Genomic DNA, 263,901 nt, shown 5'->3' with positions numbered 1-263,901 from the left:
GTTAGCCGCCAGGTGGCAGACTTTCTCGATGCCGCCTAGCACAGCCCATCCCAAGACAGCTTCACCTGGTGGAGCACCAGCCCCACGCTCATTACGACAGGACCAGACAAATCTGGTGCACTAGAATTGAGTTGTGATTTTCCCATGCCAGTTTCTTCCAAAAACGTGTAAATAAAACTTCCTAACAAGACTCTACATGCGGGCTGGGGAGATAGCTCAGCTGGTAGAGTGCTTGCCTCCCAAGCACAAGGCCCCGAGTTTGATCCCCAGTACTGCAAAAAAAAAAAAAAAAAAAAAAAAAAAAAAAAAAACTTTACATGCAGTAAGGCTAAAGGAAGCCTATGGCCGTGTGTATACCACGCCCCTCAACTGTACCAACTCAGACTTGCTGGTAGTCTGGGTAGGCAGTTTGTGAGCATCCTGGTGTTCCCAGCATCTAGTGAACAGTCCATCCTCCAATGGTTGACAAGCCTAAAGACCTTTGTAATCTTTTGTGCATTTATGCCTTTATCTTGAAAACCTAAGACCAGACCACAAAGCCTTAGGATCAAGTGTGGGTGTACTGGGGGTGTGGTATACAGCTGGACTAGCAGGTACGAGTGCTCATCTCCAAGTTCAGTAGTTTTCCAGAATGTTAGCAGACACAATCACACTAGCTATGATCAGAATGGAGCTCCCCAAGTCCTTGCAAGTTCACTGGCACGCCCCTGAGGCTTGGTATCTTCTCTCCCTAGTGCTGGGGACTGAACCTGAAGCCTTGCACATCAGGCAAGTCCGCTACCAGGAGCTAAGCCTCCATGCTCAGGTTCCGCATCTTGCTAGCCACATTAAAACTGACTACCAAATACCAAGGGTCAGGGTAGCATCTTCTAATTCCAGACACTACAATCTATTCTACTCATTTCCTTTGCTAAATAGATTTTTAAATCTCTACCATTGGACACAGAAAAAAAAAAAAAAAAGTTAACTGGAGATATAAATGGAATTTGACCCAAAAAGGACTCTAGTTTTTAGTTCCAAACCTTCTTTTTCACAACTGAAGACAGAGGCCTGGAAGGGGCCCTTGTCTGCCAATCTTGACTAGTAAGAACCAGGTCTCCCCCCAGCAGCCCACTGGCTGTTCTCTACCACCAGGCCAATTAATGACTGTCCTTTGCTCAGAATTCGCTATTGAGGTCATTAAAATAAGAGAACTTATTTGTGAGCTTGAAAAAGTGAATGTGCTCAAAGTCATGACTGGGTTGAGGACTTTTCTTGTCATTAGGAAATGGATACAAAAGTCAAGGAAACTTCCCTGGAGAGAAATATAATTGTGAGCCAATTAGCAATTCCAGCTCATTTCCCAGCCACGCCCTCCTTCCTGTGACCGGGTCCTGGGCAGGAGCAGCTTGAAGGCCTGACATGCTGAAGTGAGGCATCAGAAAAAGGTGGTGGGCACCGAACACCAGGATGCCGTTTAGAAGGCTGGGCAGCAGGGCCACCACAGTCCTGAGAACACAATCAGCAGGGCACCATCTGTGACAAAGGACAGAGTTCATTCTGCTTCTCATTTACATTTTAACAAGGATTCAACTTCGATGCTCAGGAAGGGATGGAATCCGCCGGAGCCACCTCTAGGCTCTGGGCCCTGACCGCCCCTTATTTTGTATCCACTGTCGTCTGAATAGTCTGGGCAGAAGTGAGTCGCCACCCAGGAAGGAAGCAGGGAGCTCTGCAGCACAGAGATGAGACCAGTGAGACAACGATCTTTTATTTGCAACTTCAGAGCGACACAGATACCCAGGGGTGGCTGCTCCTCTCCCACCCGACATTTCGAAGGGAGCAGTGACACAATGCTTCACTGCTGGGGAAGCAGGCACAGCAGATTCTGAAAGAAAGATATGATTCTCTATAAAAGGTTTCTGCAAAACTGATTAGGGAGAGGACAACTGGAGAGAGAGTGCCAGGGACACGGCTCCCGACCAAGGTCAACGTCACACTGCACTCCCAGAGCCGAGACAACTGAAAGCGCTACAGAGCTAAGACGTCATCCGCCTTTAGCTCCTCTGCAGTACCAAGGAGCGTCTCAGACTCTTCAGGAGAGCGGCTGAAACCCGCTTACGGATCAGGGCTGACGCTGCACGTTTAAGGCCGTGCCATGTTTCTACTAGCTCCGTCTCCACTACTGAAGGCCCCTTTCCCAGAGATCTTGGAGAGACTAGCTAACTCCACACTATGTCCTGTCCTCCCTGCAAGGACACACTGTACACAGCTGATGGCTCCGCCTGGTATGTTTTCCTTGGGAGTTCCAGGGCGACCGTGAAAGCTAGTCATCCACTGTGATGTTTCGGAAAAGATAGGCCATGGACTCTCCATTGTGGATTCTCCGAATTGCTTCAGAAAGAATCAAACTGATATCCACAGTCTTTATCTTGGGACACTGAAGCTTCTGGACCTCATGAGGGACAGTGTTTGTCACCACCACCTGGTCATAGAGCAGTAGAAAATAAAAGAGTTACCGATGTGTGCTCTAAAATGATGACAGAAAACACATTCAGTACCCACAAGCCAAGTTCTAAGCTACAAAACTCCATTCTACTGAGTATAGTTTTTACAAACTAAAGTTAACCAGCTTTCCACTAGGGAAAGGTTCCATGGCTCAGAAAGCAAGACCTAAGTCCTGGGAATGTCATGGTCTAGATACAGGGAGCCCGGCACTGTGCAAACCTTTCCTGTTATCAGGGAAGCATTCAAGTGTCGAATCATATTAAAGAAACACACATCTATGTAAATCAACATATGTTCCTAAATGCACTTCTACCCCGACAAGGCTGCTAGCCAGCACAAAGCACGGTGCACAGGTAGCCTGGAGTGATGGAGCAACGTAACAGGACCCGGTCATCTCATTTTTCACAGAAACGACAGCAGCAGATCTTGACTCAAGCTAAATGTCTGACGCTCCTTATTGGGACAGAGCCCAGAGCCTCGTGCACTGACTGCTCCAGCCCTGCCCTACGTTCTTCAGAAGCAGACCCACCTCATCAATGGAGGATTCCTCAATCAGGCGGGGGGCATCTGCAGATAGGATGCCATGCGTGGCCATGACATAGATCTTGTAAGCGCCCCTCTCTTTCAGGATCTCTGCAGCGGCAACAAAGCTCTCCACATCGTCAATAATGTCATCCTGTGAGAACAGTGTTAGTATAAGGAAGTGGCCTCTGCCCCGTCTCCAGACACACAGCTCCCTGCTCTCCTCTGTACCAGGTTTTGGAAGATTTCTGAGCCTGCGCCTGGGCCAGAGATGGCGAGGAGCACTTCGGCGGTGCCTCACATGCCTGGTAGAAACAGGGGTGAAGCCTTCGGTCGAGTGCATGACGTGAGCGCTCAAGCCAAGGACCGCTAAGCCTCCTTTCGTGTTTTCAAATTCCTGCTTCATCCCACAGAGTCAGTGTCCCACTTTTTTTTCCTCGCCCAGGAAAAAGTGACATGACAGGAAAACAGAATAAAGTGAGCTACTGTAATGACAGGGGACCCCCTAGCCAGCACACAGATTTGGAGCTGAGAGCCCACACATCAGAATGCAGGTGCAGGGGCCCTGGGACTCTGCTCTCACCAGTGACAGGAACAGCCCATCTTTAGTTCATCGCCAGGCCCCAGAGTGTAAGGACCATGGGGCAGCTGGCCCAGGGAACCCAGGCCCTGAGGTGGGCTGCAGTGCCCAATGGGAGGAACCACAGTTTTTTACACTCAGGGTCATGTTTCAATCCCTGTTCAACTACATAACAATTTCTGCCACTTCTCCTGAAGGAAGCAAAGCCTGAAAGAGGACCCCTCCTGGCTGAGTGCCAGCAGTGCCACCCCGCACATCACCATACCACTATGATCGCGATGCGTCCTCCGACATCCCCAACTACAGTGATCGGTGGCTTCTCTTTGGCCATCATCACTAGCAAAACAAAACAAAGCACAAGACTTGTCAGTCACGTGTCGACAGTTAGCCCACCCTCATCCCTGGGAGCGGTGCAAAACCAGGGTGCAGGTGACACAGACTCCCCTCCACAAGCCTGGGGTCTCAGAATCAGCTCGAGAGCAGCGCTGACTCATGGGAGCAGAAGGCGAGCCCTGCGGATAGCTTAAGAATTGCCAGTAGTCTGGTCAAAAGTAAAAACAGGTGAAACTAATGATTTCATTCTACTCAATATACCCAAAATGTTATCATTCCAACATAGAATCAATATAAAGATTTATTGAGATGTTTTACATTTTTTATTCTAGTCTTTGCTGTTTAGGGGGCATTTTAAACACCCAGTTCTCAATTGAGACTAGCCTAGTCTCAAGAGCCACAGCAGCATGTGACCGTGGCCACCACCGGGCACAGCACAGTGGAGAGCTGGAGAGCAGAGGATGGGGACATCGCAGCACAGAGAAGCAGCATCACTCAAACAGAAGAATCCAGTGCTCCCACTAAGTGCACCCTGTGGGACACAGTGAGAGGTGGCTCACCTCCTTTTGTTTCTGTCACCTGGTTTTGGTTATTTAACCTCATCAGGTGACTGGCACCACTCACAAAATGACTTCCTGAAAATCAGGAGCCTCAAGACAGTCATTACTGTCTCAGAAAAAAAACAGCTGAGCAACATCCCTGCGGCCAGACACCCTGTTAAGCAGGTAAAATATCTTCAAAGCCCTCCAATGTTTTCAAAGTGGGAAACGGCATCCTGCTTTTAAAATTAGCATTTTCCAAGTAAAACAATGGCTGCATTTACAAGAGTCCTCAGTTACAGAAGGATGGGGTCCTTCCCCCAGGTGCAGCTGACCACACCACCTCACTCTTCCCTGGAGGAGCCAGGAGGACGGGTTACCCACTCCTCACCAGAGACGTCGGCCTGCTCCTAGTTCAAAGGCAAGGTGATCTTCATCAACAGACTGACATTAAAAAGAGGGCTGGAGGTGAAGCTCACTGGCAGGCACCTGCCTGGCAGGTAAAAAGCCCCAAGTTCAGTCCCAGCACCTCCAAATGGGGTTGGGGAAGACACATGTAAACAAATCAACATTTACATTACATTATCCAGGAGGCTCCAAAGGCCACATTTGCTTCAGTGGTGAAAATCACATTTATAAAATTAATAACCCAGGAAAAGCAAGCCAGAAAAGGTAACTTCATCTCATTTTTTTTTTTCATTCAAACTCGCTAAGTTGCTGAGGCTGGCCTTGTGATTCTCCTGCTTCAGCCTCCTGAGTCACTGGGATGACGGGTGCGCACCACAGCACCTGGCTCAAACTCCTAATTTCCACTGCTGTGGCAAACGTGAGTCGTCTTTAGCAGAAGCACTGACACAAAACCCACCACATCTCCAAACTTTCCCCTCCATCCTCAGAGAGGCAGCAAGTCTGCCTCATAAAATGCAAGAGCTTCAAGGTCCCACTCCTTCACTTACGCACCTTAACTTTTCATAAATCACTCGGAAACAGGGCTTCTTGACCTTGGCACTGCTGACACTCTGGGCTGACGACTGTGGTGTGATATGGCGTCTGCAGGGTCTCTGGCTAGACCCATGGGGGTGTGTGGGGGGGCAGCAACGTCCCACCTCTCCTGCTGTGACAGCCTGAACCAGTTCCTGATATTGCAAAATATCCTCTGGGGACAAAACTGACCCTGGTTGAGTTACTGCTCTAAAGAACAAGTTTAAGGGACAAAATTTATCTGTCTCCCTAAGAGCTGCAGACCCCACAGGCAAGTATTTGCTGGCTTTGTTGTAACATTCCAGCATCTTAATAAGTGAACCACTGAAACAAAGTACACTGAATTTAGAAGGCACAATTACAGGTACAAGAAATACTGTTTTAAGTAGGATGTGGTGGCACATGCCTACAATCTCAGCTACTTGGGAGGTCGAGGCAGGAGGATTCCAAGTCTGAGGTCAGCCTTGGCAACTCAGCAAGACCTTGTCTCAAAATAAAATTTAGAAAGGGCTGGAGACATGGCTCAGTAGTCAAGAGTTTGCCCAGCATGTGCGAGGTCTTGGATTCAGTTCCCAACATGGCCAAAAAAAAAAGGTCTTTTTGGATTCCCTTGGCAAGGTCTGTGTGAGTTGGGAATCAGAGGAACCAGCCCACAGCATCTGCGCAGGTTATGGTCAAAGTGTGCCAGGGCCCCCTGAAGGGAGGCATCTTCTGAAACACTTCCGCAGTGCCTGAAGACACCGCAACCTAACGAAGCACCGTTCTCAGAATAGACCCTCACCTTGCGCAACGCTGTGGCAATGTGGTGACATCGTCCAAACACTGGGACCCAGCTGTTTTGCTTCTTGGTGCCACCCTGAACTACACGCACTCACGAAAGAGCCCAAGACCAGGTCAGGCACAGGCCACACTGCTTGGCAACTGAACTTGTACACCGGGGCCCAAGCCCGACTTCTACACCTTCTCCACCAAAGCAGCCAGGGTTCCCCGGAGAAGAGGCAGATTCCAGGGTAAGAAGGTATAAGAACATGGAGCATCCGGTTAGACCAGGAAATAAGGAAGTATTGAAAAACAAAGGAGGAGCCTAAAGGAGTTCTCCTTGGCCAAGTCTGAGACAGTCTGAGCACGGGGAGAAATAACAGCAATGGATTCTAACCCACTGAATTCAAGAGGATTCTATGAAGTCACACATTCTTAATAAACGAATGAACAGGGAAGAAAGGAAAGCTCACAATAGGATAAATGTGGAAGGAACGATGGACTCAGAATAGGACCAGTGGTCCTGTGGGCCCAGCTACGCGGGAGGCTGCAGATGGAGGATCTCCTGAGCCCAGAAGCTGGAGACCAGCTTGGGCAATTGAAACTGTCTCAGAAAAATACATACAAAATTTAAAAAGACCACTTGTTAACAATCATAGTAGTAATAGATTCAGGCGAGAATCTTCACTGGATACTAAGTTTGATGAGAAACAGGAAACAGGCTATTTACAGCATCTTAACCTATGACACTATTAACTACAAAGAGAAGAAAGAGCAGCCATCCAGGGAAAACCTGCCTTAACCAAGTGATCAAAACCAACCTCTCCAGCAATGGATGCATCACGTGTTTCCTTATTCCTGCCAAAAACGCATAACTTGAATCTCGGCATGAGTGCACAAATGGCCCAATTAAGGGACAGTCTACAAAATAACCGGTCTGTGCTGTTCAAAAGCATCAAGGTCACAAGGAACAAAGAATGGAGGAGCCATTCCAGATTGACGCTAAAGAGAAATGACAACTGAATGCAATGTGCAACCCTGGATTAGGTTCTGGCCCCCCAAAAGTTCTTTTTTTCCCCTTTGCTGTTTAAAAGGACATTGTTGAAACCTGAGTAAGGCCTGTGGACTAGACAATAGTACTGTAACAACGTCCATTCCGAGCTGAGGAGAGTGTGGTTATGTAACACAGCCTTTTGTGTTTAGGAAATACACACCGACGTCCTTGGTAATAAAAGAACGTTCCGTCACAACTCACTCTCAAATGGCCTATTTTGGGGTTAGCACGTGCAGAAGTGTGAAGTGCAGGACTGAGAGCACAGTGTACATTGCATTTTCCACCTTCCCTCTGTGTCTGAAATAAAATGCTAAAAGCAACCAAGTGGGGACCCTGGAACCAGCTGTCTCACCCCACAGCCTGGTCCCTGGGAGGCTCCTGGCCTATAGCAGGGGTCCACGGGTGCTCACTGTAACTGCAGCACCGTTTTTCACAGCCAGAGACTTAAAAAACCTACACGCCTCCCAACAATATTATGGGGCCCCCATAATCACAAGATATCCATAATATGGAATACTGTGGAACTGCAAGAGACCGAGATGTCTCCTACAGATGCACTGACAGGGAAGGAGTGACCGACTGAGAAAAGCAAGCGGCAAAATGAGGTCTACAACATGCTGCTATCTGTGTGGGTGGGAGTGAGAGAAAAAGAAATACACGCTTGCGAAAAGTAAAAAGTATATTACTCCTTTTTAAAAATATTTTTGGTTGTAAATGGATACCTTTTTTTTTTAAATTTATTTTTATGTGGTGCTGAGGATTGAACCCAGTACCTCACACGTGCTAGGCAAGTGCTCTGCTACTGAACCACATCCCCAGCCCAAAGTACATTACTCTTAAGTGAAACTCTCCAAAGCTGAAAATGAAGCAATGGGAAAGTCAGCAGTGAAAGGTTAGAATGCTCCACTGAGACAGAAGCCCGCCTCCAATAAACCTCCCAAGGCCCCGACACAGCACTCCTTCATCCCACCAACCGCTGCATGCTTCTGAGGGCTGGCAACGAGATCCAGAAAGAAACGACCTCCTTCCTCTGAAAACCTTAAACTTATCTTCTAGAATGGATGTAGGGCTGGGGAGATAGCTCAGTTGGTAGAGTGCCTGCCTCACAAGCACAAGGCCCTGGGTTCAATCCCCAGCACCAAAAAAAAAAAAAAAAAAAAAAAGACTAGAATGGATGTATATCCATATATATATAGATATGCGCCCAATGCCAAAGTTCAAAGTGCATGGAAATAAACAGCTTCTACACTACTGGATGAGTAAAGCAGTTACTCGGCATAAGGTCAGAGAACTACATTCTAACATAAGTGCCCAGAGCTTGCCTGGTAGCCAAAACCCAGTGTCTGACCAGTGGCTGCTATATCATCCATTTTACTGACAAAGCTTCAGATGTCACACCATTGCACACACAACTGTTTCCTAAAGTTACAATTATTTGACAGAGTGCTAAGTGCTACCTAGATCAGCTTAACTGTCCTTAACTCAATCTGCAAATCCACGTGCAATCTCCTTTCATAAAAGGGGAAACTTCAATACCACCATTCAGTAATAATAAAAGATATATAATAATAATAGTTATTCTTTGTGGTACTGGGCCTGAACCCAGGGGTGCTCTACCTTGGAGCTGCATTCCCAGTCCTTTTTACTTTTAATTTTTTTGTTACTGGGGATTGAACCCAAGGGCACTGAGCTACAGCTTCAGTCCTCTTTTTTTAAATTTTCTATTTTGAGACAGGGTCTTGCTGAGTTGTCTAGACTGGACTTGAACTTGTGATCCTCTTGCTTCAGCCTCCTGAGTCACTGGATTACAGGTGTGTACCACCACACATGGCCCATTATTTAAAAATAGCAAGAAACCACGCACAGCAGACACAGGGGTTAACACCTAGCCATTCGTATTAGCTATCAACATTTTCTCCAATTTATAAATAAAATAAAAACATAGAGCTAATCTTACATGGCAACTCCAGGCCCGGATGCACGGTAGCATTTTTGACCATTGGGGGAGAATGTCGGCCATCATCCATGTCCAACTCTGTGCACTGGGCTTCTCCGTGGATTACAGCTAAGCCCAGACGCAGTCTCTCGGCATATGACTGGGCCCTAGGAGAAACAGAGGGAGAGGAGGCGATGGGGAGAAAACCCAAGCGCCACTCCACTTCTCGAGAACAAAGGAATTCCAGCAGGTTGCACGCAATGCTCGCTGGGCACAGGAACAGAGTTCTGGATTAGCGGTTGAGTCTAGGTGACTTTGGTTCTACCCTTTGTCCAATTTTTTATAATGTATTTTTCTTCTTGGCTTATTTTCTTTGTTCTATCCAATATTCTAATTGTCATCTTCAGGAGAACAAACTGTTTAAAATGGTGTCTTAAAAACCATTGCCTGAAAACTCTCACAGCACTCTCTTCCTTCTCCTGAGAACCTGAAGAACTCCATCTTCTCCCAGAGGAAAACCCAGGCACTCAGACGCACCTGCGAGGCTGGGAGCTCGAGTCTGGCAGCCTGTACTGGCCGTAACAGCCTGGGTTCCAAACAGCCAGTTCTAATCTCAGAGCACCCAAAAGGACTTTTCTCTTTTTCATTCCCCAGACAAGGTTGTGCTGTGCTGCATAGGCTGGCCTCCAACTCCTAGACTCAATGGGTCCTCTAGTCTCAGCCTCCCAAGTGTTAGGACTACAGGTACATGTCACCATGCCACTTTTTTTTTTAAAATAAATATTTGATTTATTTACCTTTTTGCAGCATCAGGAGACTTAGCTACAATGACAGCATTTCTGTAATTTGGTATCTAGATTTGGAGAAAAAATAGAAAATACTGAAATGTTATCAAAAAACTCCTAGACATTGGTATAACACTTGTTCCTCTTATCAATCACCCATACTAGCAATCAAATATGCCAGAATTTCTTTCACACAACTAAATTTTTTCATTATTTATGAATTAACTTCCTTGCAAAGGTACTGCTAAATCAGGAAGGTAAAAAATAATTTTTAAAACTTTCATTCTAGAAAACATAAGTGAATTGCTAAAGGTACTTATTAGGAAACTGCTTTTAACGTCTTTTAAAAATATGGTCCTGCACCACTAAATGCCGAGTCTGAGGTTATCCAGCTGCTGCAGGCATTAAGACTGAGGGGGGAGCGTTGCGTGTGCCTTTCAATCCTGAAATATGGTGCCAGAGAAAAACTAAATTGGAACTCTTTGAGGACAAGGGGTGTTTGCTGGTGGCTCCTCACTTCTTCCTGGATATACTGAAGCAGGAAAGGTGAGGCTCTAAGGTTGTCCACCGGAAAGCTGAAAAAGCCTTGTATTTCCTTTTGGTGAAGATCCATAGTGATAATGTGAGTTAAACCTGAAATTTTAAAACAAAAAATTACAAAGTTCTCCCCTACAAGTTAATGGCCTCAGTGGGCAGATCAACTCCTGTTTCCCACCAGGAAGCTGAAGGCAGGGGACACTATGAGCCAGTGCTGCAGTTACAGACTTGCTGACAACCTTAGTAAAACCTAAGGAGCTGAAGAACTGTTCAGCCTAAGGCCAAGGAGTCTGTGCCCCTCCACAGGGACAGAGCTAGGCCGAGAAGTGTGCTCCCTCTACTCTCACCATTAGCCTGGTCCTGAACAGTGAGGGGAAACCAGGTGGAAGCAAAAATCCGAATGTGAATTAATAAATAGCCAAGTAATAATGGATGTAAAAAACAGGAAGGCCTTTAGTAAAGGACTGGCTGCAACAGAAAGGAACAAGAATGCAAAGCAAAGAAACACAAACAAGAAAAATTCATGTAACACAAGGATAAAATGCTAATGGATAGGTTAATTTCTATATGTGACAAAAGAACGGCTTAAGAAGTACTTTATTGAAAACATACTCAGAATAATCAATAGGGCTGAACAGAAAAGGATACATGTATAAAGACACTGAGAACAGTCAAGAATCACTGCAAAACCTCCAGAGTGAAGAATGAAATATATATTTATACATATTTGTACTGTACTGGAGATGGGTGGAGGGAACCCAGGGATTCAGACAAGCTGGATAATCCTCTACCTCTGAACTCTGACCTCTGTCCCAACCACGCCCCACTTTTTTTTTTTTTTTTTTTGAGATGGGTCTTACTAGGTTGCCCAGGCTGGCCTCGAAGTTGTAATCCTCCTGCCTCAGCCTCTGAAGGAGCTGGGATTATAGGTGTCATCATACCCAGCAAGGAACCAGGATTTTAAATAGGGGTCAAGCAAATAAAAATTCCGTAAGTGTAAGATGTTTTTACATTTGATTATATGCCAGAGGGTATGCCACCACTACATAAGGAAAATAAAAGCAATGGAAATGGGCTGAAAGACAACCAGGGATGAGAGGAAGGAAGAGTACATAAACTAAGGAAGCAGTAAAAGAAAAATAGTGTCTTCATTCTGTGAACATAAGAGGAACATGCTAAGGCACACACATAACTCTAGTCCCAAAGCTCAAGACTGTACAAGAATACCAAGCCTGCCAGAGACAGTTTGAATACAGGATGAAATGGAAGAAAAGGGACAGAACCACAAAGCCCAGCCCAAGGTCAGAGCAACCACAAGCAGTGCCCTTCCCGAATGCAACGAAAAGGAAGAAGGTACAAGCTGCCTAGGCTCACAGATCCCCAGCCCAACCAAGCAACGGGAGCAACAAAGTAACCAGTGAACACAGAAAGCAGCAGGCTCCAGACCAGAGGCCCAGGCAGGGGCGCAGCCCAGCATCCGGGTTCCCGCACTCACCCGCTTTGGCCAGCATAGATGCCAGCAGCTTGCAGACGATGGAGCCCCTCTTCCGCATCTTGCTCTGCTTGCTGTAGGGGAAGTAGGGGATGACACCAATGATGTTCCTGGCACAGGCCGTCTTCAGGGCGTAAGCCATGATCAGTAACTCCATCACCGCTGTGTTTACATCTCTGAAATGGTTGGAATGTGTATTATGGGGTGAATTCTAGGCGTTAACCCCCAGGAAGGATTTCAACCTCAGCAACGTAACGTGGGCTGCCAAGATGGTGCCAAAGGGATCTTATCACTGCCTGGCTTGTCATGGCACCCACAAATGCAGGGAAAAGCACAGCAACTGCTCTCTATGGCTGAGTCAGCCCCAGGTTCCATTTGTGGTTATTCGAACCCACAGCACAATCAACCAACTCTCCTTTACCTGGATCTGTCATGCTGGTGACACAATCCTTGCAGTGGCATTCCAGGGAGCTGCTGGGGGCCATGGTTACCTGAAACCTGCTGACACCCTCCCAGAGATCCAGACTCAGACTCATGAATGCCAAGAGAAACCTGCCTGCTGTGATTAACAGAAAGGATCTGATCTCTTTTTGTTTTGGTACCAGGGCTTGAACCCAGGGGTGCTTAACCACTGAGTTACATCCCTGGTCCTTTTTATTTTGAGAGAGTCTACACTGCTGTCGCTGGCCTCAAGTTTGTGATCCTCCTGCTTCAGCCTCCAGACTTGCTGGGATGACAGGCACATGCCACTGCGCTTGGCTTGATCTCTTATGGAACAGGGAGGTCTTGGAGCCTTTCAAAAGCCTCCGGTCACCCAGTCCCTTCTTTACCTAAGATATGCAGATTCCTGCAAAGATTACAGAAGGAAATATGGCCCTGAAAGACACTAGAAGAAAGTTCCACCAGTCACGAATGTGGGCTGCTACCCTTTGCGGAGCTGATCGAGCCATGGTGGGCTCAGCCCTGAGTACAAGAACTCTGCAGTCTGTCAGGATGCCCTCCCCACATCCACCTGTGCCTCAGTCTCCCTCCATGGACTCTCCAAGCTTCTTCAGGACCGCCTGTCTGGGGCGAGGACTATGGTCCTCTCCCAGTAGCCAGTTCCCAGCCCGGGGAGGAGCGGGTTCTTGAGGTACCAGGCCTTGAATCCACATCCTGCCATCCACCCAAGAGGGACCTGGCCAATGTTGGCTGAGTAGGTCACTGGATGAAATACGTGTCCAGAGAAACACTTTGGCTTAAAGGACAATCAGGCCATCTCCTCCCAGTCTCTTCTAATTTAGACTCTGCCTTCATGACGGCAGAAGCGTATCTGGGAGTGGGCAACTGTGAGGCCCTCCCTCCACTCTGACAGTAGACCCACTGTCCCAAGCAACACCTCTAGCTCAGGCAGGAGCCCCCACTCCACAGAGGCCTCCCTTCCCCACTCAAATCACCAGCCTGAGGGGAGAGCTCTGCAGGGTAGCCGGAAGCCTGCCTGAACAGCACCAGAGGGTGGAAGTCAGAGAAGCAAGGCTTCTACCGTAGACAACACTAGAAAAGACCCCACACCTCCTCCACAGGCTGCTGTGACCCTAGAAACAATCAGAGCACTTCCTAATCCTCCACTGTGTGACACTGTGAGGTCCCACAAAAGCTCTCCTGTGTGTGGCCTCTTAGGCTAGATCCAAAACATAGCCAGAGCTGCAGTTAGTTTAAAAGACTCTGGAAGAGTATCCGAGTGGTAGGCTTTCAGCTGGCTTTGGCATGGCACGAATGATACACCACTGTGTGATAGCTAAAGTCTGCGGAGTCATCCCAAGGAGGCCCAGGGAGTGAGAGGCAGTTTCTGATCAGGCTTCTTTCAGGGTGACTTCCCTTTCCTTAAGGGTCGATTCCTCACACACGGGTTTCATTTTTCACTTTTCCTTCTTCCTCACGACCTCCCTAAGGAATTCAACATCCTCCTGCCCAAGGCTAAGGAGAGTCTCCAAGCCCCCACCCCCATCCCTTGTTGGGCAGGAAGGTGACAAAGGGGACTTTGTCACACTGGCTTGACCCATTCTCTGGAGAGATACTGGACAAACTGGACACAGGCAGTGCTCTGAAGGCTAGCAGGGTGAAGAGAAATTGGCTGGCAGCCTCTGCTTTGTTTATCTGTCCCTAAGAATGTTCCAAGTACATCCTGGCTAGTTCTTGTAGTCTTTGTATCTAAGTAGGACAATCTTAACTGCTTGGCCAATGGGCTTCCTCTCCTTGGGTAGTCACACCCTGTACTGAACTTGGCCCCACTGCTCTATCACTTTGGACAGACAAAAACCAGCATGAGGGCTGGTAGAGAGCTTGCCCAGTGTGCACAAGGCCCTGCATTCAAACGCAGGACAACAAAATACAAACAAAACAAGGTGAGATGAGGCAGCAGACACAATACATGCACTGATCACACTGCTCAGCACTGCTGCAGACAGGCACATAGGAGCTGAAGTAACAGGAGCCTGGGGAAGGGAGGGGTGGGGTGTGCCTATCAATCGTCTTCAGCGACTAAGTTGCCTATGGTATTTTAATGACCTGTCTTACTTTTTATCAACAGGCTGAAACCATACATAAACATGAAACTTGTCTCTTAAAAAATTTAAGATTTGCATTTATTTTACTTAGTTCCTGGCTCAGTGGATTTGGAATTTCTGGGATCAGTTGGACACAGTCCAATCACCAGTATCCTCACTTCATTCAGAATGGCCTTCCGCCCTTTCCAAAACTTAAATCTACCCTCAACAACTGAAAGCTATTATTGGTCTAGTCAAAAGAAATATGCTGCAGGGCTGAGGCTGGGCCTCAGTGGTAGAGCGCTTGCCTAGCATGTGAGGCACTGGGTTCCATCCTCAGCACCACATATAAATAAATGAATAAAATAAAGGTCCATCAACATCTTAAAAAAGAAAAGAAAAGAAATATGCTGCACATTCTGAAAGTGGTTTCAGGAGTTCAAAAGCTATTTTGAGCACCAAGAAAAGGGTTGAGACCTTAGCAGGAACTAAGCTAACCTGAATGTCTAAGTTTTTGTTTAGAATCAGCTGTTACTTTGACAGCATCCCTTTTCCCCAAAGAAAAATCTGTAAGACATATTCCTTCATCTCTGTAGTTAGCAGATCAGAGTAAAAAACTAAATTTTTTTTTTTTTTTGGTACCAGGGATTGAATCCAGGGGCACTTAACCACTGAGTCACATCCCCAGCCTGTTTTATTTTTTGAGACAGGGTCTCACTAAGTTGCCCAGGCAGGCCCTGAACTTGTGCCCCCTACCTCAGCCTTCTCAGTGGCTGGGATCTCAGGTGTGTCTACAGCGCCCGGCTCTCCGTGTTCTTGACTTATACTTTGTTCCATACTCAGCAATAAAAATACTGGTTTATTGTGGCAAACCCAGTAACCTCCGCTCTCCTGGACCTTTCTCCCAGTTTTCCCTCCCCTCTTCATTCTGCCACCCTAAGACACTGCCAGGTGAGCCAGGGTTTGCTCTGATCGCCACGCTGAGCCACTGGGAAGAACTGTGGCTTCTGGAACCTCAGACGGTCTCTGCGCCCTGCACCTGAGGGACAGACTCCAGTCTCAGAGGCACACGCAGCACCCCCACTCCTTCCTCAAGGGGAAGGGCCTCTGTGTATTGAGACATGTAAAATCATCACAAGTCTTTCTATGATGCTCACCTGTGAACCCTTTGGTCAGATTTTCTAACACTCTTGGTACAAGCAGAAAAAAAACTGCAAAAATGTTTCCCAACTATCCATTAACCAGTTTGCTTTTCCATGCTTCTGTCCCTTCCCTGAAAGAAACCTGCTCATTGATGATCCTTCACTTGCAAAGTACGGTCTACACACTGCCCCAGGACTCCTCTGGACTGTAGGCACTAAATATTTATACTGCGCACTCTTGGCTACCATGATTTTGAGACCAATAATTATATAAAATGCAACCTCTCACCACATCCACAACACTGTTTCTATACTAACAGCAGTATCCTGGCTTACTAGCTTAGGACGACCAGGAACACCCAAAGGGATCACAGAGGACAATGCTGTTAATGGTGAATGCTTTCTTGCCATGACAGTAGACTGTGAATCCACACTGACGATGACATGGTAAGGCAGTCTGAGTTACAATCAGGAATATCAAAGTATCCAGTGGGAAAGGAAGGACCTTGCTGAGATCTAAGAGCAGCACAAAAGAATCACAATTATGTGAAGATGAGAAAAGACAGAAAAAAATTATGCAGAGTATTCTATTAATTCACTCCACAAGAACTTGAGGGACTACATATGCTAGTGACATAGAAGGTCAAAATCCCTTTACTTGCCAGATGAGGGGGCACATGCCTATATCCCAGCCACTTGGAGGCTGAGACAGGAGGATCACTAGTCTGAGGCCAGTCTAGGCAATTCAGCAAGACCCTGTCTCAAAATAAAATTTAAAAAAGGATAAGGATGGGGATTGGGGCTGTAGCCCAGTGGCAAAGCACTTGTTTAGCATGTGTGAGGCACCGGGTTCAATCCTCAGCACTGCATGAAAATAAATAAATAAAATAATTTAAAAAAAGAATTGCTATTTAAAAAAATAATCTCAAGTAATTAAAAAAAAAAAAAAAAAGTTAAGGATGTAGCTCAGTGGCAGAGAGCCCCTGGATTCAATCCCTAGTAACACACACACACACACACACACACACACACACACACACTCTCCCCCCCACCCCCCATTCTTTCACACAGCCAGGCACTGTTGTGGGTGCTATGAAAAGCGTGAACAGGACAAGTCTCTAGCCACATGGACCTTGTGTTCTAATGGAAATTTGGAGGGGACACATGATTGAGAAAAGTGTGGTTGTAGTTGTCCTTCTACCCACACACACAAACTCAAACGGACAAATGCACACCGAAAATGCAAAGTCAAGCGTTCTATGACTTCATGTGTACAATGGGTGAGCCTAAAAAAGAAAAAACAATAAAAAGGAAAAAAGTAAAATCATAAGAAACATAGAGAAAAAAATACTCAACAGGCTCAGGAAAAGATGTTATAAAAACGTTCAGGCTTCTCAGGTCGATCCAGGGCTGGGGCTGAGGTCAGTGGAAGAGCGCCGGCCGAGCCCGCATGAGACCTGCATCCAATCCCAGCCCCACGCACACAAAGCCCGGGAACAGCACCCTTCCAAGGCAGCCCAGACTCGACTCTCCCCACTCTCAGTGAAAGGGAACCTGGTAAACCTCCTGGCTCCCAAAATCGTCCTCAATCCTAGAGAGTGGGAAAGACAGCTCCTAAGCTCCTCAGTCACTAATGTCACTGACGTCATGTGGACTAGTTAACAAAACGTGGTCTCCAATCCAAGAAGGTCATAAGCCCAACTCCTCCTGACTGGGATGATTCCTAAACTAGCAGCTGAACAAAGGCACCCAGGGCATGGCTGCTCACACACAGACATGAGAACCACCCAGGACACACCTCGCTTCTCCCTGGAGAAGAGCAGAAGGCACCCATATTTCAGGCCCTGATGTAATCGATGGTGCTCACGAGATTTCCAAATGGTTCTCTCTGTGGCACACATTCTCTGCTATCCAGGTAGGGAAAGGAACGGACTTTGCAAGCAGCACTGCCCTTGGACTCAGACCTCCGCGTTGACAACAAAGCTGGCCCGCCTATGCTAAAAGGAGAGTTCTCTTCTCCAGCTTCAATAAAGAGCTCTTAGAGCCTGGGGAGATAGCTCAGTTGGTAAAGTGCTTGCCTTGCAAGCACAGGGCCCTGGGTTCTATCCCCAGCACTGCAAAAAAAAAAAAAAAAAAAAAAAAAAGAGCTCTGGTGAGCCAAGGGCCTAGGGCCACATGCAGCTCTTTTCTCTGTCCTACAGAACCCAGGGATCTGAGGACAAAAGTGGCGACAGTGCCACCTTCACTATGCACTACCAGAAAACCAGGCCAAGCGCGAAGGCTGCACAGCCGCTCTGCACCAAAGCTCCCTTGCTGCGTGCATCTCAAGCTGAACACAGAACTTCAGGGAAGTTGCATCTTCCCTATGAAGGGACAAGAAAATGACTACAAAGTCCTCTTGTGACGAGGTGCCAGTTAAACAGATGCCTATCTGAACGGAAGAACCAGCCATGCCACATCTCCAGGAAGAGAAGAACAGGTATAAAGGACGTACGGCAACCTCAGCATACGAGTTCTGGTGTCCGCCTGGCTTCAAAGTGGATCACGCAGTCAGCTGTCCAGTGGGACCCGCAGCTTGTAATGGAGTTAGAACAACTCACCTTCTTGGATGACACCCAAAAGGAAGTTTGTATTCTCCCAGCCAGCTATGTGCTACCCATCTCCTACGTGCCACTCCCATCTCTAGATTTACATGGTCCAAAAAGACCTGTAATTCTCTGTAATCTGCACATCCACCCGGGAAAAACACAGTACGAGGCTTCCTCAAACTGGGATCACGCAGTATCAACACTGAGCAGTCGGGCTGGGGTGGTGGCTCAGTGACAGAGCACTTGCCTAGCATGTGTGAGGCACTGGGTTCCATTCTCAGCACCATTTATATAAATAAATGAATAACATAAAAGGTTCATTAACAATTAAAAATAATTTTTAAATTTCAAAATTAAAATAAAAAACTGAGCAGTCACAAGAGAAAATACAAGTCACTCCAGGCAGGAAGTGACTCTGAGACTGGAAGTGTGCGACAAGACTGCCCAGTGCTTCCAAATTCAAGGCACTGTGTCCAGTGCTAGGAAAAGCAGTGCATCATCTGTTTCTCTGGGTGTCTAGGCAGGTCCCTAGATGTTCCTCATTCCCAAGATGCATGTCAAAACCAGCTAAGCAAAAAAGACTGTCACCAGGAGAGGCACGTATCTATCAAAACCTCAGAATGCACATATCTATCAGTGCAGCCGTATCTCCACAGACACGAATGCACGAACCTTCCAAATAGCAACACCATTTCTTGGAATCTTCCTACAATGTGCTGGTAACACAGGCAACGTGCTCACTCGCTGCTGAGTCAGCACAGCAGACACAAGCTGGCATGAGACTGCTGGATAGAACACAGCGCATCCACATGAAGCCACGCAGCAGGATGGCAAGACACAGCTTCACCCTGGCTCTGCCACAGATGCCTGACCTCGATCTCATCATCCTGACAGTAACCAGCAACATGTCAATATCTTTAAAAAAAAAAAAAAAAAAATCTGCTTCAAACATCACTGCAACAATGGACAGAACTAACATGGCCCAGAGTTATGTGTTAAATAATCTGATGGCTTTGTTGTGGTTACAGAAGGTAAAGTCCTCATTCACGGGAATTACACACTGAACATGTGGGCTGGTGAGCCATCGGGTTGCCAGCCTGCTCTCAGGGGCCACACCAGGGCTGGAGGTGGACCTTAGAGGGAGAGTACTTGCCTAGCCCGTGTAAAGCCCTGGTTCCATTCCCACCACCGCATTAGAAGCAGAGATGGTTGCGCCACACAAGAATTTTTAGCCAGGCCTGGTGGCATGCACCTGTGATCCCAGTGACTCAGGAGGCTGAGGCAAGAGGATCACAAGTTCAAAGCCAGCCTCACCAATGGTGAGGTGGTAAGCAACTCAGTGAGACCTTGCCTCTAAATAAAAAAATAGGGCTGGAGATGTGGTCTTAGTGGTTGAGCGTTCAATCCCTGGTACCAAAAAAAAAAAAAAAAAAAAAAATGAATTTTTAAAAGATGAGGTAGCTCTTTTATACTGATATGCCTTTTTTTGTTGTTTGTTTTTGTTTTTGGTACTTGAGATAGAACCCAGGAATACTCTACCACTAACCCACATCCCTAACTCTTTTTATCCTCCTTTTTTTTTTTTTTTTTTTTACTGGAATTGAACCCAGGGGCGCTTAACCACTGAGCTACATCCCCAGCCCTTTTTTAGACACAGGATCTCGCCAAGTAGCTTAGGGTCTTACTAAGTTGCTGAGGCTGGTTTTGAACTCTCGATCCTCCTGCCTCCTCCTCCAGAGCTGCTGGGATTATGGGTGTGCACCACCATAATCAGTTGCCTGTATTTTTAGTGATTAACATTATTAGTGTTATGATCAGAAAGATAGCACTAAAAAAATTATTTATTATCTGCCAGCTATACTGTGTAGGGGATTTTTCTATATTTGAGTGTATATTACTCCACGACCCTGTTGTCCTTGGTCTACAGACCCAGCCTTCTCAATTCCCTCAGTGGGGGCAAAAATACCTGTCAGGTAAAACATAAGGATTCCATGTGAAACCAACAAAGTGCCTGGACACCACAGGTACTCAGTGCCACTCTTCTTTTTTCTTGGCAGGGGGGGTAGTATTAAGGACCAATAGGCCCAAGCATGCTGTACAGGGGTCTACCACTGAGCTCCATCCTTGGCCCTTCTTACTTTGAGACGGGGTCTCACTAAGTTGCCCGGGCTGGCCTTGGACTTGCAACTCCCACTGCCTCGGCCTCCCAAAGTACAAGAGTGCCCCCCACTACACCCAGCTCCAGTACCATCCTTAATACTGACAAAGCCTTAGGAATCCAAAGGTGATCAAGACATTCCCATCTTCTGTGCAGGCAATGAGAAGACAGGGAATCCCAGATGGAAGACCACAGGCCAAGACAGTTCCTGGGTCAGCCTCCTGCCCTATGGGAAGGAGTGGTGACGCCATCTGTAACTGCAATGGCCAGAAAAGGCAAACAGTGCAAAATAAAATGGCACACCGGGCTGGGAGGTGGCCTACTGACAGAGGGCTTGCCTAGCATTCATGATGCCCTGGTTCAATCCCTAGAAGACCAAAGAGTAAATTAAAAAAAAGAGGCCATGCAAAACTGTCTCACAGGTGTGAACCATGAGCAATTGCACAGTGTGCTTAACAAGAAGGAAGCTCTTCAGCAGAACTGAGCTGGCAGACATTGGCTGAGATTCAGTGCACACGGAAATAAGATATTTATCCTTGAGGCATTCAATGCTTGGGAAGATGGTCAAGTAGATTCTTAACAGTACAGTGCAACAAACAGTGGGAATTCCAGGAGACCAGAAATGTTTGGGAAGCATTTAACATGCTGACAAATTTAGAACTTATGAAAACCTTGACTTGCTCACATGGAAAAAAATGAACTCTATCATTAAAGTTTTTAGAGGGCAAAGGAATTCATCAAATAGTGCTAACTCTTACCTGGGTATTGTCTGAATAATGAAAATGTCTTGGCCACGAACAGATTCTTTTATTTCAACTCTTGTTTCTGAAAAATAGAAATGTCCTCAAGTTTTAAGAGCAGCATTCCACGATGCAATGATTAGTAGCTGGCAAAAGAAAGCAAAGATGACCCCAAAACTTCACTTGCTAAAACAAAGTCAATTCCTGATGGAATCCAGAATGACAAGTACACACATCAGAACCATCCAGCTGGCTGGGTACTATCTGGGAGGCTGAGGCAGGAGGACTCAAGACCCCATCTAAAACTAGGATTTAGGGGCTGGGGTTGTGGCTCAGTGGTAGAGCACTTGCCTAGCAAGTGTGAGGCACTGGGTTCAATCTTCAGCACCACATAAAAATAAATGCATAAAATAAAGGTCTATCAACATCTGAAAAATGTATTAAAAAATGAATAAGTAAATAAATAAATAATTCATAAAAAGGACTGGTGGGGAAGCGGAGATCAGTAGAGTTTTTTTTTTTTTTTGCGGTACTGGGGATCGAACTCAGGGCCTTATGCTTGCAAGGCAAGCACTCTACCAGCTGAGCTATCTCCCCAGCCCTCAGTAGAGTTCTTGCCTAGCATGTGTGAGGCCCTATGTTCAATCTCTAATGCTGTGCAAAAAAGAAAGAAAAAACAAAAGATAACAGATATGCTGTGCAAAAAAGAAAGAAAAAACAGAAGATAACCAACAAATTCACAAGAAGCCTCAGTCAAAAAACAAAAAAGAAAACCAAAAACCAAACCAAAACAAAAACATCCCCAAAACTATCAACGAAATAAAGATACTTATATAAATAAGGGGGGAGAGTCCATAGCAAATAAAGAGGTTAAAGGTTAACATCCTTATTATTCTTTCAACAAACACTGAGGTCCTAAAGCAGAGGACCAGGACCAAAAGATGGACCCTGAGAGACAACACAATGCCAAAGGCTAGCTACCCCTCCAAACCACCATGCCAGAGGCAGACCAGCCATGAGAAAAGAAAGAACAATGCAGCAGGAAGAGCGTCAAGTGAGTTGGAGCTGAAACACATAGGGAGGACAGGTGTGGGAGTCCATGGGGAGACCAGGAAGGAGGATAGAACGTGCCAGGCAGAGGGGCAGTCACTTCGGTCACTTGGAAAGCAGAGCAACTGGAAGGAAAGAGGTAGGCAGAGGTCAGGAAGCCAACAGAGACCCAACCACAAGGCACTCTGAATTTTCTTCTAAGTGTGACAGGAAAGCAAAACCGCTGGATGATCTGAGGCTGAGAAGGGTCTGACTTGTTTTAAAAAGATGGCTGGCTTCTGTGAGAAAACTGGCAGGGCAAGAATGTCCGCAGGGAGGCAGGGGAAGTGCACAAAACATGACGGTGGATGTGACTGAAGACCAGGCAGGTGAGGAGGCAGAAGAGGATCCCAAAGGGCCCCATGTGACAGTTAGGCAGACTGGAGTTCAGCCTATGGGTTAGCACGGGTTGAGCATCCCTAACCCACAAATTCAAAATGCTCCAAAACTTGAAACTTTGAGTGCTGATGATGGTCAAGAAGTTTTGGATTTTGGAGCATTTCAGGTTTTTGGATAAGGGATGCTCAATAGTAGTCCATATGAAATATTCCAAAATCTGGGAAACTCGAATCTGGAACATTCCTGGTCCCAAGCATTTTGGATAAAGTATAAGGAAATAAGAAAGGAGTAATAAGTTAACAATATTTGTATTTTAGAAATATGTGGGGCTGGGGAGATAACTCAGTCGGTAGAGTGCTTGCTTTGTAAGCACAAGGCCCTGGGTTCAATCCCCAGCACCCAGAAAAAAAAAAAAAAAGAAAAATGGTGGAAACTCCAGTTACTCAGGAGGCTGAGGCAAGTGGATTGTAAATTCAAGGCCAGTCTGAGCAACTCAGCAAGGCCTGTCTCAAAATAAAAAATGGAAAGGTATGGGAATGTAGCCTCAGTGGTAGACTGCTTGCCTGACACACACGAGGCCTGGGTTCAATCCCCAGTACTGTGGTAATAATGGTATAGTGAATAATCACCCACGGAGGTGAATGAATGAATGAGAGAGGCTGGAAATGAAAGTGGAAAGGCCCACTGGATGCTATGGCTCCAAAGGGAGACAGTGAGGGCCACGCCCGACAGAAGGCTGGGAAGGCTCCCTCCTCATCTCCCCAAGCACGTCATCTCACGGCATAGCCAAATGTCACTCTATGATCTAAGGGGAGACTGCTAGAGTACCTGGCCCATCCAGAGTCAGCATCAGACTATGAATACTAACGCCTCTGAATCCTCTGCAGTAAAGTTCTCAGTCACCAAGTATGCCACGCTCCCGTACACGCCTATGATCCAGCTGCTTGGGAGGCTGAGGCAGGACGATCACAAGTTCAAGGCCATCCTCAGCAACCTAGCAAGGCCGACTCAAAATAATAGATAAAAAAAGGGTAGGGAGACTGGGACTGTGGCTCAGTGGTAGAGCACTTGCCTAATGTGTGAGGCACTGGGTTCCATCCTCACACCACATAAAAATAAATAAATGAATAAATAAATAATTAAAAGGTATTGTGTCCATCCACTACTAAAAATATTTTTAAATGGGGGGGAGGGGGGCAGGCTAAGGATGTGGCTTGATGATTAAATGCTCCTGGGTTCAATCCCTGATACCAAAAATAAATAAATAAAGTCAAGTAAAAAGCTGCTAAATGTAGAAGCTGGATGAAGGGGCCAGGTGGTAAATTAAAACACAGGGACTGAAACATGTCTGGGAATGCGTGCATCCCACACAACCCACTGAACCACACATTCCTTCTGCAGTGCTTGGCCAGTTTAGACCCCAAACATCCCTGTGAATTGGTAACTCACCTTAAGCTACTTAAGTTACTTTAGCTACATCTTAGAAAGAGAAAGGGAAGCACAGTCATGCACCTAGGTTTTTAATTTTGAAGAAGCAATTTTCAATTATTGTATGCTAATTTGCCTTTGCAATGGATAGGGGCACTACAGGCTAAAAGTACCTGGCCCCGCGGGGAGGCTTCTGATCCAGGATATTAACTGAACATGGTGCTGCACACCTGTAATCCCAGAGGCTCAGGAGCCTGAGGCAGGAGGACCCCAAGTGCAAAGCCAGCCTCAGTAAAAGCAAGGTGCCAAGCAACTCAGGGAGACCCTGTGTCTAAATAAAATACAAAACAGGGCTGAGGCTGCAGCTCAGTGGTCGAGTGGCCCCGAATTCAATCCCTGGTACTCCCCCGCCAACCCCAACAATAAAAGAGACAACGCTGGCCCTCAGCAAAATGCTTTCAAGCACTACCTGTCAATGTTGTGGTACAGCTCTCTACACCACCAAATGGGAAACAAAAATGGGTCACCAGTGAGAGACTAGGAGACTTGGAAAAAAATTTAAGGTGGAGAAAATTTAAAGACTTTTTAGAATTCTTTTTTTGTTTTGTTTTTTTTCCCCCCTACCGCGATACTGGGGATGGAACTCAGGGCCTTGTGCTTGCAAGGCAAGCACTCTACCAGCTGAGCTATCTCCCCAGCAAGAAGACTTTTTAGTAAGTCATCATACCTAGTACCCAATTGCTCTTGATGTCTTTTTTTTTTTTTTTTTTTTTTGCGGTGCTAGGGATCGAACCCAGGGCCCTGTGCTTGTAAGGCAAGCACTTTACCAACTCCCCAGCCCTCTTGATGTCATTTAATGAGCAGTGAGACAGATAAACATAAGAAGTATTTATGAAATACAACCTGATGTACAAGAAGAAACATTCTCTACATCTTTCCTTGTTTTATTCTAAAACAACAGATCCATATTTACATCATGGACAAAAAGGAAAGGAGTCACTAATGGAAGAGAACGAAAAGTCAGGATCTAAAGGGAAGTACTGAATGACAATGTGCATCTCTGACATCACTATTAAACCTGCGAGACATCTGCCTTTTAGCCAGCTGATTCAACAGCTCAGGGAAGAAAGGATCTTCAAGAAACACCAACTTACCTCCATTAGTCTCCTGGTATACAACAGATTTCCCCAGCTCAGCACCAAGACGCCTAGAGCACAGATAAAACAAGACAAATGGCAATTAAGAATTCTCTTCTTAGGCAAATCCAGTTCAGGCACATGTTTTAGCAGAAAAAAAGAGTCAAATAACCAGACTGCGCTTAACCCAAGCCTAAGCTAAAATCCCACCCATTCCCTAAGCAGAGTGCCATTTCATAACAGTTTTACTGGAAAAAGCCCACAACCCATATTTACCATTAGGGTCACTGTGTTTTTGGTACTGGGGATTGAAGGGGTGGGGGAGGATCTACCACTGAGCTATACCCCCAGCTCCTTTTTTAAAAATTTGAGACTGGATCTAAGTTGCCAGGCTGGCCTCAAACTTGCAATCTCCTGCCCCAGCCTCCTGTGTAGCTGAGATTACAGTTTTATGGTTTTATGTGTTTGCAGCACTGGGAACTGAACCCAGTATGCATTACCACTGAACTACCTTGCCTATCCATTTTATATTTTAAGATAGGGTCTCACTACGTTGCCCAGGCTGACCTAGAACTTGAGATACTTCTGCTTTAGCCTCCCAGATAGCTGGGATTACATGCCCATGCCACCATGCCCAGTGATTTAAGTATTAGTTGTCTTGGGAAATCATTCCCAAATACCTGGTTACAAGCAATGACTCCAAAAACACAAGTCACACATAAAATGACTCAATGGAGTTGGGCATGATGGTGCACATCTATAATCCCAACAACTCAGGTGACTGAGGCAGGAGCATCACAAGCCTGAGGCCAGCCTGGGCATCTTAAGGAGTTCCTATCTCAAAATAAAATTAAAGAAAAAAGAGCGAGGAATGTAGCTCAATGGGAGGGCACTTGCCTAGAATAAGGCCCTGGCCCAATCCCCAGCACCACCACCAGAAAAAAGCATGTAGATGAAAAGGAACTTCAGTGCCATTAACCAGATGTAGTATGAATCTTGCCTGGATCCTGGTAAGAATAAAACAAGCATAAAAAGCCATTTTTAACTGACCAGAGAAATATGAATAGCACTGGGCACTACAAAATGCCAAGAAATTAGTGGTGGTTTAAGTGTGTAAGTCCTTGTCAGTTAGTACCACTGTTTTTTTACAAGTGAAATGACACAAGGGTAGAATTTACTTAAAATCACTCCAGTCAGGCTCACGCACACAACGGAACTTTACCAGCCCTAAAAAGGATGAAGCTCTGAGTGTGTGCTAAGGCACAAATGGAACTCGAAAAAAACCTGAGTAAAATGAGCTGGACACAAAAGGACAGATGGTGTATGACCCCATTCATAGGCTGTACCGACAACAGGCAGATTCATAAAGGCAGAAAGCAGAACAGAGGTCGCCAGGGTCACAGGAGCGGAGAACAGGAGTTAGTATTTCGTGAGCACATGCAGGCTTTGAGTTTGGATGACAAAGTTCTGGACGTAAATGGCAGTGACTGTTGCTCAAACACTGTGGATGTACTTAATGCCACTGAATTGTGTAATTAAAAACTGTTAAGGGCTGGGGAGATAGCTCAGCTGGTAGAGTGCTTGCCTCGCAAGCACAAGGCCCTGAGTTCAATCCCCAGTACCAAAAATAAATAAATAAATAAAAAATAAAAAAAAAAAAACTGTTAAAATGGTAAATTGTATATTATGTACATTTTACCAAAATTAAAAAAAAAAAAAAACAACCCTCTAGCCTCTCTCCCCCAGATTGTGGTAAAGTAGAATGCATGTAAATAGACTTGTAAGCTGCTGCTCAGTATACAGGCTGCATGCAGGGCACCTGGGGGTTAGGTACAACACACGAGTGACTTATATATCCCGGGAATGTAAGGCACCCAATTCTTTTTTGCTGACTGAAGTGCAAAATCAAAAGTTTGAAGATCCTTGTCTGAGCATGGTGGTACACACCTATAGTCCCAGCTACTTGGAAGGCTAAGGCAGGAGGATAACAAATTGTCCAACCTGGGCAACTTGGTGAAATCCTGTCTCAAAAAATAAAAAGAGCTGGGGCTGTAGTTGTGACAGAGTACACCTGGCTTCAATCCACGGTATTGGGGGGGAAAAAAGTTCAAAGATCCTTGCCTGAAATTCAGAGCTGAAAAGAATCAGGGAAATAAAATATGATAACCTCAAAGGTCAACCAATATATACATATATTTATCTTTCAACCCTGTTTAGTGGCAAAACTCCTTCCTCAAATAAAATGCAAAGGAGAGGCTGGGTGTGGAGCCCAGAGACAGGGGGCTAACTTAGCCTGGGGAAGGCCCTGGGTTTGACCCCAGCACAGAAAAAAATTAAAAAGTACATACACACACACAAAGTTACAAGAAATAAAATATGGAGCAGGTAAGTATTTACAAATATTTATTGTTTACAGTGAATTCAAACCTTTCAGGAACATAGCAGTGAAGAATCTAACATAAAAACAAAAACCACTGTCTTTAAATGTGCCCTTCTCCCTTAGTTTTCTCAGGCAAGGTCATGTGTCATAAATCTGACCCAATGTAAACAAACACATGCTTCATATTTAAAGTTAGTATTTTAGTTGGCCTCTTAAGAGAAACAATCAAGGCTTAGAAATAGCAATCAGGTAGACTGCAAAACGACAGTTTTTTACACTCTTCCAATCTCAAAACTACAACTGAAATCAGCTGAAAAAAAAAAAAAAAAGACTGAAGTTTTGTTTTCTTCTACAGTTCCATCTAGATTTTCAAACATCATGAATGTCAACCCTGAAAATTCATGCAGGATACCTAATGTAAACTGTTTAAAATGTGAAATAACTACATATTACAAGACAGACTATTCACTTTACGTTTTATATTCCCAACAAGTGTGTTTGGAAAGAGTTCCTGCTGTAAGGTTCTTCCCTATTAGAAGTCTGGGCTTAGTAAACAGGCCATTGTCAGAGGGCCACTAGGAGACCCTGCTCTGCTATGCATCTGATCTTCATTATCTCAGTCATGCTCACAAAACCCCTGCCCTATAGGCAGAATCATTCCATTTGACAAGTTCTGGAAAAATCAAGTCTTTTGCCCGGTGTCACCGAGTTGATAAGTGGCAAGCCAGAGAAGGCCGTCTCAGAGCTGTCGGACTCCAAAGGCCACTCAAGGCCGCAGGTTCATAAAAGCAACGACCCAACCTCAAGCCCTCAGAGAGCATGGCTAGGCCTACGGCCGCGGCGCCCAGCCCGGCCCAGGCGCGCCTAGGGCCTCCTTCGCCCTGCCCTTCGCCCGCCTGGGGTGTGCTGCGGCCCACGACCCCCACCCCCGCTGCGAGCCCAGAGACCGGCGGCGGCCGCTCCAGGGGGCAGCTCCGGCCGCGGAGCGGGGCCGCGCCCTGCCCCGGCGCGCACCCGGGCTCAGCACCGCCCGGGGCCGGGGCGCCGAGGGGCAGGCTCCGGGCCCGCCGCGCGCTTACTCGGTGATGCGCTTGGCCAGCTCGGTGCAGGCGGCCGTGGAGTTGGCCGAGAAGACCCGGTAGCCGGTGCGGGCGGCGTTCATGGCCGGCGCGGCGGCGGCGGGGCGGGCTCGCGGGGCGCGGAAGGCCGAGCGCGCGGACAGCGGGGGCAGCAGCAGCAGCTTCTTGGGCATCGTCCGGCCCGAGACGCGGTGGCAGCCGCCCGCGCGGGGCAGGACCCGGAGCGGTTGTGAGGCGGGCGTGAGGCTGCGGGAAGCGCCGAAAGGAGCGCGCGGGAGGGGCGAGACCCCGCCCTCCGGCTCTGCGCCGCGGCCGCTCCCGCCGAGCCCGGCGCACCGCCCCTTCCCGCCGGACGCCAGGCCACGCCCCCGGAAGCCGGCTAGAGCGCCCTTACGGCCACCATCTCTGGTGAGGGCATGGCGGCGGCGACGCTTTGGACCCTGTTCTGTCAAACGACCCATGGCTGCTTCGCTCCGCCGCTCGATTTTGCGGCTCCCAGAGGAGCTCTGTCTCCCTGGCCCTGTTGACCAGTGCACTCTGGTTGCTCGTGGTCCCAACCGTTTTCAACTTTTCTACCAGAATCCAAAATGTCTGCCTCCATGGAAGTACATGCTCTAGCTCCGCACCTTGTTAACACCGCGCTGGCGCCCTGCGAGGCGCCTGCGCCCAGCTGGGATTTATTTGAAAAGTGGAAGGCGGAGTTAATTCCAGTTTGGGGACCAGAGTTCTAAAATGCTGCAAAGCTGACCTGCTCCTGACCCTGGTGTTTAAGGATTCCCCGGACTCTGGTCTTGGCTCTCACACTTGTTCCAATCTCAGCAGCCCGTTTGCTCCCCTTCTGTAAGCTTCTGTCCCTCAAAGACCTGCATCCGTAAGCACCCATCACTCAACCACCATAAACCACCCTGCCTGCAGACCTGCACCTGGGTAGTGGCTTGTATCTTCATTTACCTTTGTGAACGTCTGTCTACGCAAGTAGGATGTAAGTGCAAGAGCAAGAACCGTATTGCTTACTGCTTCGCATTTCCAGGGCAGGCAGTGGGTTCGCACTCAGTATGGTCCAAAAGGAGAGGAAATTGGAGTCACAAATTATGGCTACCCCGCAATCTGGAGTGGGTGGGGTGTCTTGTAGTGTCAATACACTGCTATCTCAGATTGTCAGCCTTTTGTGACAGTGGACCTAATGGAATGACAGGTGGTATTCAGCCTGTCATGACACCTGAAACTTCACGATTTGGAAGTGGAACTACCCTGGGATCTGCCACAGCCTGGCCCATAGTTTGGCTGGGTCTCCAGAATTATTGGTCACTCACCCTCGCAACAACGCATGGGATGGATAACCTAGGCCAAATATTGCAGCATGGTCATGGTCAGAAAGTGTGTTACCTTCTAAAACACAGGGGAACCACCCCACTTAATATTTTCCCTAGATTGTCTCGCAGAACCCCTCAGACCTTAATACACCCCAAATAAAACGTCTCTTCATTTTCTCAATCCTCCCCCAGACTGCCCCTCCCCTATCCCCTCTGTCAATAACTATCAGAAGTCACCCTTCACTCTTCCCTTTCCCTGACTTTCCCCTCTACCCATTCATCTATATGTTAACACACACTGAGCGCCTACTGTTTGCCAGGGCCATTTTAGGTGCTCAGGTTGCAGAACCAAGGAGGTGGTGGAGTCAAGAAGCCAGATGTCGAGAAACCAGGCTGCGAGTGCAGAGGAAGGCAATGGAGTATGTGTCACAATGGAGTGAATCAGCCACTACTGGGACCACACACCAGCCACGGACAGAAGTGGCCCCTGCTTGTGTGACTTCATTGAGACTCATTATCTGAACAAGCAGGTGAAGTTCATCAAGAATCCGGTGACCAGACAGCTGACTTGCACAAGACGGGGTCCCAGAATCTGGCATGACAGAATATCTCTTTGACAGTGACAAGAAGAGCTAAGCCTTAGGCCACCAAAGCAGTGCATGTTTGTCAGGGTTACCTTTTCCACCAGTTGTACCAAAACATCCACTTAAGTTCTTTAATTTGTACCGTTTCTTTAAATAGAGAAATTTAGTGCCCCCCCCCCAAAATGTCTGAGATCAAATATATGCCAGCTGCTCTGATTTACACATCGTAATCTTCAAATGTCACTTTATACTCCATAAATATGTATTATCACTGTGTCAATTAAAAATAAATATTTATTTTGTCAGGCAAAGTGGTGCATGCCTGCAATCCCAGGGGCCCAAGAGGCTGAGGTAGGAGGATCATGAGTTCGAAGACAGTCTCAGCAATTTAATGAGATCCTAAACAACTTAGAGAGACTCTGTTTCTAAATAAAATATAAAAAAGGGCGATTGGGAGTTTCAAGATGGCGGCCTAGAGGGCAGCTGCATTTCCCGTTGCTCCAGGACGCAGGATTCAAAAGAGGAGATAGTGAGAGACTTGGGACCAACTCAAAGCCGCCGGGTGAGTCTCTCCCGTTGGGGAGGCGTCCTGGATGGGGCGGTAGCCCCGGAACGCAGGGAATTTGTGAAGTGGAGTTGCTCGGCCAGACGCCCCTCCCCCCACTGAACACGGACAACTGGGATCATCGTAGAGGAGGCGGCTCAGCACAGCACTTGGACTCGGAGCAAGCACTGGGGCTCCGGGCGGCTGCCTGAGGAGGAGCTGCGTGGCGAGCTGTTTGGACTCAGAACAACCGCTTCTGAACACCGGGGGGTTGCCCGGAGGAAGAGGAGAAGCGCGGTGGGTTGCTTGGTCTAGGAGTGATTGCATCAGAGCCACAGGCGGTTGCCAGAGGAGGAGGCGAGTGGTGAGTTGATTGCACTCAAAGCGACCGCTCCTGAACACCGGTGGCCTGCCTGGAGGAGGAGCACGGTGGGTCACTTGGTCTCGGAGCCACCGCCCCTGAACACCCAGGGGGCTACCCCGAGGAGGAGGAGGAGGAACAGGGCGGGTCACTTGGGCTTGGAGTGACTGCCTAGGGCTACGGGAGGTTGGCGGGAGGAGGAGACGCGAAATGAGTTGCTTGGACTCCTAGTGACTGCGTCGGAAACCGGGCTGCTGTCCGGTGGAGGAGGTGTGTGGCGGGTCTCTGGGTATCGGAGCTATTGTACAGGGCTCCAGGTGGCGGCTCAGAGGAGGGGCCGCATAGCCAGGCGATTAGGTGCAGAGTAGGGTCCCAGGAGCTAGGTGGCTTTTTGCTGGAAGAGCCGCACAAAGACACGCCTAGGGGCGGAGCGAAGTTTCCAGGACTGCGGGCAGATTATCTGGGAGAGGCAGCCTAAGGAGACTTGCCTATGGAGCGTGAGGCTCCCAGGCCCAGGAGGTAGGTCCGGGCCCCTGGGAATGTTGCAGAGGAAGACAGCCCAGCCCAGGCGGTAGTTATAGATTGAGGGGAACCTCTAGGAGGGGAACTGACCAGCGAGACGTTCCCACTGAGTGAGTCTTCCCTACCGGGAGAGGTTTTCCTACAGGGACAGTTAAACCAGAGACACGGGCACAAATAGGCCTTGCCTCAGCCCGCAGCCTAGTTCCCCGTTGGATGACCATTGGTCAACAAGTGGAGACACCTCTGACCACTAGCAGGGAATATACGCCACCTGAGGGTCACCACCCTAGAGAGGCAGCTTCTTCGTGGAGCTCCGCATTATCAACTTCCTCCAAGACTTCAGGCTACTGAAGGATAAGAGGGGATATACTAGCAATCTTCAGGGACATTATAAGTCGATAGAGGAAATCTGCAATATCTTAATGACCCACTGATTCCTGAACAATATGAGAAAACAAGGGAAGAAAATGCCCCAAACAAATCTAGATGTTACATCAATAGAATCCAACAACAGCATGGCAGAAGAAATGACAGAAAGGGAGTTCAGAATGTACATAATTAAAATGATTAGGGAAGCAAACGATGAGATGAAAGAGCAAATGCAGGCATTGAATGATGAGATGAAAGAGCAAATGCAGGCATTGAATGATCGCACCAATCGACAGTTAACAGAGCAAATTCAGGAAGCAAAAGATCATTTCAATAAAGAGTTAGAGATATTGAAAAAAAACCAAACAGAAATCCTTGAAATGAAGGAAACAATAAACCAAATTAAGAACTCCATAGAAAGCATAACCAATAGGATAGAACACCTGGAAGACAGAACTTCAGATATTGAAGACAAAATATTTAAACTCGAAAACAAAGTTGAACAAACAGAGAAGATGGTAAGAAATCATGAACAGAATCTGCAAGAACTATGGGATATCATGAAAAGGCCAAATTTGAGAATTATTGGGATTGAGGAAGGCTTTGAGAAACAAACCAAAGGAATGAACAATCTATTCAATGAAATAATATCAGAAAATTTCCCAAATCTGAAGAATGAAATGGAAAATCAAGTCCAAGAGGCTTATAGGACTCCAAATACACAAAATTACAACAGACCCACACCAAGGCACATTATAATGAAAATACCTAACATACAAAATAAAGACAGAATTTTAAAGGCTGTGAGAGAAAAGAACCAAATTACATTCAGGGGGAAATCAATACGGATATCAGCAGATTTTCAATCCAGACCCTAAAAGCTAGAAGGGCCTGGAACAACATTTTTCAAGCTCTGAAAGAAAATGGATGCCAACCAAGAATCTTATACCCAGCAAAGCTTACCTTCAAATTTGACGATGAAATAAAATCTTTCCATGATAAACAAAAGCTAAAAGAATTTACAAAAAGAAAGCCAGCATTACAGAACATTCTCGGCAAAATATTTCATGAGGAAAAAATAAAAAACAAAGAAGCAAATCAGCAAAGGGAGGAATTATCCTAAAGGAACTGTCAAATAAAGGAGGAACCAAGATGTGTCAAAAATTAAATAAATAAATAAATAAAATTTTAAATATGAACCAAATGACCAGGAATACAAATCATATCTCAATAATAACCCTGAATGTTAGTGGCCTGAATTCATCAATCAAAAGACATAGACTGGCAGATTGGATTAAAAAGAAAGATCCAACAATATGTTGCCTGCAAGAGACTCACCTCATAGAAAGAGATACCCATAGACTAAAGGTGAAAGGATGGGGAAAAACATACCATGCACATGAACTCAGCAAAAAAGCTGGAGTATCCATCCTCATTTCAGATAATGTGGACTTCAAGCCAATGTCAGTCAGAAGGGATAAGGAAGGACATTTCATACTGCTTAAGGGAAGCATAAATCAGCAAGATATAACAATCGTAAACATCTATGCCCCAAACAGTGGCTCATCCATGTATGTTAAACAAATCCTTCTCAATTTTAGAAACCAAATAGACCATAACACAATAATACTAGGTGATTTTAACACGCCTCTCTCACCACTGGACAGATCTTCCAAACAAAAATTGAACAAAGAAACCATAGATCTCAATAACACAATCAATAATTTAGACTTAACAGACACTTATAGAATATACCATCCAACCAAGAACGAATACACTTTCTTCTCAGCAGCACATGAATCTTTCTCTAAAATAGACCATATATTATGCCACAAAGCTAATGTCAGCAAATACAAGAAGATAGAGACACTACCTTGTATTCTATCAGATCATAATGGATTGAAGTTAGAAATAAATGAAAGAGTAAAAAACAGAAACTACTCCAACACCTGGAGATTAAACAATATGCTATTATATGATGAATGGATAACAAAAGATATTAGGAAGGAAATTAAAAAATTCTTAGAGGTAAATGAGAACAAAGAAACATCATATCAAAATCTCTGGGACACTATGAAAGCAGTACTTAGAGGAAGATTTATTTCATGGAGCGCATTTAATAAAAGAAGGAAAACTCAAAAAATAAACGACCTAACACTACAGCTGAAAGCCCTAGAAAAAGAAGAACAGACCAACACCAAAAGTAATAGAAGACAGGAAATAGTCAAACTCAGAGCTGAAATCAACGAAATTGAAACAAAAGAAACAATACAAAAAATTGACAAAATAAATAGTTGGTTCTTTGAAAAAATAAACAAAATTGATAAACCTTTAGCCACACTAACAAAGAGAAGACGAGAGAAAACCCAAATCACTAAAATTCGGAATGAACAAGGAAATATCACAACAGACACGACTGAAATACAAAACATAATTAGAAGCTATTTTGAAAATCTATACTCCAACAAAATAGAAAATTTCTAAGACATCAGCAGGTTTCTAGAGACATATGAATTGCCTAAACTGAACGAGGAGGACATACACAATTTAAATAGACCAATTTCAAGTAATGAAATAGAAGAAGTCATCAAAAGCCTACCAACAAAGAAAAGTCCAGGACCAGATGGGTTCTCAGCTGAGTTCTACAAAACTTTTAAAGAAGAGTTCATTCCAATACTTCTCAAAGTATTCCATAAAATAGAAGAGGAGGGAACCCTCCCAAACTCATTCTATGAAGCCAATATTACCCTGATACCTAAACCAGACAGAGACACATTGAGGAAAGAAAATTTCAGACCAATATCCTTAATGAACATCGACGCAAAAATTTTCAACAAAATTTTAGCAAATCGCATACAACAACATATTAAAAAGATAGTGCACCATGATCAAGTGGGTTTCATCCCAGGGATGCAAGGTTGGTTCAACATCAGGAAATCAATAAATGTCATTCACCATATCAATAGACTTAAAGTCAAGAATCACATGATTATTTCGATAGATGCAGAAAAAGCATTTGATAAAATACAGCATCCCTTCATGCTCAAAACACTAGAAAAAATAGGGATAGTGGGAACATTCCTTAACATTGTAAAGGCCATCTACGCTAAGCCCATGGCTAATATTATTCTAAATGGTGAAAAACTGAAAGCATTCCCTCTAAAAACTGGAACAAGGCAGGGATGCCCTCTTTCACCACTTCTTTTCAATATCGTCCTTGAAACTCTAGCCAGAGCAATTAGACAGACCAAAGAAATTAAAGGGATACGAATAGGAAAAGAATAACTCAAACTATCCCTATTTGCTGATGATATGATTGTATACTTAGAGGAACCAGGAAATTCCACCAGAAAACTGTTATATCTCATAAGTGAATTCAGTAAAGTAGCAGGTTACAAGATCAGTGCACATAAATCTAAGGCATTTCTATACATAAGCGATGAATCTTCAAAAAGAGAAATTAGGAAAACTACCCCATTCACAATAACTTCGAAAAAAATAAAATACTTGGGAATCAATCTCACAAAAGAGGTGAAAGACCTCTACAATGAGAACTACAGAACACTAAAGAAAGAAATTAAAGAAAACCTTAGAAGATGGAAAGATCTCCCATGTTCTTGGATAGGCAGAATTAATATTGTCAAAATGGCCATACTACCAAAAGTGCTATACAGATTCAATGCAATTCCAATTAAAATCCCAATGATGTACCTTACAGAAATAGAGCAAGCAATTATGAAATTCATCTGGAAGAATAAAAAACCCAGAATAGCTAAAGCAATCCTTGGCAGAAAGAGTGAAGCAGGGGGTATCGCAATACCAGATCTTCAACTCTACTACAAAGCAATAGTAACAAAAACGGCATGGTATTGGTACCAAAATAGAAAGGTGGATCAATGGTACAGAATAGAGGACATGGACACAAACCCAAATAAATACAATTTTCTCATACTAGAAAAAGGGGCCAAAAATATGCAATGGAGAAAAGATAGCCTCTTCAACAAATGGTGCTGGGAGAATTGGAAATCCATATGCAACAGAATGAAACTAAACCCATATCTCTCACCATGCACGAAACTAAACTCAAAATGGATTAAGGATCTCGGAATCAGACCAGAGACCTTGCATCTTTTTTTTTTTTTTTTTTTTTTTTTTTGGGTGCTGGGGATCGAACCCAGGGCCTTGTGCTTACAAGGCAAGCACTCTACCAACTGAGCTATCTCCCCAGACCCAGAGACCTTGCATCTTATAGAAGAAAAAGTAGGTCCAGAGCTTCAACATGTCGGCTTAGGACCAGACTTCCTCAACAGGACTCCAATAGCACAAGAAATAAAAGCAAGAATTAATAACTGGGATAGATTCAAACTAAAAAGCTTTCTCTCAGCAAAGGAAAGTATCAGCAATGCGAAGAAAGAGCCTACAGAGTGGGAGAAAATCTTTGCCAATCATACTTCAGATAGAGCACTAATCTCCAGAATCTATAAAGAACTCAAAAAACTCTACACCAAGAATGCAAGTAATCCAATCGACAAATGGGCTAAGGAAATGAATAGACACTTCACAGAAGAAGATCTACAAGCAATCAACAAACATATGGAAAAATGTTCAACATCTCTAGTAATAAGAGAAATGCAAATCAAAACCACCCTAAGATTCCATCTCACCCCAATTAGAATGGCGATTATCAAGAATACAAGCAACAACAGGTGTTGGCGAGGATGTGGGGAGAAAGGTACACTCATACATTGCTGGTGGGGCTGCAAATTAGTGCAGCCACTCTGGAAAGCAGTATGGAGACTCCTTAGAAAACTTGGAATGGAACCACCATTTGACCCAGCTATCCCACTCCTTGGCCTATACCCAAAGGATTTAAAATCAGCATATTACAGAGATACAGCCACATCAATGTTCATAGCTGCTCAGTTCACAATAGCCAGATTGTGGAACCAACCTAGATGTCCTTCAATTGATGAATGGATAAAGAAACTGTGGTATATATATACAATGGAATATTACTTAGCCATAAAGAATGATAAAATTATGGCATTTGCAGGCAAATGGATGAAACTGGAGAATATCATGCTAAGTGAGATAAGCCAATCTCAAAAAGCCAAAGGAAGAATGATATCACTAATAAGTGGATGAGGACACATAATGGGGGGTGGGAAGAGTTAGTGTTAGGGTTAGAGTTAGGTTTAGGGAGGGGGGCAAGAATGGAGGAAGGAAGGACTGTATAGAGGGAAAAGAGGGGTGGGAGGGGTGGGGGGGAAGGGAAAAAAATAACAGAATGAATCAAACAACATTACCCTATGTAAATTTATGATTACACAAATGGTATGCCTTTACGCCATGTACAAACAGAAACATCATGTATCCCATTTGTGTACAATAATAATAAAAAAAAAAAAAAAGGACTGGGGATGTGGCTCAGTGGTTAAGTGTCCCTGGGTTCAATCCCTGGTACCCAAAATACATATACTTAAATATATATATTGTTTTTTGAATAATCAGTTACATAGACCACCTCTCTCTTCTATGGACCCTTGTGATACATTGGACCAAGTTAGATGGATCTGGAGTGTCACCAAAAAGTTTATGAGTTGAAGGCTCGGTCCCCAATGTTCAGGGGTGGGGATTTGGGAGGTGACTGGATCTGAACTCGTTGACAGATTAACTATTCGATGGCACTACTGGGAAGAGGTGGAAAGTGTAGGCAGTGGAGCCTGGATGGAGGAAGTAGGTCCCTGGGAAGTAGGTTGGAGGGATATGTCTTGTCCTTGGCCCCTTCCTCTTCCTCTCTCCCCTCAACCCTCTGCTTCCCAGCTACCCCGAGCTGAGCAACTTTCTTCTGTCACACCATCCTGGCATGGTAGTCTACCTCACCTCAGGCCCAGAGCAATGGAGCCAGCTGACCATCGACTAAGACCTCTGAAGCAGTGAGCCAAAATGTCTTTCGTCCTTCAGTTTTTTTTTGTTTTTTTTTCTGGTGGGGGTTGGTACTGGGGATTGAACCCACATTGCTCTACCACTGAGCCACATCCCCCTAGCCCTTTTTATTTTGAGACAGAGTTTCACTAAGTTGCTGAAGCTAGTCTCAAACTGGCAATCCTCCTGCCTCAGCCTCCCAACTAGCTGATTACAGGCTATGCCCACCGCCTAGACTTTTAGGTTGTTTGTGTCAGGTATTTTTGGCTACAGAAATGGAAAACTGACTAATACATAGTCATCCAGGATAGTCGCCTCCTTTCAAAGTCCTTAACTTTTTTTTTTTTTAACCTTTGTTTTATTTATTTATTTTTATGTGGTGCTGAGGATCGAACCCAGTGCCTTACCTGTGCCCGGCAAGTGCATTACCACTGAGCCACAACCCCAGCCCCAACTTTTCTTTAAATAAAATTTATTTTGACTGATGCCTGCAAACATAATAATTAATAGGATTAATGATGTTTTTTTAAAAAAAAAATTTTAGATGTTGATAGACCTTTATTTTATTCACTTATTTATATGTGGTGCTGAGAATTGAACCCAGTTCTTCACACAAGCTGGGCAAGCGCTCTACCACTGAACCACAACCCAGCCCACAAATGATGTTTTGATACAGGTTTACATTATATAATCTTAAATCAGGTTAAACATATCTATTTTCTCAAATGGTTGAAATTTCTTTATGGTAAAAACTTTCAAAATCCATTTTTCTAGCTTTTAAAAATGAACAGTACATAATCGTCATCTCTGGTCACCCTACTAGGCAACAGCACACCAGAACTTCTTATTCCTACCCACCTAACTGTAACTTAGTACCCATGGGTCATCCTTCCCCCATGCCTCCCCCCACTCCTCTCCCCTGCCTCTGGTCACCACCAAGATCCTTAACTTACTCACATCTGCCAAGTCCCTTTTGTCATATAAGGTGACGTAGCCACAGGTTCTGGGGACTAGGACGCCAATGTCTTTCATCTCTGGGGGAACCACTATTTTCCCTGACACAGAAGGTAAAAAAAAAAAAATATATATATATATATATATATATAAATGAAAAGGGAGACAGTGAGAAGGTTCTAGCTTGGGTTACCAAAAGGTCGTGTCTCTTGTGGGACCTGTCCCATCCTCTTCGCCCGTCTGCAGGTCTCTCGCTAGGACCACCAGGCCCCCCCTGAGGGGTCCGGTCCTCGTTGACCTCCCTCATGTAGGATCTCCTTCCCTTGCTGATGTGAGACTCACCGGGGGATCTGAGCCCATGCTCCTGACTGCGATGGTTCCAGAGGTTTGGCAAATGCCTTATAGTCCCTTCTGCACCCATCAACTGGAGAGAGCGCTGCCTGCACAGAACTGGCAGGGACTCCCCTCAAGTCCCTGTGGCTCCCATTTGCTGCTTTTAGAGTAAAAACGAAACTGCCTCAGGATTGCAAGGTCTTGGCTTGTTGTCCAGCCCTGTAGGGAAAAAACAAAACAAAACAAAACAGTTTTCTCCTGCTATGATCGACCTGGAAGACCTCTGTGCCCTGAAGAGGTATGGCGTCTTCTTTTCACAAGCCAGCAAGTCTGCAGCTTGGCGTCCACTAACTCAATTCCATTCTGACACCGTCTAGCTGGAGATAGTGGCTGATCCCACCGAGACAGGGCTTAGTCCCCAAGACTGCCCCTTCTTTATATGCATGGCTATAAATTGGTGTTCCTATAACCCCTTTGTTGCTCCAGCAGCTCTCAAAACTCAAGGAGGTGTGTTTACCAGCGTACTGTAAAGGACATCACAGTGGATACTGATGGAGAACGCGTAGCTTGGGGCGGTGGGAGGCAGGGAGGCTTCCCTGCCCTCTCCTGAGCACCATCCTCCAGGAACCTCTGTGTTCAGCTATCGGGAAGCTCTCTGAACACCGTCCTTTGGGTTTTCATGGAGACCTATTGCTTATCTAATGCTGAGAGATTGGAGGGGCAGCCCAGGAAGGTCGGTGTGTGCAGATCCTTCTCGTTCACTCTGCACACCTTCCTTCCTCCCGGGTACAGGACCTTCCGAAATGGGGTCGTACTATCAGACAGGTAGGTCAGAGAAAGGTGGGGAAGACCAGAGCTTCCGTGACCTGCCTTGGAGAGGGATGAAACGGATACATATTATCCTCGAAGGCCCCTTCCTATCTCTCCAGCTTCATCTCCTACATTCTCCCCTTTGACATCAACCTGACTGGCTGACTTCCATCCTGCGCTGACTTGGTCCCCTGCTGCCACAGGGCTTTATCAGGTGTGCTTCCCTCTGTCGGGGAGCTCTTCCCCTTCCTTTCACAGGGTCAGCTCTTGTCCTCCTCAGCTGCAGGGAGCCTTCCTGATCTTCCCAAGCAGGTCCGAGGCCCCCATTCCTGGCCCCTCCGGGAACATGTTCTCTCTGATCACACTTGCAGACTTATATTTTGTGGAGACTGCAATCATGACCCTGTGCCCGTTCACCCTTCTTCCCTTCTGTATTAGAACCAGCCCAGCTAGGGCCATGCCCCAGCTTCCCTTGCAGCTAGGGCAGCCCTGTGGCCATATCTGGCCAATGTCAAGTGAGCAGAAGTGATGTGTACAACTCCCAGGCGTCTCCCTGCCCTGCACTTCCATTGCTGGGTAATGAGAACCACCACAGTGTCCCAAGATGGAGGCCATGAGTGGTGCATGGCAGAGCCAGGTCACCCACCTGGGCCACTGGCCGACCCCAATAAGCACCCTTAGACTGGAGTTATGTCCTATTTAAAATCAGCATTCGGATTACACTGCTGAAGGTTTTCTCTAGTTTGTTACCTGTGTATCATAATCTGTGTGGCGGCTGAAAGGAAAATGCAGCTCTTTGAAAAGATTCCTGACAGAATCCCTAGCATCTAACCCAGTGTCTGGTGCAGAGCAGGAATTGAGTGCATGTTCGTGGGTTCCGCGAGTGAACCCCCTTCTTTGTCCTTGGGATCATGCCTCATCCTCTGGATGACAGCAGTGCTGATCCCTGAAGCCTGACTATTCCGGGCTCCTGGATCAGCTTCCTCTGGCCCACTTTGACTAGTAAGAGGTGCTGGAAGGAGATCGAGGTGGGAGGAAGGAGGAAACTGGATATTTCTTCCTTTAACCTTCCCTGGACAATGTCATCAGCGTCAGCTGCACCTGCTCCATGGCTCTGGTTCCTACCGGCACCTCCTCCATGCTTCCAGCATCTTGGTGTGACCCCTGCTGTGGGGTCTGGCAGCACCGCTCTGCTCCCCACCTCCAGCCCAAGGCGGTAGCAGTTTCCGCTGTTGGTCATTTCTGGGTTGCCTCACCGAGGCTTGTTTGGCGGCTCAGCCTCTTCTATCATCTGTACGACCAATTTCCCACATTAAATTCCCTCTGTGTTAAACACCCCAAGTGATTTCTCTTTTTCTAGTTGGACCCTGACTGGTAACTTTTCTTTCTCTCCTTCCTCCACTGCACTCTTCTTTTTATCTCATTGCAATAAGATAATTTGAAGGCCTATGTCTTATTTAGTGAAGGCCAAGGACAAATTGCAGTGGCAGAAAAATCCCATGATACAGGGAGAGCTTAAAGAACACATGTGTTTCTTTCTTTCTTTTTTTTAAAATTTTTTTTGTCATGTGGAGCAAGTAGGCAGGCTCTGTTCCATGAAGTCCTCCAGGGATCCAGGTGTGGGAGGCTCCACCACCTTCAGCACATGCTTCCAAAATGCCTCAGTCATCCCCCCCTTTCCTACCCAGGCAGAGGCGTAAGGAAGTGCAGAGGAGCCACATATGACTCCTCTTGACATCTCACTGGCAAAACTCAGTTCCCAGGTCAGCCTAGCTGCAAAGGAAGCTGGACAAGTCCCTGCCCTGGAATAAGGGAGAGCATTTGGTCCCCACCACAGTAGTCTTTAAGCTGCTTGAGAAGCTGCTGTGTGGTCCTTGCCCACTAGGATAGCACCTGAGTCATAGTAAGCATTTAATAAATGCTTGTTGAGAAGAGGGGAACTGAGCACTTCCGGGATCCCCACTTCCCAGCATGAGGATGGCCTTTCATTCAACTGCATTGGGATGCTTCAGGCGGGCTGCAGGCCATGGGTTGGAGGTTTGTGTCCTTCCACAATTCACATGTTGAAGTCCTGTGCAGGATGTGGTAGTGTTAGGAGGTGGGGCTGTTGGGAGGTAGTTGGCACTGAGTGAATGTGGGGCCCCCATGAAGGGATTAGAGCCTTACGATCAGAGGAGAAGACACCAGAGCTTCCTCTGACTCTGCCATCTGGGAACACAGTGAGAAGATGGCTCTCTGCAACCCAGAAGAGAGCCCTTCAGAACCAGGAGAGGCCGGGGATAAAGCTCAGTTATCCCACCCGGCACCTCCTCCTTGTGCTTGCCTCATAAGCACAAGGCCCTGGGTTCAATCCCAAGGACTGCACAAGAAGAGCATAACTGTGAGAAACAAATTTTTGTTATTTAAGACCAGGAATTGAACTCAGGGGTGCTCAACCACTGAGCCACATCCCCAGTCCTTTTTAGTATTTTATTTAGAGACAGGGACTCACTGAGTTGCTTAACACCTCATTTTTCCTGAGGCTGGCTTTGAACTTGCGCTCCTCCTGCCTCAGTCTCCCAAGCCACTGGAATTCTGGGTATGCACCACCACGCCTGGACAGACTGTGGTATTTTGGAGCAGTACAAGCAGACTAAGACAGTCAGGTTGAGCCTGGTTACAGCAGAGTTGTCCGACAGGTAGTCTTTGCTGTGGCCTAGTTTGTCTTTTCCCAAGACAGCCACGTCCTTATCTTCAGAAGCGGCTGATACTCAAACCACTTTGCAATATCTGTGCTGTGTGGCCCCCAGGCAGTGCCCCTCACATAGCAGCATTGCTGGGTCCCCTGGAGAAGAGAAGATAGAACAGCTCATTTCTCAACGTGTCAGGCCTGAGGATCAGCTGCTCAATGTAGCCACAGATTTAAAAGTAACCTGAATGCCCAATAATAGATGGCTAAATAAATATGATCCCTCCACACAATGTCATACTTGGCAGCCATCAGAGTTGACTTTTTAAATTTTTTTAATTTTTATTTATTTGCAGTGCTGGGGATTGAACCCAGAGCCTTGTGCTTGTGAGGCAAACACTCTACCAACTGAGCCACATCCCCAGACCTGCAGAAGTTGGCTTTTTAAAGAACCATTGATGATTTGTTCATAATATAACATTGATGTGATTATAATATAATGTTGCATAAACAAAGTGGTAAGATAACCTGCTTTAGAAATTATCTGAGTTTAATTTTCCTGCACGTCTCAAGAGGAAGAGAGCGCACACGGGCATGTCCTGGGAACTTGAGATTCCCTTAGAAGGTCTTGATTATTGAATGAAAGCCTAAATTCCCAGAGACAAAGAACTGGAGTGTCCAGCTCTGGAGAGAGGGGAGTCTTCCCAGGTTGTAGGGATGGTGCAGATTGGCAGGTGGGGCATGTAGCCAGTGCCTGAGAACTCTCAGAGGAATCAGAAGTGGAAGACCAGAGGTTCTTCCTAAAGCTCAGGGTTTGGTGGCAGGGGTGGAGAAGGGGTGGTAGGGGTGATGAGACTCTTTTATGCACCAACTCTAGCACATGGGGACTTGGAGTCAAATGTATTTTTCCCCCCCAGGATGAACCCGGGGTCTTGGGCATGCTAGATGAGCATTCTACCAGTCCTTTTTAAATTTTTTATTTTGAGGTAGGTTCTCACTAAGTTGCTCAGGCTGGCTTTGAATTTGCAATTCTCCTGCTGCAGCCTCCTGAGTAGCTGGGATTACAGGTATAACCACTGCACCTGGATAAATTTAATCTTATTAAATAAAATTGATGGGAGGCTATTGTTTGGACTGAGTTCCTGCACTAGGTTCCAATAGACCAGACCTAACCAGAATGTGGTTACTTGTGTTATATAAAGAAACTGAACTTTAAAATAGGCCAGTTTGAAGAAAGAGACAGAGAAAGGGTTTTTTTTTTTTTTGTACTAAGGATTGAACCCAGGGACTCTTAACCACTGAACCACATCCCCAGCCCTTTTTATGTTTTGGTTTGTTACAGGTCTCACTAAGTTGCTTAAGGCTTTGTTAAATTGCTGAGGCTGGCTTTGAATTTGAGATCCTCCTGCCTCAGACTCCCAAATCGCTGGGATTACAGGCATGCACCTCCGTGCCCTGCAAGAGAGAGATTTTCACAGCAACCAGTCAGAAGGAGCGTAGTCAACCTAAGCAGGATAAGGAAGTCCCTTCTGCATTAACCCTATAAAGAAAGTTACTTTGGCTTGAAATGACCAGTCTGTTTTTTGTTCCTTATTTTTGCTTTTCGCAACCCTTTCTTTGCCTATAAAACCTACCTCTTCTGCTCAGCTCAGCGGAACACCCTTCCCTTTCATAGATAGGATGCTGTTGGATCATGAATCACTAACAAAACTCAATTAGATCATTAACTGAACTTGCAGAAATTCACTCCTTTGACAATCTGATTTTGACAAACTGAATAATGAATCATGTCATGAATTGAAGTATCCTGGAGGAAAAGTCAGGTCTATTACTAAAGGCTTTTTTTTTTTTTTTTTTTTTTAATTGTGCTGGGAATGGAACAAAGGGCCTCAAGCATGCTAGGCAAGCCCTGTACCACTGAGTCATACTCCGAGGCCACAAAAGATTTTCAAAGTCATCCCCCAGTGCCTACCCTCCCACTTCTCCACCACTTCCACTCCCAGTGTCCTGAGTAAAGTTGCTTAAAACACAGCACACCCATTTGTTTACATATTATCTGAGACTGCTTTGGGCCTGTATCAGCAGACTTGGGTCATCGCGGTAGAGGCAGTCTGGCCCACAAAGCCTAAATAAATATTCACTGTTTTCTTTGTAGAAAAGTTTGGTTGACCTCTGCTCTAAACAATGATCTCGATTATATAAAAGTACGATGTGTGCATGTGCGCTCATGCATGTGTGCGTGTTTTAGGTAGAGAGTGGTTATCTCCATTGTGGTGTTAGGATCCATATTTTCTATTTCCGTTTTTACATTTTTTCTGAAGTTATGTGGGTTGTACGTAATTCATTCTTTATGGAATTTATTAAAGAATGGAGCATAGCCTGGCATGTCGGCAGTCCCACGGACGTGGAAGGCCGAGGGAGGATGGTGAATTCAGGGCCAGTCTTGACCACTTAGGGAGACTCTGTCTTAAAACTACCAAAAAGGGCTGGGGGAGCCCTTGCCTAGCATGCACAGGGTACTGGGGTCCATCCCCAGTAGGTCAAAAATGCGAAAAAAGAGAGAGAGAGACTGGAGTCCAGCATCTGTTTTCCCTACTAAAGATTTGCTGGTCTGGACCCTGCACGGTGATGCCGAAGGCTGACCCAGTTCTGATTTCTTCTTCCAGCATTTCGTCTTCAATATTTGGGGTCAGGGGCCAGGTTTCAAGCAAATCCGAGGGTGTGAAGATTTCCAGTGAACAGCAGCACAGGCAGCGCTGGAACCCAACGGCTGGACGTGTTCTGGTACTGTTTTATCCCATCCCCAGATTCTTCCTCACCCCCTGCAAAACCCGCCGCCCCGCCTTCCTCGCTCTGCCCCTAATGATTGAACTGTTCTGTTACAGTTGCTGACAACTTAAATCACAGAAATGTATTTTCTCCCAGTTCTGGAGGTTGGAAGTCCCAGATCAAGGCGTGAGCAGGATTGGCTTCTCAGGAGGCCTTCTATCTGTGTCCTGATCTCTTCTTACAGAGACACCAATCATATCGAGCTGGGGCCCACCCTAGTGACCTCACCCTAGTGACCTCATTTAGCTGAAAGACTTCTTTAAAGACCTACCTCCAATCCAGGTGAAGGGGCAGGCATCTGTAATCTAGCTACTCAGGAGACTGAGATGGGAGAAATGGGAGTTTGAGGCCAGCCTGGTCTACATAGCAAGACCCTCACACACACACACACACACACACACACACACACACACACACACACTCATACACACACACATCTATCTCCACACGGTCGCATTCTGAGCCCCTCAGAGTTGGGATTTTAACATATGGATTTAGGGAGGCACATAATTCAGTCAATGACACTGATTATAATGGAGAATTTTGAATTATTTCTCATTTTTATTGAAAGAACCGCAAGGCTTCTTGCTGTTAGTTTGAAGACCGGGTTAGCTGAAGCACCTACGGGTCTCATTCTTGAAAACAAAACCTGCACTTAACCGATGTAAGTCCTTTTTCCTCCTTTGCTTCTTCATTTGCACTGCTGGTCTGGGCCTTCTCGACCGAGACCCTGTATGATCTTCACTCCATCGTGGAGACCAAGTGGGCACCGGCAAACTCCCCTGGTCTGGTAGTCACTCTGTGCCCACAGACCTCCTGGAGGCTCCCAAGTGCAGCCCTGCCCAGCTTGGCCAGAGCGCTTCCTCCAGCCACTGGAGCCCTGGTGCCCCTTCCAGGGCAGGCAAGGAAGGCCAGGGAGTGAATGGTCAGCTTCCCATTGCTTGCTAGGGATGACTGCCGCTGCTTCCCACCAGCCGCCAGGACTCCCCAGAGGGGATGAGCCTCAGTTTCCCACAACCACCTCCTACCCCACACAGCCCTGCCTGCCATTTTTCTCTTCTTTTCTTCTCTTATTCGTGCTTCCTGGTTTCATTTCCCAAATTAACTACTTGTGCTATGGAACCCAGGGCCAGAGGCTCTTCCCACAGAAAAATCAATGGAAAAAACAATGTCTGAGAGAAGAGTGTTGGGGAGAAAGAAAGGCTTTATGCAGAGGCCAAAGAATGGAGAAGAAGGAGCTCTGCTCCCAAATCAGCCCCTGGACTCAGGGTGTGGAGGGGACAGAGACACAGGCTGGGCATGGGGAGGGAGAGAGGCTAAAACAAGGAGGAATACCCAACTCTCTGGGGACAGGACAGGTGGGGATCTTGAGGAACTCAGGTGCCACCTCTCCTGGTCTGTGTTTCTGCTCATGGTGGCTGGCAGGTCTAGGTCAAGTTAGCCCTGTATTATAGTTCTGGACAAAGCATTTCTCAAATGACCAACACGTCTACATGCAATGCTGAGAGCTGACCCAAAGGTTGAGACGGCAAGAGGAGACAGACATGACATGAAGGCAGAGAGGCCCAGCCTTCTCACCCGTCCCAGTCTCCCACGGGACAGCTACAGACCTAGGCGAAGACTTCTGTTTTCAGCAAAAGATGCCTTCAGGTCTCTGAAGAGTAACCTAGGCAATCATCATCCTCACAACACACACCAGAGCTGTGATCTACAGCAGAGCCAGTGGGAGACTAATAATATATTGCCCAGTTGTGTGACCTCCAAAACTAGTGATTTTTTTTTTTTTTTTTTTTTGGTACCAGGGATTGAACACAGGGGTGCTTAACCACGAAGCCCCATCCAAAGTCCTTTTTTATTTTATTTTTTTTATTTTGAGACAGGGTCTCATTAAGTTGCTGAGGCTGGTCTCAAACTTGAGATCCTCCTGTCTCAGCCTCCCAAGTTGCTGGGATTGTGGGCATGTGCTACCATGCCTGGCTCAAAATTAGTGATCTTCAAGTCAACTAAAAGCAAGTGAGGCAGAGCATATGTTTTGGTGTCCTGTAATATGTGCCATGTTCTTGCCTCAGTATCTGGGTGATCTCAGTTAGGCTGTGCCTAATAGTCCCTTCCTAAGTGTAAATTCCTAGAGATCTGTGATGGTTAATTTTATGAATCCAATTGGTTGGGTCCTGCTGCTCAGATATTTGGTTAAATATTATTTTGGATGTTTCTGTGATTTTTGGAGGAGATGGGGGAGATGATTTTAACATTTAAATCATTGAACTTGGAGTAAAGCAGATTACCTTCCATAACACGGACGGGCCTTGTCTAATTAGTAGAAGACCCCCCCCCCCCAACTCCAATAGAACAAAGACTGACTTCCTGGGAGCAAGAAGCAATTCTGCCAGCAACGGCCTTCTGCAGGCTGAGGGTTGGAAACACGGAGGAAGAGCCTTCAGCCTATGTTGTAAAAAGTGCCTTTTGTTGTTGTTGTTTGTGAGACTTCATGTGGTCATTTTCCGTTTTGCTTTGTTTTGTTGCTTTATAAAGCCAGGCTGATCCTCGAGCCCCACGCTTGTTGGAGACCTGAAGGATCAAAACCAGGTCTGTCTGCCACAAGGTGACACTTTCTGTAGGCAGCCGGATTTTAGTTTTCAAGTTAAAAAAAAAAAAAAAAAAAAAAAATCCCCCATTGTTAACCAGACTGCAGGCTCAGCATAAATTATGGAAAGATGATCCCTCCTTTCTAAAAACCAAATGACAAAGAGTGGCACGGGTTCAGGTCTGAGAACAGACAGGACAAAACAAAGAGGGCTGTGTTAGGATGGCTCATCCCTGTCCAGTGGGGAAGGACTGCTGGGAGGCAAGGTCACTCTTTGCAACAAAAGAGGACGTTTCAGCAGTAACTCAGTTTTTGTTTCATTTTTTTTTTTTTTTTTGGTGCTGGGGATGGAACCCAGGGCCCCTCGCGTGCTGAGCACACGCTATACCCCTGAGCTACTACACCCCTGGCCCTAATAATTCAGGAGTTTTGCATCCATATTACCCTACTCCAACTCGAACTTTGGAAAAATATGAGGACTTTTGCTGTTTTCATTCTCTGAACAGATGATCTGTATTTCTAAAAATAATATCAACTTGGATCTCTAAGCTGATTCTCTCTATAGGATACCAGAAACCATGCTGGGGACAAGGGCCAAACACTGGGCAGAGGAGCCAAGCCTGCTGGGAGTGACCCTTCCCAACTTCAGCAAGGACAGTGGTAGAGAGCGGCTGCTGTTATGGTTGCTGGAAAATCCGGGGTGAACTCATGAGATCCAGAGTCCTCAACAGGACAGGGGCCTTGCCTGCACATGGGGTCCTAGAAGCTCCTGGTGGAGGCCTCTGGAAGCATTCAAGGTGTCCCAAATACCCACACATGCTTGAAGCCTTCAGTTCCTAGAAACCATCTAGAGCCTTCTAGTGCACTCCAGAAACTCCTGCCAATAAGAGCCGCTTCCTGGACATGTGGCTAGATTTTTAGCAGCACTGGCAAGATGGGATAAAATAGAAAGAAAAGGAGGGAGGAAAAAGGTCAGGACCAGAGGGGCTGAGAAGGTAGGAGGGGACTCCAGGGAGACAGGTTATGACAAATCATGAAGCAAATGATGCGGGGAAGGGATAAACCTGGCTCAAGTGCTCCAGATTTGACATGTTCTGGGAGACCGAGGTCCAAATAGCTACAACCTCCAAACTAGGAATGTAGAATGACAGTCACGGTTCATCCATCAGCTGGAGTAGTACATGGTCAAGAACTGCCATCCAGGGAAACAGGGAGGCTGCAGGGTAGCCTCCAGAGCCAGAGCCAGCTTCTTTCCAGGCCTGTGACCTTGGCAAACAGCTCTGCCCTCCTGTGTCGCCTTTGCTCCTCTGGATGGTGGCAACAAACACTGTGACCCCACAGGGCTTTGTGAGGGTTGAGCGTGTTAAGTGCTTACAGCAGCCCAGGAACACTCTGGTCATTAGGTGGAGGGAGATGGAAATATTTGTCAGGGGCCTCTATTAGTCAGGGGCCAAGCAAGGAAACGGCAACCTCTTGATGCCAACCAGTAATTTAATACAGGGAACTGGGCAGATGGAAATGGCAGGACAGAAGCAGCAGAAAGTGGACCCTGGGGAACAGGGGGGAAGCCCAGCCTGGCAGCTGGGAGAACAGGGGAGCAGTTGGGGCCTCAGGTCCTAGAAGCCCAAGAAGGGAGCGCTGCCCGGCGGATGCTGGGATCTCTGGCCATCTCTGTCCCCAGCACCACAAAACCAGACTCTGGACACCAACACAGGGGTGGGCTTCTCCAGTTGTCACACATCAGCGTGCCAGGAGGGACACGTGTCCCTGAGGATGACAAAGCTTTGCTTCTGGGACCCTCGCAGACCTGGCTCTATGCATCTCTCCCTGTGGTTTGGTTCTGATTTATAGTCTTTTGTCTGGTAAAACCATAAAAGTGAATTCAGCATTTTCCTGGGTACTGTGAGTCATTCCAGTGGATTCTGGTGTCTGTTGTGGGAAACCCCCAAATTTGTAGCCAACTGGTCAGAAGTGAGGACCTCTGATCTTGCAATTGGTGTCCGAAGCGGGGGATATCCTGGGAGGACTGTGCCCTTTACATGTGACACTTGGTCCGACTCCAGGCAGGCGGTGTTAGGAGCCCCCAAAGGAAGAGGGGAGGGCTGTGAGGTCACATTTTGGGAGGGCCTCTGTCTGGACAGGAGGCCTCCCTTCTCCACCAGGACAGGACTGGTTTTTCGTGAAGCCAGGTGGGGGCTGGGGGCTGGAGACACAGAGGAATCTTTGTAAAGTGTGTGGGAGGACAGGCAAGAAGACCTTGTGCCCGTGTGGCCGTCTACTTGGTCACACACTGGCTGGTCTGCCCATAGGACAGGTTCCCTGGGGCTCCTGAGGTTTAGAAAGTGCCCAGTGCAGCTGGCGCAGTGGGTGGTCAGCCAAGACGGAGGGTGGGCCCATCCAGCACGTCGGAAGATGGGTGCTGCACCTACAGGCCCCAGAGTGGGAGGCAGAGCTGGTTAGAAGTGCAGATTCCAGGACTGGGGTAATACGGCATGATACCACCTCCTAGAACCAGCAAGAACACGCGACCCAGGAGTCCTGGGACAGAGTCTCTCATCAGCTGCCCTGTGGGCCCCTTGTTCCCACCAAGTGTGTAGAGTGGTCACTCTCAACCGGGGTAGGTGTCCCCCAGGCGTATCTGGCAAGGTCTGAAGACCTTTTGGGTTGTCATGACGTGGGGACTACACTGGCATCGGATGGGTAGAGGCCAGGGTGTTGCCAAACGTTCCACAGGACGGGTTCCCACAGCAAAGAATGGTCCAGCCCCAATGTCAACAGCGCTGAGGAACCCCACCCTAAGGAATGAGCTGGGTCTGCAATGAAGACCCCCCAGGGCAAGGGAAAACTGCAGTGTCACCAGCCACCGCAGGAAACACATCTGTTTTCCATTTCTCTCCTTCCTGCCTCAACCTCAGAGAAGAAACACAGGGCAGGGGGGTCCCCTGCCCCAGTGTGGAGCCTCTGCCTGGCCCCTGCCGGGGCAGATGGGGGATGGGAGACGAGCTGTGGACAAGTCTGGAACCCCTCTGGAAGCCAAGGGTGCCTCCATGGAAGCCCGTGCCAGTGTGGCAAAGGGGGTTTGGACCCAGCATAGCTGGTGGTAGTTACTGGGAAAAATAACAGCTTTTCTTCCGAAAGCCTCGCAACTGGCTAAATGTGGGCCTGGCCCAGCAGAGCCACAGAGAGGTCGCCACCAGCTCTGAGAAGGAAGTGCCAAACCCGCGGCCTCCCCTGGACAGAGGGTTAGAGGACAGATGCTGTCACGCAGGGTGGGAGGCCTCAGTCACGGCACCAGGACCAGCGGGGGCACTCGGCCACCACGGCACTGGGGTCCCTGAGGACTCACGTGAAGGGGTCTACACTCACCTTGTCCCAGTTCTTACTTCCTGAGCTGGAGAACCTCCAAAGACAGCTGCCTCCACTGCCTCCCTGCCTGCGGCCGCACTGCTCCCCACAAGGTGTGGAGCCCCATTCTGCCCCTGGAACCTGGGCGGCCTTGGTGATTTGCTTGACCAACGGAGTGCAGCACAAGTGATGCTCGGGACTTTGAGGCTGAGGCTTGAGAAGTCTTGGAGCGCCTGGCTGGGTCTCCGCGTGATTGCTCAGGAACATTCCTTCCTGGACCCCAGCTGCGCATCACGTGGAGAGGCCACGCTCCAAATGACAGTCCCAGCTGGCGGGTGGCAGCTCCCTCAGCATATCGGGGAGCCATCTCAGATGTTCAGCCCCACTGACATGGCAACCTGGGGATCCCCGAGAGCGAGAACCCCCTGCTGAGCCCCATCAACCCACAGCCAAGCCCACTGTGGGAGATGGGAGGCTGTTTCAGGTCACCGCGTTTTAGGGTGTTATTACTCAGAAACACATCATTCGGACACTCCCCTAGGGAGTCAAGAGCTTTCAGGAACGTATGGTCCCCCCTCGGATGAAAAATGGATTTCTAGTGACTCTCCAGGAAGGGTCCACACAGAGCCACGCCAGGGCTAGTGGACCGTACTAACCAGACACCATTACAAGTCCAAGTTCAGGTGTGCACACAGTTCGACTCATGAGGCTGTTAACACTTGATAGGAGAGCCCCCAGGGTCTCCCTCCCCCGGCCCTGCCCATCTCTTCCTCCTTTCCATCCTCCTCCGGTCATTCCCCTCTGCTATTCCAAAGCAGCCACCACGGAAACATGGTCAGGTTCTCAGAATCCAATCCGGATCAGAATGTGGTGTGGCCAGGTGGCAGGGACAAGAGAATTGAAAACAGGGACCAGGGTGCCAAGAGGGAAGGCAAACTTCTCTTCATCTTATATCCAAGGGCAAATAGAATTCCCTAGTAATTAAATACCAATTAGATATTAAGAAAAAGCCTTTCCAAAATTGCATCACCGTTCAACAGGGAAATCGGATGTAATTTGGCTTTTTAATTCAGGAGAGCACCTGGCGTTGACAGCATGGAGTGGGAGGGACCGTAAGAGGCGCAGATCCAAGGCCGGCCCCCCCTTCCCTGGAGCCTGGGCGGCAGCCAGCTGTGTCACCCTTCCCATGTTCCCACGCTGGTGTCTGGGAGGAAGTGGGGAGAGATTGTAACGTGTGTGTCATTTCTGCACTATGCCTGATTCACTTCCAGACATGAAATCTTCAGAGGACCGTTAGTCCATCATGCCCCCTAAGAGTCTTCTGTGGCAGTTACAGGAACCTTTGTGCAGGCTCACCAACTAGGAAAACAGGCTTCGGCTTCTCCTTTGCTGCTAAACTGGTCACTTAGTATACACATTAAAATCAACCGTTAGGGGCTGGGGTTGTGGCTGAGTGGTCGAGCGCTTGCCTAGCACATCTGAGGCACTGGGTTCGGTCCCCAGCGCCGCATAAAGAAACAAAACAGAGGTCTTGTGTCTATCTACAACTAAAAATATTTTTTAAAAAAATCAGATGTTAAATCAAAATTATAGAAACTGAGCAATCTCTGAAATAAAAGGGTTTATAGAGCCATTATAGGTGCCAGTCAGAAAAAGGATCAAGTCCCCAGAACAGTTCCTGCAACTTCCAGCAGCAAGGCAACATGGCAGTTGGAGAAATGTCCAGCAAACCTAGAGCTGAGACCATTTTTGTGACCAAAAAAAAAAAAAAAACCAAAACAAAATAGAGAAGAAAGTACATGTTGTCACACTGAGAACCTGTGCTGGATGCAGAGAAGAGGGTGGGCTGTGCAGAGCCAGAAGCCTGGGGCTAGGACGGCCCAGAGCAGGGGAGACTGCGGCTCCTGGACTGGAGGAGTCCACTGCTTCATGACTACCACTGCAGCTTTGGAAACGGACATTTGAGCGTCATGAAAGAATGATCTGGAAAGAGACACTGCCTGTTCCTCCAGTCCCTCATAAGTTGCTTAGGGTCTCACTAGGTTGCTAAGGCTGGCCTCAAACTTACCATCCTCCTGCCTCAGCCTCCTGAACCATTGGAATTACAGGAGTGTGCCCAGCCAAGTCCCTCATTTAAAAAAAATATTTTGAAAATAGAGTTGTGGTAACTAAAACAACATAAAATTGGGGCTGGGGTTGTGGCTCAGTGGTAGAGTGCTTGCCTCACATGTGTGAGGCCTTGGGTGTGATCCTCAGCACCACATATAAATAGATAAATAAATTAAATAAAGGTATTGTGTCCATCTACAACTAACAGTATTTTTTAAAAAACAACATAAAATTAACCATCTTAAAGTAATAATTTAGTGGCATTAAGCATATTTCTAATGTTGTGAAACTGTCCCCTTTATCTAATTTCAAAACATTTGCATTTCCCCAGAATAAAATCCCACACCCACTGGGCAGTTACTCACTCCCCTCCCCCGACCTTGGCAGTCACCTATCTGCTCTCGGTCTTTAAAGATTTGCCCCTTCTGGGCCTTTCATCTAAGTGGGTGCACACAATAGGTGGCCTTTTGCATCTGGATTCTTTCCCTTAGCATGATATGTTTGAGGTTCATCCACACTGTAACACACAACTGGACTCTATTCCTTTGTATAACCACTTTGGTTTAGGTTAGTGTCCCCCAAGGGTCCGGGTGTGACTGGGAGGTGGGAGAACCTTTAAGAAGTGGGGCCTGATAGGAGGTCTTTCTGTCATCGAGGTGTGCCCTCCAGGGGATAAGGAGGAGACCCAGCCCCTTCCTCCTGCTCTCTTTCACTTCCTGGTCAGTGGTTTTTCTCCACAACAGGGCCTATCATGACGTGCCACCACAGGCCCGAAGCAAAGGGGCTGACCAATCATGGACTGAAATCTCTAAAACTGTGAGTCAAAATAAACCTTTCTTCTACATAAGTTGATTATCTCAGGTATTTGTGATAGTAACAGAAAGCTAACACAATGACCAAATAATATTCCATTGTAAGGATTTGTTACATTGTGTTAACGCATTCATCCACACGGGCATTTGGGTTGTTTCCAGCATTTGGCCACTGTGAGTAATGCTGCCTATGAACACTTCTGCCCCACTTTTTGTGTGTACGTGTGTTTTCATTTTTCTCAGGTACATACCTAGAAGTTGATTGTTGAGTCATATGATAATTATATCTCTAATTTTCTTTCTTTCTTTCTTCTTCTTTTTTTTTTTTTTTTTTTTTTTTTTTTTTTTTTTTAAGAAACAGGGTCTCGCTGTGTTGCCAGGCTGGCCTTAAACTCCTGGCTCAAGCAATCCTCCTGTCTCAGCCTCCAGAATAGACTACAGGCACGTAGCACCAAATCTGGGGTGGATGTTTAACCTTTAAAGGAACCTTAAGTCTTTTATTTTAAAAGATCTCAAGGACTGGTTGGTACTACTGGCTTACTATCTGCCATGTTTCCATGGTCTACATGCCAGCCTTTGTTGGATGCTCACAGCACACAGGGTCCTGGTGCAGAATTGGAACTAGGTTCCTCTCTTGCTCTCAGGAACCTCAGCTCATTAAACGCATCTGAGACCTCAGAGGCTGGCCCTTCAGTGTCCTGGGGTTGCTGTGGCTCCAGGCTCCTGTTCAGCCTTTCCTTGCCAGGGTGGCTCCTATACCGCGGAAGGCTACAAACTGAAGGGCAGATCCCCCTGTGAAGACTCAACATGCCCTCCCCCGTGGGAGTGACATTCGTGCCTGCCAAGCTGAAGGGAGGCAGATCCGGTCCTGTGCTATCATCTTTTGCAGTTATTGAGTGTTTTCCCTCCTTAGGAGCTCCAAGTTCTCATTCTGAGAACCAAGTAGTTACAGATACTTGTCACATGGCAATTGGAACTCAGCCTAAAATGGTTCGTGCTTGTTTGCAAATGCTAAGTTCTGATGCTATGGATTTTTCTAGGCCATGCAGAGTCAGGAAGACTGATGTGTCTTTTTAACTCTACATTAGGACCATCTGGATCCCCCCAGCCTGCCGTGCCCCGCCAGGAGGAGGTGGGGTGCAGAAGGTGTCCTTCCTGAGCTCACTGTATGTGGCAGCACTTTGCATCCAGATGCAGCTTTGTCCCTGGGGGCCCTGTGGCATCTGCTAGAGGATCCGCATGGGAGGTCAGCCTGTGAGCATTGTTTGAGGACTTCTGTGGGCAGTACCCTTCTGACTGCAATATTCCAGTGGCCTATAAGCTCCTGGTTGCTCTAGAGCATTCTCTGGCCCTTTCTATTTTGATTTATTCATATATAGATACACACACACACACACACACACACACACACACACTCTCTCTCTCTCTCTCTCTCTCTCTCTCTCTCTCTCATATGTTCTAACTAGTCTGCAAGTCTTGAAATATCAGACATTAAAAAAAAAAAAATCCTCAGCACCAAGACAGGTAATCACCTGGTTACCCATGTAGTTTTGAAACCAGGGTGTCAGAGGAGGCTGCTGGGATCCTCTGATGGTGCCTCGAAGGAGAAATGACATCTTAGCTCATTCTCAACATGACAGTCCTGTTGCTGTGATCAGGACTTTAAGGCAATGAGCGACAAGAACAAGCCACTCTGCTGTTGGAGAGGCTATCCTGTCAGATCGTCAGCATGGCTCCCTGTCTGCACAAAGGCCCCAGGGGCTGTCCGCGCCTGTGGAATCAGGCAAAGGCATCCTGTCCAGAGCGCGGCTCCCTGGCCCCAGCTGTCCAGCATCCCGCACAATCATTACTTCAGTAGCCCGGCTTGTGCCTGGAAAGAATAGAAGGGCTTGACCTTCAGGAGATGAGCCTCCAGGGAAGGGGAATTTCTATTTTCGGGATGTGGATAATGAGCATGAGGAACGCTCCAGGCTCCAAGTCTCTTCCCAGCTTGGTGAAATAGGGCATCCATCCCTTGCTTGCCCCCACTAATTGGCTTTGAGGAAGCCTAAGAGGCTGCTTGTTTGTGTAAAAGAGGAGACAGGTATACCCCGGGATGGCCACCAGGAGGGTGTCCCCAGAGACCCCTGTGCTGTCTGGGAACAGGATGAGAAGGAACTTCACTGTCCCTCAGTGCAGGTGTAGGTCCCCCCTTAGGTGGGTGGAAATAGCCCCAGACCATTAGGCAAAGGCACTTCCTGGCCCAGGCCCACATCCAACCTGCTCTCTGTTTGCTTTGGGAACCACCCAAGGACACATTTTAGCTTCTGAGATGTGCAAGTGGAAAACATTCCAAAACAAAAAGCCCCAGGAAAACTGTGCACACCCATCCCCCGCCTCTGTGAGCAGGGCTCGGCTGCTGAGATAAAAGCAGCTTGGCTTTCCTTTGCATGACTGCCAAGGTGCTGTGACACAGCCTTCGGGCTTCTCCTCCCTGGGAGGTGAGGTCTTTGCACCAGGGTCCCCAGGATAGCTGAGCAAGGGAGCAACAGGCAGAGGTGGTGGACTGGGGCTTGGCTGTACCCTGGGCACAAGTATTCAGGATGTGGGGTTGGACAGGAAAGGCCAGGCCAGAGCCCACTTTGGGCCTGAAGGGGAACTGATGTCAGCAGGAGCCCAGGGAATGCTCCCAATGAGTGACTCTTTCCTGGGGCAGGCGTGTCAGTGTGGCTGGCCTGGTCCAGCCTTGCCACAGAGGAGAGAAGCAGCTGGATTGCCAGGTCACATGACAGGAGCTGGGAGGGCCGCACACTTTTGTTGTTGCCCAGGGGCTGTGCCTGGGGGCAAGCCCTTCCTGCAAAGCAGTGTGGGGAGTTCTGCCAGGCTGCAAATGGATGGGCTGGTCTGTTTCCAACACCTCCCCAGGTGAAGAGTTGGGGTTTTGCAATGCTGTAATTACTATGTTTAGCAAAGATGCCAATTTCTCCCTCTTGGGTCATTTCAAAAAATGGAAACCAATTTTCTTTGTGCTAGATGAGTCAAAGACCACAAAGTCTAGAGAATCACGTCTTGATCCCAAAAAGGGTGTTTTTAGCCAAATCAGGATATGCTTATTTTGGGGAAAGCAAGGTCCTGGTTTGTGTTCACTTGGGTACAGCTGGGAAAGGGAGGAGGAGCTGGAAAAGAAGGTTTTGGAGTCAAGTAAAGACACAGTTTCTGGACTATTTACCTATCCATCTGTGGTTGGCAAAGTCATGGTCTCTAAAGGTGTCCCTGTCACAATCCCTAGAATCCATGAATGAACATGTTACCTTATATAGCAAAAGGGACAATCCAAATGTGATTAAAGATCTTGAGATGGGAGATTATCGTATGCCATCTGGGTGGAGCCATTGTAATCTCAGGGTCCTTACGACAGGAACAAAGGCAGGCCAGAGTGAGAGAAGACTAAGGGCTGAAACAGAAGCTAGAGATAAGATCTGATTCTGAGATGCTGCAGGTTTTCCAGGTGAAGGAAAGCCCCTGAACCGAGGAACACAGGTGGCTCCTAGGAGAAAAGGCCGGGTTACACAGTCCCACAAGTCCACTGTGGACTTCCGACCTCTGGAAACAAGACAAATCTGTGCAGTAATAGGAACCTAGTGCACCATTCAACACAAAACTCAGCTTTGTTCTTCCAAGGCCTGGGGAACAAACCCATCTGCTCCGGAAACTGAGGTTGCCATAAGCCAAGGTAGAAGCCAGGATCTGAAGGTCAAGGTAGCTGGGACAGTGTGGGAGCTGGGCTGTCAACAGATATAAACTCCTCCCAGCAGACTGCACCCTGGCAGCGCTGAGAGGAGGGCAGGCCTGGCTTCCACACACGGCATTTCTCCGGTACCTACAGAAGCATGCACAGTGCCTAGGATTTTCCTCTTTCAAGACCCCCTAGTGTTGTTACATGAAGCCAGGCACAGTGGTGCATGCCAGTAATCCCAGCTACTGGGGAGGCTGAGGCAGGAGGCTAAGGCAGGAAGATCACAAGCTCAAGGCCAGCCTGGGCAACTTAGTGAGATCCTATCTCAACCTGAAAAAACTTTTTTAAAGACTGGGATGTAACTCAGTGTTAGATCACTGTGGGTTCAATCCCCTGTACTACAATATTTAAAAAAACAAAAAAGAAAATCTCAAACCTTGGTTTCACATAAGGATCCTTACAACTTATTGATTTTCCCTCCCAGTCATTTACATTTGAGGGAGAACATGCCCTTAGAAAATAATGCAGAGCACATCTAAATCTAGACAATGAATCTTGGGCTGGGGGGTCGAACTCAGTTTGGCAGAGCCCGAGGGTCTATCCCCAGCACTGATAGACACACACACACATGAACAAATCTCAGCCAACTCTTTCACAGGGAAGATGGCCGTGAAGATGAGGGTGAAAATCAGGGTGATGTAGAGATGAGACAAGGAACATCAAAGAGTGCCAACAAACCACCAGAAGCCAGGACAGACACCGGACAGAATCTCCCTCAGAGCCTCCAAAGGAACCAACCCTGCTGACGCCTTTTAGCGAAGCCAGTAAATTTCTGTCTGAGCCACCAGGAAACAGATGCAGATGCCTCCAGATGCTGGCAGGCAGCTAAAACAACAGTGGGTATGAATACAGTGGGTGCAAACTGAAGACCCTGAATCGCAGTCAGGGTCCCCAAGCCTGAAGATGAGGGCGTGTGGGAGGCAGAACCCAAAAGCCCAGCACAGACCAGGTCCCCAGCCTCAGCAAGGATGTCCATGAGGAGAAGACCACCCAAGGCTTGAAGGTAGAGTCGCCCCACACACAACCAGAGTAGTCACACCACCACACAAACAGAAACCAAGGCAAAGCCCACACTTCAGCAAGCAGCCAGGAATCCTGTGTGGCCAGTCTGCTCCTCCAGATCCTCCACAAGTGGCATGTGACACCAACACTGGGTGGGCATGGTCAACTTGCAAAGAATATCTAGGAAACAGAATGGAAAGCCATATCTAGGGTGGTCCTAAAACACAAGTCTTAAAAAGAATTTGCAGAACTGGACACCTCCCTTCCCTTCCAACCTTCCTGGCAATAAACTACTATAAAAAGGGCAAGAACCTGAGGCTAAGAGAGGCCTGGAGGCCCTGCAATTGGATAGCTGCACTCACCCAGGGAAGGGAGCCTTAGGGAAGGGTGAGATAACAGGAATCCTCTCCTAATAAAAGCAAGTCATGTACCACCTGGCCTAGTGAACGCCTGCTTTTTTTCCTCTTAAAAAAGCATGAGTGTGGGGTTCCAGCAGGTGTGTCTCCCTAGGGAGGCTGCCCACAGGAGGGGGAGGCTGAGGGAGAGAGCAAAACAATTCCTTTCACACCTGTGAGACAGGTAATACCTGTGAGGCCAGTCCTGCCTTGGCAATCAAGTCAGACCCCCTGGCTGGCCCAAGCCTGATGCCAGGTGCATGGTGGGCCCTGCTGAACACAGTAACTGGTTGTTTCATTAGAACCTGGGGGGTGAAGCCTGGACAGGGCTTGGGGCTGTTTCCTCTTTTGGAGACTCTGTGAAGGCTGGGTTTCTAGGGCGGCTCTGCGGCAAGCAATCCACCAGACCAATATCCAGGGAAAGTTGGGGAGCCGGAGGCCGCCAGCCTATCCCGGCCTGGCCTCCTAGGCTGGGGGCAGGGCTGGGGGTTTGCTACTCAGCTCTGTTAGGAAAGGGTTTGGTTGCTTGAGTAAACTTCCAAAGTTTCAGTTCCCCCAAGGGGCAAGAGCAGAATGCTTCTTGCTTCTGTCCAATCCTGTCTCTTGGGCCAGGAATGTGGATGGGTGAGTTTCTGGAGATGGGATGAAGTTCTTCAGACAGGCAGAAAGGGAAAGGGGTCTGGAAGAGGCACTGAGATGGGGGGAGGTGAATGACAAGAATGAGACGGGGCAGAGCAGAGGACTTGGGGGCGGGGGGAGGCCCAAGGAGGACAGAGGAATCATTGTGCAGACTGGCACCAGGGCCAGAGGGCTTTGCCCTTTGCCTCCCTCCCACTGGGCCCTCAGAAGGCGGGAGGGATAAAGAGCCCAGCAGGCTGTGCTGCTTCCCCTTGCAAGCGCCAGCTGTTTCCAGTCAATTGCAGCCCCTCCTCGCCAGCCCTAGGACCCAGGGGTTCCAGCCTGGGGCCCGAGAGGAAAAGGGAGGTCTTTTTCCAGGAGGGTTTTGTAACCAAGAATTCACGCACAGCCAGGTCTTCCCCTCCTCGTGCCTCAGTTTCCCCTCTTCAGCTGCTAACAACTGCGGCTTGTCAGGCCTGATAGAAATGTTCTTCTGAGCCAGGAAGCTGGAGGGGGGACTGCCCCGCCGGTCTCCGCAGCAGTCCGTTCCAAGGTTGAGATCTCGCTAGCACAGCTTCCTACCCCGGTCATCTAGGCGCCAAAGTCCGGACCTGAACCCCAACAGCCGCTGGAGGACAGGGGAGGGAAAAAGAGGGGAGAAGGGAGTAGCGGGCAGACCTGGCTCCCGGCTCGCGAGCGGAGACCCTCCTCCAGCCCGTGCTCGCATTCCTGCGGCGCATGACCGCGGCATTGCGGCTGCAGCGCTGCCCTCCCCCGCCTAAGCGGGATTCCTGGGGTGGCGGCGTAGGGGGACCGGGGTGCAGGACTCAATCTCCGCGGATGCGCGTCGCGGCTTTGGGAGTGAGTAATGACGCCCCTGCTCCTTCCCGGGTTCTTGTTTCCCGGAGTTTCTCCACCCGTGAACGCGTCGCTGAGTCACCTTCTCAGAACGCTCTCGGGACGCCCAGGACCCGGCCCGGGCTGCACCCGGACAGCGCAGAGAGGAAGTGCACACTGCCAGGACCGTGCGGAGCCGCGGATTCCAGGAGCGCGAGTCCCATCCTGGGTGCCCCGCCCGGGGACCCCCAAGTGATGGGAAGAGGGGTCGGGTTGTGGGGTCCTCTGGAAGAGAAGACACCACCGAGGAGTGCCCGAATTCAGGGCGCCACCCTGCTAACTGGTTCTGCTTTCCTCCTGGGCCAGCCTCTTCTCGAATTTAAGAAGCTATAGAAGAGAGGTGTGTGTGGGTCGGTTGGGGGCCGGCGAGGGAACGTGGGCTCTCCACAGCCAGGGCCTGGACCATCTGAGTCTCCTACGGGTCCCCCTCCCAAGTGTGGCCGTACCTGGTCAGGTCATCAGTTGGGCTTTGGCAACGTCTTCCTCCCAGTCTCCGCCAATGACCTTCCAGAGATTTAATTCGAGCTGTTCACGGACACGTTCAGGTCACTTGCCGCGAAATACATCAGACACTGACAGACGCGTGCGGGTTTGCCAATTGAAGCAGAAACTCCCCGGCGCGTTTGCGTCTTCCCGCGGAGGAAGCGGGAGGGGCGGGGGCGGCGGGGACACGCCCTCCAAGCTTGCCTTTCCTTCGCGATCTGGACCCCTAGGCCCTCCACGCTGCCAGGCTCCTCTCCAGCGGGGCGGGGAACGTGGAGCTGGACTGCTCGCTGCGGGCAGCTTCTCTGGCCCAGGTGAGCTCCGATGGTGTTCCCAGGGAAAGGTTTCAACTTTTGGGGTTGCTGACAAAGCTCCCTCCTCCTGACCGCGTACTCTGACGCGGAGCCGTCAAAGCCAGTCCCGATCTGCTGGGGACCGCACGCCAGGCTGCTTTGGGCTCGCTGTGGCTGGGTGGCCCAGCAGCAGTCAGGAAGCTAAAAATAGCCCTCCGCGGGAGACGTGGGAAGGAAGAAAAGAGCCCGCGGGTGGCTGGTGAGATGTCCCAGCTCGGGACAATGGGCGCCAGGCTGGGACCGGACCTGGAATTCCGGGTGGGCTAGGCAGGGGCGCGCAAAGAGGGCACGGCATCCTGGCTTCGAGCAACGTGGATAGGTCTGCGGGTAGCTCGCGGGGCTTCCAGGCGCAGTCTAGGTTCGTCCCAGAGCGCAAAACCGCATGCGCCCGGTGCCCACTCAAACTTCGGGCACCCAGACGAGTACGCGCGGGGCTTGCATCTCGCCTCTGGGGCGAGCTCACCTTCGCGCGCCGTTGGACGCTGTGTCCACGCCTCTCCTAGTGCTCCTCCAGTCCCTCGGCGGCGCCACTAACTATGAGCGGCGGGAGCGCGCATCCGCTTCCCAGGATTCGGCCGAGAACCTGAGGGTGGCCAAGCGGTGGGCTCGGGAGAGCTGGGGGCGGTGCGGTGGCGCCCCGAGCCGGGGCCGGGATCCACACGGAGCTTGAGTTCCACCTCCGCTAGCTGGGGCAACGCGGGGCGTGGTTTGGCAGGCGCCCAAACAGAGAGCCCTCCCCGCTCCGTGGCGCCGCGCGATGAAGTTCAGCGAAAAGTTTGAGGCCAGAGGCAGCGAAACCCGGGAGTCTGTGCCAGCCCGGCGCTTCAGTTGTCACTCAGTTGCGGGGCTGAGCCCTGAACAAGCTTCGTTCCGCCCCAGGCCACTATAGGGCACGGCATTGTCGCCTCCCCAGCAAACCAGACCGACTGGGTAGGGCCGCCCGCCCTGCCCTCCCGTGGCTGGTAGCTCCTGGGCGGCCCGCCCTCGAGAGGCCCCGGGGAACTGGGCCACGCACCGCGAGACCCTGTGCCCACTCGCGCTCCGGCAAGGCAGGCGGTAGCTGTCGGCTCAGCTCGGGCTCGGCTCTCTCGCGACAAGGGCTGCTCGCACGAACGCAGCGCGCATCGCGGCGGAGCAGGGCTCTTGGAGGCGTGCCACGGCCCCAGCTTCTCTGAAACTCGGGGCAGGGGACGCGGTGACCCGGCTGAGACTGGGATCCTCGCTCAGCACTTCGTGCCTCGCGATGTCTGCTCAAGTTCTGGGATTTTTGCGCAACTGGACTCCCCTCTCCCTGGCAGCCCCACAGGGTGAGGAGCTAGTCCGACGGAGAGAGCCGTGGGGCTCTGACTCATCCCTCGGGCGGGAACCCAAAGCCCCAGAGAGGAATGCCTCCGGGAAGAGACCCTTTTCCTCGGGGGATTGGGGACTCAGTTGGTGGCATCGGACGTCGGCTCTCTGGACTTCCAGAAAGCTAGGTCCTGGACTCCAGGGGCTTATAGCGATCCAGGAGCGCGCCACTCTCGGTGCGTGGTCCCGGGATCTAGGTGGGCGCCGCCTCCCGCACAAGGAGCCGCTGCCCTGGACTCACTCCTCCAGCGCCGTCTCCTCTTTCCCCGCAGATCTGGCCGCTGCAGGGAATGACGCGGTTACCCCCACAGCCCCGGCTCCGGGCGGGGAGGGCGAGCCCCACAGCCAACACCGCGACGCCCTCCTGGGCAGCACCGATAAGGAGCTGAAAGCACGAGCCGCGGTCACCGGGGGCAGCGCCGCAACAGCGCCAGGGACCCCCTGGCAGCTGGAGCCGCCGGACGAGGCTATGGATCCAGGTTTGTGGGGGTCTGGTTGGAAAGAGCTGTAGGGGATCCCCTCTCCCTCGCCAATAATATTGGAACTCCGAAAGAAAGGGTTTGGGGACTCTGGAGAGAAATACTTTCCCCCACGAGACCGGAAGCCGACCGGGCCTGAGTCAAGGAGAGGGGAATCAGGAGTGCGCGCCCCACCCCAGACCTCCTCTCGGGAGATCGTGTCCTCTGGTTGGGCTTTACTGGGTTAAGTACCGGGTATTGCTGGCGCTGCGTTTCCACCCTGGCGCCCTTGTTGCTCTTCTCGGCCCCCTAGTGGCCGGTTGGGGACGCGGCCTTCTCGGGTTTGTTTTTGTAGTGGGAGGCCCCGGGGGCCTGCTCCCCCGGCCTTGCCGTGTGCTGGTGCTGCTGAACCCGCGCGGCGGCAAGGGCAAGGCCCTGCAGCTCTTCCAGAGCCTCGTGCAGCCCCTTCTGGCCGAGGCCGAAGTCTCCTTCACGCTGATGCTCACTGGTGAGTCTTCCTCCACACTGGCGGAGGTGCAGGGAGCGTCGCCTGCCAGAGCCAGCCCTGAGAACTGCATGTCTCCTACAGAGAGGAGGAACCACGCGCGGGAACTGGTGCGGGCGGAGGAGCTGGGCCGCTGGGATGCTCTGGTGGTCATGTCTGGGGATGGGCTGATGCATGAGGTGAGGCCTGCACCAGAGGCTGGCCCGGGGCTGGGACATGGGTCCGGTGGGGCTTCCAGGGCTGAGGAGTCATGCTCCAACAGGTGGTGAATGGACTCATGGAGCGGCCGGACTGGGAGACCGCCATCCAGAAACCCTTGTGTAGCCTCCCAGCAGGGTCTGGCAATGCTCTGGCAGCTTCCTTGAACCACTATGCTGGGTGAGAACCCAGGGCCAGAGTGGGTCTCCATTTCCCCTGGGTGCCAGGTTTTCTAAGTTCTCCTATGCAGGAGTAAATTCCACTTCACCTTATCCCTCCAGAGACTGGCTCTCAGTTCTGGGGCCTGTTCCTGGCCAGCCCACCTGTTCTCTGTACTGCCCCTGCTAACTCCCTAGGGAGTACATGTTGCTTGCCTGCAAGCGAAAGGGAGGAGGAGGAAGGGGAGGATGCATGGGGCTCCTCCCCTGCCCCATCAGACCTTTTCCCCTGCAGCTATGAGCAGGTGACTAATGAGGACCTCCTGACCAACTGCACGCAGCTGCTGTGCCAGCGGCTCCTGTCGCCTATGAACCTGCTGTCCTTGCACACCGCCTCGGGCCTGCGCCTCTTCTCTGTGCTCAGCCTGGCCTGGGGCTTCATTGCTGACGTGGACCTGGAAAGTGAGAAGTATCGGCGCTTAGGGGAGATGCGCTTCACTCTGGGGACCTTCCTGCGCCTGGCAGCCCTGCGCACCTACCGAGGGCAACTGGCCTACCTCCCCGCAGGAAGCGCCGTCTCTAAGATGCCCAGCTCCCCTGCTCCAATGCAGCAGGGCCCTGTGGACGCACACCTTGTTCCTCTGGAGGAGCCAGTGCCCTCTCACTGGACAGTTGTACCCCACCAGGACTTTGTGCTGGTGCTGGCGCTGCTGCACACCCACCTGGGCAGTGAGATGTTTGCTGCGCCCATGGGCCGCTGTGCAGCTGGTGTTATGCATCTGTTCTACGTGCGGGCAGGCGTGTCCAGGGCCATGCTGCTGCGCCTCTTCCTGGCCATGGAGAAGGGCAAGCACATGGAGTATGACTGCCCCTACTTGGTGCATGTGCCTGTGATTGCCTTCCGCCTGGAGCCTAAGGATGGGAGGGGTGTGTTTGCTGTGGATGGGGAGTTGATGGTCAGTGAGGCTGTGCAGGGCCAAGTGCACCCAGACTACTTCTGGATGGTCAGTGGTGGCTGCAGGGGTCCCCCACCTAGCCAGGAATCCCAGCAGATGCCACCTCCAGGGGAGCCTTTATGACCCATGGGCCTGCTGTGCCTTTGTCTACTGTGTGTGGGCTGAGCTTGGGACCCTGTCCTTCCCCCAGGGCAGGAGGACCTGTCCACAGCTTTTGGAGTTGATGGGGCCTCCTCTGGAAAAGGGTAGGAAGGTGGTAGAGGTTAAGCTTCGGGAGTTCGGGTTCTACCCACCAGAGGTCAGAACAAGGCCAGGGGCAGGAGCCCTGCTGGCTGGGCCAGTTGTCTGTGGAAAGTACTTCTGTCTGGAAGCTGTCCCATGAATTAAACTCCAATAAAAGTGACATTCCCGGCCTGCTGATACCGTCCTGGGGACTAGGGAGGGAATGGGGTCTTGCTCCAGTCAAGGCTACAGAATTTAATGTTAACGCTGCCTAATGGACAGTGCATGGCACAGCCACCTTGGCAGTGGGCTCTCAGGAGAGCACCTTCAGCCTTGGAGCTTGCAGATCATCTGACCTCACAACTGGAAAGATGGAGACTCCTCGTTCCTGCCTCTGACTGTGGGCCACACAGCCAGCTGGTCAGCAAGTGTGGCTGGATCCCTGTGTGGGTTGAACAGGAAAGGAAAAGGTCTTGTTAAAGACATCAGGGAAACCACAGGGAGCAAGGCAGATCTCAGAAGGCACCCCTGAGGGTGCTTAGCCCACCAGGCTCACTCGGCTGCCCTTCCCCACTGCTCCTCCTGCAGGAGCTGGGCAGGAGTTAAGAGGAAGAAGCAGGGAGGAGCAGATGCCAATCTCCCAACTGGGCAACCATTTTGGCTTGCAGCCCAGGAAGATGACACCTGCTTGCTGACAGATGCTGTGATGTCAGCTCTCCCAGAACTGGAAATAGCTGAAGGGGCCAGTTGTAGGCTGCTGGGACCACAGCTCCGCAGAGGCAGACACTGCTGAGAACTGGTTCTTGAGGAATGCCATGCAGGCCAGGAATGGAGCCCAGCCCCAAGGCACTGAATAGGCCCCACCTCCCAGCCTCTGGCTCCTACCACTGGGGAGGCCACCGGCCTTCAGGCAGAGGGAAGCCAGGCCCTGCTGCCACACCCTTCCCTCCAGGGAGGCAGTGTGTGAGGAGCACTGGCGTGAGGAAGAAAGGCAAGAAAGGCAACGGAGCTCAGATGAATGGCAGAGGCAGGTTTAATGGTGTCACCTTGTCTTGTTAATGAGCCAAACAAACAAAAAAAAAAATGCAAGTAAAAAAAAGTTTAATCACACAGCACTTTATACAGATATTGTAAGCAGTAGGCATTCACATCTCCACACGACTTGAGGCGCAGCCCCACCAGGCACTCGGATGTTCTGAGGGTGCCCAGTGAGGCCACGTGTGTGGTCCAGCTCCGCTCTTCCCGTGGCTCTGCTGCCTGGGTGGTCCTCGCACAGCACAGGTGTGGAGCCCACTTAAGGCTGACAAGACGCATCATGCTTTGGCTTTTTTTTTTTTTTTTTTGTCTTTTTTTTTCTAATAAGAGTTAATATCTTTGCTTTTGAGATTTGTTTTCTCCAACCTTAAATATTACATACATACACCAGAAATTACATATAGCTGCAGTGTGCTCAACAGCATCCTCTTAACCTGGAGCTTCACATTATCAAAAGCTTAGAAAACTTGTAAACCTCTGGGCCTGTCTCAGGAGGGCACTGGGCGCTTCTGCCGCCTCCCTTCCTCTCTGGATGAGCCTGCAGAGTTCGTCAGCAAGGCTGACGGAGGCCTAGCCCTCATCCCAGAGAGGCCTGTGCCACGGGATGGGGAGAGGCCCCAGCGCCTGCCCTGCAGCTCCTGTTCCCTCGCCAGAGGTGAGGCTGGAAGGCCAGCAGGCGTCTACCGCAGTGCCCACAGGTGGGTCCTGGGCCCGAGCTGCTGTTGCCCCACCAGCCACGGACAGGAAGCACAAGGCACCTACAGCAGTTTGTTCCCCATCAGCTCCCTGTCCCCAACTCCATGTTGGTGCGTGAGACTACCGCCTCTCCCGGGCATCCCCCTGAACCTAGCCCGGTCCCAACCTCTCTTAGAGAGCAAGTTCAATAGGCCTAAAGGCTATAATGTGGCAAATGGGCCGAGCTGGGCGTCAGCAACAGCGCTACAGCTCCCATGGGATAGTCGACGCTAGGGGACTAGGGGCACATCCAGTGGTGGAGGCAGCAGGAGGGTCTGGGACATGGGGAGGCTACAGTCCAACTGAAGAGGTTGAAAGGGACCGGGGACATTGCAGGAGCAGCCCACACTTCATGCAAGGCACATCCACTCTCCTGCCCTGCTGCAGGGTCCCCGGGCCCCAGAACACTCCGCCTCTGACCTGAGAAGGGGACAGCAAGGGAGCAAGTACCGGGACATTCTGCCTGGGCAATAAGTGGAAAATCGCAACAGGGTTCCGATTTTCTTTGCCACAGGGGACCTGCCCATTTATCGCTTCGGAATAGAAACGCAGCATTTCGGGACACTTCTTACACTTCAGCATCAAACTTGCCTTGGGGAGAAGAGGGTTGGGGGGCTCGCACTGGGGATGGAAGGGGACAGGAGGAGGGGAGGTTCGGGGGGGGGGAGTGAGCAGGCAGCAGCTGGCCTCTCCCACGGTGATGCTCCTTCCCCGGGGCTGGCGGCTACTTGTCCTCTGTGCGCTCAGGCATGCCTGCTTCCAGCAGGGCAGCCCGGAACTGCGCCAGGACGCCCCTGATGCTCTTGATGAAACCCTTAGAGAGCGGGAAGAGTGGGAAGCCGATGTCAGGGTAGCCACTCTTCTCAGGCAAGAAGCTCCGGTAGCTCTTCCTCCGCTTCTTTGGTCTGACACTGGGTGGCACTGACGCATCGGGCGCTGACTCCGAGGTCTGGTCTGTGCGGTCCCTGCTAGTCGAGGCAGGGCACTGGGCTCCACCCTCCGAGTCTGAGCCTTGAGAGGCCTCTCCGGGGGCCAGCCCAGCATCCTCAGGTTCTTCACGGCCGGAGTCTGAGAGCTCAGCTGCAGCAGGAGGCTCTGGTGAGCCACTGTCCTTGGGGATGCCATTGGGCAGTGCCTGGGCCCTCTCCAGCAGGGCGTGGGTTTCCAGCCAGGACTCCATGCGGTTCACAAGCCGCCAGCCACCAGTGCTGAAGTGCTGCCGGATCTCCTGCTCGAAGACCTCTGGCGGCCGCCGTACCAACTGGGTCATGGACTGCACCACCCGGATCAGCGCCATCTCATTGTAGCAGCGGCTGTTCTCGTAGCCTTCCTGCAGGCCCCGGTCACTGTCGAAGCCAGCTTCATTGTAGTATGGCTCATTCACCAGGATTAGACCTGCAGTGGGCGGGGGCAGCCCATCAGGCCAAGCCTGCCCGCCACCCCCAAGGAGGGGCCAGTGGGCCACCTTCCACCAGTCCCTGTCCACTGCACAGCCCAACCGCACCTTGAATGGAGATGAGCACCTGGAGAAGACTGGATTTGCTCGTCCACCTCTCTGTGCCCTGAAACACACACAGCGCCATTGAGTCTACCTCAGACACCTGCGCCCATTCCCCCGCATCTCCACGGGGATGCTGGCACGTACTCACCTTTCCAATCCAGGTGCCCAGGAGGCTGACACACACCTTCCCATTGTCATACAGGTTGGGGTTCAGGCGGCCACTGCACTGGGAGAGGTAGCAAAAGTGGGGGGGCACGGCCGGGTAGATGTTGGGGAGCTGAATGTCAAACAGGTAGAGGCCATCCTCATAGGGGGTTCGAGTGGGGCCCTTGATCAGGGCTGAGAAGAGGTCCTAGGAGGGAGGGAGGGCCAAGGTTGGCACAGGGGCTCTGGCTTCACGCCTCCAGGGAACGGTGCAGATCCAGGGAGGAGCAGCAGTCTGGCTCTGCTGACGCTCGCCAGAGGTGCTGCGCACAAGCACCTCAGCACTTGCTTTGGGGGTGGGGGTCTCATTCCCAGGAGGATGGAACCTAAGAACTGGACTCCAGAGTAAATGCTGGGAGACCACAGAGAGGCCAGCTGCCAAGTCCTGAGGGGTAGGGATGTGTGGGGTGCATGTGCATCGACTGCCCAGGCCACGCTGTGGGTGAGTGAGGAAGAGACAGAGAGGGTCAAGTCCTAGCTGGAGTGACAGGATCCTCAGGCACCCTACCAGCTTCTGAGATTCCGAAAAAAACAACACCAACTAGTGCTCCCTTCTTCCCTCAGTAGAGCTGAGACAGACTGGAGTTTTCTAAAGGAATTTTACCTCAACACAAGAGCAACGAAAGTGTTATTAAAATCTCAAGTGGCAACGAGCCCTGCTCTGCTGTTGCCGGCCAGTCTGGGCCTGTCTGAGCAGGCTCTTCCTCCTAACTCTCAGGTCCCTATTCCTTTTTCTGTGGCGCTTGTGGTCCAGGACAGGGCTCAACTCAAGCTAGGGCCTCAGACTTAATAGTCAGCATCTAGCACAGTGCCTGCCTCACACTGCAGGCCCAGAAAAGGTCTGCTGAGGAGGGGAGCTGGCAGAGAGAAGCCGCCTGCCCACTCCGCAAGACACCTCCCGTCAACAGTACTCAAATGCTAGGCCCGCCCAGGAGCAGGGGCAGGGGCAGGGCATGGAACACGCAGAACAGAGGGACACACAGGGTCAACTGAACCACAAGGGTAGATCCCAAGAACCACTGTGCTGAGTGGAGAGAGCAAGCTACACAGGGCTTGTAGGATGCATTGCTCTTTGCGAATATAAGTAGTAGAAACACCGCGCACCGTAGCAAAGCGCGAGAATGCAGACCGCTCAGAGGCCGTGTGGGAGATGCACCGAAGCTCGACCTCCAGGAGTGAGAGAAGGCCCAGGATCTGGGGAAAGGGGGTGAGGGCTGCCCCACGACCACGTCAGCTTTCTCTGTAATGTGCTGAGTCTTTAGAAAGAGGAGGAGACTCAGGTAATTACATAATCTCAAGCTAATTCTTTAAAGAAGGGAGGAAAGAAAGAACCACCTGGTCTAGACCGTGTGGCTGAGGAGCTGTCAAAGAAGGCGGGTAGGTGGTCACTCAGGTGCCAGTCAGCCCTGGAGGTGCAGGCACCCAAGGCTGGGCACTGTGCCTCCACGGCCCCCATGCCAAGCCCACGCGAGCCCACTTGCCATTCTGTCCTCAAAAGTCTTGACCATGATGCCATCGGGCAGTGAGGTAGCCAGCAGTGCCATTTCCTTCCGTACTGTGCTGAAAAACTTCTTGGCTTCTGGGGGCTGGAACTCGATTTTCTTAAAAGAGTGATTCGCTGTAGGGGAAAGAGAACAGTCAGTCCCTGAGGGCAGGCCCGGCAGCTCCAGCTGCCACCTGGCTGCTGCCGCGGGAGGTGCGGCCTGCAGGGAGAGCTGCCTGGTGTGCCTGTGGACAGGTGAGTTGGCCCAAGTGCCTCTACCCGCTCCTGGCATCAGGAGTGTGACCACTAGGAACGGCTGTCCCCTAGGGCATGAGTGGGGGCTGGGAGGGGACAAAGCACCTGGCCTCCAGATGTTTTAACAAACGGGAGTTCTGCGGTAGGAAGGCGAAGGCCGGGAGAGGGCTGACTCACAGGGTGCAAACTCCAGCACTGAGAAGACCTCGCCCTTGGCACTGGTGAAGGTGACGCCGGGCTTGCCACCACACTGCTGACAGAGCACCGGGGTCTCGCTGGGCCACTCAGCCTTCACTGGTGACTGCCCCTCAGGCTTGTCCTCCTTGCGCTCTGTGTCAGGTACGGCCTCCATCTTCTCCTCCTCTGCGATGGCCACGTTGTCCAGGGTCTTCTTAAGGTTCTCCTGCAGCTTCTTGATATCATCCAGAAACTTCTTCTCCCGGGTTGGCTTCTCAGGCTCCACGGTGGGGGAGGTAGGGGAGCCTGTCAGCAGCTGCTCCACGGTCATGTTCTTGAGGCTCTCCAGGATCTTGATGGCCTCCTTTAGCTCCCGGAAGCTCTTAGGGGGCCCGTCCTTGCCAGCCTTCTCCATCAGCCCTGCCATGGGGGCGGCCATGGCCACAGCACCCTGGATGGCAGCTGTGGCCGCCTCTTCGCTGATCACCACCCCCTTGTCCTCCTCAGGAGCCACAGGCTGCTCTGCGGGTGGGATGGGGGGCTCCTCTATCTTGGGATGCTCGTCCTCCACCAGTCCATTGTCCGTCTCCCAGCTGTCACTGTCGTCCTCCCACTCGTCTGAGGACGCTCCACTGGTGCTGCCTTCTACGGAATCGTAGTCTGACTCCTCGATCTCAGACTCGATGTTGTACAAGTGCTGGGGCGGAGGGAAGCACAACGGTGATTCAGACATGCTGGGGAGGTGCTCTGGGGACCCCGTCCTCACTACAGATGGGCCTCCAGGAGACCTTGGGGACTCCACTCCACTCCCCCCCTTTTTCTGCTCTTCACTTTGCATCTGGAGCCTCTCTGTCCCCAGGTCTCTGGGAGGGGCCTTTGCCTGTCCCAAGCCCTGCTGACAGCCCACACCAACCTCCTCTCCCGCTCTGTGCTCATGGTTATTAGCATCTTTGCATGGCTGAGGGGCCCAGAGGTAAGCTCAGCAAACCCAGTCCCACCTGAGTCCCAAAGACTTAGGCCAGCTGCACGAGGGCAGGGTGGCCTTTGTGGGGCTGCTCCCTGGGCTGGGAGGTGTGACACGAGGGGAGGGTGAGCTGGTCCGCTCCCTTCCAGGAAAGGTTGCCAACATGAAGGGCAGCAGGGGAGAGGAGCTGGGCTGTGCAGGGTGCGAGGTCACCCCTCGCGCTCAGCCCCAGCAGCAGGGCTGGAACGAGGCCAGCCCTCTCCCTTCCCTTCCTTATCTGTTGGGAGTCCTCCTGAACCTCTGTGGGAAAGTCTGTATTTCTTCTGAGGAGTAATGTGAGCTTTCTCAGCACAGGGAGAATCCAGCTGAGTCCTGGAGGTCTGTGAACACCCACAGGCACCGGGTGGTCTGGAGGGCCTCCGCCCCTCGCCTGGGCTCGATGGGGAAGCACTGGGGAGCCATCTCAGGCTCTCAGGACAACAGATGGGCTGGAGTGCCCAGCCTGGGTGGCCGCAGTCGTGAGCTCAGAGGTTCCGTCTTGCCAGTCTCACCTGGGGCAGGATGATGGTCTTGGAGTTGTCAGCCCACACCACCTCCACCTTGCTGCTGACGTCCACACGGGCCACCTGGCCCACCGATGGCTGCTGGGCAAAAGGGACAGAGTCAGAGGCAGCCTTTGGGAGAGGCAAGGGTCAGAGCATTCTGAAGGAGCTCTGGCAGTGGAAGGGATGAGGGGGGAGAGGACCGAGGACACGGGCACTTGCGGGGGAAGCTCAGGTGTGGGACCTCTCGCTCCAAACACATTCACCGTTCACTGTCCACTGGGGCCACTACTTTGCCTGGCAGGGAGCACTTCATATGGCTCTTATAAGCCCCCACTGATGCCTTCCCAGATGGCAGCATGCTGGCCTCTCCGGGCTTCTCTCCCTTCTCGGTATAGGTTTCCCTGCCTCCAGACTTTTGCCCCTGCTGTTCTGCCTAGAACCTGCCCCAACCCCATCCCGCATTCCTGTGACTTCTTCTAAGTCCAGCCCATGCGCCACCTACCGAGCCTCGCCTGTGCTCAGAGATACCTGGCTCCGTACTCCCAGAGTTCACGACACAGGCCTCAGGAAGCCTGAGTCCTGAGTGTCAGGGTTGAGCAGCAGGTCTGCCTGCCCGGGACACAGCCCAGCAGACTTTCAGGTCACGTCTCCTGGAGCCACCTTGTGGCACTGTCAGGGACTGCAGCCACACACAGGCAGGAAGCAGTAGTTCAAAACTTGAACCTGGGCATGTACCTCGTCCTCTGTGTGGGGAGCCCCATCCTCGGTGTTGCCAATGCGGATGACGATGTCAGTTGTGCGGAACCGAAAGTCAGGATGGTCAGCAATGTCGTAAACACTCACGTCTTCCTCTTCTCCAATGAGCTGGGGCATAGGACCGGCTGTGGTGAGTCAGGGGCCCTCCACCAACCCCAGAGCCCAGCTGAAGGAAGCAGCAGGGGCTGTACAAACACACTCACCTCCACATCATCCCCACTCGGTCGCAGCTTGAACCACTTCACCATACAGGTGCGGCCAATGTGGTCTCCAGACTGCACCACGCCATAGACAGCAGGGTCTGGGCAGCTCTGGACTAGGGAACCAGGGGGGACATAACCAGCCAAGGATCCTTGAGGCCGTTTGCCACTATATCTAAAACCAGGCCTCCTCCGCCCTCAAAGAGCAGCCTCTGCTCTGACCTCAGCTTAGCCAGGTCCCAAGGTCCCCATGCCCACTCTTCCTAGCACCCCCAGAGGCCCTGTGTGCAGCTGCCTGCTGGCTGCCCCCACAGCTGGCACTACCTCGCTTGTCCACCACGAAGTCTCCGGGGCAGAACTCGTTGTTGTCTAGGTGGTGCACTGGGAAGAGGTCGTTGGAGCGGATGTTGCGCTCCACGGAGCCATCCTGCCACATCACATCAGCAGAGGTCATCGTGGTCACCACCTCCACTGCCACCCTGCCAAGTGCAGGAAAATGAGCCGGACCACAAAAAAAGCTCCTCTGGGGAAGGGCAGGGAATCTTTTGGCCCCTTCTCTGCCCATGGGGCTTGGAGTTCTAAGGTCTGAATCCCAGGTGGGCAGGTGAGAGTTCCTGGTCTACATAGGACCCACCCACACCCTGATGCTGCGGTCCCAGAAGACCAGGTTTGGGGCCACGGACACCATTCCACCTTCAGACCAATCCCAGACTTCTCTGGTCCACCAGGAACCGCACTGAGCATGGCATGTCATCTTGGGTGGACACCATGAGCTGTCAAGGAGGCTCACAGACCCTGTGTGCTCCCGTACATGCATGAGCTGAGGCCGGGGGCTCGCTGCGTGGTCTCAGGCTGGAGGCTGGGAGCGGGGGCTGGGGGCTGGGGCGAGCATGCTCTGCACTTACCTGTCCCCTGGCTTGAAGTCACGAGTTATTTTATTCTTCTTTCTCTTGTGTTTTCGCTTCAGATTCTTGATGGACAAGGGGATGCTCTTTTTGCGACCTGTGCCGCTGCCGCTCTGGGAGGAGGTGGTGGAGCTGGCAGAGGAGGTCACTGAGCTGGTGTCGTCCGTGTCATCAGCAGCCTCGTCATCTGCATCCTGCTCTGCCGAGTGCAGCCCGTTGTCCCCACCCTCCTTCAGCAGGAAGGGCGGCAGAGCCTCGCCTGTCTCGTGGGGCTCCTCTGAGCCCTCGTCCTGCATCTCGACGGGGCTGGAAGACCCGTCAGGTGGCTCCTCGGGGCTAGCAGACCCAGTTTCGCTCTTGGTTTTGGCATCCCCTTTCTTGTCTGGGTCCTCCATGGAATGGTCCCTGGAACACTGGGTGTCCGGGGAGCACGACATGATCCTCACAACCTGCTTCTTCAACAGGCGCTTCACCTGCAAGGGCAGAGCAGGGGGGAGCGGTGCTGTGGAGAGCAGCAGGTGCTGGGCCCTGCCCCGGGCTTGTGGGATGCCTGGGCCGGCCTGGCCTCAGGCTGTCTGAGGGATGACAGCTATACACACCTACATGGCCCTCGACGGTCCTGAGGGCTTCCCCCCAAGGCCTAAGCACAGACCATCCTTCCTGGCTGTGGAATTGGCTCAAGGCCAGTTCCTCAAATGCCCACCAACCCCAGTCCAAGGACATACCTTCTTGGCCATAGAGCCCTCCCCCTGGGCGCAGTTTTTTTCTGGACATTCCCAGGCAATCTTGGCCGGCTCTACCTTGGCTGGGAAGACATACAGACAGCGCTCCCCAAGCTGCCGCTGAGCATGGTCAAAGCATCCGAGACGCTTCACCCTGGGGGCAGGAAAGCAGGGGCTGGGCTGGACCTCTGAGAGGTCAGGGGTATTCTGGCCCTCCCATGCATCTGTGGCTGGGGCCCAGAGGCTTGCCCAGGGTGTGCCCCTGGGGTTGCTGGTGGTGGGGGCACACTCACCTGCCTAGGTTTTCCTGAGTGATGACAGAGGGTGGGGGGCTGACGCTGTCCGTGCCTCCTGGGCAGAAGCTCTTGGTAATCCAAGTAACTTTCAGCTCCACAACCTGCACCTGGGGACAGAGGTACACAGGGCCACAGGGCGGGGTCTAATGGTGTTTTCCTACCCAGTTGCCCAGGGTCCCCGGAACCTCCTGAGGAGGAAGACACTAATGTGGACACACCACAGCACCCCATGCTGGTCAGGGGCTACCCTCCCTCAGCCTGTGTAGGGGAAGTGGAGGGACTTCTGCATGGTGGCCACTTCCTGAACAGACCCTGGGCTCCCTTTATCCTCACAGCCCTTTTGGATCAACAGAGTCCGGTGCTAAGCAGCAAGCAAGAAGTGGGCAGCAGCTCAGCTCCAGGGCGCAGAGGGAGACTCCCTGCCCTGACCCCACTCCCTACCTCCTCCACCACCACTCGGAACTTGCTCTTGGTGCTGAGCACAGGCTTGACCCCTGACAGCCACTGGACACTGGAGAAGATCTTGGCAGGGCCGATGAGCACCTGGCCCGGGTAGAAGCCATAGGAATCATCAAAGAAGAGACCCTGTGGGATTTAGGGTCAGAGGAAAGTCCTTGTGAGTGGGGCCTCCTTGGGGACAGTGCTCCCTGTACCTGCCCCCGTCAGACTTCACTAGCAGAAGCCTGCACCTACATAGGTTTTCACACTCCCTACAAGTCCTGCAGCTCAGGAGCAGCACTTCACCAGCCCTGGGTGCAAACAAATCACCAAAGATCTTGCTAGAGTGCTGCTGCAGACTACTCTATGTTCCTTACAGGCTCTTGGGCAATGTTGATGTGCTGGGTAGGGGCCACATTTTCAAATGAAAGCCCTAGAGAGTGGGGGTTCCCAGCCTTGTTTAAATGAGCAACTCCCACCCCAGTGTAAACCATATCCATATACTGCTGTGCTAACAGGTCTTAGTGGACTAAGTCTTTCTATAGCCTAACACAGATTTTAAAAGGGTGAGATAAAAAGTGAACATGGATGCAAAGAGAAGTTCTGATACTTTCTGCCTATGCCCAAACCTCCAGATGCACTGGTGCACACCGCCCCTTCTAGTCTGGGCCAGCTCCAGCTCTTTCTCCAGTAGCCGTCCCTTCTAGGGCCGGAGGGCCAAGGAGGAAGCAAAGTTGCTCTGCACAGCACACCTACCGAGTCGCTAACGTGCGGGCAGACGTCATACAGCTTGGCGCCATCTTCTGTGTTCATGGAGCACCTGAAACAGTGGACAGAGGCTTGGTCTCCTCCAGGAACACAGCGACTGAGCACTGATCAGTGGTAGTACAGAGGTGCCAAAATATCCACATGCCTGGCATGGTACCATTTGTCTTCCCACAACAGCTCAACCTCTGAGAAGCCCCACCCGAGTGTGCACTGCCATTAACGTGTCTAAAGCCTGGTCCCGGGGGCTGGGGAGATAACTCAGTCGGTAGAGTGCTTGCCTTACAAGCACGAGGCCCTGGGTTCAATCCCCAGCACCCAAAAAAAAAAAAAAACAAAAAACAAAAAACAAAACAAAAAAAAAACTAAAGCCTGGTCCCTGGCAGACATTCTAAAGGAAGGTGTTTCACAAACCAAGATATACCAGCAACTGAGCAGAATTAGGTCACAAGAAATGTAGAGGACAGCATGGGGCTCAGGCCTGAATACCTCCAACATCTGCCACTGCCCTAGGTCCAACCTAGGAGAAAACACCCTCCTGCGCTCCTTCCAGCAGGGTGCTCCTCCCAAGCTGGTGGTTCCTTGGTGGGAGATACCTACCTGGCACCGTTGGATAGCTTCAGAATGATCTGATTCTTCAAGTCATAGACCTTCCCCAGCCAGCAGTCATAGGCGATGTAGTCCCCATACATGAAGGGCTGCAGACCAAGGGCACAGGGGCAGTGAGACAGCAGACACTGCTGATGGCCAGGGCACAAGTTCCTCTGTGCCCCACTGAGACAGGTGGGGAAGGGCTCTGGACAGCTTATTGTTTGGACCAGTCGGCTACTGGATGAAACAAGTGCCATCAGTAGGCCATCCCCCAAGAGTTTCAAGCTACACCCCAACCCCCTTCTCAGCAAGGCAGTGACGGTGGTATGGGAACTGGGAGGGTCTTAGCAGGCAGGAGACCACCACAGAGCTGGGAGGTTGGCTGAATGGACAAGTAAGCAAAGGGCTTAGTAAATAGGTCAATACGTTCAGGATATCAAAAACCCTATTTCTCACTGCTGAAGGAGGTGCTCACAACACAGAGGGGAGAAGACAGAAACGGAGGTGATCAATCGAAATGGAGGTGTCAAGATGAATGCACACATTTCCATGCAGAGGCAGAGCAGGCGCTGACACACTGAGGTGTGTGTGTCCCTCATGGGCATGTCACACACGTGTATTTCACAGTATTCTCCTAAGGGGGTCTGTGGCAATCAGCACACCGAGCATCCAACTTTAGCTTCTTGGGTATTTTTTGTTGTTTGTTTTACTGGGTATCCAATCCAGGGCCTCATGTATGCCAGCCAAATGCTCAACCCCTGAGCTACACCTCAGATCTTTTTTTTTTTTTTTTTTTTTAATTTTTTTAGTTGTACATGGGACACTATGCCTTTTATTTTATTTATTTATTTTTATGTGGTACTGAGGATCGAACCCAGTGCCTCACATGTGCTAGGCGAGCACTCTAGCACTGAGCCACACCCCCAGGCCCAGATCCTAGTTTTTAAAATGCCATTCTCCTCTGAAAGGAACCAGGCTTCTTGGGGAGAAATGGTTGATTCCTGGTTTCCTGGCTGGCTACGGGGAGCGGGGAGAAAAAAATATATAAATGAATTAGGAACATCTTGCTGTGGCAGAAAATAAGAAAGAACTTTAAGAAAAAAAAAAAAAGGATATGGAAAAAGAACACAAAAAAACTGGGAGTAGTGGCATGTGCCTAAAATCTCAGCTACTAGGGAGGCTGAGGCAGAAGAATCACAAGTTCAAGGGCAGACTGCCTAACTTAGTGAGACCCTGTATCAAAATAAAAAGGGCTGAGGGTGCAGCTCAGTGAAAAGGCAACCCTGAGTTCAAGCCCCAGTCCTGCCCTCCACAAAAGGACCCCAAGTCAGCCTGAAGTAGCTTCCATCAGCAAAACCTGGGACAATTAAGGCAACAAAACAAGAAAAGATAGTAATGGATTACGATCAGCTGAATAAAACAGAGTCCACACTGATATAAATAATGAATAAATAGGTCTGGGGATGAAATTTAGAGGCAAAGCATTTGCTTAGCATGTACCAGGCACTGGGTTCAATTCCCAGCACTGCTAAAACAAACAAACAAAAAAGATGATAAATAAATAAATGGGGCAGTAGGTGAAGCTCTTCCAAATAGAATGCCAGCTGGTATGAGACTCATGGCTTCCTAATCATCACTCAGTGACCACTGGAGTGGTGGCTGGCTTAGTGGGAGCTGTTATTCAGGCTAAGGATGGTGGATTGGAGTTTAGTAAGTACCAGGTTACTGACATAATCTTGGAATATTTCCCCACAAAATATCACCACTTAAAAAGGGGCAAATGATGACTTTATGGTGGAGAGAACCTGTAACAACCAACATGACCAGGGAACACAGTGACCTTCCCCAGTGGTAGTGGCTGGACACAAAACCAAAAGCTTGGTAGTGGCAGTCTTACTGAGCATGCCAGAACCAGGCCAGTCATGAGGTAACATCACACAGACCCAGGGTGAGGGTCACACTACTAAATGCACCATTGTCCAGGATGTGGAAGAGAGAGAGAGACCGGAGAGCTGTTCCTGGTTTAGAAAAGGAAAAAAGATTTTTGGGACAGTGAACGGGAACTGAAGATGGAAATAAAGTGACAGTGTGGGCTGTGAGGGTTACACGGGAATGTGTCCTGGTTTCTGGAAAGCATACCATATTGTTCAGGGGTGACAGGCATCGTGCCAGCAGCAGCTTGCTCTCAATGGTTCAGAGAAGACAGACTAGAAAGAGTGTGTGGGGAAGGAGGGGGACGTGCTGTCAGCTGAGAAAGTTGGGTGAGGGCAACACAGGAATTCATACCTTTATGTAAGTTTCAAATCATTCACAAAATAAATATTGAAAAGAAATCTGTTTGCTGTTTTTGGGTAGGAAGTGCTAGAGGAGAAAGAAAACCAGTAAAGACAGTGCCAGTGGCAACTGTGTCTGGGTAGCTGTGACAAGGCTGCCAGGAGCCAGGTGGCCAAGGGACCACGGGGCTTTGTGTCTAGAGGTCAGTGAGCTGGAACACAGACGTGTGGACTGCTGAGAGAACCACAAAGCTGGGAAGTCAGGAAGAGGCCACTCACCCAGATGTGCTGGAGGTCCTTGCTGTTGACGGGATAGATGATGCAGTTGGTGCCAATGAGCTTGACAGCACAATCGATGTTGACGTCTATCACAGTGCCACACTGACTGTCCTGGGGAGGGAGAAGGAATTCGGGGTAAGGCCACCACAGAAGACGCTACTCCAACAATCCGAATCAGCCCCCACCAGAGCCAGGCAGCTCTCCTGCACAGAGCCTGGGCGAGGAAGCTCAAGTCCCTGAGGTGTCTGTCCTGAGGCCCAGGCTAGGGTGAGGATACCGGACTCACAGTGGAGCGCATGTGCCGGACCACGTCCCGGGGTACCACAGAGCGATCCTCTAGCTTCAGCTGTAAAAGAGAAAACACAGGCGTGAGAGGAGGACGGGGAAGCCTCCACACGATGCATTTTTCTTCCAGCTTCTGAACTGCACCACCTGCACTGCTAAGTCACAAGCCAAGTGCCCGGCTAACGCAGCTCCCAGATCCACAGAGGGACGTGTTCCGCCCAGCCGTTCCCAGTGCTGTGTAGTCACCATTACCCCCGCAAACGCAGGCACTAGGTCACCGGAGGTATTCTTTTTATTTATTTATTTATTTTATTGTAAACAAATGGGATACATGTTGTTTCTGTTGTACATGGAGTAACAGCATACCATTTGTGTAGTCGTACATTTACATAGGGTAATGATGTTTGGTTCATTCTGTTATTTTTTCCTTCCCCCCACCCCTCCCACCCCTCTTTTCCCTCTACACAGTCCCTCCTTCTTCCATTCTTGCCCCCCTCCCACCCTGCATTATGTGCCATCATCCACTTATCAGTGAGATCATTTGCCTTTTGGATTTTTGAGATTGGCTTATCTCACTTAGCATGAAATTCTCCAATTTCATCCATTTGCCTGCAAATGCCATAATTTTATTATTCTTTATAGCTGAGTAATATTCCATTGTATATATATACCACAGTTTCTTTATCCATTCATCAATTGAAGGGCATCTAGGTTGGTTCCACAGTCTGGCTATTGTGAATTGAGCAGCTATGAACATTGATGTGGCTGTATCTCTGTAGTATGCTGATTTTAAGTCCTTTGGGTATAGGCCGAGGAGTGGGATAGCTGGGTCAAATGGTGGGTCCATTCCAAGTTTTCTAAGGAATCTACGGGAGGTATTCTTGATCTCTAGGTGTGGCTGAATGACAGACCACAAAAAGCCTCACCTTAGTGCAAGAGGGACAGTGGGAGAGGGATCAGCCTGACGTGGGCTGTGGTGGGTCACCCTGAGGCTGGGTTCTCACTGCACCACGTTCTAATCTGGGTTATCCCTCCTGCCCAGCTGCAGCCTGTTCCTTATCTAAGGCACTGCAGAGCCCTGTGGGCTGCTCAGGAGTTCTGGGGCTGGCTGGTTGCGGGAGCCTGGCCAAGCCCACAGGCACCTGACCCATCCCTGTATGAGCCCACAGCTGCCACTCCTCCTGCTGCCAGCTGCTGGATCCCGCAACAGCCCAGGCAGGGGTGGGTTCTACACTAGACCAGCCTGTCTTTTCCCTCTTGCTGGGCCCCTGAACCTGGGCCACTCCTGTGATGCTTCACTGACTCACAGGAATGGGTGGGCCTCTGAATCTGCCCACCTCCAAGCCCCGCTAACCTTGGGACTGGGAGAGCTGCTGCCTCAAATGCCATTTAACTAGACAGCCTTTGGTAGCAGTCTCTGCTCTCAGCTGCTGGAGCTCAGAAAGACGACCATCACAAAAGCCGAGCCACAGTGTTACAAAAGGAAGACTTTTTTAGGTCTTCCTTTTCAAGGTCACTGAAATTTTGACAATGACAAATAAAACAAACTCTATTAGCAGGATGTGACTTACAACGAAGTAAAGGGAAACATCAAACCTGCCATCAACCAGCAGTACAGAAATTCCCATGGGGAGCCCAGGTCCTGTTCCAGATGATGAGACCAGTGGTTCAATGGAGTCCTCCTGGCAGATGCTGAGAAGCCATGGGTGAGGCTCCTGTCTGCAGCCACCACCAGACAGGCCAGGCTCTTCTCACCCCTGCTCTAAGATCCCCAGGCTGGGAGGGCGTGTTGAAATGCCAGTGTCCCTTTCTACCTAACGTGGAAGTGTTCTGTGTACCCCTATCTCTGCTCTGGGGTGTGGCATTTTCTATCCTGCCCTATACTATCTCAAACCCACATCACAGTTCAGATGTCAAAAAACCATAACTGGGGTCTAAGCTGTCACAGAAAGAAGCAACTGTGGCATGGGAAATCCAAGGGAAAGGGATGGTGTCTTATGGGCAGGAAGGACCCTGAGGGCCGTGCCAAGCTCAGTCTGCAGAGCATGTTCCCTGGGGACTTTCTGCCAACCCGAGAAAGGTGCCAGGAATGGGAGAAGCAGCCAGGCCCCGGCCTGGACCACTTTGAGCTCCCACATCACATTCTGTCCAGCTCCACGTCCCCAAGGGCACGGAGGAAACAGGTTTGTGCACTGAGGCAGAAGCAGGAACACAACAGTGGGTGAAAGCTGGCAGCAGGGTGAGGCCAGAGGCCAGCGGGGCAGGCAGAGCATGTTCCCAGGGAGGAGCTTGAAGCGAGCAAGACCTCCTGCATGACTGTCAAGTGTGGTTGGGAGCTGTCTTCAAGGGGCTCTTCTAACAAGGTCTTGCCGTTCCCCATGCCTGACGGTGCTGGAAGCAGTGGGAAGGATGACGGGGAAGAGGAGGATGGGCACCACCACGCTGGCCACAGGCTCCTCCCTTGGGAACCCCAGGCTGCAGACACAGGAGTCTGCGAGGGCTGGGCAGGCCTCCCTCCTCACTGCCATGCCGGCACTGCACAGGTGTTCGCCCACCCAGGGCCACTGCACTGAACACCTCCCCTGACCCCCTTCCCTTCTGTGCCTGCTGGGTGCTGCTTGCTTCCCGGTTCTGCAATGGCCTTTCCGAGTCCCCATTCTGGAAGGAACCACTGTGTGGAGCTGGGGAGCAGGCAGTCCTCTGCCTCCTGACGATACCAGGTGCTTACTGTGTGCCAGACAGTTTCTAGGCACTTTATGCATCTTGTCTACAGACTTGACACAACTCTATGAAGTATTATTGCTATCATTACAGTTATTCCTATTTTAAAGATAAGTAAATGGAGACCAAAAGCAGAGCTAGCAACTTGTTCAAGGTCACACAGCTTGTGGGTGGACTTGGGTCTTGAACTCAGTAGCCTGCCTGGCTCAAGGGTCCATTAAAAAAAAATGTTATCCTTGGGTGGGGGTGATACAGCTTGGTGACAGAGCATTACCTACAGCATGCATAAGCCCCTGGGTTCTGTCCCCAAATCTGCACACGCATGTACACACACACACACACACACACACACACAGAACCTCATTCTACCCCCAGAGCTGCAGAGATAATAAGATGTATTTTATTCTAGAAGATCCACACATTCTCAAAGAAAGTGAGTCTTATGGTTATAAAGGCAATAAAATGTTTCTGGAGCTACTGCAAGGTAGTTGTGGTGGCCCCTGACCATGGCTGTCATAGAGACCCCTGGGTCGGGAAGGGTTGGCCGTTTGCCCTCCACTACCCCTTATTCCCTAAAAGGTCAAGAGTGGTACCCAAACCATGGGTACCTTGGGATGTGAGCACTAGAGGGCACCATGCCTGCTCTGGGAGAAAGAGGTTCCAGGGCAAAACCAAGGCTGTGAAACAAACCCCTAACCCTACATTAAAGAGCACCCTGGATGTCATTTTAAAAACACTGTTACTGGGGAGGCGAGCTGAGGTGGGAGGTGGGTAGATTTCAACTGTCACAGGCTCTAGAATCCTGAACAACCTCACAGCAGTTTAGCTGTTGTCTACCATTTCCTGGACAGCCACAGTGGTCAGAGGTTTCTAAACAGAAAAAGGACAAGAAAGACAAGACACCAGCATGCTGACATTATCTCTATGTGGGAAGGGTCCTGGGTAGTTCAAAATGCACATGGATTGCTTCTGACTGTGAAAGGGGGCTGCCTGGTGGGGCCTCGGGACTGGTGTCTCAAGGAGCCTGTGCTGGCCAGTGCTGATGGAGCGTTTCATGTGCCAGGCACTGGGGAGACCAGCCCCTCCTCAGGCCCCATTCCAGCACAGGGGGGAAGCTGACAGGTGCAGGTCAGGTGGTGCTCAGAGCTGTACAGAGAAACAAGGCCATATGTGGAAGGGAGGGGGGACACAGAGGAGTTACTTTATTTATTTATTTATTTTTTTGCGGTACTGGGGATCGAACTCAGGGCCTTGTGCTTGCAAGGCAAGCACTCTACCAGCTGAGCTATCTCCCCAGCCCGAGGAGTTACTTTAAATGACTGGAGGGACACTCTGAAGTGACATTTGACCAGAGAACTGGGTAAAATAAGGGAGTGAGCTTTCCAAGCGGAGACAAGAACAGTCATAGAGACCCAGGCAGAGTGAGCACGTCCGGAGGCCGGCAGGGCTTCCAGAGCGGGAGGGGCGGGGCTGTGGCTCAGTGGCAGAGCGCTGGCCTGGCACGTGTGACCACTGGGTTCGATTCTCAGCACCGAATATAAATAAATAAAACAAAGGTCCACTACCAACTAAAAAAAAAGTATTAAAAAAAAAGAAAAAAGAGCAGGAGAAGTACAGACAGGTCGCCTGGGCCTTGGAGATTCTGTTCCAAAGAGGCGGAAGCCCCTGCAGGCCTGAGCAAAGTAACTGGATCGTCTGGCTGTTGGGCAAACACGGAAAGGGTGCAAGGAGAACAGTTAGCCCAGGGGTCTTCAACTGGGAGCCATCGTGCCCCCAAAGGACATCTGGGGAAATGGGGACATTCTAGGTTGTCACATCTGGAGGAGGCCAGAAGTGCTGCTGAACATCTCACAGTGCACAGGATGATCTGACCAGAGCATCAGCACTCCCAGGCTGAGGAGCCCTGAGGCTGTTCAGAGACAAAGGTGCCAAGATCAGCACAGTGCAGGGAGGTCAAAGGACCTCCCTCCGCTGGATACATTCTTCTGCATTTCCCCTTTATTTTTTTAAATGACACATAAAAATTGCAGTATTTATGGGGTTCCTGGAGACATTCTGAGGTATAGTGAAGAGGGGCTTAAATAAGGAAGCAATCCGAATGGCAAGGGACGGGAAGATGGGCCACTCAGGGGGGCAGATGGGCACTTTTGTCCTTCCCCCATATGAACTCTGAGTTCACCAGATGCCTGTCCTGTTAAGCCACCAACCTCCTTACGAGGGGCACACTGACTCTGAGAGGCAATCTGGAGGCCTGTCCCTGACAAGACACCAGGAGCAGCCAGCTTGTCCTGTGATTTCTGGCCCAGACCCTCATTCATAGCACTGACTTTGGCTGACGACAGCAGAACTGAAATTTATGTCTATATTCCAAGAATAGAAAAGGCAAACCAAGGTTGATGACAGGAAGGAAGTTAAACCAAACACTTAACCTGAATTGTTCTTGAACTGCATGTGTCTGTAGGAGTGGGCGGCCCTGAAGCTGGCCTGCTGAGTGGAGGCCAAGAGTTGCCCGGGAGTAAGAACTGGCCTGTACCTGGTCACTAGCACCAGCATCTGGAACACTGAAGGGGCTCTTCATTCCAAGAGAGCTGAAGGAAGTCCAAAGGAAGGGCTCTAGGAGGCTGAGCATGTGTATCTCAAGGCTGGGAACCACCAGCCACATCACTGACACCCACTGTGTCAAACACCAGGGAAGGCCCAGAGATGTGGTGCTCTTCAATCTCAGAAGATAGCCACCCCACTTTTCCTGGGGATTAGTGATGTTATCAGTGCCAGATCTTCAGCTCACAAGTGTGAATAGTTACGAACACAAAAGGCCCAGCAGCAGGCCAAGCTGACGGCCAGTCCACACACAGTCCCTGGAGAGTGAAAAGAAAGTTGGGGACAGTTTGCAATGGCCCCTAGTTTGGGTTTTGTTCAAAGAGTGAGGTTTCACCTTCACTGGAGTGAACCAGGCCTGAGAACTTGGAAACCCAGCAGACACACAGGAAAAAAGCTGCTTACCCAGGCAGCCTCAAAACACAGATTCCCGAAGGGAATCCGAGACCAGACCCGTACTAGGAATTTTAAAATTCCAACTTGCTACTTCCTAAGGGATGAAAAAAAAAAAAAAAAAAAAAAAAAAAAATCAGAGAAACACTACTTCTTCTGCCCCGCCACCCCATATAGTCTGAGCTGGGTCTGAGTCCTAGACATAGAGAAGGATGACATGAGACAATGGTGAGTGGGCCAGGAAGAGCTTCCTACTACAGCGAGGACGCACAGCTCCCAGCAGCCCTCCCCTCACCCTCCCACCTCTGAGGCTGCGGGCACCAAGAAAGGTCTCCCTGGTTCTTCTGCTGTCCCTGAGCTTGACGGGCCCCACTACACTGCCTGCAGATGGGTGTGGCTCCTGGAGTGGCTGCCCTACGGCACAGGCTGTGGGGCACTGTGTCAGAGCACACAGACACTCCTCTGATGGAGACACTCAACTCAGTGTGGGGCAGGCAGAGGAAACCATTGAACAGGAACGCTGCTGAAGCCTAGGCTCAATCTTTTTTAGTGCCACCCACAGACCACAGACTGGACAAGAACACAAACATACAATAAGCAATGTACCTTGTACATTGTCTTAAAAGGATTTACAAGAATCTGGCATCCAGACAGGGGTGGGGTCATTCACCCCCAGTGTTCTTACAACATGGTGGCCTGAGACCCTTGCCACTCTTGCCAAATCAGAAAGTTTAACCTGATGTGGACTTCTGAAAAAGTGGTGGAAATCCTAGAAGGGACAGTCCCTGAGCAACAGCTTTCAAACCATGGGCCATGTCCCTTTGGTGGGTATGGATAGAGCTAGCGGGCCATGAGCAACACTGAAGAAAAGGAAGTGTCTGCAGGGCTCCACATGCGCAGTGGGGCAGTGCAGGCCAGGAGCCTTCTCAGGTGCATCCACCAAGGACACGTGCCCTGGTCACCCCAGAAATGTTTGTTTTACTGTGGGTCATTGTCAAGAAGCTTGAGAATCCCCACCCGGCCCAAGCGTCTGCTCAGCCCTCATGTCTTGCCCCAGGGGTTCTCTCTGGCTAGGGTTTCGGCCAGTTCCGCCAAGGGAGAGATATCCCCTCTCATCAGCACAGGCCACCTGCAGGCAAGCACACACAAACCCGGCACCTACACACTCACACCTAGACACTAGTGGAAACTTGTAACTGTGGCCTTACTTCAAATGTTACTGTGTCAGTCAGAACAGTAAAACCAGGAGTGCAGAAAATGGGGCTTCCTGTGGAGCTGGCCCCTCTTCCAGCTTCTTGCTAACTGTAGTTCACACGATTGAGGGTTTGACTGGTCAGGAATTCTAGCTGGTGCCAGTGTAAGGACTTTCTCAGAGCAGTTGACCATCATGTGGCTAAGCTTCTGCTAACCCAGCAATCAGCACCGGCCCACCTGAGGACAGAAGCCTTTACCAGCAAAACATGTGGCCAGAGGGCCTCACATGCTTGGGGGAGGGAAGGGAGGAAGTAAAACAAATGGTGTCCCCAGCTACAACATTCCACCAATCATGTGCTCCAGGAGACAGCCCTCAAAAGCTCTGAGAACGAGGTCTGTGGAGTCCATAGGACTTTGAGTACTTCCTATAGACTCAGAATAACACCACACACACATAAATGGGAATGTGCCTTGGCTTTAGAGAACTTATTTTAGATGGGGAGGACAAAATGACATTTATTCCCCTAGTACTCTCAACTCCAGGGCAGGGCCTTCCCCAGGGACCCTCTTGCCCCACACCACACACTGGAAGCCTGCAGTAGGGTGTGATGTGGCACAGTGCCATCACTGCCTAGAAACTGTACCTGCAGGGCCAACTTGCTGGAATGGCCAGGAGGTGTGGACTGCCAGGGGCAGAGAGGGGCCTGAGTGCAGCTGTCTGCTAAACAAGGGGAAGGACAGGGAGCTGCCCCTGGCAGGAGACCAGCAGGAGGCCCGGGCATGGAGGCTGGTCTCTGTAATGCTGTGGTGTTTGATATGTGTACAGGTGTGTGCAGCAGGCCTCCCTCCTTGGGGAGGAAACACGAGAAGGGTATGTCTCCACAGGTATTTCTGCCCAGTCTGATGCACCATCAGCACCTAACCAGAGGACCTGGTTGAACCATTTTACAGGTGATGGGCTGCTGTCCTATAGCTGCCGGGCATCCCCAGAAGTAAGCAGGGGCTGGCCAAGTGCCCAGGCTCAGAGAGCGCCCACTGCCTCTGCACCCACACTGCCCGTCTGAGGTCATCTAGGGTGGTAATCAAGGAACTAATTCTTCTGGAACTTGCACTGTGCCAGGGAAGAGCCCTTGTGCCCCTCTGCCTCTTCTGACCCTTGGTGAGGCACTGCTCCCTTGCATTCACTCCACAAAGGCAGCTGGGCAGTTTGGAGAGTCAGTGACCTGCCCAAGGTCACCCAGGTACCAACCAGAGTCCTGTTTTGCTCATCTTCATCAGACATGTGTGGCCCCTGGCCTGGCAGCCCCACCTCTTCCCAACTTAACTAGAAGTACAGCCTTTCAGGTGCCACCTGCTGCCTGGGAATCTGCATGTCTCTAGGTGATCTGTGTGCACACATGTCCCCAGACATGGTAGCTCTTAGCAGGGTGAGTATGGTGGGGGGCTGTTAAGGGCCTTGCTTCAGGTCCACTGCTCACTCTGTCTCCAGCACAATCATCTGAAAAGAAGTATTTGGAAAAAGTTCCCAGAGTGATCCTGACAGATAACCTTAAAACCTGGTCATCTGGTTGGTGCTTTAAAGACACCAAGGAAGGAGAAAGGAAATTGCTGAATGGGGCTGCATCCCTCTGAGCTGCTTCTGGGAAAACCCAGTTTGGGGGAACCTGCATTCTCCTGCAGCGGCCATGTTCTAGTTCAGTGGGCAGGGCTTTTCGGGCACCAGGGACCCCATGTGGAGAAACATACCCTCCCTGAACCTGCACCAGCCTCTACTGGCTTCTCAAACACCTGCAGTTACTATTTCCAGGCCGATGAAATGAATACCATCAGGGTGTTACTGGAGCACCAACTGGCCTGGAGACTTTGGGGTTGACCAAAATGCCTCCTGGGCATTGATGTCACTTCTTGTTGGATCACCAAGTCCAAGAACTTTGCCCATCCTGTGACCTCCATTTCTCCCAAGGCACAACCAAAGCATCGCAGGACAGTGAGCCAGGATGAAAACACTAACTAAAAAGTACAATCAGATGGGAGAAGGACCTGCTGAGTTGCACAGGTGCCAAGATGAGGCTAGAGCCAACCACATGGAGGCCACCCTCATGGGGGAGATATGGGCAGTGGGGCACAAAGGAACCAGGGCCTGAGCAGTGCCCACAAAAGCCAGGTCCTGCTGAGGCTGCCACTCCTCAGCTACATATGCTGAGGGTGCCATGTCCACCCTGGGCACCAGATACCTCATCAGGGACAGGCAGTACTGGGTTGGACAAGCTCTTCCAAGGTCCCAGAGCTCCAGGGGACTTGACTGCTACCGGCCCAGCACCTCTTCCTACCTCAGTGCCACATCTGTGCTCTCCACACATGGGCTGTTCATTTGGACAGTCTGTCCCCTGTCATTTCCAAAGCTGGTCAACTGAAAAGAAAGGACTTCTTGTCATCATTGCCTGAGGTGGTCCCTGAGACAGAGTACCAGGGCAGGCCCTGGCGAGACCCCAGACAGTTTCTCTCCCAAGGAACTAACAGCTCGGCTGGAGAAACCAAATGCATGGGAAATAACACTTACAAAGAATGAGACAAGAGACCAAGGTGAACACATGTAGCCTGGTGATTCAGGTGCATGGTGACACTGAGGGGTTTTAGTCACGCCAAGGGAGCTGCTTGAAGACAATTCAAGAACTCTCAAAGTATCACCTACCTTCTTGCTTGTGTGTCAAAATTTTCTTTCCCTCAGCTTTATGAGCAGGGACACATGCACCCCACTGATGGGGTTCGGGCAGAGCCTGAATAAAGGTGCTTCAGAGTGCCTGCAGTCGCTTAGTTGCTCAGCACGGAGCTCTGCAAGGGCTCTCAGCCACAGCAACAGCATGTGCAGGACCCCCTGGGCTCCTCAGGAGAAGGTCCTATCTGCACTAGGGGCAGAGGACATGTACACACAGTGGGGAGGGCAGAACTGAGTTGGCCTGGAGTGAGCCTCACACTCAGTTCCATGCCTGAGATGGGGACAGGCAGAGCACCAAACTCCAGCACCAAATCCCAGGACCCAGCTTTCTGATGATTTTTCCTACACAATTACGCACAAACTTTCCTTCCGCTGGCAGTGCATGGTCTCCAGAGGGTTCTTTGGTCTCACAATGGAACTCCCCACAGACCTGGCGGGCTTGGAATGACAGATACAATTTACTTGAACAATCCCACATCTGGACTTCCTGCCCCTGCCTTGCAACCAGCAACCACAAGGTGGTGTTTGGATGACCATATGCTGCTGTGCTGCTGGTCTGCAAAAGGGCAACAAATTAGGACCACGAAAATAGGGAGGAATCCATACATTTGATTTAGCAAGACTCTGAAGCAAAAAATGGAGGCAGCCCCAAAAGGTCCCTTGGAAGGAAGAACAAATTTTAGGGTGGTTGTTTATTAGAATCCCCAGCGGAACTGCATTGTTACTGTTTGTTTGAGGTACTGAAGATTGAACCTAGAGACTCACACGTCATAGGTAAGTGCTCTAACACTCAGTCACATCCCCAGCCCTATTTAAAAAATATGAGATAGGATCTGGCTAAGTGGTCCAGGCTGGCGTGGAACTTGTGATTCTATTGCCTCAGTCTCCTGAGTCTGGGATTTACAGGTGTGAGTCACAGCTCCTGGCTAATTTTAATTTTAAAAAGCTTCAAAGAAATCTGTGCACCAAGGTGTAAAAGCACAATGGCTTCAAATAACTAGCGCAGGGAGACTCCATCGATATCCACCACTCGGCATCCCCAAACAGAACCTTCCAGTGGCTTAGAGCATGGGACAGATATAACACTTGAGTAGCAATAAATTGAATGAGTACCAAGCCCTCTAACAGATGTGGCCCCAAACCCACCCTGGGCCAGTTCCCAAGCAGATACCAAGAACAAAGCCCAGGGCTCTGGGACGCCTTGAGGCTCAACCCTGTTGGCTGAGAGCAGAGTCTCGTCCAGGCCAGGTGCTTGCTCGGTGGCAGGGAGCAGGTTCTGCCAGCATGGTTCTTGGAGCCCAGGGTACATGGTTTGGGAAGGCAGCTTTCTGGGTCCATGCCAAGGGAGCCCACATTTAGAGCTGGGTACCAGCAGGAGCGGGCCAGCCAGCACGTGAAGCGTGGCACTATGCACACACAGGCGCCCCACAGCCGAGAAAGCATTCCCTGGTGGGGGACACTACCCGCTGCCAGATCCTCAGCAGCGCCCAGGACCCTGCCTCACAGGTGCTCCTGTCACTTCCTTCCCCTCCCCTGACTAGGAACCAGTCAGCAAGCCCCAGCAGCAAGGAGCTGCTGCCCTCCTACAGCAGGCGAGGACTCGGCCTCACCTGCACCCTGGGTGCTCCAGACGCTGAGACTGGCCGCTAATCGATAGCCTCGATCTGAGAGATGCATCATCCTAGCTTCCACAGACTCACAAGGAAAAGGTTCACTCAGCACTGCTATTTTTAAAAATGCAAATATGGTAGGAAAAGGCAGTAAAAATAATACACGAGAGCCTTGATCCAAGGCTGTGCTTTCCTCAGGGCCAGGTTCCCACTGAAGGGGGCTGGGTGCAGGGGCTGAGGTACGGCAGTCCTGGTCTCCTGTATCATTTTGCTCTATTCCTGTGCTTTCAGATCAGTTCCAGTAGTCAGGGAAGACTGTACCAGACCTTTCCCCAGAAAGGTGGCTGAGCAAACCCCAAGTAGGCAGGAGAAGCCACACCCAAGAACAGGCAGGCTTCATGACACACCAGAACCACCACGTCAAAGCAGGCTGTTCTCCACACACCCCCATCCCCGCCAGCACCGCTGCAGGACAGTGCAGCAAGTTACCCCAAGGTTTCTGTTCCTTGGTAAGGGTGCAGAAAGGCAAGGAAGAGGGGACACAAGGCCCCTGGAGGGACAGCAAGCTGGAGTCTTGCACCACTCGGTGATGGTCCCAACAGCCTGCAAAACAGTCCTGCCCTCACTGCTGACAGCCCCAGCCACAGGAGCCCAAGGATGAGCTGACCTTGCTGAGCCAGCAGACGGTCTTGCCACTCACCCTCCTGCACTCCCAACACTGACCTTCACTTAGTGTCTTCCCTTCCTTCAGCTCCACATCACCAGAATTAGGTCAGGAAGGGGTCAAGTACTTGCCTTCTAAGCTATGATTCCCAGCAAATTTAAACTTAAATATGAAGCAGCTCACAGTGATTGGCCCGGCTGAGAAAGTGGAGAGACTCGCCACCACCGATTTTGAACCAGAGGTGGGAGGAAACACCCATGGGTACCGTACACTCGTCTCTGACAGACGTGGGAAAGGTGCAGGGCTGCTCGTTCCCTAGAGCTGAGTCCAACTACAAGAGAACACTGTAAAATGAAGTGATAGCCTCTGTTAAGTTTGTGGCCGGCACCATGGTCTCCACCCTCCAGAGAGGAGGCCCTGAGTCATTCTCAGGGATGCCGCCAGAGCAGGTTCTGAGAGACTCTCTTCTGTCCCAAGGCTGGAGTAGCTAGTGCCACTGAGATGCATTAACACGTTACAGCTGGTGGGTGGAAGGGCAACCATGGGCGGGAAGGACGGTACTTTCTTCTGTGAAGTAAATGACAGCTCTCCCCTCTCCTGCCTGGGCTGCGTCTATCTCCCTCAGCTCCTGGGCGGGGTCTAAAGGAGGCAATACCAGACTACATGGAAGTAGTCCTTCCTCCTCCAATGAACCAATACCCAAATGTTCCCAAGGACCACAAATCCCTACTGCAGGAAGATGGAACAGATGCAGATGTCTCTGCAGTGTCCTTCCTTTAAGGGACAACCATGCCACAGGAGGGTGTAGGCAGGCCCACAGCCAGGGCTTCCAGGGTTCCGCTCTGTGTGCTAAGCACAGAAGCATGGTCCACAGCGGGTGAGCCACAAAGGTTCCCTCTTGTCCCCACCACATGCCCACCCCTCCTTCATGCTTTCCCAACTTTTAGTTACTTCACTCATCAGTGGGGAGAGTTGTCATGAAAGGCAGATAACGTGCCCCAAAGTCCACATGACACGAGGGACAGGGAGAGGCTGTGAGCAGGAGGCATCTACCATTTAACCTGAGCCTGAGCTCAAGTGTCATTTCTCTTCCACCAGGGGCTTGGCAGACACAGAACTGCCCTGTAGCAAGTCTGCACACCCCGTAGTTGGTCACTTCTCATTTATGATATGATGTTCACCTGCTCTACAGTCGACAATCTACTCAGTCATTCAGTCACTCAATAAACTAGATATCTACTAGGTTGGCAGACCCTATGCCAGGTGCTAATGAAACATCAGGAAACCACAGTCAAGAGCAGGGTGAGAGGATTCAGACCAGCTGAGGACAAGCCGGAGCTGCCTGAGAGAACAGTCATGGCTTTTCCATGGACCCCAGGCAGATGCATCCAAGTCTGCTCAGAAGCTGGGTGTGGTAGCACATGCCTGCAATCCAGTTACTCAGAAAGCTGAGCAGGAAGATTGCAAGGTCAAGGTTGCCCTTGGCAACTTGGCAAAACCCAAAGAGCTTGAGGTGCAGGTCAGTGGTAGAGCTCCTGGGTTCAATCCCCAGTACTGCAAAGCCAAAAGAAAAAAGAAGTCATCCCCAGAAAAGCCTTCTCCGACACCCCTGGTAGAGCCACTCCTCATTCATCCTCTTCCTGTGTCTCATTCGTTTCTCCACAGGGCTCACTGTTCCCTTTGCTGTAGTATCTCCGTCTCTCCTGTATGTCCCATGGGGTTTAGAATATGGTGGGCACTGCTCACCACACATCCCCAGGAGGTTCCTGAAACACAGGATAGACCCAAGGAGTCACTAGAGACATCCTGGAGGAAAAGCCCAGGCATGGGGACGTGTCAAGGAAGAGTGGTCAGCAATGCCCCATGCAGCTGAGAGATCCAGTGCCCTAGGAATGATACCCCTTGGCTTGGACCTTGGCTCAGTGGTCCTGTGGGTAGTGTGAGCAGAAGCCTCAGTGGCTGTGGTGTGGGGTACCAGGGATTGAACCCAGTTAAAGGGTGCTTTACCACTGATCTACATCTCTAGCCCCTACAGTAAGTTCTTTAAAAGGAATCAGCTTGATTTGATGGGAGGTACTGGGGATCAACCTATGGCTTCATGCATGCTAGCAAGCACTCTACCACTGAGCTATATCCCCAACCCAGGAATCTACTTAATTTGGGGGTGGGGTACCGGGATTTAACCCAGGGAGGCTTAACCATGAATTCATGTCCCCAGGAACCCCCTCCCATCTTCAAAAAATTTCGATAGGGTCTCATTAAATTTGAGGCTGGCCTCTAATTTACGATCCTCCGCCTCAGCTTGAGTCACTGGGATTATAGGCGTGAGAGACCACACCTGAGAGAATCTACTTAATACTATCAAAGTAATATACATAAAAATAAAAAAAAATCATTACAAAAGACAGCAGTCCCTCACCTTATGCTCTCAACCCTGGGGCAGCAACCTCGATTCCGCAGCCTTCTAACTGCAGGCCGAGGATCCCTCAGACAACATGCACGATGAGATTCCCTGGGGACAGGCAACCACCAGGCGCCCCCAGGACCCCATGCAGGAGTTCAGTGCACCCGCACTGCGCTCCAACTGCTCGGGTGTGGCCTCTTCCACTCATGGCCACACGTCAGTGCTCAGACTTTTGAATTCTGGAGCATTTCAAATTTATTATTAGAGATGCTCAATCTGCATTTACCTCCACATATCCAAACAACGTCTGCTCTGGAATTCTGAGCCGGTCACAGACGTTTCACCTTCATCTGTCCCTCCCATGGTTCTGTGTGGTGCCGCAGGGTCACCCGGCAGGCCAATGGCGCTCTGCACACACTGTCCTCCTCACACTGCTTGCACACACACTGCCCATTTTGCCAAATTCCCATCGGAACTTTTCTAACCATGGCCTAGCTGATCGGGTTTTTCTGGTTGTCTCTCCGGTGGAAGCCTCTCCTGCAGAAGTGCATTCCGCTGGCCACCTGCATCAGGTCCCTGTTTCCTAGTTCCCAGAGAACCTCCTGGATGCTGATGGACAAGTCCTCCCGCCCTCCCACGGGGCCCCATTCTTGAGTCCTCCAACGCCTGAAGAGGACTTGCCTTTGCCCTTGCTTGCCTGTGTTGTGGTGGGGCATGGAACTTCCTCAGCGCTGAGGGGTTTGCTCTGCTGTCCTCCAGTCTGAGAACCATGTCTTAACTGGCACTTTTAGTCTATTCTCTGTGACCCATGTGGATTTATTTCTATTACATTTAGGGCTTTCTATCTACCATGCTTTTTACTTGCTCTTTCTTTTATATGAATGATCTGGGCTTTTAATTCCCTATTTTTTCCCTCTGTGGGTTTGAAAGCTTTGGATTCCACTGCTATTCTTTTAGGTGGTCCCCCTAAACACTGAACATGTCTACTTGACTCAAAGTCTCAAGCAACTCGATATCCCTCCCACTCTTTTTAAAAATATATATGTACATTTAAAAAAATTTTTTTAGATGTTGATAGACCTTTATTTTATTTATTTTTATGTGGTTCTGAGAATTGAACCCAGTGCCTCACACGTGCTAGGCAAGTGTCTACTACTGAGCCACAACCCCAGCCCCATTAAATACATTTTTTAGTTGTAGATGGAACACATTATTTATTTGTCAGGTGGTGCTGAGGTTGAACCCAGTGCCTCACTTGTACCAGGCAAGTGCTCTGCCACTGAGCCACATCCCCAGCCCTATTTTGTATTTTATTTAGAGACAGGGGCTCACTGAGTGCTGAGGGCCTCACCATTGCTGAGGCTGGCTTTGAGGTCATGACCCTCCTTTCTCAGCCTCCTGAGCCACTGGGATTCCAAGTGTGTGCCACCACTCCTGGCCCTCCTCCTCACTCTTGACAGGGGTCAAAGATCTCAGGAAGTATGAATTCAAATCACGGCCCTCTCACTTCTACGAGTTGCCAGGACTTTAATCTTTAACCCTCCCCAATTTACTGACCATCGCTGATCTATAAGACCTCTCCAGTCTCTGCGTGCCACTCCTTCCTCCAGCACCGAGATCCCTTCTTCCTGGCTACACTACGGTCTGCTGGTGCACAGGCAGCTTTTTCTCTGTGTGAAAATGTTTTTATTTGTCCTCACTGCCAAATGATAATTTAAGGCGGTTACTTAAATGAAGTCAACAACTTATTTTCCTAAGACTTTATTCCATCGTGGTCTGGCCTCTGTTCTCAGTCCGCAGAGTTACTGACTTTGAGTAAAGGTCGTCTGCCTTTCTCTCAAGCTGCTTTTAAGAGACATTCTTTTTCCTTTGGGAGCTCCTGTTAGACCCCTACGGGGCCAGTCATTCTAACTTCTCTTCCCGACTACCATCTCTCCATCCCTGTGCAGGATTCTCCTTAGTGTCTTCAGATCTACTTACTGGCTCACACAGTTCTCTCGAGAATTTATGCTGCTTGCTATTTAACATTTCCACTGGGCTTTTAACTTAATGATTACAGTTAGGGGTTTTGTTTTATTCTCTTAAAAAATATTTTTAATATATTGTGTCTTATTCTTTCCTTTGATTTCCATTCCTCCTTTTGCGCTGTGCCACTTTAAACATCAAGCCCTTGTCTCCTCTATTACTGAGGCCCTTGCGCTGGAAACCTTCCTGTTTCTCGTGGTGGCTGACTCAGACCTCCAGTTTCCACAAGTCTGTAGCTTCCAGGGACAAGTCACCATCTGCAGGATGGCGGCACTCCCGAGGCCCGCATGTGGAAGGCTCACTCTTCAGAGATTTTGCCTTATTTCTGCAAGGAGCTGCGCAGGTGCGGCTAGCTGCCCGACTCAGGGAGTTCGGAGACACGTGGGCACGTGGCTGTGGACCTCACACTTGGCCGGTCCCTGGCTCATGGACCTGTGCAGCCCCATCCAGTGTGGCCCAATGCCACGTCCCCTGGCCTTTTCTCTGGCTCCATGGGGGAGATGTTCCTGTGCTGCTTTACCTGGGGATGGCCCTTTGAGGGGACTTATATTTCAGCTCCAGGCTTTACCTTTCATTAAAAGCCAAGTCTCTATTACCCTTAGGGCCCATCTGTCCACCAGTGAAGACCCTGGAGCCACCCACTCTGCCCTGACTTTAAGTTCCTGCTTGATTTCTGGTGGTTGTCCCCTTTCTTTCCGATAAGCTCGGTACATGCTCCAGGTCCTCCTGTCTCTTCTTCATGGCATTTCTGCACGACGACAGGGGAGCGGGCTCTGTAGCTCCACCCACCACACTGCGACCCCAGCTCTGCTGCAGTCTTCTGGACCCAGAGGTCTGCTCTGCCCACCCTTCTTCAGGTGACCGCTTCCTCCGTCTGAAGCTCCACCCAGTGTTCTGCGATCCCACCACCCCACTGGCGGCCGCCTTCCAGTCACCATTTCACAACAGTGACTCTCTCTGCTGGAAGCATTTCTACTTCTTTGATATGTTCCTGTCCTTTGTTTTCCCTTTCTCTTTATAGACTCCCTAGATTTTGGATTTTTAATTCTATTTCCTAGGAACCTTTGTCAACTTGCTTTTAAAAAATGTTTTTAATTTTTTAAAACTTTTATTTATTTTCATTAACTTTTTTTGACAGATATTTTGTTTAAAAAATTCTTTTCGGGGCTGGGGAGATAGCTCAGTCGGTAGAGTGCTTGCCTTGTAAGCACAAGGCCCTGGGTTCGATCCCCAGCACCCAAAAAAAAAAAAAAAAAAAAAATTCTTTTCATACATGTATATAGGGTAATAATGTCTGTCTCACAATCTACCGTCCTTCCCCCTCCATCCACCCCACCTCTCCCCTTACTCCCTTCTGTACAAAGTTCCTTCATTCTTTCCTACCCACCCCCCACTATGGATCAGCATCTGCTTATCACAGAAAATATTCGGCCTTTGGTTTTTTGGGATTGGCTTATTTCACTTAGCATGATATTCTCCAGTTCCTTCCATTTACCAGCAAATGCCATAATTTCATTCTTCTTTAAGGCTGAGTAATACTCCATTGTGTATATGTACCACATTTTCTTTATCCATTCATCTGTTGAAGAACATCTAGGTTGGTTACAGTTTCGCTATTGTGAATTGAGTTGCTATGAACACTGATGTGGCTGAATGGCTGTAGTATGCTGACTTTAAGTCCCTTGGGTATAAAATAGACACATTGTGGAGTGGAACAGCTGGGTCCAATGGTAGTTTCATTCCAAGTTTTCTTAGGAATCTCCATACTGCTTTCCAAAGTGGTTGAACCATTTGCAGTCCCACCAAAAATGTATGAGTGAACCTTTTCCCTACATCCTCACCAACACTAATTATTGCTTGTATTCTTGATAGTTGCCATTCTGACTGGAGTGAGATGAAATCTTAGAGCAGTTTTGATTTGCATTTCTCTAATTGGAAGAGATGATGACCATTTTTTCATGTTTGTTGATTGACTGTATTTCTACTTCTGTGAAGTATCTTGTCAGTTCCTTAGCCCATTTATTGACTGGGTTATTTATTTTTGGGGGGTTAAGTTTTTTGAGTTCTTTATATATCCTGGAGATTTGTGCTCTATTGGAGGTGCCTGCGGTAAAAAGATTTTTTCCCATTCTGTAGGCTCTCTCTTCGAATTATTGTTTCCTTTGTTGAGAAGAAGCTTTTTAGTTTGAATCCATCCCATTTACTGATTCTTAATTTTACTTCTTGCGCTTTAGGAGTCTTGTTAAGGAAGGCAGGTCCTAGGCCAACATGATGAAGATTTGGGTTGATGTTTTCTTCTATTACGGGCAGAGTCTCTGTTCTAGTGCTTAAGTCTTTGATCCGCTTTGAGTTTATTTTTGTGCAAGACGAGAAATAGAAGCTTAATTTCATTTTGTTACATATGGATTTCCAGTTTTCTCAGCACCATTTGTTGAACGGGCTCTTTTCTCCAATGTATATTTTTTACATCTTTATCTAGTATGAGATAACCATATTTATGTGGGTTGGTCTCTGTCTTCTATTTTGTACCATTGGTCTGTGTGTCTATTTTGGTGCCAATACCATGCCATTTTTGTTATTATTGCTCTGCAGTATAATTTTAAGGTCTGGTACAGTGATGCCTCCTGCTTCACTTTTCTTGCTAAGGATTGTGTCTCTTATTTTTCCAAATAAATTTCATGATTTCTTTTTCAATTTCTATGAAGAATGTGATTGGGATTTTAATAGGAATTGCATTGAATCTGCATAACACTTTTGGTAGTGTGATCATTTTGACAATATTAATTCTGCCTATCCAAGAGCATGGGAGATCTTTCCATCTTCTGAGGACTTCTTCAATTTCTTTCTTTCGTGTTCAGTAGTTCTCACTGTAGAGGTCTTTCACCTCTTTTGTTAGATTGATTCCCAAGTATTTTATTTTTATTTCTGTGGGGCTATGGTGAATGGGGCAGTATTCCTAATTTCCCTTGCAGTGGATTCGTTGCTTATGTATAGAAATGCATTAGATTTATGGGTACTGATTTTACATCCTGCTACTTTGCTGAATTCATTTATGAATTCTAGAAGTTTTCTGGTGGAATTTTTTGGATCTTCTAAATATAGAATCATGTCGTTGGCAAATAGTGATAGTTTGAGTTTTTCTTTTCCTATTCATATCCCTTTAATTCCTTTTGTCTGTCTGATTGCTCTGGCTAGGGTTTCAAGGACAATGTTGAATAGAAGTGGTGAAAGAGGGCATCCCTGTCTTGTTCCAGTTTTCAGAGCGAACGGTTTCAGTTTTTCTCCATTTAAAATGATGTTGACCATGGGCCTTAGCATAGATAGCTTTAACAATGCTGAGGTATGGTCCTACTATCCCTAGTTTTTCTAGTGTTTTGAACACAAAGAGGTGCTGTATTCTGTCGAAGCTTTCGCTGCATCTATTGAGATAATCATATGATTCTTGTCTTTAAGTCTATTATCAAGTCTATTAAGGCTATTGTGATGTATTATGTTTTTTGATTTCTGTATGTTGAACCAACCTTGCATTCCAGGGATGAATACCACTTGATTGTGGTGCACTATCTCTTAAATATATTTTTGTATGCGATTTGCCAGAATTTTATTGAGAATTTTTACATCTATATTCATGAGGGATATTGGTTTGAAGTTTTCTTTCTGATGTGTCTTTGTCTGGTTTTGGTATTAGGGTGATACTAGCCTCACAGAATGAGTTTGAAAGGGTTCCCTCCTTTTCTATTTCATGGAATAATTTGAGGAGTATTGGTGATAATTCTTCTTTGAAGGTCTTGTAGATCTTGGCTGAGAATCTGGTCCTGGGCTTTTCTTGGTTGGTAGGTTTTTGATGGTGTCTTCTATTTCTTTGCTTGAAATTTATCTGTTTAAATTGTGTATGTCCTCTTGCATGAGTTTGGGTAGATCATATGTCTCTAGAAATCTGTCAATGTCTTCAAGTTTTTCTATTTTATTTGAGTATAAATTTTCAAAATAGTTCCTAATTATCTTCTGCATTTCAGTAGTATCTGTTATGATATTTCCTTTTTCATCACAGATTTTAGTAATCTGAGTTCTCTCTCTCTCTTTGTTAGTGTGGCTAAGGGTTTATCAATTTTATTTATTTTTTCAAAGAACCAACTTTTTGTCAAATTTTTGAATTGTTTCTTTTGTTTCAATTTCATTGATTCAGCTCTGATTTTAGTTATTTCCAGTCTTCTGCTGTTTTTGGTGTTTATTTGTTCTTCTTTTTCTAGGGCTTTGAGATGTAATGTTAGGTCATTTATTTGTTGACTTTTTATTTTTTAATGTATGAGCTCAATGCAATGAACTTTCCTCTTAGCCCTGCCTTCATAGCATCCCAGAGATTTTGATATGTTGTATTGGTGTTCTCATTTGCCTCTAAGTATTTTCTTTATTTCCTCTTTGATTTCTTCTTTTATCCATTCATCATTCAACAGCATGCTATTTAGTCTCCAGGTGTTGGAGTAGTTTCTATTTTTTTAAATTTTATTGTTGATTTCTAGTTTCATTCCATTATGATCTCATAGAATGCAGGGTAGTATTTCTACTTTTTTTGTATTTGCTGAGAGTTGCTTTGTGGCACAACATATGGTCTATTTTAGAGAAGGATCCATGTGCTGCTGAGAAGCAATGTATTCACTCAATGATGGATGAAATGCTCTAAATATGTCTGTTAAGTCTAAATCATTGATTTTATCATTTAATTCTATAGTTTCTTTTTTAGTTTTTGTTTGGAAGATCTATCCAGTGGTGAGAGACGTGCGTTAAAGTCACCCAGTATTATTGTGTTGTGGTCTATTTGATTCTTGAAATTGAGAAGGATCTGTTTGATGAATGTAGATGCTTCATTGTTTGGGGCATATATATTTACAACTGTTACATCTTGTTGATGTGTGATTCCCTTATGCAATATGAAATGTCCTTCTTTGTCCCTTCTGATTGTGGTTTGAAGTCCACTTTGTCTGATATGAGGATGGAAATCCCTGCTTGTTTACTCAGTCCATGTGAGTGATATGATTTTCCCCAACCTTTTACCTTCAGTCTGTGGATGTCTTTTCCTAGGAGATGAGTCTCTTGAAGATAGCATATTGTTGGGTCTTTTTTTAAAAATCCAATCTGCCAGTCTGTCTTTTGATTGCTAAATTTAGGTCACTAACATTCAGGGTTATTACTGAGGTATGATTTGTGTTCCTGGTCACTTTTTTTTTTTTTTCTTTTGGTTTTAACTTGACTTAGTTCTTCCTTTGATTGACCTTTCCTTTAGTGTAGTTCCTCCCTTTGCTGGTTTTCATTGTTCTTATTTTATTTAAAAAAAAATTTTTTTTTCATTTCCTCCTCATGGAATATTTTGCTGAGAATGTTCTGTAGTGCAGGCTGCCTAATTGTGAATTCTTTTGTTTATCATGGGAAGTTTTTATTTCATCTTCAAATCTGAAGCTTAATTTTGCTAGATATAAAATTCTCGGTTGGCATCCATTTTCTTTCCAAGTTTGATAGATGGTATTCCAGGACCTCCTGGCCTTAAGGGTCTGGGTTGAGAAATCAGTTGAGATTCAAACTGTTTTCCCCATATATGTAATTTGATTTTTTTCTCTCGTAGCCTTTAAAATTCTATCATTTTTCTGTATGTTAGTCATTCTCATTACAATGTGCCTTAGTGTGGGTCTGCTGTAATTTTGTACACTGGGGGTCCTGTAAGCCTCTTGTAGTTGATTTTTCATTTCATTTTTATGATTTGGCAAATTTCCTGATATTATGTCATTGAAAAGATTGTGCATTACTTTGGTTAGTATCTCTATGCCTTCTTCTATTCCAATAAATCTTAAATTTGGTCTTTTCATGTTGTCCCATATTTCTTAGAAGTTTTATTCATGGTTTCTTACCATCTTCTCTGTGCAGCTGACTTTATTTTCAAGAGTATATATTTTGTCTTCATTGTCTGAGGTTCTGTCTTCCAAGTAATCTACTTTGTTAGTGATATTTTCTCTCCAATACTATTCTTTATTTTGAAGATCAATCTAACTATGTATTTTCTAAACTCCATCTCTAACATTTCTTCTACTGTGTCTTCTGTGGATTCTATTGTTGGAACATCTTGATTTGTTTGAGGCACTTTGTTCCCTTATTTTTTCATGTTGTTTGTGTGTCTTCTCATCTAGTGGTATGGAGCTGAGGCAGTACAGATTCTACCTGTAGTCCTTTAGTGTCCCTGAAGGCTTCTAGTTCATCATCTTTAAGGGGAAGAGCAATATCAACAAAACCCAATGCAAACAATATACCACCAAATGGCTCCTATTAAGGTGTTTACAGTTTTGTCACGATCGACAGAAATGAAGTGTTCAATTATGGTCTACAATATAAACAGTAAGTTTGCTAGGCAGGTTTACCATTTCAAATGATGAACAATGAGGGAACAGAAGTAGTGTAAGATGTGATGTTTATGTGAGAGGGAGAAAAGATAGAGATAAAAGTATATAGTAAGAGTGAGGGATGAATTAATAAAGGTTGGTTGTTAGTATGAGAAAAGTGAGAAAGAGAATCCAGGTAGGTGAGAGAAAAAGTATGCACAGGTTTGTTTTTTTTTTTTTAAGGTAAAAATATAAGAATACACAACAAAACTGTCATATACTATTCAGACATCCCATTCCTCAGTAAATTGATGCATGAAAAATATTTGGATTCAAAGATGGTAGAAGTGTCAAAGAGAGGGAAACAAAAAAAGAGGAAAGTCTCAATGGAAAATTGAATGACTGCTTCCATTGGATTTCAAAATTTTTCTAAGTTTCCCTTCTCCACCAATAGGTGGGGTGGTCTGAAGTTTGACGTTAGCTCCAGTCCAGTGGGTGCCGGACTAGTTGGATGGGTAGCCCATAGTAAGATGCCTCACGCCCTCTTCCAATCTTCCCACCCATTTTAGCTGGCCCTTCTGTCCTGTACACTTCAGGATTTAATAAGCTGGAGAGAGCCCCGTTTTCTCCAGTTTCTTTAACCTGTGCTCCCCCCAAGGAACTGCCCCTAGTCTCCAGCTTTCCATAGGCTTGCCAGACTCAAACTGGCCCACAGAAACCCAGCTGCAATCTGATGAACCTGAGCTTCAGCTTCCCTAGGCTCTGCCTTGCTGCAGTCCCAAGATCTCAGTGCCCTTTCAACTTGCAGAGAGACCACCAGGGATATGCTCACACAAAGGAGCAACCCTGCAAAGAGGCAGCCAAATGGCAGCCATTACCACACCAAGGAGAAAGACCTCAGGTGCAACCAGACCTGCAGGCACCCCAATATACCTCCAGGCCCTGGCCTGAGTCTCCAGACCAAGTTGGCCATGCCCTAAGATGGGGTGGCTACGCGGCAAACCTGCAGGTCCTGGCTGTTGTCCCAAAATTGCTGCAGTCACGTGTAACCAGGCAATCCACTGGCATTCTGCAGACTAACGGCAGATGATTGGCAGGTGGATGTTGGGCAGTGGGTGATGGGAAGGTGAAAGGCAGGAGATGGGCAGGCAAACTGGCAAATGATGGATAATAGATGGCAGTCAGTGAGCAATCTGCTTCAAATGGTAGGCGATATGCTGGAAGACGGCAGGAAATTGTGGTGGATGAATGGGGTAAACAGCAGAGGATTGATGAGCAGCAAAGACTGCCTCACAGAAAACAGATTTTCCTCCGCTTGAATCCTGAGCCACAGAGTGACAAGGAATGCAGCCTCCCTCTAGTCTGCCATCTTGGATTTCCAAAATGTTTTTAATTTCCAGAACTCTCTCATTATGACTTCTTTTTGGTACTAGGGACTGAAATAGCCCTTTTTTAAAAAAATTTTTTTAGTTGTTGATGGACCTTTATTTTTATTTATTTATATGTGGTACTGACATTTGAAACCAGTGCTTCACGCATGCTAGGCGAGTGCTCTACCACTGAGCCACAATCCCAGCCCCGAACCAGCCCTTTTTTATTTAGAGACAGGGTCTCACTAAGTTGCTTAGTGCCTCACTAAGTTGCAGAGGCTGCCTTTGAACTTGCGACCCTCCTACCTCAGCCTCCCGAACATGGCTTAAAGGCGTATGACACCATGCCCAGCTCATTCTGACTTTAACACCATCCTGTTTACTTATTGGATAAAACAATGGCTCTAATTTCTCTGAGAGTACCATCCACATGCTTTCTGGGTTTCTCCTTGCAGAATTAACTGTTTCCTCTGAGATAAATTCTTCTCTTTGCTTATTCTGACTTATTCCTTTCTTGGTGGGAGCTTTCTGAATACACCCAGTGATCTTTGGCTGCCCACTCTTTTTAAAAGTGAGGAAGCCGATGGGCACAGTGGCGCAGGTCTGTAATCCCAGAGCCTCCAGGTTGCGGCTGGAGGACCATGAATTTGAGGTCAGCCTAGGCAATTTAGCAAGACTCATTCCCACATTGCTCCCAGAGAAGGGCAGGTAACCGGAGGGCACAGCTCCCTCTGCTGCAGGCCATGCTCACCCTGAGCACACAGGTCCCTTCTCACTGCTCCTCCGGGGAGTCTCTCTCCAGGCACCAGCACTTCGTCCTCTTCTGCTCAGTTTCCATTCACCTCCATCTTCCAAAAATGTGAAATATTTTGTCTGGTACTGTCTTCTCACCCATTCTTTGTCTTTTTGGATTTATATATTTGAAAAATTCTTCTGTTAGGATATATCTATACCTTTCTGGAGGAAATGAGTATAAATGAATGTGTTCAATACATTGTTTACCTTAAGTATGTCAAGCGGAGATTTATTTATTTTTTTTAAAGATGGGGTTGAGATGGGGTCTTGCTAGCTCCTCAGGCTGTCTCCAACTCCTGGGTTCAAGGATCCTCCTGCCTCAGACTCCCCAGTGGCTGGGTCTTTAGGAGCATGCCACCATGCCTGGCTACCAGAGATTTTTAATCTTAATTCTGCAAAGTACTTACATAAAACCACAGGACATATTTGAAGATGAAAGAGAGATGGTAATTAGTCAACAAAACCCAGAAAACCACAAATTCAAAAATTAGAAACCCTTCCCTTAGACACCTACTCGGTGGAGAGACTGTTTATGTGTGGTGGGCTCTTTCGTGTGCTATTCTGAGATCTGAACGGCTGGGAAAAAAGCAGAGATCCTTTAGACAACCCCCCACACTGAAAGGGTCTCCTGTCTGCTCCTAGAAATGGCTTGTTGTTGCAAATGTCAAGGAAATTTTAAATTCCACATACTGCTATGATTTGACCATGACAGCACAGTCCAGGACAAAGCTGGGCTCTTGGTGGAAAAGACCACCTGTCATGTTGTGCAGCAGACATGGGTAATAAACACTTTACACACTTACAAAATTAAATCAGATTCTCAAACACTAAACTAAAAGCAACCACTGAATAAGTCACCAAAGACAAACAGCAGCGCTACGTGTCCCTCAGCCGAGGTCACACTGCTCACACTGCTTGTGATGGAGCAGGACAGAGGACAGGTAAAGCAATGGCAGCTAGTGTGGCACAACCATGTATTCAACTACCAAATGGTTACAGCACCCACTTGGCTACCAATGTACATTCCTGTCCATCGACAAAGACTTCGTCCCTCTGCTTAAGAAGTGTCGGAATCCACACTACAAGAGAGACTCAAAAGACACAGATGGTATGGTCTCTGCCTTCAAAAAACCTAAGCTGTGCCTGTCATACTACTGAGCAGGTGAAGGTAAACATCTGAAAGCCTGCCCACCGTCTAAGGCCTATTTAGCAACTCCTTTCTCAAACCAGAGAGGTCGTGGAGCCCATATTTGAAATAATTAGACCTCTGTTGCTTGAAAGACTGAGGACTTTTAAGTTTTTAAGGACCTGAAATCCTCTACAGTGTATTTAAATAGGAAAGAGGGTCACATACAATTATAATGCAAGACGCCTGACACAGATCCCAATGACACTAGCAGGGCACCTACCACCAGAGGAGGCCCACCTGTCAGACTTTATAGGGCAGGGAAGGTTCAAATCCGAGGTCTAATAAGCAAGCCAACAAATAACCCAATTCAAAACTGGGCAAACAAATTTATTTGAAAAGACAAGTCTTCAAAGAAGATATGTAAATAGCTAATAAGACATGAAAAGATGCTTAACATCATTAGTCATTAGGGAAATGCAAATAAAAATCACAGTGCAGTGGCTGCGGCTGAGCTCAGTGGTAGAGCACTTGCCTAGCATGTGTGAGGCACTGGGTTCGATTCTCAGCACCACATATAAATAAATGAATAAAATAAAGGTCCATCAACAACTAAAAATATAAATATAAATAATCTTTAAAAAATCACAGTGCAATACCACTTCATACCCCTAGGATGGCTGTAAACAAGGCCACTGACCATCACAAGTGCTGGTGAGGATGGAGAGACAGGAGCCCTTCATCAGGACAGTGGTGCAACCACTTTGAAAGCAGTTTGGCAAGTGCTCAAAAAGGTAAACAAATTCTGCTGGGTATAATACCCAAGAGAACTGAAACTACATGCCCACACAAAAATGTGTACACGAATGCTCAGAGCAACACTATTCAGAACAGCTCAAAAGTGGAAACCACCCATGTGTATCAACTGATGAAAGGACACACAAAATTTGGAATGTTCATACAAATGAGATATCACCTGGTCATAAAAAGAAATAAAATTTTGCTTTGTGTTATAACATGGATAAACCTTAAAAGATATCAAGGTAATGAAAGAAGTCAGACACAAAAGGCTTTGTGTCATATCCATCTATTTATGTGACATGCCCAGAACCAGCAAAGTCACAGATGGAACATGGTTATCAAGGGTTGGGAGGGTAAGGGAAGAGGGTTGTAACTGCTAATGCATATGGGTGATGAAAATGTCCTAAAATGGACAGTGGTGATAGCTGTGCAAGTCTTTGAATATACTAAAAGCCACTTGAAGTACATACTTTACAAAGGGATGTAAATTATCTCAATAAACCTATTTTATTTATTTGTTTTAGGACAAACCACGTTGAGCTGTAGTTAGTGATTCTACCTGGTTCCATGGTTTTTAGTAGGATGTTTTCTATTTTCTTTTTAAGATAGAGCCACATCAAATCTCTGTATTAGAGTCTGTGTTTCAAGTCAAATATCAGAACCCATCTCAACAAAATCAGCAGGAAACTACAATCAGCACAACTAACACCTGCCCGTCTCAGATCTGATGTGATTCCTCTACTCTTTTTTCCTATGTCTTAGTCTTTTGTCTGTTTATGGTTACTTTTTTTTTTTTTTTGGTGGTGCTAGGGTTTAGAACCCAGGGCCTTGTGCATGTGAAGCAAGCACTATACCAACTGAGCTATATCCCCAGCCCTGTTCGTGGCTACTATTAACCATCATCTAAACCACGGAGCCACTGAAGTCTTCAGTTCTTTGACTATAAAATAAAGAGGTCCAACAGTCACCCTGTCTAGTCCCATCGTGAACTCTGATGTCTACACACAGCCACAGCTCCTTGGGCTCGGGCTCGGGTGCCATCTGCAGCTGCACCTGACAGTTGAAAATGCCCTTCTGCTCTGATGAGGGCAACACAGAGGAGAAGAGTGTGAGGCTGAGAGCCCGGGGGACATTCAATGTGAAGGAAACAGTCCTATCCAGGTAATTACTGGGCCCACATGTCTCCCTGGAAACTGTTAAGGACAGTCATAACCCTACTACTGTGAGCTATGTTAGCTGAGAAACATCTCACTGGACTCCTCATCCTGGGAGAGGAAACGGAACCCTCTTCATAGGGCTCCATCTTCTGTGAGAAGCTCAGGGGTGTCCCCAGCTTGAACCCTAATCCAAGTGAGCAACTCTAACCAGGGCAGAGTGCTGAGATAAAGTAGAAAGGCACTTGGGGATGTTTCTGAGAGTACTTTTTCATTTAAGCTTTGCTTTTTTTTTTTTTTTTTTTTTTTTTAAAGAATCCCCCCTCACAGGGTCTTTTGATTCAAATAGCCCTGAGTCCCATTCCCCCACTGGCCCTCAGTGATACCCTCTGACTGTGGAGAAGCCCTGTCCCAGGAGGTCTATGGAGCACCCAGAAGGAATACTGGATTCCTACACCATCCCACAAAGAGCAGAGCTGGCCTCTCCCTCTAGTGGCAGTATCCTGGGTCCAACTGACCAGTCTGGCATGAAGGGTGACACTTCAGAGAGAAGGGAAGCACCATGCCTAGACGGCCCTGAGGGACAAGATAAACCAAGTCAGACAGGAACTGCCACAACACGAATAAAGAGAAAGTCTCAAGATGAACCCAGGTGTGTCTGAATCCAACGTTATGACCCTGCAAGTGTAGAAGAGTTGTACCCAAAGTTACTACTTATGGAAAAAATTAAAATACAAGACAGACGCAGAGTGTCTATAGTCCCAGTTACTTGGGAGGCTGAGGCAGGAAGATCATATGAGCCCATGAGTTTGGGGTCAGCTTGGCAACAAAGCAAGACCCCAACCCAAATTAATAAAACAAAAACAAAATTTAGACACACATACTAGAATATGCATAGAAAAGGTCTAGTCAGTGTCTATCAAGGAGGGAAATGAAAGAAAGAAGACAAATATTTCACTACATAGTCTTTTAAACCTTTTGAATGTTGTGTGATTTGCATATATTAGCTATTCAAATATAGAGATACATGTATACATATACAAATAGAGATTAAAATTCAGATTAGGGCTCAGTAGAGCACTTGCCTAGGCACTGCAAAAAATGATGGAAAGAAGTGATAAATGTATAAAGAAACATGTTTAACCTGACAAATATTATACAATGTATACATGTCTTGCAACATCACATGGTACCTCTTTAATATGTATATTTTTATGTATCTGTTAAAAAACAAGGCTGGGTGTATAGCAGGATGGTAATTCTCTAGCATGAGCAAGGCCCTAGATTCAATCTCTAGCACTGCAAAAAAAAAAACAAAAAAAAAAACAAAAAAAACACAGTATCATGGGGCAGAAAATTAGCAGTATTCCCCCTAAACCTTCAATCTTATTTTCAATCATATTTGTTTCCCCATATCAGGGAAAGGGAAGTGGAGCTAAAGTATTACCCAGGCAGCAGTCACTGTTGGTCCGGGCTCTGCCAAGAACCTCTCATTCCACCCCCAACAACCACAGGAGTCTGTGCTCTATCTGCAGACACCAGGCAACCACAGGTTTGCACGCCCATCCCAACCCCATGTACCACCTGCCCCTTCTGGCTCAACCCTGTGTGCAGGCACGTTCCCTGGGCTGATGGCACAACAGACCAGCCTGTACCCCCAAAAAACATCCCAGCACAGGGGACCTTGTGTACACTGCCACAGATCCTCATCTTCATGCAGGGAATGTTCTGAGACGATGGAAAGTAAATGAATCAAAGGTCTTTTTAAAAAATATTTTTTAGTTGTAGATAGACATATCACCTTATTTCATTTATTCATTTTTATGTGGTGCTGAGAATTGAACCCAGTGCCTCACATGTACTAGGCAAAGCCCTCTACCACTGAGTCACATCCCCAGCCCAAATCAAAGTTCTTTTAAATGTACCTAGTATACTCCATCTAGGAATTTATCCTAAGAAACCAAAAGACGCAAAGATGTAAAAGTATAAAATAAAAATGTAACATTAGAATCCCATTATTTAAAATTGAAAACAAATTAACTGGTCAAGGGAGATTGGTTAGCAGGGTGTAGTGGTGCACACCTATAATCCCAGTGACTCGGTACACTGAGGCAGGAGGATTCCAAGTTTGAGGTCAGCTTCAGCAACTTAAAAAGGCCCTAACAACTTAGCAAGATCCTGTCTCCAAATTAAAAAATTCAAAAGGGCTGGGGATATGGTTCAGAGATTGAGTGCCCCTGGGTTAAATCCCCAGTATCAAAAAAAGAAAGAAAGAAAGAAAGAAAAACAAAAAACGAAAAAGTGAAATGTTAAAGAAATCTGCAGTTGTCCCTCTGATAAGACTGTATACATTCAGAAGTCTGTCAAACAACTGTTTTGAAGCAGTAAGTTTCCTGACACAGAAACACCTCGCCTGTGAACATTCAACTCAGGAGCACTGTGGACAGGACCAAAGCCAGAATCCTGAAAAAGAGCAATCCACTAGCCTTTCCCATCTGTGCCAAGTACTCACTCTGTATGTTTAATAAACACTAACCCCACTGCACCTGAAAAGAGCAAAGGCACTGTGTGCTCAAACTGCTGCCCAGGAAGGAATTTGATTATGAAGGTCCCTGAAGTACAAATGATGTCACAAGAAGGCAGGGGGCTGGGACTGGGGCTCAGTGGAGGCAGCGCTTGACTAGCACATGTGGGGCACTGGGTTCAGTCCTTAGCATCACATATAAATAAATAAATAAATAAATAAATAAAATAAAGGTCCATCAACAACTAAAATGTATATATTAAAAAAAAAAAAAAAAAAACGAGGAGGCTAGAAGAACACCACGGCAACTCCAGAGCATGCAGGATGAGCTGGCCAACAAAGAGTGGCCCACAGGTGTGCGGTATCAACCATGCTCTGCAAGGGTTGTGGCAGGACCCTCAACAAGTGCCAGAGGATGACCCATGAGCAGCAGAGCCCCAAGCTCCAGGTAGTGATGAGCACACCCTTAGCTTCCTGTTCCCGTAGCCCTGCAGAAGGCTTGGCACTGAGACCCAGTCTGAGTAAGGTCACAGCGGCAAAGGACTTCTTGATACTGATGTTCTTTGTCTTTAAAACACAATTGGGGAATGATTCCTTTGGTTCAGACCTATGAGAATCAGGGTAATGTCAAGGTGAGGGAAGATGCCAGGCAATTACAGAGGGTTTTCCTGGGTAACCTGCCATGTTTGGGAGTGGGGGGGGCATCTGCACTGCAATAAGTCTGACAGGTTTCAATGCAGGTGACACAGTCTGTTTGGGAAAGATGCCTTGTAGAACACTAATCCACAGAGAGAAGACTATATCTTCTTTGTAGGTACTGCAAAGTGCCCTCCTGAACACCTGCAAACAGTCTTTTGGAATCTGACTCATTCGTATAGTTTGTAAAGAGATCGTATGAGAAGCTAGAGTTAGCACAGTATGTGATTTTCTAAACGGAAACATTTATATGCTTTAAAATGACTAGAGTAACCATCCACTCAAATATGTACTAAAATGCAGTTAGCCATGTGCAGTGGTGCACACTTGTAATCCCAGCAACTGGGGAAGCTAAGGTAAGAGTACTGCAAGTTTGAGGCCAACCTGCATAAATTAGCAAAATCCTCAGCAATTTTTTTTTTTTTTGGTACCAGGGATTGAATCCAGGAGCGCTCAACATTCCCAGTACTTTTTTTCATTTTTTGAGACAAGGTCTCACCAAGTTGCTGAGGCTGGCTTTGAACTTGAGATCCTCCTGTCTCAGCTTCCTAAGCCGCTGGGATTACATGCGTGCACCACCATGCCTGCCAATCCTCAGCAATTTATCGAGACTCTGTCTCAAAATAACAACAGGGCTGGGGATGTAGGTCAGTGGTAAAAGGCCTATCGTTTCAACCCCCAGTACAACAACAACAACAACAACAACAACAACAACAACAACAAAAAGAAGCAGTTATCCTTGAGGTAGAGGGATATAGCTCAGTGGTAGAGCACCTGCCTAGCATGTATGAAGCTCTGGGTTCAATTCCTAGTCCCACCCTGCTCCACACACACAACAAGGCCACTTATCCTTGAATGTAGAATTATAGGTACCTTTTTTAAAAACCAATTTTTGTAGATGCTTTTTTTTTTTTGGTACAGGTTGAATTCCCTAATCCCATAATTTGAAATGATCTGAAATTCTAATACTACCATGGTACTTAAGTTTTGGATTCTATGGCATATGCCTATAATCCCAGCAACTCAGGAAGTTGAAGGAGGAGGATCACAAGCTCTGGGACAGCCTCAGCAACTTGGCGAGATCCTGGCTTAAAATAAAAAATAAAAAGGACTGGGGATGTGGCTTAGTGGTAGAGCACTCCTGGGTTCAATTACCAGTACACCCCCTCCCACCCCACCCAAAAAAAGTTTTGGATTCTGGTGCATTTCATATTTCGAATTTTTCAGATTAGGGATGTTCAATGAATATTTTGCATAGATGCAAATATTTCCAAATCCAAAAAACTCCAAAATCTGAAGCATTTCTGGTCCCAAGCATTTTAGAGAAGAATATTCAACCTGTATTACGGGTATTAAAGTAACTCAGCAATCAGGAAAAAAAGTTACAAGCCTAAGACAAAAGATCTCAGGATTTTTTTCAGTGTTAGATCATTAGATACTGAAAAATGGTCCTTAAACCTGGGCTTTCCTGGCCTGCTGACTCCATGTTCCAAGAGCGAGGCCCACGTCCCAACCCTAGCTGCCATTTCCTACCTCAAACTGGGACCCAGACTGCTTGAAATTTCTAACGTTCCTCTTAGAAAGTGTCTGACATGACCCCTTCTCTCTGGCATCCGAAGCTACTGGCCAGAACCCACCTTCCTGAACAAGTCTTCAGAAAAGCTAACTCCCAAAGCAGAGTATGAAATGGAAAGACCCACTAGGAGGGTAATTCCCCACATGCAAAGGCAACTGTGCTAAATGCAATGCACATCATGGATGGGATCCTGGAGCAGAAACAGGGCAACAGCAGACACAAATCCAAGTCAAAGTGTGCAATTCAGTTAATGGTGGGGGACCAATGTTAATTTCCTACTTTTGACAAAGACACCACTGTGTGTAAGAGTTCAATGTGGGGAAGCTGGGTGAGGACTTTCTGTAGGATCTTTGTAACTTCTATAAATTTAAAAAAATGTTTAAAAAATACAATGATTAGGGCTTGAAACAGGACAGCAATAAGAAGAAAGCAGGGCACACAATGAACACCCATTTCCAAGGAAGGTAACTCTCATCCTGTTGGTTTCCAGGTCATCGGTTCACAGTACATTCAACACAGAAGCTTCCACTTGCCCTGGTCCTCTGTCCACACTGCTGTTTCTATGGGACATTCACCTGACCACACACTACAGCCGGAGTCTCTGCTGTGTTTCCCTGTGTCACTCCCTATGGTAATGACCACGTGTCTACCATGAACATCTCCTACTTTATATCTTCCAAAAGATATAAACTAGTGATTTGCTGAGTTGTTCAATGGGTACAGAGTTTCAGATGAGATGATGAAAAGGTTCTGGAGATGGTGTGATGGTTGTACAGCAATGTCAAGGAACCACTTGCTGCCCCTGAACTTTTCACTTAAATATGGCTAACATGCGGGCTGGGGATAGAGTGCTTGCCGAGCGTGCACAGGGCCCCGGTTCCGTCCCCAGCATCTTTCTCTCCTTCCCTCCTTCCCTCCCTCCCTCCTCCTCTCCCCCTCCCTCCCTCTCTCTCTCTCCTTCCCTCTTGTCCCCTCCCCCTCTGTCACACACACACACATACTAAGGTGGTAAATTTTGTTTCATTTATTTTAACAGAATTAAAAAGACAAAAGAAAAGAAATCTCGGGGTTCCTCATCTCCCTCCTGATTGTCAATAGGCCCAGCATGATGACATTCTGATTCTGCCCTGTCTCCCTCCTCTCCACACATTCCTGGACTGTGCTGCGCGCCAGGCAGTGGAATGTTTGCTAGTCCCTAAACACCCTTCATGCCTTGGAGCCCCATCTGAAAAACCTTCCCAACCACCTTATCTTTACCTCTAACACACTGCTCTAATTCAAAGCTTGATTACAACTGTCTTCCATTCTACACAGTCCCAATTTTACTGGGGAGTTAGATCCCATGGTCAAATTGAGCATCATCAAATTATGCTTGAAAAAACCCCTTCAATCTATCAGTAACCCCCAACACAGTTCAGCTTCTCCTCCTGCTCTGGAACAGATGGTCACTTCTCCACTAGATACTGGATAAAGGGGTGGGTTCACACTTAGGGCCACTGCATTTGAAAAATCAGTACTTTTAACACTTCATGCCACGCAGGTATGTGATATCATGCAAATAAAGGTACCTAAAAAAGCTCAGCTAACACCACAAAGACTTCCTAACTGATCTGCTGGTTCCCCAGCTCCTCCACCCAATCTACCTGTGAACTGCACTCAGATCATCGACAGCAAGTTTGGAGATACATCTTGTTTTGTAAAAATACAATCCTTAGCTCCTGTGCCTGTCATCAAAGACCTACGTGCCACACAGCAAATATGATCCGATGTAGGGTCAGCTGATCAGGTGGCTATGGGTGCAGCCAGGGTTTGACCTGAGCATTTCCACTCACTTCCTGACCTTGGGCAGAGCTCAGAGCTCTCCTCATCTGTGAAACAACACACCTGCTTCACAGGCTCTGCCTTCACAGGCTCTGCCAGTGAAGCTTTAAAAAGTGCACACAGGGCCTATAACACAGCAGCACCCAGAAGTGTCAGTGAAGACTGTTATCTGCACTCTCCCGCTTCCATCCACCACCAGCTCAGTGGTGCTCAAGACCTGGGCCCAGGGTCCAGAGACCTTTTAGGAGGTCTGGTCAGAGCTCTTCCCAGACAACACCAAGAGGCAGCTGTCTTTCGCACTCCATCCTCTCACAGTTCCCAGACGCTTGTTTTCAGAGACCTCATAACGTGTGGCGACACCACCACTAGAGGCTAACGGAGTGTGCTGGAGGTCTTGGGCTCCGAACTTGTCCCAACTCCTCATACGGTGAAACAGGAGTGCACTGGGGTCCTCAAGGATCTGCAAGCTGAAAGAGGCTCTGGGGCCCAAGTGAGGAAGTGCTCAAGTGCACCACTTCTCCACCCTGTCCCACCAACTTCTGGACTCAGCTGCCTTTGTGCAAACTAATCTTCTGGTCTAGGTGTGTGTCCCTCTACCACTGCTTTCCAGGCACTTCTCTTCCACCCCCAAGAAAACTGCTCCTAACCGCCCCCACCATGTTAACACCCATCACCTGGACTCAGCTCCTGCCACTTGTGTGTGGCCACACACTGACCCACTCAGCAGGCCTCCAGAGCACCAGGTATGCAGCAGAGCACTTCCCTTGCCTTCTGGATGGGGGACAGTGAGCAAGACATGGGGCAGTACCATCTCAGATACTGCCAGGTGCTATCAAGGAAGTAAGGCTGAATGAGGGATCAGAGGGCGTCCTCACTCCTACCAGACTAGGTAGGGGTGAGGAGCAGTGCTGTGCAATACAGCAGCCACTGTGGTCAAACAAATGTACAGTACCTTGTTAGCACTTTTCATACAGATTAAGTGTTAATATCGTGAAATCTTTGGGCCAAGCAAAATAATAAAACTACTTTTACCCATTCCTATTTACTTTTTCAGACAAGGCTCACATTACATTTCTACTGGTCACATTACATTTCTACTGTAGTTTGCAGAGGTGGGCAAACTACAACCTGGAGGCTGAATCCAGCTGCTACCTTTTTTTTTTTTTTTTTAAATAAAGTTTTATTGCAACACAGCCTGCCCACTGTTTGCTTGTTTCTGGGGGCCTGTGTGCCATGATGGCAAAGTTGAGTCGCTGTGAAGGAGACAGCAGAGCCTGTAATGTTCAACATCTGGTCCTTTCTAGAAAGTCTGTGGGTCTCTGACCTAGAGGGGACAGGGGTATCTCCACTCTCCACAGCATCTGGTTTGTTGCAAGGGGAAGCTGTATAGCTAGTGAACTCTGCAGCACAAACAATCCTAGGTTCAAATCTGGGCTCTGTCTCTTCCTAGCTCCATGGCCTTGGGCAAGTCATAGGCACTCTCCGCATTTCAGTCCCTCCCTCTCTAAAATGGGGCACATGGGAAGCACAGGTTAATGCTGCGTGGCCTCAAGCAGGAGTTCACCAAGACTGGCTGGATCAAAGCAATTTCACTAAAATGGTGAACAACATTTTCCTCTTGGATTGCTCACATTATATTGCTAATAACTAGCTCATTTTCATCCTAAAAAGAAATGAAATTCAATGAAACTTCTTAGGAACAGTTGGGTATTAATAATAACTGTCAGCAAGCAATGGGGAGGGGAGGAAGAAGCAGAAAGAGCCGCCTGATTATTAGGGTCACCTCATCAATTTCCTGTCCTTCTGTGACCCTTTGACAATTTCTGGTTCATTAAATTGGCACTGGAAAAACAAGAAGACAAAGACCTCAAATCAATTACTTACTAGAATTTGGGGGGAAGATAAATAAAAAACCAAACCTACTGTCATCCCAGGTGTTTTCTGGTACAGGGGATTGAACTCAGGGATGCTTAACCACTGAGCCATCTCCCCAGCCCTTTTTGTATTTTACTTAGAGAAAGGGTCTTGCCAAGTTCCTTAGGGCCTTGCTAAATTGCTGAGGCTGGCTTTGAACTCGCAATCCTCCTGCTTTAGTCTCTCGAGTCACTGAGATTACAGGCATGTGCCACTGTGCCTGGCCGCATCCCTAGTTTTTGAAGAACTATACATGATCAGTGCGATTCAGAGGGCAGTCCCAACCAGCAGCAGCACTGAGCGCTTGTTAGACATAAAGAGAGCCCCACGTGATGGTATGGACAGTGCCTTGGAGAGGTGCTAGTCTAGACTGTATTTATACACATTCTCCTCACTTCTCCCACCACTGATACACGGATAAACAGGGGGATTATATCTTTCCCTTTTTGAACAGTGCTGGGGATTGAACCCAGGGCCTGACATGTGCTAGACAAGGGGCCCTACCCCTGAGCATCAGTCCCAACCCACCTTACCGATTTTAAATACATGGTTCCAGGTTTCTTCAAAGCGACAGGCTTGGTATAACCACTGCAACTCTTGACGGCACTCTCCGCCTCTGCCCCAACCAGGGTCTTTCCTTTATTTTAATTTATTTATTTTTATGAGGTGCTGAGGATCGAACACAGTGCCTCACACATGCTAGGCGAGTTTTCTACCGCTGAGCCCCAGCCCAGCCCTTCCACCAGGGTCTTGACTCAAGCAGAGCACGAAGCCCCAGCCACTGCCCTGGTTCACCTGCAGTTGGGTTGGTATTCTTTCCAGCAGGGGCACCATGCCCCTCAGGTGAGGACTAGGTGATCACCCCTCAGGAAACACGCGTGCATCTGCCAAGTGCTTTCAGGAGGGTTTATGACTGCTCGGCACAACAGACGGGCATTCTCCCCACTGGATAAGAGGCTGGGTGCTCCCACCTGGACCTGGCAGTTACTGCAGAAGCTAGAACTTGGGCTTCTTGAAAATGTCAAACTGGTGAACCTCAGAGCTGTAATGCTGAGGACTTGGTGACCCAGAGCATGACAACCAGGCAGATTTTTCACCGAACACAGCCTCAGCTGTCACCCAGCCCAGGCTCCTGGCCCTGTGGTCAGGAGAGTGTCTCAAATTCTGCTGGAGCTTAACTCCAAACATGGGTGCATTTTCAGCTCAACCAGCCCTGGCCTAGTCCTCTGTGTACACACTAGGCCTAGGAGCCTCCTGATAGAGGTTGCTAAAATAGTAAACTACAATACGGTATGTTTTGATTAATCTGCTCTTCCTAGTATTAAGATGCCCATATGTGCCAGTGTTATTTTTCACTGTGCTCTCAAAAGAGCACAGCTTGAGCAACAATTGACATGGTCAGTTTACCAATATCAGGGGCAGGGCCCGCTGTCAAGGGGTTCACACAGCCCCAGCACAGACCACAAGGTGTCTGAAAGAAGACAAAGATGATGCTACAAAGAATACTTCACAGGTAAGTGGGAAGGAGTAAACTCTGGTCTTTCAAATGTTTCTCAAGAATCTTGGAACTGCGGAGATAGCGCAGTCGGTAGAGTGCTTGCCTTGTAAGCACAAGGCCCTGGGATCGATCTCCAGCACCCCCAAAAAAAAAAGAATCTCCACGTGCATAATTTCAGATTTGCTGTCTCTCCTCCTCAAGAGCTTCCAGTCCAGGAGAGAACATGGATGTGCCACAGGGCATTAGAGGCAGGAACAGCAGCCAGCCTAGCTGGAGTCAAATGAAGAGGCAGGATGCAGCAGGACTACAGGTGAGCAGCCTCAACAATGGACAAGGGTCCTGACAGGGACCAAGCAGCCACCTGGGAGGTCAGCATGTGGTGCTGTCACTGGGCTAAAAGAGGGGCTGGATAGGGAGAAGGTCACACCAGTCCAGGCAGTCAGAGCAAACCAGTGTTCTAGAAAGGGAACACAGCACAGGATGTAAGAGGCATTTTGAAAAAACACTGATGGCAAGTTATAATGGGGGCCAAAGATGGTTCTGATTTTTTGAAGATGTGAGCTTAAGTGCTGAGGGGTGATGTGCCATCATGCCTGCTCTTAACAGAAATGGCTCAGGAGGAAACATATTTACACACATACACACAGATAAAGCTGTACAGCAGTCGACAGCTGCTGACTCATGATGGTTGGCAGTTAGTAATCAGTGGCTTAGTCTTTCAATTTTTCTGTATGTTTGAAATTTTTTCATATTAAAAAGCTGAGGGATTTTTAAAAAAATATTCCACAGATTTGGGGCTGGGAAGGATAGCAACAATCCCAGTTGTACACCCACAAAATGTGAGATTCTAGATGGTTGATGGAGCTATCAATCAGGCAGCTGTGAATGCGATGCAGATGTGGAGTCATCTAAATGCAGGTAGCAGGTGCACTAAAAAAATCAAACAACAACAGGGAGAGATGAGAAGAGAGGGCAGATGCTGGGGAAAATCTCACATCTGGGGTAACAGAATAAGATAAAGGGCAAAAAAGAAAATTTTGGTATAGTCAGGTAAAATGAAACCCCAGAACAGGAAGACAGGTCCAAAGGAGAACCAGGGCTGAGAAAATGTCAGAAAGGCAGCGACCAGGAAGACAGCAGGCATTTGTGCCCTTCGGGAAGCCAGTACATTTAGGGTATCAGAGGTCAAAGGGGGTGCAGGTCATAGGGAAATGGAGCCAGATACCCATTTCTACCTGCAGAGCACTGGGATGCCCCCAAAGTAGGGACAGATGCTTTCCTCCTTGGCTAGAAGATGATGTCATCAACCTTCAGGGCCCTCAAAATCCCTTAAGTAATTAAAAGAAGCAGATAAATACAAGATGCTTCTAGCACTGCATGTGCCAAGTCTGATGCTCTCCAAAGCTACACAGAGACACATGATTTGTAGGTCTATAAACTTCCCACCTGCACTTCAGGGGCTAGCAAACACAGTCCAGAGGACAGTCTCACCAGCCCGCATCCCAACCGCAGCTCCCAGTAAAAAAATCAGAATTACACCAAAGAGGAAGACTGTCAGAGTTGCACTGTGTCAAAGACCAGCTCTCACTTGCAGGATGCAAATGAAGGACGCTCTTTTTGAGGGTGCCTGCAGGAAATCTCTGTCAGTGCTGGCTGGGAATTTTCATCTTATTGTCAGATAGGATTAACCAGCTTTTTTCTTCCAAAGCATGACTCAGTATCTTAATTTTTTCACTTGAAATTGCCAGTCAGACTGTTTCCCAGATATGGCAATGCTATCAATCTAAACCAAAAGTGACCTGGCAAGTGTCTCACTCCCTTGACACAGCTGCAGAATAGTAAAGGCTGCTGCTGCAGTCTCTCAAAACGGGCAAACATGCCAAAAATTCCCTGACCAAATTAATAAACAAGATTTAACCCCAAAATGACATTCACTTCAATACTTATTGCCAGGTGAATACTTTTAAGTGGTTTATCATTTGTCCAAAATATTTAAAACATAGAAAACTGCTTTTCACAATCCTGCTTTAGAAGAACACGGTTGTGCCTAGGGGACCTCTGGGTCACCTGAACGCAAGTGAAGAGGCTCCATTCAACAAAGTCAGCGTAGGTGGAAGGGCAAATGACCCTGAAGCAGATAATCTCAGATAGTTATCCATTAACATGACTCAATTTTATTCTGAGCTACAAAAATATTCCAGTAAGCATTTGCTCTCTCTTCCCTAAACGCATATGCCAGGTGGTTCCTAACAGACCCCTGACGGTGGCTGAGATGTCATGGGCTAAGAAACTGCTACAATGTGGATGCTGTAGCACTGAAGCCACCACCTTTCCTGGGCCTAGTGGCTGCTGCCCAAACAAATTGAGTCCCCTGAAGGTGCTATAGTTAAAACACCAAAATCCTACTAGGATAGGTCAGCCATAGCACATCGTCAACTGGCAAGCCCTTCATAAACATTCCTAGTTGCTGCTCTGCTATTTCTTAGCAGAAGCAGGCTGAACACTGGGAAAGCTCCCGTGGGCCAGAGCAGAAGCTCACATTATGCCCTGACTCCAACTCTGAAGGGACCACCAGGGGCAGCTGACACTGATCATGTGCCCAGCACTGTTGTAATGGCAATTCACATTACACATGACAACTGCACCCCTTTTTAAAAGTACTGACCCTGAACAGGTTCCAGGGGATTCCATGAGGCCCAGTAGCTGGTAAACAGTTTAAAGAGTGAAACAGAGAGAGGGAGAAAGTTCCTCTTGATAAAACAGGAAAATGAAAAAGGGAAAAGAGCAGGGACAACAGTGAAATGGGACGGGGAAGGTACAAAAAGACCTTAAATGTCCTGAAGCAAAAAACACGCAGAATGCAGGGACACTGAAGGAAAGGGACGTGAGCTGGCGAGCTGAGGTGGGAAGCCTCTCCAGGAATCCTTTTGGCCCTGTCCATGACTCAGCAGTCCCAGCAGGATGACAACCGCAGCGGCAGAGGGGACAGGGGGTCAAGCTGGAGTTCCTGACACTGACCACTTTATGTTTTGGTACTGGGGATCAAACCCAAGGTGCTCTATCACTGAGCCACATCCCCAACCTTTATTTTTTGAGACAGGGTCTCATTAAGGTGCCCAGGCTGGGCTTGAACCTGTGATCCTCCTGCCCCAGGCTCCTGAAGTGCTGGGATGGCAGGCGGGACTACCACACCAGCCAGCACTGACTACTTCTAACTGACAGGGCAACGCCAGCTACTGGGTGTCTCCACACTCGTGGGAGTTTTGCTCTAGGAGATGGAGGTGGAGGCCGGTGCTGGAATCCATCAGACCAGAGCTGCTTTCACTCAGTGTTCTGGGGCAGTCAAGAGATAAAACGAGTTTTTGACAGTTATTCTGAAATGAATGAGGGCAGGGAATGGAAAGTGTGGACACAGCAGCACGTGGCGCCAATAGGCCCTCCTCCCTGCCAGCCCCTGCCCATAATCTCCTCCTCCTGCCCACCACCAACCCTTCCAATCCAGTCTCTTGCACCCTCCTTCCCTCCTCCCCTGTAGCTGCCTCCTGCTAATGTTTAAAGACTGGATGACTACGTCAACCAGTTGTAACTCCTGTTTGATCAGGGTACTTGGTCAGGTACAGGTACAGCAAGCATGTATAAATCCTGAACCTAATTATTCTCGGGTGAGAACAAGCAATGTTTACTTCGAATTGTGTTTAGGTTCCTCCCCTTATCAGCGGTGTGACACTGGGCAAGTTACTTAACCTCTTCATCCCTCAGTTTCCTCCTCTGAAGTATGAGGCTAACAACAGCACCTCACTGGTAAGGTTGTTGTGAGCAATAAATAAAGCATACAAGACACTTGGAGTGCCTGGCACATAGTAGAGTCTATAATGTTAGACCTGTTCCCTTAAAAGCAGTACTCTGCCATCCTGGTAATTCATAATCTCATTATCTGTCTTTGAGGGAATTTCAAAAGAAGTCTGCTGTACACTGGAAAGCATACGAACAAACCCAGGTAAATATTCATTCCACTCCCTCTTGGATGGAGGGTGGCAGGTGTTACTTTACAGGTGCATTACTATATTTCTTACAAAGTAGCAGAGGTATGAGGTTCGTGAGTACTACTAGGCAGAGACTTAATTCCGTTTCACAAGGTGTCTCTTTGGTGTAGCACCACCCTGTGAAGCAGGGAAGCAAAGTCCTGGAGGGACAGGGTTAGCTCTGATTCAGATGATCCACATCAGAATTGTCTGCTGATAACCAAGTGGCCATTCCAGGGGCAACACAGCTATAGTTCTGGTTACCCCATCTGTGCAGGCTCATTTCAGGGGCTAGAAGAGAGACCTCAGATTTCAATGCAGGAGAAAATGAAGCAGAGACTTGGCCAAGGTCATTCAGAGCAGTTCCAGCCAGAAGAGCACCCAAGGGTTTTGCATATAATACATGCACCCCTCATCAGGTGAAAAGGCCCTTGAGTCAGGTAGACACACCATGTGGGTACTGAGGCCTAGGAATTAGAAGAGGGGAAACCAAGGGACAAAGAATAAAATCACAGAATAGCTGTTAAGAGTCTCCAAGCTATGATCCTATCTGAATAAAATGCAATTTAGAAGCACTTAGTCCTGCATCTTGGTTAACCTTACATAACTTATTCCTATTATATCACTGAGAACAATTGATTTTAATGGGCCCAGCACCTGGACAAATGAGACAAACTTCTCATGCTATGATGCCACACCTAAATAGCTTTCCCCATGGAAATGCTGGCCTGAGGAGGAGCCAAAAATAAACTAAAAGCCAATTCCCAAGGGACTTGTCATCAGGGATGCCACACACACACACACTGCCTCCTCACAAAAGCAGGATAATCACAAATTGCTTTAACTTAGACACTTAAACCTGGGGAGACCCTAAATATTGAGCAACTTAAAAGACAATGCACAGGAGATGGGAACAGCAAAAGGTGAAAGCACAAGCAGGCCCCTCCAGAAGGAAAGCTGACCTTGACTGACTGTTCTTTCCTCAGAAGTGGCTGCTCTGACCAAGCAAAGCAGGTGGAGACTACGAAGACCCGCCATGTCTACTCAGTGCTCAGGATGGTTTAAGAAGCTGTCAGCATCTGGCTTTATTCCAAAACTTTACTCAAAGGATGACCAGCAATGGGGAAGGGACAAGCCTTTGCAGAGGAGATCCATGCCAGATGGGAAGGGTTTCAAGTGGACAGAAGGGCTATCAGGCTGAAGGTGTCAGAAGATGGGATGAAGAGAGAGCATATAAGAGGCACTGGCTGCAGACTTCTTTTAAGTCCCAGAAGCTTTACCTTGGCTACCAGAAGTCTCAGGAACACAACTATAAATCCCACAGCTTCGTGGAAGAACTGACTTTGTTTCTGCTACTCAATTTCAAGGAGGTAGAGGGAAGAGTAGGGTTTGCTGCCATCTTTTCATCTCTCTTTGTAAAAATGATCACTAAAACATTAAACTGGGCGGGGCATGTAGGGCAGTTGCCCAGCATATGCAAGGTCCTGGGTTCAATCCCCAGCACCACGCACAACCCTTAAATTCAAAAACTAAAATTAAGCCTTTACTCATTACCTCCAATTGAACATGAAAACTACAAAACGTTCCAGTACCTAAGAAACACTCCACATCAAATGAACACTACTGAAAAGATTCCAATAGGTGGCAACTTTAATAAAAAACAAGTTTCTCCAAAATATCACTAGTTTATTCTACTGACTGCTGGCTCTCAGATCTCATAACCTAGATTGATGCGCAGGAACCAGGACCTAAATGCTTGTCTTGGGCTACTGGTCTTTCCTCAAAGCACGCTGCCACCTTGATGGGATGCACAAGGAAAGAAAGGTGATAAGGAAAATCTCCCTGAACCACAGTGCTGCAAGGTCCCAGGACCAACGCTACCACACTGATTAGTGGCCAATAGAGGATATTCAGCTGACCAGAGTCATCTGTGCCTGTAGATTATGGTGACAGTTACCTACCAGGAATAAACTCACACACATACACACGACTGAAAAAGAAATTTTTTTTAAAGAACCAAAACAAACTTACTCTCGAGCCCTTAAAGAAAGATCTGGGACCTGCCACCCTTAATTGGGCACTACATTCTACAACTTCCCGCAAATCCCCATGTCCCTTAGCTTTCTTTACATGCAGAAGCTACAGAAACTACAAAGACAAAGAAAATACCAACACCAGAGACAGAGAATGGGTTCCAACAAACACAAAGCAAGTCACAAAAGGGCAGCTTCAAAATCCATCTAGGGGGCTGGAGTTGTAACTCAGTGATAGATTGCTTACCTAGCACTGGGTTCAATTCTCAGCACCACATAAAAATAAATAAAATAAAGGTACTGTGTGCATCTACAACTAAAAATATATATTAAATTAAAAAAAAAAAAAGAAATCTATTTACGCAGATCCCTTAAAGTTGTTTTCTATTTAACTCCAAAATGGGTATTTTAAACCAAACTTTGTATAATTACACATGGGGTGGGGGGGATGTGGACGGAACATAACTGTAAACAAAGTTAACCACTAAAGTCAAGATGAACAGGAATAACAACTGATAAACATTGCAGCTCCCCACAGTGGGCTGGGCTGGCCTCTCTGAGTTCCAGGGCAGGAGGACCTGGCACACAGGGCACAGGACTCCGAAGTCAAATAAGCTGCGTTCCAAAAGTCACAAACCTCTAAAGATGGGTGGTGAAAAACATTTTAAAACTTAAGAAAGTCACTACTAGTGACCATCTGCTGGGAAGACACACACAGTATAAGGAGCAATAATCATCTTTTCCCAACACAATATTTGTGGCGATTTTTAATATATATTCTACTGCAAAATGTTATACTTTCCAAACACTTTTATGGATGAACTTATAATTTTCTTTCCCAGTCAGAGAAGTTGTTTCTTGATTTGTATTTCTCTCAAGGGAAGTTGGTTCTGGAGTGTGGATTTGTAGCTGTGGATGCATGGGCATTAGTGCAAAAGAGACCCTGCCGGTGTCAGCAGTCACTTCTGCCACTAGGAAATGGGTTACAGGCTCTTCTAGGGAGTGGGCCTTTTTCCTGTCCAAGCTGTTGTCACCACTCCCTTTGTAGTGTGGCACTCAGCCCTATTCCTCTGTAGCCTTTGTCTCCCAGTATGAGAAACCCAGATGAACTTCTAAAGTGCCTCCCCTGAAATCAGACATCTCAACCTCCCAGGGACCTAATACAGTGCAGGCCTGATTCATGCTGAGAAATGTTTTCTTGAGACTGGGGGTGCAGCTCAGAGGTAGAGCACTTGCCTAGTACGTGCTAGGTCCTGGGTTCAATCCCAGCACTGCAAAACAAACAAACAAAAAAACATGTTTTCTTGAAGGACAGGGGAGGAAGGAGAAGAAGAAGGGGTGTGAGATACAGAGGTGTGTTTGTGTGTGTGAATCACTGATAGGAATTCACAATCAGGAAAACAAGCCACCAAACCAACCTTAGTTCAAGGTTTCAGGTGTATGACATAAACCTCTTTGTTTGTAAAAACTGCTATATTCACCATCCTCATTCAGATGCCATATGAGAGTTGGATATTTGCTTAACAGTCTCAGGCCAAGAAAAACCCTGCAGGTTTCCAAACTGGTCATCCTTCTCTATCCATGATTCTATAATTTTTTTTTTCAAGAAGTCCAGATGCACTTAGGAGCCATCGATCCCAGTCACAGCTGTCACAGTCTTCCCCAGTACTATTAATATCATGGTTCTGATTGTAAATGATTTCACTCACAAAGTTCCCCGCAGCAATTACAATGAGGCAGCAAGGTAAAACAAAAAGAGGTTGGGTTGCTGCTTCCCCATCATGCATTCTGCAATTCAGAGAACTTCCTGGGTTTTTATATCGGCTGACATTTTCACCTCTATCTTTGTTTTGGAATGCCAACAAGCCCTCCCCGCACCGACCCGGCACGGCCTTCCTTTCTGGATGCACAATGCAGCACCGAGTTCCTTGGGGGTCAGCAAAACGCCGCACTGGTGTAATGCCGAACGCGTCTCAGAGCCTGAGGAGGTCCCCACGGGAGTCGGTCCACGTCTATCATTCAGAGGCTGACACCATAGCATCTCATGGATCGCAACTCCCCTCCCCCTCGAGCCGGGAAGCCCAGGGCCGGGTCCCAGGCCGGCGGTGCCCAGCTGGCGTGTGCGCCCAGGCTGGCGCAGTGACTGTGCATGGGGCGCACCCTCTGCCGAGGCTGTCCTCCCACCGCGGCCACTGCAGTGGCACCGCTGCGGGCAGTCTCCGGCCGCGCGCCCCGGCAGCCGACCCCCTCCTCCCTCACCTCCAGCCCGGTCCCCGCCCCCCGCCGCACCTTGGTCTCCTTCACATGCTGCTTGACGCCCTCCGGGTACCACTGGACGCGCACGTAGCCGCGGCGCAGCGGGCTGGCCCGGCCCTCCTCGTGGCCGGCGCCCCCGGCCTCGGAGCAGCCCGAGCTGCCGCGGCCCTCCTCCTCGCCCTCCGAGTCCGAGTCCTCGCCGTGGATGAGGCGCACCAGTCCGAAGTGCACCGAGCCGCGGTAACGGCCCGACACCAGGTCGTGAGAGAACAGCAGGCGCTGCGAGCCGGCTTCGGGGCCGGAGTCCGAGGACGGCCCGGAGGCCGAGTCCGGGGCTGGCGTCGGCGTCGGGGCCGGGGCGGGGACTGCGGCCGGGGTCGGGGCCGCCTCCGGAGCTGGGGCTGGGGCCTGGGCGGGCGCGGGAGCTGCGGGCGCGGGGGCTGCGGGATCCGCCATAACTGCTCTGCGCGAGTCTCGGGCGCGGCGGCGGCGGCGGCGGACGAGGCGCGAGTAGGCGGGGCCAGCGGCGCGGGGGCGTGGCCGCGGCGCGCTGACGTGGCCCTACGTGCCGCCGTCGTCAGGGAACCGGGATGCGGTTGCTAGGAGCCGGCAACTCGTCGCTAGGGGACGCTGAAGATGCTGCGGGGCAGGGGCGGGGGCTGTGGGGAGGATGAACTCCACGAAGGAGGGCTGAGGACCTGGGGATAAAAGTAAGGGGAGCGTGAAGGGGCGGGGACCCGGGGCAGAAGTGGAGTGGCCACCGAGGAAAAGGGGCGTGGCCGAGGCGGGGAGGAAGACGGTCAAGTGGCTGTCAACAACTTTTAATGAGCTGTCTTGGCATCCCAGCCTAGTCCTAGGTACAGCAAAGGTTAGGGAAGGAGGATATTGTCCCTGTCCTCTAGGTGTTTACAGTCTAATTGGAAAGACAAAGAAAATGCACATTAAATAGCCAAAAAAACAACTCCAAGGCAGCTTGTAAGCTATAATAGATATGTGAGGAGCGTATGCCGAGTACTAGGGCGTTCCCAGCAAAGCTGGGAAGTTCATGACCCCTTAGGTCCAGGGGCTGGTGAAAGAGGCCCAGAGAAAAGTGAAAAGGAGCCAGGCGTGGTGATGCCTGAGGGTGCTGAGGCTGGGGGATCCTGAGCTCAAGTCCATCCTGGGCAACAACAACAACAATAAGAAAGAAAAGCTAGTGACGGGCACGGTGGTGCATGGGCATGCCTGTAATCCCAGCAACTTGAGAGATCTGAGGCAGGAGGATCACAAGTTGGAGGTCAGTCTCAGGAATATAGCAAGGCCCTTAGTAATTTACCAAGACCCTGTCTCAAAAAAAAAAAAAAAAAAAAAAAAAAAAAAGTGAAAAAGTCTGGGGATGTAGTTCAGTGGTAAAATGCCCCTGGGTTCAATACCCCATACCAAAGAGCGGGAGGGAGGGAGAGGGGGAGGGAGAGAGAGAAAGAGAGAGAGAGAGAGAATGAATAAATAAAAGCAAGTATCAGCCTCAGTGGTTGGCTTCAAACCCATTTAGATGAATTCAAAGCTCTGAGAGGCTTCCTATACATGACAAGAGGCAGAATATGAGGTAGTTGAGCGTGGGAGCTATGGATTCCAATTTTTGGCACTGCCACTTTACTAATATATAAAGACAGGCAAGAAAATTAACTTCTTTTACCTCGGTTTTCTCATTGTAAAATAGGGTTGGTAATAGCAGCAGTTGGGAGGATTAAATGAAGTAGAACAATACCTGGCATATCACTCCCCCCAAAAAGCTTCAAAACCCCCTGCCTAAACTAAATTTCAGACTGCCAGAGCTGTTGTTATTCAGTTATGCTTATGTTAGACTCCATATTGCCATTTAAAAATATAAATAGTAATTCTACTAATTCAATGTATCACTTAAGTGAGTTCTAAAAGTTTTAGATACATTCTTAGAGAAAGATTCATAATGGGTTCTTAAAAAGAAATCAAGAAAACTCAATCATTAACTGAAATTGATTTCCATGCATGTATGAGTTTTTCAGGATGAACCCAACTACTGTACATAACTATAATATAATAATAATAATAATAATAATAATAAAGACTCAAAAACTGGCCCAAATCTTTCTTAGTCAAAATAATTTTTCCACATTTTTCTACAAGACCATCAATGACAGATTAGAGGTGGTTTGATATTACAGTACTTAGGTTCTTCAAAAGAGGCAGAACCCTGTTCTTTGGGTACTTTATAAGCTGCTGGGAATACAGAACTACATTCATAGAAAAATTAAAAGAACACGCATAAAGCACAGATGGCAGCCTGGGTACACAAGAAGCCCTAGACCAAGTACTTATAGAGCATTGATGTAATATTGGGCTTAGGCAGGTTGCCAATGAACCCAAATCTTAGAAAATTCATATACTAAGTATAGAAGAAAACTGAGACTAAAAACTGAAGAGGGGGTTGAATATGATTTAGAGGAAATCTGGGTTCTCAAATCATGGCCTTTTCATCCAAGACTGAAACAGAGCTCCTTCAAAATTGAAAGCAACTTCCTAATAACTGCTTTTCTGTACCTGGAGTTTCCTCCTGATGATGGAGGCTGAGAGCTTGTCCTCTGCACTAGCAGACCACAGGGAAACTGAGACTGTGATGGGTTTCTGACTAGCACAGCCTAGCTAAATCCACACATGTGTGTTCCCTGCTTTTTGCTGCACCAAACCTCTCTCCTCTTATAAAGGCTGTCCATGTGCCTGTGCCCCCTGAAGATGAAGATTCAAGACAGAAAAAGGTCTCTGCTCTCTTCCTCAAGGCCAGCTTTGAATAAACCTGCTTTTCTTCACCTTCCATCATCTGAATTTTAGCAGAGCTGGAGCTGTGGAACCTTCGTTCTGGTCACAAGACCACAGTATAGAATGACCGTAAGAAACCATTGCTAGAAGGACACAGCTCCCTGCGCCTACCCCCACAAAACCCTGGAGGATCTAAGCTCTAACAGCAGCTCCGGGTCCACTTCCCGGGCCCCTCAGCCCTGTTTCATCAACCTCTGATACCCTAACGTTCATTAAGAACACATCATTGACCAGCCATTGTGCCAGGCTCTTGTCACATAGGTGACTTTGTTTGTTATCACTGTTGTGCATACCGGCATTGTTAGCCCCATTTTACCAACACAGGACCCAAGGACTTCAGTGCCTGAGATCGCGGATAGTGATAACTCCAAGGGACTTTTCTAGTTGCGCTGTTTCTTCAGAATTCCCTCTGAGGACCTCCCAAATGAAGTTCATGTGTCCACCTGTCCCTGGGGGTGGAGTAAGCAAATAGGCTGATGGGCTAGGGCAAGGCAGACCCCAATCTGTGTTTGATGTCAAAAACCTAAGTGTGTTTTGCCTGTGTTGGTTGTTTTAATACTTTAAAAAAAAAATGTCCTTTCCTCCCTAATCATTGAGCAAAACTGGCACTCCAGGAAGACTTGCTGTGTTTATTCTGTGGCTTCTGGTAATAATGGCTAATAATAGCTGCCACTTATTGAGCTGTAACTTCATGCCGGGGGACTATACTAAGTGCTTTCTATAGATCATCAGGAACCCGCCAGGTGGGAGGTGAGAGTCCTTGATTTCAGATGCTGATCTCTCCCTCACTAGACTAAACTGAGCATTTGGATCACGTCGTATTTGTGTGTATAAGGACCCTGGTGCCTAGTACAGTGCCTGGCAAAGCCCTGGAGCTCGATGATGCGTCATATTGGTGGATGTCAAAGGCCTAAGATTCCTGTACCTCCCTTTGGTCAGTTTCCCATCCCTGCCCCCATGTATATCCAGAGAGTTGAAGCTGGAGACGAGTACTCTTTGGCCTTCCCCTGCTGTGCGATCTCAAAACCTTCCATTTGCTCCCTGACTGAGCTGCATCTGAACCACTTTAAAGATAGAGCCTCCCTGGGCCAGGTGTCACATGCCTGAAATCCCAGCACTTCAGGAGCCTGAGGTAAGAGGATTGCGAGTTCAAGGCCAGCAACTTAGTCAGACCCTGTCTCAAAATAAAAATAAAAAAGAACTGGGGATGTAGCTTAGTGATAAAGTGCCCCTGAGTTCAATCCCCAATCAAGAGAGAGAGAAAGAGAGAACCTCTCCTTGGTGCCTTTCAGACCTGAGATGCTTGAGACTCCTTCTCAGACCCTGAGCCCCCAGCCACAATCCTCTACCCAGGTTGGCTAGTGGAGTGAGTGTGGATTGAAGCAGCTGCTTAGTTTTTATGTTCGTCATTGTTGAGGTATAGGAAGGAGAAAAAAAGCTTCATTCCCTAATGAACAGACACCCTCCTCTCAGGACCCCAACATCCAGCCCATAGACAGAGAATGTCACTCATTTATAGATGTGCCTGCCTGAAACAGAGCCATTCTCTATTGCCCCAGCTGCGTGGGTGTGGAGAGGGTGGAGTGGGGGTAGGCCCTGTGCAGTAGGCAGCAGGACAGCAGCCTAGTTAGCTGATCTGGCGGAAGCAGGCCCGGTCAGGTCCCTATCTCAACTAGCCACCGGGCGCCTCTCCAGAGGGTGCTACACTGCCCCCTGGAGGAGCCACAGCCTGCTTGGCGGCCGCGACTCTCGAGTCCAGGTCAGCCCATAGAGCTCCTCCCACCCTGAAGCAGGTGTCTGGCGCTCTAGGAGGCACCTGGGACTTCTGCTGGGAAGGTGCTGGGAAGGCGAAGTGGGAGGAGAGCCCACCACACCTCCCTGTGGCTGGCAGGAGAAACGCTTCTCCTGAGGCTCCAGCCAGGGGGCACTGGAGATTCATGGGCTTTAGAGTCAAAAGGGCCCTTCTTGCTCCTGGAGTTGCATCCCTCCTTGTACCGATGCCCTGGGAGAACCACTGGTCCTGCCCAAGGTCACTCAGCAGCCCATTCAGATCAGAGCCCAGATCAAGGGCCCTTGGCCCTTCTGACTGCTGCTGTGAGGATGACTTGCAATCCCCCCGGCAAAACATTGTACCGGGGTAACAGCAAAAAGCGGGAGCAGTAGAAGAAGCCCAGGATTGGCTGGCTCCTTCCTGAAGATCCAGGCGCAAGGTGCAGGGAGTCGCTAAACCTGCTCATTGACCGTGCCACCCAACTTGCTACCAACTCCCAAGGCGCCAAGCCAGGGCCCTGTCCCCAGCACTGCCTCTTTCTCATGGTTGTTTCCTGGGTGACCAGCCACAGGCACAGAGTACACGCCATCTTCTCCTCACACGTCAGGTTTCTTCTCTCAGCGTCCTCAGCCACACCCTGGAAAGACTCATGTGCACAAACACACATGTCCTGTCGCTTCCTTTGCCTTAAGCCTCTAGATCCCTGTTCCCCCAGACTGCTGCTCTGACCACCTGTGGCTCCAGAGCACTCACAATGACACCAGTCTGAATTGACATGTGCATAAGTGTAAGGAAATGTACATCTATATATATGCATATAAAACATCCAATAAGTTTGCGAATTGATTACTTGTTGAAATGGCAATATTATATACACATTATTAAATAAAATAAATGAAAATCAAGTTCATCTGGTTTTGCTTTGTTTTGCTTTGTTTTGCAGTGCTGGGGATCAAACCCAGAGCCTTGTGCTTGCTAGGTAAGCACTATATTGAGCTACATCCCAGTCCTCTTGGCTTTTCTTGAGGTTACTAGAAAATTTAAGGTCGTGGACGAGCCTTGTGTGATCTTCCTATTGGGCAAAGCAACTGCACATGCTCAGCTTCCTCCAGAAGGTAGCAACCCTTCCCTGCCTTTGACACTTCCCTTGAAGGAGATTCTGGAAGGTTCCTGAGGAATCCGCCTGAAGAGGCAGGTAAGGGAAGTTCCCCTAGGTGCTGTTCTCCTAAGCAGAAGAATCAGCACCAGCTAACAGATCCTGCATCCGGCCCATATTTTCAACATGGTTTCCATTTGGGGGAGCTGAAAGCTCACTGGGGGACAGGCATGTAGTAGACCCTGTGGTACCCAGCACAAACCCCCCCACTTCAGATCTAAGGAACTGCTTCCCCAGCCGCCCAGCCAGCGTGCGCTGCCGGCAGCTCCAAGCTGCACCTCTTGCCAAGGACTGCCCTTGGCTCAAAGCCGATGTCTCACCTACCCAAACAAAGCCTGGCCCCCTTGCCTCCGTTCAGGACCTCCGCAGAGGGCCGTCTGGACTTCAGAGCACCTCTCGGGCTCAGCAAGGCCTCTGCTGCAGCTAAACACCTCATCTCAGTTCCACCTCTCCCTGTCCCCTCTTCACTCCCTCACGAGTGAGGACTGGACAGCTCTCTCCAATCAGCTCCTCCAGGCAAATCTCAGAGCCTTAAAGTCTGCCTCTTGGGGAATCTGACCTACATAACCGTAGGTGCCTGGGCCTAGGAAACACTCCAGACGGAGTTTCAGAGCTGGATCACCCACCAGCTAACAAGGACCTGTCACTAGTGGCAGGTACAATACGGATCATTCTGACACTCTGTAGCATGCAAATGCTGACTGTTACCAGCAGTGAGTGGGGATGGGTGGGAGGGAAGATAGGGAGGATGCAGCATCCGGGGCTGGGAAGCGGAGGTCGACACAGTAATTAGAGGGACTGCAGAGTCCATGGCTGTTGTTGGGGCATCAGAGAAAGACAACAACAGACTGCAGATGTTGAACTGCCAGTTGAAAGCAAAGTGTAAAGGCCAGAGGGCCACCAGGGCACAGAGGGAAGCTGAGGACCGGGTTCCAGTCTCCATAAGAATGACTTATTAAGCCATTCTGAACCTTAGGGAGGCCATGGCGCCAGGGAAGACCTTGGGTGGGAAAAGTGAGACTCCAAGACACCTAGGGTAGCTAGGTGGCCACACTCAGGAGTCTTAAAGTGCTAGGGTCTTCTTGAACCTTCGGGACCCTCATGGTGTGGCCCCCTCCTTGCTTGGAGACAAGGAGTCTTCCTAAGGAGACACATGCTGTCCCCTCCCAGGGTATCTGTTCCACCTCCCCTCCTTGCACAGACCAGCAACTAGGGTTCAATCACAGCACAACCTGCAGGATGCTCTCCCCTGGAAGAGCTCAGGTAGGTCCCAGGCAGGAACGGGAGAGTGTGGGCCAGGATTGGAGGACAATGGGTAGGTTCAGGATCACACGGTTTATCACCCCAACAATGGCCTGTTGGTGCAAACACACCACTAACTTGGTTTATTTATTTACTTATTTATTTATATTTTTGTACCAGGGGCGCTTGAACCACTGAGTCACATCCCTAACCACCCCACCCCCCTTTTTAAAATTTTAAGACAGAGTCTTGCTAAATTGCTGAGGCCAGCTTTGAACTTGCGATCCTCTTGCCTCAGTCTCCAAGCCTCTGGGATTACAGGTGAGCGCCACTACCTCTGGCCTAACTTGACTCTTGAACACTTGGAGAAAGGGATTCCAGACCACTCTTCCCAGCTGGCCCCAGGCTGATGGTTCCCAGCTGTGTTCTCCAGGAATTGCCCTCAGCTGGAAGAAGCTGCCTCACCCCAAATTGGTGCAGGACAAAAACACCTGTCCTTGCTGGGCACAGTAGTGCACGCCTGTAATCCCTGCAGTGAGGGAGGCTGAGGCAGGAGGATTGAGAGCTCAAAGGCAGCCTCAGCATCTTAGCGAGGCTCTGAGCAACTCAGTGAGACCCTTTTTCTAAATAAAATATTGAAGAGGGCTGGGGATGTGGCTCAGTGATTAAGTGCCCCTGGGTTCAATCCCTGGTACCAAAAAACAAACAAAAATAACAAATTTAAAAAACCCAACCACCACCACCACCACCACCACCACCACCACCAACAACAACAACAACAACAAAACCTGTCCTGATCTCCAAGGCTCCCCAGCTCCGGAACACTCCCAAGAGAGGGACCGAGGACAGCACTGCCCCTGTTCCTCTGCCGGCTGGCTACCTTACTTCCAGCAGGGGTCGCTGCGGCGCTCTCCCTCGGCACCTGCTACCTGCATTTCCAGGCTCAGTGTCGTCCCCTGGGAACCTAGTGCTCCAGAAAGAAGAACACGGGAATGCCGCTCTGTGAGGCAGTCTTTAAGTGCAGAGGAGGAGCTGAGAAAAGCCACCATCAAAACCACCAGAAAACGCACTTACTTGCACAAGCGCCTGGATAAAGGGATGTCTTCCCTGCCCAGGGGGGCTTTCAACTGCTGGGTGGAAAATTGGGGTCTCAGAAGAATCGTCAAGACATCCCTGGGGCTTTTCCCCCCACAGATCTTGACTCTTGGTCTCCCCCAGGTGGACTCTGCTTGGCCCAGAGTGGGAACCGGGCAGCTGACACATGCAGGTGAAGCTCCGGGGGCCTTGGGGCAGTCCTCCCTCACTGGCCCCCTGCATAGGCTCCAGGGCAGCTGCTGCAGCATCTGTGCCCAGGAGAAGCGGGGGCTGCAGGCCTTTCCTCTGCCCGCACCACAAGGTTACGCCCTGCACCTGGCCTCCCCACCCATCCCTCTCTCCTGGAAGAACACTTTAAGGCCTCCTTGTTCTCAGAATCTGAGATCTCTTCCCCATTCTTGGCCATGTTTGATGCTGCTGACCGTCCTGTCCCTGTCCCTTGAATCCTGGCACATGTCCTGATCATTCCCTTTTGCCTTTCTTCCTGTTAGGGGCTCCTCTGCCCAGTCGTGGGCATCCTGAAAGCTAGCCCTCAGCTTTCCTGTGGTGATGCACGGCTGCCTTTGGTTTCCCAGGTCTATCAGGGTTGCAGCTTGTATCAGACTTCACTCCCCTTAATGGCTGAGTGAGATGCCAACGGATGTTTACACCTCGACTTGTTTATCCATACGTCCCTGAAGGGGACGTTGACTTTTTAATATTTATTTATTTATTTTTGTACCGAGGATTGACCCCAGGGGTGCTCTACTGCTAGGCTACATTCCCCAGCCCTTTGTATTTTTTATTTTAAGACAGGATCTCACTAAGTTCCTCAGGCTGGCCTTAAACTTGCGATCCTCCTGCTTCAACCTCCCAAATTGCTGGGATTATAGACATATGCCATCACGCCCAGAGATACTGACTTTTAGAAAATGGATTTTATTATTTAGGTCAGTTTTAAGTTCCCAGCAAACTGAATGGATGGTACGTAGATTTCCTGTATACTACTACTCCCTGTAGACTACCCACTATCAACAACCTCCACCAGAGTATTTATTACAATCTACGAACAGTGCCACAGCATTACACAAAGTGAAGAGTTTATATTAGGGTTCACTCTTGGTATTGATCCTTCTAGAGTTGGACAAATGCATAGTGACATGTATCCACTGCTTTAATACCATAGGTAGTATTTTCACTGCCTTAAGAATCTTCTGTACTTTGGGAATATTAACTTTGCAGTGGGGGTACTGGGGCTTGAGTTCAAGGGTGTTTTACCACTGAGCTACATGCTATATCTCCAGGCCATTTTTTTTTTTTTTTTAGACAGGACCTCGCTAAGTGGCCCAGCTTGGCCTTGGCCTCCCTCAGCTTCCTGAGTGTCTGGGATTATCCGGGTGCACCACCATGCCCAGCTGGGGATATTAAATTTTAATGGATAGACAGGAGAGGAATCAGGAAGAAGACGGATAAAGAGAATCAGGGAAGAAGGGAGTTTCAAGAGGGAGGTATGGTCAGCAGTGCCCAAGGCCCTACAGACAGGAGAGCTTGTACAGGAGAGTTCCATTTTTACCAGCACACCCTGTGCAGTTATTAGGAGCTTCCCATTTCATTCCCAGTTGGAGGAATCACTGAATGGTTCCCCATGGCACTTCTCCCTAACACAGTGGAGCATGATGAGTGCTGAGCAGGGTCCATCAGATTTGTCCACTGAAGACTCTCACAGGAGTGGTATAGGTGGTGAGTGTATTACTAGTTCACCTCCCATTGTATAACAAAATACCTGAGGTTAAGTATTATATAAAGACAAGAGGTTTATTTGGCTCACAGTTTTGGAGGTTGAAAGTCCAACTTGGGTGTCCTCTGGTGAGGACATGACATACAGCATCACACCATGTTGGGGGCACATGTGAGAAAAGAGATGCCATGGTGAGAGAGCAAGCCAGAGATAGACCAGGGAGGGACCAGGTGTGCGCTTCTGTAATAACCCTCGGAGGAGAACAAACAGGATCCCACAAGAACTGCATCAATTCCTTCTGAGGGCAGTGCCTTGCATGACTTAATTACTTCCCACTAGGACCCACCTCGTAAAGGTCCCAGTGCCTCCCAACACTCCTGCACTGAGGACCAAGTTCCAGCATGTGAACCTTTGTGGGACAGACTCAAACCCTGTCCAAATCTGATGGGCAGGGTGGGGGAGCCTGCCGATTGCAGGTTGAGGTGGCGTGTGTGGGTGAGGCACCAAGAACAGAAACCTCGGATTTCCTAGCATATCGGGCTTCACTCTAGGAATGTCACTCTTCTCTGGTCCCCTGAGCCTGGGCAGAGCCTTGAAACCCTCCCCTAGGTAGCCATGGCAGGTGGAGTAGGTGGATGCCCTCAGCTGCAAGGGATGGTGTCCCAGGGGAATGCAGGGTACAGGTGCTGTAAGGTGGGTCTGCACCTCTGTGGAATTCTGTTGTTCGCCTCCAGGGGTCCTTTTTGGAATCCACATTGTCCCCCACCTTGCCCCTGGCAGGGCATTCTGGGGTACCCCACATAACCTGCAGCAGTGTCAGCCGGGTGACTCTTGGTGCGTTTCATACACTCGACCTCTACCCAAGACTCCTCTAGGAGAAAGTGGCCCAGACAGTGGAGCCCCAGCTGTGCGCGCGGTGGCTGGAGCACCTGTGGTGACTGAGACTGTCTCCCCACAAGCGAGACAAATAGGATGCCGTCGCAGTCAGGAGGCTGCCGGAGAGCCGAGCATGGGCTCTCAGCCCCGCCAAGCTTCTGGTCACTGGGGAGCTCCCAGCTCCCGTCCTGGAATTTGAAAAGCAGAATCTCTGGGGGTGACCCAAGTGTGGGAACTTGTTGAAGCTCCCAGGTGATTCCAACTTGCAGCGAGAACCACTGGTTTGGAGTAGGGAGAGCTGGCGGTGGCATCAGGTCAGAACGACTTGCAGCAACAGGTACCCTCCAGGGCTCAGTCCCCCAGCCATGACGTGCCACAGCTTCTTCCTGTCTTCCTCACCACGCTCGCCCTGCTCTCTGCTGCCTTTCCCTTTCCCAGACCTCACAAATAGGGTTGCCAGATTGACTATAGGAGCCCTGTGGGACTTGTCTTTTAGATGAATAGTAATTTTGTAGTTTCAAGCATGTTCCAAGTATCGCGTGGACAGACTTCTACTTAAAAAGATTGTTCATCACTTATTTGAAATTCAAGTTTCACTGGGCATCTGTACTTTGTATTTGCTAAATCCAGCAAGCCTACTCAGAGAGTACATCTTGTGAGTCCGATGAATCTGATCACAGTCCCTTGTGGGGAGGTCGCCCCAGTGCCCCAGCGTTGGGAGGTGGCTGTCTGTGCCGAAGTGCCTCAGAGCTAGAGATGAATGCTGTCATCCTGACGTGGAGAGTCCTTAGATCATCGCACTTGGGAGCACCCTTGTCTCTCTCTGTATCACCTGCGCTCCTCTCATTCCTCATTGTCAGTCGTGTGCTCTCTTCCTGTTGACCAGGATGCCCTGGCCATCGCCTTCCCTTCCCCAGCCCTCTCCTCCCCTCTCCCGCCCCTGGTGAGGTTGGATTTCCCAGCTTTACCACATTTAATATCCTGCCTCATTTTGTTCTCTGAGGTCCCACGTGTCTGGAGGTGTTTACCAGAGAGCGGGCCATGTGGCTGGTCCCTGAGAGGGGATGTGAGGAAGAGTGTCCCCCGGGGCATCTCTGACTGGTTGCGATCAGCCGCCTGGGGAGCAATGGAACCGGGGACTAAGAAAGGATAAAGGCCTTTTGGGGGACCCTGGAGGTTAGAGTTGGGGTGCCCAACTGAGGTCCTGAATGTGTTTCCCCTACCAGGCCCAAAGGCTAAGTCTGAGGAGGTCTCTGGTCAACCTGAGAAGTCGGAGGATCCCCAGCAGGCGAAAGATGGGAAGACCAGGTAGCCCACAGTGGTCAACATGATGAGTTCCAGCAGTACCTGGGGCAGATGGGGTGGGGGTGCTTCTGGTGGGACTGACAAGAGTGGTCCTGAGAGAAGAGACCCCACAAAGAGAAAATATGCATGTGGAGGGTGGGAAGGAGTGTCTGGACTGGTCCTGGGTATCTCCAAGCTCAGGAGCTAAGCCTATGCCAAGCAGGGTTGGCGCCACCGTCCCTCCCTCAGGATCCTGGTTAAGGAAGGTGCGCCCTCTGTGGTGGGTAGTGGGAATGCACCTGTGGACAGGGAGCTCTGGGCCCCGGGGAACCTGGGGTGGGCAGGGGATCCACACTGCACTGAAGGGGCAGAGGTGATGGAAGGAGGGACAGGAGCAGCTCCTGACAGAGAAGGGAGGCAGGATGGAGTGTGAGCCAGAGCCATGTGAAGGACAGAGAGAGGGGTCTGGATTCCAGAGGGAAAGCTAACCCCAGGTGCTGACTGAGCAGGCGGAGCCAGGGTCAAGGCAGTCAGACAGTTTTGGAGTCAAGATGTGAGACAGAGAAATTTCCTGAATATTTAAGTAACTTTACCAGGATCCCCTCTGTGTGGCCACCACCCTGGTCCTAATGTGGGTCGGACTCCTTCCTGGAGCCTCGGTGTGGCTCCTGTCAATGGGCTGGTGTGGCTGGAGGTGCGGGATGGAACACCAGGACGTGAGGTGTGATGGGTATTTAGGTTGTTTCCAGTTCAGAAGTTTTATGCAAAGTGCTGCTGGGAACCTTCCTGCTCTCTCAGCCTTCAGCCTGGCACATGAGGAGTGGGACTGCGCCCTGGTTTCCCTCTCTATGAGATGGGGTTAGTGCTCACCCGGGGCTGCCAGTGATTCGCAGCAGCTGTTTACCCAGGGTGCAGCCCCGAGTGGTGCTATAAATGGTAGCAGAGCCCACAAGCTGCCCGAACAGGAAGGCCCCTTGGAGGCGTAGGAGAGCTGGCCTCTGAGGAACGGAGGGTCAATGCCGGTTAGTCGGTGTCCAGCAGGTTGGGTCAGAGCAGGGATTGGAGTTGGACCTCTAGGGCTCAGCTCGATGCTCTTCCCCAAACCCCAGGGTGCACTTGGCTGCTGGTAATCCCTTCTGCACCCACCGTGCCAGTGCTGACGCTTGCCCTCTGCAGGACGTGGCCACCCTGAAGCAGCGGAGCCGGGCTGGCATAGTCCTGCCTGGCGTAATGCGGGAGGTGGGGTTGAGGGATTAGAGGAGATCACATGCTGCCCCAGGACACCTGCTGCAACCGCCTTGCAGCCAGGAGTCCTGGATTCTCCTGGACTCTGTGCTGGTGGCCGGGCCCTAGGGTGACTGGCTCTGCGGAGGCGATGCTGGGGCCCCTCCCCACAGTCTTGGTAAGTGGGCCTCCTGCCCCTGGCTCTCAGTCTTGGGCTTTTTAAGTGTCTTTGCAGCAAAGGAAGAGATGAGCTCCTCTAAAGACTGCGTATCTGCAGGGCGTCAGGGGAGAAAGGCAAGGTGCCCACACAAGCATGTTGGGTGAGCTGGGGGTGGGGACAGGAGGTGCACCATCCATGCCTGCTGGTGCCCCCTCGCCCGCTGCAACCCTGACTCCCTCAGCCAGCCACATTCCCCATTCTATGTGTGCCGGCCCAGTCTAAGGCCATCTGGGTAAACATGGGGCTCCCTAAGGGGCTGCTTTGATTTGGGGGCTTTTTCTCCAGGACTGAGGGCTGAGGCTGCCTAAAAAGCTCCTAGTCTCCCGATTTCACCCCAACGGGCCAGAGATCTCCATCTGGGCAGGTAAGGCAAGCCCAGTGGATGGCAGTGTGGGAGAACTGGGCGCCCACCCACCCCATGGCTGCAGAAGGGGTCAGAGGTATCATGAGCCTTCCCACCCCCACTCCATTGGGCAGCAGACTCCTTTGAGCCCTGCCCATCCCTCCCATGGTCTCCTGAGGCTCAGATGCACCTGGAGGACAGGGAGACCAGGGTCTGGAGGTTTGGCGGGCTGCTGGGAGTGTACTCTGGCTGCTAAGGGAGGTGGACAGAGAGAAACATTTGCAGTCTCTGGAATCGGCTCCAGGGCCAGGCACCTGAGGAGGGAGCCCATCGTTTGGGGGGCTGGCTCCACCTGAGTTCAGCTACATAGGAGGCCAGATGCACCGCCTCTCTGACCTGCCCCTTGGAGATGGAGATGAGGTCCAGACCCCCAACCCTCACTGTTCCCTGATAGGTACTGGGGACCCTCCTCAGCTGAGGAGGCCACTTCTGAAGCTGGGACGCTCTAGGTAAGTGCCAGCAGCCAGAATGTCCATCAAGAGCATCTGCCACCTAAAACCTGAGACCCTGAGCCTGCCACCTGGGGCCTCAGAGTCCCCAGGCTGCCAGCGGCGACACACGCTCCCAGCAAGCGAGTTTCGCTGCCTCACGCTGGAGGATGCAGTCAGTGTGTTTGAGATAGAGCGTGAAGGTGAGCAGTCCCACGTGGGGTCAGGGTGGGTGCTCTAAGCTGGCCCCGCTGTCTTCTCCCGTGTCCTGGGCTTATGGGCTGCATCCCAGAGGATTAGATCATGTGCGTGCATTCCAGAAAGTAGGGGAAACAACAGCCCTGAGTCACCTGCTTTCCTGGGTGTACAAGTGGCCACTGGATGTGTGGTGGACAGTGGGCAAGTGGCATAGTGAACACCAAGTCACCCACCCATGCCTCCTGCCACAGCCTTTATCTCTGTCTCGGGCATCTGCCCCCTGTACCTGGACGAGATCCGGCACTTCCTGACCCTGTGTCCAGAGCTGTCCCTGGGCTGGTTTCAAGAGGGCCGCCTTGTGGCCTTCATCATCGGCTCACTTTGGGATGAGGAGAGACTCACTCAGGTGAGGGTCAAGCTGTGATGCCCAGCTTCCAGAAGGTTCTAGGAGAGGTTGGCCAGGGTGGGGCTTTCTTCTTCCAGAACCAGAGAGGAATACAAGCCACAGACCCCTCCCAAGGCAAGAGCACCCAGTCCAGCTCCTTGGGGCCTCAGAGGACTTCTGAATTTTCCTGCATGGGGTTGGGAATGTAGCTCCCAATTTGGGGTCCTTCATGGATGGGAAGGAATCCCTGACCAGAGGCACTCAGGGGACGTCAGCTCTGGGCCTGTGCTGGGTTGTCGGGGGTGGGGGGAGTTGGCAGCGGAGGTGACGTGGACCCCCGACCCCTGCTTACCCCAGGAGTCGCTGAGGCTGCACAGGCCCGGGGGGCGCACAGCCCACCTGCACGTGCTGGCTGTGCACCACACCTCCCGGCAGCAGGGCAAGGGCTCCGTCCTGCTGTGGCGCTACCTGCACCACCTGGGCGGTCAGCCAGCAGTGCGCCGGGCCGTGCTCATGTGCGAGGAGGCCCTGGTGCCCTTCTACGAGAAGTTTGGCTTCCAGGCCGTGGGCCCGTGCGCCATCTCCGCGGGCTCCCTCGCCTTCACCGAGCTGCAGTGCTCCCTGCGGGGCCACGCCTTCCTGCGTAGGAACAGCGGCTGCTGAGGCGGCTGCCCGAGGGGCTTCGGGAGATGTGGGAGGCAGGTTGGGGGCTCTCACCCGAGTGTGAAGGGAGACAGTGTGGAGGGGAGAGGTCTGAGGAGCGGGGATGGATTCACCTGGTCCCAGCTGCTCAGAGCAGGGAATGCTGTGTCCTCTGTCCTCATGGGACCCTCTAGAACTTCTGCATTCCAAACTCTGTGCCCAAGACTCAAGAGGAGGGTGGGTTGGTAAATGGAGTGGTGGGAGGTGTTCTTAGGTCCCCACCCGGCTTCCTGCCCCGGTGCAGCATCCTGACGCTTGAGGTCCTTATTCTCCCCAGCCTCATGGATACCTTATTGCCCTCCACCCCTGGGATGGGAGTAGTGAGGAGCAGAGCCCACAGGGGACACTGCCCCCAAGTCCTTGGGCACCCTGTGTGCCCAACGTCCTCCCTAGGTTCTCTTCTCTCCTCAGTCACCCACCAGCCCCTACACTGGCTCCTCAGCCCCTAGTAATAAAGCAGTTATGTCCCCTGCCTCCCTGGTGGCTCTTTGATGTGGTGTGAAGTCTGTGGGTGTGGAGCAGGCACAGTGAATGGACCTGTCCTCTGCCTGGAGTGATGGACAAGTGTCCTGCTGTCTCCCAGGACTGTTTCTGCCAGGACAAGCCACGCTCCACATGGAAAGCCCCCTCATTGTCCTGGACCAAAATCAGAGTAGGCCAGCTTGGGGAGCCCTGGGGTCCACGGATGCAATCTGGTCCTCACAGAGGCCCCACTGAAGTCTTCCACGTGACCCTAATCTGGGATTTTGGTAACTAAGTCCCTGAAGTCCCATGAGTTTCCTACTGTCCCCTGGGCCAAGCCACTGCCTCTGCACAGCTCATGGCTGATGCTCTCACCCCTGAAAGTTCCAGATTCCATTCTACCTGAGGTCTCCATTAAGACAAGGCTTCCATGAAGAGTTTCATTTAATACTTTTGAGACATCATCCATATAAAGTTAGCGTTACTTTTAAAAATTAGGACCATAATATAAATTGGTAAAAACAAAACAAAACAAAACAAAACAAAAAACAATAAAACAGACCTGAGCGAGCCCTGGGAGGTGGCCTTTGTGGTGGCTCAGCCCCACCCCTACTCAGGAGCCCGGCAGCAGCAGGGACACCTGTCATCAGAACCAACCTGCAGGGCAGCATGTGGAAGTGGAGCGTGGGCTAGGGGGCGGGTTGGGGTCCAGCCTGTTGCCGAGAACAAGCAGAGTATCCTGGGGCCCCATCTACTTGCGTCTGCTTGTTCTCTGCCCCACACGACAGCTAAAGCCCCTCCTAACCCAGGAGCCTTGTGACAGGCTCAGGACAGGGAGCAGGGAGAAACAGGAAGGGGGGCTGTGGTGGGGCCCCCAGCCCTGGGGACAATAGGGAGCAGCCACATGTCCCGGGAGGGCACTGCACACTGACCCTGGGGAGAAGGCCCTGGGCTCTGGGCGAGCATGTAGACCCTACAGCAGGGAGTGGGGAGGAAGCTGGGGTCTGAACCTTGGAGAAACAGGTGTCCTGGGTGTCCCTGAGCCCTGGCCAAGAACACAGGCCTGAGAAACGAGGGTCTCCCTCCCAGGAAGCTTGCCTTTGCCGACTGTCCACACAGCCACCTTGCCGGGTGGAGTGGGCCCCGGGCCCAGTGACCCCAGGACTCTGCAGCCCCTGTTGTCAGTGCCCAGCGGGTGGCAGGTGCGCCCAGGCCTGCTGGGCCGGGGTCAGTGCAGCACCTGGTCCAGCTCGTACTTCTCACAGAAGCGGCTGGTGAAGGGGAAGCAGGTGAGGTACTCGATCCAGGGCCAGTTGATGGGGTAGATGTAGAGCCAGAGGACCAGGGAGGCGAAGAGGCCGGCGAAGACCAGCAGCGACACCAGGATCAGCGCCCGCTTGCGGTACTTGTCGCTGGTGCCGAAGGTGATGTAGGGCAGGAAGGCGAAGGCCAGCAGCATGCCGCTGAGGAAGCCGAAGATGTGGGCGATGTTGTCGATCCAGGGCAGGAGGCCGCAGACGAAGAGGAAGAGCACGACGGCCGAGAGGTTGAGGAAGGCCCTCCAGGGCCGCTCCAGCAGCTGCCAGCTCTGGAAGAGCTCCACGAAGAGGCAGGCCAGGAGGCCGAACTGCGACCCGGCCGGGCCCACCTGGGCAGGCCAGAGGCTCGTCACCCGGAGCCAGGCAGGGGGCGCAGCCCAAGGACCCACTCCCGCAAGGGCTGACCGGTCACTTTCACCCTTTAGCAAACAGAGCACCTGCTGTGTCCCTGCCAGGCGTGGGCCTGCAGTTAGCAGGACAGGCCTGCACACAGTGGGGAGGGAGAGGCAAAGGGGGTGAACGAGCGCAGCAGCCAACAGTTAGGCTGAACAGGTCAAAGGACGGCCACAGCTCAGGTCAAGAGCAGCCATGCACGGACACTTCCAAAGACTCAGGTCTGTGGATTCTTAATACGCCACCAGGCAGGTCACGGTAGAAGGTGAAATGAAGCAGACAGGAGGGGCAGGGCAAGGGACAGGGCGAGGGACGGCAGCTCAGGAAGGTCTTTCTGGAGGTGACAGTGGAGCAGGGAGGGGGTTGGGATCCCTGGTGACTCAAGAGTATCACTGGATTAAGGGACGCACTGATAAGCCCCCAGCTTAGCTGTCCATCTGCTGTTAAGCCTGTCACAGGAGGGACCCTGTGTCCCTCTAGCTAATACCAGGTGGGCAGGGCAGGCTGCCATATGCCACAAAGTTTTGGGCTCTACAAGGGGGTCCTGTCCCACCTCCCTGTCCCTGTCCCCCAAGTCCCTACCTCTGCCCGGTACGGGAGGAAGATGGCACTGGCGAGGTTGCCTGTGATGCCACTGAGGATGAAAATGATGGCGATCCGGTGCCAGCCAGCCAGCTTCTCCAGGTCCCGCAGGATGGTCATTTGGAAGACCACAGACACGAGGCAGTGCACCACCCTGGGGCAGGGACACACCAGGCATCGGCCTCCCGAGTCTGCACAGGTGCCGAGCACGTCGGGAGCAGCAGCTCTACAGGCGGGCCAGCTGTGCCCTGGCCCAGAGCCCTTTCTCGGGGCCAGCTGGGAGCCGTCACAGAGGTCTGTGGCTGGGGAGCAGTCAGGAGCCTCTTACCCAGCATGGAGGAACAGAGACAGCCAGAGCCTGTAGAACTGGTCAGGGACCTCGGGGTTGAGGAAGGGCAGCAGCCCACACACCTTGTCCAAGCAGTGCACCTGAGGTGGGGGCACGTGGGGGTCAGTGCTGTCCCCGGAGGCAGGCTGAGTCTGAGGCCCCAGTGCAGGAAGGAGTGCACGGGCCTGGCCTCTGCAGGCAGCAGAGCCCCGCTTCCTCTGCCCAGGATGACAGCCCTTGTTCCCAGCCCAGGGCCTCCCCCCAGGACCTCACTCTACCTGGGAACAGAGCGTCGCCTCTTCATGAAAATAGCCGTGCATGAACTCACAGTACTCGCGAGTGGTGATCTCACAGCTGCAGGGACAGGAAGAAAAAAGTGGGACATCAGGACGCTGAAGAACCCCAGTGCATCTAGGCTGGAGCCCAGCATGGCTGCAGCAGGCAGGAAGTGGAGACTCAGCCCAGCACGGGAGCCGCAGCTCTGGGCAGGTGGCTCACCTGCCCTTGGTGCCGATGCAGCAGGGGCGGCCCTTGATCTGGCAGTCCACGTGGAGAAAGCCTGTGTGGTTGCTCCTGGCCTGCTCCGTGCAGATCTGCAAAGGAGTACCAAGGGGGGAGCGGGTCTGAGCGACTGGCACCCGCCCCAGCCCTTCCCAGACCACCTCTCCCCGGGGATGCTCACCGGCCACAAGGTGATGTCATCAGGCCAGATGTGGGCACCACTGGAAGCTGGCTCCTCACAGGTCCTGGAGGCAGAGGCCAGGTTGGGCAAGATGAGGGAGGGGCTGGGGAACCAGTCATGTCCACCAACCAGTGTCCCAGCAGGAAGCTCAGACAGCCTAGCTAGGGGCCACTCTGGACCCGTGGGTGGTTCCAGGCTGTACCTGGGGTCCTGGTGGCACACAGCCCCTGATGTCCGCTTCTGGCCCAGATCAGACTTGTCCATGGGGGGCCCAGTATCATCTTGCCACTTGACAAAAGTGGCCAGAGTCTCCTGGAGAGTGGAGGTCTGGTCATGTTGTGGCAAGGCCAGCCCATCGGTGCGGGCAGGGGACCTTCCAGGACAGGGCCTTCTTCCCTTTCCCCAGGGCTCAGGTGCACCTCCCAGACCTCTGCCCTCGCTAGCCCTCCTGACATCTGGCTTTGCCTCTTGGGCTGGGGATGCCCCCGTGCTGGCAGAGCGCCTGTGGGGGTGCAGGGCTGGTGAGGGCGGAGAAGAGGATGGAGGGAACGTGGTCACTGCTCCTAAAGGGCCCCTGCCCCAGGCCAGCAGGGGCAGAGTGGTACAGAACCACAGTGGGGCTGTCCCACCGAGCAGTCCTTCCTCTGGGTCTGGATGCAGCCCGAATGGTCATTTTGGACGCAGCAGCCCGAGTCCCGCTCCAGGTCTCGCTCTCGCAGCACCAGCTGCTCGATCTGCCGGTCCTTCCGGATGCAGGGCGAGAACTTGGCTCCCAGGTGAATCAGGTCAATCTGTAGGTGGAGGAGGGCAGCTGGTGACATGGGTCCCAGACACAGGAGGGGCCCGCCACTGCACCTCCACTCCATTCAGAGTCTCCCCTGATGAGGGGGCCGCAAGGTGGTGAGCAGCTGGGGTGACAGGACACGGGGTTTCCTGCTCAGGTGGTCCCGCCCAGCCTGGGGCCCTCACCGAGCTGGGCCCGACCCAGAAGTTCTCCTGCTGGATGTACTTCACGCTCTCGTACACACCTTTGTTCCTCAGCACCTGTTGCAGTAGTGCGAGAGGTCGTCAGAAGAGCAAGAGCCCTGGCGTGGCCGGGAGGGCAATGGGTGGGACGGTGTCCCCAGGGTACAGTCTCTGGGAAGGGGCCAAGCTCTGGTGAGCCCCAAGCACCTCCTGCCTGGGCCAGGGTCTTGTGGCAGGACAGATTTGGTGCCCACTGTGCTGAAGCCTCTTGGGGAGTTTGGGACACCAGGAAGGAGCCCGACTTACCAGCTGGGTGGTGATGTGCTGGGCAAAGCCCACAGGCGCAATGCCATAGGTGCAAATCACCAGCAGCGTGATGATGATGTGGACGAAGGTCAGCCAGTAGGTGAAGTAGGGCCTGTGGTCAGAGGCCAGGTCAACTCAGCCCAGTCCATTCTGCTCTGGGGGGCTGCCCTGCGCTCTCAACTTTGTTTCACCCAATTCGCCCTTCAAAGCAGCTTGTAACATGCATTTCCAGCTTAAAAATTTCAATGGCTTCCCACTGCCTTTGGGATAACATCCAAAATCAGCTGGTTGCCAACGATGATGCCCTGTGGCTCAGGCCCACCTCTCCTGCCTGTCTACCCACCTCTTGCAGTTCCGGGAACACACCCTGGTCCCTGCAGCCCCAGGGCCTTTGCATGTGCCCTTTCTGTTGCCTGGGAGGCTCTACCCATTTCTCTTCACTGACCTTGTGCTGATGGCATCCTCCCCACCAGCTATCCACCTCAACTCCCTATCTTCTCCAGGACACTTGGGGTCCAATGTCTATCAGGTCACACTGTCAATCACACATCGAGAGAATTGCCTTCCCCAGTCTCTGGTTTCCCTCAAGATGTCTATGCCTGGCCTCCTCTAGTTGCCTCACTCTGGGCTGCAGCTGCTTCTTTTTTTATTTTTTAGTATAAGAGATTGAACCCAGGGGACACTCAATCATTGGGCCACATCCCCAACTCTTTTTAGTTTCTGAGACAAGGTCTCCCTAAGTTGCTTAGGGTCTTGCTAAGTTGCTGAGGCTGGCTTTGAATTTGTGATCCTTCTGCCTCAGCCTCCGGATCTGCTGGGATTACAGGCATGTGCCACCATGCTTAGCTTGGCTCCAGCTTCTAACGCTTCTCCTGACCCGTCCTTTCCTCTCTGACCCCTTCTCTTGGGGGCTCTGTTCTGGGGCCTGTGTGTGGTGGCCCTCAATGAACATTAGTTGACGGACAGCCATCCGGGAGCTGGGCGCAGGACACAGGTCCAGAAGCAGGAGATGGAGAGGAGGGAAGCTCTGAGGGCCCCCAGGCTGCATGCATGCTCCCAAGTGTGTCTCCATGCTTGTCACCACCCCCTTGGCCCCAGGACGCCACAAAGCACTTGCTGAATGAATAGGGAAGTGCCCTGGGGCCCGCGAATCCCGACCCCTCTCCCTTGCTGGCTGCCCGCAGCCTCACCGGTGGCTGTCGAAGCTCTCCAGCTGCCGCTGCACCGTGCTGCTGATGCTGCGGCGGTAGCTGCGGTTCAGCCAGCTGCCCACCACGCCCAGGCCGTAGTGCCGCTTCTTCCGGTCAAAGGCGAAGTGCTTCACTTTGGACGCGATGCGCTTGCCACGCCTGGGGGCCACAACTGGGGCTCGGCCACACTCCTTCCTGTGGGGACGGTGGCTCTCAGCCTGACATCCACACACCCCCCTCCTCACCATGGGCTTCGAAGGGGCCGGACAAGGCATGGTGAAGCCCCGAGCTGGGCTGCTGGACTGGGGGAGGGACTCACAGAGGGATCTGCACCCCATCGGGGGTGACGGGGGAGGCCGACTGTGGGATCCCTCGGAAGTAGCTGGCCGAGAGTGGGGGAGACTCAAACACGTCATCGGGCATGGAGCTCATTTCTTCCTGGGGTGAGGGACACAAAAAGACAGTGTAAGTAGTCACTGTCCCAACTACTGCCCCCCACATGCCAGTTCAAGGGCAGAACCAGGCTGGACAGACAGGCTCTTCAGGATGGCAGAGGAAGCTATGTGCCTGAGTCCTAAGGGGACTTTCCCAGAGGCCACTGTCCCCACCAAAGGTCCCTGCTTGGCCCAACAGAAAGTGGGGCCCAACAGCAAGCCCCATGCAGGGTGCACTCCATTACACTAACGGATCAAGGGGCCTTTGACTCTTTTAGGGGCTCCAGGCAGGACACATCAAGGCCAAGGTCACCTCTCCCAGCTCCCAGGCCGCCCCAGCCCCTGTCCCTGAGGGCCCACACGCCATGCTTGCCTTACTAAAGAAGGAGGAGTCGAAGGTGTCTGCCCCATCGACTGCATCCTCCTCCAGGAAGCTGGGATAGGCAAAGCTGCGTTTGATCACCCGGCACCGCTGTCCAGTGGCATCCAGCACAGAGCGCCCCTGGGCATGGAGCAGAGGCCTGGGCATCAGGACCAGGGCCGAGTGACCTGGATCCTCAGCCCCCAAGGGACTGCCAAGTTATCCTCCTGGCACAGCGCCTTGGGAGGAGGAATCCTGCCCAAGGCAAGGAGCATCTGACAGTGCACAGGCCAAAGGGGCTCCTGAGAGCAGAAGGCCAGGCCAGGGCACCAGCTGCTCAAACCCTGCTTGAGCACACACCACTCTGCACAACGTGGAGTCAGCGCCTCCCTGGCAACCCTGCGCTGACCTGAGCAGCCAGCATCCCGCTCCTCAAAGCAACAGTTCTATACCCTCACTCCTGCATCGAACTGCTGCTCCCCAAAGTACCCGCGGCCTCCCCTCTGCCTCCAGGCCCTGACACAGGCCACCCCCCGGCTGAGAATGCTGCTCCCTCCCTGCTCCCCTGATGCCCCCTATTGTCCTGGGCCCAGCCCAATGCCTTCCTGGACACCAACTCCTCCCCTGCACCGACCACCATGAACAGTGACATCCCCCCACTCCGCACACCCCCATGCCCAGCACATGGCAGGGGCTCAGCCAACACAGGTGGGTGAGTGGCGAGTGCACTTCCTACTTCACTGTACAAGTGGGTGCAGAATCCCACTCCCCAAACTCAGGGGGCTGAAGGGGGTTCACGTGGAACCAGGACCTGAAGGACACAATGTGGCTCTGGGCTTCAGGGTCCCCCTGTCCAGGAGGCCCAGCACACACACTGCCCTTGCATGGGAGACACAGCCGGCAAGCTCTAGACCACTCTGGGCGGGGAGAGGGGCAGCGGAGGGAAGTAGCCTGCAGGAGGCCTCACCTTGAGGAGGGCCGCGGCAGCCTGGAAGCTCATGTGGGCCACCGACATCCTCTTGCGGCGGGGCAGGTGGGAGTAGCCAGAGCGGACGCTGGTGAAGGAGGTGAGGGACAGGACTCCCGGGGTCAGCGGTGGGTGGGGGGCGTGGGGCCGGTCCACCTCATCTGGGTGGCGGAAGGCCCGGCCCCGGGCCAGCGGGTCCACGATCTGGAAGGCATGGGAGGTGAGCAGAGCTGACCCGGCCACGGGGGAAGCGGCCCAGCCGCCCTGGGCCCCATGGCTCACCTTGGGCATCTTGCAGGGCTTCGGTGACTCGGTGCCCTGGAAGGACGGCACCTCCTGGCTGGGGAGCTCCAGGTCCCTCTGGCAGGAGGCCTTGAGCCGGCCGTAGCGCACGCTGCAGTGGTGCAGGCTGCGGCGCTGCCAGTGCTGCCGTTTGCCCTCCCAGTCGCCACTGACCCCGAACCACTGGGCTGCGCCCCTGCAGGAGCAGGCGGGACGTGAGCGTGCGCCGAGGGGACGGCGCCTGTGCAGCTTGGCGGGTGCTCCTGCTTGCACCCTTGTGCCTTCGGGGGGGGTCGGCCTTCCCTGAGCCCCTGGCTGAAATCTGGTCAGCAGGGGTGGGGCAAAGGCTGGAGCCCGAGGACCAGGGTGAGAAGGCCCTGCGCAGGGCAGAGGTCCTCCGGCTCCAGGAATCCTCTCAGCCTCACCGTGACTTTTGGCAAGGCACACATCCCGGGCCCTCGGTTTTGCCATCTAGGCCACGGCATTAGATTCTCAGTCCCCCCTCCTGGAAAGGGGCTGCAAGGGCCAGGCCCAGCAAACTCGGGTGCCCGGAACCTGCGGCGGGCTAAGGTGGCAGTGGCGGGCAGGGGTGCTCACTTGCGGATGCTCTGGGACAGGGAGGCCTGGCGGCGGAAGCCAGGGCGCTTCTCCGCGCTGTCCTGCCATCGTGCCCGGGGTTCCTGAAGGCTGACGCTCTTCACGTAGGGTGGGTTCTTGGGCCTCTGTGGGGTGGAAAGGAGGGCGGTGGTGACGTGTGTGGCCCGAATTGGCTTCTGAGCAAGGATCCCAGTGGGAAAGCCCAGAGAACAAGCTCAGCCCACTCCACACCCTGGCTGCTTTTGTGCCAAATTTATTCGCTTACTATTTTTTTTGCAGCGCTTGGGCTTGGGAAGGAACCCAGGGTCTCATGCATGCTGGACAAGTGTTCTACCACCGAGCCACAAGCCTCACCCTTCATTCCAAATTTAACCCTTCTTTTTCTTTCCTTGCAGTGCTGGGGATCAAGCTCAGGACTTCACACATGCTAGGCGAGTGCTCTGCCACACGCTCAGCCTTTCATTCCAAATTTAAAACCATCGCTTTCTAATGTTTTCCAGGGAACCACAGCATGCACTCCCCATCCAGAGCCTTCCCCAACCCAGGATGGTCCTTCCTGTTTTCACATGTGCTAGAGTCCTTGGGGTGAGCGGGTGGTGTTAACATAGCTCCCCTTATGTCCCAGGCTGTGTGGGAGCCCACACTACTTGGGGCCTGCTCTCAATGAGTTCTTTATGTGGCAAAAGTCCACATGCAAATGCCGATTCATGTCCACCCTCTCCAGGGAACCAGGGCTGCAGAGGCAGGCTGCTGGAGCTGCAGGACCCAGGCCTGCTCAGCCCATCAGTCCCCAGAAGAGGCACCGAGAGCCTGGGCCCAGGAGGCTCCCAGTGTGTAGGCTTGCCAGCAAGCCCCCTCCCAGGGACAAGGCTCCCTGCTCCCCAGCGCCCCCAGGAGATGGGGCTCCCGAGCTCCCTGAGACATTTTAGATATTTTAAGGCTAGTTGAGGCTGCGGTTCAGGAAGGAGACCCTCATGGGGAAGTGCAACAGTCCAAAGGGTGTCATGTGGGCACATCTGTTGCCTAGGGCAGGGCAGCGAGCCCCAGGCTGGCCCCTCACCTCAGGCAGCATGCTGTCCTGCTCACTGGGGGCCTGGGCCTCAGGCGGTGGGATGGTAATGGACAGGTTGGGTGGCTTCCGGCTCTGCAGGCGGCTGCCGGATGCAGAAGAGAGACTCCCTCCATTCTTATCAGCTGAGGCCATGGTGGACAGGTGGCTGGAACAGAGACAGAGAGGGGGGCGTGGGCACATGGACAGGTGGCAGAACCCCAGAGGTGTTAGGACCCTGGCATCAGGGAGGCAGCCCAGGTCCAGAGCCAGCCGGCCCCCAGTTAGCTCTATCCGAGCCTGGCCACTGCAGCCAGACTGCAGTGGGTGGGCTGGGTGGGGTGTGGTGAGAGGTCTATTTCTGACCTTCATTTGCATTCTACCTCGGTGGGGGTCAGGAGGTCCCCAGCTTTCCACCTCATTCTATTTCTGCTCTCTGCTTTCGGCAAGAACCACACCAGGGAAGGAGCATGAAAAGCAAGCATGCCGAGCTGGGGTGATCTTGGCTGCCTGCTCGGGCCGGGCAGGGGGCCACGGGTGGCATCCTGGCCACAGGACCCTGCTTTGTCTCTGGGACAGGGTTCATGGAGGGAGAAGAAGGCCCCAGGACAACCCGGTGCACTGAGCCACCAATAAGGTGCCCACGGCTGTCCTGGGCAGGAGACTGCACAGCAAGTGGGGTGTTGTGGGGGTGTGCAGGTGATTCTTGGAGGAAAGATCTCCGCGAGGCGCAGCAGAGAGGGGTGGCTCAGCCTAGGTCCCAGAGAGAAGAGAAACCACCATGCTCACACCCTGTCCCCCAGGACTGTCCAGCTTCTTTTTCAAAGATAACTGAAAACCAAAGTAGTGGCTGGTGCCTATAATCCTAGCTACTTGGGAGGCTGAGGTGGGAGGATCACTTCAGCCCAGGAGTTTTTTATTTTTATTTTTTAAAATGTTTTTTCTTTAGTTGTCAATGGCTCTTTTATTTTACTTATATGCAGTGCTGAGAATCAAACCCAGGGCCTCACACGTGCCAGGCAAGTGCTCTACCACTGAGCCACAACTCCAGCACCCACCAGGAGTTTGAGGCCAGTCTGGGTAACATAGGGAAACTCTTGTCTCTTAAAAGAAAGAAAAAAAAAAGGTAACTGAAACTGCCACCTGTCTGGTACTTTTTTCTGTTCACAGTGACAAAATATTTTAACAATAAAGTGATACGTGATCACTAAGAAATTATGCAGAACTCTGAAGCAGAAAGAGAACCCAGGGCCCATCTTCCAGGACCTCCCCCCTGCCGCTGGAAACAACATGTGGTTTGAAACCTCACACCTCCTGATCTGTACCATGGACATCTATCCCCATCAGTCCGTACAGTCGGACCCACCTTGTCTGCTTTGACAACAGCCATGATTTCATGGAGTGGAACCTGCCAAGGTGGACTTACTTCCCAGTAGACAGTTACTTAGGATTTTTTTTGTGTGGTGGGGGCACCAGGGATTGAACTCAGGGGCACTCAACCTCTGAGCCACACCCCCAGTCCTATTTTGTATTTTATTTAGAGACAGAGTCTCACTGAGTTGCTTAGGGTCTCACTTTTGCTGAGGCTGGCTTTGAACTCACAATCCTCCTGCCTGAGCCTCCCAAGCTGCTGGGATTACAGGCAAGTGCCACCACGCCTGGCTCTACTTAGGACGTTTTGTGTCCAGTGTTGCCACAAACGCCCTGAATATGCCGTGTGCTTGTTCAAGTACTGCAAGACTAAGTTCTAGAAGCGGGCAGCTAGACGGATGGCAAGTGCATCTGGAATTTCAATGGACCTTACTGGATGGCCCCCTGCAAGGAAGTGGCAACTCACCCCATCCGGGGCTTTTCTCTGCTTGTGCCACCAACACTGGATTCCTTTTGGACCCAAGACTTCACACCCTGGGCTGTTTTCTTCTCTTCCTTGCAGCTTCTGCTCCATCTCAGGACCTTTCTTCAGCTAACACTTGCAGCTGTTTTCTCTCCTCTACTTCCCAGGATGCTTGGGAAGCCCTCTATGAGGCCAGGGACCCCACGGCACCCTCTGTCATGGTGCTGACTGGGTGTTCACAGCCTGGAGAGGCTACAGGGGAGCCCTGCAGTCAGGGGCATCTCTGGGTCAAAGTGGGGGGCAGTAGGGCAACACAGCAGCCATAGGTAGCCCCATCTCTGTGTCCCTCCACCTCCACCTGCCTCAACACTACCATCTGCTGAAGCCATGTCACTCCTCCTCAATCCAGGACTTCCTGTTCTCGCTGCAAGCTTCTTGCTGGCTCCATCTCTTCCCACTCTCTTGCTTCCCTCAACCCCGCTGCCCCAGGCTCCCTGCTGCCTTACACTTGCTGCTGGGAAGAGTCACTGGACTCACTTGTCACCCAGGTCCTCACCCGGACACCAGGGAGACTACAGGTCCTCCCTCGGAGAGGCACCCGCGGATTCACAAGAGATCACCACGTCCCTGCTACACCGGGTGGGGACGTTCCAAGCAGGGTTATTCACAGAGCCCACAGGTGGCAGCCACCCAAATGCCCATCGATAGACAGATGGATAAGCAAGATGGGGCAGATCCTACATCCCTGATCGTGAATGTAACTCAGCCACAGGAAGGCCTGAAGTTCTGAAGCAGCCTGTGAGCTTGACAACGTGGTGTTGGTGAAGACCACCTGCTGTGGGACCCCTTCCGTGCAAAGGCCAGGAAATGGGGTCTCAAGTGACAAGTAGACTAGGGCCTTCGTATGGCTGGATCGGAGGGGGACGAGGGTGACCGGCTACATAAGATGCATCATGTAAGACAACGTCTAATGATGAGTTGGCTAAGACGATTCCTGCAGGTCTCCAACTCTAAATAGGAAAATAAATCCTAGGGCTCAGCCCACAGGATCACGGGGCACCATGTGATGCTTCCTCCATGTAGCGTGGCCAGCCAGCCATAGACTTAACTTGGGGTTGGAATCACAATACTTGAAGCTGCTGATGTGAAATGTGCTCCAGCATCAGCATCTGTTTCTACAGCCCAAATGTGGTGGGCTCAGACCACAAACCTAGCAAACCAATGGATATCAAAGCTCACTATTCCTGTAAAATCACAGGGAAGTAACTCTGTGAAATAATGCCAAGTCCAGGTAAAAGAAGAATATATACTCCTGGGTGCCTAGAGAATCAGATTGGGTCTCCACCTCCAACTGGGTCCAGGAAAGTTGCGCTGAGGCTTCGGTAGGGAAGGAGCGTGGTAATACCTGCTGAAACCAGGAAGTGAAAGCAGTCATAGTACTGCTCTCACGAACACTGAGCAGACCAACCATGCTGCCTGACGCTGAGATGGAGCAGGGCTTGGTATTCATAACAGAGGGGATGAAATAAATGGCTGCCAGAAGAGCCGATACACCTGTTAAATGCAGTGGAAAAGTAGGGCTATGGAAGCTCCCTCGTGTGCTAGGTTTCCAGCTAGCGGAGGATACATTGTTCAGCTCCTGCCTCACTTATAAATGAGGAAATTCATCATAGAAATGATGGAGGTCTTAGGCACGAACTTATAATACTTATACGAGGGAGTGCCATACCAGGGGCTCCAATTATTAGAGGGACTAGTCAGTTTTCAAATCCTCCAAGTACGACTGGTTAGAACTAGGAAGAAAATTATCACAAAGGTATGGGCAGTAATAATGACATCACAGAGCTGATCCTCTGCCAGCAGGGCCCCAGGTTGGCCTCATTCAATTTGAATACGGGCTCAGGCAGGGAACAGGAGCTATAATGTTCCAGTGTCTTTGTGATTTGTTGAGAATAACCAGCAACTGATGGGTGGGAGAAGGTGGCTGAGCAAGCATTAGACTGTAAATCTAAATACACAGGTGGAACCCTCTTTTTACCAAGTCCTGAGGTGAATTATCAAACTGAACTGCAAATTCAAAGGAGCAGCTCCAACTCTGCCAGGGCTTCTATTGCCTTTTTTGCCTACCCGGAGGGAGAAGTAGATTGAAGCCAGCTGATTAGGGAATTTAGCTGACAACTAATTTTTTTTTTTTTTTTTTTTTTACACCCAGGGGCACTCCACCACTAACCACAACCCCTACCCTTTTTAAAATATTTTGAGACAGGGTCTCGCTAAGTTGCTCAGGGCCTCACTAAGTACCTGAGGCTGGCTTTGAACTTGCAATCCTCCTGCCTCAGCCTCCCGAGCCACTGGGATTACGGTTGTGAGCCACCATGCCTGGCCAGCTGTTAACTATCTTTTTATGGGTTCAAATCCTATCCATCTAGGATATAAATTATTTATAAGGATTTAGCTTAATTGAAGTGGTTGATTTGCATTCAACTGATATGGGATAGAGTCTCAGGAATTAAATATTGGTGTTATTTGCTTAGGGCTTTGAAGTCTCGTGAACTCCTTAACCCAAATTCCTAGTTTAGAATTGATAGTATCCGTGTTAATGGTAGGGAAAGTGTGGATAAAATTATTAGGGTTGGCAAAAGAGGAGCTAGTTTTGTTTTTTCAAATTGTCATTTCATCTTTGTGTTGTTGGATCATGGGAACAGTATTAGTGATACTGAATAAACAAGTTATGGAGAAATACAAGTTTAATCATGTTATAATGTCTGGATGTTGGCGTAATAATGCTATTGTTTATGACTCTTTGATAATCATTCATTGTGGGAACAAATCTAGTTAGTTGGGGGAAGACCTTCTAGGGACAAAAGTGTTATAAGTACTGTTGAAATTAACAGTGGGAATAAATTTTAAAAAAAGAAAAGAAATTAACAAGTGGGGTTTTATATCATATGTTAGATCTGACAGTGTGGTAGTAGACTTTTTTTTTTTCTCGAAGTTAAATAAATAATAGAAATATTAATTGTAAGTAAGATGTAAACTGTTAGATTGAAAGTTGTTAGTATTGAGTTATATGTGATGACCATTATTATTCAACCTCTGTGGGTGTTATGCTTTGGATGTGAGGGGTCCCTCAAAAGCTCCTGTGTGAGACAATACAAGGTACAGAGGAGAAATGGTTGGTTTGTAAGAGCCTTAACCCAATCGGTGAATTAATCCACCTAATGGGACTGACTGGTAACTGGAGGCAGCTGGGGTGTGGCTGGAGATGGGCACTGGGGCGTGGCTTTGGGTATACATTTTGAATCTGGTGAGTGGAGTCTCTCTGCTTCCTGATCAGCATGTGAGCTGCTTCCCCTCGACGCACTCTTCTGCCATGATGTCCTTCCTGCCTCACCTCGGCCCGAGGAATGGAGCCTCTGTTCTCCTCAGCTTTTCTGAAGTATTTGACACAAGTGCTATTGTTATTGTTAGTGAGAGTTTAATTAATGGTGTTATTTGAAATACGATTGAGAAGGGTGCGATCTTCTGTCATCTTAAAAAAGATTATAACACGATATAAGTGGAACACCTTTAGTGACCCCAGGTCCTCCGGAGTGAAACAGGGTGAGTCCTATTTTTATTGGTGTTGTGTTTTGATGTTTCTATTACCAATTCATTGAGATGAAATCCACATAACAAAATTGACCATTTTAAAGGGCTAGCAGCAGTATCAGGGTTGTGAGTCAATCAGAAATACTGGCTAAAGTTCATTGTCTTGAGTTTGTAAAGCTAATCACCACGGCTGTCATTAGGATTCCTGATGCAGTTATTTGAATGAGAAAACATTCAGAGGCGCCATGTGTGGGTCATGGGTTTGCTTCATTGATTAGGGTGGGAATAACCGCTAACATGCTAATTTCTGGTCCTACTCAGACTGTGGTGATGGTCACTCTGAATGTACAGACGGCCACCAAATGGCAGGCCTGAGGAAGCAAATTGAATGCTGAAGGACTACACCTCAGCAAAGTCATGGAGAAGCCACCTCAGGCAGGAGCACCACAGATACTGGGGTTCCTCCTGAGCTGGTCGCTCTGCCCCTTGGCTACCACCTGCTGAGAGGGGCCCTGCCTGGCCGCCCAGCAGCCCCCTGGCCACCCAGCAGCCCCTCTCCCTCTGCCCTTGTCAGTCTCTGTTGCTCACTGCTGTCTCCTGCCTTTTCCACCTGTACTGCCAAAAGCCTGCAGGCCCCACAGGCACCAGCAGAACATATTTGTTAAAAAACAACCAAATGAGTGAGATGGCCAGCACTTGGCCCAGCCCACCAGGCCACCCGGCTTCCTACCTTCAGATCTGGGCTGGGCCTGCGGCTTCCTGCGGCTCACTGGAAGGTGCCTAGAGCATGTTCCTGCCCGTTCCTCGCTGTTCAGATGCACAGTGGGGAAGCCTCAGCTCCGTGGACAGGTGGACCGACGGCCCAGATGAAGCAGGGCAGCTTTCTCTGCACTCTTGACCTGAAAGAAAGGCAAGCAGGCTCAGGGTCACGCCATCCTTTGGGTCTTTCATCTTCCTGACCTTGGTTTCCCCACTCATAAAATGGGGGTGATCCCACCTGCTCCTCAGAGAAGGATGAGTGGAGATGCGCAGAAAGGGCCCTGGAGCTGAGTTGGGCAGCTGAGGGTCACGGCAGGGGGCTCAGCATGCAGTACCTCCTACCACCTACAGAGGGTGCTGCCTGGAACCCGACGGGAGCCAGATGCTGAAGTCAAGAGGGTCCCAGTTCTTTTTTTGTATTGAAAGAAGCATTCAACTTTAAAAGCCCAGGGAGCGGTGGTTGCCTCCTGATTAGGATTTCTCTTCCATTAGTGTCATTCAGATACTTAAGGCAGCACAGAAATCAGAGGGAGGTGTTTTGTTGTTTTTATTAATAATTTACTGAGATGAAAGCCACATAACATAAAATTAATCACTTTTAAGAGGGCAGCTTGGTGGCATTCCTGTGGGTTTCTAGGAAGTCCTGCACATGCTATGGGCGTGGCACAGCATGTGCAGGCCCTCCTTGAGGTGGGAGATGCCAGGAAGTGCCATGGCAGCTGGGCCGGATTAAGTCCACACGTGCCAGACCTTGCTCAGCCCTGTATAGGCATCGTTCCTCTTGGTTCTTAAAACACCCTTTGAGGCAGACATTATCACTAGTGGGGGAATGGAGGTTCAGAGAGGTTCAGGAACTTGCCCAATCTAACACATCCAGGAAGGGGTGCAGCTGGGACTCAAGACATTGAGCCCTAAGATGGAGGTCCCCTTAAGAGACAGACATCCTCTTTCCCTAAAGTTGGGGTACACTAGGAGCTGGCAGACCCCTCTAAAAGGGCCAGAGCAGAGTCAAGTATGGAAGGAAACTTGGACCAGCATGCTGCGCATTGGCCTGGGACTGCCGTGGGGTAAACTGAGGTGAGGGTAGAGCCACGTCCCTCTGATTCTAGTGGGACTGCCTTAGTGCTTTGCATGTGGTATGAGGCCCTTGGTTGCCAGAGTCCCCAGTCACAGGTGAGGGGTGTCGGGTGAGGACGGGATGCCTGCCTCATGTCTCCGCTTCTCTAAGGCAGGACCATTAGCCTCGGCTTCAGCAGAAGTCTTGACCTCACACCCCTCTGAGATCAAGGGCAGATGACCCAAGGGGCTGGGCCAGGCTGGCTCCGAGGAGCCCGGGCAGTCACACGAGGAAGCTGCTTGGGGACAACCCCAAGGCAACAGTCTCACCTGGGGCCTCCACCAGGAAAGAGCCCCGCCTGGCATCCTCCGGGACCAGGGTGCAGAGAGAGGGCATCGGTGGACACTGCCCTGGGAAACTGGCACCAAGGGAGGGAGGCAGCAGAGAACAGCACAGGTGGCAGGAGGGGCCACCAGAGTCCAGCTCAGCTGCGGCTCCAGGCAGGCAGGTGCCTTCTGGAACCTGGAGCTTTTCGTCCCTCCCAGAGTCAGAGTTCAGGCCTGCCCCACAGCCACCAGAGAGATGCTGGCCCTCTGCAGCTCCCCTGCTCCTGTCTCCTCTCTTCTGAGGCCCTGTATTGGGCACACCAGGATCTACCTGTGTGCTGGCCACCTCACGCTGCTCCCTTAAGGAAAGTCACCTCCTCCAGGAAGCCTGCCCTGTCGCCCCTGCTCTCTTGCAGCACCCACAGATCTGCCCAAGGTAGGTCTTCTCCACCTGGGCCTGGGCAGCACAGTGCCCCACACCCAGCTGGCCCCCATCAGTGGAGATGGGAGTCTGGCGGGAGCCTGCATGGCTGTGGATGGTCAGCCCACACAGGCGCTGTTCAGAAGCCACCATCCTGCAGCCAGCCCAGGAAGCAGCCCCCTCTGGAGAGCTCCTCTGAGGAAGGTCCACCTGCCCCTGCCCCTCTGCTCACTGCAGAGCCTGCTGAATGGCAGGTGCTGGCCCAGGCTGAGTCTCCACTGGACCCCACTCCCTGCTCCAAGGCTGACTGCAGGCCCTCCTTGTAGCACTGAGGAGCCGACTGGCCAGCTGGGAGCCCCACCCACGACACCCTCTGTGCTGCTGGCCTATGTGCTGGTCTCTTGGTGGGAAGGGTAGGCATAACCTAAGACTTGGGCCTGGGCCAGCTCCAAGAGAATCCTGGGGACACCAAAGAGAAGCAGTCTGACCTCAAGAGGGGCAGGTGGGCGCGCCAGCACTGAGAGGGGCCAAAGACTTGGGCGACATCCATATGCAACTCCACCCTGTACCCCAGTTTCCTTCTGTTAATGGGGTGGGGGCTGGACGGGGTCATGGCCAGCTTGACCCCCTGCAGGAAGCCCATACACTGCACCATCATGGAGCAGAAGGCCTGCCAAGACCACCTGCCCCCAACTTGCACAGAAGCGAATGGGCCTCAGAATGTGGGAGGGAAGGCGCTTGGTGGGCTGGCAGATGCCCGGGGCAGGGGTGGGCCTTGTCAGACCCACTCTGGGCTCCTGCACGACCCACACACAGGGCAGACGGCAGAGGCCAGGCACAGGAGCACTGAGCCGTTCCGCCTGCCACTTATCTCCCGCCCCCAGAAATGCTTGCTCACTGCAAAGGAAATTGTGACATCCTGGAACCAGGCTTCCTCTTGCCCACAGTTACATCTGCTGCTCTCTCCAAGACCCTCACGCCAGTCTCCACAGCTGGCCCATGGCTGGGGGGATTGAAGGCCCTAGTCATGGCCACTTGCCTAAGCTGGATCTTGGCCAGGATTCTGGGGAAGGCCTTTAGCCTGAGCTTCTGAGAAGCTGGGAGACACCACAGGGGCCTGGGTAGAGAGACCAGGGCTGAGGGTTGGCCAGACTCAATTTCCTCTTCCCTCAGGATGGTGGCCACCGCCGAGAGAGCAGGCAGGTGGGGCAGTTCCAGAAGAAAAGTCAAGTGCAGCATTCAGATCCCTGAGGTCCCCATGGGTTAAGGCCTCTGTGGCCAGGGGTCAGTGTCCCTCTCCAGGGACCTTCCAGATAGCACCACCCAGCCAGCAGCAGCAGGGATCAGACAGGCGCACACAGAAGTGCAGACTCAGAAACCTCTGCCGCCACTGCCCGGAGAATCCGGTTTCCCCACAAAGGGCGGGGCTGGGCACTCCCAACCAAGCCCTGCAGTGTCGGCAAGGCCACCCCAGGAAGGCCCCAAAACACAACCTGGCGGTCAGCCCAGGCAGGGGGCTAGAGGGCCCTGCTCCCCACTGCACAGGTGGCATGAGCCTCAGCTCCAAGAGTGCTGGCCACCGTCCCCTCCCAGCTCACCCAGGTGCAGTGCCACCTGTACCCAAGAGTCCCCTCCCTTCCTCCACGAGCTGGCCGCCTACACCCCTACACCGGCAGGTTGTGGAGGGTCCTGCATTTCTCCTGGTGGTAGATGGATTCCCCACACCCTGGGCTCTGCGGACCCGATGAGCCAGGGCAGGGAGCCGCAGCTGCAGCCCCCTGGCCTGATGCAAGGGCCCAACCTTGTATGGCCAGGAATGGGGACAGAAGGGAGGGGGAGGCACTTGGACAAGGAGTGAGCAGCTCTGTCCCCTCCACTGGACACAACCAGGAAGCACTTGAGTCCCCTCTGGAGAGGGGACACAAGTCACCTGAACAAAAGAAGGGAAGAAACCACAACCTGGCCCAGAAGTCACTTCCAGCTCTGGAGCCCTGGGTGAGTCCACTGGGTCCCAAAGAGCAGGAGGCCAGGGGAGAGTGGGAGGGAGGGGGCGCAGGGGCTGGATCACAGGATGCTACGAGGGTGAGGGCTTCTCCCCGGCTTCCCTGACCACAGAAACCAGAACTCGGTCTCCGCTCCCGTGGCCCTGCTGGGAACTGGGGCATTTTTAGAAAGCTGCAAAGAGGAAGCTGGGCCCCAGCAAAACCCCAGGTTCTGCTGACCTCAGGAAGTTGTCCAGCCCCTCCCCTCCACAGGCCAAAGGAGGGCTCACATGAGAGCCATCACCCCGTCTCCTTGCACGTGTCCCCCAGCTGACCCTGCGTAGTGGTGTCTCTCCCCTGCACATCTCCTGGACCTGGCAACGGCAAAGAAGGGCAGGAAAGTAAAAAGACTGGCCTGGGGTCTGGGGACAGGACTTAGCCATGAGAGACACAGAGGCATAGCTGCAGCATTGTGCCCAGGTAGGTGGGAGGCCAGGAAGACCACAGGCAGAGGCAGGGCAGCCGAAGGGAGAGCTGGGAGCTGGCTGCCCAGACACGAACTCAGCACCAGCTGTGGGGATGTGGGGACGTGAGCTGTGCCCCATGGTCACCCATGGAGGGAACGTGTAGGCTCCAGAGCCAACAAAAAGCCAGCCCTTCCCCAGAGAGCCCCTAGTTCCCTCTTCCCTCCCTCTTCCAGGGCTGGAGGGGCAGGTTCAGGAGTTGAACTGCTAGCTTCTCTGGACCCTTTCACACCAGATACAGGCCTCGGGCTCCCCTTGATTCAGATTGGCCTGGGCCTCACTGCCCACCACACTACACACATGGGAAGTGGGTGCTAGGCTCCAGGGAGCCTCCAGTGCAGGGTGTGAGGGGGTGAGCCTGGGCATGCTGTGCCAGGGGGCTGGGAGAAAACCCTGGCCTTGCATCAGGCAGCCTGATGCCCCTCTGTTTCCACCCACCTGGCCCTTCTCAGGACCACTTGCCAGCAGGTCTGGTAGAAACGTAGATGCCTTCCTCCTCCACTGGATCCCCAGTCCAGGAAGTGGGCTGAGCTGGGGGTGCCTGAGCCCTGCATCCTCAAAGCCCAAAATACAGCAGTTGCTGATAATATCTGGGGCAGGTGGCACAGGAAGTAGGAATGTGGCCAGGCCTCCCCAGTTGGCCTCCCCTTTGGACTCCAGAAGCTGTTGGTGGAGGCAGTCCAAGTGGATGGCAGCTGAGCAGGAACACAGGTGCCCTGGAAAGGGACTGAGTGTTGGCCTGGGATGTTCACCCAGCAGCCTGGCCTCCTCTGGGGAGGCCGCAGGTCTGCTGCCCCTCCCCGGGGGCCCAGACACCAGGATGTGGGAGGGCTCCTGGAGACGGAGCACACATGGCTGCCACACAGGTTGAACTGTGCTTGCTCTGGTCTTCAAGATTTGCTTTTCTTGGAACATGGACCACTGGGAGTTAGGTTTCCACTTGGTCCTCAGAAGCAGCACAGGTCCATCACATGCTCAGAGGGTGAGGCAGGATGGGGTTCACCTGGGGTGGGAGCAGGGGAGGCCCACTTCACTTCTGCTAAGGACTCCTTGATCACCCCCCCTTGTGCTCACAAGGTCAGAGCCCACCAGCTTCCACCTGCCTCCTCATGGTCTGTCCCTTGACCCAGGAGATAGGGTCACAGGCCCAGCCCTAACCACTGTGTGATCTTTTTTTTTTTAATTTTCCTGGGGGCTGGGGAGATAGCTCAGTTGGTAGAGTGCTTGCCTTGTAAGCACAAGGTCCTGGGTTCTAATCCCCAGCTCCGCAAAAAAAAAAAAAAAAAAATTTTTTTTCTTTAGTTGTTGATAGACCTTTATTTTATTCATTTATTTCTATGCAGTGCTGAGACTTGAACCCAGTGCTTCACACATGCTAGGGGAGCACTCTGCCACTGAGCCACGACCCCAGCCCCCCACTGTGTGATCTAAAGCCACTTAATGACTCTGAACCTGTTTTTTATGCATGTGATGCTAAGTAGCCCCTTGGTGATCTGAGATCTGGGTGGCTTCGTCACCATTAACCACAGCTCCCTCCAGGAGCATGCTCAGTGGAGGTACAAAGTCTCACCCTATCTTACTGAGAGGTAGAGCACCCTGCACAGTATCACTCAACCAGAAACCGACCCTGCTGGCTGGGTGTGAGCTCCCAGACTCCATGGAGCTGCAGGCTCCCCGGCCCCTCCCCTCCACAGGACGGGACGCCGGGCGGCCTCACTTCTGGAGGCCCAGTTATGCTCCTGTCGACAGGGAGCCCCTCGGCGGGAGGAAATATGCCAGACAGACACTTTTTGGCTTGTAAACAGTCATTAAGGAGCTAATAAACCTGATTTCCCAGAACCCTACCCCGGGGCACCCCACTTCCCTGGAAGAGGCTGGGCCCAGGCCTACTGGGCTGTGCCCATACTAGAAGGCTTCCAGAGTCACCTGCCCACTGACCCCCACCTCGCTTTGGGGCAATGTGGGGTTCTCTTGTTGAGGAATGAGGGGGACCTGGGGACAGAGACAGGGCTCAAACCCGACCTGGCCACCTCACTGTGGGGAGACTTTAGGCACATACACATTGCTGAGCCCGTCTCCTCTGCTATGAAAGGGGGTGATGCCCCACCACGGAGGGAGCCAGCCAGGTGACAGAGCCTGAGTGTACGGTGCCTGGCACACAACCGGCAGTCTGTTCTGTTCTCCGGCTGGGCTCTGCCACCATGGCTCACATGGCCTCTGTATCTCAGCCAAGGGCCTCTGAGATGACAGGACTCTACCTGACAGGTGGGGAAACTGAGGCTCAGAAAGGCTCAGTCACCCATCCACAGTTCCACAGCCAGGGAGTGGCAGGGCCCCAGCCCAGCCAGGGGCCCCACATTCTGTGGCACCTGGAACTGGGGAGGCCAAGAGGCACAAGGACATGCCTGGGGGGTAGTGCAGAGTAGTCTGGGTACAAAGGCCATTGGATCAGGAACCCCTCCAGCCCTCTGAGCAGAAGTGGTGACACCTAAGGCTTGGGTGGCACTTCTATCAAAGGGCCTTTAAAGCATTATCTCATTTAATTGAGGTTGAGGGCGGGAGGCAACTGTCATTATGCTCCCTGGCTGATAAGGTCCCAGGGGCTCAGGCTGGGTTCCCCACCCTCCTCTTCCAGGCCTCCCTGGTGGCCACACAGAGGCAAGACTCAGGGAGGCCCACCAAGAGAGAAAAAAGGTGCCCCTTGCCAGAGATTAGGGGCAGGAAGCCCTCCCTGTACCACCTGTGATGCTGGGGGTACAGGTGTGCACCCCTTTTGGGAGGCAGAGGGGAAGAACAGGTCTGGCAGCTTACCCTACTCCTGCCCAGGAGCCTCGGCCAGAGGGGCCCAGCTGAGGGCATCGCCTCTGTGACCCCCACCCCATGCCATCAGGGACACACAGGCTGGCAGGCAGGAAGACTCCTGGTGTGGGCAGGGGATTGCAGTTCAGGCCCAAATGGAAATCCATCCCTCATTTCCCATGGCCCCCAAAAGCACTGAAGTCCCCTGCCCCAGACACAGTCACTTCTACAGAATGCTAATAGAGTGGCCACTCTGGATGAGTGTGGGTGGGCCTCCGCTGTGCCCAAGTCTGCCATGTTCAGCAGCCTTGCAATAGAGGCCAAGATCATCCCCACATGGGCGCATCCTGGCTGAAGGCTGTCCGAGGTCAGCACCGGAATCCTCACCTTACAACCTCCCACAGCGCACTCTGGTGGACCACTGAGCCTGTCAGTTCCGAATCTTCCCTCTTGGCCCCCTGGGCTTGTCATTACCCACTCCATGGCTGCTCACTACGCTCGCTCCTCACCCCAGGCCGGTGGCCCTGAAAGGAGCCTTCTGCACTACCCACCTGGCTCCAACCACTATCCTAGAGGGCCCGGGGCAGCACTGTGGCTGGAACTGCTGCCCAGAAGCTTCCGAACCACAGGCCACTTGTGTCTGGGTCTCCGGGTAAACTTACTGAAGGTGGCTCTCTGAACCTCCCTGGAGATGAGAAGCTGAGCCTTCTATACCTGACTACTTCCCAGCCAGGCCAGGGTGACCTGAGGGGCAGTCGGGGAGGTCCCTGCTTTTGCTCTTCCCAGTGGTGGAGCAGGGAGCAGCTCCTCCTGTGAGGACACCTGCCCCAGTCTGGCTGTGTCCCTTTCCCAGTCACTGAGCTACTCAAGGTCAGCTGCATTCAGCAGGCACTGATGTCCCGCCCCTCCTCCCCCAGCCTGGCTCGACTGGATAGGAAAGGAAACCGGGAGCCACTTCCGACACAGCGCAAGGCATGAGCTCATTCTGGAAATCCCCTGGGGCAGCAGGGCAACACCTCTCCTGCTCCAGAGTATGAGGCACAGAGACCCTAGGGGACATGCTGGGGAGACAAGCCTATCTCTACACAGCACCGGGGTCAGGCAAGGGCAGGACCAAAGGGAAGCCCAGGCGGCTCATCGAGGTCGCTGGGACACTAGGCACTCGCTCCCAGTGCCCTGACCTCTTCCTGCTCTCATCTGGTGTCTGAATGGGACAAAGTTGATACAAGTAGGACAGAATCCTGGCAGAGGCCACAGAAAAATACCATCGCAGAGCTTAGAGCAGAACTGGGACCCCAGGGGCCTTCCAGTGCATTTATGGTGTGACTTACTCCTCCTGTTAGAGGAACAGAAGTCTCCTTTCTGGGCTAGAGAAAGAGAGGGTGTGTTTGTCTTTGAGAGACAGACATCAGGTGCAGCAGTGGCTCAGGAATGAGCTGGCCAGGTGGCAGTTCCTGGGTGGTCTGTTTCCCAGGAACTGGGGGTAGACAACTTTGTACAGGTCTGGGTGCTCAGTCCTGTGCCTCCAGAGGCATATGCAGTGGGGCCACTATTACTGCTTACTGGAAAGGTGGGAGTCTCACTCCAGTCTTCCAGAGTAAGGAGACCAAAACCAACCAGAAACTTCCACCTGCTCGCTCACTTCACCAGGGTTCCCAGGATAGGGAGCAATGGGAAGTTGGGAAATGGAAGGAGGGTTGTGGGGTGGCCAGGGCTCCTGGGCAGGGATATGGCTGCCTCATCGGATCCTGTGTCACCCTGCCAGCCACCCCTCCTGGTTCTCAGGAAGCTGGGAATACATCCCCCGAGTCCAACTCAACAGCTTCGAGTTGGAGCCTGTCGGGCCAGGTTCTGCTGTACTCCATCTCTCACCACCGCGCAGATGATGTGACCAGCAGGGTGCCTCCCTTACCAGCAGCTGAGTCTGCCTGGCCTTTCATCCAACCTAGGGTTCCCACCACGGGGAATTTTTATTGTTTTGAGACAGGGTCTTGCTAAGTTACCCAGGGAGTCCTCAAATTCACGATTCTCCTGTCTCGGCCTCCTGAGTAGCTGGGATTACAGGTTTGTGCCACCACACCTGGCTACACAGGAACATTTTACTGCAGGAGGGAAGACTGGGGAGACACCAAGTCATTCCTTGAACATTACTTTCCTGGTGGGAATCGCTGGAGCAGTTAGATGAGTGTTCAAAGGAAAAATTCCAGCAGGTCACCAGGTAGGGCAACCATTATGTAGTTTTGGGAAGATCTATGGGAACAGAGCTCACTCTGCCCCTCCTCCATCTCCAGAGACATTTCAGCTCTAGGGCTGCCCTGGCTCACCCTGTGTGGGAGGCTGCCCTGGGGTGAAGTACTCAAGGCCCAGGCTCTGAGAGGGCCCCTGTTTTCAGCCCTCCTCCACAACACCCAGATCTGCTTCCTGTGGGTCCCTGTCAAGCAGGGAACAGGCAGACTTGTGGCAGCAAAGCAGGGCACTTCTTAGAGGAATAACTGCCCTCCTAACCCCTAACTTCTCATTTACATTAATTACAAGTTCCTCCCCTAACCACTGGGGAAACTGATGGAGGGAAAAGAAATCAATAAGTACCTGGATGGACCAGGTGCTACAGCTGAGTTTCCCAGCCTCAGCACAGTGCTATCGACTTCTTGGGCTGGACAAGTCTTTGTTGTGGGGCTGTCCCGTGCATTGGAGGATGTTTAGCAGAATCCCTGGCCCTTACTCATTGCATGCCACGGGTAATGTCACTCACTCCCCTCCGGAGTGTGTGACAACCAGAATGTCCCCAGACACTGCCAGACATCCCCTGGAAGGCAAAAGGGCCCCTTCAGCTGAAAAGCAACCGCTTTAAAACAAGCTTCACTTTCCACTCCCTGCCCCACAGGGAGCCTGGAAAGCCTAACAAGGATGCTGGGTTCATTGTGCCACCAGCAAATGTCACACACACTGGGGTCCTATCTAGCCATCTGGGAAACAGCAGCCACTCCACACGTGGGGGTACACTTCCTCAAACACACCTCACCTACACCTTCTTTCATAGCCCCAACCGGAGAACTTTCTCCTTTAGTCCTTCATAGAGTTGGGCAGGGACTGAGACCAGGATTTCCTCCCTAATCTCTAACCCGATGCCCTACAGAAACAGATGGGCCTAAACAGGTATAAGGCAAGCCGAGGGTCCACCTTCCCAAGCCCCTCATTCCAGAACCAGCCTGGCGGTGTGAGCCCGCCCCCATTCCCCACCTGTTACCCACCGAAGCGAGGCTCCAAGCACAAACTTCGACCCCGGGACTCGGGATCGATGCTCATCCGCAAAATAGAGGAGAGGAGTCTGAACTGAAGGCACTTCTGGGTCGTAGGCGGGGCTGCGCGGTCCCGTCCCGGGCAGTCCCCTTCCTCCCTGGGCATTTAAACTTCTGCCCAATCGACATGCCCCACGCCCGGTGACGTGGGCCCAGGACCCTGTCCTTAGGCGTCTGGGGCGAGCCGAGCCCAGGGTCTAGCGGCCCCGGTGGCTCTCTCTGCCCCAGCCTCCGGGAGGGCCCACGTGGCCCCAGGCGCTCTGCAGGGAGACACCCGCGCCGCGCGCCCGCGCACCGCCGCCCAGGGCGGCTGGGGCCCGACCCGCCACCCCTCCGGCGCCTGCGTCTGGTCCCGCCACTCACCCCGCGCTCACCTCCCGCGGCCCCAGTCCCCGGACGCAGCTCAGATCAGCGCCGGCGAGCGGCTGGGCGGTGGCCCTTCGGGGGCGGGGCGTCGGCGCTCCGCCTCTTCCCTACCTGCGACTGGGGGTGGGGCCGGGGGCGGGCCGGGGGCGGGGCCCCACGCGCAGCGCCCGCCCCCTTCGGCTCCCAGGGCTTGCAGCTGGGCCCAACCCGGCCAGAGCCTTGCTTCTTCACTGCTCCTTCACTGCCTGGTCCTCTCCTCTCCCCTGACAAAGCGCATAACCTGGGTCTGAACTGCCAACATCACTCAAGCCTCTTCCTCAAGAACAGCCATGCAATCCTCCCTTCCTCTCCCTCCAGCGCCCTCATCCTCGGGGCCAAGTGCGCCCGTTCCCTCCAGCCTTTAAGTTCAGGGTCCCCTGCCCGCCCACACCTTTCCTCGAAACATATTTGGAACAGCTACGCCCAATCCTGCAGCTTCCGCCTCCGGGAAGCCCTCTCTGATCCCCAGGGCCACTGTCGCTCCGTCACGGCGGTCGCCCCTCAGGCTTCTTCCTAGACTGAGGCTTCCCTCTGTCTTGGCACTAGGACTGCAGCAGGCATCCTGTTGGCAATGTGCAGAGGGTTTGCCACTGGGAGGAGCCCAGTGCTGGGTGGCTCCACACCGGCTGCGGAGTCACCGGGGGCTTCCCAGCAATATTCCCTAGGGCCAAGTAAAATCAAAACCCACGTTGCCTGTGGCCCCAGGACACAACCTTCCCGATGGGGCAGAACCGCAACTCACGCCTCCTGCAGGAGGTACAGAAGGGCACCAAGGCTCTGCAGGGTCCACCTTCGCACAGAGGGGGGCCTCTGCCCCACCCTAATCGCTCTGGCATGTTCTTAATTTTCCAAGCAATAACACCTGTCGGGCTTTCTCACGGGGTTGATGCGTTAATGCCATTAGCCGTATCCGTAAAACCATGTTAGCTAATGGAGTGTCATCAGACAGTGCGTGTTCAAATCCCAACCCTGCCAATTACCACCTGTGTGGCCTTGGACAAATCCTCAATCTCCCTGGGCCTGAGCCTCTTCCTCTCTCCTCTGTCATGGGGTGGTGGTGGTAGTAATAGGCCCTGGCTTGTTCTTCTCCCTACCTATCACCCTATGCCACCCCACTCCACCCTATCCCATCACACCCTAACCCTAAGTGCTGGGGATTGAAGCCAGGGATGCTCTACCACTGAGCTGTGTTTCCAACCCTTTTTCGTTTTTTATTTTGATACAGGGTCTTGCCAAGTTGTTCAGGTTGTTCTCAAATTTGAGATCCTGCCTCAGTCTCCATGGAGCTGGGATAACAGGCATCTGCCATCCTGCCCAGCTCTCAGTTGGCTTTTGTAAGAAGCCCCTGGAAGGGCATGTGCTCATAACTAGCAGCTGCCATTATCATTATTACTGTTGGCTTTGTCACTGGAAGACTGGACCTCCCCTCTGTGGTGAACTAGAGGCCTTTGCCATGTACCCCTCATCTCCAGGTGCACTGGCCCAGAGAACCTGGGCTGTGATTCCTCATCTACCCCTTGCACCCCGAAGCCCCTCCCCTAGCTCTGTGGCACCCTTGGGTTAGAGGCACTGCCTCAATCCTGTTGGCCTCCAGGTGCCCATCCTGCAGGGATCTACCCCCGTGTGCCTAGTGCTAGGGCCAACACTAGTCCTCTCTAGCAAGGACCCACCCAGCTCCTACGCAGGCAGGAGAAAGTGGGAGGAGGAGTGTCACCAGCCACATTCAGCCCCCTGGCCTAGGTCTGTCTGCTCTGGTGGCTCCTTGTCCCTTCACCTGACTCCAAGGGTCTGGTCTAGCCTCTCAATTTAGACTAAGCCTTACCTAGTCTGATAATAGGCTCTACCTTGATAATAGGCCCAGATGAACACAACTGGGTGGGGGAGGTTTGAGAGGGAAGATGGGACCCACACTCCAAGGTCCCACCCTTCCCCCTCAGTAGACCTGGCTCAACCAAGAGGAGCAGGCTTTGAAGAGAGACTCAGGCCTGCAGGGATGCAGTGGTGCTGGTCTCAAGCCAAGACCCTGGCCCCTCAGAGGGCTCAGGAGCTCCCCTTGTTCCCTACCCAGCACCCTGATATTCATCACTGGTGCTAATGGGGCTGGGAGCTAAGAAAAGGAGGGGGCAGGGCTCCTGGGCATTATCCAGAATGACTCATCCCTGCCCCCCCCACCTTGGAAGGGCCCTGTCTGGGAGGAGGAGTGGGCCAGGTCTGGGGGCTTGCTGCTCAATAACAAACGCAGGGACTCTTTACTGTGCACTAGCACATTCTGGGGTTCCAGGAGGGGAGCAAAGCTGGCACTGTGCAGGGAAGGGAAGGGTAGTGCTGGCCATCCACAGGAAGGGGAAGGGCAGCTAGCCTCTCTGGTCCTTCTATCCTAGCCCTCTAGTCTGTCATCTCACTGAGTCCCGGTCAGCATTCCATGCAGTCAGTACCGTGATCACCTTTCCCATTGTGGATGAGGAAACAGGCAGAGCGAGAGGTAGGTGCAAGCCACGGGGTTGCGCCAGGCAGTCTGGCTTTAGACACTGGCAGGTGCTGCTACCACACCTGTGCCCTGTCCTCACCCCGGGGGCTCTAAGGAAAGCTCCACTGGACCCCCAGGAGAGGAGGAATTCATGGCAGTGTTTAAGCTGATGTCAGGGATTTGTGCCACAGAAACATGACATGCTGCCCAGTCCTGTAGGCACAGGAATGCTGGCCACAGCCTTGGCTGCAACACATGCACCTGTCCAGCTAGAGGAGGGAAGAGTGTTAAATAGACCTGGACTACAATTTGCAGTAACATCACACAGCTGTTAAGAGCAACGAGGCAGCTCTCTGTGTGCTGATAAGGAATTACCTCCAAGACATGCTAAATGAAAACAACCAAGGTACAGGTGGGCATTGCAGCGCCTGTAATCCCAGCAGATCAGGAGGCTGAGGCAGGAGGATGGCAAGTTTGAGCAACTTAGCAAAGCCCTAAGCAACTTAGCAAGACCCTGTCTCAAAATAAAAAATAAAAAGGACCATGGGGGTAGCTCAAGGGTAAAGCACCCCTGGGTTCAATCCCCAGTACCAAAAAATAAACAATAAAACATCAAGGTTGTGCATTTTGTAATGTTTAGTATAATGCCATTTACCTAAATTTAAATCCAAACATTTTCTGGGTATATAAAGAGGAGGGATATAAAGAGGAGAGACTTGATTTTCATTCCATAGCACATATTTTATAACTTAAGGAAAAGCAGTTTAAACTTTTTGTTTTAATGGACCTGAGGGTGTGGAGGACAGGATGAGGAAAGAGGCTTCAGGAGGAAGGAGAAGAAGACACAGCAAGGTAAACCCTGGTGCCCTGGTTTGCAGCTCTGCAGGATGCACTAGAGGATGATGGGAAACAAGGCTGTGCATCCAGATAAGGGTTCTTGCTTCCTCCCACACACAAGCCCTGGGAGAGGGAAATTCAGCCCAGGATCTTACACTACTGTGGCCCTCTGAAAAGCGCATTCGCAGACACGATTTCACTTTTTAAAATCTTTGTTTGTGGTGCTGAGGATTGAACCAGGGGTGCTCTACCACTGAGCTACATCTGCAGCCCTGTTCATTTTTTATTTTGAGACAGGGTCTTGCCAAGTTGCCCAGGCTGGACTTGAATTTGAGATCCTCCTGCCTCGGCCTCCCAAGGAGCTGGGGTTACAAGCATGTGTCATCACACCAAGTACTTTTAAAATCTTGAATCTTGACAGTCCTGCAAGGTAGGCAGGGCAGCCTTTACAGATGAGGAAATAGAGTCTTCAGTAGAATAAAGACCATGGACTTGAAGTCTTTAAATGGGAAGCCCTTTATAAGCAAGGCAGGAGAATGTTCCCCAGGTAGGGCCCTGGGCACCTGCACACTCTTAGACCCCCTGCAGACTCTCCTTGTGACCCTGGGAAGGAAAGGACAAAGGGACCTTGATGTCATAAGTTAGCAAACTCAAAAAGGCTCTGGTAACCGAACTTGGAAGGATGTTCTGGCATTAGTCCAAGGAGTAAGGCCTTGGGGGTCTCTTTGTCAGCTGCCATCTTTTCCTTTTCAGAAAACATAGTGAATTAGGGTTAGGGAGTGGGGCAAGAATGGAGGAAGGAAGGACTGTATAGAGGGAAAAAGAGGGGTAGAGGGGTGGGGGAAAGGGAAAAAATAACAGAATGAATCAAACATTACCCTATGTAAATTTATGATTACACAAATGGTATGCCTTTACTCCATGTACAAACAGAGAAACAACATGTATCCCATTTGTTTACAACTAAAAAAAAGATTTCATAAAGAATAAGATAAAGTAAAAAAAAAAAAAAATACATAGTGAAGTTCTATGGAAAGTGGAGATGCTGATGTCCTTATCCGGGTTTGGAGGGGTTCAGGGCTCCACAGAACAAAGTAGTTGGAGAGCTGTTGGCGAGAGTTGGACCCAAGGCCAAACCCTTTCCGGCCATCGCAGCGGACATTTCTGGAATTTCAGAAAGGTCATTTTGACTGTGCTCAAGACAGAGTGGTCAGGGTAGCAAAGCCAGTGAACAGCTAACCCAAGCACAAGCCCTAGGAGTGGGAAATTGCAACCCAGTATCTTACGCTCCTGTGGCCCTCTGAAAAGTGCACTCACAGACACTATTTCACCTTTTAAAATCTTTGCAGTACTGGGCATTGAACCAGGAGCGCTCTACCACTGAGCTACGTCTTCAGCCCTTTTCGTTTTTTATTTTGAGGCATCATCTTTCCCTCAGCCCCACCGCGGGCCTCCGCCACAGCGGGGGTTGGGGAAGGCAGGGGTGTGTGAGCAAAGTCAAAGAGGAGTCCAGCCGCCTGGAATTGAGGAACGCGAGAACCACAGCGGGTGTTGAGCCATCGATGGTGCAGCTTCGCCATCTAGTGGAAATACGGGGCACTACACCGAGGAACCCCACCTGTTCCCGCGAACCTCCGGGCTTTCTCACCAGGAAATAAGGGGGTCTGGTCTCAAAACTAAGGTTGTAGGGGCTCAGACTTTCCCTTAAGAAGGCTTTTCGGAGGTTAGTAAGAGGACAAGTCCTGCTTAACTCCTCTCCTGGCCACCTGCCTGCCCTTCAGGACATGGTGCTTCATGCACTCCAAGACCCTGGGCACCCTGAGAGCTGCCGGCCACCCAAGGGGAAAGTAGGCATCCAGCGTCCCAGCAGCAGGGGAGGAGGCTGATATGGTCAGTTGGAGCCATGCCCTCTCCAAGGCAGGCTTGAAGTCTCTTCACACCTTCCCAGAAGCCTGCTCCTCAATATGCTGCTCCCCCGCTTATCAGCCCTCCACTGGGTCATCCTAGTCTCAACCACGGCTGGCCGTTCTGATGGGCCTCTGGGAATGCACCTTGAACGCTATTCTAGAACCCCTGTTACCTGCCATGTCTCAGTGGGGCTCACCTCAGACCCCAGACCACAGTTGTATCTTCCCTCCCCCTACTTGGAGGCAGCAATCCCCTCTGGGGATTGGGCAGTGTGGCCTGGGGAAAAGGGCACTGGCTTTGGGGTGCACTCAGATGCTCAGGTATACCCAGCTCGCCATTAACTAGCTCATGATATGAGGCAAGTTATCTAATCTTGGAGTGCCCAGGCCTCCCCGGAAAGACATGCCACCCAGAAACCACAGAGCAAAAGATCCACAGATGTGCGGGGCTTGGTGGTGCATGCCTGTAATCCCAGCAGCTTGGGAGGCTGAGGCAGGAGGATTGCAAGTTTGAGGCTATCCTCAACAACTGAGCAAGGCCCTAAGCAACTCAGAGAGACCCTGTCTCTAAAATAAAATTTTAAAAGGGCTGGGGATGTGGCTCAGTGGTTAAGTGCCCCTGGGTTCAATCCCTGGAACAAAAACATGAATATAAAATAAAATAATAAAATAAATATTGACAGATGTGACAATGTAAAAACTTCATACCTCTATGCTACAAAAGGCATGCTAAACCAAGTTAAAAGCCAAGCAAGCTGGGCATGTAATCCCAGTGACTCAGGAGCCTGCGGCAGGCAGATCTAAGCCCAGCCTAACAAAATCTCTCCTATAAATAAATTAATAAATAAAAAATAAGGCAGATGGGATGTACCTCAATGGTAGAATGCCCTTGGCTTCAAACCCCAGTTTACAAAAAAAAAAAAAAAAAAAAAAAAACGGCCAATCCAGGGTGAGAGAGAAAATGAGGCCAATATTCAGAAACCAAAAGAGGTTCCACCATTAAAAAATTACAAAGTAAGTGGGTGCAGTGCCGCACACCTGTAATCCCAGAGGCTCCGGAGGCTCCGGAGGCTGAGGCAGCCAGCCTCAGCAAAAAGCGAGGCACTAAGCAACTCCGTGAGACCCTGTCTCTAAATAAAATACAAAAAAAGGGCTGGGGATGTGGCTCCATGGTCAAGTGCCCCTGAGTTCAATCCCTGGTACAAAAAATGTAAAAAATTACAAAGTAAGCTGAGTGCAGTGGTGCATGCCTTTAATCCCAGCTACTTGGAGGGAGGGGGCTAAAAAAAGTGCCAAGTAATCTAGTAGAAATTTCTAGAAAGGATAAAAAGGTCAATGAACATATGAGAAGATGCCCCACCTCCCTGGTCATGAGAAAATGCAAATTAGATCCACGAGGACCCCTCGCATCCAAATGTAAATCTCTGTGTCTGAATAGCAGGGTCCCCGCAGGAACCAGGACTCCATGGCCGGGCACCGACCACATGGGGAACCTGGGTCTGCTCGCTTGTGGCAGAAAGCAAGGAGGTGTCAAAGATGAATGGGGCCAGGCCACACAGACCTGGGGATTAGCTGGAAGGAGCTCCCCCGGCCGACTGGCAACAATTGCACATTAAAAAGAAAATTGATGGTAGGTGACTGAGATGCATTGGATCGTTGACAATTCGTGTGTATATTCCTGAGAAACTCAAACCGGAGAAATCCAGAGAGATTCTTGGGACCTCACTGAGGTGTTTTTAAAACTAGAGTTTAATTTTATTCCCATTTTCCATGTTGTTCTCGTTTGTTTCTTATTTCTAGTTGACACATAGTGATTGTACGTATTAGGCATTTATTAACTCGAGGTCATCCTTTGAGAATTGATGACTAGAGGAAAGAGTGAAGCATGTATCCTGCCTTTCTGTGGGAACTGTACTTCCACGTAACCAGATGGCCCCAGCTGATGAAGGAGAGCCTTTCAGAAGGGTGTCCCGCTGGATGACATTTTTACAGCCACATAACAAATCCCCAAAACTGAGTTGTTTAAAATAACACAGTTATTACCTCACATCTCTGGGTGTCCTGTGGCTCAGGGCCTCTCATGGGCTGTAACGGAAGTGTGAGCCCATCTCCAGGCTCCGCTGGGGACAGACCACCTCCAGGTGCCTGCTGGCTGTTGTCCAGAGCCAGGCCCTGCTTCCTGGGCCCGTCACCTGGGCAGCAGCACAGGGAGGGCCCTGTGCTCGGAAGGGCTCAGTGCCTGGGTCAATTCTCTGCTGTCGCTGGCTTGAGATTCTTGAGAATCTCATCTTTGAACTTGCGTTTGTAAATGACATCTAGCAGGACAGCGGGGTACAGGGTGAACAACCGAGGCGCGTGCCTAGTGCCCCCATCATTCCTGGCCATCTGTTCTCAGCAAGCCTTCGAAATGGCCCAGGAGGGCAATAGTTTGGTAGACCCACATCATGTGGGGCTCAGGCAGGATTCAAGCCATGTCCCAGGTGGGTGGGTTAAGGAAGCCAGAAGGTTGTAGAATCAAGAGGTGAAACAGGCCCAGCACAGTGCACCTGTGATCCCAGCTACCAGGAAGCGAAGGCAGGAGGATCCCTAGTCCATGGCCAGCCTGTGCAACTTATCGAGACCCTCAGCAACTTAGCAAGACCCTGTCTCAAAAAAAAAATTTTTTTTAAAGGACTGGAGATGTAATCCAGTTGTAATGTACCTCTGGGTTCAATCCCCAGTACCAAAAATACTAAATTAAATTTGAAAAAGTGTTGGGGATATAGTTCAGCCTAGCAAGCATGAAGACCTGGGTTCCATCCCCAGGGCTAAAAATAAATAAGTAAATAAAGTGAAATAACACCAGTTGAGTTGGTTTTGTGTAGTGTTTCCTTGTTCCATGAGTGTGGTGTATGTGTGTGTGTGAGTGTGGTGTGTGTGTGTGTGTGTGTGTGTGTGTGTGTGTGTTTTGCAGTACTGGGGATTGAACCCAGGGGTGCTTAACCACTGACTCACATCCCTGGCCCTTTTCACTTTTTATTTTGAGACGGGGTCTTGCTAAGTTGCTGAGGCTGGCCTGGAACTTGCCTTCCTCCTGCCTCAGCCTCCTGAGGTGTGCACCACCACGCCTGCCTGGTAAGAACAGGACCCATTACAGATGTACGTGCAAGCCACAAAATACGAGCTGTGTAATTTTGCTGGTTCTGCATGTGAGTGCTTACATTTGTTTGGCAACACTGGCTTTGTACAACATAATCATGCGAATAATTTAACTCTCCTGTGTGTGATGCTGGGGATAAGGGCCTTGCACATGCTAGGCGAGCACCCTACCATCCAACTACCTCCCCAGTTTGAGCATTTAACATTTTATTTGAAAATGACACTAATAGATAACATTAAGTAGGAAGTAGAAAACATCGTAAGTCAAGTGAGATCAAGGAATAAAGGAAAGGCGTGGGTTTCTACTTTAGGGCCTCTGCTGACATGGGTTCCCCTGTTTTTGAACCAGGGACCCCACGTTTTCCCTTGGACTGCTACCTGGAAACAGCAGTCCTGGCAGACGCCCCCCTCAGCTCCCTGAGGCCTTTCCACGGGGATTCACAGCGCAGCAGCTCCCCTGGGGGGAGAGGGAGGGAGGCCTGGCAGGGTGGAAGCCAGACTTGGTAACTCTCCTTTGCCCTGTTGCATGTGGGTCCACGCGCTGGGTGGAAGAAGCCAGGCAGGAAGGCCACCTCTGGCATGATCCCTTGATGTGAGATGTCCAGAAGAGGCGGGTGCCCAGAGACAGAGTAGACTAGTGGTTTTCAGGGGCCGCAGGGGTCCGAGGGGGTGGCACTGCCTAACGGGTGTGGGGTTTTCCTTTGAGGAGATGAAGGTGCTCTGGGCTAGACCCCAGGGCCTTTTGCACGTTAGACCAGTGCTCTAAACTTCCTTCCAGATTAAAAAAATAATAGTCCAGGATTCACCAGTGGAGTCCCAAGCCTGGTGGCAGGCAGGGAGGCAGATGCTCAGGGATGTCATCCATCAGAAACACAGCCTTTTCCTTTCTTCTGTGGTCTCGTTTGACTTGTGGTGTTTTCTACTTCCTACCTAATGTCATTTATACATATCATTTATTTTCAAATAAAATGTCAAATCATCAGGCTGGGGAGGTAGGTCGTCCCGGGCTAGAGCACTGGCTGAGCCCGCGCGAGGCCCTGGGCTAGGCTCTGGGTTCTGGGCTGCGCACCACCGGGAGGGTACCAGACGTCACTGAATCGTTTAAGACGGCTAATGTTATGTTGTGTCCGTTTAACACATTAGAAGAAAAATCACCAGGTTCGTGTATGGGTTGAATCATGTCCCCCAAAGTCATATGCTGAAGTCCTGACTCCTGAACGACAAATGAGATTTTGTTTGGAGATAGGGTTGTTGCAGATGTCATCAGTTAAGGAAGGTCATTCTGGGTAGAGTGCCCCCCCATCCAATGACGATGTCCTTGGGAAAATTTGGAGGCAGAGACGGAGGCACGCGGGAAGGCCACCACGTAAAGACGGAGGTTCTGCTGCCACAAGCCAAGGCATGACCAGACTCTGGGAGAGGCCTGGGGCAGAGCCCTCTTGGGTGCCTCCAGAGGGACACAGCCCAGGGGCACTGACCCAAGGACTGTGGCCTCCAGACTGAGGCCAGGAATTTCTGAAGTCACCTGGTTTGCGGTACTTGGCGGCAGTAGCCCTAGCCAAGTGATACAGGCATGGATTCCAGGAGGCGGGCATCACTGGGGCCACCTTACCAGCTGCTGTGGCACCAATCAATACCTGTAGGAGGAGTGATAAACAGAGAGTGTCATTTTGCATCACCGAGTCAGGCCATGAGCATCATATGCGTCAAGATCATTACGTGGACTGGGAAGTAGACAGACATTTGATGACAAAGCAAAGCCACAAAGATGCCTTTCGGGGTCTGTGTGGGAGTATCAGGCTGTCATCAGCCTGTTCCAGGGGTCAACCTGGGTATTACTCATGGCGGGACACCAGGTGTCTCCCATGGGTGGCTGTGGAAGGCATGCGGCTTCCCTTTGCTGACTTCTGGTCACGGTTGTTTGAATGGACTCAGACTTTAGTTCTAGCCTCCAGTTTACAGCAGACTCCAGGGGTCTCCAGAGGAATAAGACAGGGGACCCTGACCAAGCAAGCAAGCAAGCAGACCCCTGCACTGGGAGTCCAGCCACACATGGGTGGGATGGAAGAGGACTGAGCCCCCTGCAAGGAGACTGTGGCGACCTGCAGACTGCATCCTGGCTTAGATAAACTGGCTAGGAAAACATTTTGAGGCAATTAGGGAAATATTAATATGGATATGCGGTGACACCAAGGGATACTATTTATTTTTATTTTTTTATTTTTTACAGACTGCATTTTGATTCATTGTACACAAATGGGGTACATCATTTCGTTTCTATGGTTGTGCACGAGGTAGATTCACACCATTTGTGTAATCATGCATGTATATGGGGTCATGACGGCTGTCTCATTTCACCATTTTTCATACCCCCCATTTCCCTCTACGTAATCTAAAGCTTACTATTTATTTTAATAACTGTGAAAATGTTACTTGAGCCATAGAGAAAAATAATTTCATCTTTTAAAAGATCCATACACTAAAATTATTAAAAATTATGGTAAACCTTCAATAGGTGAATGGATACACAAACTCTGGTCTATCCAGACAATGAAATATTTTTTAGCAATAAAGAGAAAGGAGTTAGCAAGCCATGAAAAGATGAGGAGGAAATTTAAATGCATATTACTAGTGAAAGAAGACGATCTGAAAAGGCTACTTTCTATATGATTCCGACAATGACATTCTGGAAAAGGCAAGATTATGTAGACAGTAAAAAGATCAGTGTTTGCCAGGGTGTGGAGAGACAGGGGGAGGGATGAATAGATGGCAGGCAGGTCATTTGGGGGACTGTGAAACTCTGTATACAGTACTGTCACAACAGATATAACAGCATTCAGCATTTATCAAACCCATAGAGGAAAAAAAAAATAAAAACCCATAGGAGCCAAGCATGGTGGTGCACATCTGTAATGCCAGTATTCAGGAGGCTGAGGCAGGAGGATCACAAATTCAAGGCCAGCCTCAGCAATCTAGGGAGACCCCTAGCAAGATAAAAAATAAAAAAGGACTAAGGATGTGGCTCGATGGTAGAGCACCCCTGAGTTCCATCCCCAGCACCACAGCAAAACAAAGCAGAGCCAGGGAGAGGCATGACAGACAGTGAACTCTGGGCGGAGCTTGAGGTTAACGATGATCCATGAGTCTTGTATCACAAATGGTGACAGATAAGTGTGCTATTGCAAGACATTAACAGGAGGGAAACCGGGGAATCAGAAGTCGTTCACATGTATTTTATAAATCCCTTAAATCTTGTTTCTTGTTTTTTTGTTTTTTGGTACCAGGGATTGAGCCCAGGAGCACTTAATCACTAAGCCGCATTCCCAGCCCTTTTATATTTTACTTTGAGACAGGGCCTCACTAAGTTGCTAAGTCTGGCTTGGAACTCTCGATCCTCCTTCCTCAGCCTCCCAGGCTGCTGGGATCATATGCATGTGCCATTGTGCCTGGCTCCTTAATTGTTTGTGACGAATATCACAGGATGAATATCCTATGATGTCAGATTATACACTGTATCATTAACCACAGGTGGGTGATATTCTGTGTCATCAAGGACATGGGTAAATAGACACTTTCCTGCACTATCGTGAGAGTGAACAGCTAAAGTTGCCTTCAAGACATCTGTGCACTTTCTGTCAAAACCAAAAATGTCCTTGCATTTCAGCTAAACAATCCACTTCTAGGACTTAGGGACACTAAAATGCTTATCGCCACATTCTTAAAGAGTGAAAAATCTGCAATGTAAATGTCCATTGACAGGAACATTTTAAATAGAAACAGTCCTGTGCATAGGGCAGAGTACCAAACTACCAGGTAATGAAAGATGTGGCAAGCCAGGTGTGGGGACAGTACCTGAAGTCCCAGCTACGCGGGGAGCAGAGCAGGATGGGGCTGGGAGACAGCGTGGCAGACCTGCACTCTCTGACTTGGAAAGCTCTCCAGCACACATGTGAAGTGAGACCTTGTGCCTAGAATGTGGTCCATTTAAATAAGAGAAGCGTGCTGTGTGTTTGCGTGAGTAGACTCCGTACAGAGAAGGGACTGGGAAGACACTCGCATTCGGGGTACTGGAACCCAGGGCCTTGTGGTTACTCTGCAAGGGCTCTGCCCCTGAGCACCAGCCCAGCCCTTGTTATTCTGAGATGGTCTCACTAAGTTACCCTGGCTGGCCTTGAACTTGCGATCCTCCCTCAGCCTTCTGAGTAGCTGGGATTACTGGTACACACCACTGCGCCTGGCTAGGAAAAAGAAAAGAAAAGGTGAGTTGTTTTATATAAGCAGCTGGTAACTCCACGGGGTGGGCGCTGGGTCCAGCTCAGGCTCTCCACCACAGAAGAACATCCCCAGCCCCACGATTTTTGCTTTTAACAATGAACGATGAAAGTTCTGTCTTTGGACTTGAACAAGGTCAAGGCTACACACACACACACGCCCTGGAGAGCATCTCCCTTCCACCCAACAGTCTGCTCCTCTCCTCTGGGCGGAAAGGGAGAGGAGGCAGGGCAGGGGGATGAGTTCTCAGGTCCCTGGCTGGGATTTGGGTCTATTTTTCCTGAGAATACGGTAAAACAGCAGCTGTGGTGGCTGGCGTTGCAGCTCAGGGCAGAGCGGCTTGCCGGGCATGTCTGAGACCCTGGGTTCCATCCCCAGTGCCACGGGTTGCTCAGACCTGCTCACTGTGAGGGCTGTGAGCCGGGTCCCATCACAGGACGCCCTGGCCCTCAGAAACTCAACGCTGCCCAGGGGGAAAGTGCCCAGGATTGACTGCTCTCGCCTCAAGGCCATGGACGCCCCCTGGTGGTCATCGGTGGCCTGGATGGTCTGCCGCTTCCCATAATGAATTCGTTTTCTCCTCCAATTCCCTAGCCAGCCCACACCCGCGACTGCTCAGGAAGCGAGTTGGATGCTCACGTCACGGAGGAGCATTAGCCAGGCCTCCCGTGGGCCCTCCAGCCTGGACGGAGCCCAGCTCCCCCTCCCCAGGCACGCCCTGCTGTGGTGAGAACGCTCGTCCCACCCCAAGTCCACGTGCCTCGTCTCAGCCCAAGGTCCTGGTGTCAGGAGGTGCGGCCCTATGAATGGGATCCGTGTCCTTATAAAAGACTCCAGAGAGACCCCCCACTTGCAGACCAGTTGGGGACACAGCGAGAAGGTGTGGTCTCCCAACCAGGAAGCGGGCCCTCCAGACGCGGATCTGAGACTCCCCGTCTCCCCAGCCGTGAGAAATGAGTTTCACTGTTCATTAAGTCACAGCCTTTGGCAAATCCTTCCAGCCGCCCAGATGGATGGAGACCCTCCTCTGTGGTCTTGAGGGTCCCCCTGTGGCCCCCACACTCACCACTGCCCCCTGGCGCCTCTCCCCTGGCCCTGTGCTTGTCTCCGCCTCACCCCGTCTCCACCCACCCTCCCTCCTGCGGCCTCCTCAGGTCCCCAGGCACTGCCTTGCCATCTGTCCTGGAGGCTCTGGATCGGCACTGCCACAGCTGGCCACGGCCAGCTTCCTGGCCCCCTCCTCCCCCTTCCCGCCCCTCCCTCCCCCCCACCCCAGGCCCTGGGGCCTCTTCCCTTCCCACACTCTCTCCTCGGTGATCTCATCCAATCCCAAATTTAAATCTCAGCCCTGACGTCTCTGCCCTGCTCCCGGTGGGAGCGTCCCTCTGCCTCCCGGACACCCTGTGTGTCCTGTGCCAGGGGCAGATCTCCTGCCCACACCTGTTCTTGCAGGGTGTTCCCCTCAGGCAGGGTGACTCTGTGTGCCACATCCCCAACCCCCGGAGCCCTCCTGCCTCCCACCCCCCACGTCCCATCCAACAGTGGATCATGCTGGACCGACCTCAAGACTCGGTCTGAAATCGACTGCCTCCCAGCCTCTCGTGCTTCCAGGGTCCCCGCCGCGCCGCTGCCCTCTCCCCGCCACCCTGTCCTCTGGCCACGAGCCCCAACACGGCCCAGTCAGGTGGAGTTACTCCTCTCAGACCTCCCGAAGGGGCAGAGGCCACACGGGCAGGGACACCACGCTCCTGGGGACCTCCCCAGCATCTGAGGAAGGCACCTCCCCAGGAAGGTTCGGAGAAGGTTCTGGCAAGGAGAGGCACCATTGCCATGTGTGGAGAGACCAGGGGAGGAGGCTGCTGGAGGTGAGAAAGACCCAGAGCCCAGAGCTGGACAAAACCAAACGTGTGGAGGAGACTGGCCAAGAGTCGGCTGTGCCAGCTTGGACCAGGGAAGGATGCTGGTTCCAGGTTGTGGGGCTTTGATAGCTGAGGTGCTCGGACTGTGTCAGTGTGGCATCCTGGAGCCACTGGAGACTCTTGAACGGGAACAGTGTCGGATGCAGCTGGCAGCTGGGTGGAGGAAGGCAGGGAGGCTATGCTGGGGTTAGGCCTGAAATAGCAAGGGCAACTGAGGGGAAGGGAAGGCAGGGGGCAGAGAACACCTGTGACCAAGAAGTTAAAACCAACAGGAAGCCATCTGGGATGGTGTCTCTGTCCTTTGCCAGGAAATATTGAAATGAGCCCTTGGTGCTGGGACTGTAGCAGTAGCCAGCTTATGCAGCACATGGCTGGAGCTGAGCTTGGTCCACCTGCAGATAACAAGAAAAGTCATATCAACAGCACCTTTCTGCTGAGGAGACAGAGCTGGTTTCTCAATGGTGGAAGGAAAGGGAAGGCCAGGAGCCCACCTGGGAGGGGTGGAGATTCAGAGACTTCAGGTTATGTGGGGTCAGCTGAGGGTCCAGAGCTTCACTCTTCTAGTCCTGTTTGGTTTCCTGGGAAGCTGCTGGGGTTCTTCTTTCCAGTAAGCTTGAATTATGTGCTTTTTCCTGAGCCTCAGAAACCTGATTCCCTTTTTTCCAAGTCTGTCCTTGAAGGACGCCCCGCTCACTTTGAGAGTCTGAAGAGGCCTCTGTTCCAGCTGCAAACAGCTCCTGCTCAGTGTATCCAGCCCTAAGGAATTGCCAGAGCCCGAACTCTCACCCTGCTGTGATACATGCTTTCAGCAAAGGTGTCCAGTGAAAATCTGAGAACTGTCACCCTGTGGGGACAGAGGGGAGGCCTGCTTGAGGTAAAAATGGGGTGCTCTTCATCCTGGCTCCCTCAAACAGAACACACTAAGACGGCCCAGGAAATGGGACCCAACATTTAAGGGGGATAGTAGTCCAGAAAAACAATATTTGCATACACTATTTTTTTAAAAAAAATTGATATTAAACCAAAAATATCCACAAGGAAGAAAAACTCACAATTTTAAACAAAGACAGGCTTTTGTTGTTGTTTTGAGGTGGGGTCCCTGTGCTGCCCAGGTTGGTCCTGGGCTCCAGAGCTCAGTCCTCCTGCCTTGGACTCTGGAGGAGCTGGGATTTCAGGTATGCACCTCCCCACACCTGTAATCCCAGTGGCTCTGGAGGCTGAGGCAGGAGGATGGCAAGTTCAAAGCCAGCCTCAGCAACTTAGTGAGGCCCTAAGAACTTAGTGAGAACCTGTCTCAAAATGAAAAATCGAAAGGTCTGGGGACATGGTTCTGTGGCTAAGCATCCTTGGGTTCAGTCCTTGGTACCAATAAATAAATAAATAAAGAAGCAACGTTTACTAACTTTTCTCACTTGGCTCAAACCGTGGAGTATGTTTCCGCAGGTGTGCGTGGGCTGGGCATTTTTCCTTCTGTGTCAGGCTCCTAGGGGGCTGTGGCCCCTTTGAAGTGAACAAGTGCGACCCCCAGAATGGGAAGTCGCTTCCTCGGTGAAGTTCCCTCTGCTGCCGGCAGGGGTCACTGTGGAGTTGTGCCGCCAGGGCCTCTGTTACCGAGGCGCTGCACCCCCAGTCCTGACACCCCACGGCTGGCGGCTCACCACCGGGAGCTGATACAGTGGCTCAGCTCTTCGTCAGGAAGGCCAACTCTGAGGTAGATAACAGAACAGCCCCCGTGTGGCCCCCGCCTAGCTGGCAGCCCCCAGGTCAGCTGGCCCAGGGTCCTCTCGCGAGGTGGGGAGAGGGAGATCCTTTCGCGAGGGCTGCATCCCAGGATGATGACCCGCTTCCCGCAGGTTTAGCCAACTTAAGTGAAAGGGGAAGGGTCTTCTCCCCAGGAACCCCACCCACCTCTCAAATGCCTCCTCTCCTATGGTTGCATGGCCACCCGTGGCTCAGGCTCTGGCTTGAGCTGAGCACCCCAGGGGCCCCAAGGCTGGGGACTTGGAGGGTGGGGTGCTGCTTCTGCCTCTCTTCTGGGCCCTCAACCTCTTGATGTTGCCTTGGTCTGTCCACCTCCTTCCTCCCTTTCATCTCTGCCCCTGCTCTCAGGATCCCTGTCAGGGCCTAGTCCAACTGCCCTCTTCCTTCTGTTCTAGGCTTCTGGTTGGGCTGACGTCACCTTCCCTCCCAATCCCCTGACCCCAGCCTACGTGAAGTATTATGTGTATCCTTCTCTCTTCCTGGTCCCTGTTTCACAAGGCAGGCTACTTGTTCTCTCCTTTTAAATCAGAGGTGACTGTGGCTCAGAAATGTTGAGGCATTGTTTCCCATCACACAGCACCAAGAAACTGAGTCTGAACCTGGAGCCCTGCCCCATCTTGCATGCTGCCTTCCGGAAAGGCCTGGCCCGGCTCACCCTCCCGGCACCCTGCACCCTCTTTCGGTTCACATAGCTCACTCTTGGCCCATGTGCTAGCCTTGCTTTCTAAGAGTGATCTTTATTTATTCTTTGGATTTCCGTGCAGTACTCCACTGTGCCAGGCCTGGGAGATGAAGTTCGTAGTCTGGGAGACAAGAGTTTTCCTGTGTGTCAGCTGAGTCCTCCCAGACAGCTCCAAGCCTTCCCAAGGGGCAGAAGCTGTTTCCTGCTTCTCCTGCAGCTCCCCCACCGCCCGTGTGGTGACCTCTTCCTCCCTCCTGGGGGAGTCGCTGCTGCTGACTGTGGTCTCCTTTGGGAGTGGGGGCTGGGCAGGCCTGATGCAGCAGGGTCTGGAGCTGAGAGCTGGGGAAGGGGGTTCGGGCTGATTCCAGCAGACTTCCTTTCTCAGACACCCAAGGGCTGATCCAGCCCAAGTCAGAGGAGCAGGAGGGCCCTGCAAGGGCTCTCTGTGTGGAGCTGGGTTTGGTCTGGGTCAGGGTTCAATCCTTGCCCCTATTCCTGGAGCACTCAGACTAACCGGGCCCTTCTGCTGGACGTCTCTCCCATGCTTACCCCTTGGTCATCCTAACCCTTGCCAGATTTCCAGAACAAAATCTTAAGAGCCCCCTGCTTTTTGATCAGGACAGCCACCCTCCTGGCTCCCACGAGGCCCAGCTTCTAGTTTCCAGCCTCGTGTTCCTGACTAAACAGGTGAGAAGACCACAGCAGTCTTAAGTTCCCACTTGGAGAGGGTCACTCAGGCAGCTGAGGTTGAGCACAGGTGGGGGCGTCCCAGGTCCTGGACCTGGAACGAGGGAGGGGAGACAGAGGCACAGGCAGGTGGCGGGACAGACGTGCGGATGCACGGGCACAGGAAGAATGGGTCCGTTTAATGTCACAGCTGGGTCTGGTTACAAACATCAGAAACTACAAAAGGAGGACAGGCAGTTACAGGATGACCGCACGAGGAGGGGGCAGGAGGGGACGCAGGCACAGTAGCCACGGCAGCAAAACATCTTCAGGACGATATACGAGACTAAGGGGCACACATGGGGGGCCCCAGCCAGGCTGACGCGCGGATGGGGGATGGGACTGACTGGCAGCCATGAGCGGGGTGGGGACGGGGAGGGTCCTCAGCCCGCAGAGCCCAAGGGGTAGACTGAGGTGCCCGTCCTGCTGCCCAGCAGCCTGGATGCCCAGGGCTGCCTCAGTGGCCAGCAGATGGGGCTGGCACGCCAGGTTTTTCACCGAGGCCCTCCCCTGGCCGTCATCCTGTCTGGGGCCCTGGTCTGCCCTTGCCCTAGTCCATTCTAGGGCACATGGGTGAACCCGATCCTCTGTGGAGGAGAGGGAGGGAACCAGCTCCTTTTTGCCTGGAAGTGGGAAGCAGGAATCTGGGGAGCTGGTCAGAGAGTGGGCGGGGCTTTGCCACCAAGCCAGGTCACCCCAGCCCTGCCCATCCAGGCCCCATCCTCTGAGCTGCTGTGGGACACTTGTGCCAGGACACTCTGCTGTCTGCCCAGGGCCCTGTGCCACCAGAACCCTGCTGGTCCCACACACTGCGGGCAGAACCGAGGTTCTGGGCCCGCGGGTACACATGATAGATATGTGGGTGTGTATATAGATATTTATATAGACTGTATATAGAATATATCTGTGTATACGGTGGACGTGTGCGCGATGCTTTAGATGGTGAGGTGGAGACCTGCATGCTGGTTGGCAGAACCAAACAGGGCTGCTTCATTCTCGGGGACTCACACCTGTCCCGCTTCCCGCCAGCTGCTCCGCTAGGTCCCTCTAACGGTGAGTAGAAAAGCTAGGAAGAGTGGGCCCCATCTGCAAGGTGGAGGGGTCCCGCCCGCCGCTGCCGCTGCGCCGGGGTCAGCATCCAGGCAGCCAGCGCTGCCTCCTGGCAGCTCGGGGGACTGCGGCCACGGTGGAGGCCTCCTTCGGGAAGACAGTCGGGGTTCCTCCAGCTTCCTTGGCACCCAGAAATGGAGGGTCAAGGAGGGTCTTCAGAACTCGGCCTTCTGCTCAAGGTGCTGCCAGGGAGGGGGAGCTGGGAGGGGTCCTACGGCCCCGAGGAGGGCAGCGTGGTGGGTGGGCTGTGGACGAGATAGGAGACGGAGGTAAGAGGTTACAAGGGTCAGGGAGGGAGGCAGGGAACCCGGGGCTGGCTGGGGCGACAAGGCTCGGTACTTCCTGTCGACAGGCATGGCGCAGTGCAGTTGAAAGCAATCATCAGACCCAGGTGCTAGTCCCCCTTCTGCCATGATCTTGCTGGGTGACCTCGGGGACGTCCAGCACCCCAAGAACAGCCCACATCTTCTCTGAAACGTGAATGTCTGCCTTACTTGCCAGCACGGGAATCGGGTGACATCAACTGTATAAAACGGTGTTTTGCAAACTGCAAAGCACCACACATGAGCTTTTTTTCTGTTCCTTCTGAGACGTGGTGCCTTCTGTCCGGCCTGCCTCAGACCTCCCTTAGCCAGCCAGCCCCGTCCCCTGCACACAGTCCTGCGCATCACCCGCTGCCACGTCCCGCACCCCACCACCCCTCCGCCCACATGGAGGCACACACGCCCTGAAGCAGAGAAAGTTCAATAAACAGCGGCGTCCGGCCCACCACTGCTGCCCTGTAGGAGGAGTTGGGCAGGGGCCTTCTAGAAGTCGGCTCTCACTCCATCCCGCCCTCTGAGTCCAGCTGGACCCTGGCAGTAGGTCAGGTCTACAGACTGGGGACCAGGATGATATGTCTTCTTGGGGGCCCACACCCACGCACCCAGGAGACGGAGGCTGGAAAGGGATGTGGGGACAACCCTGTGACGTGACAGCTGATGAGAACCTGAATGTGGGCGCCTCTGCCCAGGCAGGAGGCGGCTGGGCCCTAGCCAGTCCCCAGGGCGACCCATCTCCACTCCGTCTGTAGGGAGCAGAAACCGGGCAGATGAGGCAACTGCGGTGGTTTCTGAATGTTTGGGGTTTGGCGAGATCTGAGTCTCCGGGGTCCAGCTGGGGCAGGGGAAGCAGGGCGCAGGCCATGTGTTTCTAATTCACTGGGACTCAACTGCCAGCTCTCTCTACAGTCCCTCCAGGCCCCTGTAAAAAAGTGCTTTTCTCGAAAAGCAGGAAGTCTTGTCTCCTGGCTGTAAACAAACTCATCTTGGGCGGCAGAGCCTGCCTGGGGACACAAGTGGGAGGGAGAGTGTGCCCCTCCCTCCTGTCCCACTGGCTCCTCCCTGGCCCCTGGGGGTGACATTCAGTGGGAAGGGAGGGAACCCAGCTCTCTGAGTGCCCTGCTCTGGCAGGTAAAAGTCTCCTGCTGCTTGTGGTCCACTGCAGGGTCTGGGGCAGGCCAGGGCCCAGCTGTGCACATCTGGAGCTGGCCTGGCTGCAGCTCACAGTTCCTGTGAGCTCCCATCTCCTGGGGTGCCGCCGACCGGGGGAGGGGAGCCGCACAAGCTCAGCCTGTTGGTCAGCAGCAGGAAGGGCAGCGGGCCTGGCCTCCCCGCTGCCCTCGGGGGACGTCCCTCATGGAGCTAGCACAGGAGGACTGTGAGCAAGAGGTCCGGCAGGCTTGGGGGCTGCACAGAGCTGGGGAGGGGACACTGGCCTTTCCATGGGAAACTGCTGGGAATGTTTCTCCACAACGCGTGTCCTGAGCCGCTGGCTGACCCCTGCTTCCCATTCCCGCCTCCGCGCCTCTCTTTCCTTGCTACTCCAGCCCTGCCTCCGCCCTCCCATTCAGCTCCCAGAGTCAGCCACCCCTCAGGGGCCCAGGGAGGCCAGAGTGTTCCCAGCCGTCACATGGGGGCGAGCCCTCCCCTCTTGCTCCCAGTCAGCTGGAGTCACTGAGGCCGGCCACCCTCCTAGAGCCTAGAACTGGGAGCCGGCCTCTGGGTCAGCCTGGACGTAAACATCCCTGGGTAGCGTGCGTGCAAGCGGCACCCGTAGGTCCCGCGTGGGCCTGGGCATGTGTGCGTGCACACCCGTCCTCGTGATCCTCCTGGCTCTGTCCCCGGTTGAGGCAGAGGGCGGACGGGAGCCTTGGTCAGCGTTAGATGAAAAAGCAGGCCCATGTGATTGGTACCCAGGGAGGACGTGGCCAGAGCTGGCCGGGCTGCCTCTGAGCCTGAGGAGCCGACCTCCCCACTGGGGGGACTTTGGCGTCTCTTGGCCGGGGGAGCCGTGGCCTTGGGTGCTCCAAGGGCTCCCTGGCACTGGGGAAGAGGAAGGCTCTGCCCAGGGAGAATTCCCAGGGCCCGGGTAGGAGCCGGCCTGCAGTCAGAGGGGCCCTGTCTTGAGGACCCTCTTCCACTGCACCTATTCTTAAGTGAGCCGGCCTGCCCTGTGGTCAGCCCCAGGTCCCAGGAGAGGTGGGAGATCTAGGGGACATAAGAGGACAGAGTAGGGAGGCTGCCCAGCCCACCCTCACCCCCTCCTCACGTGGTGGCGTTGGGGACCTGCTGTACCCAGCCCACTTCCTTGTAGGCAGCGGTCACGTGGCTGTAGATGAGGCCACGCAGCTTGGCCCAGGCTCTCTGCGTCTCAGGTGGGAAGTCATTGGCACACTCCTCGGCGATGACCTCCAGAATGACCCCAGAGAGGATCTGGGGGCAAAGGGAGGAAGGGGAGTGAACACCTGGCGCCCACCCTCCTGCACGACCCCTTCTGTCCCAAGTTGGCCACGTGGATAGTTCCTAACCCCAAGGCCTGCTAGCTGTGGGAACCGGTCCCTCTCAAGACCAGGGCTGCCAGACTCTGCCCTCCACACCACAGCTGCTCCAGGGGACCGGGCTGGGCTGCCCAGTGGTCACCTCCGCTGCCCCGGGGGGCCCTCCCAGAGCCTGTGGGCTGCGGGTGGCTGTGGTCATGGGCTCGGGGGCTCTGGGGCAGAGCAGGTAGGCAGGGGCAGCACCGTCCAGGGCGTACCTTGAAGTACACGGGCTCCACCTTGTGCTTGAGGGCGTGGGCTTTGCCCACAAGGGCCAGCACCGAGGACACCTTGTCAGGGTCGTGCAGGTTCTCCACCACAGTGTTGAGGGCCCCCATGACCCTGCAGGCGTGCTTCCGCAGCTGCGGGCTCCGCTCCATTTCCAGGGGCTCCTCCATGTGTTTGAACTGGCTGAAGTACTGCTTGGCCGAGGGGAAGTTCACGAAGAACCTGGCAGGTGGGAGGACGCGGTGCTGGAGCAGGGGCTGCCTCCCGCCGGGACCCCCAGGTGGGGGCTGGGAGGCAGGCGCTGCTCCGCCCAGCAGTGGTCCTGCAGCAGGTCCAGCGGGCACAGCTCTGCCCTGCTCTGGCAGCTTCCTCTCCCAGCCTCCACCTTCCTGGCTCCAACCCCACCCTCCCTTCAGGGCCTGCTCTGGTCCGGCCTGGAGGGTGAAAACTCGGGTTCTGGAATCGCCTTCAGTTGTTCAACTTTTTTTTTCAGATGGGGTCTCACCATATTGCCCAGGCTGGCCTCCAACTCCAGTTTCAAGTGATCCTCCCGCCTCAACCTCCCGAGTAGGTGGGACACCCCCAGCTTTAGCCTCTGTATCCGGCTTGTTGTTCAGCTACCCTGAGCCTCAGATTCTTCATCCGTAAAATGGGCATTATTGTTCTATCTCGAGGGTCGTCTTAAGGATGAAATGAGAAATGGCACATCCTCTCCAGTGTCAGGGGCAGGGGGCTCAGTAAACACTGGCCTTTGTTATGGCAAAGGTAGAGCTCTCTTATGAACCAAGTGAGGCCTGAAGGCCACTCAGCCAGTGAAGAGAAGACACACGGAGGCTCAGACCTCCTCCCAGCTCAGCCTCTTCCTTTCTTGCTACCTGTCTCCCTCCTCGGCCTGCAGGATTAACTGGCTATTGATTTTACCCACCTGGTGGGTGAATCTTAGAATCTTCCTGTCTGTGAATCTTAGCTCTCCAACGAGCCTGTGAACCTCGTGGAGCAGACCCCAGGCCGTCCGAGCTCCAGCCCTTTCCCTCTCCAGTTTATCTGCAGTTGTCTAATCCCCCAACATAGTGCTTACAGGACTTTCACTAAGTCCTCTCCTGCTCAGAAACATTGAATGGCTCCCTTTTGCCTCCCAAAGTCGGGACTCCTTCACTGGACACTTGAGGCTTCCTATAAACTGTCCCACTACCCTTCTCCAAACCTCTCTGTCCAGTCCGGCAGCCTTATCCGCCGTGGGTAAGGCAGTCCTCAGGTGACCAGCCTCCCTTTCCAGAGTGGAAGGCCTCCTCAACTCGCAGCCTCTCCCTGAGCTCCCTGGCCAGCCATGGCCACCACTTTCTCCTCACAGCCATTAGTGCCACTCAGGTGGCTTCCCTTGCCCCTGTCTCAGTCAGGCAGAAGTTGGGTCTCACACAACCTCTGATCCATCGCCCAGGGACAGGGCCCTGCAGCATGCAGAAGGACCATGACATTGGTACCACTTCTCCCGACAGGGGCTGGGCGTCCTGTGAGACACATGCTGGGACCCAGGCAGAACTTGCATGACTTAACAAACCCTCAGAAGGTGTGCAGGGTGTCTTGGACCTGTTTGGTCAGGTGTTTGTCCCCTTGGTGTGCCCCCTTCGTGACCAGGGAGAGCTAATACTTTGCCAGGCCAGTTGTCTGGTTAGGGGTCAAGTCTCAGATGAGAGTTGGGTCAGAGGCAGAGCAAGCATCTGCTTTTGGTGGGGGAGGTTCAGGCAGTGACCAGAGCACGGTCCACGTGGAGACCAGGAGGGCCCCACTCCAGGCTGAACATGACCTTGGGAAAACCAACTCTGCAGAAGTTGAACTCTGGAGCGGTCCTGCTTGCTCCTTCACAGATAACCTGGGGAGGCAAATGAGCAGAAGGGTCTGCACAAATACACGTGCAAAGCCAGTCTGAACTTCAGTGAGCGTCTCAGACTGCGGGACCTCTACACTGCAATAAAAATAATGACGTTTTTATTTGCCTATCATTAGGATTTGCAAGGTACGTCCATCTATCATACTGTATTTAACTGCCACAACCAAGCAGGTGTTCTGTTCATTTCACTGCTGAGAAAATAACAGGGAACATTTATTGAACACTTACTGTATGAGCTCAAAATCCTTGCAGTCTCCTGAGGTCGGCAGTATTTTTATCCCTGTCTGATGGGCTAGGGATTGATGCCCAAGGTTGCTCAGTAAGATGGGCAGTGGCACCAGGAAGAAACCAGGTTTTTTGGGCTTCTACAGAGTGCCCAGGGAGACTGCTGGGCAGGGGGCTCATGGCCTGGGACCAGGAGAATCTCCAGCGGAACATCAATTCTGTGTTGTGATTTTGAGGAACAATGGTCCCCCAGAAGCAGGGCTGTGGACCAGGAGAGTCTGGGGGCCACCAACTTGCTCCTGCTTCCTGGCTTTACTTCCCAGCCTCTGTGTTTCCTCCTGACACCCCCCACCAGACTGTCCTGTGCTGCCAGGGAGAAGCCTCACAGCCAGCCTTGGGGAGTTTCTCAGCTACAGAGGCATCTGGGCTTCCAAGAGCCTGAAATAGGCTCCTCTGAGTGTGAGGGGGAAGGTGTCAGCGTTACAACCAGGAGGGAGGGTGGGTGTTCCCTCTGGTCTCCTCCCCGGCAGGGAGTGGAAGTGTGGTCTGCCTCAGGCCTTAGGTCAGCTCCTCCTCCACCACCAACTCTCCAGCTACCTCCTCAAGGATGTGGAAGTGCCCTTCCTCTGCCTTGCCCCCTAAGCTGAGGGGGCAGTGGGGCGCAGGTGGGGAGGTGAGAGTGCTGGCCAGAGGGTCAGCATCAGAGCCCTAACTGGGGCCTAGTTCTGTGGATTTGCGTGTTGTGTGTGGGAAGATGGTCACGGGCCTGGGATCTGAGCAGGGGCCCCGGAGCCCTGAGAAGCAAATGGATCTTGTCCTTACCCGCTTTCTGCTCCTCCCCACTGACCAGACCCTGGGGTGATGGCAACAGGAGGAAGACAAGGACAGGAAGGCTGACAGGACTTGGAGCTGGCCAGGCGCAGCTTCAGTCAACACAGGGTGGGGTCAGGGAAAGTGTGGCTGGGGTATCAGCAGGTCAGATCTCACTGTCACCTCAGGCCTTCTCAGATTAATGGGGGCATCTGTCTGGGCCTTGAACATATTGGTAAACACCTCCCCCAGCTGGGCCTGTCCCCTGAGTGTGAGGAATGGACAACCAGAGGGAGCACAGAGAGAGATAAAACCACGCCAGGGCTCACAGGATCCAGAGCAAGGGCCTCTGGGCTCAGTTCCTTTTTCTGCCTGCCCCTCATTCCTGGGGAGTTCCCTCGCTGGTAAATGGCAGCAGCTGGAACAGAAAACCTCCATGGTCCTGTGGGCCCTGTCTGGTTTCCTCCTGGTGACCCATGTGAGCATCCAGATGCGTCGGAGGCCCAGAGGGCTGTGTGTGCCAACACATGGCTGAGAGCAGCCCGCTGGCGATGCAGTCTGGCGCATCTGCGACTCGGCTCCCCACTGTGTGCTTGTGTGGGTGCTCGCACATGCCAATCTGCATCTCCGAGCGTCTGAGGCTTGGGGATCCCAAACCCCTCTTTAGGTTCCTGGGCCTGGGAGCAGCTGGAATAGCCCATTCCTCAGGAATCTCCCTTTAACTTCTCTGAAGTGCTTCTTGCTCTTTTCCTCCAAAATCTGTTCCTAAGTTGGAATCAGGGCGTATCAATGTGGAGCTGGGTAGCTCCCCGGCTTGAGGGAGGCAGAAGGGAGAGAAAGAAGGGAAGAAGGGGAGCCAGAGGCAGGGCCAGGACTGGGAGAGAGACGTGCAGCAGAGCTCTCCTTGCAGAGCGAGGTTTGGCCCCATCTTCACGTAACCAGGCTGTCCTGTTCTGTCCTAGATTTGACAGCTTCCCTCTGCCAAGGACAGGGGGCTGAGGACAAGAGTGGTCTGGGCCTCTCCGCCTGTACCCCAGGGACCCGCACGTGTGGGAAGAGTCTAGATTTGATCTGTAGCTATCATCAGTTTTTAGCTTGTGGGGCTAGGGGACATCAACTCTGTAGGAATGGTGTGTATGGACCCATGTGTGGGTGTGAGAATATAACCCAGGCTGGGAGTGTGAGGGTCCCTCAGGGGCACTGGTGCCTGAACGAACTAACCCTGAGCCCCCAAACGCTCCATGTCCTCCCTAGCTGTGGGGTTCCAGGGCGGGGCCCTGTCTCCTTCAGCTTCTCTCTTTCTGTACCAAACTCAGCAGGGGCTGTACTCTAGGGGACTGGTGGCTTTTCCACTCACCTGCGCCTCACCTGGAGCTCCCTGCTGGCCCTTCCCCTTGGGACAGGAAGCAGGCAGCTGGGAAAACTGAACCTCAGTCGCGCACTCCTGACCTCTACTCTCCAGCCCTGGGTTCTGTTCCTCCAAGGGTTGGGCTGCAGAGAGGGGTCTGCTCCTCTCTGAACCGCACTTGTCTGCGTCTCAGTTTCCCCGCTGTCTCTCTGAGGGGCTGGTAAATGCGTGTGCATACAGTTTCTAGGTGGCTGGGGTCGCCGGGGAGGAAGAGCGGTGGAGCCGGGAGTGTCGAGGCCAGGGAGAGGAGGGGGACTGATGTGCCCTCCTGCGTCTGGTTCCTAATTGCCGGAAGATCCCTGCCCGGGCTTGGATCGCCCCAGGGCGCCCCACGCTGCCCGCCCCCCACCGGCCCCAGCCCGGCCCCCATCACAGCTGGGGAGGTGGCGCCGGAGCTCGGACCCAGTCGAGCCCGCCTCTGCCCGCGCCGCTGCCGCCCTCCCTGCCCTGGGCCCGGCCGGGCCGGGGCGACACCTACCTCACCAGGATGGCCACCCCCACGTCCTCACAGTTGGCATACACCCGGGCCCACGTAGCCTGCACCGCCTTCCTTTCCGCCTCGGACAGCTCCTCGCTGCGCTCCCTGCGCTCAATCTCCATCTCGCCGGGCACTTTCTCCATGAGCAGCTCCCAGCCCAGCCCGGCTTCGCTCGGCGGCTGCAGGGCGCGGGGCGCCGGGCTCGGGAGCCGGGGCCGGCTGCGTGCGCGGCGGGCGGGCGAGCGAGGGGCAGAGCGCCGGAGGGAGGGAGCGTGTGTGCTGTGTGCGCCGGGTGTGTGTGTGCGCGCGTGTGTGCAGGGTATATGTGCGGGGGGCGGGGGCCGCGAGCGGGGGGCGGGGATGTGGTCTGCTGGAAAATGTTTAAAAAAACAAATCTGCCTCAGAGCCCCAGTCCTGTGTCGGTGAGCCAATTCTGGCAAGGTGAAGGCTGGGCGGGGTGCGGGCGACGCGGCTGGCGCCTGGCCGCCCACCCACCCGCAAGGCCACGGCGGTCCCCGCCGGTCCCCGCCGGGCGGGGCAAGAAGTAGGTGTGGCCGATGTGCTGAGGGGTCTCGGGAGGATCCGGCGGTCACGCGGCGCTGGGCGGCGCGGGCCGCCAGGGAGTGCGCCCCGGCGGTGCGGGACCGGGAACATCGTGCTCCGCTCCCACAGCGCGCGATGCCGGGACCTGTGCGTGTGGGCACTCTTCACGTGGCGGGGAACTGTCTCAAAGTCACACACTCGCAGGGACTTGCGGCGTGGCTGCCAGTCGCGGGTCCGAGGGGGCGAACGCGAGCCCCATCGCCGGCAGACAGGTTCAACTGGCTCCGCTGGCTCCTGAGTCGCCACTCGCTGAGCTTGGGACCCCTAGGCTCTGGCAGGTGTAGAACGGGGTCGTCTCCCCACCGACCTGCCGCCTCGGGGAACTTGAGCACATCTCCAGTCTTGGGTCCCAAAGGCCTGTGCCCCTCTTTCTTCTGGCTGACACCCCCTCTCCCTTGGTGCACGCACGTGGCTGAAAGAAGTCGGCCGTCGGCTGATTAACGACACTGGCAGGCAAGAACCAGGCGCTGCCTTGAAATCTAGCTCTGGCGGTGTCGGAGTGAAGTCTGAGGACGAGGCAGCCAGGTGTGGCAGAGAGGACCTGGGCTCAAAAAGACATGGCAGGCATCACCAAGGTCCAGTTCTGAAGGCTGAGGAGACAAACCCTTCACCCTGTTGGACTGCTCAGGGAGATGTGAGATTGGGCCAGAGGTGGGGACTGTGCTCCTGAGACCCAGAATCCCTGTCCAGCGGTTGGCCAGTCTCTGGGTAGAACTGGAAGACTGAGGCCACAGTGGGCTTGCAGCGTCTGCAGATGTCAGGGTACATGTGGAGTAGCTCTGATTCTCCTTAAGACTCCCTACTTACCCTTACTCTGTTCAAATATTGGGCTCCCACTGCCCAAGCACGGCCAGGGGATGGCTCTCCTCTTTAACTTTGATTCATGGCTTAATATTTTAAAATCCAATTTCAAGATCCAGAACTAAGGGAAGCAGTGAGAACCTGGCAGGCTAGGGGCCAGCCTGAGTCCTTCCTGGAGCCCAGGGTTCAGGTGCCTGATGGGACCTCTGTGCAGGAGTATGCTGACACTGCACCCACCTCACCTCAGTCAAGGGAAGGAAAAGCCAGTGCTTGGCGTGGTCTTGGAGGAGGAGAAGGAGAGGGGCGCGGAGGTCCTCACATCACTCAACTCATGTCCCAGCCCTGCCATGACTTGCTCCATGATGTACACACACCAAACTCCCCTGACAGTTCCCACAGCTGGTGTGGAGACTTTCCCAAGCAGCTGCCCAAGAGGGCCCCCTGGGATGAGGACAGAAGTTAAGAGGAGTCTTATTGATTTTCATCTCATCCTTCACAAATTCTATATCTGTCTTAAGGTGTAGGAATGTATTTGTACAGTGGTGTGTAATTTATAAGTTTATAATTTTTATCTAAATTATATAAGGTAGTTATATAAGTTAGAATTTATAATTTATATCTTACATTCTGCCTTTTTCTGAGGAGGGTGTGCAATCAGAAAAGTTTGAAGAAGGTTATCTGGAAGGTGGAGCTGAGCCAGACCTTCCCTCTCTGCTCTGCCTGGTCTTTCTGGCTTCATTTGAATATTCTTCCCCTCTTCTCCTCTTCTCCTGGTGCCTCCTCTGTGCCCCACTTCAGCTCCTGCTGCTTTCCTGTGAGGTGTGAGCAGCCGGGGCAGAGTCTTCTGAGGTTCTTCCTTGAGCACCTGTGACTTCAGATTCCTCAGCTCTTCTCTAAAGCTTTCCCTGGTGCCTGCAATTCCCAGAGTGCTCCGTAGATACCTTTCATCTGCCTAAGTCACTGTGTTGCAGCCAGCTGCTTAACTGGACAGCACATCTGTCTAGACCATTAGCCCCTCAAGGGCAAGGCTCAGGTATAACGAATCTCCCTTCTGGATTGGTGTTCAGTGCCACTGCACACACCTTCCAGGAGGTGGACTTACCCTGTTATTGGAGGGGAGATCTTGGGTCCAGTGAGGTTAATCAGTCTTCACAAGGTCGGGGCTGCTGACCCCACTAATCAGCTTGATCCTCCTAATCCATCCCCAGCAGGAGCCTCAGGACAGGCGGCAGTGGCTTGTGAGAGCTGGCCAGGGCCACTGTGGTCCCTCGCCTGTGGCCTTCTTCTGCAGCCTCCATCTGGGGGGATGGGGCAGCTGAACCATGTGCACCACCCTCTTCCTGCTCAGCACCTTGGCTATGCTCTGGCGCCGCCGATTTGCCAACCGGGTCCAACCGTGAGAAACTGATTGGGCTATGGGTTGGGGTGTGCATCGGGGTGTGGGGGGTGGTTACCGGACTGGGCCACAGGCAAGCTGAAGGTGGGCAGGGGCTGAAGGTGACCTCCATCAGGTTGGGGAGGGGATCTGAGAGTCACACACTCAGAGCAGGGGGCTGGGCACTGCATACAGCTCTTCCTGTCTGCTCTTCCCTCCCACAGAGACCCCAGCGGAGTGGATGGGACGGTTACGGGCAGCAGCAGGGACACAGACCTCCAGTCCTCGGGCAGGTGAAGCAGAAGGGAGTCAAGGGTGGAGGAGGGAGGGTGCTACCCAAGGAGCTTTTGCTGTGTGTGCTGGGGCTGTGAGTGTGTGCGTGTGGGAGTCCCACTGTAATTCTGGCCTTGGCCCTGGTCACCCTGTTCCCTATTTCACCAGGTAGCAGTGGGAGCCCCAGCCCCCTCCTCTGGACCAAACTGCGGCTTTGCTTCTCTGAGTGCTAGTGCTAGTGGGGCAGTCCCCAGGAGCACCTTCCGTGGAAGGTGCAGGGAACCGGGGAGAGGGAGGAGGCAGAAGCTGCTCTGTGTAGCTTTGCAGCCGGGCCTTGCCCTTCCTCCCCCCTGTCTCCCTCTGCCCCCACCCACCCGCCTCAGCAGCTCCACTGCCTGAACCTCCAGCAGGATTCGCTGTCCAGTCCCCAATAGAAGATGCAGGAGGAGCATGACATCATCGGCACTGAGTGCCATTGGTTGGGCAGCCCCTGCGGGCAGGACGCTGTCTCCAGTGGCCAGAAAGTTAACTCTTCCCTGGACTGAATCCATGTGACCTTTAGGGGGCCAGGTTGTGGGCACTTCTAGACTTTTCCTTCCCTGGATGACTAGTGTCTTTAGATGATAGGGGCTCCTGTGCTCAAGAAAACACTAAAAAAAAGGTCAACTACTATCTTACTTAATTTATCTATGTGTAAGAGATTCTTTATGTGTCTATGAACCCCCCTAGCATGGGAGACACTCTGAAGAGTGACTCTCTTATTCTAGTAAAACTAAGGGGAAAAAAGATCCTATCAAGTGCGTGGGCTCCAGAGCCCACTGGCAGAGGGTGTCTTCACCCAGAGTATATCAGGTGACCTGCCAGGGGTCCTCCAGGTCTCTCTCTGGGCAGGGAACCTGTTGTCTCCTGTCATCTCAGTCATGGGATTCTCCCAAATCTGGATAGTCAGAGGGCCCATGCGAGGCCCTGGGCACATATGGGAAACACAGCCATTTCCGTGACACCCTTCTGGGCTCCGCAGCTAGCTGAGATCATAATAGTGTCTGGTCAATATTGCTAATTAAGAGGGCTGATATACATAGAGTAACCTGGCCTCACCTGAAGGAGGCACTTGGATGCTGACTGAGCCTCTTACTGAATTGGGGTGTGGAGTTGTTGGGCAGTCAGACTGTAAGTCCTGGTCCCCCTCTTACTACCTGAGAGACTTTGAACAAGTTATATAATCACTTCATTTCTTGAAAACTAGGGTTAGTACAGGGGCTGTGAAGTTCTTGGGAAGGCAGACTAACTGCTCAATGAATGCTAGCTATTCTCTTGTTATTTTACACCCGATCAATGCTTTATTATTCCCTGGAGGTTTCTCACAGTCCCTCATTTAGAAGTCTCCATAATCCCTGAGGATTGGCAGGACATTAAAAAAAAAAATCTCTTTAATGGTTGAGGAAAGTGAGGAGCAGCAAAATTTGAATGACTTGCTCAAGATTGTCTATCTAATTTATAGCTGATTTGGACCATCAGGCCCCTGACTTCCAGGCAGTCTGTCTCTTCCACATGAAATGGGCCTGGACCTCCTGGCAGGCTAGGAAAGGCCAAATCTGGGGACCATCTGGCCAGGCTAGCCTGGAGTGTGTGTGACTCAGGCAGAAGGAAGCAGTTGCCTATTAACTCCTTGGGACCTAGTTACCTGGGAAAATCGGTCCCACATAAAAGAACTACCTGCCTATGATGGCTGCCATAGAGGGCTGGCCAGGGTTGGCACAGGGGTGAAGTCTCCCGTCTTCTAATTCCACAGTCTTAAACCCCAAGTTGTTTTTTAGGTGCTGCTGTTCCTCAACGCTGGCCATGGGGGCAGGAGGAAAAGGGGAGCCAGGAACATAGGAAGTTCATCCCCTTCAATCCTCTGACTCCAGTGCTTTCCTCTGTTCAGGGAGAAAGAACATCTGAAGTAAGCCCTCCCATCTTCAGGTGGGACTCTGCTCCAGGAACTGGGATCCTCTGGCCCAGGCAGGTAGGGAAGAGCAGGGAGCCCTGGAGGGCAGAGGGTAGGGCTGGGGACAAGGGAGAAGAAATATGTAAGGCTGGGCTGTGCTGCACAGCGGTCTGTTTCCAGCTCTCTGGTCCCCCAGGCAGGCTGAGCAGGAGGGTGGCTCCTTCATTCAGCTCCTGTCTGGAACCTGTTCCCTTCCAGGTCATGGGGCAAAGGTTGGTTTGAAGAGAACTGGCCATGGTTCTGACTTATTTTCTAGGGCTGGGGATGAGGTGGGGGTGGTGCTGGGAATTTAGGGCAGTGCTGGAGGGTTTCTAAGGGAGAGACAGTGCTCTGGGATGTCCATTCTGAAGTAATACAAGTCCTGTCTCTCAGCATCACAGAAAGTGTAGATTGGTCTTGACTTTCTGTTTCAGCTCAAGTCCTGGTTTGGCCCCTAGCCGGGAAGGATGCTGTGGGGGCAGAAGCCGCAGCAAGCGGGAGATGGCAGAAACAGAGGTGAAGAAGGTAGGCTTGTCCCTTGGAGTCCCTGGGTGGGGCCTAGCTGTGGGCCTTCTGAGCAAGACCTGACTGGGGTTGGCAGGAACAATAGAGATGTCCTTGCTCTTGGCTTCCCTTCCCACTGAGTTCCTGAGCCTCCTCTGAGAACTGTGGAGTCTGAAAAGCCTCAGAGAGAGGGGCTTGCTGGGGTCTACCAGGTTAATTCTAGGGCAGTCCATCAGCCCAGGCAAGAGGCAGGGACAAATGGAGATCCACTTTAGAATCAAGGGATGTCTGATAGCTTGCATTCACACATCAAGGGCTTCTATTCATTTTCTAATTCAATCCTCACCTTAACCCATAGAGACTGTTTAATTTCTATCCATAAATGAGGAAACACACAGAGAGGTTTGCCTAACATTGCCTGGCTATTAAGCAGGGGACGTGACTCACCTGAAGGCTACAGAACCTAACCCAGTTTGCAGCTGCTTAGCCAAAGGTGGGTCCTGTTGGCCTGGCTGGCTGCTTCTGTCAGCTCTGGAGCTATTCTGCTCAACAGGCTTGTGGGCCAGGGCTCTGCCGGTGTCAGTCTGTCATGGTGGCACTTACTTCCCATGGCATTGTCCTCTTCCCCGTCCCCAGAGCTCACCCTGTCATGGGCTGCTCTGCTGAAATGATCAATTAGCAACGCTGGTTGGCTCCGTGGCATGTCTGCCTACAGCTGGATAGGAGCAGCCACAGCTTGTCCTCCGAGTGTGTCTTCTGTGTGTGCACACGCGTGTTCCAAACGGGCAGTAGCATGTGGGAAGGCAGAAAGCCTGGCACTTGTTTTGGTGGATGTGCTGACTGCTCAGTAACGTGCAGCCCCCTTTGCCCCCAGCTGCTCTGCCATTTCTGCCTCTTTATAGCCCTGCCTGATCCTGAGCAGAGATAAAAGCAGATTTCCACTTCTGCTCCTAGATCCAGGCACAGTCCCTGCAGGCAGCTGCTCCCAACTGTCTCACAGCCGTTAATCTTCAGAAGCCCCCCGCCCCCCAAGCCCCATGCATGTGTCTCCTCCCCAGCCAGCCCCCCACAGCGGGCCCAGAAGCCAGGCCTGGCTGGGCCCTGCCCTTAACTTTCAGGAAGAGGAGGAGGAGCGGCAGCACCCCAGCCTCTGCTCCACATCTGAGGCCAAGGGAGAAGGGCAAAGAGGCCGCGGCCCAGAGGGCAGCCACTCTGAGGTGCTGGAGGAGGAGGCCACAGCCTGCTGGGGGGCCTGCTGATACCACAGGGAGCCTGGCTGGGGTGAGTGCGCAGAGGTTCCGTGGGAGCCTCTCAAAGTAGGGCAGGCAGGAGGCAGAGGAAGGTCACACCAGGGGAAGGAGCCTGCCAGAGCCAGAGTGCCTGTCTGACCCAGGCCTTGAGCTCTGGGCCACCTGTCTCAGCTCCTGTCAGCCTGTCTTTCTCCTGGGAGGCATGAGTCTTCCTGGTGACAGGACTGCCAGGCTGAGGGCCAGAGGGCGCCGTTCCCAGGACCCCGTCTGTGTTCCGTGATCTCATCTTTGCATTCATTCTCCAGTCTATCTGCCATGTTCCTGTCACCTCGTTCTTCCCTCTGCTCCCTGCCATTTCCACGTTGCCTGCCTCTTTCCAGTGGTCTGAGGAATTGTCAGGCCAAGGTCACGGAGTAGCACCCGGCGGGCTCCAGGCCCAGACACACACCCACAGGGTGGCACCCCTTTGTGGCACCATCTATGAGCCTGTGCAGGAGATGGTGGCTCCCCCAAGGATCCATTCCAGATGAAGGGTGGGAAAGAGGAAGGGGCTGCTGGCAGTATGGGGAGGCGGCTGCCTGGGCTGGGGGTTGCCTGGGCCCTGGCAGCTGGGGCGCCATGTGGGCTGGGAGGGAGGGGCTCTCTCCCCCAGGGAGCAGGCTGGCTTTGGTGGGAGCAGATTGTGTTTACACCTTCCCCGCACACCCAGCCCACGCTCGCCTCTTATTCCCGGGGCCTCTCCCGCCCCTGGCTGTCTGCACAATCTGCACGTTTGCAGCTCCTGCTGCAGAAAGTTGCCTCCCTCAGCCTAGAACTCCTGTACGGGAGACTCCCGGGACCCAGGCCCCACTCCTCAGGCCACTGGCTCTCATCATAGGGTGGGTGTGAAGTCTGGGTTGAGGCTGGACCTTTTAATTCCTGACCATGATGCTGTCCCCAAAGAGGCTGAGTCCCCTTGCCTTGAAAAGAGCCTCTGCTTCCAAGTGGGAGTAGGAATGTTCAGGGATTGGTGGAGAGGGAGCTCAGAGCAACTAGAGACAGCTAAGGTGGAAAGCCAAGGTGCTGGCCCTGACCAAGTGACAATAAAAGATCTAGGAGCAAGAAGTTCAGAGTCTGAGCCCCTGGGTTTGAACCTTGACCCCATGGCTCCTCTGTAGCCTCGGGAAGGTTACAGCAAGACCCTGTGCCTCAGTTTCCTCATCTGTAAGATAGAGATAGTAGTACCTGCTTCTCAGAGTTGTTGTGAGGGTTAATAAGACAACGTGTGTAAAGTGCTTAGCACGCTTTCCCATGTGCGTGAGCTAGTGTGGTTATCTGTGAACTGTAAATCACTACATAATGGTAGATTCAGAGCCTCTGGGGTCCTCCCCTCCTCACCCCGTGGCTCTCCTTCCCTGTCTCTCCACAGACGCAGTACTGGGCAATGGGCAAGTCTGAAACAAATCAGAGGAGGGGAGAGGGTGGGACTGTTGGGGTGGGCAGAGCACCCAGTGAGCCTGGACCAGAGAGGACCACCATGGCCTCTCTGTGCATCCAGAACTGTCTCAACCTCTCTGGGGGCTCGGCTTGGATACCTCCCCCGACCTAGCTCTGCTTTCTGAATGAATCTCAGCTTCAGAGGAAGACAGGCGCTGGTCACCCTGATGCTTTTCCTTGCTCATCTGAATGCTAATCTCTCTGCTGGTGAGAGCCTGAGTGACAGGGAAAAGGCTGCTCTGAGCTGCAGGGTGGCCAAGGGCAGCAGCCAGAGCAGGAGCAGGGAGGTGCTGCCGTCTGTGACCTCTGCGGCTGACACTCGGAGTTGCTGCAGGTCTCTCCTGGAGACTGGAACATGACCAGAGAACTAATGAGCTGTGTGGAGGAGCAAGAAAGTGGGCAGGGCAGCTGCAGCAGCTGCTGCTATCCCGTGTCACCCTGGGGTACAGATGTGGCTTTGGAGGTGTACCCACCCGTCCCAAATGTGTGATGTATGTCTGTGTGCGCGGAACAGCCCTGAGAAGGGCATGCAGCAGGGGTCCTGGCCCAGGGCCAGATGGGGAAGGCTGGCGCCCGATTTACCACAGGCATAGTGGTACAAGAGCAGGGGACCCCACTGGTCCCACAGGGACCCAGGGCCCTTTTGTAGGGCCTCACTGTTAGGAAAAAGCCCAAACCCCTGAGTTAGAGGAAAGTAACGCCTCTTTGTGAGCCACAAAACAGGGAGAATGGCAAAGTGGCTTACGCTAAGGTTTACATTAAATAATGATAATGACACTAATGATACTATTAATAATGGCTAACATGTATCGAACACTTATCATGTACTAGGCACTGTGCCGAGTGCTTTTTTCACAAGCACCATCTCATTTATGAGGCAGGAACTGCTGTTATCCTCATTTTCCCAAAATGGAAAATGAAGTTCACAGAACTTGCTCAAGGTCACTTAGAGCTTGCAGTGAAGCAGGGACCTATGCCTGGGAAATCTGATGCCACAGCCTGGGGCAGGGAGGACCCGAGTCTGGAGTCCGACTGTGAGGAGATTCCTGTGTGACCTACCTACAAGGGCAGAGGGCTGGAGCCTGGGCCCTCCTGGCCACGTCTTGGCACGTGTGCTGGTGCTGCAGATTATTCCCACTGCTTTCTCTTGAGGGGTGCAGCAGTCGCGGGCACACCAGACTCTGGGCCCTGCAAGGCTTACCCCTGCCTGCCAGCTGAGGGGAGTGAAGAGAGCTGGCTGCAGGAGGCAGTGGCCCCTGGCAGTGACTTAGGCCATCACTGACAGTGACTGCCACTCTGCTGCCTCCTTCAGCCAGGGGCAGGTCCCTGGGGAGAGGACAGCGCTGAAGCCAGCAGCCAGGCTGGAGAGGAGGGAGCTTGAGGGAAGGTTGTTTTGATTTGTTTGTGTCTGTGGCAGGAGGGTGTGAGGCACAGAGACCAAGGAGGTGGCTTCACCAGAGACAAGCTGGAAACAAGTCTTTGTGCCAAGGACCACAGACCCTCTCTGAGATACATGTGCCCCCTAGTGGGGATTAAGACAAGAGGGTGGATAAGAAAACAGCACAAAACAAAACAAAAAAGATTTCCTGAGTCTCTGAGCCCATGAGCCTGGTAGGAGGTGCCACGCCTACCCCTGTGAGGCACACAAGGTATCATATCCTGAGGCAGGAACGCTGAACTAAGCATTAAACGAAATGTATCCATTTACAAGCTTGTTTACAAGCATGGATTGTGAGCCTACATGGCCCAGTGTGTCAGGTATTGGGAGTGACACAGGAATGTAAGAGGCAGTCCCTGTCCTGCCACCTAGACGAGGGGAAGATCCTAGCCTGGGAAGCCTAGCTCTGCCAGTTCAGCCCTCCTTCTCATGTGACATGTTGACCCAGGTGGGCTGGTGCTGAAAGGCAGAGGACCGATGACCACCTCCGGAAGAGAACCATGTAGTGACATGAAGGGGATCGGACAGTTGATGGGGGCCCACAGATTTTCTCCATCGAGAGCAATAATAATGGATCATGTGCGGAGGTGCAGACTTGTCCATGTGACCAACAAGTACGGAGTGCCTGTGTGCCAGGAACTTTGGATACGAAAACGAATCAAGACCTCCTGCCGCAAACAGCCTGGAAACTGGCAAAATATAAGACACAGACACACGAAAACAGGCAGCACCAAACAGTGAACCCATGACCACCTCAGCCCCTGCTCAAAGACAGCTCCCTGACTACGGCTCAGGGAGGGGAAACTCAAGTAGGGGAGGAGACCGGATCAGAGGTCAAGACGTGTGATATCCATGAGGACATGCACAGATCAATGGACCCCCCCAAACAGAAGGACTGCATAGATCAATGGGACCCCAAAACACAAGAAACAACAGTGATTCAATGGAGACAGAAAGGTCTTCTCAATAGGATATAGAAAGCACTGCCCATAAAAGAAAAACCAATTAACTGGACTTTATCAAAATTAAACTTCTGCTTAATTTAATTAAACTTAAAGACTGTGAGAAAATATTTGCCAAATATTTGCAAACAGACTTGTATCCTGAATATATAAAGAACTTTTACAATTTGATAATAGTAAGATGGCACAAATTTTTTAAATGGCAGAGGGAAGGTTTTAGTAGCCACTATATGAATAAAATTTGGCCAATAAACACATTGAAAGATGCTCAGCATCATAAATTATTAAGAGAATGCAAATCAAAAACACAGTGGAGGCTGAACACAGGCCAGGATGTGGAGCAACTGTAATCCCATAATATCCTGGGGAATTAGTATGGTGGTTTCTTATACAGTAACCCGAGAGGAATGGAAACTCACATCCACCAACAAATTTTACAAAAACTTTCACAGCAGGGTTATTTATAGTAGCTAAAGAGTGGAAACAACCCAAATACCCCCCAACACGGAATGGATAAATTGAGGTATGTTAATAGAATGGAATAATACTCAGCAATAATGAGGAAATGAATGACGGATATAAGCAACAACATGGGTAAATTGAGAAGCCAGACACAGAAGAGTACTTCTCATATGATTGTATTTATGGAATTCTAGGACAGGCAGAACTAATTGATAGTGACAGAAGGCAGAGCAGTGGCTGACTGGGGCCAGAGCTGTAAAAGGGTGGCCGATACGCTCTGCATCTTGATCAGGACTGTGGTTGCATGGATGCATGCTTCCTGTACTCTAACATACACGTTGAACAGATGCATTTCATTATATGTACTTTATGCCTCGACAAAGATGACTTAGCTAAACACAAAATGAATGAAGAATTGATCCTTGTCTTGCCTACGGTCTACTAGAAATGCCAGACATGAAAACAAGTAACCATAAACAGCAGGGTCAGTGCTGGAGGAAGTACATCCCAATGGGAACTGCCCTGTGTTCAGTGCCAGCCTTGTGCAGGCCTGTGCTGGTGCTCTGGATGCACAGCCCTAAGGTTCGGATGATCATCCCCCTCGCGCTACACGTGAGAAAAGAGACTCAGACAGGTGAAGTCATGTGTCCGAGGTCACTCAGCTAGAATCAGCGAGCTGGCACTTTCCTCCAGGTTGGCCTGATTGCAGAACCTGTGCTCAACCACCTGCCATAAGAAAGGTATCACAAGGAAGCAGCTTGGGGATTGCTGCAGCGTCACAGCCAAGACTACGCAGAGGAGGAATTTAAGGATGAATGTACCAAGCAGAGAAGAGGATTAGGGGAAGGGAATTGCAAGGCAAAGGGAGCAAATTTCCCCAGCAGCAAAGGTTATGCAACAGTTGTGAGAAGGCAGGGGTTTCCGGGAATGCAGAGACATCTCCAGAGAACAGCAGATGAGATTCAGAGTATTACATGCTCTTCCATTTTATTTTCACTTTTTAAAAATCAGTTTTTCAAGTAACAATTTTATTATAGGCAGAGCAGACAAGTGAAATGAACACTATTTGTGAGCACAAAGAAATAATCCACAAATCCAAGTTTGTCTATTCTCAATAAATGGGGTACATGTTGTTATATTTCTCTTCCTCCAGAAAGGTAAAGCTACATTCAGGGATCCAGTTTTTGCTGAGCAGGATTTGTGGCAATATTTCATGGTTCTCAGGGAAAAAAATCCTCCATGTTTTCATCATGGGTTTTCTAAGTGGATGAATTGAAATCACTGCAGTTAGGCAAAAATATTCCATTGTCACACTTTTTTTTTTTTTTTTTAGGAAAAACAGCATGGTGGTTGTTAGCTTTCCATTACTATAACAAAATACCTGAGATAGTTAACTTATAAAGAGAAAAGTGACTGGGGATTAGAGCAGTGGCAGGACACTGACCTTGCATTTGCAAGGCCCTGGGTTCACTCCCCAGCAACACGCACACACACAATTTTATTTTGGTTCATGGTTCTGGAAGGTCCAGTCCAAGATCAGGGGCACCTTTGCTTTGGAATTCTAGGATAGGCAAAACATATTGATGAGGCAGTGCATTATGGAGGGAGTGCAAGGTGAAGCAACTGTGTGAGCAGGAAGCAAAGAGCAAGGGGGAAGAGGCTGGGGTTCCACAATTGCTTTCACAAGCAGGCCCCCAATGACTTAAGGACCTCCCACTAGGTCCTACATCCTAAGGTCCCACCACCTTCCAACAGAGCCGCCTCAGGACCCAGCCTTAACATATGGGCCTTTAGAGGACGTTCAGCATCCAAGCCATAGCAGTGGTTGAGACCATCAGCTTTTGATTGGATTGTCTGTATTCAGATTGCAATGCTTTCACTTAAAAATTCCTTTAACTGTTTTGCACTTTGGCTTCCTCAGCTGCAAAATGGTGCAGGGGGTCGGTAACGACAGGCTGTACTAGACTCAAATAAGACAGCATATGAAAGGTGCTACTGCAGGCCTGGCAGAGTAAACGCCTCGTGTACGTGAGCTGCTGCTGCTTCAGGAAGTCAGCTTGCACATGTCACATCGTTTTCTGTATTTCGTCATGATCCACTCTTCCTGGGAACTATTATATACATAAAGAAGATATGGGAAATCTCAGTAGCATTTAGGATGATTTTGACTCTAACAGACACCAAACTTAAAATGACTTAAATAAGGAGATTTCTTTTTAAAATCTCACATTCAGCACTTCACCAAAACTAAGATTTAATTGCTCAGAAGACACATCCCACATTCAGAAGTATTGAAATGTAAAAATGTGTCTCTGAATCAAAACAAGAGGTCTGAAGGTCAGGGCTCAGGGACTGTCTGTTTCAGCAGTTCAATGGCATCTTGCCCCTCTGCCTTCACAGGCCTTTGACTCTTGCTTTGAAGAAACCTCATGCATGCAAGATGGCTGCAGCCATCTACAAACATCACATCTTTATTATGTCCCAAAGCCAGAAGAGAAACTATTGTTTTTAAAAGCAGTACTTTCCCAAACTTGGCCAGAATTGCACTGCAGACAAGATGGAGGAGGAACAGCTTCCAGAATGGCCTGTGACAGTGCCTGCATCCAGGTGCACTTCCTATGAAATTGCTGGTGCAACCGCTCCAAGTGTAAGCAGCCATCTGTTTGGGATTCCACCTACACTCTGTGTTCTTATTAATAAAATTAAAGATTCCTTTCCTGATTAAGAAGTCAACCTCGATGTGGCAAAGACTGTTTTCTATTATTGTGGGTTTCAGATACCACATCTTAAATCCTGTCATTGTCACACTAGCACATCAGGCCAGCTGACTAGATTTTCCCTTTGCACTCAAGAGCCTCAGCAGCACTGGGGACTCCTGCTCTGTTCAGTTTGTGATCCTCTTCTGTCACTTGTCATTAATCTGTCTCTCTTTCCATGCCAATAAATATAGATCTGCACTAGTCTTGTATAATGGCTATATAACAATTCCACTGACTGTAAAACTCAAACGTACCAGATCTCACCAGCAGAGTGCAAATGAGATCACAGTAGCATTAACACTCCAAGCCTAGCAGCTCTGCCTTGGCTGCTCATTCAGGGATTCGGATGCTGTCTTTGAAGTTTCTCCAGTAATTTCTGCACTGCCTATGCAGTTGCGCCTCACACATGCCCAGGCACCAGGGCTCTTGTATTTTGCTCTAGCCTCTGAGCTACTGCCTGTGCCACCCCCATTGGTTTTGAGCCTGTCGCTGTTCCACTAAGCACAACCGTGCTCTGCAGGAGAAGCTGTGCCCTCAGGTGTGAAAGCTACACACTGACCTTTGGCAGCGTGGAGGACTTTCAAGACCTTGCTGCACACTGGGTGGCAACTAGCCTGGGGACAAAGACAGTCCTTTCAGAACCCAGAGCCTCAGAGTCCTTCACAAACTAGCTCCCGTAGTCTCATTCTCACACTCTGTGCCACCAAGTGGCTTAAAACAGTGGAGCAGGTGCCCAGCATTCTCCTTTCAACATTTTTGATTTGTCTCCAACCATTTTTTTTTTTGGTGCTGGGGATCGAACCCAGGGCCTTGTGCTTACAAGGCAAGCACTCTACCTACTGAGCTATCTCCCCAGCCCCAACCATTCTTACAAACACAAATTATTCTTCTCTTCCCCCGTAGTGCCCCCCCCCCCAAATTCTTATATATTAGATCAACTCATTCATGCTGCAGAACAAGTTAGTGGTAAAAGCATGAACTCCAGAGGCTGGGAACAAATCCTGATTCTGCCAGTTACTAGAGTAAATTTTGGGCATGTTACCTCGTTTCTGAATGCTTTTGTTTCTTCATCTGCACAACAGGATAGTGATGTGTACTTCACAGTGCAGCTATAAGGATTAAATGAGTTAATATACATAAAGACCTTCATGTAGTGAACGCATCCAGTAAACACTATGAAGTATCATCTACCATTACTGCCTGTAGCAGATCACTTGCCCACTAGTTTCACAGTTTTTGGCAAAAAGAATGCCCTCAGCAAGTCTCAAATGAAAGGAACTTAGTTTACAGGGAGAGAACACTTTCTTCCTTTCAATAATAAACAAAATAATTTGTCTTCAAGGGTAAAATGGAGAAACCCAAAGGCTAAAATTTTTGCTGCATGAATTAATAATCACTGCTTGTTAGTATGAGCAAGGGCTACTGAACGCTCTATTCAGTATTGTGAGGAAATTAAAAAGAAAAAAAAATGATTAGCCAGGTAAGATAGCACACACCTGTAATTCCAGGGATTCAGGAGACTTGAGACAGGAGGATTACAAGTTCCAGGTCAGTCTCAGCAATTTTTTTTTTTTTTTTTTTTTTTTTTTTTTGGTGCTGGGGATTGAACCCAGAGTGTTGTGCTTGCGAGGCAAGCATCCTACCAACTTAGTATATCCCCATTCCTGGCCTCAGCAATTTAAGGAGACCCTCAGCAACCTAGTAAGACACTGTCTCAAAATAAACAGGGAGGAAGAGGATGTGGAAGGGAAGGAAGAGGACGACAATGATGACTCGGGATGTAGCACCCCTGGGTTCAATTCCTGCCCACTCCCCACGCCAAAAAAATGAAAAAGAGGAAAAAAGAAAATGAAAAAAAAATTATGATACTTCTCCCGCCCCTGAAAAACTTAGAATCAAATTAACGGAGGTAGACAAATAAATATTGTAATTTGAAAATAAAGACCTGAAACATATTACCACATACAGAACAAAATAGTCAAGGCTAAACGCTTCAGAGATCATTGCTAACAGGTCCATAAGAATGTGGAGAGGAAACTGCATGACGATCTCTGCAAATTTAAACTCCTTTCCAAAGAGGCATAAATTCTGGCCCTAACCTAGGGCTCAGTCTGCCCTACTCAAAATGAAACCCGGCCTGAGCTCAGGCACGGAGGGGCATGCCTGGCATCCCCACGACTCCGGAGGCTGGGGCAGAAGGATCGCCAGTTTGTGGGCAGTCTGGGCAACTTGGCAAGGCCCTGTGCCAAAAATAATAAGAAAAAAAAAAAAAAAAAAAGTAAAGGGCTGAGGATGTGGCTCAATGGCAGAGGCCCGGGTTCAATCCCCAGCACAGAGAGAGAGAGAGAGAGACACAGACAGACAGAGTGGTTGACTGAAAAATGACACTCAGATCAGGGGGCGCTCCTGCTCTTTTCATAGTTCAACTTGAGGCTCCGTGTCGCCCCCGGCGGCGTCCAGGCCACACGCGGGACGCGCCCGCGCCCTCCGCGGCGCTCGGAGCAGCCTCGGCCCGCCCGCGCCCTCGGGCGCCCCCCGCCGCCCGCTGAAGGTCTCCCCGGACCTCCCTCCGCGCCACCGACCCGCCCGCCACCCCAAACGACCCTCTGCGCCCCAGACACGGTCGCGGCGCCAGGAGAAACGCGGTGCGGCCGGGCCTCGGCTTGCTCCTCGGTCCTGCCCCTGGAACTTCCCGCGCCTCCCCAGTCTCGGGCCGGGGCCGCCTGCGCACTGCGAAGCTCAGCGACCTCCACCTCCGCCACCTGACCGCCGGCAGCCACGGGCCCCCGAGCCCGCGCCCTCTGCTGCCCCTGGCGGCCGCCTCCGTCTCACCGCGGCTCCGTCGGCGACGCGACAACATTTCCCATCAGCCCCTCTCAGCATCGCGAGAGCTCCGGCGAGACCGCCGGGGAGAGTCGCGCGCAGGCGCGGCCTCGCGCTCTTTCCGCGGTCAGCCGCGTGTCTGGAAGGCCTGGTGGCTCGGGTGGGCTGTGCTCCGTTGAGCAGCCCCGGGCTTTAGCTGATGGTAAGGTCGCGGAGGTGGGGGAATGGGGCTTTCCTCGACACGGGGGTGGCGCCTCGCGGAGTGGTGGTGAGGGTTGAGGTTCTGCACGAGAAAAACGCTTTCCAAACGGCGAGAAATTGTGCAGGAAGAGAGCCAAAACCTGTTTTCGGCGTCGAAGGGCGCCTCCTGGGAGAGGGAGGTCCTTGCAGTCTGCGCGACCCCGTGCGCCCACCGTGGTGCTGAGCGTGCACGCCCGGAGGCCCCGGGTCTGACTCCCCTGTCCGCCCGTGGCCCTGCTGAATTCAGCATCGGGGGTGGGGACGCGTGAAAGCACCCCTTCCACTTGGAGTGCCTTGAGGACGACCCAGGCGGTCGTTTTTATTTAACAACCTCAGATGGTAGTGAAAGGAATTGTAGACTTTGGAAACCTGGTTTTATTATTTTTTCCTCCCAGTACCGGGGATTGAACCCAGGGGCATTCTGTCATTGAGCTACAGTATTCATTAGTTTTAAAATTAATAGACGGGGTCTCGCCAAGTCGCCGAGACCTGAATTTGCGATCCTCCTGCCTCAGCCTCCCCAGTCGCCGGGATTACGGGCGTGCACTATCACATCCAGCTGGAAATCGGTAGTTTTGACAACAAAACTTTATTTTCATTTCTGAAGGGCTTTCTGGCATTTGCAGAGATGAGAAGCAGGGCTGCAGATGGCAGTTTAAAAGTAACGGATGGAACCCCAAAATGAGTAAAGATGGATGCAAGCAGGTCTGGGTGGTTACCAGGAATGAGAAAGCAGAGTGGCATAATGTCCGGTCACATCCACCTCATGGCGCTGTTCAGAAGTTAAGTTGAACTGTGAGTGCACTTTGACAGTTAAGTCCATTAACAGTACAAATGGGGAAGGTCTGTGTTAGTGTAATTTGAGGCCACTAGGTGTCACTGTTTGAAATCAACATGGATGCCATTGTATATGGGGATGAAACAGACGTGGAAAGTAAGATTTGGAGGGCTGGGGTTGTGGCAGATAAGTTTTGGTTGCTGGGATTTGGGAGTTTGTTACTGGTTGAGCTGAGGAGGATTTAAACTTATCCCTGACTGAAGTGACATCTTTTGTGAAGAGTTCTGACTTAACTGAGCTCAACTTTTTTGACACATTTTGAAAACAAATGCCTGAACGTAGTTGCTATTTGAATGAATTATGACATACTCATTTCTCTTTTAGATCAAAGGTATTGGCTATGGACTTAGAAGAAAGTCATGTGAAACCCATCATCTTAAAGTATTGCACTTGAGGATCTTTGTGATGAAATTTCTGTAAATGGTAAGATGTTAGCTCTGATAGAATTGCACAGGTTATGGTCCCCTTTAAGTATTGGTCTTTTAAGTTTGGGGATGTGGGAGTCTTCCAGGATTGTGGTTGGCCAGACAAGGGAAATACTATGAAATTCTTTCTGCTTGATTCTTTGCCTAGCATACTCAAAAATGGTATTTATATTAACAATCCTTATGAGGTAAATTCCCTCCCACCCCCCATATACACAGTCTGCTGCCGAGTAAATAAATTGAAGCTTAGGGACTTCAACTATTTCTTGAGTTAGGTTGTATCATTGATCCTCAACTGAGGATGGAGGATGCTCCTGGTATCTGGTGGATGCTGCTAACTATGTTACAAAGCACAGGACAGCACCTGTGAGAACTTTTCCACCCAAAATGACAGTAGAGTTGAGGTTGAGAAACCCTTGGAAACTTCATGTTAGATTATCTAGAGGTCTGGGTTCCAGTCTTGTCTTGATACCAAATAACAGCACCAGGGCTCTTCATTTGCAAAACAGTGTTAGTGGTTTTCAAACTTGGTTATATGTCAGAACCACCTACAAAGTGTTAGAACGTACACATTTCTGGACCCCACTGCAGCCATGGATGAGAATGACTCTAGAGGGTGTTCCAAGAATCATGTGTAGCCAGTTCCAGAGCAGGTGTGTAGGAACAGTTAGGTGCTCTGATCTGCTTTGAGCTCGAGGATTTTATTATAGCAAGATTATAGTGATGGCTATTTTTAAGTAGCTTGTGGGGCAGATGTCTAATCCTCTATCTCAAAAAACTGAAAGCCACATGCTTGCTCTGCAGGATAGTTTCATGCATTCAGATGGATGGAGAAATGACCTTGTGTGGTATTGTCATCTCCTGGCAGCAGGTGCTGTTTATGCAGCTGGCCTTCAATAGGCTAACTAAACCCATGAGTGATCTGCACCTACTCAGGCGTTTTACTGACATCCTAGAAAGACAATGGAATTTTAAAAGGGCAGGAATTGTCAGTGAGCCAGGTCTGGAGCATTGACTGCATCCAGACACTAGATATTAAAAACTTTTGCCATGGAAGGAAAACATATTCTAATAAAGTAGATGAGGCTGATGGACAGTTCTCATGAAGGAAGTAAAGCAGGACTTAATAAGAAATCATTGACCTGCTCTGGCAGGCGGTGCTGTAGGCTAGCGGTGAGCTGAGCGCATGATGATGTCAAGTTATCCCTGACTGAAGGCAAGGAAAGGCCTTTCTGTGTGGAATGTGGATATCTGAAACTCAGCTTTGCAAGTTTGCCTTATGAGAAGTTCATGATTTTAAAGAGAACTACTTGAGAGTTACTCTTCTTATATCTTCTTTAGTAGGTTTTTTTTTTTTTTTTTTTTTTCTTCCCTCTTCCCCCAATTTCTCTTCCTCACCAGGTGCAGTCTCAGCCTCAGTTTCTGAACCTGGGAAAGGATCCTCTAGCACATTGTGGCAGCCACCATGGACCTGAACCCCAAGTGAAATGTCTCTCATGTAAGCAGAGAAGTCCTTCTGGACAGGCTTGGGTGAGGGGTAAGCTCTTTTTGTTTCCCCTGCCCTGGACTTAATTAAGGAGGTGCTGAGCAGCAGGGAGACTTTAACATACTTTTGTTTTCATTGCTAGGTGTCTACTGAGTGAGGCAACTGTAAACTGCTTTGCCAAAAGGCAAGTGAAACAACTCCTCTCCTGTTGTAAACTTTGTTTCTATCTTATGTGTCCCTAAGAAGCCCCACAAGCCTATGATGGTTAGTTATCCCTGTCTGAAAATCTCAACTGAGGGAAAATAACCTATTCTGAGGCTTAGGGGTGTGGCTGCATGTTCCAGAAGTAGTTCAGGCTTTATAAGGATCAAATTGAGTGGACTCCACAGGGAGCTGTGTGCGCCCTGCTGAGATTCCAGTCTAGCGATCATCCCTTCAGACCTGAAGACTAAAGTTCTGGTTGCCATATTAACATCTGTCCCCTTCAGTGATGGCTCTGAAGGCACAGGCTCTGTGAGATGGCAGAAATGGACAAGCAGCCAGTACTTACTGTGGAAGGAGAATGCCTACCACATATTTCAAGGAAATGAATGTGCCCTTTGAAACTGAAACAGGAATGTAAAATATATGCCAGCTTGTGGCAGTAAGAATGCTTTTACTGACCTTGCCTCTGGCAGTGTCCTGACATTTAGAAAAGAAGGGTGCCATGGCCCGGCAGAGCTGTTGGTTTCCAGGGGCTCTGTCAATAGCACCACGGAGCCCCTCTTTCTATCTGAATGGCATTGCTGGCACTGGGCCACTGCTTGGGCAGCAGAGGTTGGCACATGAACAGGAAAGAAGCAAAGTGGTATTGTGGGCGTGATGTCTGTCTTTGTTTCTATTTAAATGCCAGGCTTGAAGTGGACAGATTGCCTTTTCTGATGAAATTGGGAGGTGTGTGTGGAGTCTACATATAAGGTCACATTTTTGTTTAATTACCAGGGAAGTTGCAATTGGGGTGAAATTTAACGAGCCTGATAACTGGCCCCAGTAGCTTAGAGCCTGCAAGTAAAACAAAGTGAAAGGGTAGGTCCGCAGCGGGGAAAGATCTACATTGTTATCTGCTTCTGAGTGGACTTGACAAACCTCAGGTAAACCTTGAGGTTCTTGTCCAGAGGGAGTTGGATATAAATATTCCTGCTGCTTAGTGGGAGTCTTTTCTGGCCACTCCCCTTAAGACACTGGCTCCTTAAAATGAGTCTTAGAACCTCACCAGCCTGCAATGAAACTTTGATAGTGCTTGAGCTCTCCCAGTGCACATACGCCTGTGCATAATGGTTAGAACAGTCCTCTTGGACTGCTTACCTTTTGCTTCTAAATTAATGTTTGGTTGTGACTTACTTAGTTGGCCGTTTACTTGAAATTGTTCTGTTTTACAGGTTATCTCCCAGTACTGCCCAGTGGGATCTGCACAGCCCTGCTTCTGCTAATGCCTATGAGTTAATCTCCCCCAAATAGAATCATTTAAGAATTCTTCGTGTACAACCAGAGAAACGATAGTTGTACCCCATTTGTGTACAATGAATCAAAATTAAAAAAATAAAAGAATTCTTTGGGTTTCATCCTCAGAAATAGCCAAGGAATTTGAGTGACTGAGATCATTTCTACTTTTGGCAGCTAGTGAAGTTGGGGTATAACTTGAAGCATTTGAACTTCAGTTTAGGAGGTCTGGGTGTAATCTTATGTGTAGATGGGACTGCAGTGATTGTAAGCTGAAATTGTTAGTGTGTATACATTGTAGGAAGCTAAGGGAAAACAGATGGTTGGCCTCAAAAGACTTTTCTCAGTGTGTTTCCAGAGAAGTCTGTTTCCAGTTTAAAATTTGAAGCACAATTGAAGGTTTTTTTGTTTTGAATTTTTGATTCACTAGCAATGTGGATTTCAGATTGAGACCCAAAGTTAAGAACATTATTTGTTCTATGACTTGAGAACTTTCTTAGGAGTTTCACAGAATACTGAACCTCAATTACCCAGAATTTAATCTGAATATTTTCTTATTTACCTGCTGAAGTGATTGATTCTCTACCCCATGAATGTATTGCCACCCACATACATGGCTTTCTTTTACCTTAAATCTAATGAAGCATTGATAAAGGTACTACTGGCACTTAGAGAGTTGGTGGGCATGGGGAAAGAACTATGAATCTTGGGTGTCAGGGCAGTGCAGGGCTACCAAGGCAATCAGATTAATGTTAGTGATCATCACTAGGTCATGGACTGTGATTGTCAGGGTATCTTATATATCCCCCATTTGACTTCCTTCCAAACCAAGTATTCTATCAAAGGAACATACTGCTCTCCTGGAGATTGAAAGACTTTATTGTCAAGGTAAGGCCAAGTAGGAGGCTTTGTCCTGATGCCAGTAACTGTTTCCCTCTAGTCTAATTCCTGGGCTCCAAGCAGTGGGATGTTAATGGTTTCTCCATGTAGCTGCCTTAGTAACTAAAGCCCGCCTGTCCATTGTGTTGATCAGATGTCTGGGTTTCTGAAGTGCTATTGTGTAGGACTGAGTTCCTCATCCCTCTTGAGAGTGAACAAAATCAACCTTCTGAAACCACAGGATCAGAGGCCAGTTCCTGGCCTTGGTGGTTGGCCAGTGTAGGCTGTGGCCCCCTTGGGAAGTTGCCAATGCTGGCAACACAGCTCTTGCCCCATGTGGAGTGCAGCCTATTAAGTGATCCAAAGTCACTAGTCTCGATCCAGTATTGGCTTGGCTAGGGGCTCTAAGGGTAACTCAATTGGGTGAGACTTAAAATCACTTAAAAGCCCATAAAATTATGAAGCTGCCTATCAGCTAGATAGGTTCGAATTTATTGAAACCATGATGTGTGGATGAGGTTTCGTTACCCAGTAATGTCATCCTGTTGGTGACAAGACCCTTGGTGGCAGGCAGGCTTCTGTGCAGTTGATTCCCATTGGGCACCAGTACCTCCTGTTCTTGGACCCTGACGGTGAACTCCATGCAGAACACCCAGCATTTCGTATGCTTTCTCTACCAACCCCCAGCACAAGACAAAATGGTCATTCATCATTTATGCAGTTAATCTGGTCTCAAGTTACACTCCACCTTTTGCTCTTCCACTTTATGAGGGGGCAGAAGAAACGTGTTCTCAGGTTCTCAAGAGATGTCCTTAGTTGGCTTTGGTGTTTGGGGTTGACATGCCAGTGGGAGCAGGTTGGGACTGGGGATCGTGCGCTTGCCTGCATGGCTGGCTTGATCTTGGTTACTGATGGGTCCTGAGTGGTGTCATTGACCTCAGTCTTACCACCTTGTCTTGAGTTGCTTAGCTCCAAAGTGCCTGCCCCTTGTTGGTGAGGTCGCTGTCTCACGTTGGGAGTGTTGTCTTCAGTTTTGGAACAAGTCCAGCAAAGCAGTCTGCTCTCCCTTGCTAAAGTGGGGATATCTGTCTCAGACCCAGAGGGGAGTTTTTTTGATGGTACGAAAGGGTACCCTGCTTTTAACAAGTTTTGATGACAATTATGAGTCCACCTCGGTACCCTCTTGCTGGGAAGGAGAGGGCCAAGGGGAGTGAAGCCCCTCTCAAAGGTTGAAAAGAAAAAGGCTTTTGGCCACTTGGGACCAGGGCCACAATTCTGCAAGAAGCAAAAGGCTTTGTGCTTTGGGGTCAGCGCTGGTACAACCAGAGGATACCAGCCTTGTGCAGGTCCCTCCACAGGACAGCTTCCAGGGGCAGGTCGTGGTTCGCATAGAAAATCAATGGCTTCTTTTTTCGTTCGAAATAGTGGTCAGAATATTTCCAGTAGTTCCTTGTGATGAATCCATAGGCACTGACCTGGACAACATAGTCACTGAGTTAGTGTTTATTGGGGTTGTGTCCCCACACAGGTTCCTGTGTGCAGGTGCAGGTAAACACAGCTCACCTGGGCAGTTATTTTCTCCACATTCTCTCATCCCAGGCTTATGGCCTCAAGATAAGTTACCCCACTGAACAGGCAGGGAAGCGAAGACACCCAAACATGTCCCCACCACGTAATGAGGGCCAAGCGGGGCTTGAAAATTGGGTGTGACTGTAAAGCCATGATCAAGTTCAAGCTGATTCGGGACCTAATAGTGACTGCGGTCAAGAGCCTCCAGTGTTAAAATAGGGAAAATGTGGGGCCAGGGTGGAGTTTGGCCTCTGGTCTTTGTACTGGCTTTACCAGGGGTCTCCTTGAAAACTGCTCAGCCTCTCTGCCTCGCAGTTCACAGAATAACATCCCATCAGGAACATCTGCTCTGTGACTTCAGTGTATTTATTCTGTGACAGTAAACCTGCTTGCTTGCCCCACGCCAGCTCTTGTCCTCACAAGAGGGCATCCTGGTTGGGAAGATTTTGCTTTCAGAAGAGCAGCATGACTCAGTGAAGGAGGCAGGTGAGGGGCAGGTGGCTACAGGAGTCAAGGCAGGACTGGCCTAGCCCATCCTGGACAGGACGCTGGGGAGCGGTGTGCTGACAGTGCCACCCCCACGCTGGGGAATCCTGTCCCCGTGGGGGGCTAGAGACCCCGTCAAGGGTGCAGGCCCTAGGGAAGGACTAGCACAAGTCACACTGGGTTCTCATTCTCGTGCTGGGCCGCCGCAGGCTCCTGAAAAGTCACCTTACCTGATCACAAGTATGCAAAGCTGTCAGCAGCATGAGGGCCCCAGTACTGGGCATATATAGGTCTCCAAAGTCTGTGTTAATCAATTTTGATTTCAAAAACCTGCAAACCAAAAGGTAATAAAGCCCAAGAAGCGTTGGACTGTTGTCTGTCGGCTTCCTGGCTCACCGTTACCCTGCACAGCTACCCATCCAAACACGTTAGGAAACTGAAAACGTGGCCCTTCTGCCCCAGTCAGTTCCCTATTTGGGGGGAAAATCCAAGCAAACACCTAAATTCAAGATCTTTGGCTAAAATAAGACACCTATAGTGGGTTTTGGGAGGAGAAGGAGGAAATCCAGGTGAGATCTTGCCCCCTTTCTCCACTGGGCAACACCTTGTTTCCACTCCTGTGCTGTGAGGTAACCACAAAGCCCTGGGCATTGGCAGCCTACTCATCCTGCTTGAGATCTTTCTCACCCCACATTTTGATCACGGGAAATGAGTGAGGTGGGAGCTCAGATCCTGAGTAGGACTCGCTGGTGTGATGGTACCCAGACTATCTGATTCCCCTGCAGAATGGTCATATAGCTGTGGCGTGGTTTCCATGGGGCTCCCCAGGTGCCCCTCTCCCTCTGTCCTGGGACGTTTGCACTGGTCTACAGCAGGGTTTCTCAACTGTGGCACCATTCACATTAAGGGCCAGATAGCTCCCACCCCTACCAGGATTGAACCCAATTAAATCAATTTAATTGATTTAACCCAGGATTAAATCAATGAGCCGCCCCCTGCCCATGCTTTTATTTTGAGAAGGCCTCACTGAGTTGCTAAGGCTGGCTTTGAACTTGTGATCCTCCTGCTTCAGCCACCCTCAGCCTTCTGAGACGCTGGGATTACAGGCAGGGCACCAGCACGCCTGGCTGGGTGTTCTTTACTGCAGGGACCACCCTGTGTACTCCCGGATGTTCAGCAGCAGCCCTGGCCTCTACCTCCTAATGGCACTCCCTTGACCACCACTGACAGACAAAAATGTCTTCCGACAGAATCAAGTACTCGCCCTACCCCACCCTCCATTGAGAACCACCGTAAGTAGGAGGGAGTGAAGGAAGAAGTGAGATCCGGCCATTTGTTCCCCAGGTTCCTCCCGTGGTGGCTTTCAGCTGGCTGGGTTTGAGGCTAGAGGCGATGACAGCCTGTTTCTAATACCCACTACCTCGCACACCTGGCTCCCTGGTAGACAGCCTATGCCTTTATGAGGGTCCCTGGGAAATAAACTTCCTTGGGTTATCCTGAGTTTTCTGTCCCTTCCCTGTTGACCGACTGCTCCATCAAGGGAGCGAGCGAAGTCGTAAGTGGAATAACGAGGTGCTGGGGGGGCACCCGGCCTGGACCCGCAGGTGTGGGCGAGGGAGGCAGGGAGGCCGGTGTTCCCGCCCGCCCCCTCCGCCGTACCTCTTTGTCAGGTAGCTGATGAACTCTGGATGCAGCAGCTTGAATTTACTGGCAGAGGCTTCCGGTCCAAAATAGGTGTGAGGCCTAGGACCCACGATAGAAGTGGACAGAGCGCCCGGAACCGTCGAAGTTCAAGGGGGAGAGCGAGGGGAAGAGGGTGGTGCTGGGAAGCCGGCGGTGGGCGCGGTAGGGCCGCGGCTGCGAGTAGTAGCGCGAGAAGGGCGTGTAGAAGGTGGCGGGCAGCACCGAGGGCACCACGTGCGGCTTCCCGCTCAGCAGCACCTCGGTGGGCGGGGAGTAGGAGAGCGAGCAGGGCGGGGTGAAGAGCGCGGGCGGCGTGGGGTAGGTGCAGCTGGTCTGCGGCTGGTGCGGGGGCGGCGGCAGCAGCGGCAGGTAGAAGGAGTCGGGCATGGGCGGCGGCTCCCGGGCCTTGGAGCAGGGGAAGGTGCAGGGGAAGCACTGGTTTTGGGGGAGCGGCGATGTCGGCGGCTGGAAGAAGGGGGCCTCCCTCAGGAAGCGAGGCACGTAGGGAGCGATGTAGGACGGGATGTTCCGGATGGGCCCGATGTAGGAGGCCGAGGGGACCGGGCTCTGGAAGGGGGACTTGACCAGAGGCACGGCGGGGGTCAGGGAAGGGTTTCTAGAGAGAGATTTTAAACCAGACTGGGAGGGAGATTTGGAGGCTGGTGGAGTCCGGGCCACATGCTGGATGTGAGGACTGGGAGTCAGGGAGGAAGTCCGGGAAGAGGGCTGAGAGGTGGTTGGGGTGGCAGGGTGAGACGGAGGGCGGGAGGACCCCCGGGTGGGGGAGGCGGGCGGGACTGAGCCTCCAGAGACGGGGTAGGGCTGCTGATTGGAAGGGAGGACAGTGTGGTTGGAACGGGACTGGGAGGGGGATTGGGTTGGGGATGGATTGGGGGTGTGGGAGGGGGAGCTCATTGGTGTTGGGGAGGCTTATGTCCACCTGATGTCTCTGAGGCAGCCCCCCAAAGAGCCCAGTCCTGCTTGTGTCACAGAGCCCATCCTGGTGACCAATAGCAACAGGGGGAGCAATTGTTGGGTAACACAGGGGGTGGGGGAGGACTTGGACACAGGATGGGGCCAGATGGCAGCCTGGCCTTTGTGATCTGACTGGTAAAGGCCACTCAAAATCTGCTCTTTGGGGTGTGGGTAAAAAGTCCAGGGGCAGGGAGTTAGAGGACTGCTCATATCTGCCACGTGGCAGCACAGGTTAATCTCAAGGAGCAACTAATCTCAAGGAGAAGACACAGGGCAGTGGAGAGGGCAGGTGTAGACCAGGACCAGGACGTGGCTCATAAGAGCCCTGGCACAGGAAGGCGGGAGGGGGAAGACAACACTCCTGGGTTATCACCTCTCAGGACACTGGGCCTGAGGAGCCTGTGCTCTGGGCTCTTGTGCAGGGCCCTGGGGAGGATGCCCACCCCGCAGGGTGGCCCCCCACTTAGTTTTCAGAACAGTGTTCTCAACAGGTCATCAGATCCAGCTGAGGAAAGGTCTCTGCCACTCTGGCCTGTGTGTCCCTGAGCAGCTGACAGCTGGCTGGGCTGGTGATGGATACCATGGCCTTAAGCAAGGAGCCAGGCCTGCTGTCCCCATTCAGAGAAACTGCCCCTGAAGCCAGCAGGAGGCCAGTAGGTCACCTGGGCTTCCTGGGGGTAGACAGCAGTTCCTCAGCACTGAATCAGGCTGTATATCTGGGGATTGTTGAGTTCTTGGGAGTTCCCTGTTGCCCTTAACCCAGTGACCGGCTCCACTGTGGGTCCCGGAAACATGGAGAGACCACTCAGCATTATCCGTCCCCTGCACCACAACCTCACACCACTACCACATGGCCACTCACCTGTCCCCTTTATCAGGGCCCTCAGGGACAGACACACCCAGAATGGCTGATCTTAGCATCAGGTAGTCACGGATGCTTGAGGGGATGAAGATGTAGCGTAGGTCCTGTTAGGGCAACAGGGATAAGGCTAATTCAGCTCCTGCTCAGAGTCTTGCCACCCATGCTGACTGAGGAGTTTCCTAACATGCCTTTATTCTCACTCTGAGATACGGCAGTTGTCTCAATGTATGTTCACAGATTCTTTGATACCCTTCCCTACAAAGGTGAAGCCTAATTGTTGTCCCCCAACCCCGCCCCCCTTTTTTTTCAGTACCACTGAGCTCTTCCAGCTCATTGTTAAATTTTATTTTGAGACAATCTCCCTGAGTTGCCCATGCTGGCTCAAATTTGCTATCCTCCTGCCTCAGCCTACAACTGGCTGGGGTTGCAGGTGTGTACCACTGTACCCAGCTCCCTTGAGTATGGGCTGGACTTAGAGACCAGTGCATTTTTTTCTATTAACTGGAAAGTGGAAAGTGACAATGTGTGGCTTTGGAGACTAGGTCATAAAAGGTACTGTGGCTCCTTGCTCTTTCTCAGATGACTCACTCTGGGTGAAATTTGCTATGCCATAAGAACTCCTGAGTGGCTTATAGAGGGGTGCAAGTTGCAAGGACCTTTGAGGGAACCATCCTGGTTCCAGCCCCAGTCAAGTCTTCAGATGGCAACAACCCATTGCCTAAGAGACTGAACCAGAACCACTCCAATAAGCCACTCCTAAATTCCCCACCCATTGAAACAGTGAGCTAATAAATGTTTGTCATTTAGGGTTTTGGTGTAATTTGTTAGGCAACAACAGATAACTCATGCAGGTACTGTAGCCACACCAGAAATCAACCCCATTTTTCTATTGTAAGCAATAAAGGTTCTACTGGGGGGGGCTCAGTGCACACATACTATGGGTAGGACCCTCCTGAATGTTCTAGTCAGAGAAAGAAGCTTCTGGAAACCAGGTCCTGCAATCCCTTTCCTGGGATCTGCATGTAGCACCAGATTGATTGAGGCAGGAAGCATGAAGTCAGGGCAACTGAGTGTGGCTGAGAGAATTTGGAGGCTGTCACCAGCTGTGACCTGTGACCTAGGGCATGTTTCTCAGTTTCTTTGAACCTCAGTTTCCTACACAGAGCTATTTTTGAGAATTCAAGCGGTCACATGTCATTCTTTTGGTGGGCCCTATTGGGAAATGGAAACAACCCTAGTCCTGTGGTCCAAGGGGCCTACGTTTCGATAATTCTAGCTGTGTGACCTTGGATGTGTTCTTGAGATTCTGCAGAGTCTGAGCTTTGCCATCTGGAAATAGGTACGATGATCCCACCCAGGGCTGCAATGAATACTGTGTCTATGCCCTTCACTGTCCTGGGCACCAAAGAAGTGTTTGATAGATGGCCATGACAGGCTAATCTCCCCAGAGGACATGAGCTCAGGGATGGGCAGTCTGGGTTTGAATCCTGGCCTACTGCCCGCTTACTGAATAAAAGGAAACCAAGTTTTAGTCTTCTCACTAGTAAGGTGAGGCAGTGTAAAAGTTGACAAGGTATCTGTCAACTGCCTAGCACATCACCAGTATTCAGTAAATGTTAGCCTGAGCCCGCTGCCTAAAGGAACAGGGGTCTCTGACCAGATCTGATCTTGGCTACACCCTGGGCAGCCAAGATCCTGGCACTACTTCTCTATCCACTGGACTGGGGTCGGAAAGCCCTATGGCGCACCCTAGCAACAGGTCCCCAGGAACATGGCACCCCCTGTCACCCACAATGGCATGCCCATTGGAGGCCTCACCTGTCCTTGTGGCACGGAGGTGAAGCCCAGATTCCAGTAGGCAATGAGGGAGTTCTTCATGGTGTTCACAGTGAAACCATAGAAGGAAGTCTTGGTGCCCACATCTTGCTCAAAGCCTTTGATCACTGCTCCATTGAGTCTGGCCAGAACACAGGACATCAGTGTCACTGTGGTCACACCATGCCATCTGCTTTCCTTCCATCACACAGTTCTGCCTTGCCTACACCACACCTCTATGTAGACCATCCCTCTGCCCACAGCAGCACCTGCGTGCAGAGGCCCTGGGGCAGGCAAATCTGGCCTGCTGGCCCCTGCTCCCAGGTTCTCTTGCATTGCGCACCCATGCTCTGTCTTCAGGTCTGCCAAATCTTTGTGCCTGTCTACCCATCATGACTGCTGAGCTGTCTCAGTGGGTGCTACCTTGGTTCTCCACCCAGCTCTGCTGTTCCCAGCCCCCCTGATCCCTGCCCTCATACCTGAACACGTAGTCATGGGCGTCAATTTCCAGACCCTGACGGGACCCGTTCAGAATGCCTCCATTACCCACCACAGCACATCGAATGCAGTCTGGGGACGACCCCCCAGTAGGAGCAAACAGCTTTTCATTCTCTGAGCTGTTCAGAAGGCTCAGGGTAGAGGCAATGGCTGTGGGTGAGGACAAGGGGAAGTCATGGGGAGGACTGTTGCCAGGGACATGGGGGCCTTTCCAGACCCCCTCTGGCCTTGCTCCCTAGAGCACTGAACCCAGCACCTCCCAAGGAGCACAGAGGGCGGGTGGAGAATGGGGGTCAGTGAGGGAGGGAACCAAGAGAAGGGTGGTAGGGTAGGGGGCTCTGCTGAACTTGAATGGATTCTCAAGGCTGTGTGCAGTCCCAGAACAGAGAATCTGAACATGGGGTGGGGGCAGATTTGACGTGGAGAGGCTCTGGGCCTGAAGGGTAGTGGTTTCTGAGCAGCAACCATAAGTGGGACTGATACGGCCTCTTGGCCTCTGTCTTCAGCCTCTGTTGAATCCAACACTTTCATGCCTGGGAGACCACAGGCGAAAGCTGCCAGGCAGGGGACCCCAGCCCTCTCCCTGAGCCCTGGGTGCTTGGCTGAAGGAGGGAGATGAGGTGGGTGTCATATAGCTGGGCGTCTCGGAGGAGACCCCAGATCACTGAGGCTGTGGGGGCAGTGGGGCCTGGTCTGCCCGAGGGCCAGCAGCAGGAAGAAGGGACTGAGGCAGAAGGCAGGGAAAAGGCAGTGGGTAGCAGGTACTTTGTTGTGAGAGTCCCTGCCAGCCGTAGGGGCCTTTCTGCTGGCTCAGGTTGTCCCAGAGTTCTGGGGTGAAGAGGCCCCCCCACAGCAGCACTGGAGTGGAGAGATCGAACAGTCTCCGGAAGCGGTGGTGCCTCAGAATGGCCAGGTCAAGCGGGTGTGGGCAGGGCCGGCTCTGTGGGTGAGAAGATAAGAAGGCTGAGCCCCATTAGGAAGGGGCCTGGGTGGGTGGGTGGCCTCCAGGAGAGCCGGAGGGATGAGCTGCCCTTCCCTCCAGACTGTGTCCACTCAGATCTGCTAACTGAAATGGTCTCTGGTCCAGCTGCCTGGTGGGGGTCAGAGAACTTCTGGATTTAGCCTGCCAGTCCTTCCTCTCCCAGACATCACATCTCCATGCTCTGCTGGGTCTGGCCTCATACTCCTTCACCTCTCACCTGGGCAGACTTCCAGCACTTTCTGGTAAATGGGTATGACCTGCCCCTTTAGTGGAGGAGGTAAGGCCTGGGCTTTGGAATCCATTAGCCTGGTCCAGATCCTAGCTCTGGTAGTACTTCCCTGTAGGATTCTTATGTGAAAGGGAAGATTTATAATCACCTTTCTTCCCATTGGTGTCTGTGTTCAACTCATTTACACCCCACCCATATTCATGTCCACCTAGAACTTTAGAATGTGACCTGATTTGGAAATAGGTAACTAATTTTTTATTTATTTATTTTTGAGGTGCTGGGGATTGAACCCAGGGCCTTCTGCTTGCAAGGCAGGCACTGTACCAACTGAGCTATATCCCCAGCCCGGAAATAGGTAATTAAGTTTTAATTAAAGATGAGGCCATAAATTGGCTGGGGATGTAGCTGTGTGGTAGAGTGTTTATCTAACATGCTTTAGGCCCAGAGTTCTATCCCCAGTACCATCCCCACTCCCACCAAAAACAAAAACAAAAATAAAAAACCTGAGGTCATATGCAGTTAGTTGGGCTCTAAATCCAACAGTGAGCCTCCTCGTAGGAAGCCCTGTGAACACACATGAATGGGACGTGATGATAGAGGCAGAGTGGAAGGTGCAGCTACTGGGGCTACCAGGGTTGGGAGAGCCCAGGGAGACTTCCTTGGAGCCTTCAGAGGAGCAGGGCCCTACTGACACTTGGATTTTGGATTTCTGGCCTCCAGAACTATTAGAGAATCAATTTGTGTTAAACCACCCAGTCTGTTGTCATGTGTCCCAGCAGTCACAGGAAATGAACATAACACCTCTGCACTCGGGACTAAGGGAGAGTGAGGACGCTTGTCCACAGCATCAGGGTCTCAGGAGCTGTGGCCTGACTGGGCTGCTGTTACCCCTGAATGCGGCTCCCTGGTGGAAGGACCGGGCAGGAGGTAACTGGGCAGTCATTGCTGATGGATAGCCGGAGGGTGCTATGTGTGCTTTCTGTGTATCCCTATGTGGTCTGGTTCATTCGGGTGTGATTTTCTACAATTGCCCTACTTAGTGTTCTCACCAACAAAATTACTCATAAGCAAATGTGAAATTTGCATGGTGCTTAAACTGTTGCTAACATAGCAATCCAATCTTTTTTTTTTTTTTTTTTTGGTACCAGGGATTGAACCCAGCAGTGCTTCAGCACTGAGCCACATCCCCAGCTCTTTTTATTTTATTTTTTAATTTTGAGACAGGGTCTTGCTAAGTTGCTTAGGGCTTTGCTAAAGTGCTGAAGCTGGCCTCTAACTTGCAATCCTCCTCAGCCTCCCAAGTTGCAGGGATTACATGTGTGTACTACCACAAGGCTAATATATCAATCTTGTTGGCACAGATTCACATTGTCAAAGAAGCAGTATAGCAGAACTGATTATAATAATTTAATTTGTCATTGAAGTATTTTGGGGGCCCCTCTTTTTTGTGGTATTGGGGATTGAACCCAGGGGTGCTCTGTCATGAGCTACATCAGCCTCACCACATCACTGCTTTTATGAGACAAAGTCTCACAAAGTTGCCCAGGTTAGACTCAGACTTATAGTTCTCCTGCCTCAGTGTTCCAAGCTGCTGGGATGCACCTGGTTACATAGGGGCCCTCTTTACAGCCCCAGGAGAAGTCTTCAGGTATCTACCTCAGCAAACCCTGGAAAGGTTCCACTTGGGCAGCTGGCTTGCTTTTATCCCAAGGACATGGTGGCAAGTCTCCTTAGCTCTGGCCACCAGGAAGCTCAGAGTCAGATACTGACCTGTCTCTTCCACCTTGTGGCATTGCCTCTTCTTTTCCTGCCTTTACTTTTCCTTTGTGCTTTTCCTCATTTTATTCTGTTTTTGTCTCATGTATGGATTCAGATTGACATGACTGCAGCCATCTTGGTATGGAACTGCCATTATTGCCCCTGAATAACCCTGGCTGGTTTTTCCTGCGTAATTTCCCAGCAGACCCTAAAAGATAATAACATGGGAATTGTATGTGGAGCCTTATAACTTGGAACCTGGCTCCAGGGATGCAATTGACTATTTGAAATTATCTTAAGATAAACCAGATCCATTCCAGCTGGATAAAGTCACTTTTGTCCTAACACATAAATACACCTGTCTTTCTAGACCCAAATTTCAGGGTCATGTGCAGGTCTTGCTGCTGCACAGGATCATGCCCTGATAAATGGCATTCTTTGAAATCCTGGATCTGTCTGCCTCTTTTTGGTTTCATGGCCCCTTGGGGTTCTCAAACAGTAGGACCCATTTGTTCTGGAACACCTTGTTATATGTGTCCAGAAACCACTTCAAAGCTTTTGTTTTAAACCAGGTAATTCCAGGTAGAAAGGACTTGGGAAAACTTAAAGATGGCCTGGTTCAAGCACTCATGCAATGCTTAAGGTCTCTTGTCAGCCTGCTGGCCACATGTGCATTGGCCTCTGTTCTTAATGCAACCCCTGCCCCCAACCAAGTCACCTGCCTAGGGCCACTTGTTCTGTCTCTGAACATCTTGGCTGTCACTTAGCTCTTATATGAAGTGAAGTCTCTCTACCTGTGACCTCAATCAGTTTCCCAGACACTGAAAACAGCTCTTAATCTAGAACTACATAGATAGAAACTACCACACCCAGCCCTGGTGGCAGGAGAGGCTACATCCCACAGTAGAACAGGGTCAGTTTCTGGGGTCAGATCAGGACGCAGTTCCAGTACCACCTCTTACCTGCTGAGGGATCCTGAGCAAGCCACCTAACTTCTCTGTGCCACAGTTTGCTCACCTGGAGGAGTTAGCTTCCAGGGTACTGTGAGGCTTAAGTCAGAGGAGGCAGGTAACATGCCAAGCCACACATGGGGGCCCTCGGTCAATGGTGGTCATTTCCTAGGGCTATGGAGCAGCCCCCTGCCCAAGTTCTCAGATCCTCTGGCCAAGCATGGAACATCTTCTCAGAGCCTGGAGTTGACTCCATGGTGAGCAGTTTAAATGTGACTTAGAGTAACTAGGTATTTCCAGGATCAGAGTGTAAAATCTGCCTGACATTTTATGATGAAATTTTAAGATTCCTAAGAACTTTTCACCTGGCTACACCTCAGGGGAGCTTATTTATCCACCCTTTTCTACTGCTGGGGTATAGGAAACCCTAGTGTTCAGGTTGAAGACTCCCCGTTGGGTGGATGCCCAGCTTTATGCTGATGGAGCTCCAGAGAATCAGGCCCAGTAATCTCCTGAGAATGTTCTGGTTTGTTCTCTTTTCCCCTCCTCCCTGATAACCTGAGAATGCTTAAAACTGCCACGGGGTGGATGATCACTGTACCTTTGTGCTCCCAGAATTCCATGTCTTGGATTGAAAGAATGCTCGGTGAGGCGGGATGTCCCTGCAGGAGAGGGCAGGAGTAAAGCAGAGGTCCAGGTCAGCCCTGGCATCAGGTCCTACCTACCCCTTGGAAGCTTCTAGATGGATTCCTGACAAAGTGTCAGGGTCTGAAAGGTACCTATTCTCTCCGTCCTTCTCCCACACTCCTATTCTTGCCCCTGGCACTTTCTTTAGGCACTCAAGTACTGTCACTTGATTGTGTTCTGCCCAGCTACATAAACCCAGAAATTAGTTCCCTCAGTGAATGGCAAAAATGTGGGGTTTGTAGGAACAGTGAGATGGTGGTTAAAATATGAAAATATAAAATAGGAAAGACTGACGGCCTCCAGAATTGTGACCCTCTGAGGGGTTCCCTGCCACAGCCTGGGAGGCAGGCATTAGGTCTGAGACCACAGGATCCCCAGAGCCTCCTGAGCACAGTCATGGTGAAGCGCCTGGCTCGGGATCCCGACTCCGGGGTTGTATCCTGTTCTAACACTTGCAGCTGTACAATTTCAGGGTTACTGAACTTCTTGGAACCCCAGTCTCTGTATCTGTGCAACAAGGATGATCATATTGAGTTCGTCTGATTGTTGGGTCCAAAGAAAGTCTAGGTTATCACATGTGAAAAATGCCTTCTAAATGCCTGCTGTTGTTTCCTAGAGGAGGAAGACAGAGGACCTTGTGCCAGCCTCTCTTTTAGTGTCCCTTCCGAAGGGAGGTAAAGAGTTGATGTTACTCCCAATTCCCAGGTATTAGGTGGTCCCATTAGTAGGGCAGAGGGAAAACTGGAAGGAAGGAATAGGGTCCATCACAGGCCCATTCAAAAGGATGGTCATGCGACTCCCCACCCCCAGTACCCAGCAGCCAGAAAGGAGTAGGTGGCAGTTTGCAAGTGGAAAAAAGAAAGTCCTCTAATCAGTGCTCAGACAGCTGACCACTCTGGAGTCTGGGATCTGCCTCCCTTTGGTTTCCCAGGTTTCCTGAAAGATCCTGGAGGGACAGCCCAGAAAGAGCAGAGATGATTCCTTCCCTCTATCGTCCCTTTTCCCCTGGGGCTGCTCCCCTGTCCACCCACGTGAACAGGGTGAGTTCAGTGTGACTGCCTCTGAGGACAAGCCAGGATGCAGTGCTCAGCCTAGGTGGCCTGGGGAGCCCAGTCCCTGGATTCCAATCTGACTGACTGCACCCACATTCCAGGTGATTCCAATGTGCATCCAGGTTTGAGAACCAGGTGGAGATACTGCTGCACAGGGCAGACTTGAGACAGGTGGGAGAGAGTTGTTGGGGTTGGGGTTGGGGTCGGGGTGTTGGTAACAATAGGGACCCCTGCCCCAGTCAGTTTTGTTGCCCTGAACTCTTCCAGCCTCTGTTCTACCTCCTACCTCTCAGGAATCCAAGTGCTTCCAGTTGCCTGCCTGGGGTGCCTGGAAGGGCTTGGGGAAGGGGGTGAACCACTCATGCTCCTCTGGGAAGTTTTAGCAGCTTAGAGAGAAATAAGGTCAATGTAGCCTGAATCCCCCCCCCGCCCCCCCCCCCGTATGGGGTATTGAACCCAGGGGTGTTTAACCACTGAGCCACATCCCCAGCCCTTTTTGTTTTTGAGATAGGGACTTGCTAAGTTACTGAGGCTGGCTTTGATTTGTGATCCTCCTGCCTCAGCCTCTTGAGCTGCTAGGATTACGGGCAAGTGCCACTGCTCCCGACTCATTGTAGCCTGTTTTTCATAAAAGTAAGTTTACTCAACTTAGATCATATTCTTACTAATCTGGGGCCCTAAAATGTCCTCTCTTTTGCAAAATAATGTTGACAATAGATGGAAATTGGAAGTCCTATGTAGATCCTCACCCCCTCCTTCTTAAAAAAAAAAAAAATTAAAAACAGGTCTAGAATCCTGAATAGATTCCCAGGCTGGATTCCTCTCAAATGTTCACTAAGAACTCCCTCATCTTCAGAGAACCTGTCCCGGCCAATCTACCTAGACTGTCCCCTGTAGCCAGGCAAGTCCCTTAGAAGTCCAAGTTGGGGAAGGTCACACAGCCTACTGGCTGTTCCCTCTCATCCTTCTTCCCTCCTGGGCTAAAACATGCACCACCTCCATGAGAATGAGCCCCGACCAACCCCCTGGGATTTGTGGGATTTGTTACAGTGCAAACACCACTGAGAAGCAAAGAATGGGCAGGTTCTTGAGTCATACTAGATTTTGAAAAGAAGAAAGTTTTTTTTGGAGTGTTTTGGCAGTGCTAGGAATTGGGCTCGGTGGAACTTTGCCACCAGGCCTTTTTATTTTTTATTTTGAGGCAGGGTGTCACTAAGTTGCCCAGGATGGCCTTGAACTTGTGATCCTCCTGCCTCAGCTTCTAGAGTCTTAGGATTACAAGCCTGTACTACTGTTCTTGGCAAGAAGAGAGACCTTAAAAGAAAAACTTAAAAAGGGCTTTATTGAAGTATAATGGAGGCACAATAAACCTCATATTTAACAATATATTGGCACTTTTAAAGGATGTTAGTAACTCACACCCTTCCAAGAGCGCTGAACTCAATCATCTGCAAGTGTGCTTCATGTTATTTGACCACTTGGATGTGTCCTTTGACCTTATCCCCGGGAAGCAGATATTAAATTTGTTTTCATCAAACTGCCTGCAGCAAGGTTTGCTGAGGCGCGAAAGCGCTAGGAGGTTGCGAGGCCTCTATATGAGGACCCGGCGCACTTTGGCCTCCCAAACCCAGACTCCAGTGCGGCTTGGTCTGCCCGCCAGAAGTAAAACTAAATCCTTTAGAGTCTTCTTCAGTAACTGGAAACCTCACCTGCCAATGGCAGCCTCTCAGGTTACTCCTCCTGGGACGCGGAGGAGAGGAAGGCGCCAGGGAAAGCGGGAGGGGGCCGAGAGCGGGGGCGGCGCAGGTCGGGGAGCTCAGAGGCACCCAGAAGCGGCCCCTGTTCCCGGGGTCCCTGTCTCCGCAGGACCCCGCCCGGGAGCCGCTCGCCCAGAGATACACAGCAGCGCCAACGGGCGGGGCGGGAGGGGAGCCCGGCGCGGGCGCAGCGGAGACCAGGGGGTTGGAAACGGCGACGGGTCACCGCCTGCCTAAGGATCCAGGCAAAGGTGGAAAGCGGGGGGCTTGCGTTCCCGCCCCAAAGCGGAGTCTGAAAATGGGCGACGTTTCGGAGAGTCGCCGACCCAGAAGAAACTCCTCTTTATCAGACTCAGGTGGTCCAGCCAAATTTCGACATAAAAAGTGTTTTAAATCGGGCACAGGGGGAATCAACCCAGAAAGTTGGGACCGGTCGCGCGTGCCTTTCGGACCCGGGCGGAGGCCGCGAGGTCCAGGCGGCGCGAGGTTAGCACTGGGTGGAGGCTCTGGGACAAAGGGACGCGGCGGAGTCCCCGCCGTGAGCCACCCGGAGCGGCAGACGCAGAGGGCGGGTGGAGGCTGCTGGCGGCCGAGATCCCTGAGCGGGGCGCCCTCCCCGCTCCCTGCGCCGCGGGTCAGCCGGCAGCCCTACCTGGCCGGGGACAGGGACCCCGGGAACCGCTCCGCCGGCGAGGAGTACAGGGCGAGGAGGATCCCCGCGCAGGCGGCTGCGAGCAGGAACAGCAGCCAGAAGGGCTGGCCGCGCGGGGGCCTCATGCGGCCGCAGCTGGCGGGCGCCGAGTCCTCTGCCCTCCGCGCTCGGGCCCGCCGCTGTCCGGTGCCGAGGGGAGAGGCGGCGGTGGGCCGGGCCGGACTCGCGGAGGCGACTGCCCCGCCTCTCCCCGCCCTGCCCACCCGGTGCGGCCGCCGCGCCTCCCCGCCCCGAAGCTCCCCTGTTCCAGGGCCAGGCCGCCCGAGGTCTCCGCACCCTCGGGGACTGGGTCGCGGTGCTGGTCCCGGGAGGCTGGAGTGTAGCCACCGGCGCTGAGTCGCGCACTCCCCTCCAGGGCTGCCCTCTGCCTCTGGGACTGCGACTAGTGACACCCCGGCCGCGGTGCTCCAGCCAGCGCCCTCACCGCGGACCCAGCTAGCGGGGTCACACAGGGCCCTTTCTCCTCCTGGGCACCAGCCGGAGCGCCTTGTGCCGTGGGCAGTTGGGGTGCAGGGAGACGTCGCCCCCTGTCGCTTGGCTGCGCACTGCGCGCTTGGGGGACCCCGGCTGGCTCCGGGCTTCTTGCCAGAGGCATTGGACTGCAGCCAGGAACCTCCTGCTGGCCTCCCTTTGGTAGGACCATCAGACTTGTGTCGGTTTGGAACCTGGCGCCTCAAGTCCTTGCAGAACTACAAGGAGGATCTAGTTCCCCAAAGCAGCTGGAGAGGGGATGGGGAGATTGGAGAAGAAAACCCTCACAGGGTTGGAAGTGGAGGGGGCGAGGTAGGCAGCGGTGGTGGAGGTGTGTCGGGGTGGTGAATCTGTCATCCTCTTATTTGGTGACCATCCAGAGAAGTCAGGCCCCTCAGCACACTGTGTTCATTTTACAAAAGGAAGCCAAGCTGGAGAGCTGGGCACATTGAGGTCCGGCTGCTCTCCAGCACCACCAGGAAGGACACCTTGAGCTCCGAGGCAGAGCCCTCCCTGCCAGTGATCAGTAGGCCAGGTGGTGGATTCTGCAGTGGACGTTGTCCTTAGAACTCAGAATCCTGTAAAATGCTCCAGACAACCCGACTGCTGGGAGTCAGCAAGGGTGAGCAGGGCCTGCACCCTCCTCTGACTGTCTTCTAGGCTTCTCCCATGAGAGAAAATCTGGGTGCAGAAAGTGGTATCTGCCCATTCGCAAAGCTTCCAGAAACGCCTCCTGGGGCCTGTGGTCCAGAATGAGTCTGAGTACCTTGTCTGGTGTGGGCCAGTCAGGACACTGGTGGGCACACACACCCAGCCAGCCTTTCTCTTTTCCTAAGGCTGCTGAGCAGGGTGAGGCACTTCTTGCTACCCTGCTGAGGGACACTACTTGGAATTCATGGATTTGGGTCTTTCATTTCAATTTCCTTGGTCTTCATGTGTCAAAATCCCTGTTGGTATTACTCATATCTCCATCGAGGCCTGCTCCCGTTTCCTCTGTGGTTAGTAAGAACTCAGACCTCTCGCTCTCCTCCCTCGCAGGAAGAGGCTTACCTCCTACTTCAGAAAGAGGGAATCACTAGCTGTTGCTTCAGCTTTCCGTCTTCAAGCCCACAAACTCAGCCCGGACTTTTCCTGCCTTAAGGAAGGGCAGTGCTTTCCTCCTGTGTGGGAGTTGATCCCCCATCCCTGTCAGTGACCTGGGTCTACCTTCAACCCCCAATGGCAAGTACCCCTCAGACCAAAGCCTCCGAATCCATCCGCCTGGCTTTTTCACTTCTGTGGTCTTGGCCTCACCAGGCCTCCTCCGCCTTCCAATCAGTTCCTTAGGGAGGAGATTAGGGCCTTTCTGTTTTGTAGATTGCTTTTTTCCCCAAACAAAACCTTTGAATTGGGATTTGTGCTTTTCTCTGACCAACACTCCTGTTTTAGGATTGGGACAATAGGTAGAAAGGAAAGGGGAGTTCTCAGCTGTTCTCTCTTGGGGTGGAACCATGACCTTATAATGGTATCCTCTGTGATCTCGTGCCCCAGATGGAGTCTCCATTCCATGAGCAGGGGCTGGGCGGAAGAAGAGAGTGCTCACCTCTTGGCCCCCCTTGCCCTTGACGTGGCCTCCGCAACAGGTAACTGGGGGCGGTATGAGAAATGCTGATGTCCTGTCCCTCCCAGGAAGAAAGTCCTCTAACTGGGAGCTGGCCAGAGGGGAGAGGAGGCCTCTTGTCCTTGATTGTACCAACCTGGAGCAGAGCTTGTGTCTCACAGAGCTGGGAGCAGAGAGAGAGAGAGGGCAATTCAGGGTTGGTATTTGGTTCACATACCACAGACTCTTATCAGAGTTTAGTAGATTTTCTTGCTCAGGTGCTTCTTTGTTTGCTGTGTACCCATAGGATCATTTTCAGATCCTTTAAATGATCCTCTTCATCCTGATGGCCAAGAAGCAGAGAGATGGGAAGGGGCCATAGGGAAGCTGCCCCTTCCAGGAACCCCCCCAGCGACCCCCCTCCTTCAGCCATGCCCCAACTGCCTGTGGTTACCACCCAGTTAACACATTAAAACTAGGATGGACAGATTAGGCTATGCTCTCATAATCCAATCATCTCACCTCCGAATATTCCTGTATTAACACAGGAACTTTTCGGGGACCCCTCAGATCCAAACCATAGTAGCAAATCTAAGGAATTGTTGACTTTTTTTAAGGTGAGGTAATAGCATTTTAATTATTCTTTAAAAGAGTTCTTATGTGTTAGAAATACATATGGATGCCGGACACAGTGGTGCACACCCGTAATCCCTACTACTCAGGAGGCTAAGGCAGGAGGATTACAGGTTGGAGGCCAGCCTGGGCAGCTTAGCAAGACCTGTCTTATAATAAAAAATAAAAAGGGATGGGAATGTAGCTCAGAGCACCCCTGAGTTCAATCCCCAGTATCTCTCTCACACACACACCCTGAAAAATTTACAGATGGAATCATACGATATGTGAGATTTATTAAAAATAATCCAGTCTGGGACTAGAGGTATAGATCAGTGGTAGAGCACTTGCCTAGTATGCATAAGGCCCTGGGTTCCATCCCCAGAACTGAAACAAAACAAAACAAAAATCTGGACTATGAATCCAGTGTGCTTGGAGGGTACAGATGAAACAAGATTGGCTCTGGGTGGATCATTGTTGTGTGTTCACAACTGATTCACGGAGCTCATTGTTCTCTCAACTTTTGTGTACATTTGAAAATTTCCATAAGGTGTAATTTTATATTTTTTCTACATCTAAAATATACTTCATTAGAATTTTAGAAATATAGGATTAACATTAACTTGAATTCAAATGTTTAAAAGTTAGGCACAGTGGCACATAGGAGCTACTTGGGAGGCTGATGCAGGAGAATCACCAGTTTAAGGCCATCCTGGGGAACTTGGCAAGACCCTATTTCAAAAAAATAAAATCTTTAAGCAATATATACATGGTACTTTTCACTTGAGATGGAGTGTGTGTTGTGGTTTTGCAAAACCAAGAGATTGGTCTGGGGACGTAGTTCAGTGGTAAAGCACTTGCCTAGAATACCCGAGGACCTGGATTCAATTCCCAGCAACCCCTGCCCCTAGCTGCCATATGAGCAAAAGACAAAAAGCCCAGAAAGTTCAAAACTTCAAGTACTCTATGATCTGAAACAATCACGTATAAGCAGCTCTGCACAAACACATTGTCACTAAAATCAATTTATTTCTCAGTATCTGAAATGGCATGAATTTCAATCAAGTCCCCAATCAAAAATTTATTGCAAGTTCTAATTGTGTATCAGAGGCTTTTGTCATTTCAATCAAAATCATTTTTAGATGATTAATGATTTTATGAACAAAAAGCGATGATGAAAATTGCTCCCATTGCATGTCAGCAATTTATAAAAAGGCGAATTTAAGTACTGAATTGAAGTTGAGTAGAAACTGAGTTTGCAAGACAAAGTACAGTTGATGGCACATTTTGAATATGAGTCAGGATGTTCTGGATCAGTCAGAAAGTGGATTAGCACTTGTGATTCACACAATTAGAGCCTAATGTCTTTCAGGGTTTAAAAAGTTCCTTTTATGCTTTTTTTTTTTTTTTTAACAGACCTATTAATGGGAAGATTTTTTTCAATTTCTGAAAAATGGCAACTTAAAAAATGTTATTTTGCTGTAAATGGAAATTTATTTTGACAATAGATAATTGATTTGCCTGTTTGTATTGCACCGAGCAATAGTCAAAATTTGCATAAATTATAATTGGTCTTGATAACAATAGGAAACAAATGTTAAAAGGATGAAACAAAATTTTGCCATTAATCTCAATTGTGCTGCTATACTATTGCATATATCATTAACTATTTCAAAATAAATCAGTAATTTATCCTTTTTTTTTTTACTTATTCTTTTTCTATCTATGATGTTATATTACAATTACTCATAATGATTTTTTTTCATTAGTTTAAAATCCAGGTTGAGTACATTTGTCACCTGGATCTCTCTATCCCAACTCCCAGAGCCAGGAGCCCACTTGGATGGCAATTGTCTTCAAACTCACCGCCCTACCTTCCAGCTTGTCTTTCCAAATTCACGTTCTCCTCAGCTAGTGTGATTCGCACAAAATGCAAGTCTGAGCTCTGTCTTCCACTTCCTTTTCAGTGTTCCATCGCACTGACGGCAGTTTCTCAGTTTTGAGCACAGATACATGGAGAAGCCCCATCCGAGAGTTTGAGAAACTCCGTGTTAGTGGTAAGTCACAGTTTTCCATTGTTGAAGATTCCTAAACAAACACAAATACAAATGTGGGCACTGAAACTGTTACAGTGCTGGAGACTTCTGGGAAACTGAGACAATTCCAAGACCCTCCTTCAAACCCTGATCCTTGTGATCAAGTCAGAAAGATTTCAGATGTGCCACTCAGAGTAACGGGCATGAGTTCATTAGAGGGATGGGAAAGGGGAAAGGGGGGCACTCTCAAGGGAGAGAGTGGGTCCTCTCAGAGAGGAGAGAGACAGAATGCCTCTCCTGTCCTCTGGTTTTATTGGGGGTTCCAGGAAAGTTTCCAGGGAGTCCCACCCAGGCCCACCTCTTGACTTTTGGCCCACAGCAGGGTGACATCAGACTTTCAAGTCTGCATTTGCATAACAACCCTAGTTCACTCTGACCCATGCCGACCAGTTCTATTTGGAACCTGTTCTTACAGATTTTATGGTTAGGGGGAATTATCCTTATCTCCCTGAATAATGGGATCTGATCTGTGTAAGGTCACGAAAGACCCCTTCTTCTTCTTATTGGCGTTTTGGGGCCTGAGTTTCTCTTGCAGATAACAGGTAGTAACCTAGCCTGTCAACTTAAGCCAGGCAGGGCTGCAGGTAAACTGCTTTATAAAAGAGAATGCATGTGAGAGCGCAGTGGGTGCGTTTTACAGAATCATTCTCTTAGCCTCATGTTCCCACCACTCATGTCTGTCTGTCCCCTGCCAAAACCATGTGACAAGTATACGTCACTGTACTTCTTGACCAAGAAGATTGCGTTGTTTTGGATAAAACACCCAGGAGTCCTATAGCTGGATCATATGGTAGTTGTGCTTTTAGCTTTCGAGGAAGCTCCATGCTGATTTCCATGGTGGCTATCCTAATGTCCATCTCTACCAACAGTGCAGGAGTGTTCCTTTCTCCCTGAATCCTCGCAAGCATTTATTGTTATTTGTATTCTGAATGCTTGCCACTCTAGCTGGAATGAGGTGGAATGTCACTGTCGTTTTGATTCGCACTGCCCTTGAGATGTTGACTCGAGATGTTGAATGCTTTTTTTTTGTTTTTTTTTTTTTTGATACAAGTGTTGGTCCTTGCTACTTCTTTTGGAAGTGTCTGTTTGGTTCATTTACTCATTTCATTGATTGGTTATTTGCTTCTTTCAATGGTGAGTTTTTTGGGTTCTTTGTACATTGTGAATCAGCGTGTTTTAGAGATACAGGCCTACCCCCGTTTAGTGCAGTACGATTTCCAATCACCAAGCGGTGGCATCAGTCTGGGAGCCCATCGAAGGAGGAGTGGATAAGAAAATGTGGTATATATGTACGCTTTTGTACTTTATTCAGCCACAAAGGCAAACAAACTTACTTCATTTTCAGGAAGTAGATGGAAACTATAATTTCGAGCAAAATAAATCAGACTCAGAGAGTAAAGTGTCATATGTTTTCTCTCACATATGGAAACACAGGAGGCAACAAAAACCAAAGGGGACTCCATGAAATTAGAAGTGTGACCAGTAGAATAGAGAAGGGTCGGGGAGGGCCCAGTGTAGGGCATAGAAAATGAAATTGATCACATTATGTTTTTAAATCTGCACAAATACACCAGAATGAAACCCACCATCTTATTAACACGTACTGATACAGAAAGGCTTAGATTAAACATTTAAAGGAACATGAAAATAAAACAACTGACTAAACATCCCTCTTAGATCTTGATGTAACAAGGACAGGTTAAATTCATGTACTTAATTATGTGCCCTCCTGAAATTCCACTAAAATGGTAATAAACAGATTTTTAAAAACACAAGCCAAGCTATTTGGAGGGTATGCACCTGTAATGCCAGCTAGTCAGGAGGCTGAGGCAAGTTTTTGAACCCTGTTTCAAAAGTAAAAAGGATTAGGGATATAACTCAGTGGTAAACACCCTGGGGTTCAATACCCAGTATGGGGGTAAGGGAAGCACAAGCCAGGAAGCTTAGAGAAGACAGGATTGTAGACCACAACCACATGTTCTGGAAATTAAAACAGAAGGATAAGAGGCAACTGATTTAACACCTTCAGATCGCTGGATACTGAACTATTAGTGAAGAGCAAAGCCATACCCATTCCTGCTGTAGAAGTTTCAAAATGGTTACAAACTGTTGACATCCTGCACCTCTGGAAATAGGATGAAGGCGTGGAGATTGGGAGAAATCTATTTGACAAGATTCCTTTTTTCCCACTAGACTTCCCCTCCCAACCCTAGTGTCTTAGTCTGTTTTCTGTTGCTATAAAAAATACCTGAGGCTTGATAACTCAAAGAGGTTTAGCTCATGGTTCTGGAGATTCAAGAGCAAGTTGCCGAGACCTGTTTGACTCCAGCAAGGGCCTTGTGGTGGGTGGCATCACAATGGTGGGGGCAGGAGTGGAAGAGATTAGTGGTGAGTGAGGAAGCAAGGGAGGTGCCAGGCTCATGTTATAATAACCCACTGTCTCAGGAGCAAGACCTGCATTGATCCCGTCACCGGGGTGATGCCCCCAAGATCAAGTCATCACTAGGCCATGCCTTTCATTTTCAGTTGTCAATGGACCTTTATTTTACTTATTTATTTTTTATTTTTATGGGGTGCTAAGAATGGAACCCAGGGCCTCACACATGTCAGGAAAAACTCTGCCACTGAGCCACAAACCCAGCCCCTAGGCCATGCCTCTTAAAGATTCACTCTTCCTAATACCATAAAGTTGGGGACCCAGCTGCCAGTACAAGAACCCCAGGAGGACAAACCATATCCAGACTGTAGCACCCGTTTTCCTCTTGATCTGGAGGACAGCTGGCACCGCTGGAGATGTGGCATGTGAATGGAGTCAGACATCGCAGAGGAGATACTGAGAGTTTCCAGAAAGGAAGACAAACATGAGAAATGGATGGAGAAGAGTAGAAATGAATAAGAGAAACTAGAGGACACATCGAGGAGGCCTGATGTCCAAATAATAGAAGTTCCAGAAAGAGAGAGAAAGGGTATAATTCACTGATGGAAAAAAAATATCTATTTCTTTACAATACTGGTACTTGAACTCAGGGGTGTTTTTTCACAGAGCTACAACCCCATCCCTTTTTAGTTTTTATTTTGAGACAGGGTCTCACTAAGTTGCTTTGGACCTTGCTGAGTTACTGAGGCTGGTCTCAAACATGTGATCCTCTTGCCTCAGGCTCCAGAGTCACTGGGGTTCCAGGCATGCACCACTATGCCTGGCTCTACCCTTAGACTTGTGATCCTCCCACCTCAATATCCTGAGTTATTGGGATTACAGGTATGCACCACCATGCTTGGCCATGAAAATAATTTTTTTTTTTTTTTTTTTTTGCGGTGCTGGGGATTGAACCCAGGGCCTTGTGCATGCAAGGCAAGCACTCTACGGACTGAGCTATCTCCCCAGCCCGAAAATAATTTTTTAATAATTTTTGGTAGACTTGAAAGATATGAGTTTCTTGAGTGAATGGGTTCCCAATACCCAGAAAAGATTCTACAACATGTCGGGGTTTCTAGAGCCCCCGGCCTTAGACATGGTCAAGATGGCGCCTGACGCTGAGCCAAAAGCGGCCAGCTATACAGTAAACAACCAGCGAATTCCAATGATTGGCTAGTTAACGATGTGATTAGAGCATGCCCCCCCCTCGTGTACCCATCCTGTGCCTGCAGCTGTCTGCGTTTATCTCGTGTACTCTCCCCTGATTGGTTGAAGTGTATATAAGCCTGGTGGGTGGGAGAGTAGCAGGCAGAAGCTGAGGAACGGAATGGAAGAAGCGGCGGCGGCGGCAGGGCGGCAGTAGCTGAAGCCGGGAGTAGAAGGGAGTGCGAGCGAGGGCGAGAGCCGAGAAGCGGAAGAAGCGGCCGGAGCGGGCGAGAGCCGAGCGGGAGAGGAGTGGAGTGCGGGAGAGGGAAAGAGAGCGAGAGAAGGGGACAGAAAAGAAGGAAGACTGTGTACAATAAACTTCCAAAGCTTCAGACGTTTGCCGTGTCTCTCTCTGCGGGCAGAGGGGACGCGACAACAACATACTAGGGAGAAATAATTAGGATACATGATAAAGATTCAAGAATGACTTTGGGTTTTTCGAAGTAGAGGTTAGAAAACAATGGAACAAAGCCTTGGAAATAATGAAAAAACTTTCTGACCTAGAATTCTATACCTAGCCAAACTATCAATGCAATAGCAGAACAGGCTTTTTCAGAATTAATGTCGCCAAAACTTTTCCTCGCTCATACTTCTTTTCAAAAGGAAGTTACTAGAGGACTTGCTTAAACAAAGTGAGGATGTAAAGTAGGGAGAAGACATGGGGGTCCAGAAAGGAGATACAACACAAAAGCATCAATGGCCAGGATGACAAAAGAATGGACCAGGCAACAAGGACAAGCCTAGAGAAGGTCAGAAGCTCAGGGACAAATTTCTTCTTAAAAATAAACTCATAAAATCCTCAGTGTGAATGAACTGTTTGAGTGGATATTTAGACAACTGGAATGAAATTACTGATGACTCCATAGAAAACAAAGCGTCCCCAATACAGCAAGTTTCAATGTCAGTGGGGGCAAAGTTGCACAAGAAAGGCAATTTTAGTTAACTACACGGTCCCATTGTGGATAGCATTTACATAAGTATAATAATGCGAACACTGATTTCTAGACTGACCAAAATTATATGAGAAAGATCAGAGGTAGGAAATGTGGGTATGTGGTGGCTGAGAGGCAGGCAGGGTGGGGAGCTACATCTGCATCTTCTGTGTGAAACAGCAGTATTTGTGCCTAAAATCTTAAAGGTAAAAAGTACCCAGTGCAGGCATGTAATTTAGAAGTTTCAGTAAATACCAAAAGGCTCAGTTGGAAGATTTGAAATTGGTCGACTTTAGGGAAAAGGGAATAGGAGAAGGATAATGGTTGGTAACTACTAATTTTGAAAAACAAAATTCTCACAGGGAGCTCGCAATCTGAGCTTTGTCCTCAGGCCCAGAGCCTAAAGAACACGTCCATGTTCTGATGTCTCTCCTTCAAGGCACCGATGCTTTGGACCTTGCCTACTGCCCTTGAAATATTTTCTATGACAGCATCACCTGCCTCCTTGGAGGTCCACATGTGCCTGTTGGCTTCGCGCCCATGTCCCCGCTTCTGCCCCACTTTTTGCCTGGCTTGCTGTTTCTTCTCACTGCTCTTTACTTGCCCCTTTGTAACTATTTTTTTGAGTTTCCTGCAAGTTGCTTTATTTTTAGCAGTCCATTTTGACTGTCTATACTGTTTTTGAGAATGTCTCTTTGTATAGCTTTTTAAGAGGCTGCTCTAGATATCATTTTTCTCAAGGTATTGCATTGTACATTTGGAACCCCTTAAAGTACACTGCTTCCCACAGTTTGAGTGAATGAATATGAACCTCAACTCTATTTAGTTTCCTTTACCTTTCTCCATTTATGATGCAATCATCTTAAATGTTTTCTTTACGTATATTTAGAACCACTGCAAACAATGCGATCATTTTTCCTGTAACCACCAACATGATTTAGAAAACTTAAGGGGAGAATGATAGTCTCTTATATTCACATATATTTTGACTCTATCCATTGTTCTTTCTTCATTCCTGATGTCCCGGGTTTCCTTCCTTCATCATGTCCTTTCATTTTGGAAAAATTTCTTCAGTGATTCTTTTTTTTTTTTTAATTTATTTTTATTGTAAAGAAATGGGATACATGTTGTTTCTGTTTGCACATGGAGTAACTGCATACCATCTGCATAATCATACATTCACATAGGGTAATGATGTTTGACTCATTCTGTTATTTTTCCTTCCCCCCTACCCCTCCCACCCTCCCTCCTCTTTTCCCTCTATACAGTCCCTCCTTCCTCCATTCTTGCCCCCCTTCCACCCCCCATTATGTGTCATCATCCGCTTATCAGCGAGATCATTCGTCCTTTGGATTTTTGAGATTGGCTTATCTCACTTAACATGATATTCTCCAATTTCATCCATTTGCCTGCAAATGCCATAATTTTATTATTCTTTATAGCTGAGTAATATTCCATTGTATATATATACCACAGTTTCTTTGTCCATTCATCAACTGAAGGACATCTAGGTTGGTTCCACAGTCTCTTCAGTGATTCTTTAGGATAGTTCTGTCAAGGACATTTCATTTTATTCATCTTGTCTGGATGCTGTTCCTTTGTTCAGTCTGTCCTGGTGCCAACTGCACTGCCTCAACTATTGTAGCTGGAGAAATATCTGCAAATCTGGTTGGGTACGGCCCCAGCTCTGTGGTGTTTCTCCAGTACTGCCTCAGCTATTCTGGGCCTTTAGTATTTTCACATACATTTTAGCATCAGTTTGTTGATTTCTACAAAACACTTGTTGGGCTTTTATTAAGATCCCATTAAATCTGTAGTTGAATTTGGGGCGATGTGACACTTAAATTATAAGGAATTGTGTAATTCATGAACATCGTATATAATTCCATGTATTTGTGTTCTTTAATTTCTCAATGATGTTTTATAGTTTTCCGTGTAGACTTGTGCACATTTTTTCTTGGACTTACTCCTAGATGTCAGGGCCTTTCTGATGTCATTGTAAACAGTGTTGTTCTAAAATTTCATATCTTAAACCAGGTATGGCAGGACATGCCTGCAGTCCCATCTATTGGGGGGGCTGAACAAGAAGACCCCTTGGGTTTACGAGTTTGAGACTGAGACAGGAGGATCTGTAGGTTCTTTGTCTCACAGATTTGAAGAGTGAGATCCATGGACACGAAGGGTGAGAGCCAAGTAACAGGATTTATTAACAGAAAGAACGCAGAGCTCCCGCAGGGTCCCAAGGAGGTTGTCGACAGGTGGCTGTATCTAGCGTTGCGGTAAGTTTGGAGGGGAGTTAGGTGACCTTGAAGACCACAGGTTAGAGATTTTAAAAGTACATCTTTGAGTCCAGTCACACCAGGGCATCTGCTGTTAACGTGCCCCCTGTCCAATCAGGTTGCAGTGCGGGGCTTTCAGCCACTTCCAGTGTGGGTGAGGGAAGGGTTAACTGCTGGAGGATGGCATGCCAGCTGTAAATCAATTAATTACCCATAAACCTGTCTAATCAATAGACACACAAGAGCCAATACTCTTTTCAAATGGGAGGGGATGTGATGGATGAGGCCATACCAGGAGTAGCCCGCTACTCCTTTATTTTATAGTCACACGGTTATAAAGGGGACCAAGTGCGGGAGGGCCTTCCTTGTGATGGACAGGAGTGGGTGGAGTCAGGGCAGCCACTTGCTCAGGGAAGCGATCATAGAACCAGACAGGGAACCGCTCCCACACAGCGCCACATACTCCGCAGTGATCTGGAACAGTCTCGCGTGGCTGCCAGTTCCTGGCAGTCAGGTCTCAGTGTCTCACATCTGATTCTGCTAGATATGGATGGCTTCCCACATTGTTGATCACGCCTCACTTCACCTCAGGGACTGGCTCAGGGTTCCAAGTGCACCGCCTCAGGCTCCAGTGGACTCACAGGTCACAGGCCTCTACTCCGGGTGTAAACTTCTGAGGCGGGCAGTGTTCTTAACTGTCTGCCTGAGACATCTCAGTCTCCTGCTCTGAAGACCAGCCTGGGCAACAGAGTGAGATCTCATATCAAAAAACCACTCCTTACCTGTTGGTTGCTGACATATAGAAACATAATGGTTTGCGTAGTGGATTTGGTGTCTAGAGATCTTGCTAAATGCACTTATCAACTCTAATAGTTTACCATACACAAGACCCTGGGTTGGATCCCTAGTACTGCACAGGGTCTTGCTATGATACCCAGGCTGACCTTGAACTTCTGGGCTCAAGCAATCCTTCTGCTTCAGTTTCCCAAGTAGCTGGGGCTACAGGTGTGTGCCACCATATCCTGCTAAAGTATTATAATAGTTTATAGATTAATTTGGATTTTCCATAAGTATGATCATGCATTAAGATAACAATGACTTTCCAGTCCTTTCTCATTTTATGTCTTTTTCCCCTGCCTTCTTGCAGTGGCTAGGGTGTCCAATTTAATGTTGAACAGTAGTAGTAATAGCTGTTATCTTTGTCTTTTACCCCCTCTTTGGAGATTGTTTTTAATATTCTATTATTCTGAGTGATATTTGTTGCTGCCTTTATTTTTTATAGTTGTCTTATTGGACAAAGAGGCTCCTTTCTATTCCTAGTTTGCTAAAAATTTTAAAAATCATGAATAGGGCTGGGTGTGGTGGTGCATGTCTCTAATTTCAGCTCCTGGGGAGACTGAGGCAGGAGGATCAGAAGTTCAAGTCCAGCCTGGGTAACTTAGTGACATCTAGTCTCCAAATTAAAAATTAAAAGGATATGGATATCCTGGATATCCTGGATATGTCACTCAGTGGTAGAGCATTCGGGTTCAATCCTCCATCCTGAAGAAAAAATCATGACTGCATATTGAATTTTGTCACATGCATTTTCTGTAATTAATTGAGATAAGCATATTAATTTTTCTTTCTCTTGTATTAATGTGGATTATATTGATGACTTTTTTTGTCATCCCATATTTTTAAATCGAGGAAAAATTCACATATACAGTGAAACATACACATGTTAGTAGGCAGGTCATGTATTCTTTTTTTTTTTTTTTTAAAGTTCACAGACTTTTATTTTTTTTTACTTTTATTGTGCCATGAATTCATAGGGAACAGGTTCCAGCAGCTCAGGCTCCTTTCCATTTGTTCTCACAAAATATGCTTCTCTGGGTGGAGCAGGATGGTGCTTCAGCTGAACTCAGGTACCTTTCTCTTTGGCTTCCTTCTTTTTCTGATCATTTTCCTTCACACATGTCAGGAAGCTATCTTGGCTCTTGGAGTGCAATAGGCACGTTAATTCTCTTGGCAAGACTCTTGCCCTTAACTTGCTTATTCACAACAATGCCAACAGCATGCTGGGTAACATTGTAGACTCTCCCAGTTTTGCCATGGTAACATTTATGGGGCATTCACTTTTGAACAGTACCCATTCCCTTAATGTCTACGATAGCACCCTTTTTGTAGATTTTATAGAAAATTTGTAAATGTATGTTAGAGATGCAAAAAAAATGTAGATAAGTCTATTAGTTGTTACCAATAGTCTATTTGCTATCAGTAGTCTATTATTTACTACTATAAATGTTTGCAAATCTATTATAAAGAATTAAAATTTAGCAAAATGTATACATGCAAACACATGTGCATGGGGCCTTTTGCAGCTGAGATGTAAACAAAAGTGAAGAAATATAAACAAATAATACTAAAACATAACTGCAGGAAATTAGCACATACTGCATTAGAATAGTGATGTCACAGTCTCCTGCTGTTGCCGTGGTTATGCTCTTAAGTGTTGCAAATATCTGCTTAAAACACCATGTGAGCCAGACCAGGTGGCACATGCTGGTAATCCCAGCAGTTCTGAAGGTGGAGGCAGGAGGATTGCAAGTTCAAAGTCAGTCTCAGCAACTTAGTGAGGCCCTGTCTATAAATAAATAAATAAATAAATAAATAAATAAATAAATAGGGCCTGGGATGTGACTCAGTGGTTAAATACCCTGGGTTCAATCTCGGGTAACAAAGCAAAACAAAACAAAACAAAACAAAACAAATCATGTGAGGCTCCACACCAGCAATTCATTGCTCCAGTAAATTGCAAACTGCATTGAAGAGTAACTTCTTGCACATTTTTCACTGCATATAATGCACATAACAAACAGATGATGTGTTTGTAGACTGTTTATGTTAGTGGTAAGGCTTTTGGGTCCACAGCAGGCTATGCTTAGTTCCGTTTGTGGCCTAATGGCTCCAGCATTCTGAGAATCTTGTTGAATTCAGATTTGTCAATGTGCTGCTTGTTGTTCCACACAAAGTAATGCACTAGAAAATTCTTGCATGGTTGTAGATGATTTTATGTTTATCTGTCTGAATGGAAGATATAATGCAAACCATCCCAGAAGGGCAGGGGTGGGGGCAGAGTACCTTCTTCTTTCTGGTTTTCTTTTTCACACTTACTGGCCATTACTATATTTGCATTTAGTTGAACATGACTGTGACATAAATATAGGTCCATTGGCAGAAAGTGGCCCATCTTAAGAAAATAAGGTTATTGCTAAAAGTGTCCATTACATTTCAAATTAACAAATCTGAAACCAACATTCTTAATACAAAAACAAGTCTATTGGGCTAACGCAAAGTGAAAAATTTCCCAAAATTTATATATAAAAGCAGATATCTAGTGGCAGTGACATAAGGGTGTCATCCCGAATGGACAGCTTCTGTGACCATGTCTTGGATGTCGTCTGGGCTGCCTATCATGTGGCATTATTTGGATCTAACTTTATACCTTATAAGAGTGCCGTCTGAGAACTGGACTCACAAAAAGAGAACATAATTGAAATTGTGTGCCTGTGAGGGTTTTGGGGGTGCCAAGCCGTGACCTCAGCTGGAGCCCCCAGTTCATCTCCTCCTGAGCTCTCCTGGAGAAGGCCCACATGCTAACCTTTCTCCTAGAAAGCAAGACCAGGCATGCTCTCCTCTTGACTGCTTGCCCCTAGTGCCAATCCCCTGCCTCAGCAACAAACAAGTCCTCACCTGCTGCTTTCCCCAGGGAGCCCAGGATCTCAGAGGTCTCGCCAAGCTCTGCCCACTGGCTTCCCTGACAGTGGTGGAGAGGGTTGTGGTGACTGCTTTAGCCACCATTACCCCAGAATCCCTTAGCTTGGCCTCCTTGGATGAGGAAAGGAAGGAAGGAGGGATGCCAAGGAAGAGGACACCTCCCACGCCTCCCAGGCAGACCTCAAAGGCAGCAGAGTGCTGAAGCCCGGGCTTAACCCTACTGCTTTCCGTGTGAGCTGAGCCAAGTGGCTCCAGCTCTCCGTGGCTCAGTTTCCTCTTGGGACACGGGAATGATAACAGTACCGTCTTTGGAAGGACTGCTATGCCCATGAAACATGCCTGTGACCATTCTGGAAACACAGGAAACTCTGTGAAGGTTGGCTTTTGCGGCCTTGGGAAGACTGGACAAGCACGGCTTGGGGTCAGACACTGAATCTGGAGAAAGATGGGACTCTTTTCGGTGAAGGACTGTATCTGCCTGCACTGCCAGGCAAACCCAGGGTCACTAAGTGTTGGGTTGCTGACCAAACTGACTACGAGAAGTCTTCCTAGGCTGGAAGCCCGCCCCTCGCAATGCGGCTTTGTCCTCCTCCCAACAAGAGGTTGCTTCCCTCTACTCACCCTTGACTCTGGACTGGACTTATGACTTTCTCTGGCCAACAGAACGTGACAGAGATCATGTTGTGTGCGTTTCAAGCTTGGCCTCCAGTGGTCCTGCAGTTTCTGCTCTTGTGTTCTTAGAACCCTCTGGCACCCTGTTAAGGGACTCTGTCTAGCCTCCAGGAGGAGGGATCACATGAAGGAGATGGAGGCACCCAGCGGAGAGCTGGCAGGAACTATCAGATGGAAGAGTGAGGCCTTCTGGATAATCCGGCTCCACTTCAGCCACTAGATCCCTGCAGCTGCACTGGAAGCCCGAAGCCAGAGAAGGAAGCTGATCTTGTCCAAATGGCTCATCCATAAAATCATGAGAAAATACATGACTATTTTTTTTTTTAAAGCCTTTAGATTCTAGAGGACCTGGAGGAAGGCAGCTTTGTGGGTAACTCAGTTGTTCTTGAGCCCTGTCTCTAGGCTGTAGTTGCTACCTGTACTTGGGTAGTCCTAGAGAAAGTGGCACTTCCTTCCTGAGCGTCAACGGACACCTCATGGTGTGCTGAGTGTTCATCCCTTAACGACAGATGCGGAAACTGTTATTTCTCTTTTCTGTTTGGTCCTGGGATTGAATCTGAGGGCAATTTGTCACTGAACTACATGCCTAGACCTTTATATTTTGAGACAGGGCCTCACTAAGTTGCTTAGGGCCTCACTAAGTTGCTGAGGCTGGCCTTGAACTTGCGATCCTCCTGCCTCAACCTCCTGAGCTGCTGGGATTACAGGTGTGTGCCACTGTGCCTGGCAAGACTGTTATTTCTTAGATCACTTCTTGAGAGTCGCAAGACACCTGACCTGACTGCTGAGGAAATGGGAAGCTGGAAGTGGGACAGAGAGCACCAGCCACAAAGGGACACCAAGCTGAAGACCTGGAACCATCGCCCACTGACCAGAAGGATGGAGGGACCAGATTTGGACTTTAACCAGACAATAGCAAGGGTCCTTTCAAAGAGAGTCTATTCAACATTTAAAAATCAGTATTCTGGGTCCAAATAAAGGCCCAAGGTTTTTCAGGTTTGAAAATTCATCAGACAACTTGGAAAAAGAGAGTGATCTCCTTTGAAATCTCAATAATTGGAATACAGGGGGAAAAAATTGAAAAACTGTAAATTATAAAACAGAGAGTGGACCAGGAGGACAGAGTTCAAGGTGAAAAGGAGTACAGGAGAAAACAGGTGCATTAACAGTCCCATGGTAAAGACTTTTCTGCTCTGACGAAAGACTCACAGAAACCTAGGTAGGATAACCTGTGCAAAGAGAAGGGCCAATTCCAGCAAGACTCCTGAATTCCAAGGAGAAAAAGGAAACAAAAGCTTTCAGTAGCAAGAGCAGGTTCCTTCGAAGGGATAGGGAATCCAACTAACACTAGAGGTTGGAAGGTAACAGGCAGGGGAAAGGTTCCTATTGTTGACCAAGAATGAAATTAATCTGGTTGAGAACAAAGAAAATTTATTTGGGGGTAATAAGAATTGTAACCTGGGAAAATGTAGACTCAAAAATGTGCTCAGAGGTTTTACTAAATGTCGGCTCTATTCATAGATTTAAACCACAAGATGTTGGAAACTATATCACCTGTTAGGAATTATCACTGGTGCTGGCAAAGGTTAAGGAGTCTCGGAGGAAGGGTTGGGTGCATTCTCAGTCTCTGGTCTTTTGGAGGAAGGGGTCTGTTGTATGGAAGGTTAGTAGAGGTGAATGGTCAACCCCGGGTGGGCATGTCTGCAGCTCAGTCCAGCGGTTCTGCTGTGGTCGTGTCTGAGATCCGATGAACAGTGGCTCCCGACGCCATTCTAAAGTGCGGTGAACCGATGCTACTCCATTTTGACTTTTCCTTGACATTGCCCACCTTTGATTAAAATCTTTCCACTGGAAAGCAACCTAAGAATTAGAGGGCTGGGGATATAGCTCAGTTGGTAGAGTGCCTGCCTCGCAAGCACAAGGCCCTGGGTTCAATCCCCAGCACCGCAAAAAAAAAAAAAAAAAAAAAAAAAAAAAAGAATTAGAGATTCCATGCCTCCAGGAGGAGCTCTCCCAGGGAGTCACATTCCTCATCAGGAGGGGCATTTGGCAGCTGTGGTCATGGACAAGTTTGGGAAGTGTAGACCAAATTCAGGCCACCAGAAAGCAATTGAAAATCCAGTCTCAGGCAGGTCAAAGGTGAGTGTTTCTGAAGTGAGCAGAGTCTGGTAGGGCTGTGGCTTGGGGGATCTTTTCTAGGTAACCACAAATTTGGTTTTAGTCATAATTCCAAGACATTAAGATCCACAAAAAGACAAGCAATTTCAACAAGGCAAGACCGGAATGGCAACCCAGGAGAGAACTTGAAACCTGACCACAGGGTCTCTAGGGCTTGAGGTGTAACTGGTGAAAGGTGTGTGGCGGAGGGTTTAGGTCAGAGCAGTGTCAATTAGAATCCAACTCGGACCTGGTGAAATCAGGTCCCTGGCCATCAGGTCCCTCAAGGCACCTCACAAATGCGGGGAAGCAGCCTCTTTTGTTTCCTGCAGCCTCTTTTGTTTCCTGAGTTGAAAGTCCTGTCAGCTTTGTGAATTTGAGGCCATGCGTTTAGGTAGAAAAAAAGGGTCAGAGAAACCCACCACTCTTCTCCACAGTGAATTCAGTCTCCGGTGAATTTCTGTCCTGTCTGGTTTCTCAGTTTTAGGAACCCACCAAGTTATTTCTTTTCTTTCCTTCTTGATTTCTTTCCTGGGGATTGAACCCAGGGTTGCTTAACCATGGAGCCACATCCCCAGCCCTTTTTTATTTTTATTTTTTATTTTGAGACAGGGTCTCACTAAGTTGCTTAGGTCCTTGCTAAGTGGCAGAGGCAGGCCTTAAACTTGAGCTCCTCCTGCCTCAGCCTCCAGAGCCACTGGGAGTATAGGTTAGTGCCACCATACCCAGCCCGTCAGTTTTCTTCATTAGAGTTTTTGTAAGTTTTTACCCTGTGCACACTTGCTGGAAATCTATACTTGTCAGAGTTCACGTCATCCCTTCCATGAATTTCCTTGAAGATACCGCACTTTAGGATTATAGTTGTTTGCAAAATCTTCCAGAAAGTCACAAGAATAAAGACAAGACTTAAAGTAGCCCTTATGTATGATTATGTCAAAATACATCCTGCAATGCGTATAATCAGAAAAGTGAGAGGTTACACTCCATTTAGGTATATCTATTAAAATGTATAAATGCATTCTACTGTCATGTACAATTAATTAGAACAAATAAAAATTAATTAAAAAATACACTCTTCTGGGGCTGGGGAGATAACTCAGTTGGTAGAGTGCTTGCCTTGTAAGCACAAGACCCTGGGTTCGATCCCCAGCACCCAAAAAAAAAAAAAAAAAAAGAAAAATACACTCTTCTGTCATGTATAACTAAAAAGAACAAATTTTTTAAAAAGTAGCCTGGTTAAAGATGACCACTTATGTTGACAAAGAAATGTGATTATTTCTATAGTGTACGATAATTTGACATTAGAATTATGTCTGATAAGAGTATACTGAGATACCAGGTTTCTAGGAATCCCACATAATTTTGGAATGTATATTAAAAATGAATTTATATAATTATGTCTAATATGTGTTTTTAGAACTTCCAGGGGGCTTTCTGAAAATCTGCAAGCTTTAATTTTAGAGTTTGACTTTAAGTTTGTCAGGCATACCAAAGGTCTCAAACATTTAAATAGAATCCTTAGGAAATAAAACTGATGACAAAAATCTTGTTTAAGCAAAACCTCACAATTTCCAATTAAGAACAGATCGATGCTTCAAGGAAACCCTGCCATTTGCAAATATTCGCACAGGCACTTACAAACTCACAAATTCCCCGGAGGTGACGCATGCCTCTGCATCCAGCCAAGGACGGTGATTCATGAGATTGCTCTGGTTGTCCAAGTACGTCTATCTGAAACCCACTCTTTTCCCATGCCAGACACCGTTCTGGCCAAGCATTTCTTTTGGACCCAAGTTGTACCACTTGGCACGGGTCTTCTGACACCCTCCAAGCAGCCCCTGCTGGACAGGAGCAGCGCAGCTGTGGGAGGAACTCGCCTCCCTGCCCTGGGTTTGCTGTGCCCAGAGTTCATTGGCGTCCACTCCTGCGCCACAGAGCCTGGTACCTGCATGAACTGGAAGGGCACGCAGGGGCACGTTTCCTCAGCCTGCAAGCTCAGCACAGCGGTGCCTGGTGTGCTTACTGTGTTGTCATATGGAGGAAGCTGGAAGGGGCAGGGGAGAGAAGGCCCAGCAAGCCTCTGGTTCCTGGTTCCCAGGAGCCTTTGCTGTGCTGCTGGTCTTTGTGCCCCCTCAGGATGTGGTAACCCAGAGAACGTCACGTTTTCCTTTAAACTGATTTGCAAACACTTTTGTTTAAGAACAATTGTAAATCCTCAAGCTTGGTAAGGTTTGGTACTTTTCTCTCCCAGTGAACACAAGCTTTTGAGTTTGACGCCTCCTTTATATTCCAGGCAGCAGGATGCTGCTATAGAAGACTGCCGAGAGAGCGGGAACACACCACCATCCCTCCAAGCCAGGGCAGACCTTCCGTTCCTAATGCAAACATCTCCTCCTCCCCCTCCTCCTCCTCTTTTTGGTACTAGGAATTGAACCCAAGGGCGCTAAACCACTTAGTCACATCCCCAGCCTTTCTTATTTTTTACTTTGAGATAGGGTCTCACTAAGTTGCTGAGGCTGGTCTCAAATTTGCAATCCTCCTGCCTCAGCCTCCCGAGCAGCTGGGTCTATAGGCATGTGCCCAACTATTCTAGTGCACTCTTTCTCTCTGTTGTGGGGCACAAATTAAGAACAGACCGATGACTACTGAGAAGTCCAAATTTGAGAGTCTTTATTAGCCAGGCAGCTGACTCTCTCACACAACACCCAAAATGGCTATTGGGAGGACAGCCCTGAGCATAAAGTTGAAGGTGTTTTTATACCATAAGTAAAGCATGTCGGTACATTGATCATAAGTGGCTGTTGCTGTGAATCAAAACTACAACTGACATCATGAGATCTAAAATCATAAGCAGAAGGAGAAGTGGGTCAAAACGACTTTAGTCAGGTATAAGTTAAAGAATGGTTACTAACATCTAAACAATCGTTCTCTGACAGGGTACATTGTCCAAGAAAAGTAGGGACCAAAAAGAGAACAATTTTACATTATATAAGAATTCCCATTTTGTGTGGCTGGTCATGTCATGCTCAGCAACGGTGGATGGGTCAGAGGCTGGGTGTTCCCACGGGAGAAGCTTTTCCTGCATGACGTGGAGTCTCAGGGTAAAATGGAGTCTGTTTGGTCAGTGCCCAGATAGTCTGGCCCATAACATCTCTCTTTTTTTTTTTTCATTTAAAATTTTTTCCTAATGCGCTCTTGACCCAGAGACAACTTTTGTTTCCTCCTCCTCTCATTTTCATAAACTTGAAAAAAAAAATCTCCAAACAATTCCTCTAAATGAGGATCAAAAACAGCAAGAATAGAAACTGCTGATCCAGAAACAACAGAGTGGAACAGAGGGAGACGGAGCGTAGAGATGGGAGCTGTGCCCGAGCTAGACTTCAACCCTTGAAGTCTTCAGAGCAGCCGGGTCAGGTAGGCTCAGGAATGTGAGGAGGGAGGAAGAGCTATAATGAATCGTAAACCAGTTAGTAGCTCTGTGAGTACCCGAGTACCCGCTTCGGTGACTCCTGAAAGAAGGGAGAGAGGGAGGAAGGGCGAGAGAGAAAAAGGGAGGGAGAGAGGGGCGAAGGAAAGAAACGATGCTGCAGTCGTGAATGGGCAGACCGTGGTCCAGCCTTTGACTGTTCCTGGCCCAGGCTTTGAATCCCTAGAGTTCACTCCTGGTGGGAAGAGAATGGAGTTGGAGGCCTTACAGTTTGGAAACCTGAACTTGCAGTTATGGTTATGGGTCTTCATCTAAGCTAGAGTGAGCCAAAGAAAAAGTGTGTGAGCGATTTATTATGACCATTTCTGCTACAGTTTGGATCTTCAGCATTCCCCAAGGACCATGTGGCAAAGGTTTGTTCTCCTGCTTGGTACTGTCGGGAGGTGGTGGAAACTTTAAGAGGTGGAGCCTATTGGGAGGTCTTTAGGTCATTGGGGGTGTGCCTCAATGGAGTTTGTGGGACCCCAGTCTCTTCCTCTATCTCTCTCTTGCTTTCCAGCCAAGTGGTGAGTGGTTTTTCTCTCCCATATGCTCCTGTCAAGATGTGCCATCATGGACTGAAAGCAAAAGGACCATGAATCATGAACTGAAACCTCTAAAACTGTGAACCAAAATAAGCCTTTTTTCTTTATAATTTGATTATCTAAGGCACTCGTTACAGTAACGGGAAGTTGACCAACACGGCTTCTCATTGAACTGATTGTGTCTTCTTATCAGAATTTTATTTTTGAATTTGTAGGAAGACTAGGCTTCCAAGAAAGCCAGTCTGAAATTTATTTCTGGTGGAGACTTTTTACAGCAAGAAAGGATGACTGGATAATATCACGAGACCACATATGAGAAAGGAGCGACTGACTAGGTGTCAGGCTTACAGAATTCTGAGTCAGCTGTCTGGAGTAAAAGCCGTCTCTTAAGTGCTCCTTCCCCAAAGGTAGAGCCTGAGTGGGGATTGGAGGCGTGTGGTTTATGGAGGGAGACCTCTGGAGACCCCCGTAAGGCAGAGAGGGAAGGGACCTCGAGAAGAGCAATTGCCCCGACTTCATCCAGGGGCAGGCTTTTGTGTCCCTCAGTGACACATCGGCTTCCCAGGAGAAGGGGGCAGGGGAGGGTGTCCCCAGAGTGTCTGCATAGGGCTCCCGCCAGCCAGGGGGACTCCGCCAGAGGTCACAGGTGTCGACCACTAGCCTAGACAAGGTGGATCGGCTGATGAAGGGGGCGTGGGTGAATTTCCTGCCACAGTCTGTTACTCACGTCACACTTGAGTTCTGTTTCGGGAGATTACTCACCTGTAACATCAGCAACGCTGAAGAGACTTCATCTTTCTGGCTCAAGACGTTTACCTTCCTCAGAAGCACATGTTTCACGCAGGCCTCCCCTTTCCTCCCAGCGCCCTTTGGACAGTGTCCTAGAGGGCAGCTGCGATTGCTCCACGTTCTCCCCCACTTAGGCCACCGGCTCCTCTCTGGCCATGGCTTTTGGTAAACCTCTGAAGCCCAAGTAACAAAGATGACTGTCGCTGATCAATGCTACATGACAATGTTAAGAAACGTTTCTTTTTTTCTCCCTAAAATGTAAGCTCATCTTGTAGATGCGTGTGGTGATGTGTGATGGGTGTAGGTTCCCTTCTTCTGTCCTTATGAGGCTGGATCTTATGGAGTAAAGGACCTTGATTTTCCGGGAGGATAGATAACATTTTGTTTCGCTGTTGAACGGTGTTCTTCAGTGGGAATTCCACATGCTCACCATGCCGCCGTCTCTTGCTGTATGTGTTCTGGTAGCTCCGTCCCTCCATAACTAAAGTGCTCCGCAGACTCTGGTGTCTGCCTTCCCTGGGATTGTGAGCTTTAGCAGGACAGGGGGTGCTCGCCCTCTTCCGGTTGCCCAGCACCACCCAGCGTGGCACACAGCAGGCACTGAAGGAAATATCTGATAAACGAGAGCGGAAGGGAGAGCGGTCTTCAGGGCAGTGCCAGGCGGAACCATGTGTGGCTGCAAATTCTTGTTGGCTCAGAACCTGTGGTTGTGGCCTTATTTGGAAACAGGGTTGTTGCAGGTGGAATCAAATTTAAATCAGGTCATCATAGATTCATCTGGGTCCTAATCTAGTAAATGGAGTCCTTATAGCATGAGAGAAATGGGGACACGTGCGAACACACAGGCACACGTGCACGAGGCAGATGGAGATGGTGGAGGCAGCCATTGGAGTTACCTCCACAAGGCAAGGAAGGCCAAGGATTTCCAGAAGCCACTAAGAACTAGGAGAGAGGCCTGGCTCAAATCCTCCAGAAGGGCTTTAAAAAAAAAAGCCCCCGGGTCGGGACAGGCAGGTGCACTGAAGCATGGTCAGGGGACAGCTCCTGCACAGACCTCCAAGGCCCTGGAAGGTGCTCCCAGGCTGCAGCACCCGCTTCTCAGTGGACAAGCCCGCCCTCTCCCCCTCAATCCCAGGGAGGCTTGTCGAAGCTGGAAGCTCAAAGCTCCTGCTGCACTTCCTGACACTCAGTGGTCGGTGATGGGAGAGGACCTGGAGGCTGGGGTTTTCTGATCTAGACAGATTTTATACTGGAACCAGTTGAATCACCAAGTCCTTGTCGTAATTTCCCATTCTGTGTAACTGGGGTTATGCTCCAGGGCGTTTGGGGGAGGGCGGCTTTACCAACACCTGTGGGCCCGACAGATGCCTGGATTGTCCCCGTTGCCAGGTGCTCTCGTTCACACAAGTAGAGAGCTGGCAGGGACGTGCCGGGCGTGGGCCTGGAGCATCTCACAGGAACCCCAGAGGTTTCTGTGCCTGCCCTGGCTCCTGGTTGTCCTACCTGGCAAGTTGGTGGCTGTCAGTCACATCATGGTCTCCGTAGGTGGAGATGAAGACTTTGTGAGAAACAAAAATGTTGATTTAATTTTCTCACTCTTGTGTATTTCCCCACACACAAAAACAACCTTGATTGCTTCCAGGGTGCAATCGATGCACAGGTGGTAGAAGAATATGAATTGGAAAACCCAGAAGAGACTTAGGGTTTTTGTTTGTTTGTTTGGGCTGGGAATGTGCCTGACTGGTTTTTTGTTTTGTTTTGTTTTGTTTTTTGTTTCTTTTTGGTACCAGGTATTGAACCCAGAAGCACTTAACCACTGAGCCACATCCCCAGCCCTTTTTTATTTTTAGAGACAGGGTCTCGCTGAGTTGCTGGAGCTGGCTTTGAACTCAAGCTGGCTGTGGCTTTATAAAGCCTTCCAAATGTTACATTTCCCCAGGAAAGCGGTTTCTGTCTACTGTGATGGAATTTAACATATCTGCTGTAAAGGAGGAAAAGTCATTTCACCCTCAGTCCCCATAAGTTCTTAGGAGACGGCCCCTGTGACAAAAGACAGACTAAAAGAAAAACCAACAGAAGTTTATCAACCTGTGTCTTTCCTGTGTCCGGGGGAGACTCCAGGAATCGCAGCCCCGGAGGTGGCTTTGGGTTCCCGCTTCTGCAGCATCTTCCGCAAAGAGCACTGGGTTTTTGGAGCAGTGCTGAGCCAGGGAAAGAACTCCGGGTCTCCCTCGGCCACTGGGGAAGGCAACTCCCGGCAGGCGAAGGCCCCAGCCGCGTGAGCCCCGCCGGCCCAGCCTCCCGCTGGTGCGGCTCCAGCGTCCTGTCCGAGCGTCTTGGTGGCCAGCCTTGTTCTCCCCATGGAGGGCTGGGCTGGGCACCTTCTGACTTTGCAAATTTGTGTCCTGCTTTCAGTCAAACAGAGGGAGGGTGGAGCTTTTATGCAACTCCTTCTTAATTGTCTTCAACTCAGCAATCTTCCTGTTGGGGTGGCACATTCCGAACCCCACACTGTATTTTTTGGGGTGCATCAGCTTCTAGCTGCCTTTGCCATGCTGGTCTGTACCACTGTTTGGAAGTGCAGCCCGGGACTCCAGGCTGCTTTGGCTGAAACCACTGACTTCACTTGGGCCTTCTGGTGCTCAATGGGGAGCTGAAAGTAGGGTGAAGACTTGGAATTTCTGCCTTCGCTTTGCCTCTGTCTCCTTTATTACCTGAAACTTTGGGTCAGATTCCTGCTCAGCTCTGCACAAAGGCAGGTTAATCACTTAAGGAGTGTCTGTAATACAATACAATAAAAACTGGTAATACAAGGTTATTAGCCCTACATTTACCCACACTACCTTCAAGCTTAGGGACACCAAAAGTAACCAGGGTATTTTCATGATTTACAGGGATACTCAGCTGTCTGCTCTAGACCCCTGGAAAGTCACCGGGAAGTCCCCAGTCACTTCCCTAAACCGGTAGTCACCTTAGTTTCCAGCAGAGCCTCACAGACAGATCACCCCGAGGTGAGACCACATGCTTAAGTGGGAACAGTTACCCCATGACAAGAGCCGAGGCTGCCCCCTGAGCAGGTGCCCTCTCAAACTATCACGACTTTTCCAGAGCCACCTCACAGAAGCAGAGCTACTCTAGTGATCCACCAGACCACAGTGTGACCAGGACGGCTGAATTCTGCAGACATCTCTCCACCCCCGCCCCAGCCCTCCCTCTATTTAAACTTAATGTTCATGTCGGTGCCCCCAAAGACAGGGCTGAGGATGCCTGGTCCCTGTCTTCCCAGTGGAGCTATAGATTAAATTCCCTTCCCTGTGTCACCTCTTCTGATTGGTTGGGACCCTCCAGAATCAGGGCTCTGGTCTAGAACTCTGGTGCCAGGAGTATGACATGGTGAGAGACCTGGAGTCTTGACATGTGACCGTTCTCTCCAGTGATATGACCCAACCCATCTGATAAAGGGTGTGGGGGGAAACGTGTCCACAGTTTTGGTTACTAACTTTTCGGGGCAAGGCTCCTGGGGGAGAAACTGTGGGCTGCCTCCCCACCCAGAGGAAGAGGCATGTGGTTACTGGATTTGGGGAAGGATGGAATGAGGTGAAATATAAGTGAAGCAGTTCTCGGACAGTCTCAAAAGCAAGACTGCAGCAAAGGCCTGGACTGAAAATCAGACTCAAGGTCCGGTGTATTTGACAAATACATAGAGAAGGTTGTGTTTGAAAACTGGCTATCTGAAGCTTTGTACAAGTTGGAAACGGGCTGTTTCTCTGACAAGAGACCTCTGACAAGAGACCCATGCACATCCTCCAGGCAGGATGATTCCGTTCTTGCTAATGTGACTTCCAACAGCAGCATTTTTTTTTTTTTTTGGTATGGAGGATTGAACTCAGGGGCACTCAACCACTGAGCCACATCCCCAGCCCTATTTTGTATTTTATTTAGAAACGGGATCTCACTGAGTTGCTTCACACCTTGCTTTGGCTGAGGCTGGCTTTGAACTCATGATCTTCCTGTCTTAGCCTCCCAAGCCGCTGGGATTACAGGCGTGCACTACTGCCCCTGGCATGACTGTAGTGAACAAGGCTCACTAGTTATATCCCTGATGCTAGTGAACAAACCACATTTTTTTCTTTCCCTCCTTCCTTTCCTTTTGGTAATGGGGATTGAAACCAGGGGCACTTTACCACTGCGCTACATCCCCAGCCTTTTTTATTTCTCGCTAAGTTGCTTAAGATCTTGCTAAGTTGCTGAGGTTTGCTTCCAACTTGTGATCCTCCTGCCTCAGTTTCCTGAGTTGCTGGGATCAGGTGTGTAGCACTGTGCCTGTCTTTTTTCTTTTCTTTCTTTTTCCTTTTCTTTTCTCTTCTCCCCCTTTCTTTCCTTCCTTCCAGAACTGGAGATGGACCCTCGGGGTCCTCTACTACTGAGCTACATCCTCAGCCTTATTATTTGTTTGCTTGTTTGTTTCTGCAGTTCTGGGGATTGAACCTAGTAGTGATCTGTTACTGAGCTACATCCCCAGGCCTTTTAATTTATTATTTTGAGGCGGGAATCTCACTAAATTGCCATTTTGGCCTTGAACTTGCATTCCTCCCACCTCAGTCTCCTGGGTCACTGGAATTACAGGCACCAGCCTCTGCCCCCGGTTCATCAGTGTTTTATAGCTGGTCTGTTCAAATTAGGAACTGATCCAGATTAACATTGCATCTGAGTCTCTTTTAATATATGCCAAGTTTATCTTTCTCTTTTTATTTGTAGGAGGATTCCACTTATTTGTAGAAATAAAATAAGCCGAATCATGTTTTGGATCATTTCTCACATTTTGGACTGGACTCGCTGAGTTTCAACACTCCCCTGGTATGGTCTGTGCTGCTAAGCTGTCCTTACTGTACAGCGACTGAGAAGCTTGATCAGTTCTAGTTTGGATCTTATGTGAGCAAGAGGTAAAGCCAGATAGTACTCATCATTCCACAAGGTCCATAATACCTGGTTGTCTTTCACTTTGGTGTTAAACTTACCCCTTCGGTTCAGGTCTGGTCAGCCTGACTCATCCTTTGTTAGATTCCCTGTCCCGTTTCACCTAATGTTTTTTTAAACAGGTTTTTAAAGGCTTTGTGTTGTGATAAAAGCTACCTATCATTAAAATTACACTTAACTGTTTTAACTAGACAATTCAGCAGCATTAAGTACATTCACAAGGCTGTGGAACATCACCACTATCCATGTCAAGCTTGGTCACCACCCCAAGCAGGCACTCTGTGCCCATTCCCATAACTCTGCATTCCCTCCTACTCCTGTCCCTGGTAACTCTGTATTACTTCCTGTCTCTCTGCATTTTCCTATTCTAGGTCGTTTTTAGCAGTTTTTAATGTTCTTTGTCTAGATCCATTATCCTACTAGGGACAGACAGCAAAACGAGTTGTTGTTGTGGTGGTTTTTGTTTTTGATCTTTGTTTTTTCAAAGTTTCATCTTTAGTTTTTGGAATTGTAACTGATGTGTTCCAACACACTGTGGTCATTATAATTCTTGATGCTCAAATTCTCTTTCCTGTATTTGGCACTAAGAGCCGGCCCTTGAAGTTGGCCTCTGTCCTTTTCACACAGTCTTGGTGGTGGTGGTGGTTGTTGTTTTAATGATGCCCTTGGTTTCTAGTGTAATAGGAAAGTTCAGACTCATCTTTTACTTTTTCTGCCCCAGATCTGGAACCAGCCTTTGACCCAAGGAATCTTGTTTCCCCTTTATGGGAAATGAGTCTTACAAACCATAATTTGGGTGCTATGGTGCTCATTGTTACTAGAGGGGCCACACTTTTGGGACCCTATTCTGCACAAATTTTTATGAAGAGAAAAATATATTGTTACTTCCAATTCAAATGAAAGATTATAGAATTTTAACCAAACTTATTCGATATTTTTTCTTTTATGCTGAAAATCTTGCAAGGCTTGTCTGCCCACCTGTCTCCACTTCCCTGTCTCCTTACAGATTTGAGGCTTTGAGTTCCACTGAGCTCATTTTGAAGCCTTTCCCAAGGGCCCTCAGCTAGCCAAATTCAGGGGTCAACTCTCAGCCTTCACTTTGCTTAACCCCTCAGCTTCTTCAGACTCCGTAGATTGCTCTCCCCTTCTTGAAAGTTTTTCTATATTTAACTTCTAGGAAGTTACATTCTTTTGACTTTTAAAAATTTTTTCTATCTCACTGACAACCTTTGTTTAAATTTTCCTACGAGATAAATATATGTTTTTCCTTCTACATTCCTTTACTACGTTGAATTCTTTTTCTGTTTGTTTGTTTGCAGTCCTGGGAATTGAAGCTGGGGTTTTGCACATGCCAGGCAAGCACTCTACCACTGAGCCACATCCCCAGCACAGTATGTTGAATCCTAATGACTGATTTGATAGGCAAGCTCAAGATTCCGATGGCAAATTTCCTGTATTTTTTTTCACATTGCTGGATTTGACTTGCTGATATTTATCTACTAGCGTTAGCATTTGTTAATGGCAGCTTGAATCTAAGTTTGATATTTGTCAAATACTGATTTTCAGCTTCTTTTTTCCATCTATAATTATTTGTTGGTGTTCTATAAGAAAAAAGCTTTTCTTCTTTATATTATAAATATGAGGGGAACTTCACTACTGTCATCATTTATTCTTGTTCTCAAATCATTTTGTTTTTAACCAGTGGGAATTCCTTCAGATTGGCTTTCGTGTTCCTTTGGTAGATCCTATTCTTTAAGCACTTCTGAAGTTTCTGGAACAGTACATATCCCAGGTTCCTTTGCACCTTCCCTACCCCAGCCCTAGAATCAACCATTTCTCCAAAAGGTCCTGCTTCCTTGTAGTAGAGAATGGTGTTTAGGAACCCAAGAGCTGGTGTTCAGTGTGCTCGTTGTTAGTGGGATGTCATTGCCCCCAGACTACCAGTTGCTAAACCTGGGGAATATGTGCCTGTGTCTACTTGCAGGTATACACAAATAAAGAG

General features: G+C 50.5%; 9 protein-coding genes, 3 long non-coding RNA genes and 2 other non-coding genes across 25 annotated transcripts; 6 read left to right on the top strand and 8 right to left on the bottom strand.

The window, feature by feature from the left end:
* Positions 1 to 1,730: 1,730 nt before the first annotated feature.
* On the bottom strand, positions 1,731 to 28,937 carry Prpsap1 (phosphoribosyl pyrophosphate synthetase associated protein 1). 2 transcript variants are annotated; one of them, XM_047546241.1, is made up of 10 exons: positions 28,610 to 28,937; positions 25,169 to 25,221; positions 21,177 to 21,243; positions 12,009 to 12,181; positions 10,494 to 10,609; positions 9,989 to 10,044; positions 9,213 to 9,358; positions 3,855 to 3,925; positions 3,017 to 3,163; positions 1,731 to 2,464 (listed from the first exon to the last, which is right to left on the bottom strand). In XM_047546241.1, the coding sequence occupies exons 1-10, from the start codon at positions 28,780 to 28,782 to the stop codon at positions 2,306 to 2,308; spliced, it is 1,161 nt and encodes a 386-aa protein (XP_047402197.1). In that variant the 5' UTR covers positions 28,783 to 28,937; the 3' UTR covers positions 1,731 to 2,305. The 2 variants fall into 2 exon arrangements, with proteins under 2 accessions (XP_047402197.1, XP_047402198.1); XM_047546242.1 differs by lacking the exon at positions 21,177 to 21,243 and having other exon boundaries at positions 28,610 to 28,681.
* Positions 28,938 to 43,342: 14,405 nt separating this feature from the next.
* Positions 43,343 to 43,416, bottom strand: Trnav-cac (transfer RNA valine (anticodon CAC)). The gene has a single exon. It is a non-coding gene; the product is annotated as a tRNA-Val (tRNA).
* Positions 43,417 to 48,714: 5,298 nt separating this feature from the next.
* LOC124978961 (uncharacterized) lies at positions 48,715 to 53,872 on the bottom strand. The gene is made up of 2 exons (XR_007107597.1): positions 51,772 to 53,872; positions 48,715 to 50,830 (listed from the first exon to the last, which is right to left on the bottom strand). It is a non-coding gene; the product is annotated as an uncharacterized LOC124978961 (long non-coding RNA).
* A 6,952-nt stretch (positions 53,873 to 60,824) lies between these two features.
* On the top strand, positions 60,825 to 66,223 carry Sphk1 (sphingosine kinase 1). Of its 3 annotated transcripts, none has more exons than XM_047545684.1 (6): positions 60,825 to 62,155; positions 63,814 to 64,020; positions 64,355 to 64,507; positions 64,589 to 64,683; positions 64,767 to 64,882; positions 65,156 to 66,223. In XM_047545684.1, the coding sequence occupies exons 1-6, from the start codon at positions 61,858 to 61,860 to the stop codon at positions 65,937 to 65,939; spliced, it is 1,653 nt and encodes a 550-aa protein (XP_047401640.1). In that variant the 5' UTR covers positions 60,825 to 61,857; the 3' UTR covers positions 65,940 to 66,223. The 3 variants fall into 3 exon arrangements, with proteins under 3 accessions (XP_047401640.1, XP_047401642.1, XP_047401641.1); XM_047545686.1 differs by having other exon boundaries at positions 60,843 to 61,698; XM_047545685.1 differs by having other exon boundaries at positions 62,106 to 63,501.
* Positions 66,224 to 67,122: 899 nt separating this feature from the next.
* Positions 67,123 to 127,219, bottom strand: Ube2o (ubiquitin conjugating enzyme E2 O). Of its 2 annotated transcripts, none has more exons than XM_047545724.1 (18): positions 126,757 to 127,219; positions 80,449 to 80,508; positions 80,163 to 80,273; positions 77,620 to 77,717; positions 77,011 to 77,074; positions 76,258 to 76,401; positions 75,814 to 75,923; positions 75,524 to 75,674; positions 74,799 to 75,271; positions 74,218 to 74,372; positions 73,897 to 74,009; positions 73,673 to 73,801; positions 72,944 to 73,033; positions 71,429 to 72,125; positions 70,995 to 71,131; positions 69,458 to 69,661; positions 69,313 to 69,370; positions 67,123 to 69,203 (listed from the first exon to the last, which is right to left on the bottom strand). In XM_047545724.1, the coding sequence occupies exons 1-18, from the start codon at positions 127,177 to 127,179 to the stop codon at positions 68,533 to 68,535; spliced, it is 3,888 nt and encodes a 1,295-aa protein (XP_047401680.1). In that variant the 5' UTR covers positions 127,180 to 127,219; the 3' UTR covers positions 67,123 to 68,532. The 2 variants fall into 2 exon arrangements, with proteins under 2 accessions (XP_047401680.1, XP_047401681.1); XM_047545725.1 differs by having other exon boundaries at positions 75,599 to 75,674.
* A 13,267-nt stretch (positions 127,220 to 140,486) lies between these two features.
* Aanat (aralkylamine N-acetyltransferase) lies at positions 140,487 to 142,220 on the top strand. Its single transcript, XM_047547203.1, has 4 exons — positions 140,487 to 140,507; positions 140,941 to 141,177; positions 141,424 to 141,578; positions 141,915 to 142,220. The coding sequence occupies exons 2-4, from the start codon at positions 141,015 to 141,017 to the stop codon at positions 142,218 to 142,220; spliced, it is 624 nt and encodes a 207-aa protein (XP_047403159.1). The 5' UTR covers positions 140,487 to 140,507; positions 140,941 to 141,014.
* Positions 142,221 to 143,153: 933 nt separating this feature from the next.
* Rhbdf2 (rhomboid 5 homolog 2) lies at positions 143,154 to 169,218 on the bottom strand. 5 transcript variants are annotated; one of them, XM_047544787.1, is made up of 19 exons: positions 169,132 to 169,218; positions 158,332 to 158,500; positions 152,189 to 152,345; positions 151,129 to 151,253; positions 150,532 to 150,727; positions 150,250 to 150,453; positions 149,295 to 149,423; positions 148,807 to 148,925; positions 148,488 to 148,682; positions 147,298 to 147,409; positions 146,995 to 147,069; positions 146,655 to 146,816; positions 146,228 to 146,337; positions 146,026 to 146,089; positions 145,842 to 145,936; positions 145,622 to 145,697; positions 145,344 to 145,444; positions 145,016 to 145,169; positions 143,154 to 144,459 (listed from the first exon to the last, which is right to left on the bottom strand). In XM_047544787.1, the coding sequence occupies exons 3-19, from the start codon at positions 152,330 to 152,332 to the stop codon at positions 143,950 to 143,952; spliced, it is 2,571 nt and encodes an 856-aa protein (XP_047400743.1). In that variant the 5' UTR covers positions 152,333 to 152,345; positions 158,332 to 158,500; positions 169,132 to 169,218; the 3' UTR covers positions 143,154 to 143,949. The 5 variants fall into 5 exon arrangements, with proteins under 5 accessions (XP_047400743.1, XP_047400746.1, XP_047400745.1 ...); XM_047544790.1 differs by having other exon boundaries at positions 143,154 to 144,369; XM_047544789.1 differs by having other exon boundaries at positions 169,143 to 169,212.
* Positions 169,219 to 187,001: 17,783 nt separating this feature from the next.
* Positions 187,002 to 196,821, bottom strand: Cygb (cytoglobin). Of its 2 annotated transcripts, XM_047544399.1 has the most exons (4): positions 195,887 to 196,586; positions 191,068 to 191,299; positions 190,582 to 190,745; positions 187,002 to 188,237 (listed from the first exon to the last, which is right to left on the bottom strand). In XM_047544399.1, the coding sequence occupies exons 1-4, from the start codon at positions 196,027 to 196,029 to the stop codon at positions 188,204 to 188,206; spliced, it is 573 nt and encodes a 190-aa protein (XP_047400355.1). In that variant the 5' UTR covers positions 196,030 to 196,586; the 3' UTR covers positions 187,002 to 188,203. The 2 variants fall into 2 exon arrangements, with proteins under 2 accessions (XP_047400355.1, XP_047400356.1); XM_047544400.1 differs by lacking the exon at positions 190,582 to 190,745 and having other exon boundaries at positions 195,887 to 196,821.
* Prcd (photoreceptor disc component) lies at positions 196,240 to 209,950 on the top strand. Its single transcript, XM_047544401.1, has 8 exons — positions 196,240 to 198,323; positions 198,499 to 198,686; positions 198,890 to 198,958; positions 200,866 to 200,946; positions 201,342 to 201,432; positions 201,770 to 201,904; positions 202,366 to 202,692; positions 205,555 to 209,950. Exons 2-4 carry the CDS (start codon positions 198,613 to 198,615, stop codon positions 200,885 to 200,887), a joined length of 165 nt encoding a protein of 54 aa, XP_047400357.1. The 5' UTR covers positions 196,240 to 198,323; positions 198,499 to 198,612; the 3' UTR covers positions 200,888 to 200,946; positions 201,342 to 201,432; positions 201,770 to 201,904; positions 202,366 to 202,692; positions 205,555 to 209,950.
* Positions 209,951 to 212,632: 2,682 nt separating this feature from the next.
* LOC124979755 (uncharacterized) lies at positions 212,633 to 215,759 on the top strand. 3 transcript variants are annotated; one of them, XR_007107681.1, is made up of 5 exons: positions 212,633 to 212,783; positions 213,429 to 213,616; positions 213,984 to 214,082; positions 215,486 to 215,582; positions 215,713 to 215,759. It is a non-coding gene; the product is annotated as an uncharacterized LOC124979755 (long non-coding RNA). The 3 variants fall into 3 exon arrangements; XR_007107680.1 differs by having other exon boundaries at positions 212,634 to 212,783; positions 215,486 to 215,621; XR_007107682.1 differs by having other exon boundaries at positions 212,637 to 212,783; positions 213,448 to 213,616; positions 215,486 to 215,621.
* Positions 215,760 to 215,766: 7 nt separating this feature from the next.
* On the top strand, positions 215,767 to 217,188 carry LOC124979756 (uncharacterized). Its single transcript, XR_007107683.1, has 2 exons — positions 215,767 to 216,527; positions 216,989 to 217,188. It is a non-coding gene; the product is annotated as an uncharacterized LOC124979756 (long non-coding RNA).
* Positions 215,821 to 215,893, top strand: LOC124981530 (small nucleolar RNA R38). The gene has a single exon (XR_007108040.1). It is a non-coding gene; the product is annotated as a small nucleolar RNA R38 (small nucleolar RNA).
* A 1,439-nt stretch (positions 217,189 to 218,627) lies between the features above and the next one.
* On the bottom strand, positions 218,628 to 234,104 carry St6galnac2 (ST6 N-acetylgalactosaminide alpha-2,6-sialyltransferase 2). The gene is made up of 9 exons (XM_047547449.1): positions 233,884 to 234,104; positions 230,337 to 230,397; positions 226,582 to 226,756; positions 225,798 to 225,966; positions 225,322 to 225,460; positions 223,504 to 223,607; positions 221,643 to 221,726; positions 220,214 to 220,313; positions 218,628 to 219,403 (listed from the first exon to the last, which is right to left on the bottom strand). Exons 1-9 carry the CDS (start codon positions 234,006 to 234,008, stop codon positions 219,236 to 219,238), a joined length of 1,125 nt encoding a protein of 374 aa, XP_047403405.1. The 5' UTR covers positions 234,009 to 234,104; the 3' UTR covers positions 218,628 to 219,235.
* On the bottom strand, positions 221,727 to 223,494 carry LOC124981221 (extensin). The gene has a single exon (XM_047547450.1). The coding sequence runs from the start codon at positions 222,579 to 222,581 to the stop codon at positions 221,727 to 221,729; it is 855 nt and encodes a 284-aa protein (XP_047403406.1). The 5' UTR covers positions 222,582 to 223,494.
* Positions 234,105 to 263,901: the final 29,797 nt, after the last annotated feature.

Source organism: Sciurus carolinensis, chromosome 3 (genome assembly GCF_902686445.1).
Source record: "Sciurus carolinensis chromosome 3, mSciCar1.2, whole genome shotgun sequence".
In the NCBI taxonomy this organism is placed as follows: domain Eukaryota; kingdom Metazoa; phylum Chordata; class Mammalia; order Rodentia; family Sciuridae; genus Sciurus; species Sciurus carolinensis.
The sequence above is the reverse complement of the archived record's forward strand: the minus strand, read 5'-3'. Positions and strand labels throughout refer to the sequence as shown.

Bases quoted from the DNA above. Each gene is read 5' to 3' on its own strand.
- Aanat (XM_047547203.1), top strand. From the start codon at position 141,015: ATGTCCATCAAGAGCATCTGCCACCTAAAACCTGAGACCCTGAGCCTG. The intron at 141,178-141,423 runs GTGAGCAGTCCC...CTCCTGCCACAG, and splicing joins GTTTGAGATAGAGCGTGAAG to CCTTTATCTCTGTCTCGGGC. The intron at 141,579-141,914 runs GTGAGGGTCAAG...TGCTTACCCCAG, and splicing joins ATGAGGAGAGACTCACTCAG to GAGTCGCTGAGGCTGCACAG.
- Sphk1 (XM_047545684.1), top strand. From the start codon at position 61,858: ATGACCTTCCAGAGATTTAATTCGAGCTGTTCACGGACACGTTCAGGT. The intron at 64,021-64,354 runs GTTTGTGGGGGT...TTGTTTTTGTAG, and splicing joins GGACGAGGCTATGGATCCAG to TGGGAGGCCCCGGGGGCCTG. The intron at 64,883-65,155 runs GTGAGAACCCAG...TTTCCCCTGCAG, and splicing joins TCCTTGAACCACTATGCTGG to CTATGAGCAGGTGACTAATG.
- Prcd (XM_047544401.1), top strand. From the start codon at position 198,613: ATGTGCACCACCCTCTTCCTGCTCAGCACCTTGGCTATGCTCTGGCGC. The intron at 198,687-198,889 runs GTGAGAAACTGA...TCCCTCCCACAG, and splicing joins TTTGCCAACCGGGTCCAACC to AGACCCCAGCGGAGTGGATG. The intron at 198,959-200,865 runs GTGAAGCAGAAG...TCCTCTGTTCAG, and splicing joins GACCTCCAGTCCTCGGGCAG to GGAGAAAGAACATCTGAAGT.
- Cygb (XM_047544399.1), bottom strand. From the start codon at position 196,029: ATGGAGAAAGTGCCCGGCGAGATGGAGATTGAGCGCAGGGAGCGCAGC. The intron at 191,300-195,886 runs GTAGGTGTCGCC...CCCACCTGCCAG, and splicing joins GGGGTGGCCATCCTGGTGAG to GTTCTTCGTGAACTTCCCCT. The intron at 188,238-190,581 runs GTGAGGAGGGGG...TCTCGTCCACAG, and splicing joins CAGGTCCCCAACGCCACCAC to CCCACCCACCACGCTGCCCT.
- Rhbdf2 (XM_047544787.1), bottom strand. From the start codon at position 152,332: ATGGCCTCAGCTGATAAGAATGGAGGGAGTCTCTCTTCTGCATCCGGC. The intron at 146,090-146,227 runs GTACAGCCTGGA...CTCTGCCTCCAG, and splicing joins GTGTGCCACCAGGACCCCAG to GACCTGTGAGGAGCCAGCTT. The intron at 145,445-145,621 runs GTAGAGTGAGGT...CCCCCACCTCAG, and splicing joins AGGCGACGCTCTGTTCCCAG to GTGCACTGCTTGGACAAGGT.
- Ube2o (XM_047545724.1), bottom strand. From the start codon at position 127,179: ATGGCGGATCCCGCAGCCCCCGCGCCCGCAGCTCCCGCGCCCGCCCAG. The intron at 80,509-126,756 runs GTGCGGCGGGGG...TCTCTTTTACAG, and splicing joins AGCATGTGAAGGAGACCAAG to CTGAAGCTAGAGGATCGCTC. The intron at 69,371-69,457 runs GTGAGTACGTGC...TGTGTGTTTCAG, and splicing joins TGGGCACCTGGATTGGAAAG to GGCACAGAGAGGTGGACGAG.
- St6galnac2 (XM_047547449.1), bottom strand. From the start codon at position 234,008: ATGAGGCCCCCGCGCGGCCAGCCCTTCTGGCTGCTGTTCCTGCTCGCA. The intron at 226,757-230,336 runs GTACAGTGATCA...TCTCACCCACAG, and splicing joins GGAATTCTGGGAGCACAAAG to AGCCGGCCCTGCCCACACCC. The intron at 225,461-225,797 runs GTATGAGGGCAG...TGTTCTGGCCAG, and splicing joins GCCCATGACTACGTGTTCAG to ACTCAATGGAGCAGTGATCA.
- Prpsap1 (XM_047546241.1), bottom strand. From the start codon at position 28,782: ATGCCCAAGAAGCTGCTGCTGCTGCCCCCGCTGTCCGCGCGCTCGGCC. The intron at 10,045-10,493 runs GTGAGGAGCCAC...CTCCAAATCTAG, and splicing joins TTCAGTATATCCAGGAAGAA to ATACCAAATTACAGAAATGC. The intron at 3,164-3,854 runs GTATGGTGATGT...CTGTTCTCACAG, and splicing joins GACGCATCGCGATCATAGTG to GATGACATTATTGACGATGT.
- LOC124981221 (XM_047547450.1), bottom strand. From the start codon at position 222,581: ATGAGCTCCCCCTCCCACACCCCCAATCCATCCCCAACCCAATCCCCC.